This window comes from Phlebotomus argentipes, unplaced genomic scaffold, assembly GCF_947086385.1.
Source record: "Phlebotomus argentipes unplaced genomic scaffold, Phlebotomus argentipes genome assembly contig_2, whole genome shotgun sequence".
Lineage (NCBI taxonomy): Eukaryota > Metazoa > Arthropoda > Insecta > Diptera > Psychodidae > Phlebotomus > Phlebotomus argentipes.
The window spans coordinates 7129201-7391305 of record NW_026776162.1 but is presented as its reverse complement, the minus strand read 5'-3'; the positions used below and the strand labels follow the sequence as shown (position 1 = coordinate 7391305).

The following is a 262105-nucleotide window of genomic DNA, read 5'->3' as shown; positions in this document are numbered from 1 at the left end:
TAGTTATGAAATTATGTTCAAATGAAGTTACTCTTCATCCGGAATTAACTTTATTATTTCTTGGAAATGATGTAAATTTGTGCTAGTTTCGCTAGTTTCCAATTTAATTAGAAATGATAAATATTATAAGATTTCTTTGGAAAGTTAGTCAGATTTAACATCGTCAAAGAAGTCCGGAAAATAACCGAAATTTCCTATATAAATGTTTATGTTTTTCCCTTGCTTTCCGACGTGAAGTGGCCTGAAATGCTGCCTGAATGAGAGGGTTAAGCGATGCCCACTCACTTCCGGGTGAGAATACACACGTGTGACGATAATTATCCCCTTGACATCCCGTGGCCAGGAAGGGTTCGTCCAATCTCCGCATAACTCTGCGGCACTTGATTTAATTTCTCTACAATTGCTTCTAATGTCTTTCGGGGCGTTCCTTGGTGAATTACAGGCCTTCCTTAATGGATTACGAATCGCCACAGTGTTTCGTCTTCGAGGAAAACTATTCACTCAGATGAATTAAAGTCGACAATATTGGATGTTGCGAGAAATGGGAAGAGGAAGAGAAAATTGTGTGCTGAATTATTAAGCGATATTAATTGAATTTTGGGGATTAGTGAATAATTCAAGGACTGAAGCCCAAGTTTTCCTGCCCCCGAGGCGCGCTTCTCGAGACACAATCTCAAGAGCGACGGATGCAATTGAGATTCTCCGCGAGGGAGAAACTTTTCACTCTCCGCCACTTGTCGAAATTTCATTTAAATCAAACTCCCTTTAATATTTTATTTTCTCTATGCTGGCTGTAAAGCTCTCGCCAGGGGATGAGAAGAGGTCAAATAGATGAATATTCCTTCTCTATATAATCGAAAAAGTTCAAAGAAGTCAAAGTAATTCGGAAGAAAGTCATTTCTATTTTTCCACTCACACCAAAATACTTTTTTCTTCTTCTTTCCTTTTGCCCCTCATGAAAGTTGTGGTCGGTTTTTCCTGCTTCTCCAGTGGGAAATTGGGTGGCGCAATAACAAGAGAGAGAGTCTGTGGACAATTTCAAAGCCATGGGGGAAATTGATCCTGGTCTTTGACAATTCTGCACTGGCTGCCAATTAATTTTGCGGGAGTTTAAATCAATAAACCAAAATCCTATCGCCATAATCGCTATTTTCAATTTGGCGCTCAATGGGAAAGAGCCTCGCGGTGAAATGTGCCGCCCATTGATCTCATTCAGCGCACAATTGCAGCCTTGCCCGCACTTTGGGCAGCGAAATCCATTCACAACCCAAGAGGAAGTCAACTTGCGAATTCACAGCGTCAAAACATGTGAATTTTGTAGATGAATTAATAATTGTCTGCACTTCCGTTAATCCGTTGAGAGCTTTTCAAAGATTCTAAATTGTAATCCGTTTAAATACACCAAGAGGCGACCGACTAAATAATGGAGAATTAAAGCAATTTCAATGGTGAATGAATAAATAAATAGAGAGTGAGAAATTTACTCTTGAAACCTTTGCTTAATGGGTATTAAAAAATTAGCAATATTGAGCAAAGTTGGAAATTTTCAAATTCAATGGCTAATTGACAAGAATTAAGTTCTTGTTTTTTTCCTCCTGTTTACGAAGAAAACTGACTAAACACATAAAGAATGGTGGAATATTAAGACAAATTGATCATCGCAAAATGTGCGATTTGGTCCATTTGTTTGCCTCTTGTCCGCATTAGGTGAAAATTGTGGGGAAATTGAATGGCAAACTGTGCCATATTAGATTTGTCTAATCAAAAATGCATTGAAATTGGCTGTAATGATGCCTTTCAAGTGGTTCCAGAGCCACTGAAATCCGTTTGTGCGGCTCAAGAGTGAGGAGATTTGGCCAGAAGAGCTCTTGTCGCCGGGAATCAGGGCTCAGTCGTGTGATTAGTGGCAAAGTGACTCACTGACAATGCGCTTGAGTGAGGGATCAATTGAGGAAAGCCTTCCGACGATGATGCCCTCGAGTGTTCGAGGCTACAAGAAGAAGAAAAATCCATTTTGTATACAATTTTATACCCACACACACACACACGCTGAAGACAAGAAAGCGCACCAACAATGTCGTGTACATTTCCATCTTCCTCGCAAAAATTCAAGATTGACTGGGTGGCGATGGGGGGAAATTCAAAAGTTTCCTTCTGTTAACTCACCCCTCGACGAAGCGCGTCGTCTTCAGGAGGAGAGAGTCTTCATGTCGTGCCAGAGCACAAAGAGTGTCGTCAAATTGAAAGCCCAGACAAGTAGTTTCTGTGGCCAAGAGATCCCGTATAGCCGCAGAAGCCACCCCAAATGTGACGCTTTTCGTGGTTTTTCACCTCCACCCTCAAAAGAGAGAAAAGCCCTCATGGCATCGATTGACGGCAAAATATTCAGGTCGATTTGGTGGGGAGGCGCAAAAAGAAATGATAATAATAACAATAATGGCAATCCTGGGCGAATATCGCATTTGTGGAGATGAAATGAAATACAAATTTTTCTGATTTTTCTTCACCCGCACAGCGAAAAAGGGGAAGAGGGTGGAAAAATGTCTGTTCGGGAGATTGGCAACACTTGTGCCCAAGACACGATGGGAAAATGCCAACGTAATGTCAACCAATTCACAGAGTAAATTATCACATTTATTTTCATCAGGCATTTCCGATCTATTCATACACGATGACGTCATCAGAGCTGATGTTTGTTGAAGATAAAGGATTTATTGAACTTGGAAATTTCCCCGGGGCAAAAGTGTTTCTTAATCAATGAAAGAGTTTCACAATAAGAAACTGTCGTCTAACACGATTGTAGAGCGCTTTTATTGATGAATTCTTAAATCTTAGGCAGTTTTCAAGACGAAATTTGTGATATTTGACTGTAATTCGAATGATTGGGCCTTAAAATCAGTTCAGTTTCAAAAATTAGCAATACAAAAAGGAGCTTTGCATAAGATGTTGAGACATCAAATATTGTTAAGATCAAGATTTTTATCTTGAAATGAAGATATAGAATATCAGTGGACATTTTGATGATGAAACATGAATTTAACATGATATTTATTATTCTTATTTTACCATTTATTTTCTCTGTTAACAATTGGAGTGTCTTTAATCTCACATTTTGCGAGTCCTTGCTTAGAAATTGTGACGTGAATTTCTACACTAATAATCTCTTACATCTTAATCTAGTCCTTAATCTAGATTCTCATGTTAACTGTTCAACTCTGATGGGTGAAATTGATGGTGAGTGATTTTTTCTGTCTGTGGAAACGCAATTTTGCGCCTTTCCCTTCGCTTCACCGCCAATTTCTGATGATTTCCTTAACCATAAAATGCAAAGATGAACCGCGACAGAGTTCGCCTTGTGATGGTGCACATTTTTTTGGTGCATGTAATTCAATGTAAAGAAAAAGAGAAAAGCCTCACGAGACATTTGCAATATTGCGCACGAAGCATGAAGAAAAATGACTTTGGCGTCGTGAGGAATTCCAAACTGCTGATAATTTTCCCCCATGAAATGAGTGGCAAAAAGGAGGATTTTCACTGTCAAATTGAGCTTCGTGCTCGTGCAAGCTCGTTATGTCACTCCTCCCATCCTTGTGCAATTCCTTGGCAATGAGGCACGTTTGTGGGTTTGAGCATCCCATGAAATGTTTACGAAGACGCCTCTCTAGGTCAGTGAAATGCACCTGAAAAATTCCCCAGAGTACACAAATTTTCCCAGCCCGACAAACTTTTCTCTCCACCACTAAATTCCCCTGGAACATTGGGCGTCTGCTAGTGTGCTAAATTGAGAAACTATTCCCTCACTCGGGACTCTGATTATATTGACCACGAAGTAGAAGAACCCGCGTGTGTGTGTGGCTTCAATTTCAGGGCTGCAGCCAATTCTCATCATAAATTCCTTCATTGCCGTTCTGCATTTGAATCATTTCTCTTGCTCTTCCTTCGTTTTTTTTTTTCAAAGTTTGCCACTGAGTTATTGTAGCGCGAGAAATGTGAAAGAGCGAAGAAAAGTGGTGGGAAAAAATTCTACAGCCCCGAATTGAACATTCTATCTGAATTGTGGAGGAAAATATGCACTTCATTTTCCCATCAGAAATGAAACTTTTATTGAAATTTCCACTGCAATTTCCGCCAGAAATGAAACTGCGTCTCGTGAAGTGATAGAAAAGGAAATTCTTTAGGCGTTCTCAAAATTCATACAATATTTTTAAGGGCAATTCAGTGAAAGTATAAAAAAACATGCTAAAATCAAGCATTTTCGCAACTGTCTAGCAAATATTTTGCCCTATCAGCTGAGCTATCAGGTGAATATGTTTGTGTTTTATGCTATTCCAGAGCTGCGATAAAGAGTATTTTTTTGCTCGTATCTAATTTTGAATGACGCCCTCAGAGAGCTTTTGGTCGATGCTATCGACAAAAAGAGCCCTTCAATGTTTGTTGCCTCTTTATGACATAATCTTTTTGCCATGCAATAAAAGATCTGCTTTTTCCGTTGCCAACGCTGAAAATGGCATGGAAAATGTGTACAAATTGCCACCACTTTCGCCCTAAACACACCCTCGCGAATGGTCATAAGGCCGCTGATGAGCGTTGGTTTGTTTGCCCCACAATTGCTGTGCAGTGAAATATCAGAATTTCAGTGTATCTCTCACTTGACCACTTGCGGAATCTTGTTTGCAAAATTATCGCGAGTTAATAAATTGATGCATTTGACCTGTAATTAATTAATGGTATATTGGATTGAGTGATGTGTACGAGGCAACAAGCATTTGCTAAGTTTGCCTGCAGTTAAACTAATATAAATTCAATAGAGCAAATAGAAATTGATCGGGGTCAAAAGGTTACTTAACTTACGATATTTGCACAGCAATTGAATTCACATCCGTCTAATGCAATATCGTGATTGGAAAGATGATAAGTAGAATAGTAATTATAGTTTGTGCGGAATATATTAGACATTATGAGCTTGAGGTCAACGATTTGAGACTGTGTGAAGTGTAAGAAATCATAATTATTGAGAAAATTAATTAAAAGCAATGCTGAAAAAGTACTATTTTAGTAGAAAATTTTGTGAAAAATCTTTAGCGTTGAACTTACGAACATTGGAGTAAAATCACCGAAATAATCTCACCGAATTTTATTTAATTAAAGGGTGGCAATTGAAATAATCACAAATATAACACTAAACAAACACACAAATTAACACAATAAATTGTTTTCACCATTTCTTCTCAAATGAATCTTTACGTTTCCTCTTCAATTTGCATAAACATTAACTTCGGATGAAGTGAAATTGTTATTTTCGCCACGAGCATTCTTCATTGCTACACTTTTTGCGCTTTTTGCATTCAAAAAGCTCTCGAGTGAGCTACCTTGTCTCCTCTAATTGTTGCAAGTTCTGAAACTTTGTTCGACACTCGCCGGGCTTCCGTGGGAGTCTTGAAAGTTTTTCAAGTTTTCCTTTCCGGCTCGAATGATGGCTTTCGATTTTCGAAGGAAATTCCTCCAATTTCACTCTCAATTAGACTTCCTGAGCTCTTCACTTTTGCCATCGGGGCTGGAGAATGTTTCATTTATCTTAACTTGAGTTGCGAGAAGTGGAGAAGGGAAGGAAATCTCATCCGGCAAATTGGTAAATATATCGTCGATTTGGCGCACTTTTGCGCCCATCTCTTAATCACACCTCCAATGTTAAAGGTCAAGAGTATAAATCTTCGGGTGGGAAATTGCGAAAGAATTGCGCTTTGGTGGGCGTGCAGACGCTCCTGAAGTCATTGGCAAATGGACTGAGACATTCAATTCCTCACGATCTGCTCACGTTTCGCTTGGGGAAAATTTAATTATACAACTCTGGGTGGACGACTTTTCCTCCAGAGGATAAAATCTCTCTCACCCTTGAGCGCAATAAATCATACCGACAGCATTGATTGGAAACTAAAACCATCGACATTTTGCATGAATGCGTGCTCGAGAGCTTCCTTCGGCAACATGCAAAGGAAACTTTCTCAATTTTCTCTTCTTCTCCCCCCGCAAAAGAGCCGATAAGCTCAGGAAAGTTTTGTCGCGTCAACAACACACTTTGCAAATGGGAATTTTAGTGTCTCTCTAGGATCTCATGAAAGTTCACAATAATTTTCAATGCACGACGCAGACAAAGTTCTTTCTTCACACAAACTCAATATCTGTGACCTCTTGATGAATTTCCAGGCACTGTGTGATGTGCGAAGGAATGCATCTTGTGGGTTGAGACATAAACAACAGAGCTTTTAAGTGAGTCGTTATTCCATTTGATTGATACTAAACGTGTCTGTTTTGCTCCCATTTAGACTCTATTTTCCCCATATGATCACGTTTTGGACGCCATTCTCTGCGTCTGGTTTTTTTTCTTTTCTTTTTAAACTATCTCACAGCTCCATTTTCCACCCTTTTGCAGACGAACGTAAATACCTCGGAATGTGAATAAAATTGAGATGGATTTTCATTGAATCTTCTCCGCGACTCTCTTTCGTCTCTCATTTTCAACATATATAAAACACCCTCGAGAGATGCACAAAGTGGATAAAAATATTGTGTTGTATTTATCACGTTGGGGAATTTTTCACATTTTCATTCCTCTCCTTTTCATGAGCGCGCCAAGCTTTTCATTATGCGGCCCGCATTTTGCGCGCATTTCCACCATATAAACGAGTGTATTTAGGAGAGAAAAAGAAGAATGCCGGGAAGCTTTTCCTCCCCCGCGCGCGAAGCTCATAAGTATAGAATTTATATCTCGCATTGTTTATCTTCTTTGCATTCTCGCGTGTGGAGAAAGAGATTTTTTTTTTACCACCCTCAAATGCTGGAGATATTTTATAATTTCACTATTCACTTCTTCACATCGCTCATTTATTATTCTTATGCCATCGTTTCTCTAAATGCCGCCCCTCTTTATGCCATTCACTTCTGCTCTGTGTGCGCGCAGAAGGAAAGGGAGAAAGCGAATGAGGAGTGAATGTGTGCGTAAATAACAAGTGGATGATGAAGAGTGGAAGGATATGTTTCCTGAGCTTCTCAAAATGTCCTCATCGCTTTTTGATACACCATCGAAAAATATAACACACATAAATTCACCTCGCACTGGTGATAAATGACGGGCAAAGTTTTCTGGCCACGACCGCACACACTTTGTCATTTTTCATTGCGCTTGTAACTTTGCAGTTTTGGGGTGGGAAAAGAGCCCCAGAGGTTGCTTGAAAAATTGTCAATGAAATATGGGTGAAATGTTGTTATATTTACAGGGGATGAAAGTTTATCTTTTTGCTCAAACTCAAATACAGGGATTTATATAGTTTGCCTTCGAGGGATTACTTCAGTGATATTTGCAATATTTAAAATGAATTTATGAATGTGTCCGGAATATTTGTGGCCAAATCGAAATTTGTAAAAAAAAAATTCGATTTAACTCTGTGACATCAAATGGGACGCATTTGTTCCAAAGTGTGTCAATTTTAACCATAAATTATGGAACTTTTTGACATAATTTGTATCTAAAGATAGTGAGATTTTGATTCCACGACAATCTTCAGTTGCGTTAAATTGCATTTAGGACTTAAGTTGCACGTCTATCATGTGCTTCACACAGTAAAAGGGCGCGCAACATATTGTAATTGCATTCAAAAAGCGATATTTGACAGTCTTGCCGCCCTAATTTGCAAAGTTTCTTGGCACAGACGACAAAATCATCCCTCGCGTCAAACTATCGCGCCTCGGGTGGAATCTAATAATAAAATACACTGTGCAATTTTCAGTTAGAGAGACTCTTAATTAATTTAAATTCATCGAGAGACGTTGAATTTCACAAACTGCGAACTTTATTCGCAGTCTTTGTCATGCAGGGGTGAAAAAAAGGCACACATAAAAGTTTGTCTGCAGCTTTTTCCGCCAAACAATTGGGCAATCATTAATGGGATTTCCATCTTTCACTTGTAGTTCTGGGCAGGATTTATATACCAGGGCAAATAAATTAAATTGTGTGGTGAAAGTATTTCATGTCGAGTTTTTCAGTCAGTGTTATAATTGAAGATTCGAAGGCAAAACGGCGAGGAAACTCTTGAGGATGTTTGGCAATGTAATGCCAAGTTGAATTGGCAAGCAATCAGAAAGTTTTCCTCCAAATTTTCTCAGACTTCCTTAAATTATGATGCAGAGAGATAATAACACAGGCGAGAGTCTCTTATATTAATATGATGGGAGTGTGCTTGGAAGATTGAAAAACTCTGTTTTTTTTTCACTGTATCGAAGAAGAATCCAATGTTAAAAGTATATTTCAATGAAGAGAAAAGAGGTTCTTTTAACACTCTTCAACTCACTTTCTTTTCTTCTCCATCTCCACCATTCCAGGCATTTTTTCCCTCTGTCATGGGCGAGCATTGACGATATTTTTATGTCTATACAAATGGAAAACAGTGGAAGAGATTGCTAAAGTGTGTAACGGGAAATATGTATTTATGTCCTCCGAGCACACTTTGGAAAGTCTCTCTCTTGGAATTTGTGTTTTTTAGGGAAAAATCACACACAAAAAGTTTCGTCTCCTCCTCATCTCATCCTCGCCTTGCCATTACGTTTGATCCTTTTTCCCCCCATTTATTCTTCTTTTCATAAATCTCACCCTCTCTCTCTCTCTCTCTCTCTCTGTCTCTTGCTAGTGAACTTTTCCTCCCTTTCATGCTGGGCTCCATTTTTTTTCACTTCTTTTCTCAGGGAAATTCTGCCATTTGTGTATTTATATATGTTCTCAGTATCATATAAATATTAATGATTGTACTTCACGTAATTTCTTCTTCTTCTCCTGTCGTCTGACGCGAAAGGATTTCGCCACATCTTTATCATGGCTGTTTTTGGGATCTTTTTTTCTTCACTTCTCTTCTACTTCTGTGTGTGTGTGTGTGTCTCATTGGAAAGCCACCCCAAAAAGTAAACTGTGAGAAAATGAGGGAAAAATGAAAATTAAGGATAATCTCTTCAAAGGGATAAATACTTTCACTCTTTCTCTTACTCACTCTTCCTCTCGGCGTGTCTCCTGCCGAAGGAAATACCTTCGATGGCTGTGTTAACACACGCTGAAATCCCCTTTCATTTGCCTATCTCCGCACAAAAAGCACCTTTTGCACCAGAGTGAAAGATTGCGAAAAGAGTCTTTTGGTTGAATTGAAAATACACGCGCACGCCTCAAATGTTCAAAGTAATTTACGTAATTTGCACCTTTTTTGCGCCCAGTAAACACTCAAATGCAAATTCAACATTTAATCATTCTCCTAACAATAAATTTCACTCTCGCATTTAAATAGGTTTTAACATGATCATTTTCTATAAATATAAAATATTCTCTCTCTCTCTCTCTTCGTGTAAATATGGTATTGTGATGAAAATGAAGAGTTTTTTTTTCATTCCTTTGACATTCCTTGGCTAAAATACTCCCTCTCTAAATGTATCTCCTTTTTTTTCTTGCTACTCACATTCGCACATATTATGGAAGATTGGTTTTCAATAAAAGTCGATTCTCTCACACATTTTTGCGCGCATTATTTATTACATATTTTCTGCGAACAGCTCTCTTTCTCTCTAAATATTAAATAAATCTCCGCTCATATCCTATATTTTCCTGTGTATTTTGAGCTTTGCTGTCTGCTTTTTTTTCTCCTTCTTCTTCTGGTGTGTGTTGGCAATATTTCATGATGGATGACTTGTGAGTGTTTATTTCACGCTTAACTTTCTTGTTATTGTTCCACGTGGTCATATCATATCATTCTTTCCACCATCGCCCATTGACTTGTAAATAAATTCCACCCCTTTTTTTCTAATAATAACAACACCTCAGAGTGTGTATCAATTACCCAAATAATTTCCCATTGAGTGGATTATTTGGTGTGTGTGTGTGTGTGTGTGTTTGTCTGTGCACATTAATTAATTAACTCCTTTTCTCACTTCCTGCTTTTCTCACGGTATTTTTCCGCCTCTGCACCAATCACTCTCTCCTTCTTGATTGTTTGCTCTCGCTGAGCATTGCACACAAACCATTAATATTCTCGGCTATTTTCCTATTGATTACTTTCGCAAATTCATCGACTTTTGCAAAGATTTCCACTTAACCGAACAACAGTGCACTTGAGAATTATTGAGACGCGATACTCAGAGGAAACTTGTAGGGAAATATTTCCCATTAATAACCCATTTTATGCGTCTGAAAGCTCAACTGACTCTACTTCATTTGATAACGTTGATTTGCATGAATTTTTTCCTCTGTACGCGATCTCAGAGTAAATCTCCCTCAGAATCACTCTTTGCGCCTTTAGCGGTGCCTAAACTCACGGCCCGCACTGTAAGTGGGTGTTGCGGAGAAAAAGGATGATTCCTTCGAGAAGGTGTCGAGAAGGGTGCCAATTTCCTCAGCTTGTATTCTCTTTTATCATGTCAGTTCTTTCTGGAGGACACTCAATGTGTTGGTCGTTGGGAGAGAGAAAGGATTTCGATTAAATTCGTTGTGTGGAGGGATTTCTAAGGGGTGTTTGGCGGGGGTGCTTTGTTGTGTCCACACATGGATGGGGGGGGGGGGGAGGTGGGTGGGAGGATCTTGTGCTATTTACCGTCTCAGTCCCATGTGGCGACTCCGCAGCCGGTGACTCTTGCGCCTGCACAGGAGTCTCTTGAAGGCCTGCCGGAACTCTGGCGAGAAGATGGTGTAGATGATAGGGTTGAGCGTGCTGTTGAAGTAGCCCAGCCACAGGAAGATGCTCATCACGATGGGCGAGATGTCGCACGAGGCACAGACTGGAATGAGCACGGCGAGGATGAAAAACGGTAGCCAGCAACAGACGAAGGCGCCTGTGATGATGGCCAGTGTTTTTGCAGCCTTCCGTTCCCGCTTCGAGTCTGTCGAGTTGTGGTGCTTCCGGCGCGTGATGGTCGTCCGGATGGTGGGCGTCGCCGATGTGGCGGGATAAGCCACGGACAGGTCCACGGTGGTGGATTCTGGCTCCACGGCGGGCGGCTTTTCCTTCTCCACGCCGTTGTTGCACGTCTTCTCGGGACTCGTGTTGGTGGACGAGACATTCGTGAAGGCCGTGGTCGTCTCGCTGATGGTCGGCAGCGGCCGTCCGATCACAGTCACCACGGCCGCCGCCACGCCAGCGCTGCCGCCCGCCGCCGTGGCGATCATGCCGCACGGCTGGGCCTGAGCGCCGCTCACCTGCGAACACAAATACACGCGCGTTAGAGTTGCAAAAGCGTCTTCGGCATTCTTCCGTCTGTAGGAATTTTTTTTTCCACCTTACACGTGCCCTCGGAATTCCTCGCCAAGCATCTCCAGTCTCATGCGTGACGGAAAAAAGGGATTTGGCCCCATTAGGTGATCTCTGGGCATTGCAAATCCCACCAAGACATCCGGAAAACAGAGAGGCTTGACGATGGAATCCATGGGCGGACTTTAAAGCAGGTGAATAGTAAAAGTTGCTCCATTTAGTACATCCGAAAAAGGCATTCAAGTCTCACAAGAGTATTTACAATGTTACAAAGTACTTTTGGTTGCAACTTCAAGAAAATTATTTAGAGTTTCGTCAGGGGAAATTAGAAGGGAGAATAGAATTGTTAGAGAAAATGAGAATTATATACAATATTTACATATTTTCCTGATGGAATATCGTCCAAATGATATCTTCTGATTCCTTTTTTTGCAAAATTCCGCCATTTCACTTGCAACTCCATTAGCAGAAGTAGCAGAAATAAAAATTCCAGGCCCAGAAAGGGATTTTCCCGGAAGGAAATTTACTCTCTATTGAGTCTTGGTGACTTCTGTGGAGGTGGAGTTGTTTTAGTGCGCTACCGAAGGTGGTAAAAGTAGCATTTTACGGCTAAAATGTGCCTAGAATGCCGCCCTCTCGGCTCCCCTTTCGCCAGAGCCGACAAATAAACAAAGGCGAGCCAGAGGGATTCTGGGCGCTGGCGAGGAGAGTGAAAATTATACGGTCGTAAGACTTTCTCATGCGGAAGAGCAACGATGCCCGCCCAGGATGTAAATGGGGTGGATACGATGGAAAAAAAAGTATCACGTACGCGTAATATGCGCCGCAATGGGGCTCGATGATGTCAGGCGGAGCAGGGGGCGCAGCAGTGAAGATGTTCTACATGCAGAGGCAGTAAATCTTTCGCGCGCGGTGAACCTCAAGGAGATGATGGAGTTGCACACAGGATTCATGGGCGAGAAGTCTCTTTTCTGGCCAGGACTCGTCCTCCCCTGGCGAGTGGAGGATTCGTCGCCACAAGAGTCCTTCTGGCGGCTCTCGAGTCAATGTATGGAGTGGGTTCGGGCGTGCGAGTGGAAGATACCATGAGAAATGAGATGCGTGCTGAGGGTGGGATTTGCCAGGGATGTTTGTTTTCTCAGGCAACACAGCAGTGGCAATTCCGTCGGTGCGTCGCATCCCAAAACCCAAGGAGTCTCGCCACCCGCCCAACCCCTTCCGAAGGGGATGTCTCGTGCAAATATGCCAGCAAGAGGGAAATATTGCGCACGGAAATTGTGCACAAAGGCGTCTTTCTTGAGCAAAATAACGTAGCTTTTTGACCTCATTTGTGAGCCCAAAACAGCCATTTTAGGCCTCATTGTTAAGTCATAGCAGATCATCAAATTATATTTGTGCTACTTCTCAAAAACAACATGGGGAGGAATTTCAAAGATCTCTAGTTCTACAGCGACATTTTGTGTATGAACTAATCACTTTACAATTGCGGGTTTTGACTGTTTGCGCCAAATTCCACCACTTTATGTTGATAATATCCAGAAATGACAAGAGATTTAGCATACAATTGCTAAAATTTCACTTTATCGTTTTCGCTTCAGGGATCCAAATTGTATTATTTCCCCCTTGTATTTCACCACACACACACACACATACACAGTCAGGCTGACTTCTTGAGTGCTTCTGCTGGTCCCTTCGTTATTGTTTTCCTCTTGGTTTGCACAGGACGCAGAAACATCATCACTTATGCCAGTCTATTATTGTGAGATCTTTCGGTATTCAGCGCGCTGAACTGCCGGCAATCCATCGATTGTGTGCTACTTTTGGGGGGAAATTTCCACACGCCATCCCTCATGATTGGGTCTCAATTTCTAAGACAGAGCTGGCACGTTATCCGAAATGGCATTGTATGGTAATTTGGGAAAGTGATCCTCATTTTCCTCGCTGCCCAAAAATATTCCTCATGTGAAACAATCTATTTCTGGCAGCATTATATTTTTCCCTCATCTTGGCGAAGGCGCCTAATAAAAAAAATCTCCTAATTTAATTCAATTTCTCGGAAAATTGAATTTCATTCGATGTAAATCACTTGCTGCTCTCTCTCTCTCACTGTTGGCGCTCCTTCTTAAGGAATTTCCCTTCATTTTCCCCATTTTCCCCGAAATGTTAATTTAGAAGTAGGGACGCGCGCTAACGACAAAGTGATTTTCCCATCAATCGAGATTTTTCGTCAATGAAGGCGGTTTTTTTTCTCGTGCAGTAATGAATGAGAATTATTATGTAAGGTCTGGCCAAAGTCTTGCGCAACCTGTGCGACTTTAGAGCGCCTTGAGATAGGATTAAAGTGCTGAGAAATTGAACTTGGACAGCCTGTGCTGTCTTTATTGTCTATCCTAAACGTCCTAAATATAAATTCCCCTTCCTCTAATGTCCAACACTCAATGAATGTCTCTCATGCTTGGAAAAACTTGAAGATTTTATTGCGAATTTGGCAATTTTCAGTGTTTATCCACTCCTCCGTCTTATCATGTTGAATCTTTTTGGAGTGGTGGGAAGAAGAAAAAAAATTGCATTGTGATTTCTCTGTGATTTGTTGGCACGATAAGAGTGCGGAGAAATCCTTCTCCATCTTCAGCCGTAGAAGAATCAAAATGCCAATGTTCTGCACTCACATACTTGATTTTGTCTGGGATTGTGAGGTAATTTAGAGAAGTTGTTGAGGAAAGTTTTCCTCAATGGCAACTTTTTCTTTCCTCCCCATCAATTCGAAGAGTTGCTGATGTTTGAAACATGAAGAAAAAAGGGCAACAATCGAGAACAAATTCCTCTGCAACAGCGAGCAATTCACCGCATGTCTCGCCTTGACCCTTCCAATGATCCCGTGTACGCACTTTGGGGAGCTATTTTTGAATTTCTACAACCACAGCGTGAAGTGATGAAATGGATAAGGAGTGGAAAATATTTTTTTCCCTATTCTCTCTCTCTCCCACCCCAAAAACAACCCTGTGTGAACGCTCATGAGCGACAAACGACGTCAGGCCCTGTTTCCCATTTGCCAATGTTTTATTCAAACTTTCAACTTTCTCATTGTTGTGTTTATTCACCTCTTCTTGGCGGGCTTTTTTTCCTCTGTCGCCCTCATACTCTCTTATCTTTTCACGGCTTCTCTGTAAGCTCTCTCTCTCTCTCTCTCTCTCACTCGCTCAACCCCCTTTTTGTCTCTATACTTTTCGCTTCCTCGCTGGGAAATTGTATTATTGCTTATACCTTTTGCCATATCCACTCTCACAACGCTGAGACGCGGTGGCCTCTGGGAAGTTGCAAGGAGAATAGCTTGACGAGATGGATTGTATTGTTATGCTATATTTGTACTTGAGGCTCCTCTCATCTGGGAGCCACTTTATCAACCCCGCCCTCGATATTTTTCACCCTCACACTTCCCGCCGCAATAGCAACAAAACAGCAATTTATAGAAATTGGATTACATTATTGACTGTGTGCTCGGGGAGAGAGCATGGGATTTAAAAGTGAATTCTCCCCTGTTCGCATTATCATTTCCCTCAGGCGCGTTTTGTGCACATCGCGTGCGCTTCACCGCAAAAACGAACGTAAAAAATTATATCTATGCTCCCTTTTTTAATTCATTGGCGCAGTGAAAAAGCATATGTTTATTTTTGCACACCCTTCTGAAGTGGAAAATAAATGTGTGCTTTTGGCCACTCACACCCTGTGCTGTGGATATTAATTTTTTTTGCCCCCAATTGGAGGGAGAAAAAGCTCTCGCGCTTGGACAAAGTGTGGAAAAATTATATTAGGCATTAAATTCACAAAGAGGACAATTTGGTGGCAGAAATTTATGATCATCCTCCAGTAAGGAGTGTACTTAAGGGTTTAATAAGACACACAGAGTTGGCGTGGAGAAAGTGAGTTTTTTATGTACTCTTTCATAATTTTGAAATTGTCGTATAAAAGAAAACTGTCGGAGGAACGGAAGCCACGCCCACGTGAAAGCCCCACCCAAAGGCATCAATCTGATTGAATATCTCATCTTAACTGCTTACTTTCTCAAGATTCTGCTTCTGATCAGCTCAAGCTTGTCCCGTAGAGATTCAATATCCCCCTAAACCGCTCATCTCTCACGATATTCACCCTCAAAGTGCGCGTCCCACATAAAGCCGTCATGGAGGACACTTGAAAGTGGGTGGCAATGAGTATCAAACTCCTTTTGGCGTGTGACAATTGGTGTGGGGCAAATGTATGACGGAAAATCCGTTCAAGAATGCCTTGTACCAGGGATTTACGTGAAAATTTTCTCAGTTTATGCCAGTTTCGGTGAGCTACAATCCCCAAGAATGAGGCCGACGAGGAGATATCATGGGTGAATTGAGTGTAGAAGTGAAATATTATTGTGAACAGGGGCTTCACACCCCCCGAAAATCCCTCACGAGCAATTTTATGGGTTGACAGAGTGTGGCTGGGGATACACATACACATTGTAAGCATAGAGGATCCAACACAATGGAAAGTGATGGCTAGACGGTGGAAATTTTCCGTCGCTCTCATCGCAATGGGATTTAAATTGTCTCCAAAATCGAAATAAGATTATGAGATTCTGTGGCAACATGGAAAATTACAAGCCCTGGGTTTTTCATCCTCATCCCCCTTTTCTCATTTCCCATCAGTTTTGTGCGCTTCTTAATTAGGAATACATGAACACACAAACACAATGAGAGAGGCTGATGAGAAGACATTCATGGGAATTTTCTTCATTTTCTCTCCCATAAACAATTCTCATGAAATGATGGGAAAGGAGGGGGTGTGGGATTCTCCACCGGGCGGCAAATGGAAAAAGATGAAAGGTAAGAGTGGAAAATCGGTAGAATTTTCCATCCTATTTCATTCAATCCTTTTCCCCAACGTCTCTGGGAAATCCATCTGACTGTATAATGTGCAAATTCATTTGTGAAGGCATCCACTGAGGTGAATGTGGCAAAATAATAAATTTTAAATCCCACACACATTCACAAACCATTTTCCAAAATCATCCCCAAAGCGTCTGTGGCTCGGCAACAAGCAAAGGCCACCCGCATGTCAACCGTCTTTGGGGTGGATTTTGCAATATTAATCTTCTTCTGCTCAATTGAATCAATCAAAATCATTTCAAATCACAAAACCTTCCCATCAACAGCACACACACACAAGTCCTTCGCCCCTAAATGCAGAAGCGGCGAATGCTACAAGAAAATCCATTTTTCCCATAGCTTTTTCGCCCGGCGAGAGGGATGGATAAAAAAAAAGCCCGAGGAGAAGAAGTGTGGAAAAAAGTGGATGAAAAAGTAATTCCCAAACCGCACAGTGAAATGCTATAAATGGAAAGATGATTATTTAGGTCAGTTACATCCCAGCCGAGCATAAGCCACAAAATATGTAACGAGGGAGTGAAATTGACACACAATTGGGAGCTTTTTGCCGTGTATTTTTTTGCCCTAGACATGATATTTCACGAGCTTTTTTCTCTCATGTCAACATGCGCGAGATAAACTGTGTGAAGCGCAGCTTTTTCCAATACATTTTAATAAATTTCTCCCGAAGTTACTTTGCTGGCGGATTTAATTTGCAGAATATGTGAAAGTGGCACTAAAAATATTAAACTGCATCCGTCAGAATTTATATCTCGCATGATTGAATCATCAGCATGTTAAAAATTGAAATTTATTCAAAAAAAAAAAGCTCTTCGGTGGCAGATTACAATTAATTTTAGATGGGAATTTTAACTCGATCAAATGAATTGAATTCAAGTCTTTCGGACACTTTAATGGAAGTTTTCCTATTATTTCAATTTCCCACCCTGACAAGGATGTGAAAGTTATGTAAATTAGTTTATGTGCTTCTGAGAAGGGTGGAAAACATGTGGCAAATTTTTCCATCTCACTGAATTTTTCCACTGTTTGACGAGCAGTTTTCTCGTTTTGTACCACGTGCCGAAATATACGCACAGCATTCAATTAAATACACATAATATCGATTTGTGTGCACAGCAAAACGCGCTTATTTCTGCTTGAGTTTAACGACAAAAAAGGCACATAATAGCCGAAATTGGCGCTCCGACGAAAGCTGCTGCCCAGGAATTTAGAAAACCAAAATATCCCACACATCGTGGAGCCCATATGGGGGAATTTTGCGTCCCAAAATTGAAAATACACACCAAATGGGGCGTGTGGAAGTCCGGGAGGGTGTTTCGGGGGTGGGAGAATGGCATGGAAAATTCAAAGCTCGGGGTCTTGTGTGCAGCGCGCGTCTGCCTCGAGGCGGACGAAGCCTTGTATTCAATATTTAACGTAGTTCGGTTCCTCAACTATGAATAATCAATGTGACAGCACGAACTTTTTTCCACCATGTGTACAAACAAAGCCCCCTCGTGCCTAAGAAAACTATACACGCCTTTGTCATGGTGGAATGTTGCATGGTTAATTCCTCGTCGGGCTTTGTTTTTCTTTCTCACCCACCCAGCTTTAATGGGTCTGGAAGCCCTTTTCACGGTGAATAAATCTTTCAAGGGATACTTCCGGTCAATGGCCATACTTTGCGCGTCGTGCTCACATTTTCCACCCGCTAAATTAAGTTGTGAGAGGCAAATTTGTGTGTAATATTGAGAAAATCACGATTTCCTTTTGTTTTTTTCTTTTTTCATCAGTCAGAACAACATTTTTCCTGGTCTCGCCATTCAAGGTGAAAGAAGGAAACCTTTCCAATTTACCTAACTTCCTATTCAAACTACATGTAAAGTATGAAGACATACAAAGAGCCATTGTACGGCGGAGACTTAAATGAAATCACGACCGTGAGAGTGAAAAAAAAGCTCAATAAAGCTCTCTAGTATGAAAAGCGTGGCAGTTTATTTTTTGCCTACGCTCTCTGAACGCCATTTATCAAACAAAAAAAGGCAACGCGAAGCGTATTATTAAATATTTACGCACAGAAATTAATAAATATTGCAGTGAGCATGCAAAATCGAAAGCTTCTCCGCGCGTCGCTGAAATTTTTGGCATTTTGCAATTTCATTCTTCCTTCTCCATCAAATCCTTCCGCACACACACACACACATTTCCTGCGGCACTCTCGGCAAATTCTTCACTATTAGCTGTGCAAATAATCATGATTATTTGCACAAGGAAGACCGAAAGTGGGCAGAAAAAAGAATTAACATCACAGTTCTTGTAATTTTAGTCTCCTCGCTTTAATTTAACCCTCATTCTGGGGGTGGTTTTTTTTCCTCCTGCGCTCGCCTTTCATGCTGAAATCGGTAAATCACAGGCCTCTGACCTCCTTCTCGGCTTTTTGCGGTTAAACTCCGCACACCGCCCACATTAATTTCCCCAAACTCTAGCCCGCCGTTTAGCCTGTCTCTCCGGGCTGCAATCAGTGGCGTAGGCTTCATGTCTTGAGCTTCTTGGCATGAGTTTCTGCAAGTGTGTCTTGAAATTCAATCACTTTGAAGTGTTTGAGGCTCAATTTTTTTAAGTGAAGCACCAAAACACTTAGAAATTATCGAATTACTTGCTGACTGTAATTTAGACCAATTATTTTACCCAAAATATTAAAATTTTACTGCAGTAAATTAATTTTTCAATGTGTTTTGTGTTAAAACTTCCATGGGAAGAGAAGTAATGAAAACCGCACTTGTAAACAATTGTTGTAACAGTTTGAGATGTGTTTGAAAAGTACTCATTTCACCTCCAATTTGAGTGCTTCTTTGAGCTTTAAGTTTCGGCGCTACGCCACTGTTGACTGATGGCTTTAATGCACAATTGCCGGGCTTAATTAGTATATTCATAGGGAATTTCCAGCGCCGGCGACGTGAGGCCAGGAGACGCACTGATCACATGCAACGGGAGAATTAGTGGGGAAGAAAGACAAAGAGCGCTGCCAGGTGGATTGAGGGATGATGATCGTGGCGATTGTGTGCTGAATAGCAATAAGAAAGGTGCGACTGTACAAGGAGGCGCACAGGAAAAAGGGCAGCTGAGAGAGAGAAAGAGCGTGACGCGCGCGGGGTGGGAAATTAGGGAAAATTGGAGTCATGACATAGGGGGGAGTGAGAGGGTGGCGCGCCACAGAAAAGAGCACAGAGAATTGTAAGACAGTCGGAGGCTCGCACGATAAAGCCGGAGGAGGAAGGTTAATTATCCAAAATAATTTAGTGTAGTGCGTCACAACATAAAGTACCTGACGTGTTTTCTCTCTCTTCATCTCTCTTCTACGCTTTTTCATGTGGCCCGGTGTTTTTCGTCTAACTAAGCGATAGTATAAATTCACCTGTTGTCGCCGACGGATTCGCTTGCGCGCCGTCTGAAAAATGCGCCAATACAGCACGAGGATGACAAGGAGTGGCAGATAGAAGCTGGACGCCGTGGCGAACAATTGATAGCCCACGTCCTGCGACACCATGCACTTCAGGTCAATGTTGAGTCTATTGCTCCACTCGGGATCCTTCCAGCCCAGCAGCGGCGCCACCGACACGAGGAACGACAGCGTCCACACCACAAGAATCATCACGCCGATGCGTCGCGCCGTGCGCTGATGGGCATAATCTATGTCAGTCACAGCCCAGTATCTGCAAGTGGAGAACCAGAGAGCTTCACAAAATGCCCTTCAACCGCATATCACATGATTACACTCGCGGAAATCACCACTTAAGCCCACCCACTCGAGCCTCATCCGGCTCCAGGCTGAGCCTGCGATCCTTCCTGCTCACTCGCCCCACTTCCCATCGCATTTATGCGAATTGGCGGAAAATTGTAAGACACGGCAAAAGTTTGTTCAGCCCTCGAGAACTTCACCTTTGACCTTCTAGCACGGAATTTGACTCGAAGAGTCTGCTTCGAATCATTGCCAAGGCGATTGAGCTGTGGCTCGTGTCACGATTTAAATTGAGGACTAAACTCAAAGGAGATTGTGATCTATTTGCCCAACGAATGATTAACAAATGTAAGAAAAAAAAGATTAAAAAATAGGTAAATTTTTCTTTCTAGCAATAATGTGACTTATTGAATATTTATCACAATTTAAACAATTTCAAATGCATTTAATATGCATTAGAATAACGTGAATCTTTCAGTTAAAAGGATAAGTTTTGTACTTTACTGAAAAGTTCGCAATATTTACTAGGACAGGATCAAAGATCCAAGGATGCAAAAGTTGTGTCTTGTTTTCTCTGCATTCGACAGAAAGGATCTTAATTAATATATTTTCAGGTCATATTTACATAGATGAAGTTTTCGCAAGAACACCCAAAACACTATCCAACTAACGAGCAGAAAATAAATGTTTAATTAAAACTGCACTCTTAGATACAAAATTCGAGACTTTTGATGAAGTTTCTCACTCATGCGAAAGTCTTATGATAAAAGACAATATTTGCTCTATTTCCGAGCGTATTTTCTGGAAAATACACCTCGCCCACCATTATCACGACATCCTGTTGCGATGATAGTTTTCCTCTTGGCAATATGTTCAGCAAATCACTGACACACAAGTCGTTAACCCATGAATTGATTACTCGCGGTGTGTTTCTGGGAATTCTATTTAACATATTTGTTATCATCCACGCGAAAATCCATGCTTTATGGCAACAGTGTGTCAGGCGCGGGAAAAATGGCTGCGGAGGGTGGGAAAATTTTCATATAGATGGGCTGAGACACACAGAAGTCCATCAATCAATCAATCTCACCATCAATCATTCGCTATATTGCCGCGTGTTTTCGCGCGCGCGGAAATGGGGAGTCGCAAAGGGAGGAAGAAGAAGAGCTCTTTTCTCACCTGTCCAAAGCTATTGCCACCAAGTGGAGAATCGATGCCGTGCAGCAGAGAACATCGCTCGATGTCCACATATCACAGAGTTCGGCGCCCAGGCGCCACTCCTGGGACACCTCGTACACAGCGCTGAGCGGCATGACCAGGCACGCCACCAGCAGGTCCGCCACGGCCAGCGACAGGATCAGGTAGTTGGCCACGCTCTGCAGATTGCGCTCCAGCAGGATGGCGGCAATCACGAAGACATTCCCTGCGAAGTCAGGCGGAAAAGATGCGATGTTTAGTTAAATTTAGTACACATCAAGCATTGTGAATAATTAATCGAGGGCCCCTCGCGTTGGGCGTCCCACAAATCACAGCCCGTGCAAAATATATAAAGGTTCATTTGCCTCGCATTTCTAATTTGGTAGCTATTTTCCTAATCAATTCTCGTCGCGTTAATCCTCCCGCTTTAATCTTTCACACGAATTGAGAGAGTGGAAAGTTTACACGCGTGAAAGGACGATTGCGCGAAAAGAGAGGAACGCGTACAAATTACCAACATGGCAAATAGATGAATAATCTGTTCCACTTTCATCTCTCTCTCTCTCTGTTAATGGCAAAAAGCCATGTGGAAAAAGAGTGAAATTTATCTCTGACACATCAAATTGCTTTTCCCTCTTCGGCACTCTCTCACAACCAAAATTCCACCCTCAATCGATTATACCAACTGAAGATCTGTGTGAGTGTTGAGAAAATGTAAATTGTGGTTTTCCATTTCGGATATTTTCAATTGATAAACCTCGCCCTCCACAACCCCAAATTGTGGCACTAAATTATCCGCCTGGTTACCCTCGATGGTGACGCGTGAATCCCTTTCGAGATTAACATCTAAATATTGTAGTACTTCACTGGATTTCCATCTACATAATCAAGTCATATCTATGCCTTTTCCCTACTCACTCTCTTGGCTTTCCCACGCGAAAAATAATACACACCGCATAAAGCGCGGAAAAGGCATTATGGCAGAAAATATGGAATGCGTTTTCCAATAAAATATCATCACAGATAAAAGGAAAATACATATATTGATTTCGCCACACTCAAAATAGAAATCAGAAAGCAATTCTTTCCCACATGCCGCCAAGACCCTGACCAAGGGCAAGATATTGAGGGTGGAAGTGGTGTACAGCTCAGGGGAAGTCTTAAGACAAGTCTTAGGCATTTCTTACACCAATATATTACTGAGATTAGAGTATAATAGGCTATAAATTAATGCACAAATTCAAGAAAAGTGCTAAAGAAAGATGAAGACTGGCATAAAGATGTACAGATTTCAGCCATATTATCTGCCCCTTGTCCTTGACTTTCACAATTCCTCATGCAATTGTCTTTGGTAAATTTGTGTCTTCTGCTGTGCCTCAAGGTGGATTTCCATGTCTAAGAGGCACATGATTGACATGCAAATTGCCTAACATTCACCTCTGGTTATCGATTTGGTGAAAAGAAAGTGCTTTAAATAAATTTCCACACCTTTCCCTCTCCTTAACCCTCTCAGTCATCTTTCAAATTAAATTTCAGATCATGTCTCTTCCCGAGACGCTCCTTCAAGCATTTAATTCACTTTGCAGCACTCTCAGCTTTAACGGTCGAATCCGGCCGAAAGAACATCGACAACTTTAAATGCTTCTCCCATGTGGCCTAATGAAGCATCAGCCGATGAGGGGGTGGGCGAACCGCCCCAGAGCGGACGATATATTGAAAAAAATAGAGCACACAGACAGGCAGAGATGAAAAAAGGAACAATGTTTTATACAGTGAGTGTCGTCATAAAAAAAGGGACATAAATCTCTTGGGGGAGCTTTTTCTGGTTCTCCCCTGGATTTCGTCTCCTCTCTCGTGTGGCATACCTCTTGACATTCACCCTCAATTGTGAGGGAGGATTTGTAACTTCTCCGTTTTATTATTTGCAAATTTATTGGAAAGTCAATGACATAATTTCTTTATTGGTAGACGCTCGTCGAGCGTCCTCGAGTGGGTGAAGGAAATTGGGGAGCTTTCCATTGGCGTAGGCCTGAGATATTAAAGCTCCACTTTTGCGAGAGAATGATTTTGGAATGTGAAGGTTTATTGAGAATTCTTGGAAAAATGTCGCTGTATTAACACAACATTTTGGAATGAATTCTTTTGAGTTCGATCGAGCTTGATTCATCTAAAAAATGTTTATGAACAGGACTTGTGAGTTGGTAGTTTTCTGAATGATTGAATATGACTCAGAGAATTAACATTTTACACACGATCTATTTAAGACGTTAATAAGGCTTAACAGAGATTTCCTTCCAAGACAATTGCCAGCAGTTCACTTAATGTCACGACTTCTGAGGTGCTTTCTGTGCCTTAAGCGACCTTTTCTAAAACTCTCAGAAGAAATTCTTGTCCTATTTCATTGCGGATAATCCAGGCGATTAGCTCTAGAGCATGTTAATGCAGTGTTTGAGAAAGAAAAATGACTAGCAATTACAAATTCTGTATGGAAAACCGACAATAAAGCGAATGCTTCACAATCCAGTCTTAACATTAAAGTTTCATATTTGGTAATGCTCGGCATTTTGTTAAATATTTTTTTAATAAAACCACCGCTGTAGTTTTTATTGGCTGATTTTCAGCGCAATATCAATTTGCAACAACTTTGTTGTGGGCAAAAACAACCCATGCTATATTGGAAAATTAATCAAAGAGCTTGTAAAATGAGTAATTCTCAAATTAAAAATTGTGTTTTGTGGTTTTGTGTAATTTTATCACAATTAATATATTATGGTTTATTACAAAAGTCCGGAAATCAGCGCTCAATAACCATTATTATATCGATTATATAGCGAAGAAATAATGTGTGACGATAATAATTCTAAACAGGCACTAGAGAATTGATGTGCTAATTGTCATTATGAGGAATTGCTCAATAAAGAGCTCAAATCGATGTCCATTTTCTCGCTATGCTTATGTTTATTACCTTCTTTATCCCCTTGTCGCATAGACAACTTTACTTTCTGCCCTCTGGAATGGACACTCATGCTCGCAAGCTTGTACTATATTTGCAGACTTTCAAAATTTATAGGAGTTGCGATGGGAGCGAAGCAATCTGCATGATTACTCTCCGTGCGAGTGAGTCTAATGAGAGCAACTTGCGAAATGAATATGTTTCATAAACTTTAGCTTAACATGACGCTACACAATGAAAGTATGACAGAAATTTCCAAAATTAATACTGCAATGTGTCTGCAAAAAGTCAAATGTGAGCCTCAGCGAGGAGAGAAGGAGCTTTGCTAGATGAAACTTTTCCACCCCGACAAATATTTATTTGCATAAGTAAATTATGTACAATCTTTCGAAGTGAAATGTTACACTTGCATCGCCGCGGTTTTTTCTTCTCTCTCTCTCTCTCGCTCTTCTTCGAGCGTCTGTCACTTTTCCAACTGTGTCTCTTGGTGGAAATTCTATTTGTCGGCGCGCCGCTGCAGCTGAAGGAGTGAGGAAAAAGGTGACGAATTGAGCATTTTAATCCCTCAAGGGATTTTCCTTTTCGCCATTTCCAACGTGCTTGTCGCGTCGAGTTGGAAAAATTGGATGAAAATTTATTTCATATCAGCAGCTTCTCTTCAGTCGCACAGGAATAAGCATGAGAAGTGAGGATAATTTTTTGCTGGATATTTGCGCATTTCTTGGCAAATTGAATTTGCCACCGGGAAAATATTTACCTTATACAAGCATCGTGATATTGCAGGAATGTGTGAGTGTGTGTGTGTGTGTACATATTTTCCAGCTTTGCTCGGGGGTGAAAAATGAGCAACAGACTTCATTATTTCACCTCCGCAAATTATCCGTAATTAATTACTAGACTTCTGCATGAAAAATGGTCGGGAAGCAATATTACAGATGTGCGACAGAGCAGTGGTGAAAATTATTTGATTAATTGACACAGATCGAGTGTTATGGAGCTGAATTTAATTTTTTTTTCCACCCTCTCGATGTGGAAAACACAGCACACGAGTTCAACACTGTGCGTGCCAATGGCTGAAAATTAATTTTCATATCATTCTGCCATTTGTATATCAACAATGTGGACAAGAGTGGAGAGTGTGTGGCAAATGAGAGGGAAGAAGACAATAATATAATTAAAAGTTTATTGCAATCCACCCACTTTGCGCCGCCCTCAAAACTTTCAATTTGTCAAACAGCATAACAAGTGTTGATGGTGGAGAAAAATGCCCGCAGAGAGATTTATTGCCATCGCCACTGCCATGATAAAAAGTTATAATAATTTTTCAGCAAAAGCAGAGAGAGAGAAAAACACACCTTAAAAATTCCAACGACAGTCGCATGAACTTGCCATGATTTTGCCATGCGGTCTGAAGGTGGAAAAGAAGTTTAGTGCGGGAAATTTTATGATGATTCTCACATATATATTTCAATGAAATTCACCTGTGTTTCATGCATGGCAAGGCAACATTTAATAATTTTGTACTTTACAGTTTCCTCAAAACACACTGTCTTACATATGTAGTATTTCATTAAATGAAAATTGTTTATGAGGATGTTTATGGAGACGTAAAGTTGAACGATAATTAATAATTATTTCCCACTATAATAAACCCATGCAAGAACATGTTATATTACACCGCACAATTCCAGAATCTTTTGAATATGCCTGAGCACAAGAGCAGACTTGAGAGTCTGGCATTATGCTCTTGTTCACCCTGGAAAACACCCCCATATCTCCGTGTATAATAGCATTTTCTGACTACACATTCGCCACTGCACAGGCAAAAACGGGGCGCAGAAGACAAAGTGGGAAATTACATAACCTGCAATACATAAAACTACCCCTCTTCCCACAGAATAGTTCGTTTGTAATTAATTCAATTTTACATGGTTGTTACTTGGAGAATCAAATTGAATCACGCTTTTTACTCCACCTTTCAACAACACAGCATCCAATCAATGTGCAACAATACGGAGAGTTTGATGTAACTCATATGCAGAGCATTCTATGGCTATTCATAATTACATCGCTCTGCAATTTTCCTCGATGTCATCTGTATGCAAAATTTCCACGCAATTAGTTGTGATTTTAATTAGTCATTGCGTTTGAAGGAAGCTTTTTCCGGTGATGAAAAGAATTTTCAATCAATTTCATCCATTTTTTGTTTGAATATATTAACATTTTGCTTTCCTGTCAGTCATTTGAAGAGATTAAACATCAGTGCTTGTTATAAATTGCTTTTGATTGCATATTTGCAATTTTCATTGAAATCATTTTCAATTCACATGAATTAAATACGCTAATTAGTAAGTCTTCAAAAACTTTACAATAAATGTAGAAAATATGAATTTTAAAAATTGAACTGCATTTCAAATACTATTTCAATTAATCACATGAAAATACAAAAATGTACATTTCTGCAGTTCGATTGAGGGTTAAAAATCACTTAACAAATGAGAAACATTTCAAGAGCAATTGCAATTCAATTGCCACGCATTTTATTGGCACATTTAATGGCACTGCACGTGGGAAAACTTGTCAGAGAAAGTTATTTGAATAGCATTCAACTTGACTGTGCTGTGTTGGCCTAAATAAACCAGAGATGCCGCACTAAAGAGCTTTCGCAATGTGAAACGCCAATAACACTTCAATTAGGTGGATCAGAAGTTACGTGTGCGCAGCGAAGCCAGAATAACTGCACAGTTTAGCCGTTGATATGTAATTAATTGGAAAATGCCTTTTCCAAAGTTACACTGTCAAAGTGCAGGAGTGGCAAAAAGTGATAGTATAGAGAGATAGGCTAACGATGGAAATGTGTTTATATTCGCCTGGTTGGCGATTGCGAACGATAAATTTGCTGCTTTATTAATTTATGATTATTGCGGGGCGCCTCACGACTCAATTTATTAATATTTAAAAAGCCCCTCATTTCCCCATTCGAGCGCTCGTACTTTTACACCATTATTTCTGATAAAACCACATTATTAACGACGTCGCATTCGCGGGGGCGCCGCGCGACGGAAAAAAGCTCGTCTATCGCAACCTCAAACTTGAGTGACAGGTCAAGGTTTTGCTGCGAAGTGAGAACTTTCTCGCCGCGATGTATCGCGATGGAATTTTCAATTTCCCAATGTGAAATATGATCCGTGTTCAACTGCTCCCCAAACGACTGCCACCTTTTTGCCGCATGTAAATTTGACATGATGTACATATAAATTTGGCCAAAAGTGCGGCTAAGAGATAAAGTTTAATAATAATGGTGGTGAATTTTCCTCCTCCGCACACACACAAACACGCAGAATATTGCCGAAACATAGATTTTGAAGACAATGAGCGCCACACAGGGAAAGTTTCTCGCAAAGTTTCATTCAATTATCTTCAATAATGGAATAATAATAATCAATTTGGCAAAATATATGGGTTTGGTGGCGCGCGGACGGGAAAAAGGAGCGCGCGAGTGAATCAGATAAAAATTCCAATACAATTGAGATTGAGGAGATTCTGCGTCTTCGCGCCTGTGTAACAAAGGTGAGTTGAAATTTTTCTCATCTCCTCTAATCATATCCGAGCCAGTGCTGATATACATTTAGATCAATTTTGCTGATTAGAATAAATTCATTTTGGATGCGGAGAGTGAGAGGAGTGCGAAGAAGGTGCGCGCCGAGCGCGGGAAATTATGCTAAATCGCAGTCTCAAGAGCCACCATTAGGGTATTTATGGTTATACTTACACACGGAAAAACAAAGTTCCGTCTAAATAAACTTTCTCAGTCACTTTATGGCTCGTTATCTTCCCAAGGTTTCTATCTATCAATATTTGCTCGGGATTTTAAATAATCCCCCAAACGAAAAGCATTGCCGAACTGATGCTGCGACGTGACTCGCCGCAAATCATAGGCGAAATATCTGTTTATTGTGCACTTTCGTGGCCAAACTCTGGAGTTTCTCAAGAGTCCAGATGAAGAGCGATCTGTCTAAGTACGTAGTTGAGATTTTAAAAAGTTTCACTTTGCGGAAAACATTGTATTTGTCATGTTGTTCAACTTCCTCTTCGCTTCGCACACAATCTCCACGCTCTCCCCCACCCACCCACCCTTAATCGCATTCCTGGCGCTGTGAGATTGGCGAGAGAGATTTCCGGGGCACAGAAGAAGAGGCACTCAGAGAAAATGAGAACTATTCCAGAAGATGGCACAGGAGAACAATCCAGCCGAACATTCATGGAAATGTCTTCCACTTCACTCAACATTTTTGTACTCAATTGAGATCAACAAATCTCCTTCGCAACACACAATATCGCACAAGTAGTGTGGATAGTCTTTGCAAGAGGCTCTCAAGTAGGCAATTTGTGAGCTAAACAAGATGCACTTGCAGCCGAGCAACACGGAAAAATTGATGTTATTTCTTTGATGGAAAGCATGACTTTGCTCGCAATTCACTATTCACAAATTTGCTCTCTCTATCTCTCTCTCTCTCTCTCTCTCTCTCTCTCTCGTATATGGAAATTTATTCTGCAGCGCAATCTTGCAATAAGATTCCATTTTACAGATAGTCTCGGAGCACTGAAGTATTTCCCGCTGTCCTTTGACATTGCAATATCCTCATGTTCATTTATGTTTCATATTATGTTGAACTCTTGTGCAGTTCGCCTCATATAAAGTCCTGTGAAGGGGTTCCAAAGTGATGCTGCACAGTGAAGAGGAAGTTATATTGAATGTTTATGAAATTCTAAGAATTCTGCACACTTGTCTGCACATGTCACAAGACTTTTCAATTTATCAGACGCTCGATAAACTGTTCTAATCACAAAATGAAATTGAAAATAACAATATATTTCAATTATATTTGGGTGAAAACATGTGAAACCTTCTATAGTTGTGAAATACACTATCTATAGAGGGTTCTGAGTTTTCTTGAACAAGTTTAGTAAAGTTCCATTAGTGTTGCTTAAGACGAAAATTACTTCAAGAATAAGAAAGATATTTTTATTCAATTTAGTTTGTTGGAATTGAGATGTTTTCAAAACGTGATTACATATGAAGATTGAAGAAAATTTAAGTTTGGACATTTTTCTGCAATGTTAATTTATCGCTGGCCACAAAAACTCAGTTATTTTCCCCATAAGATAAACAGAACAAATGCCTGTGTCTGTTCAAAAGGAGTTTCATAAGTTGCCCTTGCTTTAAACACCCAATTTCGCTCAATTTCCACACAAGAAACACCTTCAACGCAGAGCACAATTGTCGCTGCTTGATTTCAGTTGCGCCCCACGAATTTCTCAATCAGCGAGATGAATTCAGCATCGCAGTGACGAAAACTAAAATTACCGGCGCCAAGAAAGCATATCGCGCTGTGCAAATAAACATAAAAGCCCGGCGCGCGTCAAGGTGTGGCGATGATAGTGTTTTCCCACAGCAATTGCTCGCCTCCTGCTGTAAATCCCACTCGCGAGAGAGCCACAGACTGATATCTGGCAGAGAGGAATGAGATTTCTGTGTTCACTCACCGATCACAGTCGCTAGAATGACGATCCCGAGTATTACTGCTGTCGCTATCATCGTGAGCAAGATCTCGCCGTTGGGCGAGAAAGAGTCTGTCCTGTTCCAACTCACGCCACTCGTGCCACTCACGGCAGTCACGTCAACTGTGGCCTGACTCGCGTTCACCACACTCACGGGGTCACAGTGGAAGAAGTGCGTGCAGTTCACGAACACCCATTCAATTGACTGGACGCTGAGGTTGGCCGCGGTCGGCTCGGGTGTGCTTGTTGCCGGCGCTCTGGTGGCTGAACTGTGCTCGCCGGCACCACTGATTGAAGTGGAGAAGTTGCTCAGGAGTCCCGTGAGTCCGTTGTAGAGCCCAAGTCGCCACAGTGGCGCCTGATCCGTGTCATCATTTGACGACGGTGGACTTTGCTGATGCTCAGGACTATCATCTGGACGAGACCATGGCCACCATGAAGGGAAAAGCTCATTCATCTTCCTCTCCTGCGCACCTCTTCACGCCCTCCAGGCCACGATTTTTCGCCCGGCCTCTCTCCTCGTCTCTACACCGCACTCATCAATTCCATGCTCTCACACTTGGGCTTCAGTGGGTGGCGGCGCTCAGTCGCCGAAGTGATGTAGAAATTTAATTGATTCCCAGGATCAGGTGAAACTCACTCAATCCACTCAATAATTCCTCCATCGTCACACACTTCTTTGCAGCCCCCGAACCTTCCTGCGGGACGCCCTCACACGGTCTGTGCACCTGACAATGATGATGATGTTTCTTGATGAGGCAAACACTCACACCTCACCAGCCAACCAGCGAGACAATGTATAAATTGGCATGTGAAGGAGTGAGACACATATGTTAGTTAATTAATGATATGGATTATCGTATTACATTCTCCGTCCAATTAGTCTTTACACTTCAACGCAAATTTGTGGAATATGTCGCTATGAATACCGTTTTAAATTACACCCAATATTATTCGCCTTCCAACTCGCACGAAAGATTCTCGCCTCACGACTCACTCAGTCCGTCGCACACTTTCTGCACAAGAGAAGGGTGTGGGAATTAATTTATGGTATTGCAATCTTCAATTACTAATGAAGAGTTCTTGCCATATTACAACATTTTCTCTCACTCTCCCACACTCCAAATGCTCACGTGCCCTTTCAACTCCGCCCGATAATGCCGAAGAAATCCCACTCGCACTCTCATGAGTTGTTCAAGATTGACTCACATTCGAGGGGCATTTACCTGCCTTTCTCAAGGCACTTTTGCCACCCCCTCTTCTGACTCTGGCATAAAATGCCATCGCAAAATAATATTTTCTTTAGAAATCGATATCTCCACGTTCCGCGCCTTCATCTCTGTACACATTCACGTCTCAATCAGACTGGCTTTTGAGAATGGGATTGTGTTTCTTTGCTGCAATAACCAGAAATCTTGTTTACAGCCAACCGCGCGTATACACAATCATGCCTATGATGGATTTCGCAAGACAATGAGCATCACAGAGCCTATTTTGAGAATTAAATTCATACATTTCACTGCGGTGTCGAATAACTGACTTTTTCCGAAATCAACATCCCAAATATTCAATTGGGAAGATAATTTGTACATTTTCTTCACCAAATAGTAGGATATTTATGCAAAAAAAGGTTCTTTAAAATTTTTGGTAGGTTCAGATAAAACAGCAAAAGTACTAATCTTGATATGAATGAATCAGTTTGATGATAATAAACGTTCTGATCCTTAATGGCAATCAAGAAAATGAGAATTAGGCTTTAAACGAACTGATTAAATCTTAGTAACAAACACAGTAGAATGAGAAGTGATTCAAAGTACTGATAAAGAGCGTGAAGAAAATTATAAACATCCTTAGGCAATTTTATATCTCTTGAAGACTTAAAGTTTCCCCTTTTCTTAGTTTGCATCAGCACTGGTGGCATTGATAGGAATTCACCCCTCGGCCGCGGGATAGAGAAGGACTTTATGTGTATGAAGTTTGGAAAATATACACACATTTAACAAGGTAACGCCTTCGAGTGCGTGAGGATTCTTTACAAGTTTCTTGTCTCACCATCCCCTCATGTTTCTCTATTCTCTACTAAACATAAGTATATTGGAGAAAATCTCGACAAGACTTTTCTTGCTATGGCAAAGTTTTCGCGTGATGTGCGAAGCAACAGAGAAGAGAGGAGCGAGACAAGATGCAAGAAATGATAACAAATGGTTACATTTTCTCCCATAATCTCTAACACATTCACACCCCCCCCAAAAAAGAACCCAAAATCATCTCCTACATTTTTTCCTTTATAGTTCTTTTCTTCTTTTATGCCCATCTGACGGCGGGTGGGGGAGACGAAAGGGTGTGAGCTTCTCCGCCCTCATCGTGCTTTTAATGGCGGTTGTGTAGAGAGATGCCTTTGAATTATTGTCGCCTCCACGAAGAGGAATTTTCTCACATGGTGACAAAATTTACAATCTCTGCAACACTGGTTTTTTTCAAAGGGACTCTTTTCCACCCGCGCTCTTAGCAAACATGGAGAGTTTCACTCTTTTTTTTATCGTGCTTTATGGAGGTTTATATTTCTCTTTTGCCGCACACGCTTTTTATGGGCCACCGTGACATCGCCATAGTGCAAAGGAGTGCGAAGGGCGCACAGCTGAGCAGTGAATTTGGTATATTATATGGATGACCCGAAATCTCACCTCTGCAGAGCGAAAAGCTCACACGCACATCGCGCGCGCGACACAAATTGGCCCGTGAATGTCGTTGATGTGCGACAAACTTACAATAAAAACAATAATAATAAAGCCAAATCTGAGCAGTGATAAACTCCGACACAACAACTCGATGACATTTTTTCTCATTCTCACACATGGTGCCAACATGACAAATTTAATCTTTTTTATCTGCAGAACGCGCCGGAAAAAAGGCGGAGAGCAGAGAAATTTAATCATAAATGAAATAACCTTTTCGCCCGCCTCCCGTTTTTTTTTGTCATATACATATATTGTGACTTTTCTGTGTCTCGTTTTTCCCGGACAATTTACTGGCACATCTCATACTGGGGCTCTGTGAACTCCACATTCTGTATATTACAATTTTCCGCTGAGAATATTAACTCAATTTTTATTTTATTCCTCTCGACACACTCACTCTTCTGCCCTTTGACACCCTTCATTGGGCACTTGGTGGAAATTTGTCACCCCTTTTTTCCCCAAGCATCTCAAGTGTGGGGGAAAAAAGTTGGCAGAAAGTGTCTGGGAAGAGTTCATTTTTTCCGTATTCATCATCATCAGAAAATTGGCATAAAATACAGAGGCACATTTATTTAATTCGGTCAATTTTCCTCGCGCGCGCTTCAAAAGGGTGGCGAAAAGTGAGTTTTTGTGTGGTGAGAAAGTGTTTGAATATATGGCAAAACACTCTTCATCTCAAACCCCCGCCAGAAAAAAACCATAATAACGCGTGAAATTGTTGATTGATTTCAAATAAATGATGTGTAGAGGAGTGAGAGCAACAAGAAAAAATTCTTCAACGCCAATAAACACACTTCTTATGTGTCTCAATCACCGGCTAGAGGAATCCCGAGCACCGAACACAAATTTATGTGATATTTATTTAATTTATGGAAAGATGAGAGTTTATGCTTCTTTTCACGCCCGAATTTCACGCTCGCGTTCCTCAAGATGATTTTATTTTTCCTTCCTTCTCCTCTAAACAAATCAATCTCTCGAGTCTGTCTTTTTGGGAAAACTGCACGCAGAGAGAACTAAATCGGCAACTCCTTGAGCATGTTTGCCACACGACGCGCCAGCGAGAACTGATCTTCTGTGCGCTCAGCACAGCGTTTGGGCTTCAACTGAGTCTCTTCCGAGAGGTGTAACATCCCAGACGCTCTCACTCACACTCAATTGCCGTCACAATTTCCCCCTCTGCCCAATGACGTCACGCCACGATTTTCCAGCACACTTTCCCGAGCACACAGAGACACCAGTTGAAGAGGCCACGGCGCGATAGAGAGGCCAAATTCCCGCACAGTCGAGTCTCGAGAGCAAAGAGGACTACCTATGACGCTCTCACATGCCATTTTAAGCTTAATCCTCTCTCGGCGCTCTCGCTTGCGCCCCAGCACGCGCCCCCTTTGGTGGGACGCGAGCCGAGGATGCCTTTTTGTTTCTCTACTTTAAATAACATTCACAATATTTCGCCCCCGAATCACGCGCGAGGGTGGAAGAGAGACAGAAGGCCCAGGGCGAGAGAAAAGCGGAGGAAATGAGTGAGAATCTCGTGTGTTTTGTGATACATTTTGGCTTTTTGCATCTCCACCCGCCCCAAAAACCACCCCCCTGAACCCCACATAATCATCTCAATATGGGGAAGAAATGTGTTTTCTAGCGAAAAAGCCAAGAAGAGCTCTTTAAGCTTCGCGAGATGCTCTCAGGTGATCTTCAGTCAAATTCAATCCCACGCCTTTTTATCATATCAAGCTCCAGAGTATGTAAAATCCCGTCTTACTAATATTGTTCATTTTCAGCGAATTAGTGTTCGCCCTCCAGGCGAAGACATTTAATTAAATAATGCGAATTATACAGATGTTTCTTGCAAATCAAGCTCACAGTAATTCATTGCTCGTTGCTTTTTGTGCACATTTTCTCTACAACAACCTTTGCCACATCATGTATTTATTGATTCAAAGTATTAAGAGTATCTTTTGAAGCGCGGAAAGGAAGATTGTCTTAAACAGAACAATGCTTTAGTCAGTGTTCAATAAATTTCATGTCACGTGCTTTGATTAAAATCAAGATAGACAGAGCTTTAAGCTCTCAAAGCAGTGTTGTTCTGATTCTTTTTAAGACATTTTTCATGAACTATATTCGTGTAATCTTTATAATACATTTATTATAATGAATTTGGTTCTTTTTTTTGACACGAGGGTGAAACGTGAACGTGGAGCAAAAATGCATTATTATGTCTCTATGTTTCGCTATTTTCATTATTTTTCAGACTCTCTCTTCTGGCTTTAGAACCATAAACATTTTCCAAATTGTCTTGGCATTGTTCTAGAGAGACTTTGTAGTAAATTTAATTAACTCCCCAATGCATTCTTGCTGAGGTTGATCAGTTGAGCATCGTCGGATTTCGGAAGTGGGAAATTGGAGACAAAATCCTCAATTACAAAGCTCTGCACCAAATCAACTAATCCTCAATCTGACCAAAGATTCAAATTGTGGTGAAATTTGCATACGTTTCATATATTTTAAGAATTCAGTGAGATTGATTAACTCTGGCTCTTGCTCACGCTATTATCATCACCACTGTATTTATTTAATTGCATCGTCGTTAGAAATCCAAGAAAGCTTCACTATTAATTACAATTTACATATAGCACGTCTTTTATCCTGAACTTAAGGATAAGGAAAGCAATTAGTTTGCACTTTGCAATTAAGATACAAATTAATATTGGTTTAATGCTGAATAAAGTGCAATGCAGATGAACTTTTCACCCCTCAAACAAGGTTAATTGGTAATTCTCCTTTGTGTGACGCCACAAGGGAGTAATTTGATTAGAATGAATGCAATCTCTTTGTTTTCAGTGAAATGAGGTGAAAACGAGAAGATCTGCAAAGTGAGATGTTCGCCATTTGATGTGTGCTTAGGTGTTTTACGACATCGACACCGGCGAGGGTGCGAAAGTCACGTCACAGCCCCATAATTCACGCTTTCCGGCGGGGCGATTGTGTGTAGCCGCTCGTGGGAATTGAGGTGTTTGCGCTGGCATCGCGACGAATGGTCAAGGCGACTGAAGGTGACGGGATAATGAGGATGGCTGGAGCCTGCGCTGCCTGGTTATTGATTTTATGCCGGCGCTGCAACCAACTATTCCTCAATCCATCAACTGAGCCCAAGAGCCGAACTGCCAGCGACAGACAGAGAACGTGTGGCCGAATTGCCTCTCTCACTCGCCTCATGTCTTGCTCACCTGCTGACGGCAGGTGTGGAATCTGTGCAGCCTGAGACGGCGCTCAAGCACCGGGATTACCGCGGTGTCTGCAGAGACTTACGGCCGGGATTTGGCTGAGCCGGCGAGGCCAGAGGGTAGATTGCGATATGATATGGAAGTTGCTCACCAGGAAACTCAGCATGGGAGTGATATATTGAGGCATCTCACTTCATTCCGCGCTGCACAAGATTGATTAAGTTGTGGCCGTTTGCAGTATAAGTGCATTTTGTGGGTTTAGCTTGTTGCCCAGCGAGGAGAGTGATTAATGAGTCACCATTCTGTCTAACAAATCGTCCCAATTTTCCCGCTGAATTGCTAATAGAAATTTTCACTGAAGACACATTGCTAATTTATGCACTGTGTTATATTACTTTTCCGTGAGGAATTTTAGGGACTAAAATAGCATAATGAATAACATTTACATCCAAAATTTCTTACCATCGCCATGGTGATAATTTCTTATCTCACATAAGGAAGACTGCAAAACTCCTTGTATTTTCTATGCCTTCTTGGCGCGCGCGCTAATGTGAAATTCAAATTTCAAGCGACGCGATTATACTTCTCAAAATGAAACATTGATTACTTCTGCTGGTAATTAATTTACAAGTCAACTCCCTTTGATGTATTTTTGAAATTGAGTCAATCCTTTTCCTGTGCGCGCCACTCCCACAATTTCCCCGCAAATTCCCATTAACCATGTCTTTTCTCTGTTTTTCCATCATCTACAAGAGCACATGTATGAATGCTCGGCTAAATAGCGTCACCAAAGAGTCGCCGAGGGATAAAGAATCAAGACCGAGAAATTTAGGTGAATTTTGAAGGATGATTAATGTGAATAAATATGCAATTTGCGATTCATTTTATTATTTAATTATCATATATTAAACTAAACTGTACTTATTCTGAGTTATCGCTTTAAATGTGAGTGAATAAATGAGAGAAGCACAATCTTCACCCCTTGAATTGGCTGCAATTTACCGTGCACACCTGTATGATCAACCACTGAACCAAAAGGATTACCAGCGTGAAAGTTATTTATAATGCCAAAGAACTTTCCAGGCTTTGCGGTCATTCTTTCACGGTAAGTGAATTCACAGTACAAGAACATTGCTAATTCAGGCACGTTTTGCCAATTCTGGACAGATCAGAATCAAAGGAAAGCTTTAGGCGCTTTTTTTGTGGGGAAGAAAAAAAATGTAAACAAAACAAAATAATAATGAAAAATCGCGTGAAAAACTATTAAAATTGATGCAGATAAATTGTCTGTTTCGCTGAGATAAACACTTTACGGCAAAATCACGAATACAAACAATTCCCATGCGTAGACGCGCGCTCCTCTTTCTTTTCCCAATATCACGGAGAAGACAGAAATCGTTCATTCTCTGCCACTCCTCGCGTCCTCCTTATCTTGTTTATTTGGTGCGTTAATGAATTTACTTTTGAAATGAAAACAGAACCAACTCAATTCAGCTGATGAGATCTTTACAGTCGCTCTTCTCTCTCACTCTCGAAATCCCGAGAGAATCTCCACTTCAGCCGTGAATATTAGTGAACAGAGAAAGAGAGTTAGATAACTAATTACAAGGTGGAAAATTTTCCTCCAATTTTATGATTGAATCCACATCAGCGTCTCATCGTTGTGAGCAAATTAGTGGGATTTATGGAGTGCAGGGAATGAGCAATTAGGTCATTGATTTGCCATCATCAACAGCGCATAAATAAAGCACTCAACCAGTCATGAGGTGACAAAGTGTGACAGAGAAGCATTTAATGCACTCTCGATTTGAGAAAATTCTCCAAAGAGGCGCAAATTATTCCCCACTGTTTAGTGGTATTGAAAGCTTAAACTGCAATTTGCACTATAAATTTTGTGGTGCGAAAGAGTCTATTTTCATCATGTTCATGGTGAAAATTTTAGCTTGTTGTTTTTCACATTTCACATTGTGTTTAATTCTCAAATTAATTCAGTATATTTGTTGTCTCTCCGTCAAAGAATCACACAATTTTCTGTGATTACACTAAATTAACTTTTCCCAGGAAAATCATGGCGTTTTTGCCACACAACTTGTAGAGTAATAATAAAATTTAATTGAAATATGTTTCGCGTTAAATGCTAAACGTCAGTTTCCATACGTACAATTTTCCTATGCCATTCAATGGAACAATATCATTTTTTAATAACGTCTGCTTCACAACTTTGACGGGTTATTTGGTTGAATATTTGAAGAGCCCGAACACGAGTATTCAGCTGGTATTTGCGGATAAATAACAGGGCTTTGTGAGAGGTGAAATGAATACAGTGGAAAATTGCTTCTCGGAGAGCCTCTTCTTCTGGTGGCCTGATTTGTGTGTGCGATCTCACAAATCATCATCTCTCGCCCTTAATGATTTATATTTGTGTGGCATTTGTGCGGAATATTCTCTCTCTCTCTCTCTCTCTCTATTCCATTAATATTTTATATGGAGAATCGACCCCTTGGAAAAATCACTTCGCCAGAGATAGTTGTGATACGGCGCGATGCCATTGAAAATATTGCATTCCTTCTGGGATTTTCTCATCACGTCCGGCAATCCGGGCAGCAAAATTCTCTGGGCGTCTCCACATGGGTGGGAATCTCCCCAGGGTGGCCGAGGTCGTGCTCACACCGCAGGAATGGGGTATGGAAAGAATGAAGATAAGCCAAGGCAATTCATGGCAAATTCTTCCTTGTTTCATGTCATGAAAATTATGGATGGATTCCTAGCCATGAAATGCGTAGAATCCTCATCTCTTCCTCCACTCCAGGCGTCTCTCCATAGCCAATCTAAAATTGAGTTTGAACATTATATTGTGTGAAACTCCGGGCACTTTTTCCACCTGAGCCCCAATTTCTCCCTCACATTCTCATCATTTTTCTCACACACACAGGTGGCAACATTGTGGTGATTAGGGAAAACTGAGGCAATTGCATGACTTGAGTAAATTTCAGAAATACAAAGCGTTGAAAAAATCCTATTTTTTGCCCATTTATGCTAATTTTATTTAAATTTGAAATATTGAATTGTGTCTTGACTAAAAGTAACTGAAGAATTACAAGATTTATAAGTAATTTCACAGGAATATCGTCTGATTTTCCATTTTCAAATGAAATCATTCTTCTAATTCTTTCTTGTGTGTTTTTGCAAAGTACACCGAGAGTCTGATGAAATGATTTACCTCCAGAACTGCCCCGCTCTCTGCTATACACATTTTTTCCACCCCCCGATTGCCACCGACTTTCCATGCTCCACCGGCGCTCACACCCCGTGCTGGAAGATTGGCGAGTGCACCATTTGTTTGTTGTACACACATATTTAGTTTGCAAGTTCAACAAATACCCCAGCTTGTTCGTTTATAAAATGAGCATAAATTGCCGGAGAGCGTCTCCGTGCGCTTCCCAGTGCTTCGCAAGGCGCGGACTTCAATATTGGCGGAATGCTGAGAGTGTGGAAAATTGCGTATTGATGAGGGAACCTCTGGAAATGGCTCTCATCCACCTTCAATGCGGAACTTCACGCCAAAAAAAGGCATAAACAGTGGCAATTGAACTGCGTGTGTCGTCAATCTCGCATGACCACAAAATTGCAAATGATTGATTTTCGGAAGAGAATATTTTTCACGGAAGAATTGTGAATTTCTCGGAACAAACTGTATGCATTCTCCCTCTTGTTTTATTCATAACTCCCGCCCCATTGTGAATTTCGCGGTAATGGTGATTGAGTCGTTACGAATGTCACCATAGTTAATGAAGCTTACAATTGCAGAGCTTTTTCCCGTGGAGAGATTTGAATTTATAATGCAATTGAGATGTAGCTCATGAATAAAGAACTATTGAAAAATTGAAAAAAAGAGTCTTTGTGAAAAATCATCTCTAAAGCTTGGTTTATTTCTGATTTGGGTCAGGTATAAATAGAGTTAAGTGCTAAATCGTTAGGCTCAATTTTAAATATATATATTTAATCATCTCAATTCAACTGAATATTTTAATATGTATGCTTTATTGAAAATTCACCGAATTTATAACTTTCTGTGGCTTTTTATTAAACCTGTTCAAGTGAAGTGTACAAAAATTGAAAAAAAACCATGAAAGATTTCTAAGAACTGTCATTATTTTAAAAGCTTTGATACAGTTTTGTGTAATCGCAAACACGGAAAATTCTCCATAAATTTCCATTCTTCTTAATTAATTTTTTTTTGTACAGAAATTGAATGTATTTTCCCATTTGTCTACTTGTAGACAATCCAGAGCAATCAGTGTAGAGAATAGAGAAAATCCCAGCACTACTTATCAGTGATTGTGCTCACAAGTCTCGAGGAGACTCAACTCAATCTGTCGCAATTGTTGTGCGAGACGCCAATCTAAGCTGGGCTTCGAGTTTGGCAAACTCCTGAGATTCTCATCCCTGGCTTTTGGCTGATGAAACTCCGTCTTTGCCAAACACCTTCAGGGCATCACGTGCGCCTCATCGCTAATCCCGACGACAATCTCCACCCCCAATTATTCACCTCTCCAATTTATAACCGTGCCATAGATCATCGTGGGGAAATGAGGGACATTTTTCTCGCTCACGCCTTTTCCGCGAGCGCGGTCCTTATCGCGCTTTATCTGCAGCCGGGGATTTTTTTCCTCCTCCGATGGCGCAATAAATTATGGATCGCTGAACGCGCGAGAGATCCTTGGGCAGAAATTAGTCTGAGAACTGAAGAGTCGCATGATGGAAAAGGTGCTTATGGCAGTAATTGCGATCGTCTCGCGCTTCAATCATCAAATCCTCCGCTTTCGCCCACTCTTCGTGGCCATTCTGTCTTCCTGTCCGCGGCGTAATTACTTGTCGCTCCCCTGAAATCCCATCTGGTGCATTTCGACCAATATAATCATTCGCCCAGGGAGATGTGCGATTGTGAAAGTTATACTCTTGCACACGGTGACGCGCTTTTAAATGGGCGAAAAAGCCAGGAATTGCAAGGAGGAAATATTGCATGGTATAACAATTTGATAAAAGTGAAGAAAAATTGCGCTTCAGTTATAGAAATAAATGCAGAAGTCTAAAAATTGTAAAAATTCTCCAAGTGTTAAAGCAATTGAAGATTCTGCCGTAGAAATTGTCGAAGAACAATTTTTCACCATATTATCTCCCCCATGGAGAAATGTGGCAAAGTGATAAATAAGAGAAGAACAAAAGGCATTCTGTGGCTTATTAAAAATTACAGCTTTGCCTCTCCGTGACAACAATGCCCACAAATGAAAAAGGAACGGCATTTTTATTCGGGTTTTTTTTTATTAAGTCCCAAATGGAAGTTTTCCACCTATTTTCACCGCAATGTTGAATCTCTTGGCGGGAAAATCGCTCAACCGCTAATCACTGTTTGATGAATTTTGGGTAGAAAAAGTCCTTCAGGACAGTTTGCGCGCTCTGGAAGCTGCTCAGAGTTCTCGCACTTGATCCAGCAAGGCATGCTCCCTTGGCACCCGAATTCCCATCTGGACACGAAAGTCCATCCGGGACATGTTGAAGAACCACTTGCTGAGTCCCTTCTGTGGGAAAAATCAGAGCAAAAACCCATGAGCATCACGGAATTCTCGTGATATTGCAGGAAACTCACTCGCATACACTCGAACTTTGCCACCAATTTGCTCAACGCGAAGTACCCGAGGAGATTCTTCCACGTGATGCGTTCGTTCAGGATCTCCAGTTGTGGCGGATCAGGATAGAACACGTCATTGGGAAGCCCATGAGGGTCCTCATCGTCGCATTCCACCATATGGATGCTGGACGCCCTGGACGAGGAGTAACTCTTCAGCACGCTCAAACTGCCGATGGGGCTTAAGCCACCGAAGTCCGGATCGCCGAAGAATGGTCCTGGTGAGTACGAGCGCCTCTTCATGCGGCGCCGACGACGAGCCAGATTCATGGGCGTCGAATCGCTGTCCGAGTAGTATCCGGAAGAGGACAACGGCGATTTCTCGCGGTCATCCTGCGCACTCTTGGGTCTTTCCGCCTCGGAACGCCTGCCGAATTGATAATACTTTCTCTGCATCTGCCTTGGTCCATAAACCACAAGATTCAGGTCGTCATAAGCGGGCTCCGCGACAAACAAGTCATACTCCATGACTTGATTCTCCAGGATTCACAGAAATACAGGAAATACACGACACAACACAACACTGGCAGACTTATTTCCAGGCATTAGAGGCCGAGCCTCTGGTCGGGAGCCTTTTTATACCATCTCATCGGCAGCGAGAGCAACAGTTACCCAGCAAAGCCGGTTCTTTACCACCAAAGACAGAAGCTTCCGCCTGGCTGACCAGGCACTTCAACGGCGCTGGAATTCAAATCTCAGTCCAGCTGTTCTGTGACTATCTTCAGGGCGTAGAAGTGCTGAATCTTCTTCCGTCAGAAGATGCTTATCGAATCCCAGTGGGATTAATCCAGTGATTTGGCCATGTCTCAAGTGAGTAGACGATCTTTATCAGCTGTGTCACTCTCCCAAATTGTCATTAGATGTCTTTCCAGTCCACTCAGCATGAGGATTCACTTTCTGGAGATTCCGTGGAGAATTTCTGCAAGAAGGTGCTGAAATCCCGCGTCTTCCTGGGCGAATTCAAGGAGAAGCGCCTCGTCTCGTCCCTGGAGAGCTACCGGGACGTCATTGTTGTTGACGTGCAGAGTGAATCGGCGATTGCCAATGATCTGGACATCGTTTATGGGAAGCTGATTGAATGGCTGGGCGAAAGGAATGACAATCACTGGATTGGACTCACCAGGACTTCTAGTCAGCCGAAGGGCGGCTTGCAGACTGTGCTGGTGTGGACGGAGCTGGACTCCTTCTACCCATTCGGCAAGTACTGGTTCCAGATCAAGACAGTGCGCTTCCGGGAACATGAAATTCTTCTTAAGCTGAAAGTTCTGCGATCGGCAGAAGAGCCCACGCCGCGGGGAAATGACCAGGAAGTGCCGTTCAAGTGGGAGGACATCGATTGGCCTCTGTTTGAGCGCATAGGCAGGGATTCGGCTGCCTGGGCAAAGAAGCAGCTGACACATTTCCTCGTTTTCTTGCTCTCTGTGCGCGTGAATGCCGGACAAATCGTTGCGGCCATCAAGATGATTGTTTTGGGCGTGGTGTTCGCGGTCGCGTCCAGCATCCAGGCCATTCAGCTGCTTGGGAACTTCAGTCTGCGCTTTGTTGAGGAGACACGGAAGTGCATTCACGTTCTCACGCCCTTAATCCTGGGCACTTTGGACATCTTCTCTAAGATCGTTGGCGGTTTTTATATGCTGATAGCTATGGTTTGGCGCGACAGCATCAATCTGAAGGTGGGCAACAGGAATAGAGTCCAGGCGATTGAGGGGCCGCGAGGCTACAATCCTCAGATACCCGGAAGGAGATCCACAATGACAATGTACAGAGATGTCCGGAGATTCGTCCAGAGAGACTAGCTTTAAGCTTTTATGTGGTTATTCGCGCATATTATCCAGCATTCGCAATTGTGTAGTCAATCACTTTGTTTAGAAACACTTTACATGCTTTTTGTAATAAAAATCACTCTTATTTATTCACTAAGCGTCTCTAAACAGCTGAAATGTGGAAATCCCGAGAAGAAAATGATGGAATATGAAGAAGTTCCGTACCTTTAAACACTGCAATGTTAACATCTTGCAAGATAAAGCTTAAGATGCTCATGAGATTCTGAAGAAGTATTTGTCCGAGGTCCGGAAGTAATTCATCGTCCGTGGCGAGCAGGACGGGAACGAGAAGAACGAATTCATCTTGCACAACATGTTGAAAATTTTCAGTTGAACCAACATTTAGGCTGCGTATCTCTCATCATCTGGTGGGAATCGCCATAACCGCACTTTCTGCTTATGTAAGGGAAATCGTGGAGTGGCGATGAAAACAAATAGAAAACAGAGAGAATCTGCGGATTACAGTCAGTCGTGTCGATGGCGAGTGCCGAGGAAGTGAATCAGCCGCCCAATGGCATGGATTACAGTCGCGGTTTGCAGGCGAAAGTGCAGCAAACGGACGAGGTGAGTGTTCGCGCCCCCTTTTTCGGGCATATCACGATGATTCGTCATTTTCTTGCTCCGCCACAGATCCTCCGTCAGGCGTTCCGGGACTTTCCGCCCTCGCGTGTGTTCCTGTCCTTCAACGGCGGCAAGGACTGCACAGTGCTGCTGCACATGGTGATACAATTGATGCGACACGAAGGGATTTCGCTGAGCAATTTGCACTGCTGGTACTTCCAGCCCAGCGATCCGTTCGCTGAGATTGAGGAATTTGTGATATTCTGCGAGCAGTTCTACGGCATCCGGATCAAGAGTGTCCATGGCACGATCCGCGAGGCGCTGGCGAAGATCTGCGATGGCGAGGAGAAGCTGGAGGCCTGTCTGATGGGCAGTCGCAGAACTGACCCTTTCTGCAGCCACTTGGACTACTTTCAGGTACTTCAGCATAACATGCGGAGATGCGGAGAGATTGCAGCTTTTCCCAGTCACGCTCCAATTTCTCCGCAGAGAAGTTATTTATTGATTTTACACCATCTCGAGATCGTCGAAGATCATTAACTTTGCGCTGAGGAACTAGATTTTTTGTTTGTCGAGGAGTGAATCTCAAGAGCAAAAGGTCAAGAATCTCCGTCCAGAAACCTGTTACATTAGCGCTGGCGGAAGAAACCGTGACCTTGAGTCACGAAGAAGATTTCTGGAAATTTCGTGGGAAATCGACCGTAAATTGATAAGATTCGCATTATCAGAAAACTATATTGATTGACCCAAAAACGTGCGCGTATTTTTTGTTTATGCATTAATTATCACTTGACAGCGAATTAAACTCTTTTGAGAAGCAATCAACATGTTAATCTATGTACAAAATCGTGATTTAAATTGATCTTTAAAGATCAGATAAGAATTAATTATAGTGACTCTAGAGATAAATCACTGCAATTAATTCATTGCAAGCTTGAGTACACGAGATAAGAACTCAAATATAAATACTGAGCAAAACTAGTTTTTCGCAGAGAATTCTCACGGGAAAAGACATTAATTTGCGGGTTCTTCAGGAGCGAAAGCAACTCAATATTCTCACTTTGAAAAATACATTTATTCCCCAACTTAAAGCTTCAACGCAATGATGTAATGAAATTGCCGTTGTTTCGCAGAAGACGGACGCCGGCTGGCCGCCGCTGGTGCGCGTGAGTCCGCTGCTGGACTGGACGTGCGGCGACGTGTGGGAGTACGTGCAGGCGAACCACGTGCCGTACTGCAAGCTGTACGACGTCGGCTACACGTCGCTGGGCGGGCGCGGCAACACGGCGCCCAATCCCAACTTGCGCTACGTGGACCCCAAGACGGGTGAGATCAAGTACTACCCCGCCTACTGTCTGCGCAACGACGGCATGGAGCGCGCCGGACGCAGCTGATCCTTGTGAAGTATTATGCGAAATATAGGCTCATGTTTTACACCTTCTTGAAGTGCTGGTGCGGATGCGAGAGGAAGGCGAGGTGGCCCTTGGGGCACTTGTTGGCGTAGTGGCCCTTGTTGCCGCACTTGAAGCACGTGATCTCCTCCAGCGGCTTGGGCGGGCCGCGCGGCGGCGGCCCGGGCGTGGCGCCGTCCTCGAAGGAGCGGCTCATGTAGTTGGAGCGGTAACGCATCTCGTCCTGGCGCTGCACCGCCTCGCGCTGCTCCTGCGGCATCTTCTGACAGTAGGACGCCTTGTGGCCCAGCTCGCCACAATAATGGCACGTGGGGGCGCGCTTCTGCAGCTGATCGCGCGGGATCTCGGGCGGCGGCGGCAGCTCGAAGCGCGGGTGCATGAACTTGCACTGCTTGCCGTCCGGGCAGAAGCCGGCCAGGTAGTTGGTGCACAGAATGCGGCGCACGTGGCGGTGGCGGCAGTGCGGCCCGTGACGGCAGAAGCCTCTGTCGTACCACGGGCAGTCTTTGATCTTGCTCTCGGGGTCGATGTGCAGGAAGGGGCACTCCTTGTTGTGGCAGGCATTGAAGCGGGAGTAGAAGTAGCACTCGGGCATCTTGGTCATGTCGTACTCGTGCAGGAACTCACACTGATCGCCCTTCTTGCACAGTCCGCGCAGCCAGTGTTTGCACACGATTGTCCTGTCGCCGCGGATGTGGCGGAAGGGGCACGCCGCCCCCTTGTCGCACTCCAGGCCGTCGCGACCGTTGAAGAATTGGCACACCGCTGCTGTGGATTCTGCAAAAGAGCCCCCAAAAGCCCATCATTAGCATCCCGATTGAGGTTAGGCGGAGTTTCAACTCACTGTCCATGCCGGGAAAGGGCAGCGGAAGCGCCCCATACTGCTCATTGAGATCCCTCTCGATCTTAAAGTCAACGTGCTCCACATTTGCGATCAGAATGTCCATTTTTTCAGTCTGGAGACGCAAAAAGCCAGCAGAAATGCACCAACTCGCGAGGATAAACAAACTACACTGTCACCTTTCCGGCTGCGTATCTCCAAAGTGTCACACACGCAACTTTCGGAACGGAAGGAAGACGATTCGCAATTTGTTTACAGTGTGTTGTGAAATTTACGCGAAAAACCAGAATTTTGAGACGCTAAGTGGTGTGAAAAGTGTCTCACGTTGATGCAGGAGAGTCAGTGGTGATGTGAAGTGTGGAGAATTGGCTGAAGATTAGTGGGAAAAGAGGTAAATTGGGGGAAATGTTTTGGGGATGTTTTCGTAGTGTCGTGCTACTGGCATGCCAGTGAGAGAGATAGAACGAATGCGCGCGCATTGGAGAGTCACTCACACTCTCACCATATTGCGAAAAGGTGGTGAGAAAACGTTGATAATTGCGGTGTTTATTTGCGGAAAAGGGCCGCAAAGTGGAATTTGGGGGATTTGATGAAAGTTTGGGGGGTAATCGGGGACTGTGGCAGTGTTTGGGGTGTGATTTTGAGTGTTCATTGGTCACTTCAGGTTGTCAGGATGACAGTGTGAGAGAATTCCAGGTGAAAAATGCTCAATTAGGGAGCGAAAAAGGCACACAAAAAGAGAAATAATTCCGCTAAGGTGAGAGTGAGAGGGAGAGAGACAGATGGTGGGCGAGAGTGAGACACACACCCGTGCCTCTGATCACGGTGGTGCGAGAGAGACAGCAGGTGCTGGTGTTGAAAATAATACACTGTAGAGCACACCACTGGACAGTAAGAATGAATGTGTGCCGTCGGTGATGAAGTCGCAGTGAGAAAACACCATTTTGATGTGCAAATCATCTTTTGAGGACGTTTTTGACCCTGTGAAAAGTGTCTGTGCACCCGGAAGTGGTGTGAAAACGTCGAGGTGAGCGTCGTGGCGTGGCTGGGTGGTGGAGTTTAGGTGGAAAATGCGTGTGAAAGGTGTGAAAATGGTGATGAAATGCGATGGTGGTGCGAGTGGTGGAAAAAAAGATGGCTGCCGTCGGCTTCTCATCATTCACGTTATTTTCTGCTCTTTTGCCGTTGTGTGCTGTGTGGCGATGGTGGAAAAAAGGAAGGCGGCAGCGCCAATGGCTGAAAATTCAAGAGCGCGCGACAGGCGCGCACTTGTGGTGTGTGAAATGTGTGGCGGGCGATGTTGTGGGGCGCGCGCGAGTGGCGCTCCGGCGGACAATCCGTTTGGGCGGCCAGGAAGTCCAGCGGCTCTCCGGCGGGCACAATACCACACCTGGTCGATAAATCGATCCGCCACCCTCCGGACATGACCCCATTCGCGCGCGCTGTCCAGGCAGGCGGTCGACGGGCAAACGGCGCTCTTTCTCGCTCTTCTCGTTTGACGCGAAAAATGATATTCGCAACATTATTCGCAGTGTGTTCGCAATGATGTGTGATGGTTGAATACATTTGCAATTATATAATTAAAATACATGTCGCCGCGCGAGTCTCTTTCCCAGCCACCATCGATTCTGGCCGCGATTAGCCCGAAGAAATTGTGGCCCGCGCGCGAGTTGCAATTGATTGGCGCGCGCGATGAGAAGAGACTTTCCAGTGTGTCCGGTTCTTTCGGTTGACCGCATTTTCTTTCCGGGACTCTCGCGCCGGGAATCACACCCAATGAGTCATCGTGTGTCGTGTGATTGTTTATGAATGCAAATTCACTGAGTGAAACATGCAAAGTACACCCTTTAACGCCTTCTCTTCGCGGTGACTCTGAGTCTGCCAGATGATTCTGGGTCAATGGCCTGTTATCTCATGGCTAAACCACTGAGATAAGTCGGATTCTTGCTGCCCTGCAGCGGCATTAGAAATTCAAATGTCTGAGGCTGAAGTTGTGCAGTGCAAACAATTGCATCGTGACCTTGATTGTGCGGTTTTAAAGGGCAAAAGGCGGAATGCTTAAAGGCCAAATAGTCATATCACACAAGAGCAGAAGAGAAGAGAAGTGTCTTGCTGAGATGCAAAAAGACACTCCAAGTTTCCTGTTATGGATGCCTTTCGATTTTGTCCATACAGCGCAAATTGTGCTGCCGATTAATTGGTATAAAAGAGGAATTGATCACATAAACACTTCTTCTGTTTTTGCTTGCACTCAGGAGAGTTCTCACCTTTGTCTCGGTCTGTGTCCGCTTGTCTGCATATTCTTTGACTTTCCCCCAGCGTAATTTGTAGCGAAATATTCATAAGGAGGTTGCATTTGGGTGAATTAAGAGACAGAGAGAGAGAGAAGAGTGGAAAGAACCGGCGTGACTTTCAAATGAGTCGACTCAGAAAACAGGGGGGAAAAGACGATGAAGAGAGTGTGTGAAGGAAGGAAGGGAAAAAAAAGGCAAAAGTGTGACTGAGGGAGAAAAATTGTGAGCGTGTTTGTTGTTGTGTTTGCCGTGAGTGATGGAAAGAGGAGTAAAAGAAGTCATGAGCGTGTGTTTTTCTGTTGCGAATGACGGGAAGAGAGAGAGAAAGAGTGAAAAAGGAGGAAAAATGCCACTTTTGCACGAGGGGAGCTTCTCTCTCTCTCTTCCTCTCTCCCAACACTTGATGAGAGAGAGAAATTGGTGAAGAGAGCATGAGAGTTGCAATGAAAAATCATTAGGCAATTTCAATTCTTATCCATTGTCTTTCTCTATTTGCGCCCCTCAGTGTTGAGTGAAGAGAGACGACAAATCGCGAAATGCGAGAATCGTCGAGCGAAGTGAGTGCTCAAGTGTGGAGCGATTGGATCTTGGAGGCGATCCGCAAGATACGCTTCCAGAAGCAGCGCCCCAGCATTCAGCGGATATGTCAGGCGATTGGGGCGCATCACAAGTTCCACGAGGACATTGTGGCGGTGAAGCTGGAGGAGGCCGTGGAGGCGGGCGCGGTGATTAAGGTGTACAACAAGGGGCTGCACTCCTACAAGGCGCCCATGGCCAGGCGCTGCGTCTCGGTGAACAACAGCACGGATCTGTCGCGCCTGGTGGCGAAGGCGGTGAAGGAGTTGGGCGAGTGCGAAGGCTCAACCATAAAGTCCATCGAGAATTATGTGCAGAAGTCCACAAATATTCAGCTGGCGCCCGACACGGACATCAAAGATGTCATCAGGAACTCCGTGAAGACCGCCGTGACCAATGGACTGCTCATCAATGAGGGCAAGCTGTACAAAGTGGGCAAGTTGAAGGCAACGCCGCAGAAGTCAACGACGCCGGGAACGCCGCGGAAGAAGGGCGCACCTGCCAAGGCTCAGGAGGCTCAGACACCGACTTCGGCGTCCAATAAGGTGAGAAGATCTCTCAATTCTGCCTTTCTCTTACTTGAATTCACGCTTTGTTAAAAGAGATATTTTAGGATATTGACACTCTTTGGAAAGCAACGATTCTTATTCTTAGAATCAACTTTCTAATTATTGTTCTGAATGAGATTTTTAACGAACTTTTTGTTAATTGTGGCTAATTGTGATTGAAAAACTATAATGTTCAATTTTTGTCGCGGGTTTTTGATGCGTTATTTGTCATTGATCTTAATAATTAATGATTGGTTCATCCAGAGAAGAAACAAGTAAATAGGCAAAAGTGCAGTCTTAACTCAATTCTACGACAAAATGACTTGAAAAGCAGGCAAATTAGGCAGAAACAAGCCAAATTGCAATTGCAATGATGAATTCTTCTGCTCCACAGACTGGCCTGGGCGCGGTGTGCGCTGAGTGTCTGGGCACGGAGCTGAAGGGTCCGCGAGGAGTGCCTGAGATCCTGAGCTCGTGCGGTGCCTGCGGCATGGCGATGCACACAACGTGTGCCAACATGACGAGTCGCAAGGGAGCGCCCCATGTGGAGCTGTCCGCGCTGGTGGCGAAGGGGAGTGCGTGGTACTGTGAGGAGTGTCGCTCGTGTGAGGGCTGCAACTCTAGCACCGCTGAGAATGGTCCGTGCCTGCTTGGCTGCTTTGCGTGCCATAAGAATTATCACTTTAGCTGTTTGGATCCAGTGCCTGTGAAGAAAATCAAATGTCCATGGAGGTGAGTTGATTGGACTTGACGCGGGATTTCTCTTGACACAGTGGTTTTGATGGGCTTTCTTTGGGGCGCTTGCAGGTGTCGCCATTGCATGGATCACCATGAGAAGAAGCCGTCGGCGGTGAAGATGGAGAAGAGGAGTCCTGAGAGGAAGACGTCGGCGGCGAAGAAGGTTGAGAGCAAGAAGAGAAGGTAAAACGGTTGTCAATTAATTATTTCATTTCTGACTTTTGATGCTAATGTACATTTTTTTTCTCTCTTTCTTTCCCCTTCTCTTGTCCGGGCGCTCGTGTGTCTCTTTGTGAATCGATGGGCGCGCGGGGATGTCAATTGTGGGGGTGTTTTTTTTGTTGTTGTTGTTGAACCGATGCGCAATGAATCAATTTGAGAAGAGTGTCCCCGGAAAAGCCATCAACGTCTGCGAGTGTGACAACGGCGAGTGCATCGACAAAACGTCCGCGTGTTCCACCGATATTGGCGTCGACGACAGAAGATTCGGACGATGAGGAGTCAGAGATGGTGGCGGGTAAAGTGAACAAGATGATTAGGAAGGGTGTGCATCAGGAGCAGCACTCCTCGAGTACAGTTGGTGGGCGTGTGGGGACAAACAAGAGATCATCAATATCTAGCTTATCTGTTGTCGATAGTAATCGTTCTCCACTGAGTTCAACAACATGTCAGCAGCAACAATTAGGGAAATCAGACCGTATTTCGAAAGAGAAGCAGAAATTTTTTCGTCTGCACGCCATGAATAGTGATCGCGGTAGTGCTAAAACGTCGCCAATCTTTCACAATAGTAGCATGAGGGATTGTGAGAGTGACATGAGTGTTGCGGGTGGGCGGGAGAACTTCCGGACGAAGAATGTGCAGCAGCAGCAGCAGCACAGGAAGCGGCAGGAACAGTTGTCTGACACAACGACTTCCTGCTCCAGCAGTGATGACGACGATGATGATGAGGATTCATCGTCGTCTGGATCTTATAGCAGTAGTGATTCGGGATCGGGATCAACATCGTCAAATACTTCATCGTCGGATGACGAGGATGAGGATGATGATGAGGTGTATGAGAGTGTGAAGGTGAAGAATTCGAGCAAATCGCAGCCGGTGAAGCGAGAGCCAAAGCAACAAAAGTGGCCAGAAACATCGCAGATGTTCAATTCGAGGCCCAAATCCCGAATGAATGTGGAATCATCGGGGCTGTTTAACAGTTTTTCTGTGGATTCGGGGAAGGAAGGTGGCGTTTGGGGCTTTGCGGCTGAGGCGAAGAAGAATTTGGACATTTTCTCGAAAGAGAGTGCAGCAACAAGTGGTGGAAATCATCAGAGAATCTTTGGCACATTCAGTCAGGAGGAGGAGGACAATGTCATAAAGCCGCCGAAGCAGAAGACACGATCGGTGAAGCAGGAGAAGGAGCCACAGAGAGTTGTGCTGAAGGAGACGAGGAGCACTTACAGGGATTTCGCCAAGAGTCTGGCGGCGGAGAAGCAACAACAGCAGCAACAGCAGCATCAGCAGAAGAAGGGTGGCAGCGAGGCGGCGCGGCAGAGTGGCAGGAAGCAGAAGAGACAGTCCGTGAATCGGGAGCACGAGGATGTGGTGAATGATGATGATGAGCAGATGCAAATGACGCCAAGTGGTCTCGTGAAGTCGGCGGTGAATTCGAAGAAATTGGAGCACGAGAGGCGCTTCATGTCGCTCTTCAATGATAGCAAATTGTTCAGCTTACCAGGAACAAGTGGTGGTGGCAATCGGGGCGCCGATGACAACAACTCATCATCATCCCAGGCCAATAATTCCACACCGCGTGCCGCCGCGCCTGGCGAATCCCAAGTTGTGATCCAGCAAACGCCATACAGCGCAAATCAGAATTCAATGGGTAAGAGTCTTCAAAAAAAAAACCAAAACACACAAAAATGTTGAAAATCTTCCCCTCGTGAAATGCAAGACAAAAAAAAATGAATGCAAAGAGCAGTAAATTATGATGAAATGAAATGTGAAATGATGTATGCTGATTTTCTGCGTGTCAACCATGTTCAGTATTGCTCAATTAGCTTTGAAAAAAAAAACGAAAAAAGAAACAAACCATCACTGAAAAAATGCTCACTTCCTATGTATTTTTTGACTATATATACCGTTCAATTTGATGTACAACAAAAGAGTGACAGAGACGAAGAGCGTGACTCTTTCTGTGTCATCATTTGAGTTTGAGTGCGTATCGATTGAAATTTGAAAACACACTCTCTTCGAGAGTGAGAAAGAGGAGAGAGAGAGAGAGAGAGAGAGAACAGTGTGTGCGCTTCCGATGCAGCAATGTTTGAAAGGGGGAAATTGGGTTAATTATGTACAATTGAAAAATTTATACATGTACAAACTCTAAAGATTGTATATACTTTCCTCAGTTTTCTTAGTTTCGATTATGTTATCTCACTTGTGCAATCAATATTTTAAGAGAGAGAAAGAGCGAAAGAGAGAGGTTTAGAGAGCGAGTCCAAGAGAAGATAGAGAAAAGATTGTAACTAAATTGTGATTCTTATTGATTGTACTTGAAAATTAATTCATACAATTTTTATTAGTTGGTTTTATTTTTGGTGGGGTGGAAATTTTGTGTTTTCAAAACTATAGAAGAGAATCACAGCAAAATTATGAGAGTTATTTTGCAAAATATTCATGTTCATAACAATAACAAGATTGTGCTGCAATGTGTTTAACCCACATATTTTTGTGACATATAAAATTGCAATTTGGAAATTTGCGAGAGCGAGAAAAAGAGCGCATGTTTTGCAGTTCATTATATTCTAATAATATTTTTCTTTCAGTTGATATTTTCCTATTAATCACTTTATAATTTTAACTGTATATTAGTTAAGTGGTGTGTGGTAAATCTAACAAACAAATTGACTCATAAGAGAGGATCAATAGAGAGAGGGGGAATTTTATTAATCCAAAATAATCAAATCTTTTTGTAGACACAAGACAGAGAATTGGAAGAGATGAAGAAAAAGTCTCTTTCAGTGTTTCTATTTATATTATTCTTATATGGCGGCTGGAGTTGGAGATTATTTTTCATTCTTCTCTTTCTAATCCTTTACTATAAAAAAAGTGCCTTTAGAGGCTTTTTTTCTGTAGAGAATTTTCTACTCTTCTAAAAACACAAAACTGTCATTTTTTCCGAGTATCTTTTTTTTCTCTCGAAAGAAGATTGAATTTTCTTTTCCAAAAAAAATAAGCTTCTGGTGAAAAATAGTGTTTTGGCAATTTCTTTTCGAAAAAAAATAATATAGACAAACATTGCAAAAACAAATCGGTCTGACTAATTGTTGCTGGTGAAGTGCGAAAGCTTAGAAATGGGTAACGATTTTATGCGGCAATAGTCGAATGATGATGAATTAGATGACAAAAAAGCTGTTTATTAGTTTCCCACCCTTTAAATTGCTTTTCGGCTTCATTTTATAAGTATATATACATATATATTCTCTTCTTGTTGTGTAACCAATACTTTTACCCACACACCACTAAGTTTTCTGGCTTCTTACAAATTTTGTAATAATTTATATTTACTTTTCTCTACTCTTTTACAAGTTGTTGCTCTACTGTGTTAAACACTGGTTTTTCATTTTTCTTTCTTATATTTATTTTTTCTCTTTTGCTACATTGTTTTTTTATTTTTTACTTGTTTGGACTTTTGTATGGAGATAAAGTGTATTTAGAGTCTTTTTTGCTTTGAAGATGCCTTGAAGGAGAGAGAAAGATAAATTTCAGTGCAATTTCAATGTCTTTTTCTCACTGGGTTCTTGCAGAGCAACAACCGCTGCCGCCGGGTGTGACGCAGAAGGATGTGCAGTTGTACAAGGAGATCCGCGAGAAGGCTGTGGAAGTGGTCACGGAGGTGATGAATCCTGGCGGAAAGATGAATCTGGCTGTGGCCGGAAGCTCTCTCACGCCCAAGTACCTGAGTCCGCCGTCGATGGCCATTGTGGCGCAGGAGCGATGTCCGGCGGCGATAGAGTTTGGCCAGTGGGAGATCGACACGTGGTATTCGAGTCCATTCCCTCAGGAATATGCCAGGTACTGTCCAGAGAGCTCTTCAGACACGCTCATTACAGCGACTTTTATTCATACAATTTCCTCCATTTCACCTTTCCAGGCTTCCGAAGCTGTTCCTGTGCGAATTCTGTCTGAAGTACACGAAGAGTAAAGCTGTGCTGGAGCGTCATCAGGACAAGTGCAGTTGGCGTCATCCTCCGGGCACGGAAATCTATCGTTGTGGCGAGTTGAGTGTCTTCGAAGTGGATGGCAATGTCAACAAACTCTACTGTCAGAATCTCTGTCTGCTGGCGAAGTTGTTTCTGGACCACAAGACGCTCTACTATGATGTGGAACCGTTTCTCTTCTATGTGCTCACGCGCAATGATCGCAAAGGCTGTCACTTGGTTGGATACTTCTCGAAGGAGAAACATTGCCAGCAGAAGTACAATGTGTCGTGCATTATGACAATGCCACAGTATCAGAGGCAAGGATATGGGCGATTCCTCATTGACTTCAGTTACTTGTTGAGTCGTGAGGAGGGACAGCCGGGCACACCGGAGAAGCCCTTATCAGATCTCGGCAGAGTGTCTTATCATGCGTACTGGAAGTCCGTGGTGTTGGAATATCTGCAAGTCAACCAGGAAGAGCGGTTCTCCATCAAGAAACTGGCAAGAGAGACAGGAATGTGCATTCCAGACATCGCGACAACGCTGAATCTCCTCAATTTTGTGAAGCATATCTCACGCGATGGCGCTGAGAAGTCAGAGACTGTCATTTGCATTGACTACAGCAAAGTGGCGAAGCATCAGGAGAAGGTGGCGAAGAATAAGACACGAATTTACATTGACAGTGAGTGTTTGCGATGGACGCCACTTCTCACGCCATCGGTGAATCCGTTTCGTGCGGATTCTGAGGATAGCAGTGCTGCTGCGTCGCCGGAGCGCAAGAAGGAGGCGGAAAAGTCGTGTGATTCGGCCGAGGAGGAGCCAAAAACCCATCCAATCTCTGTGGTAGCTGCGCTACAAAGTAACATCATTGACAATAGTGGTGTGAAGCTGAAGAAGAGGCGATACACGACGACGGGGCAGAGATTGCCGAAGACGCCAAAGAAAGCACCAATTCCAGTGACGCCGGCTGCGCCACCGCCTCAGCCAAAGGCTCAGCCGAAAGAGAAGAATCCTACGCCTGTGCAGACGCCTGAGTATCTCGACACAACGTCCTCCGGGAGGAAGAGAACGCGTCCGAGTAAATTCAATGAAACCACTTTCCGCGACATTCGCTTCAAGTCCACAGACAATGCGTCCGGAGGCGATGAAGTGGCTGAGGAGACGCCTAAACCGAACAAATCCAAAGCCACCCCGGCGGGATCTGTGAGGAAGAAGAGGAGAGTGTCTGGAAGTTCTCCAGTGGGAAAGAACAAGGAAAGCTCACGAGAACCATCGCCGGAGAAGAAGAAAGCACGAGCGTCGAAGAAGGAGGAAAAGGAAAAAGTGGAGAAACTCTCGAAGGTGGAAAAGTCAACGAAGGCTGAAAAGGTGGAAAAACCTGTGAAGGAGAAGCCCGAAAAGTCAGAGAAGCTCGAGAAGCATCACGAGAGGGTGGAAAAAGTCGAGAGAACGGAAACGCCAACGCGTTCCAGTCGCTCGAGAGGCGATGCGAAGAAAGCCTTGCTGGTGTCCAGTCAAGAATCCGACACTCAGTCAGAAGTGAGTGAGAATTGTCCACTCACTGCCAGATCGCGTCGGACGATGAATAAAACTCCCGCGCCGACAAATCGAGGTGTTCGACATTCGCTGCGTCAGGAGGCGAAGGAGGCGCAGAGTCGTGAGAGGAAGAAGGATGTGGAGGATGAAGTACCTGAAGAGCCGCCGGTGAAGAAGAAGCCGGAGAAGGTGAAGAAAGTGCCGGAAGAGAAGAAGAGTGAGGTGAAGAGTCCAGTGACGGTGAAGAGGAAGCGAGACAGTTCATCGGCGAAGCCGGCCAAGGTTTCTGGCAAGGATCAAGTGACGACAAGTGAAGATGAGCAGCCACTGAAGAGACAAGTGACTCTACCGGAGATGATTAGGAGCAAGGAAGCGAAGAAGGAGACGACAGAAGTGACGCGAAAGCCTGAACAGAGGAGAGATGAGGAGAAGATCAAGGAGAAACATGTGGAAGTGAAGGCGATTGAAACGGCAGCGGCAAAGAGTGAAGAGATGATACCAAAGGAGAAGAAGAAGCCCATCACAACGCCTAAGTTGAGGAGCAAGAAGAAACTTAAGGAGGCAACGGATTCAGCATCCCAGGAATCTTCAGCTGAGGCTGACGATGAAATGGAAGATCGTGAGGCGAAGAAGACTTCAGTGAGTCAGCAACAGGCGAAAGAACACGATCATCCTAGTGTTTCTGTCAATTCAACTGCATCAATAGAGATTCCCAAGAAGTCACAGAGCAAGGAATCGAGTCCTGAGAAGGCAAAGACTGAGACCAAGACGCCTGAGAAGGTGAAAGTTGATGAGAAGCCATCGGAAAAGCCTCCAATTGCTACTGCTTCTGCTGCTGCTGCTAAGGCTGAAGTGAGTGTGAAGAAGGACACTTCGGTGGATCTTCACGCGGACGCTGTGGCGAAGAAGACGAAGAAACAAGTGATGAGGGATGTTTTGAAGCAAGAGAAGTCACAATCGTCATCCTCAAGTTCATCAAGTTCTTGTAGTTCATCATCTTACTCTTCGTGTTCATCGTCATCCTCGTCAAACAGTGGATCAGACATAATATTGCAGAGAAGCAATGATGCTCCGCAGAAGAGCAAGGAAAAATCTTCGCCTGTGAAGTCAGTGGAAGTGGAAAAGTCAGTTATTGTGGCGAAGACAAATAATACAGTGACGAATACAAGTGTGACCTCAATTTCGACGCCTAAACCGCTGTCGAAGGCGCTGGAAGGGAAGAGAGAGGAGAAGAAGGAGTTACTTTCTGTGCCGAAGAAGGATATTCAGGAGAAAGTGCCTGTGATTATTGACATCAAGAGTTTGGCGGAGGAGGCAAAGAAGCCCACAGAAATGTCAGTGAGTCCGGAAAATGCCACAAGTGTGCTGAAAGTCAATGAGAATTACACATCAAAAGCTCCTGTTCACACTGAAATGCGTCCGAATGTGATTGTCGATCCAATTCCCATGGATATTGAGGTGGAGGAGCCGCCAAAGGAGGCTGTGAAGAAGCCAGAGAAGAAGGAAACGTCTCCTGAGAAGCCCAAAGCCAAGGATGGTGAGGAACCTCCGAAGAGACACAAGAGTCACTCCAAGACAAAAGATTCTAGCGATCCAAATAAGATTGTGCTGTCAGATTCGGAGTCAGAGACTGAAATTGATGGTCAGAAGATAAAGATACTGAAGAATCCGCCTGAAGATCTTGTGAAGAATGTCATAAAACAAGCGGAGACGGAAGTGCCGACGCCAAAAGAGAGCAAGGAAATGTCTGTGATTAAGATAAGCAAAGAACAAGCGGAGACTCCTGCTAAACCTCCGCCTGTTGCTGCTGAGAATGCTGAGAAGAAGGAAGAGATTGTGTCAAAAAACTCAGTCGAGAGTCAAGTTAAGGCATCGAATGAGGCGGCAAAACCATCTCAGTCTGTTGTGGAGGAGATTAAGGCGCCAAGTGTGCCTTCGGGAGTTGCTGGTCAGGAGAAGGAGGTGGAAAAGCCAGCGACGAAAGTTCCTGAGCGATTGCCTGAAGTCCGGAGGAGTTCGAAGGATTCTCGATCGACGCCCAGTGTGAGCAAAGTTCCGGAGATTAGTGGTCAGCAGACAAAAAAGTCTCAGTCAACAGGAACAGACTTTAAGGCTGATCACAAGGCGCACAGTCGCAGTAATAATGTGGATGCTGTGAAGAGTGAATCGAGATGCAATCCAACGATGGAATTGGGAGCAAATGCACCGCGAAAGGATGATTCGCCTAATAAGAAGGAGCACAAGTCATCTTCTGCTGTTGGTTCTGCAAATTCTGCAACAACGTCAACGGCGAGTGTTTCAAAAAACGCAGATGGTCACTCTCTTGCCAGCAACAGTAGCACCACGAAGGCGCAACAGCAGCAGGAAAATAGCAGTGCCAAGAGTAGTGGAGGTGGAAGTTCATCCAACAGTTCATCATCGTCGTCATCTTCGAGCTCTTCTACGAGTGCTCGACAAGTGGCCAAGCAGCAGACGCAACAGCAGCAAACACAGCAGCAACAGCAGCAGCAGCAGTATCAACAGCAACACACGTCGCAGCAGAGTTTGCTGGATCAGAAGGCGATTGAGTTGAACAAGATGCAGTTCGCGACGATGAACTCTCTGCCGAATTATCACACGACTCATCCGCAGTATTGGCAGTGGGAGGCTTACTATCAAGGCTACAATCCTCTGCCGCACTTGGATCCAACGACACAGAAGTCACCCAACAAGTTCCACAAAGATTTGGCCTCATCCATGGCTTACAGTCATGGATTGCCGCAGAATCTCTACCAGAACAGCCTCACGATGCAGCCTCAGCCGCCACAGACGCAACACATTGCGCCGCCAGTGGTGAAGGAGAAGTCTCAGCGCAGCGATAAGCAGAAGTCCTCGAAGAGTAGCTCGAAGTCTGAGGAGAAAGTGTATCAAGCGACAGCGATGAGTGGCATGGGCAGCAAGACACAGCAATATTCCAACACTGCAGCGCAGGGGAAGTCCAAGAGTCACGGGAAAAGTGAGGAGAAGAATTTGCACATGAATCAGTCGGCGATTATGGTGAATCAGGAGACAATGGGCATCAATTCGATGCACCATCAGCAACATCAGGCGCAGGAGCACACGGACGCCACCACAGTGGCGTCTGACATTAAGCAACACACGCCGCCGGCGCCGGACATTCCCTCGATGGGCGTCTACACGCCAGACTCCACGACCAACTCCGTGCACAGCCTGCACTACGGACAGTGCGATATTGACGTGAGTCAGTTGGGTCTGGAGTCGCCGACGAGCACGAGCAGTGATATTGCGTCGCAGAATTCTGTGGAGAATGTGAGGCCGCCGAGTGTTGTGCCGCAGCAGCACAATCAGCAGGTTGCTCAGCAGTATTCCGACTGTTCGGTGCATCAACACCAGCAACAACAGCACCAATCCACCCAAATGCAGCAGCAACAGCAGCAGCAGCACATCAGCATGGTGCCCACGTCGAGTCCACAGCATCAGATGGCGATGGCGATGGGGGGAAATATGGTGCCGAGTCAGGGAATGTCGCAGAGTCAGTCGCGAAAGATGTCACAACATCATCAGCAGGGACAGAGTCAGAGGACGACGAATAGGGCGTCGACGCCCAAAGTGCAGCATCACAGGAACACTTCGACGCCTGGTGCGGCGAATCAGAGACAACAGCATAGCGCCACGCCGCCGGTGAATAGTCAGCAGCAGATGGCGAGTCCGAATCAGGCGACGCAGCATCAGCAGCTTCAGCATCAGCACCTAAATCAGCAGGCGGCGCAGCAGCAACAGCAGCAGAATCTGCAGCACATGCAGCAATATGGACACATGTTGCACGGCCATCATCAGGCGATGGCGCCGCAAGGGAATTACATTGGGGCGCCGCAGATGACACAGAACTTCCCGGCGCAGTCGCCGAACTCTTATGGCTCGATGACGACGGTGATTCAGCACAGGATGTCGGGAAGCCATGGGAATCTGACGGCGCACAATCCGCTGTCGAGTCCGCAGCAGCGCTTGGGACCGTCGCCGTCCGCCTGTTCTGGCAATAACTTCTACATTCAGTCACCGGGCAATGCGACACACCATCAGAGCCACACGCCAGTGCCTCAGATCGCGACACCGACGCCTGCGGCCACGCCGACGCCACAAATGAGCGGCGGAGCGCCAGCTGTGGGTGGCCAGGGGGCGGGAAACATGTGCAGTCTGTCGAAGTTGCAGCAGCTGACGAATGGGCTGGACATGATTCAGCCGGGAGGCTGCAACACGCCGCCGGCGGGCACGGTGAATCTCACTCCGCCGCCCAATCATCATCCGCACGCCACGATGACGCCGCCACCCACGCATCTTGTGCAGCAGAATCCCGCGCGCAACATCTCCACGCCGCCGGCGTCGCTGCAGACGCAGATGGCGGCGTCGCTGGGCTACCATCACAAGTACTATCCGGGGAATGTGCAGCCGGGCAATGGAGGCGCCGCGGCGGCTGGGGCGAGTGGCAGGACGTCGCGCAACACGGCGTCGGCGCCCGTGCAGCATATGGCGGCGGCGCCGAGTCGGGTGAGTCCCAATGTGACCATTAGTCCCAATCTCATGTCACCCTACGGCACTCTCAATGGCTACCGGATGGCGGCGCAGCAGTCGGCGGGCTCCGTGGCGACGTACATCACGAACTCAGCGGCGGCGGGCTTCAATCCGCAGCTGCCGGTGCAGATGAATGTGATGAACATGCAGAGCCAGTATCAGGATCCGGCGTCCATTCAGCGCGCCGCGCAGCAGAACTCCGTCTACTCGCCGTACTACATCTCGCTGAACGGCTCCATGCGCCGGTAGAGTACGAGATCGTCACCCAGCTGCGCCGGCTGGGTGACCAAGACGGAGCCGCAGGACGTGGCGGAAGAAGAAGAGGAGGACTTCTACGACTAGAGACATTCCAGAGACAGAGAGAGAGGGCAGAGAATCAAAAGAGGGCGAATGAAGTCATTATGAATCCTTATTATTATTGCTACTTATTATGCTCAATTCTTGTAACACATTTTTCGCCTTTCGTTTGTCACCGCGAGCGATTAATGTTTTTTTTGTGTTGTTTAGGATCTAGAGAGAGAGTGAGAGGGAGACGGAAGAGGGTTTGGATACTCCTGAAATTGTGTTGTTTTTTATCACATTGTGTATATTAAATTATTACCAAATTATCTTTGTATTGTCAATACGCAGAAGAAGTCCCTTTGTTTAACGCGAATCCATTAAAGAGTTTTCCCTTTATGTGTAAAATTAAACTATTTGCATTATTTATCTGAGTATTTCTTTTTAACTTATTTGATATATATAAAAAAAAAATGAGTGAGAAATGTGGAGAAAGAGAGAATATTTTTGTGTACAAACAGAGAAAGAGAGCAAATTGTTGATTTGGATGTAAAGAAGAAGAGAGTTTATCAGTCTCAATGGAGAAGTTTTAGTGAGTAGAGAAGAAGAAAAAGAAAAACAAAAAGCCAGATGAATTAATATATTGTGACTTGTTTAAGAAATAAATACATATGAGAAAAGAGAGATGAAACAATAACTTGAAGTAAGCAAAGAAGTGTGAAATCATAAACACAAAATCTCTTGTGTAAATAATTATATATTAAATGTAAAAGTCTACTTAATCCTTAAGGCAAAAAACATGTTAGTAAATTAATATTTTGATAAGGAGAAACAAATAAAAGAAATAGTTGTCATCAAAATTATCAAAAAAGGGTTTTTTTCTTCTTCAAGAAATTTGGCAGCAAAAGTTTGACTTTAATTGATCACTTTATGGTAAGTTCAACATGATTTCATACTAATTCTTCACTATTTGGATCATTAAAACACTTCATTAGCCCTTAAAGTCACCTCTTAACTAAGCTTAATTACATTTTAAGCTCAAGTTGTGTTTATTACCTTAATTGCATTCGTGTTCAGCGAGGAAAAGTGGGGCACAATTGGACATCTTCTGAAGAGTCCGGAAGGAATTTGAAAAATGGTTTTACGATAATGGGACAAAAGTTCTGTTGCTCAGCAGACCGATAAGTATTTTGCCAGGTTTGATAACGTCAATTGCTGTATTTCCTTCAAAAATATCTTGCAATTCTATATATTCTTACTTTTCTTCTTGTTCTTTAACACTTTCTCATTCAGTCATATTTAGTGAGCATGACAATAATTACACACAACAATCTCGAGATAGTGATCTTGTCTGCCAATTTCTGGTTGATGCTTCAGCGATAAGATCGAATATCAGTTCTTATGCTTATATTCTAAATAAAAATCACTCGCCAAATTGCCTCGTAGAAGCGATTGAGTGCGTTTATGGGCATTTATTGCACAGCCAACGCACAAAGTCGAGGTTTCTCTGCAAAATGGTGGGGCTGTAGAATGGACAGGAAGTGCTGCAAAGTCGAGGGAAAATCTATAAATCCAGCGGTGTTGAGCAAGAATTTCAGTCAGTTGTCGCTTCTTACCGAGGAAAAACAGTCGAAATGGGCTTTGATTTGCTGAGTTACGTGAATGTTGAAGTGTGGATCATTTTTGGCGCTTGTTTGGCCACTTTTCTCCTGATCTTTGTGATTCTCTACAACATCAGGTGAGCAGATCTCGTCTGTAATCAATCTGTGTGATGCTTAACTGGGCGTTTCGGGGGTGTCTCTGGCAGGCAATATGCTCAGGGTGGACAGTACCGGAAGAAGCACGTTCGGATGGACGGAAAAGTAGTGATCATCACGGGCGCCAGCTCTGGAATTGGCTTCGAGACTGCTCTGGATCTGGCCAAGCGAGGCGCAAGGGTGAGAAGTTATTAGAGTGAAAAGTCAGATAATGAGCTTCTTATCCACTTCCCATCATCACAGTTTTATTTAGCATTTCATTAGCACTTTTGCAGAGATTCTTTGCCAAGACAAGATAATTTGCGCTCAGAGAACTTTTATAAATGCACGGAATTACTTAGGCGTGTTCCTCGCCTAAAATACACCCTTTTTATTCGAAAGTGTGACTGAAACTTCCTCTTGCTGTGCTTGTTTTGCCAGATCTACATGGCGTGCAGGAATTATGAAAAGTGCGAAATTGCTCGCTTGGAAATTGTCCGGAAGTCTGACAATTCCAACATTTACAACAGAACCCTCGATTTGGCCTCTTTCGACTCGATCCGGAGCTTCGTCAACACATTCCTGGACGAAGAGACGCGCCTCGACGTCCTGGTAAGTCCTTAAAATTGATTAATAGTTAATTTCCTCCGTTTTCAAGACGATAAATTCAAGAATAACAATATATTTGTCATAATATCATTTATTTTGGCTACATAATTGCCATTGTGATTAATTGATAATTCTTTTGTAGTTTTCTCAAAGTGTTTCAGAAGGTTTTATTGACTTGCATTGTGTATTTTTATAAGGTTTTTGTGGGAATCAAATCTAGACAGTAGAAGAACATTCTTTAGCACTTTTTAAGTCACTTTGAGCAAAGAATTGACGATGGAATTTGTGTTGTTCCAGGTCAACAACGCTGGCGTGTTTTACGCTCCATATTTATTGACCAAGGAAGGCCACGAGATGCACTTTGGGGTCAACTATCTGGGCCACTTCCTACTCTCGAACCTGCTGCTGGACACGCTGAAGAAGTCCGAGCCGAGCCGCATCGTGAACGTATCGTCGTACTTCCACTTCGCCGGTCAGATCAACAAGAACGACCTGGACAGCCGGCAGAGCTACGAACGCCTCACGGCCTACAATCAGTCCAAGCTGGCGCTGGTGATGTTCACGCGATACCTGGCGCATCAGCTGCGCTGCACGCGTGTCACGGTGAACGCCGTGAATCCGGGCAACGTTCTCACCAACATCACGCGCCACTTGAGAGTGCATCGCATCGCGCACGCCGTGGGTCCGGTTCTGTCCACGTTCTTCATGAAGACACCGCGTTCGGGCGCCCAAACGTCCATCAAGTTGGCCGTCGAGCCAAAGCTCGAGTTCATCAGCGGAAAGTACTTCAGGTGAGTCACTGAATCGTAAAAGATTCATGCGACAAACGACAATCGATAAACCATCCACACCTATTATTTCTGCTCCAAAGAACTCTGCTCTAAGGTGAAGGTCAATGCTTAATCTTATCATTTCATTGCCATTTCATTAGACGTTGTACAACAGAATTTCTTTGCAATACCGCACATCGATTGAACTTGAGTGTTGCGTGGCTTTTCACACCCGATTTCTCTTTTACAGTGATGTTAAAGAGGAGGAAGTGGCGCCGCAGGCCAAAGACGAGCAGACAACGGAATGGCTGTGGCACGAGAGCTTGAGACTTACGGAAATGTGGGACAGAAGTGCATGAATAAAGCTTATCTATCTATTCTTTTTTCCTATCAACCAAAGTTTATCTTCGCCGCTGATAAAGTTTTTGGCTCACTCACCTTTTCGACAGTCATTCAGGCGTTGAACATTGAAGCGCGATGGTGTGCAGTGGTTGTTCTGGAGGAATGTTCCTCTTGGGAGCAGGATTAGCGCTGGTGATCCTTTACTTCTACAGGAAATACATCGAAGGTCCTCAATTTAGGAAGGATGACGTGAAAATGAACGGGAAAGTCGTGATTATAACAGGAGCGAACACAGGTGAGATTCAATTCTTATCAATAAATTGTGAAGTGGTGAAATTTGCAATGATTTGCAGGTATTGGGAAGGAAACCGCGTTGGATTTGGCGAGGAGAAATGCCAAAATCTACTTGGCGTGCAGAGATCGCGATCGTTGCGAAGCTGCTCGTCAAGAAATCATCGAGAAAACAGGAAACACAAAGATTTACAATCGTCATCTGGACTTAACAACCTTGAAATCAGTAAGGAAATTCGCCGAGGAATTCATGAAGGAAGAAAAGCATTTGGATGTTCTCATCAACAATGCTGGAGTTTTCTTTTTACCGCATTCAATTTCTGAAGATGGCTGTGAATCAACCTTGCAAATCAACCATTTATCGCATTTTCTGCTGTCTCATCTTCTGCTTGAGCACCTGAAGAAAGCTCCGCAAGGAAGAATCGTGAATGTTTCAAGTCTTGCGTATGGAAATGGCAATATTGATAAGAACGATCTTCACCTGAAAAAGTCCTTTGGAAAAATGAGAGCTTATGGTAACTCAAAACTCGCTCAAGTTCTCACAACTCAGCGATTCGCCAGAGAACTCAAGGGTAAATGATAATTTAAGAGAAATTTCTGCTCAAGTTTCATCTTTTACTAAAGTTATAATTGTTCTCAGGCACCAATGTGACGACTTACAGTCTTCATCCTGGAGTTATTGTTACGGAGATTTGGCGCAATATGAACATTCCAAGGATCATTATTTCGATTTTAATACCTATTAATAAATTTCTATTCTGCAAATCTCTGAAATCCGGCGCTCAGACGACAATTCGATGTGCCGTTGATCCTGAATTGGCCACAGTTTCTGGAAAATACTTCAGGTAAAACCAATTTAATAAATTGACCAGAATTTCGATACAGAAAATTGTCCTTTTCAGTGACTGTGAAGAAGTGAAGGAGTCGAAATTACTTCCTCCAGGCAAAGATGAGGAAATCAGTGAATTCATCTGGCAGGAAAGTCTGCGATTGGCCAAAATTCCCAGAGATTTTGTGTACAGCAAGAAAAAGCAGTAAATTTGTTGCTTCTTCAAATGTAGTAATAAAAATATGATACATGTATGAGTTATCTTTTATGTAATGTTCGACGATAAGAAGTGCTCTAAATAAGCTGTTTCGGGTCTCATTCACGTTTTGACCGTCCAACATAATGGATTTATTCAATCACGTCTCAGAGCAAATGGTGCAATTGGGCGAAAGCCTGAAGGAAAGTGTTCCTCGTGAAGTGCGATACTTTTTAGGCGCAGGAGCAGCTGTTGTTGGGATTTACTACTACAGGAAATATATTCAAGGAGGCCAGTTTAGGAAGGATCATGTGAAAATGGACGGGAAAGTTGTGATTATAACAGGAGGAAATACAGGTCATTGTAATTAGCAAATGAAATATTATTTCTCTTTCATCGGGCTTGGAATATTCTGAAGAAGAACTGAAAACTTTCATTGAGCTATTCTAAACAATTACATAATTTTTGTACGCGTGATGAATGAAATGTTGCCGAGTGATATTGAACGTCGAATCAAGAATGTGAAGAAATTACTTATTCGGTATTATAAAGAGAGAGAGAGAGAAATAACACTGAAGCTGTCCGTGTATTTAAGTGAGAATAATCTAACCCCATCCAAAATGATTTTTTATAGGAATTGGAAAGGAAACCGCGATGGATTTGGCAAGGAGAAATGCCAAAATCTACTTGGCGTGCAGAGATCGCGATCGTTGCGAAGCTGCGCGACAAGAAATCATCGAGAAAACAGGAAACACAAAGATTTACAATCGTCATCTTGACTTAACAACTCTCAAATCAGTGAGAGAATTCGCTGAAGATTTCGTGAAGGAAGAAGAAAAGCTTGATGTTCTTATTAATAATGCTGGAGTTCTCTATGTTCCTCACTCTATAACTGAAGATGGTTGTGAAATAACAATGCAGATCAACCACTTGTCGCACTTTCTGCTGTCTCATCTTCTGCTTGAACCCCTGAAGAAAGCTCTGCAAGGGAGAATCGTGAATGTTTCAAGTCTCGGTTACAGAAATGCAAAGATTGACAAGAATGATCTGCATTTCGAGAATTCCAGTCCAACAGGTTTAATACGCTATGCAAATTCTAAACTCGCCATCATTCTCACAGTTCAACGCTTAGCCAAGGAATTGAAAGGTATTAATACTTTAGGCGTGTTCTGAGAATTATGCCTCAATTTTATTATTATTATTACTTCAACAGGAACCAATGTGACGGTTAACAGTCTGCATCCTGGATATATTCAAACGACAATTACTCCACGAAATACAGGAGTCTCAAAGATAGCAAGATGCATTATTAAAATAATTCATCCGCTTTTGATGACTTTCTTTGGGAAAACAAGAAAATCCGGCGCTCAGACGACAATTCGATGCGCCGTTGATCCTGAATTGTCCACAGTTTCTGGAAAATACTTCATGTAAGATTTCTTTTTATCATATTTGCATTATATTTTAATATTATGTCCATTTTACAGCGATTGTGAAGAAGTTCAGGACCAGAAAATGGCATTTCAAGCTAAAGATGGGGAAATCAGTGAATTCATTTGGCGAGAAAGTCTGCGTCTGGCCAAGATTCCCAGTGATTTTATTTACAGCAAGTAAATCAATAAAGTATAGAAAAGAATAATTTTATCATGATTATTTTATCATATTTGAACGTTTAACATTTCTATGCTTGACTGGAAACAGATCCAATAATCTCTTATCTAATGTTATGACCGAAGATAAGGTGTCTCGCATGCACACGGCTTTTTGGGTTTCTTTTTTGGAATATCATTCAAGTTCTGATAGTTGAACAGAATGGATTTATTCAATCACGTCTCTGCGCAAGTGGCCCAATTGGGCGACAGCCTGAAAGAAAGTGTTCCTCTGGAAGTGCGATACTGTTTAGGCGCAGGAGCGGCGATTGCAGGAATTTACTTCTACAGGAAATACATCGAAGGCGGTCAATTCAGAAAGGATCATGTCAAAATGGATGGAAAAGTTGTTATCATAACCGGCGCCAACACAGGTAAGATTAATTCTTATCATTGCCGGCCGACGTGACTTGAAATTGAATGAAATTATTACAGGAATTGGGAAGGAAACTGCTTTGGATTTGGCAAGGAGAAATGCCAAAATCTACTTGGCGTGCAGAGATTATGATCGTTGCGAAGCTGCTCGTCAAGAAATCATCGAGAAAACAGGAAATACTAAAGTCTACAATCGACATCTCGACTTGATGACTCTGAAATCTGTCAGAGAATTTGCTGAGCAGTTCTTAAAGGAGGAAGAAAAGCTCGATGTTCTCATCAACAATGCTGGAGTCTTATTCCTTCCTCACTCAATCACTGAAGATGGATGCGAAGTTCACATGCACGTCAATCACTTGAGTCACTTTTTGCTGTCTCATCTTCTGCTTGAACACCTGAAGAAAGCTCCTCAAGGAAGAATCGTGAATGTGTCCAGTGTTGGATACTCAATGGCTAAGATTGACAAGGATGACTTGCATTTAGAAAAGTCCTTCGCGAAGTTTAAGGCATACGGAAACTCTAAACTCGCTCAAATCCTTACAACTCAACGCTTTGCTAAGGAATTGCAAGGTAATTTATAAGACTTACGCGACAAATTTAATCAGAAAGGATAAAAGCAACTGTTTTACTTCAAAAGGAACCAATGTGACGGTCTACAGTTTGCATCCAGGTGCAATTCAGACGGAAATTGGGCGAAATATGAACATTCCAAAGATTATTCAATGGATTCTCATGCCACCGATGCATTTTCTCTTTGGAAAATCACTTAAATCCGGTGCTCAAACTACAATTCGATGCGCCGTTGATCCTGATTTGGCCACAGTTTCTGGAAAATACTTCAGGTAATAATTTTCTTGCTGAGTCAGAATTTTAAAGAAAGCTTCCTTATCTAATCTCTTAACTTTCTGATACAATTTCATTGCAGTGATTGTGAAATTGTCACAGAAAAGCAGCTAAAGTGGCAAGCAAAAGATGAGGAAATCAGTGAATTCATCTGGGAAGAAAGTCTGCGATTGGCCAAGATTCCCAGTGATTTTGTCTACGGCAAGAAATATCAGTAGACTTGAGACTGATTAACTGCAGGACAATTTTAGAAATATAACTTGAAATAAATGTTCACAAAGCTATTTTAGACTCAAGCAACATTATGTTTCACAGCATGATATGCGCACTATCTATAAATATCGGTATCTGTTTTTTTTACAGAGAATTCCCGAGAGATAAAATAATACAATCAGCTTGTTTTTGATTCCCAAAACTTCTACTTTATCACTCACGTTGTGACCGTCAAAGCGAAATGGAGTTCATTGAGCAAACTGGAAGTTGGAAGGAGCTTTTCAATGAAAAGTACCTTCTTGGCGCAGGAGCGGCTGTTTTGCTGATGTTCTTCTACAGACGGTATCTCGAAGGCGGTCAATTCAGAAAGGATGACGTAAAAATGGACGGGAAAGTCGTGATTATAACAGGAGCGAACACAGGTGAGATTCAATTCTTATCAATAAATTGTGATGTGGTGAAATTTGCAATGACTTGTAGGAATTGGAAAGGAAACCGCGTTGGATTTGGCGAGGAGAAATGCCAAAATCTACTTGGCGTGCAGAGATCGCGATCGTTGCGAAGCTGCGCGACAGGAAATCATTCAAGAAACAGGAAACACAAAGATTTACAATCGTCATCTCGACTTGACAACTCTAAAATCAGTGAGAGAATTTGCTGAAAACTTCTGCAAGGAAGAAAAGCATTTGGATGTTCTCATCAACAATGCTGGAGTCTTTTTCATTCCTCACTCAATGACTCAAGATGGCTGTGAATCAACCTTGCAAATCAACCATTTATCGCACTTTCTGCTGTCTCATCTTCTGCTCGATCACCTGAAGAAAGCTCCGCAAGGAAGAATCGTGAACGTCTCGAGTTATCTTTACACCAGAGCCAAGATTGATAAGAACGATCTTCATTTGCAAAAGTCTTTTGACAAATCTTTGGCTTATGGGAATTCGAAACTCGCTCAAGTTCTCACAACTCAACGATTTGCCAAGGAATTGAAAGGAACTAATGTGACGGTGTACAGTCTTCATCCTGGAGTCATTCAAACTGAAATCGGAAGGAATATGAACATTCCAAAGTTCGTCGAATGGATATTTAATCCTCTCTTCCGCATTTTGATTACAAAATCTGTTAAATCCGGCGCTCAGACGACAATTCGATGCGCTGTTGATCCTGAACTGTCCAGAGTTTCTGGAAAATACTTCAGGTGCGTTTTCTTCTCACCATTTAAGCTTTTTTCTAATAATTTTCAATGTATATTTTGCAGTGACTGTGAAGAAGTAAAAGAGAAACACATGAAAGCTCAAGCGAAGGACGAAGAAATCAGTGATTTTATCTGGAAAGAGAGTCTTCGTCTGACCAAGATTCCCAGTGATTTTGCATATGGCAAGAAATATCAATAATTTCTATTATCAGTTTGTAAGCACTGTACTTGAATAAAGCATCAGAGGCAAGCGGAAAGTGAGCGATTGAGATATAAATATATTGTGAAGTGCATGAGAACGAGTAGGCAAAAGTTCAACCTTGCAATTGGTCTCACAACAATTATCAAAGTTAATGGCTTTTGTCTTCTCTCGCTGCCCATGACAAAAATAACTGGGCAAAAAGAGACCCGAAACCTGCTTATTTGACGCCGTGACTCGACATTTGCGGGCTGTTTTTGCCGGAATACGCCAAAGTAGTGACAGAACGTGGTGAAAAATGCTGAGAACAGTGGTCAGGAGGACTCTAATGGTCCTTAATGTGTTATGGACAATCGCTTTGGCGATGCCGAGGAGATTCCTCGCGCCAGTCAAGTAAGTTGAGGAGATTTTCAGCTGTCCAGCGTGATTTTATTGGTGATCTTCTTTGGCAGAAAGTACACTCAAGGCGGGCAGTTCCGGAAGACTCATTTGATGCTGGAGGACAAAGTTGTCGTGATCACTGGAGGAGAATCAGCACAGGAGATTGCAGTGAATCTGGCGCGCAGAGAGGCGAAGATCATCATAGGCATGAAGGATGCTAGTGAGAAAGGACACGAAATCATCGATGAGATCATTGACAGAACGGGAAATACTAATATTTATGTGCACGATCTCAACTTGGCGTCTTTCGACTCTGTCCGGAAGTTTGTGGACCACTTTTACAAGACAGAAACACAGCTGGACATCCTCATTAACTGCGCCGAAGATTTCCAAGGCGGACAGAATGAAGATGGGATTGAATGGGCGATGATTCACAATCATTATGGACATTTTCTTATCACACATCTGCTGATGAAAGCACTGAAGAAGTCTCCATCGGGCAGAATCGTCGTGTTGGCGAGTAAACTGCACAAATTTGCCAGGAAACTGACTCTGGAGCGTTGTGAGATGTCTGCAGCGTCTGCCTATATGAAGAGCAAACTCGCCAATGTGATCTTCACGCGTTGTCTGGCCAAGAAGTTGACAAACACCAACGTCACCGTCAATTGCTATCACGAGGGCTACACAGCTAATCGAATTCTCCCGAATTGCATCGTTAAGCGAGTGAATCCGTACATTCTGGAGTACTTCTTCAAGTCTCCGCGATCAGCAGCACAGACAGCGTTATATCTGGCCATGGATCCGGATCTCGAGGGTGTTTCTGGACGCTTCTTCAGCGATTGCGAGGAGATTGAACCGTCGGATGAGGCGAAGAGAGACTCCCTGGCCGAGTGGTTCTGGAAGAAGAGCCTCCAGATGGCGGAAATTTCCGAAAAAGAATCTCTCTGAGACTGAATTGAACTGACTCTGCAACCAAATGCCGCTCAGGAATTAGCTAATTGCGATAATTGTAATTTATTTGATAGTCTTTGTTTGATTTTGGAGGAGTAAATAAAGTGCGATTGAAGGGAATCTTACCTAAGCGCTGGGCATTATCTTATGAAATCCCACTTTGTGGACCTTTAGACGGTATTTGCTGTTGAACAGCCGGCCGCAGATGTCGCAGCCGTGCTGCTTGTACTCTTTGTGGCGCCGCATGTGGCCGCGAAAGCTCGCCTTGGACTGCAATCTCAATCCACAAATATCACACTGAAAGCAGAAGACAGGAAAGTGTCAGGAAAATGCCCTCTTCAATCCAGGTAACCTTTGAATTCCCTCACAGGATAAGTCTTGCCGTCAATGTGAACGTCCATGTGGGCAATTCTCATGCTGGGCGTCTTGTAAGTCTTCCCGCAGATCTTGCACTTGAACGGCCGCTCGTTCGTGTGCGTCCTCATGTGGATGGTGAGATCGCCACGATAGCCGAAGCCCTTGCCGCACACCTCGCAAATGAAGTTCTTGTCATTGGCGCACTTCAGGTGGAACTGCAGAGCCTTCTTGTTGAAGAAGGACTTGTCACAGTGCGAACACTTGAACTTCCGTTCGGCGCACTTGAATCTGATGTGCGTCCTGAGCGCCGTGTAGTCCTCGAACGTCACCAAGCAGTACTCGCACTTGTGCTCCAGCTTCTGCACGTGCTTCTTCCTCATGTGGAAGCTCAGTCGGGCGAAGGTACCGTACTCCCAGCCGCACGCCCTGACGGGGCAGATGAATTTCTCCGAGTGCTGGAAGACGTGCATTTTCAGCTCGTCAATCTGCGGCAGTTTCTGCGCACAGACACCACAAGAGTATTCACAATCTTCCAGAATCTGATGCGCTTCCAGGTGTTCCGGAAACTCTGCCAGATGCTTGGACAGCTGGAATTCCGTGAGGAAGACAGTGTGGCAGGAATCACATGTGGAGAAAGTGCAGTAAGTGGCCACTAATCTCGTGGATTCGTGGTATTTTATGTGAGACTCAAGCTGAAGTTGATTCTGGAAGTATTTCCCACACTTTGAACAGAAAAATTCACTGATTCCCTGAAGATGTTCAACATCCTCGACATTCTCCGCGGCGTCTTCCTCAGGAATTATTTCCTCTACTTTCACCTCCTTCTCAGTCGCATCATTCAGTTCCTCCTCGACTGCCTTGAGTCTCTCCTCGAGCGCTTCCAAGCTGCAGATTAGATTCCTTTCCGCTTCCTGCGCCTTCAGCTTGAAGCCCCGAAACTCCAGAATGCTGTCTATGCACGGTTTGCAGGCGTTCTTTGGCAATTTATCATCCGGATGGATCTGCAAATACTCCCAGAGCATTAGTGACTTCAATCACCAGAAGATCTGAACGGAAATCAAAGTGGAAGCACTCACAAATAGATTGAGTGTGAAGGCTGCCAAATCGGAGATCTTCACATCCTCTTCATCGCTCATTTCCAGCACCAGACTTGAGAAGACGTTCGCCATTTCACTGCCAGACCCTAAACAGATTCGGCAAATGCTTTCCATGTAGTCGTCCGGGAGGAAAATCACATTTTCCAGTGGTTTTTTGTCCATTGTTCACAAGAAACTCATTCACCTCTGCTTTTTATCCAGACATGTAAACAAAACCAGAAAGAGACAACATTCTTCGATGGCCGCTAAGTGCCAACAGCGCCTCTGGTGACTGGGATTTTAGAGTGGATGAGAAAGAGGCGGGAAAACACTTTTCCCACATTTTTCTCTAAGTCCTTTTCTTTGCTGCAGCTTCTTTTATTTGTCGCAAGTCCTCAAAATCTGTACAAAAGATGCATTCTTAACCTCTCAACCCTTCCTTTGGGGAAGAGAACCTGTGCCCTTGGCGAATCTCCGCACTCTCTCGACGATCTTCTGTGGCTGCGGGAAGTCCTGATGAGGCAGAGTTTCTGGATGCGGATAAGGCTGCTCTGGCTTGGGTGGACTGTGTCTTCTGGCGCGCTCTCTCGGCTCATCATCATATCGATAGACGCTGGAGAATGCTTTTGCCTGCCTCTGGAAGCGATTCACTTCCTCCGGATCGTCTGACAGCGCTCGTCGCTCTGGAACGTCGTTCTGGCATCTCTGAAAGTGCACCAGAAGTGAGAGAGGGTTGACGCTTCTCCTTCCCTCAGAGGGATAATTGATCACTCACTGCGCCCGGGAAGGGCTGAAACGCCACGAAGACTATCACTAGAGATAACAACACTTCACTCTTCATTGTCTCTGCTGGGACTGTTGTGTGTGTCGCTCATTTCTGGGCCGCAGAGCTTTCCTCTTGTTGACTTTTATAGCATTTCCACTATCGATTGAAATCTCTGTCGATGGCGGAAAGAACATCACGGGCAGCTAATTATTGCTTGCAATTAACAAGGGATAATTGCTGAAGATTCTTATCACTTCCACTCATTAATTAGCCAGCATCACAGAGTGTGAAGAGATTGATGAAGTGATGGAGCGCTGAAAAATCGAGGGGCCAACAATTCCTGCACTCCAACGGAATCTGCGTGATATCACAAGAGTGAGAAAACACCCCTCAGCAGATTGCCTGGAATTTTCTCACAGAGAAAAGCTCACCAAAAAGGAATTGCCTCATTATCCGTCCAGTTTGAGTCGCCACCGGAGAGTGAATGAAAGATGAGAATCTTTGTGGGAAATCGCTTTGGGAAAATATTCCACCCAACATCCAATAATTAAACGCTGCCATGGAGGAACAGGAAGCTTTCGACCCCAAATCAGGCTCGACTCCTCATGAAAAATTCATCGAAGCGCCACATTTAGAGCGGAAACACACGGAAAACGGGTGCGGAAATACTATTTAATTTGGTTTTACTAATTGATTTTAATGTCCCGATATGCAAACAGATTCATTATATATCTTTTCCTTCTCTTTTTTTCTGGTATTTAAAACTATGTAACAATATATTATGTACTCTATATACAAATATTCTTATGGGGTTGTTTCTGCTGAGAATGATTCTCAATTGTATTTCGTGTTGAAGTGTTCTTAGTTGTAAACATTTTCAACGTTCAGATCTTGAAGTTGTTGTCGTGAAATTACAGATAAAATTTTTAAAGCTTTATTTCCTCGTCATTGCCAGAGTTTCGATTCAAGACAGATTTTTTTTTATCCTAATCATTCTCGTCAGAAACATCCTCAAAATAGGGATTAAAACCATTTTTATCTCAATTCATAACTACAATTTTTCATTTTATCAATAAATGGTGCTGAAAATTCACCTAAAATTATCAAATTAAATTCTCTCTCTCAATTCACTCTAATGAGTTTGGAAAAATTTTAATAAATTCCACTATATTTTCATTATTAAAATGAATATTGCCGGTTCTACTTTGGAAATATTATTATAATAATATTTTTAATGCAATACAATTATTGTGAACTATCTTTTTACGGCCTCTGAAAATTTCTGTGGGATATTTTTTTTTAATAATCATTATGAATATTCATTTCAGATTCTTTATTTTTCATACAAATAATTTTGTTAACTATTTCATTATATTTCTCTCATTTTATTCATACATTATTTCCACATTATATCATATTATGAGTGTTTTAATTCATTTGGGGAATTCTTTTTGTTCGCATTTTTTCTCTTTTTAAATAATTTTCAATATCATAAATAGTTTTAGCTTAAAGAGGGGATTTTTTTCGTAAGGAAAAATAAACAATTTTCATATTTTTTCGATATTTTCACATCATCAACAAGAAACACATTTTTTTTAGAGAGTATTTACTGGATATAAGATAGAGTTAAGAAGATAACTTTTAGTTTTTTTCTTCAAAGTGTTTTTTTTTTAATATGTTCACAATTTATAAAGTTTATAATTGCATAGAAACTTCAAGGTGTTTTTTTTTTAAATTGTTACACTCTTTTATTTAACTTTTAATACAGTAAAATTGGATTTTTAACTAGATTTTATTAATAAGATTCATCGTTTCATAAATTTAATAATGAATCGGACTTTATGCTTTAATTTTTCTCTCAGTTTATAATTAATTTACGAACCTTTTAATATAATTCCTAATACCTTTTTGTTCAGTTAGAGTGGTTTAGAGAAGATTACAGCGAAAAAGTGGGGGGTTTTTAAAGGGTTTTTCTTTATCAAGAGTTTAACTTAGAATTGGGCGGAGAAAACAATTATAAAACTAATCAACAAAGGGTCTCTTATCATATCACTTGTAATTGGTTTTCGAGAATGAAAACATGATGAAAATATTCAACAAATTCAACGAGATTTTGAACAAACAGAGAAAGTAAAAAAAAATTATGCCTACATTCTCTAAAAACTCCTCTCATTCACACCTAACACCGGGAGTTCTATATTTTAATTAATTTATACACTCTACAATGTTTTACTCTTTTATCTTTAATGCTAGTTTGGTCAATGTTGGGAAATTTTCAATACCCACGTTTTTTTATTTCCTTTAAGGTTACTTTTTACTAGTTCAAGTAATAATTGTTTATATAATATTTTCTAGAATATAGTATATATTTTTATCAAGGTTTCATCTGTTTTTTTTTCTTCTTTGTTTTAAGAGTATATAGCTCGGATTTTTTCTATCTGTTCTCCAACCGCTAAGAGTTATTAATGCCTTCTGAAGGTACTGAAATATGATTTTCTATTAACTCTCTTTAGCGATTATTCTGCTTTGCTTCTTCTTTTCCACAGTGTAACTTCGTTAGTTCTTTCTTTAGTTTTTGCATAATTCCATACAGCTTTCTTCTTGCCTATAATCTCTTATCTTAAGAGACAATTAAGAGTTAATCTTCACATCTCTTCTTTTGGTACAAGAACAAAATTAAAGCAATTACCCGACAGCCTTTGATATCATCGAATTTTTTCTAAAGTATTTTTCATCCTCTTCTTGTTTCTCATCTTATCGCATCTCCTATTATCGCCATCAGACGTCGTGCGATGTTGTGTTCGAGAGAAAAACAATACGCAATTTCCGGATTAAGGGAATCTGTCTTTTTTTCTGCTGCATAACTAGCCTGAATTATTCATGGGAAACGGTAAAGAGAAATTGCTTTGGGGCGGTATTCTTATGAATTTTGAAAGTAATCCAATGGGCGTTTATTCTGAAGAATAACTCTCCAAGGGGTTTTTTTTCTCCTACTGTGAGGCACTTGTGCCGCAGGTCAAGCATTTGATCCGGAGGAGGATTAAGTGAAAATCACGAGAACTTCCTGCCTTTGTCATGTGCAATCGATCAACACGAGCAAGAATTCAATGGGACTGAGTGAGTCAGTGTGTCATCGTGCGACATGTTATGATGATAAATCACTTGAGTGAATTCCACGTTGTCACTGCAGTGCTTAATTGCCGCCCGAAGCCATTCTGAAGAGAATCACTCACAGTTTCCCCTTCTAAGTCCGTAGATATAAGTGAAAACGATGCAGAAACCGTCTATTTCATCAGTTGCTCCTATTTTGTGTGCTCTTTGTGGCCAGACTTAAGTAAGAAGGTTCAATCTAATCAGTTTGTGCGTCAGTTCTTATGCTTTTCTTTTAGTTTCTTTTTTTTGAGAAAAATATCGCGTGTGAGAAAAATTATTGCGTCCCAGAATCAATTTTTTTTGTTTTGGTTATTCCTTTTGATTTTACAGTTCATACAGTGAAAATAAATAACAGATTTTTTGCCTCGAATTTTCTTTTACAAGACATTTAAGAGAAATTTACGCAAGGGACTTAATTTTTGTTTCTCTTCGTTACATATCTAATTTTTTTTTTTTCAATATTGGAAAGGATTTCTCTTAAAATTTCACTTGGATTTCACATTGAATATAGAAATATCGAAATATAAACATTTAATAATTTCTTTTTTCACTATCTCCTAAAATGTTTCTTATTCCTTCTCATCAATATTGTGGAAAATATGACGCATCTTTATATTATATAATTTTTTCTTCTCTGACTTTTATTTCATTTTTAGAGTAACACTTTTCCGTGCTACTTTGAGATTTTCTCTTCGTCACTATTCTTTTCTTCTGTTAATGCTCAGTTTTTCTTTACACTAAAATTCACAGCATTTGACGACTGTTTCACCTTTTTTTTTGCATTCCTATTAAATATCCATCATTTAAGAGTGTATGTGTGTATATAATTCCTTATCACTAGGGAGATAAATGCAACATTGCGATTGCATATCTATGGCGAGAACCTCTTTGAGGGGCAAATATAGCTTCTGCATTCCATCTTAGCCAACTTAATGCACTCGAGACTGTGCCAAGATGCAGAGAGTTGCGGAAGAGGGAAAGGAGGAACAGAGAAATTATGCTGAAAAGAGCCACTCTGGGGGGGAAAAGTAATGTGACAGACTCAATAAGGAGTTGCAGAAAAGGAAACTTTGCGCTTCAATGGAAGGAATAATGTTTTCACTGCTAAAGTGGCCATTTTTCTGCGCGTACACGAGAGCCACTTTCTTCCTTCATTGACATAAATTGTGCGAGAAGAAGGTGACCAAGAAATTACAATAAATCGATCTAGGAAATTCATCTTGTGGGATGTTTTTTCTGCGCCACACGTGAAATAATCTAATGAGCGCTGAAGGGTGTGTTTTTTTTTGCCGAGTATTTACTTAAAGACTGGAGTATAATTTAGTTACATTTTCGTTCTCTCTCTCTTGGTAATGTCTTAGCATAATGCAGGCACCCTAAAGTTTTTCTGTTTTCCTCCACTTCCACAAACTCTCTCGCTCTGTTTATTTACTTTTGAACAATAAATAATTCTCACGCCTCATCAATTCACTAAACTTCTCTTGTATGTTCAATAAACTGTTGTCACTCACTTTAAATATACTTATTCAACTGTTTACACTATTTGCCTCTATCCTCACCTTACCGCCACTTGTTTCTCTCCCTCTTTGCCCACCTTCGCGCCCCCTTTTTATTCTTAACTATATAAAACGATAAAGCTTTTCTTGCGAATCGCAATAAATTTGTCTTCGACAATTTCTCACTTGTGTGTGTGTTCATCTATGATTTTATTTATACAATTTCTACACTCTTGAAATACACACTTCTTCTTGTTTTTGCTTTTGCACTAAGAGAACCAAATGTATACAAAAATGCCTAAATGTTAAGGTTTGTCTCTGGTAATTATCCTGGCCGGTTGCTTCACTACTTTCACTCTTGCACTCCGTCTTGCGATGTTTGCATTGTTTTTGTATATTGTTAAAAAACATGTATGAAACGCTTGTCTTTTTTTCTTCTTCCTAGTAAAATCTGCCCTACTTGAGAAACATCTTCCTGTGCCATCTGCCATTTGGACTATTGAGCTTGTCTTAAGTGTAAGCATTCAATGGAAAGTCATGCGGTAATTAAAGTGACATTGCTGTGCTGTTCCATCTCCCAAAATGACCCTTTTAGAGGATTAATTGCAAAATCATGCCACACTCAAGTGGACACAATGCTGACTGACGAACACTGGCCAAGGGGTGTTCAAATGCATGTGAATGTGCGGAAAGAATGGCCCAATTTATGTACTGAATTGCGGTTTTCACCTGCGCTTTTGTGCACACAATTCAGTACATTCACATAGCAGTTTATTAATTAAATATGGGCATCATAATTTCCATTGCCACGCTCTTTACGTGGCACGAACCAAAACACCCATTAAATTTCATTAAAGTGTAACTTTAATTGAATTAAGTCCAGTGTGAATTATAAATGCAAATTGAAAAACTAAATATAACTACCTGATTGGATGGAAAGCAGGGATTTGACAGAATCAATACAGCAGCATTAAATGATTAGCGCGTGATGAATAGTGGTCCAGATTTGAAACCTATTCGTTTTATCCAGCATTCTGCAGGATGTTTGAGATGCTTCTTTGTCCTAAGAAAACATTTGGATTTGAACACCGCCTTGAGAGATGCACACAGAGAAGATGTCAAAGTCTCTACTGAGCTGGCCTAAAGGAAAGCTTCTCGATTTCAATGCAATCTCTGCCCAGCTTCTGGGCAGTGCTACTCGCTTCTCCTCGTCAATACAATATATAGAAATGTGTGTCGTCTACGCTTCAAATGGTACAATGCACTAAATACACTTCTCTTCTTTCTCTCTAGAGATGGTTAACAATTTTCGAGGCAGGAGGTTTTTATACAGTGAAATCTTATTTACCTAGACTGTCTTCGGGACTCCTCTCGAGGCTCTCGAGGTGCACACTTGAGCGTGCCGCGCGCTCGCGACGCTTCGTGAACTTGGTGGCGGCGGCGGCGGCGGCGTCACGGCCAGAAGAGTCGGAGGCGTCTGAGGACGACCGGGCTTCCATTCAGCTGCTGCCGCGCGCGGGATGGTAGCTCGTGGCGTCCTGGCCGTTCGACGTGGGCACGAGAGTCTCCGGCACCAGGTGTGGCGTCCGGCTGGAGATGGGCGGCAGAATGGGGCTGGCCGGCCACGGATATGCGGGCGTCGTGGCGGCTGCCGGAACGCTTCTGAAAGAGAAACTGAGCATGTATGCCACACATTAGACCGCCGCATGCAAACTACCCCAAAATCGGGCGCGTCCCACTTTGGGGCACTCCATTTGCCCTGATCCGCTTTACACACACAGCCCACAACAAATGACCAACACCGATAGTCACACAAGGCATAGGAGGATAGATATGAGAGAGAATGTGGGACTGAAAGCGCTTCACGAAAGCTCTTTACGCAAATGACTTTACATGTTTGACAATGTCCATTGTTAAAAGGGTGTTAAAATATATTTTATGCTTTCCTCAACACTGTTTTCCTGCTGTTGTACACAAAATTTGGCATATTAAATCCGCAATAATGTCAGTTTATTGTGATATTTCACACACAACATGTAAATATCCGTTTTTCTCTCTTTGGCTCGCGCGAAAATTTGATTGACTATTAATGCATAAATTTTTTGGCCAACGCAAACAGCATTTTCCTTTTAACAGTCAAAAGTTGATTGACACGTGAATTCGCAAAATATGTCAGTGAAAGTCACACATTTCAAACTTTTGGGCACATTAATTAAATTTCGGTGTAATTGATTTAATTAAAATTCAGAGAATGCCATACTTTATTCAATTGCCTTTTTGCCATGTACGAGACTCGGGTAATCATTAAAAATACATTGCGAGGGCTTTCCATGAAAAGTCTCACGACGGGATTAGCATTTAAGGCGCGCTGTTGGCTTTAAGATCAATACACCAAGTGAGTGAGAGAGACATCAAAGCATTGAGGGGAAAAAGCATGGGTAATAGGGAAAGTTGACTATAAATTATTTCGCACATTTAATTGGAATTTAGAGGAAATTTCCTGTCGTGAGAGAAAATTAAGTCATTATTATTCAGGGACTGGAAAGTCCCTACTAAGTATCTCAAATCAATAAAATTTAGCATTCATTAATGATTTTATGGGGTCACACAATGTTAATTCCGCTTCGCTCGGGTTACAAGTTCACTCTGATGTCTGTGTTTATCAATTTGACCTACTTGTTTGACATTCTTTTGGCGTTGCACAGCGGAAAATGTGTGTTATTATTTTTTATGGTTATCAAAGCATACGGTAAAATGTTTTGGAAGCAGTTTTGATGACTTGGTGAAAACACTATTTTGGGTGAGGATAAAATTTCAACAAATATTCGGAAATCCACATGAAAAGTTCATCTAGTCGAAAGTTTGAAGCTCGAGTTAATTTATGTCAATATGTTATAGTATCCACTTTCAAAATGCACTTTATTCAGACATAATTATGAGACTTTTTTTTGGAAAAAGTTTATTTCATGAAAACTACTTCAATTCATGTATTTATTCCAATCTAATACACCTCTCAAATGCTTAGAATTGATAAAGTTTCTCCGGTTTTTCAAATAAAATTTTGCAGAACAGTCACGAAATGGGTGAAATACTGCAGTGCGAGAAAAGTTTATCACAGAGAGTAGTTTTCAATTAATACAACATCGAGACAAACTATTAAATTGGAAGCAGGTGTACTGGAAAGTCGTACATTTCTTTCGTCAGCACCATTTTCCATCAGTTCAGTTTGCACAGGAAAGCACAGAAGAAATGCGAGTAGATTAAGCATGGACAGCAAAGAGAGAAAGAGATTCTCAACATTAATAAGAAATGTTTCATCTTGGGAGAGAATGAAGAAAAATGTGTTATGTTATTAGCATTTGAAAAATCTACATTCAAGAAACATTCCATGTCAGCATTTTAGCTGGACTTTTTCTCTCAAAGTGTTAGTCAGACATGAAGACAAATAGACACGTGGAAAATAGAATAAAGAAAGTGGAGAGAGAGAGTAAAGAACGTCGGAAGGGATCTTCCATTGGTTCTCTTGTCTTCTTCTTCAGCGCAATATATGAAGTTGTAAAGGAAAATAGAAAAAAGTTGTCTATTACATTGTCTGCCCGTGAGAAAAGATATATGTATAACATCTATGCAAAATATTCCAGATTTTTGCCTCTGCTTTTCACAATATACAGGAAAGTATAAAATATATAGTAAGGTATATAGTTTCTTTTTACATTGTGCTAAAGACATTTTTTTATGGCTTTCTTACATCATCTCTTTCAATGACTTTTTCGGACAAACTCTCTCAGGTAACAAACGAACGATTTTCATGCCACACTCATTCAATCATTTCGTGTCCTTCGGCTCCTAAATGCAATGTAAGAAAACACAACATGACCAAATTGTAAAAAAACAGAAATAAAGTGTGATTAATAAGTCTCCCAAGGATGGATCATGTCTAAGAGTGTCGTTCAGAGATGCGCGGAAAACTTTTATAGTTCGCGCTAATAAATTGCGTTAGAGCAATTAAAAGGCTCAATTTACTCAGCGATATCAAAGAAATAATATGGAAATGTCGCATCTCTGAGAGATGGTCATCCTTGGTGAGTTGGTGAGGAAGTGTGGGGACGAAGATATATGATTGTGAGCGTAATATTATGGGAAGAAACGAGAAAATACAGTCAATAAATTATTTCTTCTCGACGATTGTATCTTTTCGCCGATGGAACTCGGCGCGCGAGAGCTTTGGGAAAGAGGGTGAGTGAGAGAGTGAGTGAGAGAGCAAAAAGAGTCTCAAGTGAATGATTCAATATTGCTTGACTATAATAGAATCATAATGGCTGGGGATGTTGAGGGGGGAAATTGAATGGAAGTGTACCTCGAGTGTGGAAACGGTGATCCTAGAGGTGGTCCTGGTGTTGGCAAATTGGACGAAGACGCCGTGGCTGCAGCATCCGGATGGAGGAAGTTCCTCCTCTGATCCACCCTCTCCTGATGTTGGCTCAAGCACCGCGTCAGGAGTTCTGGCAGCGCCTCAATTTGCTCCTGCATAAATCACGAGAGAGAGAGAGAGGAAAATAGATTGACTCTTTCGCCTTGCGCAAAATGTATGCATGTAGAATTGGACTAAAAATGTTGAATCCCTTTTATTTCTAACCCTGGCAGAATTCCTGGCCAAATATCGCGCTATCGATTTTACTGCCACTCTCGCGGTATAAATTCACAGGGGAATTTAATCAAGCACCTCACTGACAGCCAGAACATTTGATTTTTCCACTGATACTTCTTCTCTTTTCCCCTGTGAAAAATATCAGACGTCCAAAGCTTTGGCAGTTGGCATTAGACAGAATTGACACACGCTGAGGCAAATTCGGCACGAGAATGCTTAATATTTAGAGAGCTTTTACGAGCTTTTCACTACACCCACCTTAATTCGCCCTCTCAACACTCTCTGCTTTAATATTCAAACGATTCTCAATAAATCGCCACGTGCATGCCTTATCAGGGTTAAATTGAACCACGTTTCGGGAATTTAAAAAAGACCCACACTCTTCTGGACATTGCATTTACCAGACATTTTTTTGGTCCATAAAAGCTCAAAACGTTGTATTCACTGTCAACACACGATTCCAGAATTTCTTCTTAGACCCACTCACTTAAGCACGAGTTTTCTTCCCTCTTCCGGTATCTGTGCACAATGAAGTGTGGATGAAAAATACCAACCTGCAGATTCTGCAATTTATCTTCAAGGCTTGACAGTCTCTCCTCCACGGCGTCTTGGCGTGATGACATGTCCGAAACAATTTCGTACACTGTGTTTTGTGTCTGCAAAGTGAGGAAAAGCGGTGGCACAGAGTTGGTATAAGAAGAAGCGTGAAATGAGACGAGAATGATTAAGAGCTTTTTCGATGGTCACCCCAAATATTGATAGGACAAATTTTTTTTTGGAAAATCATCCAATCAAGGAAAACCATTGAATCGTGAAATTTTCTATTTGAGTTGGAACTTTTTGTTGACTGTCATTGAGTGTAATACATAGAAGGATGAAATAGTTTATTCTTATCTCTTGTCTAGCGCCGTGAAATTGTTCCAACTCAAAGTAGATGAGGAAAAAAAAAAGTGGAATGAGAGGTGATAATTTTCTACCTTTGCCATATCTGTAATTGTGTTGGCGTTGTCCATTAATTTTCGTTGGTCCATTTTTACTTTTCGCAGTCTGTGAATGACAGAGAAAGATTGCAGATTAACTCGTGTGGCGAAACCTTGGCATTTGTGATGTTTGAAAAATGCAACAGCATTATTATGCACACTTACGCATAAATAGCGAGTAGAAACTTCCGTTGGTGTGTTCTAACTCGGCCAGGATTTACCCGTTTAACCAGTCTTGTGTGTTTGTAAATTAGCCATGTCTCACGAAGAACATTCGCTGCAGCGTTTTTCAGCTGAAAGTGCCATGAGGTTGTTTTGTGAGTAAAAAAAGAGGAGAAAGGATACTATTGAATTTACAGATTAATTCGAATGACTGCACTTTTCACTGCTCGAGCTCACGCTAACTGAGAGTGCGAGCGCCAAAATCATCCCTTGGGATATTTTTCAAAGTGCAACCATCGAACACGGTGATTTAACATGTGAGTGATTTTTTTGCAATTCTCACCCACACACACACACACACATTTGCCAGCTTTCACATTTCCTATAATCCAATTTATTGAGTGATAGTTTGAATAAAACACAATCCCAATGATCGTTGATTTGTAAAATTGCCCCAAATATTTCATGCAAATACAATTTGGCACACATTTCTTCATGCCGTCACTCATTCAATGCGATGGAGCGAAAAAGACGCTCATATATTATACAATAATGTTTCGCACAATTTATCGCAACCCTCAAAAAATTATTCATACTGCATATAGCAACTAAGGAGGAAAAAAAGGAGCAAAAAATCTTTACCCTCTTCGTGAGTTGAGTATCCATCATAAAATTGTGTACATGCTTTTCAGCTCTAGTTAATTCCAACTTTCTGGAAACAACTGCAACTAGAAGAGCTGTACAACCGGCACCCTAGAAATACACAAATTGCAGAAAAAGAACCTCATATGTAGTGACTGGGATTTCCTCCAAAATCTCTGACTTCTATGAGAAAATTCCACTCACACTTGGGTTTAAAATACACAGTCTCTTATGTGCTCTTGAAAAGGGTTTTTTGTCCCACTCTCTGTGTTTACCAATGGTCAGCAGGAGGAATCAATAAAGCTTCCTCATCATTGGGATATGAGGTGAAAAAGTCTGTATGGAATTTTCACCAGAAAAGAGGAACTTTCCGATCTCTCTGGCAGGTTTTGTGTATGTGGTGGAAAAAAAAACCCTTTTGTAACTATGAGACTGACCAAAGAAATGGGCTTCTCAGTGGAAAACCCAACCCAAAGGGGAAAATTGTCGAATCTTCTTCTACAGCAAATCAATAATTTCGATTCAATTTGATTTTCATTTAGGAGTAAAATCGATATAATCCCGTGAAGAGTAGATAATAAGCAAGGGATGTAGTGGAAGTTCTACTTGATTATGTTTTTGCCAAAGTGTCGTCGTAAATGAATTTTTCTTCTTTCTCTCCATGATTTGATGCATTTCCCCCTAAGGTGGGTCCTTGAGAAAGTTAACTCGTGAGACGTCTGAAGTCTCCTGAGGGTGTTCTTGTCTGAAAGTCCTCCCCCCTTTTTGTGGGCAGAATCTTCAGCGCGCTGAAGGGTGTGGAGTTTGGGGTGCCTTGCAAGACTCTAACTTCAACTCATTCGACGTATCATACACAACACACATAACAATGATGTAGATAATCACTAAAATTGTATACTTTCTGGGATAGGAAGAGCACGAATGGAGTTCATCTGGCTGTGCGCACTCCTCAATTGTAAATAACACAGCGAATTGTAATGTATGGAGGTTTGCGCGAGAGAAGACAAAGTTTATGTTGACACTTTTATATGGGTGTGTTTTCTTCTCTTCCCTCCAACTACACACACACACACACACACTCTTTTTTTTTGCTTCTTCTCCTTGGCGCCCCAAATGGAGAAAGTTCCTCCGCACTATATTGTGCTTCTGTGCTGGGGTGAAATGTTGTGCTTCTGTCTCAACATGAGATACATTGAGTGATACTGTGGGGTGAGCAATATTTCCGATATATTCGTCTGACGAGATGCCCTCGATTCCAGCAGAGCCAATCATGCCCAAAGGGTCGCCGCATAAATTTTGTACTTTCTGCATTGGCATCATGATGAAATTTGCCATCGCGCGCCCTCATTTATCGATCCACCCCTTTCACACAGACTCTTGTGTCCATCTGCCCGTGGATTTTCTTTCATGATGATGCTCTCAAGTGAGATATCGTTGAGATGAGACAAGCGAGGATTGCAATGAACATCACTAAGTGCCATAAATCGTCAATTGAGCGTCATCAAATGCCGAATGGCAGAGACAATCGCGAGATTTTAATGTCACTGTGTCTCCCATTTAATAGAGCTTTCATTCTCTTATCTTGCGTGTCACATCCATAAAAAAGCTCACTGTTTATGTGTCGCTGGCACAATTTCGCACAGACGCTTTCCCCGCCCATCTTTCCCCTCGAAAAACTCCACGCATATTCGCCAGTAAAGTTCGGAGGAAGAAAATCCATATATCAGAAAATCATCCTGGAATTCCTTAATGTATGCGTGCTTTCAGGGATATTATGTTTACTCGGCAAGCTCCAAAAATTGCCTGGGTTTGTTGTGCAGATGTACACAGAACATTATTGGGGGGTTTGACATTTTCTTCTTGTTAAACGGAAAATTGAAAAATCCCTCATCATCAGAAATCCACCAGAGATTTTCCAATCTCATCAAAATGGCAACTATATTGATATAACGACTCTGAATATTTCTGGCAGAACTTGACTGGAAAGTGCTTTCTCAACAACTTTTCCCCGAAAGCAGAGCAATTTGGGCAATTTGGTGAGATAAGTTTAGATACGATGTTCACCCCTCGTTAGGCTCAGAATGAGACACACACACACACACACACAGAGACAGCCAAATATTCTGGACACAATCTTTGGATGGGATTACAAACATGCTGATGGCAGTTGTTTGTCAATTTTCTTCCAAGACATTATGAAAATCATAAATAAAAATAGATTCACCCTGGAATAGATTTATTGGCTCTCAGGGTTAAAAACTCCCTCACGCCCTTCCTTATCGCCCAGGCAAATCTCACTTGTGTGCAGAATAAATATTTTGGCATTATATTGCAATTTTATGGACTCTTTGCGCTATATAAAAAAAATGGCTCTGCGGAATTTCAAGCGGCTTCTTGTGCCACTTCTCAAGGCTCTTGTTTGACCCTCTGCGTCACGCACCGAAAATTTCTAATGATTCACGAGTAAATGAGATTTGCGATATAGAAATGAAATATCGACTTGTAAATTCTGCCGCATCGATGGTGTGAATAATATGGAATAATATGAATTTTAAGCTCCTGGAAAAGCGTTTCGCATCCTCATAAATCTGATTAAATATTCATGATAAATCTCTGCCCATTGAGTATCGACAATTCCGCTAAATTACGCGCGTCCCAAATGTACAACTTTGCGAACAAGCGCGAGTAAAGAGATTGATAATGACGTGGAGATATTGGATATTCACGTTGCAATTATTTGTAAATTTGCCAGGGAGATTTTGCTGAATATCCTCCAGCTGCCAATGAGGTGTAATTGTTCGCGTTGGAGGAAATTTTGCTAAATAAGAGAGAGAGAGAGATTGAAAGGCCTTCCAGGGAATTTTAATCAATTTTCACCTCTGCGGCTTCTGTGGAATATTCACCCTCCGCAATCAAATGTACGCATTCGGCTGGAAAATTTATTTGTGTGAGCTTCGCCTCGATTGCCGGGAAGGAAGCTTTGCTGGCGTAATTGTCAATTTAAAATGATTTAATCACTACAGCATTGTCACTACATAGTGGAGAAAATTACGGTGATTGCAAGCTAAATTAAATTTGCAGTAACATCGCAATTATGCGTAGGAGTTGATTATTACTTTGCATAGTTCACTTCTTTTTTTTTAATTGTTGCAAATTGAGTAATAATTTACATAAAGTGTTCGTTGTCTAAACTATATTTTAAAGACAAATAAATTTATTTTCTGTCTATAATGTCACTTTTCCCTTTGATCACATAAAGAAAAACACAACGTGAAATTGTTGGGGGAGAAATAAATCAGGGAAATTCACTGGGATTCCTGCCAGTGAATATCCCTGATTTTCCTTCCCAGAGTTACAAAAAGGAAATTAAACGAAAAGAATACAGCAACTCACCATGATTCCTGTACTGACGGCAATGCCTCGCCCACAGTACGTATTAGGCACAATATCACCAAATCCAACACTTAAGAACGTTATCGCAATCAACCACATACTATTCAGCAAATTTGCAAAATTGTCCGGATCGTGAAATCTGAGGGAAAAGGAATTGCGTCGTGTTGTCATTCTTCATTTCTTAATTCTACACGTGATTTTCCTTTTCTTTTCCTCTTCATTCTTCCGCGTGTCTCTGATGGATGGCAAAGATTTTCAACCATTCATGTGATCGATGCAAGTGCAGATTTCGCTCTTGCCACACGAATTGATCACACCATTTATCATACATTATTCCACCCTTTGCTCTCATTTGCTGGCTTGTTTATTTTCCTCTTCGCCTCTATATGCTTTTCCCCACATTACATTCCCATCGCGAAAAGCGCACACCCAATTGCTGGTTCTTTTTTGCATTCTGCTGATGTGGAAAGATAACAAAGAGTTTCGACACAGGGTCTTTCATGACGGGGGAAGAGAGGTATAAAAATGAACCAACCAACTACGAATTCTTCTCTCAAACATCTTATAACCATTGGTTCTTTTTCTCAGATTATACCATCACTGCGAATTCATTCTTTTGCCACTCACATTCTCAGAATTGGCAAGATGAAAAGCAACACAACATCAATGGAATGTATCTCAATGACGGAGAATGCTCATATGTATGTGAAAGGATGTACTTTTCATCCTCAAATGGGGGGAAAAAAGAGAATCTTTACAATTTTGAGACACACGCATACACATTTAGACACACATAGTCATGGAGAGGAGTTGCGGAGGGGATTTTTCTTGGTGGACAAAAATTGTGGAGCAGAAGGCATGGAGTTTTGGACAATTTTCGACAAAGAAATTTCCTCAACAAACACAGCGAGAGAGAAAGAGTGGCAGAGGAAGAAGAAAGCAGAGAGAGAGAGAGAGAGAGAAAGAGAGATTTGGGAAATGATAATAGTATCTCTTTAAGTAATAATAGCCAACACACAGAACATTCATAGAGTTTTGGAGAGGGGAGAAGAGAAGGGTAAGAGTTGATGATATTTCTCAATTTTTGCCCGGAGGCCTCATTAATTTCATAGATCATCTTCTTTACTTACCACCATTCCACAGGTTAGCGTTATGCCGCGGCCACAATATGTATTGGGGACTATATCCCCATATCCAACGCATAGAAACGTGATGGCGGTGAGCCATAAAGCATTCAAGTAATTGGCGTGATCCAAGTCATGGAATCTTGATGTCACGATGGGGTTCATTGATAACCATTTGAGTTGGTGAACATTTGTGAGAGTGTCAAAATGGAAAGAGTATGTAAATTTTGCTTTAAAACATCATAATATAGTAAACATTTAGACATTCTTGATTGCATTAAATACCCAAAAAGAAGTTCAATACAACAATCATTAGTAATTGGGCGTCACTCTATTCGGAAAACCATTTTTTATAAACAAATCTATAAACATCCTTTTCTTTCACAATTGTTAGCCATCGAATAGAGAGACACCTAAAGGCACTTTTGGTGTTCAACAGCAAGATTCTGAAGACTGTGACAACAATTTACGCCTGTGATTCTGTGCACAGCTTGATAGAATACTTTTTACTCTGCATCAGATCAACAGCAATTGTTACGAGTGCTCGACAACCACAAATTGAAAGTCCTACATCTCCAATTTGCACCACGCCAGCTATCATATTTCATCTGCCATCCATTCTGACTATCAATGATCGCTTTCAAATTCACCGTATCGCGCGAAAAACCGTCACAAGCATCTGGCCAAATTGGCATAAATTACAAATGACAATTCAATTTGGCGGATAAATTGAACAAAAGAGAGCAAATCATACGATAGTGAGTGAAAAAATTTAGTGAAACATATTAAATTGCGATAATGTAACAATAAAAAAAAACTGAACCCGCCCCAATTTCTCTTTCCTGGACCACTGCCAGGAAATTCCTCGGATTTTCCACATGATTTGAAGCAGGAAAAATACTCTGAAAGGTTATAGAGTGATTCCTGTCAGCATACATTCAAACATTTTTCCTCGGGTGCATTGTTTGCAGGACTCTTTACGGTTTACGAGAAAATATTGTAGGTTTTACTTGTCGGTTGGTTAACAAATTGCAAAAAATACAGTGAAATTCATACTATTTTTTACTGCTTTTTTTGGACTTTTCAAAAAACAAACTCTCAACAATATTACAGCAAAACAACTCTTCAAAATCCACCATCAATTCTCACTTTTGTATATATACTTTTATTGTGCAGAAGAAAGATTGCCTACAACTCTTTACTGTGTGTTTGTTGTGTAATTTTGAAATTTTGTGGTGTTTACCTTTAACAGTTGTAGTTTAACGGAAAAAAATGAAACATATTGAGGGAAAATGAAACTAAATACACATAAAATTAAAACAATTATCCCACCAGAAGAAACAACAAAAGAATGCGTCTTCCAGCAAAAGATCCACACAAAAAAATTTATTTTATCACGCAAAAATTATTTCATTGTTGAAATAAATTGTTTGGAAAATGAAAAAGGGGTGGAAAATAATAAGGGATATGTAGAGGAGGAAATTAAGAGGAAAATAAGTGCGTGCTCAATTTCCAGCAACAAAAACTTGTTATACTATGCGTGTCACTTCAAGCATCAATTAGCGATATTTTTAATTTTTTAACACAAAGCAAAAAAAAATCGTGAATGATGTTGATGCTTGACGTATGGCCATATTTCAGCGCACTTAATTCACATTAACACGTCGTGTGACAAGTGCGCTGCCGTTGCACATGAACTGTGAAGTGGTCAATTGTGGAATGAGTTGCACAATAGAAAGAGGTCACGGAAGCTGGGAATTTTCATTGGAATACCACACCAATGAATGAAGTTTTCCCGGAAAGTGCAGAAGAATGCTCAAAATTCAGTGTAATACGGAATTTATTCCAATAAACTTTGGCACGAAAGCCCCTCAAGTGTTCAACTCAACATTTTAATATATATATATTGAATTTTTTGGATGGTTATTCTTTTGTACTTTGTATTTATTTTTAGAATGTTCCTCTGATACGAGAAGAAGTTATGTCTGGAATGCTTACTCATATCACGCCATGTGAAAGGAGAGAAAAACTTTATGAAAAGTGCCAGAATTCGTCATTCAATTTCGCGCACACTCTTGAAATTCGTCGAATAAGAATTCATGACTCGGTGTCTTAAGGAAAAGTTTCCACGAAATGAATGAGTAACACGATAAAAAAACCAGCGCACAATTTGCTGTGATTTCTAATGTCTCGATGTGTGATCGGTGATGAGAATGTGAGGAATTCCAATAATGTTGTTTCCCTCTTGATGGCTCCATCTCAGTAAATATTGAATTTTAGAGCCTCTCCTACTCCTCCGTGGGAGTGACTGAAAAGTGTGAGGCGAGAAAGTTTGAAACTCCGTTGGAGAACTTTCGTGTGCGAAAGCACGTGATATAGTCACATTAAATTGAAATCTCATGTGAAGTTATGAAAATGCCAACTTTCTTGTATTCATACACCGCCTTTTTTTCTCTCACCTTCGAAAAGTGTGGGGGTGGCGACATGAAATATACAGGTGATACTTTAACCTATAGTCCAGGTTAGCAGAATAAACATTTATATAAAAATGCCATCAAAGACGACTTTATACAGCGTGAATGTTGAATGAAATCATAAACACTTTGCGGCTTCTGCACATTAGAAATGCAATGTGGAGGTCACATTTGTACACATTTAATACAAGAAATTAACACACAGACACAGTGCATGGAATCCTAAGTAGTAGTCCTAATGCAATGTTCTGTTCAGTCGCATTAGAGCGATAAAAATCTTCTCTTGAAACTTCGAAAACAGGCCAATTTGACCGCCAAAAGTTATCCCATAAAAAGGATTTAAAAGAACTTTGGATATTTGACTGAAACTATGCGAAAGTGGACACATTTCTTTAGATTTCATATCTAAAGAGTTTATCTAATTCCTCCACATGTAGTTAAAGAATTTTGTTGTGATTTTCAAAAAAAAAATTACTCTAAGTCTAAATTCACTTCAACTATTTTGAAAGTGTCTCAATCTAGTCCTGACTTTACTATCATAATAATTCAATTGAAATAAATTGGGAAAGTTTGACGAAATTGGGTTGTTTGCATGTGCAAACTTAATACTTGAGACGATGTTGAAGATACATAAAGATGAAGAAGAACATGAAAATCCTTTAAGAAAACTCGGTTGAATCTTGTTAGTGTCGCCATCTATCCGCGTGCGTCACATTGCGCTCTGAACCAACTACTTAAACTTCCATTAAGTGTGCACACAGATCAAACACTTATCGTCATTGTACATATATACAAGCTCCAAGAGATCTACAATTGTCCTCTTGTAGGCCACCTTCCTCAGTTGCAATGCATCAAACACATCCTATAAATATGTCACTTCCACAGCGATAACGTCGATTGATTTCTTATCACACACAGAGAATGGGTGTATATTAAAACACGGTCTCCGCTAAACACATCGTATCCAGTGTAAACAAAGACGACACATAGATAAATATTCAATAAATAGCCAATAAAATACTACAACGAATGAGACAACATCGAATTGTTTGACTAAAAGGTGATAATAAAAATCGTGGTGTTGAACTGAGAACTCAAGAGTGAGAGGTTAAATGATACAGAAAAAAAGGAATGTAAATAAAAGAATTTTGAAAATAGGGCACTGAATTTCTCTCAACCAAAAATTTCTCTCTCCTGCTTTGCTAAAACGCTTGGTATTTTGTGATGGCTCTTTTCAAATTACACAGAAAATATACTCTTTTTTTTTGCTTAGAAATACTTTGCATGTGGGTGAGCTTTGTCCAAAGAGACAACATAACTTTTTTCTTTCCTCTTCTGAGATGTTTCAACGTGCGGCAGCATAAAAAAACATATCTTTTTCGGGGTGTTCTTGCATATGGACAAAAAAGAACTTGCGCAACATACAGTGACCAACAAAAATGTGGTTTCGAATGCGAACACAGTGAATATAATACGAGAACTTATTCTAATGTGGCTTTCCTATGTATATAAAAATCCTCTTCTGTGTCTCCTGTGAATGACTTCTTTCGCAAATATTCACCTCTGTGCCGGGAGCTTTCATCCTGCGGAAAGCTTTCGAGGATTGCCAAAATATGACTATATAGGAAAAGAGAAGACAATGAGGGATTTCTTCAATGACATGATGCGCTCTTAAATGAGATGAAGAGATATTATTTCACACGCCTGTGAGCTTTTAATGCGAATGTAGAATCTCTAAAGCACAGAAAGCACACATAAATAAAACCTTCCACTATTTCTCTCTCTCTCTCGCTCTCTCTCTCTCTCTCTCTCTGTTTAACATTGCATGAGGGGATAAATTATACAGCTCTGCATTTTGATCTCTCTCGTGTTTTTGCGGGATGTTTTTCTTTTTCAGGGGAGGAATGAAATATAAGAGGAGGATAAATGTAAGGTGATATATGATGAAAGATGCACACTTTTGCGTTTTCTCTTTTTTTTCCACGCGATTGTAATTAATTTTTGGTTTGCGTTAAGGAGGATGATGAAAAAACAATGCAAATTTGCGCGAATTTATCACGCCACAATGCACAAAGGGACGAAAGTAGAGCCATAGGGAAAAAGAGGTTGACTGATTATCAAATTAATTTTCTCATCTTCACATTTTATTGTGAACAATTAATTTTTTTCTCTCTCTCTCTGCAGAGCCCGAAATGTCAAACCGCGAAGCTTGTTTTGTCGCCCTCTTTTATCTCACATTTCTTCTTCGTGCTCTACATTTTGTCATGTTTTGACTCCACCAACGATTGCAAGCGTGCTCGGGAAAATTTACAGTGACACGGAAAAAAAAGCTCATCTTGAGAGGGAGATTTAAGTTTATTTGGTTGGTATCATTTTCTCTCTCTCTCTCGCTCTTCCCCCATCAAATATCTAATTTAATACAAACAAGCAATAAAAAGTCTCTCTGGTACGAATCTTCTTCTCAATTTCCTGCCACTCAGAGACACGATAAGTCGCGGTGGAAAGAGGAGAGTAGAAATGTCTAAAATTGCGAGATTTATTGTGAAGATTTTTTGTATTGTATTTTTTTCTTCTCTCTTACAGTATTTTATATTTTTTTCCAGCAAAAAAATAACACAAGGTTCACGAAGAAATAGCGCTTCCGGACCAATCATGAAACCTCTCCAAATTGCTCATACCTATAAAGCTGATATGAGAGCTTTATATTCTCTCATGTCACTTCCTCTATCAAATTATCTTAATTGCTCAACTCCCAACTTTGCCATCCGCAGAAAAATAAAGAGAAGAAGGAAAAGGAATCAAATTTAAATCTACCATGATATTTCTAAGGTAAATCTAATGTTATTAGCCTTAAAATTATATTAGTAATATAGTCAACATTTTAATATTACTCTTTTCTTAATGTCTAATCAACATGTTTTTGTATTTCCTTTATCAAGTTTTTTTTTATAACCTTGATGAATTTATTAAATTTTGGAAAGAACCTAAAGACAAAAGTTTTCCTTTTTTTTGGTCCAAATGTTGTATAAGTAATAAACGGAAAAGTAACTCAAAATTTGATTAGGAATGTAATGATAACCAAAGTGTTTTGGAGTAAAGAAAAAACTGGTAATCTGTGTCACTGTTTTTTTTTTTCATAATCCAAAAACAACACATCATTGTATATCAATATTTTCTCACTTATGTTACTCTGTTTAAACATATCACAGGCAAATATTCAGTATAATTACTAAGTTTATCCAAACAAAAGAGATCGAAGAAGGGTCACAATCCAAATATAATCAATGTCAATGTACTTTAAAGACAGCAAGAAACATGCCATTTATTAATTATAGAAACTATGTAATAACGAAAACGTTCAAACTAATACAGTACGCAACAAGAGATTACCTTACAAAAGAGGTCATATTAACTTTCATAAGCGATAATTAAGTTAGAGGAGAAAATGTTGGGTGAATGCATAATGAGAAAGTGTAATTGGATTATGAGCGAGACGATGGAGAATACACGAACTGCCGTGTTCAGGAAAATACCCTTTCTAGGCCCAATCAAGGGTTATGCTACATAGAGAGTTAGTATGTTGGGGTGGTTCTTGGGCGCGATTTTGTGTGGAGAGAGGCAAGGATATGAGTTCATCCTTTTAGAGGATATCACATGGTAAACGCGATGAAGTGATTTTAAATTCAGTATAGTCTCTTTGATCTATTACTATTCGGAAATTAATATACTTTATTATGAACTGAATATGATATTAATCTGGCGTTTTCCATTATCTGTACTGAATTATTTTCCAATACTGCCTCTCTGGAATATTCAGCCGCGGATAGTAAAAAAAAAGTAATAATTAAAAAGCTGTCATTCGCGTTACTGTTTTTTATTGATTCAACTTTCCACTATAAACAATGTTGACAGTAGTGTATAGAGAAAAACTGCAAATTTGAGAGTTTGAATCAAATTCACAAACGACAAATTACTTTATTAAATACACTCAGTCCTGAATTTACTCATATAATTAACTTTTTCACTCCGTGTTTTTTTTTGAGCAAAAAATTCCGCGCGGTTCTGTGTTGATGAGGAGAGTTTTAAAAGTAAAATACGAGAGAAAGAATTGCATGCAATTAATTCACATGACGAATTCTTACCTGGAACTAAGAGAGCAAACAACAAATTAGAGTCAGAATTCAATTGAAAATTCGCTCCACACTCTTTTAGCCATATATACTCGAGACGCAAAGAGAGTGGATAAATGGAGAACACACTGAGTATTAATTAAACATTTGGACATGCTCTTTATCACAGAACAACACAATATTTTCATCTCCCACACAACGCGCTTTTATTCCAATTTTGACGCGATAATGTTCGAAGCGCTCTGATAAGAGAAGTAAGGCCATTTATTTGTCAGTTAAGCTTTCATGGCCTCACGTGGAAAATCTATTATGCACAGCGAAATGTGGTTGAAGTATTGTCGATATTGCGGTGACTGATATAAATTAGTTATTAATAGTGATTTGCCGAGATATTCATTATTCATTATGCAAATTGCAGCTCTCGCCTGAAGCCACTTCAGCATGTTATTCCAGCGATTCTCCCCGCAAGTCAACCTCAATTGACATCGATATGTTGTGCCTCAATTATCACGACATTATCTTAAATCATGTTGTACAAGTCAAAGACACCGAATTGCTCTTTGACTGGCTCATTGTGGATTTATCCTCCACGCGAATGTTAATGCGAATCTCACGTCACAATTTGAGTCTATTAGCGGATTTTTTTTTGGCGAGAAGTGAAAGCTCTTTGCGGGAAACTCGGAATGGGATTCATAAAGTTCGAATTTTGGAGGGAAATCTGGTTGAAAATTCACGCACATGCCAATAAATGAAGGTGACTTCAATGACTTTCCTTCAATGCAAAATGTAATTCAGATCTTTGAAAATCACTTCGTCTCGTGTTTGAGAAATATGAATAATTAAGTATGAAGTTCCAATTTTGACCTTCCCGTAGATTAGTAATCCACTTGACACGATAATGCGCTCTTTTCATAACTTGTGTTAGTGTGTGTTTGTGTGGAAAGTGCGATGGCGCACATCTTGTCAATAACTAATGAATGTCAATCAATGAGTGGACAAAATGAGGAAGGAGAAGAATCCCCGCTTTGAAATAATGAGCACGACTGAAAATCAAAAATAAAGACTTCTAGAAGTGTATTTCCAGTAACTCAAAAGAGTGGGTGAAGAGAACACTAAATTACTTATTAAGCCACGCGTTCTAACTGCGCTCCTTTCTTCCACCTTCGCCGCAATGAGACGTGATGATGATTTAAGAAAGTAAGGAGAATTTTTTAAAGGCAAGCGATAAGCACTTTCATGATTAATTCTAATAAGAAAACATGAGTGAAAAACGGAAAAGAACTCAAGGAGGAAACTATAAATTTTCACTGTTCATAACTTTCTCTCATGTAACTTTTCAGCTTGCTCAAAGAAATGGCGCAAAAGCTCGTAACTTTGGCATAATGAACGAAAGGGAAGAACAAAAAAAAGGTGGAATTGTAACTAAATGGCTGTGCGTGATTTTTCTATTACAGAACGAAAAAAAATATATATAGAAATTACAAGGGAAAATTATAAGACAAAAATTCTCTTTGCTAAAATTGATAGACACAAAAAATTTTATACTCCTTCAAAAAATCTCTTTCGTCTCTCCAAAAATTACATATCCAACCAAATTGCTCTCTGTTGGATGGATGGAATTTTTCTCAAAAAAATTTTCAACAACCGAAAAATAATGTAAAAAAAGATAAGACAGTCCAATTTTTACTACCACTGATAATGTTTTGTTTTAAATTGTTGTTTCATGTGTTAGTTTCTGAAACTACTTTTGTTCCTGGAACAAATACATAATGTAGCATCTTCTAAATTACACAGAAAAACATTTCCAGAGATGGAGTTAATTGACTCAGCCTAAAATAAACTGATATTAAGGGCCAAAGAGTTGTTTAAATACTAAACCATTTTATTATGTTTGCAGTGACTCAAATTGAGGATTAATTAATTCAAGGATTTAATTTACATTCGAGAGGGTTTACAGTGTATGTGTATAATTCTCTACGAGAAAAGACATTACGAGTCCCTCAATTATTGATTAAAGCTAACCGAGTTTTGTCTCAAATGTCTTTTACATGAGGAAATCATTGGGGAAAAAGGGAGAAAAGACACACTCACTGTGAAATTTAATATGAAAACAATCATGTACGAGGGAGTTACAAGTAAATCGAGAAAGAGACGTGTAAAATTAGACTACAAGGGTGTGACAAAATACTGAAGAAAGTATATAATCCTCAAAGTACTCTTCTGTAGAATCAGGAGAATATCCTGTAGAAAAGGGGGTGTGTTTCATCAAATTCATCATTGAATGCAATGTGAGGAGAAAACATGCATTTTACATAAAAATTAATCGTATAAATTGAACACAACTCATTTTTTTATATGGTGAAAATTATGAAAATCATCAATTAAAACTTGTTTCTCAAAAATATAAAATTTTCTCTTCCGAATTGCCGAATTGATTCCCACAAATTCAAATTGATTTCTTTTTTTGTTATAAAATGTTGCCTATATATAAATTAGTTTCTAAAAATGCCTGTTCAAATATTATCTGCACACGCACGCATAAGAAAACAATATGAATTCCAAAAGAAATGCGTGTTTGTGCAGATACAAAAAAATTTGACCATTTCACTGAAATTTGAGTAATACAAAATTGAATTTTGCATCTCAAGTTTCTGTTTTTCCATGTTATTACTTCCCCTGGAACATTTAAAGACATCGAAAGGGAAACAAGAAGAGCAAATACCACGAAAAAAAACATATAGAATTCCAAATTGAGCTTAAGCTCTCTCTGTCTTCCCTTCCATGTCAACTGATTAGTTCGTTTTTTAATGCTTCCCTTCCCGTTTCACAGAGAATTGTAGTGCATTTTTCAAGAGACTTACCTCTCACACTGTCGCAATGTCCACGACGCTATTATCCATAGTGAAACCATAAATACAAGTAGAACGGTTCCGGGACATATTGTCATTAAAGTTTTTAAAACGAACCTGCGAAGAGACAACGGGAAAAGGCATTAAAATGGCTAAGAGTGCACAGAGTTGATGAGGCTGCGCTACAATAGATTGGTAAAATCGTTAGAGATTCGTTTCCTGTGGGGGGAAAAAATGCACTTTTATCGTTGTCTAGAAAAATGTACTTTATCACGTCTTTCACGGGCGATTGCTATGGAATTGGGTCAAGCGTCATCGTAAGTGATTTTTCATATCTCGCCGGAAAGGAACTTTGCGCTCAAATGGAAAAAAAGAAGCATTAGGCGATGAGACAGTGAGATGAGATAGATTACCTTGTATTAAAATTAATTCGATTCAATGCTCCTATGCTACGCGATGAAGCGTCCGTAAATAGTTTTGAATGTAACAGCATAACACGACATATCAGGTACAAACGGAGGAACATTGGCAATGATAGTGCTACATCATATGGCACCAGTTCTGTGCCAATTGCCTTGTTCTTATTGGCTAGCTTGGTTGTCCACAGGAAATAGTATTGGCCAGGAATGGGATGCACGGCACAAATACATAACTCTAATGCTATTTGACTCATGCGTTGCCAGGTCATCGCTATTCGCCAGTCGTCCGCACAATTATCAATCATAAATAACTGCAGAGAGAAAGAGAAAAAGGGAACATTTGTTATACAATCACTTTTTCCGAACCATTTTCCATCATCTCGGAGAAAGCTAGCATTGTGAGAAATACATTCGAGAGGAGAAGTGCTATTAAATTCAAGAAGACATTTCGAAAATCGACAGAATAATTGAAGTGCAGCTGCTGTTTGAGGAATTTAAACGTGTGAAATGTCTTATAAACTTGAGATGTGTTAGCATTATTTAACAGTGACTTGTGAGAATTGAGATTCTTCGCAAATTAATGGCACTTCCCAGTTGACTTTATGGAGTGTGAAAGACATTCCCGATAGTATTGGCAAACTTGTGTGTATTTTATCTTACACTCCATCGCACTAAATTATATTGCAATGTAAAGGCGTCTTACCTGAACTTCCAAAGCATGATAGGCTACGATAAGACCAAGAAGGATCACAGTCGATACGGATATTAATGTTTTTAATGCTGTTGAGTAAAATGTCGCCTGCAAAAGAGAAAATACAACATCAAATTAAGTGGCACAGCGAGGGAAGAAAAAGGCAATAAAATGAAGGGCAAAATGGCATCAGAATGAGAGAAACAATCGCCGGCGGAGAAACTTTCGATAGAACAACAAATCATAAATCCCACTGGCGAAGAAGAGATACATATTATATTGTAGGGAAATGGGGGGCGCGCAGAGAATAAATGAGAATGATTCAGTGATTCGAGAGATTGCCAAGAGTCTAAGGCTTCAATAGCATGCGGAGAAAGGAAAAGTCCCAATGAGAGAATATTCCTGGCGTCACAAATAAATCCATTTCCCTCCACACAGTCTCCATGCCTTTTCACAGCCACATTTTTGCCCCCAACTCGCACTGTTTCTGCTGACTTGGAACAAACACCATAAATTGCTCCAAAATATTATTCACGATAATAATGTGTGTATGCTTCATCGAGTGAGTTGTAACATGGAGACAATTTCAGAAGCCAATACGCGTGGCAAAAGGTCGAGGGAGTTTTTCCAATGGCCTCGACCTTCTTTTTCTACCGCGAACAAAGAGACACAAACTAATAAAACCCAGAAATATTACTTTGAATGAAATTTGGAAGAGACACGATCAAATAATTCAGAAAATCTAATGTGATTTCAAATGATTGAATTAAAAATTCTACACGCCACTAAACATAAATAAATCTGGAGCTTTGCAGAGAGAAGAATGGAGAGAAAAAAAACTCGCAGACAGAAAACATAAAGCTCACAGTGAAAAGAAAAAAAAAGCAGTGACACTTTCAATACAAAGATAAGCGTTAAATGGGAGCCAAAAGGCCAATGAACGATTCTAATTTTCTCGAGATTTTCCACCCAAAGTACACGAGAAAATCCCCCAATTGCCCTGTAACAAAGTGCTTCTCACAAGTATTTTTCTCTCCCTTTTTTTTCCTCACCCACAATGTCGAGTGCCAAACAGTGAATCAACGTCGACTCGAATGCTTTTGACAATAGTTTTACAATTTCATCTTCAACAAGCAATTTTCTCGTATTTGTGGCAAAGTAGAATTTCACACAAGAGCAATTCTGATGAAATCCACACGAGAGTTTTGGGAGTCTCATTTTGATGTTTTATCCTTTCTTTCTCCCTCTGACTCTCTTGGGACTGGAATAAGGACAGAGCCAGAAATCTTCAGCAGAAAACATCTCCCTCTTGTCAAAATATTCATGAGCTGAGGATGGAAAAATGTGAGGAATATTCATGATTACAATCGAATACAATTTAGCAGTGTTCACCCAGACATTTTCCTCAGCGTCACTTTACTATAAATAATGAGGGATTTTACGGACATACTTTGTATTCGGATTGCCCTGAAGCTGATAATTTATTAAAGTGTTTTAAAGGAGATTCTGTATTGGAACACAATTGTGAGTTGACCTGTTCTCTTTGGCACAACATTCATACATCATTCAAAGTCCTTTTGGCAAATTTATACATATGCATATTTGGAGAAATTCGTTTTCAATTGAACATTTTGGCGTCTAAAAGGAAATTCCACGCCAGAGAGAAAAACATCCCACGGCTCCGATTGTCTCGAGTGAAGAAAAGGAGCTGGGAGAAACGAATGGAGAGCTTTTTCGCAAATCCCACCTCTTTTGCACAATATATATGTCTTTCACTTGAATTCGCCAAAATATTCAAATTGATTTTCGCGAAAGTTTCCACCACAAACATGCATTCTTTCCGCCCACGCTTGTTGGGGGTGTTAAAAATGGCAATACAATGTGTAAATTGTTGGCAATTGTATCGAATTTTCTACACTATTCTCTTCGTCAAAGCTCTCATTGCACTTCCAAAATAATCACAAGGGGGAGATTTTTCAATCACACTTCACCCAAAAATTGTCAGTGACTGAAATAAATCGCACATCACGTCGATAGAGAGTGATAAAAATGAAAATGAAATGATGACATGTGTGCTGTCAACATGCCTCACATTTGGATATGTGAGCTTTCCTATCGTCATTGTGAACTTTTCAAGTATTAAACACACCGAATGGGGAGTGAGGAAAAAAAAGCAGGGGTGCTTCAGACTCGAAGACGCGCTGTATTAATCTCATAAAAATATGCAAAGCCCCCATCAAGTTGAAATTCATAGGGGAGCCTTTAGACTCTCGCACACGAGCCGTGACATATTGCGAGCTTTTGTGCTCGGCGGAAGACTCGCCTGACTCGAGTGTGGACACAGAGAAGAGGCCAAGAGAGTAAATGCAAATAGAAAGTCGCCATATGGACAACACATTTCCACTTTTACAGCCCTTTCGAGCTCCTCCTTTGCTCTCCTCAAATGGCCACCGGAAATGGAGATAGAAACTTTTCAGTCCAATCATTCATTCCCATGAGGTTTGAATTTCAAGGAAAGGACCAAAAGATATATTTGAGATATATGTAATCTTGATAAAAAAATTTCTTTGGTCAGTTTTATTTTACGCTCGTGTTGTTAAAGTTGTCAAAGAATGAGAAACATGAGATGGAGGCGCCTGGTAAAAGCTCTCACACTCTCTTAAGAACTTTGTAGAATAAAGTTGTTCCACGACGAAATATAGTATTTTATGTCACGAACGAGGGATTTTTAACAAAGTGCAAAGGATTAAAAAAAAAACAACAACACTAACAGATGAATATGCAGTGAGAGGCGATGAATGAAGAATTCAGGGGAAAATGATGGAATTGAGAGGAGGAAAGAATAATAAAGCAGAAATGGAATCAATCGAGGGGTGTTTCTCTTTTTTTACACAAAGAAATCAATACTCGGCTATTAGAGTTTTGGTTCAAGGCTGAGTAAGTGATGTCCTTAAATCGATTATTGGACTCTCAGGTGCACCTCAGCACGGATATTTTGTCCCATTTGAGAGCGGATGTGTTGAAAAATTTAAATTTCCTCACACGCACGCCGCTCTTCGGGGAATTCTCAATGTGCTGAAGGGTGAATTTGTGAGCCTATATGTGGTGAGGAGGAGCGGAAGTAAATTATATTGACTTACTTTTGTGTATATGCCAGCACTACTCAATTCATTTTCGATCACCATCACGATAATGCCAAACATGCCCATCACCAGAGCGTAGTCACTGATTCTCTTCCTCTTCTCGAAGAGCGCTTTCCGACGTCCCAAACGATATCCAACATTTGGTTTGTGCTTTTGTGTTCCCGTACCAGAAGTCACGCTAGACCCTTTAATTATGCCGCCACCTAGGCCTCGCTCCTCCATGTACCTGCAACGACAAACACACGACTCAGCGCCATCATCTTGGATGTCAGCGCTGGCAGATTAATGGACACACGGCCATTGAGACGCCCAGCACGTGTGTCGGTGGCTTTTTGCGGTGCCTCTGCGCACTTGCCATCTGCCATGGGGAAAACTATAGTGTTGCAGGTAATTTCCAATCTCAATTATTGAAAAGTCAACCGTAACAGCTTCACTGTTAATTACCCTAAGCGCTATGCGAGTGATCGATTGACAAACACTCCTCGGAGCGATGAAGCGGATGAAGCACACATCAAAGAAGTGGCCATTAACAATAGTTTCACCGCAACTGTGCGGCGTATTGCTGATATTTGATTGGAAATTCCCCGCTTATAAGCATGAATTTCAGGCTCTGAGCTTTCTCTGTCTCCTGAAGAATTTGCTGTGGGATTTCTGGTGTGCGATTGTGGTGTGTGTGTGTGTGTGTGTGTGGTGAGCTTACCTGGGATATTCGGAATGAACTCCTACGAGTGCGATGCCGGCCTCTTCGTTGCATGCAGCCGTTACGGTTTCCCGATTTCCGGCACACGGTGTCTTCATGGAGCCTGGAATCGACAACGTGGACACAGGTTTTCGGAGCTGCAAGAGATCACACGATGGCGAACGGGGTGGAAGAGAGAAAAAAGAGTGTCACATGGTGTCAAGTGAGAAACCCCTTGCAATTATTGCCCAAATTGAATTTCTTCCTCGTTAATTCCCAAGCTTTTATCCCTTGAAAAATTTCAACAACGGATCGGTTTAACACACCTCGCACCACGTTTCGGTCACTTCCATCAATTCTATCGCGTCCTCTTTTTTTCCTTCTACACTCCATTGGGGCGCGCGCATATTGTGAAATTTGACCTCTGGGAAAATTGGCCATAAATTCCCGTAAGAATTCTCCACACTGCGAATTTCTCAGAATGGCGAATCCTTTTTGCGATTTTGCGAAATGTGCTTTCACCACTCCTTCATTGCCCATCTCTCTTGCCCACCCACCCAATATTTCCCCCACCCGCATACATAGTAGAAAGCTCTAGCATTACTTATGTAAGCAGCCTCACACTATAGGCGAAATGTGGCAAAACATCCAGCATTTGTTACACAATTCTACTAAAGATAAAACTTCATTGTGTTGTTGTGTGCATAGTGGTGAGAGGCTTTTTCACTGAGGGCTTTTTGTGACTCCAACTCTAACATACACTGTATTTTGTGGGGAGAATCTATTGTGATGTGTTTTCTTATGCATGCTTTTTGTGATTTTGATGGAATACAGGAGGTGAAAATTTATTGTTTCATCTGCCCTCCGATGCGGAAAAACATAAACACAGCATTTCGTTTGCTACAGCACAAGCGGACATCAAACACTTCCAGGGATGGCGCAAAAGCTCGATTGCAGGAGTGTGGGTGACAAACTAGCTAAAGTGTCAATGACTCTCTATTTATCGTCCTTTTCCACCCATGCGGATGTTTTTTTTAGTCTTCTGTGCTTCTTTTTCGGCGGTCGAGCTTTCGAAGTTTGTTTTGAGGAAGGTCAATGTTTCTTTTTCCCGCCTCACTCGAAGATTTCCCACCAGAGAAAATCGCTACCAAATATTTACACAGAATATTCAGAAGCCACTTCGGAGTTAATCAAGCTCTCAATCTAATTTTCTTCCGCACACAAGAAACACTTACACTCGTATATGTTCAACCGATAAAAAGCCGATGTTTATTGAAACGATCGACAGCCACCTGATTGGATAAAAGCTTATAATGCTCAGTGGAATACCTTTTAGTCTATTGCATTCCGGTCTTTTTTTTGGGTAAAATTCAACATGGCATCTTCGGCATTAGCTGTTAAAGTTGCGCACATAGTTGCAATGCATAGTTGATACTTTTTGAAATTGCAATGCAAATCACGTTGTTAACACTTTGTTGGCAAAGAGCGCACAGAATCTTCAGAATATTATTCAAATTTAGCGCATATTTTATCATTTATCACCCAAACTTTGAATATGGAAATTGAAGCCTTATTAAGCTTTCACAAAGCATTCTGCTCGAGCGCATCTAACAACATGATAGAAATGTACTGTAAATCATGAAAAAAAAACCAACATTTTACCACCCTTTGTGCATTGATTGTTCAGAATTGAAAATAAAAATTGCATATTATTGGATTTCGTGACGGGAAAAAGCGTCCTACAAAAGCTCCACAACAAATCGATGCAATGGAAATGCTTCATGGGATTGTCAACTAATTGTGTGTGATAAAATCGGATATAGATTGAGTGAATTTGAATATTTGCAAACATAAACCTCTAGCATGTTCCTGTATGATTAATTTTTGCAATTTTAACGCTGATTCCTTTTTTTTGTGTCGCCTAAATGTGTGAAAGTATCGTGAAATTTCTCTAGCTTTCTCGACGTGACGGAGATTTCAACAGAAAAGCCCCAGACTCAATTGACATGAAATATTGCATTGAGATTTGGCTCTTTTTTCTGTTGCTCTCACTCGCCAAAGTGCGAGTGTGGGCGAAGAACAAAAACGTCATGTGGAGCGAGAGTGAGCTTTACAAATCAAAAATTCCATTAAGGAAAAGCTTTTCACATTCCCACTTGGGATATATGTTTTTCTTCAGCTCATTTACCACAACAGAGAGTCGCGCTTGAGAGTGTTCTAGTAAATTCTGCCTTCGACCAATATTCATCCCTGGGCATTGTGCGAGGGGATGATATTAAGACGGGGAAATTTAGTTTCACTAATTTATTGCCATAATCGTAAATGGACGCAGTAAAATTTTAATTACATCCAGGATAATCCATGAAGCGTCGTTTCTCTGTCCATCGCCACTGTCCTGGTGGAGTGGTAAAATTTTTACAGCATCATCTCAATCTCTTCCCCATACAAGACTCTCCAATTATAGCGTCATCTTACAGTCCATTGTGTCACGTCTTGCTCCACATTCGCATCTCTCTCAGGGTGCCACTTTGCCCGCATTTTCTTACCCCGAGAATTTTCTCATCATTATGTGCATTTTATCAGACAGCGACGCGCGCGTATCTCACAATTTTCCATTGACACGGACAGTGTAAAAATTCACCCACACGCAAGCGTTCTATCTCTCGCTTTATGTAAAATTAATTTAAGGGCACTGCCAGAGGTGAAGATATGTGCTTTTTGCGCTTTATCCCCACATCATACTTCTCACTTGCACCTCTCCCAACCTAATCGCATATTTCAAACCCACGCCCATGTAATGGCAGAAAGAAGATATATTTCTGGCTTAAGCTCAGCTTCACTGATAAGGCAAAAGTACCCCGTATAAGTAAAATGCTGAGACGGAGTGAGAGATTAGACAAGGTGCCGCGCAAGAAAGCTCGATATGTACACATATAAATAGTCATAAGAGCGATTAGGCGTTGATTGCACGCACAGATTATAACTTTCGTCAAGGAGTAAATGTCAATTGACGGATTTTTCTACACTAATAGGCGAATTTAATGTCTTTATTTACAAGCTAAAGAATAGGAGTTAAGTCGTTAAATTGATAACATCTTAAGTGTTTTCCAACTAATCGCTTAATCACTTAAAGATTAATGTACAAAGACACTTTTCAACCCTCAAATGTTACAAATGAATGGAAGTAATTGGAAATATTTTACATTTCAGTTCAAAATTAGTGTCAGGGCTCATTTTCATGCATTTAAATCAAGCGCCATTCCTCAGGACGTCCTGGAACGCGTCCAAAATCCATACTGACTGAGCTTTATCGCTGGAAAATATCTATTCGGGTAGGCAAAGCACGAAATATGGTGACAAATTGCTGACACGAGATACTCTCACAATGCCTCTGCGTCATTGATTCTCTATCATACACACCCCGAAATTGATTCACATCGTTAAAATTATTTCTGTACACCTTTTGGAAAATGTGTGTGATAAATGGCTTTTAAGCGATTTCCTCGTGAGTCGTTTGCATGACTGTGGGAGATATCATTAGAAATTCTTTGTGCGATTTCACTCACAAAATTGGCAATCTTTCGCCAATTTCCTCCACAGGCGGCATCGGTGAATTTTTCATTTGCACGCCGTGTGGATTTTTAATGAGGCTACCTTCACGTTCGCCTCCCCAATTGTGCATATGAAAACATTTTTCCCGACTCAATTCCCCGTGGAAAATGTTACTTGACGTTTTTTTTTTGGCTGGCGCTGTAAAAATCCCGCGCATCTGAATAGGACATGGTTTTAGCGTAATTATCATATTCACATCGCTCCATTGCATCGGGACTGAGCTTTAATTGACACCCTTCTTGCGATTGGAAGCGAGTCAGAGAATGTGGATGAAAATTTGATAAGACTTCCCATGGGAAATTCACCATGAAGTGCACTCACAGATTAATGACTCTTTGGCCAAACTCACTAAAAGCTCTCGCGGGTAAGTTGTGTGGCGAGTCAATTGACAACGCGAAAAATTACGAGCTGCAAGTTTTCCGAATGAAGTCAAATATATCTCTCTCAGTGTGAAAACTTTCCACATTCCAGAGCGTCCCGTCGCATACACATAGTTCGGAGAAGGCACAAAATAGACGGACATCCGGAGGGAAAATTTAATTTTCCCCTCATTTATTCACTACTGGAGGATCTCTTCAGCTTTGGCGCCAACCCAGAAACCCTGCACAGGATATAGCTATATTGAAACTTGAGCCGGGACAAATCCTAAGCCAATCTTCTGCACTTTAAAAAGGTCCTTCGTCGCTTTGGCTAAATTGAAAGCACTCCTCGGCGTTTGATGTGTTCGGAACACATCAAGGATAATTTGACGCGCGAAAGGAGGTGAAAAGGTGACGTGGAAACTGCAAGAGAGCCATAAAAGCTGGGTGTTATGACGAATTGAATGGGTATTTGTGGGCAAAAAGATGATGTGGCACCTGTTAAAAGTGTCTGGCGAGTGTCAGTCGAGCCGCAAGAAAGTTAGACTGAATACAGCGATGTTTTGGCACGAGGTCTACACAAATGAGTATTTTTTCCCCAGAGTCAACCACATAAAAGTTACAGTATTTCACACCACCTTGCGCGAAAAAGGGCGCTAAAATTTACACCCCGCGTGAATAATGTTGTTTTCCACATTCTTTCGCGTCTTTTCCGCGTCTCTGCGTGACACTAAGTGGAGAAGATCATGAGGCACGCACACAAAAAGTGCCACTTTGGCGGGTCTTTTTTGTGCCGTGCCGCGCGCATTTTCCTCTAAAACTCTTGTAGATTTTGTGGTGTATATATTTTTAAGAAGAAAAAAAAATTTTTTCCTCTGAATGATTTTCAAGTGTGAAAGCTATTTTTAGGCCCCCTCTTTTCGTGGCAACATTTTGAGAAACACTTGCTCTCAATTCGCGGAGACGAGGCGGGAATTTTGCACGCCTGCAGGAATGATAAAGCCCCGGAAAAAAACATACCTATAGAGATAAAAATCCCCACGTCATATCAGGTTTGCCCTTCTTCCGTGCTGCTTTTCCCTCTTAATTTTTCACTCAATTTTTCCCCTGTGGTTCCTCTCTTTCTCATGTCAATATTTAATATGCTTATTTCAGCATGGGAGAATATGAATAAGTGAGAATATTCAGATGAAATTTTCAGTAATTCCTTATTTCATGCATATAGTGAGCGAAAAGTGGGTTATCTGGGCATTTTCTGTGAAGCTTCAAGAGCTCTGTGTTCAGGGATGTTTAGGGATGAATTGGAGTTCAAATGAAAGAATGTTCGTTGGGTGAGCAAGACCCAAAATCAATAGAGAGTGAAGAATTTCAAATGGGAACCTCGCCGTGTCTCTGTTGTAAATTCACTGTCGCCCCAATGAACTCACTCACCTAATAATGTATGATATTATATCGTGATAAACAAAAATAGAACACAGCCGGTCAATATGAGGAGTCTTGCTTCGAGGGAAATTGTATCTCACAGTTGTGCGCGACAGAGTGAAAAAAGAGGTTCCAAAATGTAGTTTATATTCCCCTTAAAAAATTCTCGTCACAAATATCCGTCCAATTTGCTTATGTGCGCTCCATATAATAGAGATTAATGAGCTCGGTCTACCGACACAGAATTAATTCCCATCATCCTTCTCAGGAGGCGCCCATGAAACTTTTCGACACCACTAAACACATTCATGAGACCACGACAGACACTAAAACCATTCTCACATCGCACACAGCGGCATTAGCTACGTTTTATGGATTACCTCGTAAATTTGGTCCACCCATAAGAAATCTCACGAGCCACATGAGAGATAGAGAAGCTATTTTGATTGTAATTTGCCTCCTGTTTTGTCGTCCCTTTCGTCCTCCCACTTTTGTCGCCCTCTTTAAATTCATCCGCCAGGCCTCCAATTCATTGAGCGCCTATTTGCCGAGTGTGATAGCTATCTATCCAGAAAATTGCTGCATTTATTGCCCTGTGACAATCTATTTATGATTATGTTTATACGCCTAAATTCCCACGAGGGCCATTCATGGCCATCGTGTGTGTGTGCCACTGAAATGATGGGATGTCAATACTAATAGCAGCCCTGTTAAATGAAAAACCTTCCCTGAGTAACTAACAGATGTGTTGATAGATTTCATTGATGCCTTTTCTCCTTCAGCCACATGCGAGCTTCCTCAATATTTCATTAGTCAGTTCATTATTCATGAAAATGAGCTGCTCTTATTTGAGTTTTCCGCCGTCTCGCGAAAAACTCCGCACTCTTTGCCAATAAATTGGTCGTGACAGTGAATTATGTATACTTCATTAAAGTCAATTTGCAGAGGTAGATTGCCGCGGAATTAACCAATATTGTTAAATTAATAGGTGTCCCGTCGAAAAGTTTTCCACTCTCTTTTGGCCGCGGGGAGAAAAAGAAAACAATTTACATTTTATATGAGTTTTTCTCCCATGATTGTGTCTGATGAATTTTCACGCAAAGTTTCACTGGCAATTTTTCCTTCCTCCCTCTCAATGACAGCCTGTGTGTCGCGATGCCCTCATGAATATTTAATCGGTGACACGAATAGACCGCGCGCGCGAGAGGGTGAAGAATTGGAAAAGGTATAGAGCGAGGGATGAATTCAGTGGTCACAAAAAAATATCCATAAATCAATAAATGCTGATTTCACACAATCAATTAATGCCTAAACTTCCGCCGCAGCATTTTAGCCAATTTGTGTGAAATACTTGAAATTCTCTCTTTTCTCTCTTGAATTCGCTTGAAACCATAGCGACTCGTGAGATGATCTAAACCGTTAATTTTTTAGTCAATCCCAGAAGCACTCTATGTAAATCCCCTGTCAAATTTCCATGCAAGTTTTCCCCATTTCGTCACCAGATTTATTTTAGAATGCATTTCGTTGCGACATAATCTAGAAAACCGAATGAATATATTTCAATGTCATCCGAACAGCAAATTATATTTGTGTTATCCTCAAATTTTAAATTAATATGCGTGAACTTGGCAAAAAAAAACCACGATTACAAGTCCAATTATTAATTTTGATGATTCCATTTTACCCTCTTTGAGTTCCAAATCAGATAAATAGTGGGATATTTGATGAGTCACTTGCACGGTAAATGATTGAATTTCAATCGCTGCCGAGCTTATTTGAAAGCCTTTCACTATGGCAATAGCGCGTGAGAGCTTTCGAGAGCCGCAGCAAAGCGCTTCTGGCGAGTTGGAAAACCCCTCGTGATATCAATCTAAAAATTTGGGCCCTATTAATAGTCACATTGTAGGAAAATGTGGGGCAATTTTGGACGGAAATATTCTAGACTTCGATCCAAAAGTATAAGAAAATGTAGAAGAGATGAAAATTCAGAGGAAACACCATTTGATTCCCAAGAGTTTATAATATTTTAGATTTTCTTCGTTTTCCGTAGCTAAGCAGAGATACAAAGACAAGTGAATGCTAATCAAGAGTTTGAAGGTGCGATAATAATCAATGCTTTTACGGACTAGAGAAACCTTTGTTCGTGCAATAATTCTTCACAGTTTTACACCCTGAAAAGGAAACGCAATGTCCATAACAGTTCCACTCTTCCCTATATCTGCATGAGCATTGGCGAAAGCACATCTCTTGTCGCGTCCGCCCAGGAAGAAATTCCTCGCACGGGCAAAGTTACTTGGCGGAAGGGAAGAGCTTGACTTCGTGTTACCTTGAGGTATAGGGTGCGGCTGTCTCTACGTCAGGTCATTTATTGTGTTTGCCTCAGAAATGAAGTCGTGACGCGTGACTGCGAGGAAGGATGCACTCATCATCATTGCACACACGAAATCCAGCTGATGGCAATGACGATCCCGAAAATTGGCAAATAACACGGCACAGTGGTAGGAATTGTCGATGGTCTTCCATACTATGATTTATTCACATGTGTTAATGGCTCTCCACTCGAAAAAAAATTATATATATCCGCCTCGTGCTTTTATTTATTCGCCTCTGTTATTATACCGTGGCTGCTGCCCTCTCTGCACTTCAATATATTTTATTAGTCCACCGTTTCGCTGGCGTCGCGCTGAGAATGGAGTTTTTCAGTTAAACACCCACCACTATATGGAATTTCGTTTATTGTGATTCTTTTATTGGTTATTTAAAATAGATATAAATACTATTGGACGACAGCATAAAGCGCGATCATTGTCATTTTTTCTCTTCGCTATGAATGACCGACACACACACACACAAACAGAAATTGGAGCAAATTGAGGGGGTTGGAAAGAGCAATTGGGGTGATGATATAATTCAAATTTCGCCTGTGGTTCTTGAGTCAAAAGTGCGCCCAGAGCATAACACTTTGGCAACTTCTTTCCGGCCAATTCGATGGCCACATGCCGAGGAATTTTCAGTGAAGCGCCAATTTAAATGGGGAATGAAAGAAATATGTGGCGATATCGAGAGTGGTGAAAATGGATTTCAAGTGAAAATGAATCTCATGGAGGAATCACTGAGGAAATACCCATAAATTATCCTCAAGGCACACACAAGTTCTATCGGGTGGGCAGAGGAAAATGAGAAATTTCCCGTGAATAATTTTGCCGCTCTTCTTGCTCAAGGGAAGTGAATTTTGTGCCTTTTTCCTTCACTTTCTCCCATGTAAGACACACATTGGAACCACGCACACAGTTTGGCCAAGATAGGAATTCCTACACTCTCCCTCGTGCATATTTCGTCCTCTGCCAGACTTGATTGTCTTCACAGCTCACGAAATGTGGCCAAGATCCACCCTCTATGCATCACATAAATCATATTTCTCATTGGAGTTGCCCCAAAATGAGAAATATCCTGAATTGCAATGCGCGTGGTGAACAGGGAAACGCCAATGCATGATATTATACACATTCTCCCCAAGACCATCATCGTCCCAAAAGCGTGCATTTAAGGCAAATTGTATAATGTGTGATATGAAATTTTGCACTTAATATGCCGAGATACATCTGCTGTTATGCAATTTATCACACTGCATTTCGCACAGTGAATGTCATGCGAGAACATTGCTCTTCATATATCTCTTCCATATGTAGATAGCGCGCGATTTATCGTGCTTTATTGGACTCTTGCAATATCAACCGCGCGAGTGCTTAATTGGATTTTTCATCCGTCAGATCAAATGACCAACATAAATTTTTTTTTTTCCCACCATGAACTTGATGATGGAGAAAAGTCAAGAAGAATTGCGCGCCATTGCAAATTAGATTGCAAGTTTTTTCGAAGGAAAATTTTTCCTCACAAAACCACTGAGAACTTTTCCCATTTTTCAAATGGCAAAAATGGAAAAGTTCTCTGCCAAAGCCAGAGAAATGCACTCTTTTGCCCATAAAGATTATCAGATTATACAACTTGTCACAGAACTTTTTATTCATCACATTTTTTGGCCAAATAAGAGAGAAAATTAAAGTTTTTAAATATATATTATTGGCAAGATGGCTTTATTTTTTCTCGTTCAAATACAGTAGCAAAAGAGTCTTAGAAAGGCAGAAAAAAACTCATTGAACAATGTGAAATCAAAGTTTAAAAATGCATTTTCAGTTTCCAATGTGTTGGCAATGCAATTCATTCGAGTATTTTATTATTTATCCTCAAAGTGTTTTCACAACTTCTCCCGGGTTTTTTCTCCGCCTCACGAGGAAGAGTAATTTCCTGGCGTTCGTTCTAGTTTAATGATTTACAAAGGGACTTTTTTTCCCCTGTGTGTGAGCTTTGACAACCTTATCTTCTCACATCAAGACAAATATTGCCTCTGTGGTGTTCAATTTCCATCCTCCATCCGCTCCTTAGTCAAACATTTCGGCACTCTGATTCCCTTATCTCGCGTGGATTTAACATGGGAAATGGAATTAAATTTGGAGAGATTGAAATGCGGAAAAATGCCAAGGGCTCTGCCTAATATTTACACACGCAGAAAGGCTCACTGGGTAAAAAATTAAGCACACCAATCGATAAATCACTCTCCTTCATTTGTCTTCATCTGCTTTTCTGTGTCACTGCGTGTGAATTCAGAATTCCCCATGACAATTCCACCAGGGTTGGGCGCCACCATCTCGAGAGCGCTGTGGAAGGAAGTGAAATAAGGGTTTGGCGGTTGTGTGCCAGGGAAGGAAGTCTTCACCATAAATTCCGAGGGTTGGGCGGCTAACACGGCATGCCTTCACACCGTGTCAGAAACAGTGCCGCTGCGAGATGATCAAAAGATGCACTCAAAAGAGTGCGACTCCGAGGAAATCTCCTTCAGATGCCCGTGAAAGGCAGTTCAAAATTCAAGGGTGGTTCCCGTCCCTTCGTCCTCTACACTTTATGCTTAAAATGTGCGCATTTTTATCAAGCACACACTTCAGCACTATATATTTAGTTTACAAATGATGAGAAGTCAAACTGGAGAAGTGAAGTGAAGTGGAGATAAAAAATAAACAGATATTGTGGCAATTTTTCTACCCATATCAAATGAGATGAGAATATAATGTATTATACATAATTTCCGCTGTGTGTGGCGCTCATTTTCATAGCTTGCGAGGAAAAATGAGTTGCGGTTAAGTATTTCAATTGCACATAAGACACTGGGGCTAAATTCGTCTCTCTTCTTCTTTTCTCTCTAAAACGCACACAACACGCAAATTTTCCGACGGGCGCGCGCTATATATTTCCCTCCAATCTAACCATCTTTTCGTTATCTCTTCATACATTACACCGTCAGCTCAGCTCCCCGTGGGCCTTCTGAGGACACTCCTACAATCTTGGCTCGTTTAACTTTCAGACTCTCTCTTCTCGCCAATATTTCTTCTATCTGAGGCGGCACTTGAGAAACTCTGGGGTATCCTTGGGTGTCCTCTTCGTCACTTGCGAAAGCGGCTGCAAGGTGACATTCGGAGAAAAGTCATATTCGACCGTATAGGCTGTACTATCGCCTCTACGCCTAGTCGCATGAAATATCGAGGGTTCTCAGGAGGGTCACCTAGAAGTGTCACACCGCAGGTTCAATCAGCATACACTCACACACACGCGAAAGGTCACTGTGGTTAAAGCCTACGAGTTAATATATCGGCTAACACTCTCCCACGCGACACAGGTCAGAATCCGTGAGTTGAACACTCCTTCTTCATCTATTAATGGGTAAAAATGGCATTGAGAAGATTCCGCGGTACTCTTGGCCGAGATGATGTGGTCACTGCATCAGCAACGAGAGTTGGAAACGAACTGAATAGAGTGGCTCACAGCTCGGATGGCCAAGGCGCTGCCGAGTGGCGAACGAGAGACACAATCGGTGACGACACAACGAAAAGCGACGACGACGTCGATGTAACGATGCAATGGGTCGATGAATTTAACGGGCGTCGCGACGACAAACGAAGCTTACACGCACAACTTTCTATCCGCACACAAGCTCACCGTCTAATCACGTTCGCTATATAGTCGGAGAAAATGAGTGTGAGAGCGAGAGCCGGAAGAGCCAGGGAAAAACATTCTCTTCCCGGCACCAAGATGTAACCTGATTAGTGGAGATTAAACTTGATTTCATTTCCCTAGACCAATTTAATTTTTCCCAACCAACTTCCATGCACACCATCAAGCTGAGGAATGATGTGGCAGCGAAAATGCTGACAAAAAGCGCGTCCGCTCGTGATCACGCAAGACCGCGAGCAAGGCGAAAAAGAATTCTCATGAGCGATATTAAGAATGACGAAACGAAACACACCCTCTTCAGTCTCAATTGTATTGCCGCGGAGCTTTTCTATCTTGCGGAATCACTCTCGCAAGAATCGGTTTCTGGGATGGTGGAAAATACACACCAGCAAAGCTCACACAATTAACACTCCCAAATCTCCTTTCTGTGAAATTATTTATTCAGCGAATTCACTCTAATTTTTGACGCAACTATGACTAAAGCCCTCGTGAGTGCTTTTCAGGGGTTGGCATTGACAGAAAGTTGCCTACAGATTTTATCGGATTAGACGATGCTTTAACTTACAATTGTCTCTTCATCTAAACTACAAACTCAAATTCAGCATAATTCCCACATGAATTGAATTCTACTCTAAGCTACGCCATGTGGGGCACAATCAAGATGGTTTTAAGAGCTAAAGTGGCAGTATAATTTCAAAACACATTCAATGCATTTGGGTTAAAATGAAGGGCAATCCATGAATTATAATGTGCGATAGAATTCTCCCATCCTCAAGTGGCCGAATTATGATCAGAACTCTTTGCAGAAATTTAATTAGACATAAAGAGACATCGCACTTTATCATAAAGAACTATTTCATGTATTACGAGAGTTTATAAAAAGCTCATTTTCTCTCTCCATTTTATGCGCTCCTCTTCAAATTGACTATTAATTCTGAATTAAGGGCATTAATGTTATATATCTTATGATGTTGTTATCCTGGCGCGCTCGTTTTACGTGAAAGACGATCTTTTTTCACGCGCGGATTACTTTTCACAACAACAATAAGTATTTCTCTGGGAAATGTGAAGGGATTCCCTCATGGAAATTGATGAAATATCATGAACAAACGGCAAGTAATTGCTGTGTAATTGGATAAACTCGTTGGAAAACACAACAATTGCTGCTAAAATGCTCTGCAGCAAGAATATAGTGTTTAAGCACAATATCACCTAATCTGTAAATGCTTCCTGGGATGTGTGTGTGTATATAAAGTTTTCGGCCAAAAGTCCCGCACGACAAGAGCAAACAATTCGCCTGATTTTCACGTCACATGTTTTGCAAATTAATTCATTCCCACGAGATGCCATGTTGCACGGTCTGATGAGATTTTCACGCAATTTAATTTTAGATCCACTCTCTCCACGCCCAAAAGTGGCTGTTTATTTGCTGTAAAGTGACGATGGGGACACATCTCAATCGTTTTTCCGCAATCTTTTCACTCTCCCCTTTTTCCCACACCAAAAAAGCACACTGTCATGCCAACACTCACACTTCCAGTGCCATGAATATACTCACAAATTTGCCTCTTTTGTGACTAATCGACTTGTTATGCCAATTATGTACCCTCTCCTTCAACTCCAATTACACACGAGACTGAAGAAAAGGGATAGTTCCACACTGTAAACCTTTTTACTCCATTAATGTTTCACCACCTCTTCTCGCATGGCTCAGAGGTCTGATGCCCTTATGCTTTTTATACTGGCTCCTTTGCTAAGCTATGCTATGTGTGTGGCGAAAAAGAACCGGGAGAGAGGCTGAGCGGCTCAAGATTCAATATGTAGTCGTGAGCCACCAGGCGCCTCCACCACACCCGGCGCCTCCATCGTCACACTATACAGAAAATGCGGCTTTCAGGCACAATTTGTGCGGTCACAAGTGGTATTATGGCGTGGATTTGCCTCGGCACTCATCTCTCGTGTATCTCCCATTTTAATTTTCAATATAGCAGCAACCAACAGTGCCCGAAATTGAGCTCAGTGTGTATTCCAATGGTAGATCTCGCAAATATTGCTAGGATTTATGCTAGTGACATGGAAACACATATTCTCAGTGTGAGGGATTTTCCGCCTTTCTTCAGCAACGAACAAATTGCTGCGAACTCTCAAAAATCCACACCATTATTTTCCACAAAAGTTGCAGAGAAGCGCTTTCTCCTTCCCGGGATATTTACCGGAATTTTCAAGAGAATTTTTTAATTAAACATATGCGCTATGAAACTTTCCTTAGTCTAGGCAAGGTATAGTCTTTCAAGTGTGTGTGTTGCGGTGAGAAGTATCGTGCCAAAACATAATTATTATTTATTTATGAAGACAAACGTGTGGCCAGCTGTTCGAATTTCTCATACAGCCGTCATTTTGATGGTTAAACTGACAATTTTACGGCTACATGGTGAATTTACACGAAATTAACAAACAAACACATCCCCACAGACCCGCAGGACTGCCACAGACACACATAAAAATGCCCCCCAGAGACCCAAGTCGCCCGCAGGTACTTCGTCGTGTTTGCGCATCACGCTAGGAGATTACAAATTACAGGATTATCCGCTCTACAGTTGAAAGACAATGGGCTTACAAGTCACTGACGGATATGATCTATTTTCATTTGAAGACTGGGAAGGACGGCAGAGTGTCAATCAGTGCGAAAACAGAGGTGCAACATTCACCAAGTACTGAGGACCGAAGTGCTGCACATGGCTCAGTTGCACTTTGATGGGATCAATCCGCACTGAGACACACTTTCCACTATGTAATCAAATTGCAACATGTCCTATTTTAACTCGATTTGATGTGCGACATTTTGCCAAAATAATAGCTCTTCAGCTCAAATTGATATGTACATTATACTATGCGTATAAATTATAATGAGCAGGAAAAAAGGGATGCTTTTCATGAGATTTTATCATCACCTTTTTGCCATTGCATCATCGAAAGCGTCAGTATGATTATCACCTGATAATTCCTCTTGATTGATGGCCTCAAAACTCATCAGCAAAACACTTTGACACACTTTCACTGCCTCTCTTTTGCCCATCATCTCGCGGACGACCTTTCGCCTTTTTTTTATGGAAATTCCGCACTTGTTTTTCCCCAAACCCCGTGTCGACGCAAAATATTCTAAACGTATGGCACACTCTGGGGCGTTTTCCCACGGGAAAAGTTTGTGCACAGAGTTGGAGAAAATTCAGCGTGTCTCTGGCGGGGAGAAAAAATTGGCATGTAAAACAATTTCCCTGACTTCACGTGTTAATTTCCCGTCGAGCATGTTTTTCACCCTATCTCTCCTCGCGCCCTCATCAAAACTTCCTGTGGACCAAAAATGGAGTGCGAGCATTTAAAAAGGCACGAGATCTCATTTCGCAAAACACACCCACTTTCGAATGGGTTGGAGCTTTTAATTTTCCCGCTGAGCGAGTGACGAGTGTATTTTGTTACTTTGGCGGCGTGTCCTTCCAAGACGGCCTGTTTGTAATTATTGCTGGCAGTGTACATTGCAAGTAATATGGGTGAATGTTTGGGAGAGAAGCAATTAAAACAGAGAGAAGCAAAATTATTTGGTAAAAGAAAGTGATTAAGTGGGAAGTGAAGACGACACTTGTGAAATTTTCAGTTCAGCGAGGGTGTTTCGTTGGAAATGGGGTGGAGTGAAAGTGAGTTGGAAATTCTTAAGAGGGGGTGAAATGCTGTGTTGCAAGTGATGTGTAAGTCATATTACTATAATATAAATAAGCTTTCTCCAAGCCACTACAATTTGTGATTGAGGGGGTTGGAAAAGAGTGGAGCGATACAACCAGAGCAATAGTAATAAATCACTTCCTAAAAACACGTTTATACCAGTGTTGTGCTTGCTTAAAATGGAAAATGATTCTCATTCTGTGTGTGAAAATATGGCAACAATTAATTGGGAAATTTATATCGCAAAAATGTGTTTCCTCTCGTCCTAATATTTATTGTCTTTTCTGTTGGAATAAAGGGGTGGGAATTGTGCAACAGCTAAATGTGGGGGGGAGGAAATATAAAAGCCAAGAAATTCCTTTTCTCTCTTTCTGAAACTCAGCACAAAGAACTTCCAATATTATGGAGTGTTTTCACAAAATTTAATGGCCAAGTTGAATTTCTGGCTCAACACAATTAATTGAAATTGGGAAATCAACATTTTTTTTTATACTACATCAACACGTTCTGATATATAAGATGAAATAAAAGAAAATGTTTGCAAAATTGTAATCTATATATGCGGAGATGCAAAAAGGTGTGGCTAAGAAAAAAATGAAGATAATAATATATATAATTCTCTGAATAATGTGACTTGGTAGTAAATTTCTGTACCGTTCTAACATATTGCATGGTATCGCTGGTGGCCTCGGTGAAGGCGCGTCGGAGACGCGTTCGTCTGCTTTGCGACAGTGTTTGCGGACACAGCAGAACACCCTATAGCAAGAAATTAACAGAATAGAAGTATTTTACCAGAAGAAGATGATCATTCTTGTTCAACTACAAATCAGTCTCTCTCTTGTCTTCATAATTCTCACAAGACGCCCACATTAATGCGCTCCTTCTTCATCCTCATAATTTTAATACAATTTTATAATTTCACTCCACGCCAGAATCACAAAGGAGAGAGAGAGCGAGGAAAAGAAAAATGAAAGGAGCAGAGAAAATTAAGCCAAAGATGAAGAAAATTCTGTGAAATTGACGTGACACAAAAATAGAAGTTATTTCAATGTGATACAATTTATTTTTTTCTCAACGCACAAAAGACACTTTGTTGCCTTATGAGAAGTGCGCGTCTTTCTTCATACTCCTTCTATTATATGCATATGTTATATATGGGAAGCTTTCTCCTCTTTTCCCGCACATTTACTCCATCGTCTTCCTCTTTTTTTCGCCTTTTGTGTCTCTTCCCTCCTTTCATTGTGGTTTTTCTCTCGGGAGGTTTTTGTGTCATTTTGAAAAATCACTCTCTGTGCCAGAGTGAAAGCAAATTCACTTCAACTCTTCTTTGCGCGGAGCATTGAAAACTCTTCCCAGCAGAATTCCATCACAATTTGCATATTTGTAAGTGCACTCAAAGGAGCAATTTTCACGCAAGAATATTGATGGATGTGCAGCTATATTTTGCCGCATTCAGTTTAACATTGTCGACACACAATCTATTCTTTATGAGTTCACGCGAAAGCTTTGATGATGCTAAACGTATTTTATTCTATGCACACAAATTCAGAGAAGATCATCACCAAAATCCCCGGCTTTAACATCCTATTGCACAATATTTCCATCTTCGTGTGAGTCAAACAAAAGGTTGAGATGAACAGAATTTTCAGTATGATTTGGCAGGAAGGAAATCCCGCATCATTTTTCTCTTTGCTCAGGTGTTTCGCCATCAATTTGTAGCGTCATGACTGTGATTTTTACAACTCCTCTCATTGTTGCGAGCTGAAACACACACACAAACACAAGTTCTTTTCCTTTTTGCTGTGCGTATTTTGCGCAATTTTGTGTTCACCTCAAAATCCCCAAACATTTACCCACGAGAAAATCCACAAGAGAATCTTCCTTGTGCTCATCGGCAGCATCATCAAGAGTAGTAAGACGCACACAGAGCAAAAAAAGAACCCCAGTGCGAAAAATCAAGTTGTTTTATGTACAAATTTTCAACAATATGTACAAACCATGAAAGAGAGAATTTACTTACAAGATGGAGTTAAATTATTTTGAGTTAGTTTTTCATCATTGCGCCGCGTGTGTGTTTTTCTTTCCCCGCCCGTGCGCTTTTCTTTCTGGTTGTGTGCTCTCGAGAGCCAGGTGGGATAAATTGCGAAGGTGTGGGAGATTTTATTGAGAAGCGCACACTGAAAATATCAAGTCTCTGTTATCCATATTCTCTCGCTCGACTTCATCGCCGGTTTGGATTTTCGAGGGAGAAGCGATGAAAGATAGAAAAACATAAAATGATAGGAAAAGAAATACTCAAGATTTTTTTTTCTCACTTATGCCAGCAAAAGTGTGGGGAAGAGAGTGGATTGGAAATCGTAAGAAAAGTTTCGCTTTTTTTTCTCCTTGGTTGCTGCCTTTCCAGAAGAAGAGATATGAATACATGGAAGACCTCTCATGGGAATATTGTTAGGGAATCTCTTTTTTTTTTGGGGCGTAAATTGGGCGGGGAAAGGACGGGATATTTGTGTATCATTCGATATAGCGAGACAAGAGGAGAGAAAGAAAAATACACAACAAATATCATCTCTCATGATAAAGATGTAGAATTCCGCAACGAGAGATGGAAAGAGGTTGGAAAACGCGCCAGGAAAATTGAGCAAATCAAAAATAGTAGCGTCAAGTGGCCACCAAATACATTCACTATTAATAAACTCTTTATATACTTTTTGATATTGCTTCTTCACTGGCTTTTTTGTACTCGCGAAGCACCGGTGGAATAGAAAATTAAATTTAGAGAGAGGAAGATAGATACAAAATTGTATACACAACACTTCTACGTTCTGTGAATATGAATGAATACATCTTTTTACAACCTCTCACTATTGCTTCTCTTTTGCCCATGTTATGAGCTTCATTATGGCTTTGATGGAGGAAGATTTTTTTTTTCTTTTGTAGCTATTTGGGAAAATGATGCAAAACTGCGAATAGAAAACTATACAGGAAGAAAAAAAAACCTCCATTCAAGTCGGTTAGTAATGAGGCAGAAAAAGGGACGGTTTTTGCACTCAATTCGTATACAAAAACTCACTGAAAAATAAAATATACAATTTGAAAGAATCTCACACAACACAACAACTTTTTATATAACACAGCCAAAGATGGGACGAAAGTTGATTTTCTGATGAGTTCCGCTTTAGGGGCACTTTTCACCCTTTCTCAAGTTCTCATTGGCTTCCTTCAAATGCTCATAATAGACTCTCTTCGCTTGCACTATTTAGTCATGCTCAATAGTGTGGTTATTAACCCCTATTAAATGCATTATTCTCTGTCTTTACACAACACACACTAACTCTCTCTCTCTCTCGCGTGATCTCCTCGTCAAATTTATCTCACATGTTGTGTGTGTTCGGAAGCCCAGAAATTCCTGCACAAAATAGCCTCCGACTCGGTGGTTTTGTCTGAGGAGAAATCACTCTAAAATGCATAACGATGTGTGGCTTTCAAGGGATGTCTATTTTTGAGATGCACACCAGGAAAGCCAAGTTATGCAGGAAAACGTCAGCCCGGATCTGCACAGCAAATTGCAATGGAAAACGCCCAAAAAATTGAATACAGCCAATATTGGGCAATTGCGGTGTATCGGAAAAGCTTGAAAGCAATTGATCTATTTTGCATTGTCAGTGAGATTGTCGTCTTGATAAAATAAATTGGTTTTCGGTGGTTTGGAAGACAAGGGAGAAACTACACATTTGGGAGAAATTTGAATCATTCAAGTGTACAGTAAACATCTGTTGAGGAACTGTTTGTGTTATATTAAAAGCTCAAAGCCTGAAACACTCAAGAAATGTAAGTATCAAAAAGAATTTTGAAAATTCACTCACTTTCCTGAAATGTCCAACATTTGTGATTTTTCAACTGATATTAATATGTCTGTTTCGACTGAAATTCACCTATCGACTGACAGTTTTTCTAGTCAATCATCAAAATTATGCTATTGAATTGCAAATTGTGCCAATTTATATTTATGATCTTCATGACTAATTTATCGTTACAAATCGGAAATACTTCACTAAATTCCACAGCAATGAGAATTGTTCGATCTGCGAATAAATTTTGCCAACTTAAAGTGTCATTCAATTCACGCGGTCACTTTTCAAGTCATTAATTTCAGACAAATTAGAACTTCACTTCATTGTTCGCCCAAAAGTTTCTCCCCATTGTGTAAAATTGTGGTGGAAATTACGGCAGTGAATTCTCTTCTAGACATTAAGTAAGCTCCTTTTTGTACCATATGGAGTTGAGACATTTTAAGAACCCACATATAACAATATGGGATTCATTGGTTATCAATAATTCACTGATAAAACGACCTTCTCTCCTTCTGCCAATGCCTTTTGTAAAGAGTTTCGCTGGAAAATAGAGTCATATAACTCGCCTGAAGTTATTTTTCTGAAATTCTATTAAAACGTCTCTAGATATTTCACGATAATGACGTGGGTTTCTTGGGAAATACACACCATATCAAGAGTGGTTCGTCAAAGAAGGGCAATTTTCATTAGAGACTCACTTAAGCTTTTGTGTATTCATCAACTTACATCCCACAAATATTAATCACACACATTACAGTAAAACACGAACTTATGGGATTTAAAATGTCAAGCTTCAAATGATTGATTTCCATTGATCATAAGCTATTTACATGATTGCCATAATGGCTTGTTGTTCATTGAAAAATTCATCTTGGTCATGCCGTTTGTCGATAAAAGACAACAGCGAGTGCAAGTGTGCTTCTCAAATGCGAAATATTGACTTTGTCTAGTGGAGTTTACTGAAATTTTTATCACCTCTTTTAACGTGGTTCCTTGACAATGCCTTTCTTTACGATATACCGATGGAGATGACGCAAAAGTGACCATAAATCTCACAAGATGCAATTCAGCAAATTGAGAGCATATTTTATTAGACACCATTGCAGTGTTTATTGCTGGTAAGCATAGACACATGGATAATGTTAAATGATTTCTATAAATAGCTCTTTGAGTTATGATTGCAAACATCGCAAGAAAATCCCTTTGTAAAGATCAATTTTTTTTATAACGTTTTATTCCCTTCATTGAACATGTGCACAGTGCCCTTAATATTGAGTTATTCGCATTTCTGTGCAATTTCAGAATGCACAATAAAACTGATAAACCCCTCAATCCGAGACACCATCCCAAGTTGAAGGCTGTGCGCTTCCTCCGAACGAGACGGCGAGAGACGGAGAGAGAGAGAGAGAGAGAGTCGCACAATGCAAAATCTACACACATCACCCAAGGAGTTACAGCATTCCGACAATGCGTGCGCTCACCTGTTTGAATGGCCGCATGGCGCCGTTGATTCGCAGCGAGTCGGCGGCAATACCTGCAATGCCCTCTGCCGCGGGCTCGCGCAGCTGGCGTAGCGAGGACGTGGGCACCGAGTGCGGATGCACGCACGTGTGCCCGCCGCAGCACACCACCGCCGCGGTGCTGGCCTCTGGCTGCGAGCTCTGGCGAATGATGCGCGAGCCGGAGTTGGGCGACGTCGTGATGAAGACCGGCGGCACGGACGCCGAGTGCTGGTGGATGTAGCCAGGACTCCCACCGCCGACGCTCATGCCTGCTGGCGCCAGATGTGTCCCGTGGAGAACACTGCGAACGCTCTCCTAAGGGTTGGATGTTTCGTGAAACATGCATGAGAATCATGACAACGGTTGAAATTCAAACTCAATACCTGGCAAGAGGCAGAAAACTAAACAAATTACACACTATAGAATAGAATTTCGAATTTTCTATTTAAAAATCGTTTCAATTTCTTAATTATTTTTATATTCGCTTTTTACGCTTTTGATGCGCAAAGAAACTCAATCTGATTAAATAGGTTAAAAGCATTCTAGTTAAAATTATCCTTGTGATGTTTTTATAATGTATGTATTTTCTGTCTCTAAGCTTCAAAGGGCTCAATTAAGAACAATTCTCTATCAGTAATCAATTCATCGAGTGTATTTTTACAGCACAACTTGGCTACAATTTATGTTAATCTCATTCAAATCGATTGGCAATCAAATTGTATAACAAAATTCCATAGCTTGGGGATATGGTAAGAATTTTCCGTTAAATTAGGAGAATTTGCGTTAATCGACCTTTTGCAAAGTTCCGTGATTGAAATTTTGGAGGGTATTGAGAAAGACAAGCTGATGAAAAGACTCTAATTCTTTGAACATTGGAACTGTGTTGTCGGAAGCGCGAGATTCAAATTGAAGTATTCGAACTGTATTTGCTCACCTTCGACGCTGATCGGGCCAAGTGCAGGGAGGACACCGGGGCTGTGGTGGAGGCGCGCCGGTCGCACGTGCGGCAGGCGCGGCAACGCGAGTGCGGCGCCAGCTGGTAGCCGCTGACGGAGCCGCGGTGCTCGTGGGCCGCGTTGGTCATGGAGACGGAGATGACGGGCGCCTCGAGTCTGCACTGCAGCTCGAGGTCGGGCACGGAGCGGATCTGCGTGATCTCGTGCTCCTCCTCGTTGCCGCCGCTCTCCTCGGAGCCGCCCATCGTCTGCGACAGCTGCGGGCTGGTGAGGTACGTGGACGTGCGGTCCTGCCGCATGAGCACGGGCTTGGCGGAGGCCGCGCTCGTGGTGGGCCCATTGATGGAGGCCACTTTGGCAATGATGGCGGAAGTCGTTGTCACAGTTACTGTGGTCGTTGTCTTGGTGGCCGGAGTCGTGATGACCAGCAGCGAGGCTGTCTCGTCTGAGCTTCCGTATCCGGAGTTCGTCGCGTTGTCCGGCTCGTTGTGCAGAGACATCTTTTCCGCTGATCTATCCAGAGAGAAAAGAGGAGAAACGGAAATTAGATAATTGAGTGGGAAAGTGTCCATTAGGATGCTGATAAGGGTTTTCTTCCACCATTAAATTTCATGATAGATTACCCAGGGAAAAAACGACAGGTCAATAATAATTAAATTACCGCTCACAGGAAAAGGTATTAAATTCATTAGAAACACCTTCAAAATGCAAGACTTCTCTTCCCCCATCCGCCCTCAAAAAACGAGGGGCGTGACAAATAATTAGGGAAGGAAAAACTTTTCCCAGACTCTCCTGGGGATTCAACTCACTTTTCCAATTTTCCCCACTCACAATGTCCCAAAATAAAATATCCCCGGCAATTTATTATATTCAGCTTGGGAATTTGTAACTTTCGCAGACCGCAAAGTGTCGCCTCATCGTTTTCGATTGCTTCGCACAAGAATTCTAAGGGTGTCTTGGGCACAGACTGAAAACTTCACCATTTGAGATTTCTCAATGTCGCTATTTTTCTCCCCATTATTTTTGCATTTCCACTCTTTAAACTTCCTCCTTTCTCTCTCACACGGAAATTCCTTTGGGTTACAACATTTCTTCTTTGTTTCTGACTCCACAAATTGTGCCACGGTTTCAAGAAAAATACAGCGTGTTTTGCAAATGTGATATTTTTCACCCCCCAGCGCACAGTTGAAGTTGGGGTGAAAAGCTCTTAGAAAAATTCATGGGGCATTTCTCATGGAGAACTCTGCCAAAGGGTTTGTCATATTTTATTCCAAAATATACAGTGATTTAGTACTGACTACGAGATTTATGGTACAACTTCTGTGGATTCTTCGGGAGCTTAAGTGCAACAGATCCAGAGGAAGATGTTAAGACAATTGTGCAATTAATCTATGCTTAAATAAACAGTGAAACATTTATCACCCACTAAAGTGTTGTGAAGTTCAGTGGAAATAAACTCAAATATCCTCTATGTTTTTATCACCATGTTGTATTTAATTTCACACAACAATTTAAAGCTTATGGTCTGAAATTTTATGAGGGAAAATTAACCAAAATCATCTTCAAATTTACTGGAAATACTGATACAATTTTTTTTTGTTAATTTATTGTGCTTTTAGCTTAATAAAAAATCCTCTTCCAGAGCTCCACTTCTCATCAAAATAATTGAAACGGAAAAATCATTTCCACCTGTAAAAAATGTACATACGACCTTTGTTTGTTGTGTGGAATAAACGACCTGACTCAGTAAAATCTTGTGGAAAAACACATATACTTTGACCCGCTAAATTGACATACCCTTTTAGTCAGATTTGTGTTTTATTTATACTCCGAAAGAGGACGTTGAGATTTGTCTGTTAATTAAAAGTAAATTCCGCTCAGTGTCAAGGGGATGCAAATGAATGTGTGTATGTAACAGACGAGCATACTTTCACATGAAAAGGTCGCGACACAGAGCTTTCCAATGCTCTGTGCGGTGGGAAAACGAGAACTTTCCTCATCGCATCGCATGCAAATGCATCGTCAAATATTATTTCAGCTCTGGATCCAACAAATGCGGGACATATTTGTGTGCAAGCCCCGCATTTTCTTGCATTCATGGGAGCTCTTCACGTGTGCTTCGGCACACAAATAAGCACATTTCACTGGGGCTGATATTTGTATTCTTCCAGTGCCCATGGAGACAAGAATACGAGTGTGTTTGATATTGACGATATAAGCAATACGTTCGGCACTCGGTGGACGTTTCACTTGATTTGCAAGCATGAGGGAGGAATTTTGAGAGCCAACTCAAGTGCATCTTGTTTGATCCTCTCTACTTGCGCTCCGGAATCTATGCTCACTTTCTAGAATACCACACAATTGCCTCTCCTTCAGACACTCGAGGAAATTCACTGAGTGGTAAATGAAAATTCTTTGTGAAATATTTGCAAAGTTAAATTAACACCCGTCATGCCAAATAGTGTTAGGGAAAATGCTTGGAATTTTGTGGCGGAAAAATAGAGGCTTTTATGTTGGAATGTGTTCAATTCAATAAAATTGAAACATATGGCAAAATTGGAGAGCAATTTCAATTCAATTAAAGAAAGACGTTCCCAAAAAGAAATTGCAATTCAGATGCTCGCTGAGCCAGAGTTGATGATTTCAGATAAGAGATTATGATGGCAAATATCCAACCGCAAAGCACACCAACTTTTGCCATTAGTGGACAGCATCGCGTGCATGGAGCCACTAAAGGTTTACTCCAAATCGATTTATTGAGACAGTCTTTGGCTGCGATATTCCCTGGATTTTCTCCCCCTCTGGTAAATATTTCAGCGAAATTCAATATATCTGGCTGTAGAAAATTTGACACAAACAACAAATGATCCCAATTGTTTCTGGGCGACACGAGGGCGCAAAAGGGGCAGAACCGGAGGGGTGGAAAAATGAGAAAGCAGTCACCTCCCACTCTTCACAACCTTGCCCAACCAAGCCTGAATTCACGTCCATGTCATACATTGTGCGAGGCTCCCATACATATGGTACATATGAGAGGTGAGTTTTCAAATATTTCCTCAGTGGGTCACCACCCCCAAACAACCCTTCAAACCTCTCTATATCACACCAAACCCTCGTCACAGTGTGTGTGTGTGTGCCGGAGCGAAAGGTAGAATTTACCTTCTTCGAGAAACTCCCAGCATTTTATATAGATTTGTTTGTTTGATAGACTCGCCTTGGTGTATGTGCAGTATCTCCACACTTGGCACACTTTCATAAAAGGCATCCCCCTTCGCTAGTTTTTGCCCGCCCGCGCACGTCTCGATAGTTGCTTTTTTATGCCGTGTCGTCAGAGTTGCTCTTCTGCGGAATATAAAGTCCTCGCAATATTTCTTCAGAACAGCATGAATATCCCTTCTGGCTTTTGCCTCCTCCTGAGACACATGTACATGCTTAAGTAAGTTGTACAAGAGAGAGACGGGGTTTCTTTTCCTCCCACCCCAAAGTGCTCACCCCAACTTGGTCGATAGATAAGCCGGCGGTGGAAGGAAAATTTCCACGAAAATACACATGAAAATTTGCCCAAAGTCATGAAGATTCAAGTAAAAAGAAAAGAAAAAAAAACCCTTTGAGATTCCCTCTGATTTCCTTTAGTACCGTTGCGAGGCAAATCCTTTTGAATTTATGTAGCGAAAATACATGGAAAAATTAATGTCTTGTCAGGTTTACAACTTAAAAGCTCTACAGAAATCCATTAGAAGCTTATAAGTTTTGCAACTATGTTGCGAATAATGACAAGCTCTTTATTGTTTTATAAAGCTCTGGAAGTTTGTCAAGTTTTTGTAAACAATTCGCTCAACAACAAATCACTTTACAAAGTAATGTTATTGTACAGTTTCTTGTAGCAAATATTATCCATTTACCAACTACATTTGTGTGGAGTAATTCAATGGATTCTGCATCACATTGACGAAACCAGAACTCTCCAGCGAGGCGATAAACCAATTTTTACGATCCGCGACATTTTTATGCACTCAATCTGAATTTTATTTGCATCACGATCGAGGATTTAAACATATTTCCGCAAATGAAGTGACTATATTTCAGTCACGTTCGCAAATGGTTTGCCTAGACTTGTAGCAAAAAGGACGTCTAAGTGCGTAAACATTTCCTATACTTATCTGTTATACAGGAAATGGTTTGTCTTTTGCTCTTGCCAGAGTGCAAACAGAAACTTTCTCAACCTCATCATCTTGTACAACTTTTCGTTTAACAGTATCTCGGTGGATGAAGCAAGTGTTGATTATTTCAATTTGTCCTGTACAAGACACTCAATTTTGGAATTAAGAGAAAGTTTCTGGTGATTTTTCAAGTGATATTTCTGATGAAAATGGTACAATTTGTCTCTTGAATATGCACAAACTATTTAAATAAACAATTCAAGTAAACTTTTCTCATTTCCCTATGATAATTAAGAGGTTAAGCGGCAATCTCTTGAGTGAAATTTGGTGTCAATCCTCACAATGAACACTGTTTTAGTTATGTGAAAAGTGCATTGGGAACTTTGTCACTCTGGTCCAGAGGGACCAGAATATCATGTGCATAATAGAAAGCTGTCAATTTGCTCTCAACACATTCAACACACCCAGCAAAATGATCACTCTGTGCTGCATATTTAATGGCAGTACAACTGGCGAATGCTGATCACAATCACGTTTTGTAGCACAGTGGATTAAAACACAGTGAAATGAGATTATGAAACTTTACAGGGAAGAGAATGACCCCATTAGAATCAGCATAAATTCCACGTGAAACTCATTCGTTATATGTTAATGTTTTTTTGAGGAAAGTTTTGTGAAATGAGCTAAAATTTGTGGCTGGTGAAATGAGGCTGATGCACAACATTTTCCACTCCCTTCGTGACTTTGCCATCTCCCTTTTTTCGGTCGCGCGGAGGGGTGGTTTTTCGCCCTGACCGACGCTTTTCCGCTCCCTTCGTGTAATTTATGGGAAAAAGTATATGTGTGACAGAGGAAATATATATTGGCGTAAATAGCGAAATAGGAACGACGGATGTGACTGTGACACACGACAAAATGTGCAATAATGGGAAATATTTTAGCACGGCATATTGGAGTATATCCAACAATTTTGTATACATTTATTGTGCCACTAAATGGTGGTCTAATTGAGGTGTTTTCCACACCACATTGCAAGTGGACTGCTTTTCGCCTTTGATGATCGCTTCAAATGACGTTGTTGTGCCACAAAATGCAATGCAAAGAGAGAAAAAAGTTGTGAGTGATTTTTTAATGCTCTAATCATGACATTTTCAATCATGTGCGCCTCTAAATTCACAATCAAATGTGGAACACGTGAGGTGAAGAGCTGAATTTTCCAACACGGAGGAGAGATAATGAAATTTCCCTGTTTTGTCTGTTATATCATAAATCGATTCTGTGTTGTAAATAATGTATATAGCATGAGAAACTGGTGGAAATTACATGTGTAACGCGTCCACCGGACAGACTGAGTCCACGAGAGCCCCAATACAAGGGGGCATGTGCTTTAATTTTTAATCCCCTATTGGTATTTGGTATTCTCAACTCTCGGAACACCTTTTACCAAATGTGTCTCGCACGCTAATCGATTTTCATCGTATCTTCTGACCGCGTTTTCCCCCAGCAGAGTGAGCAGGAAAAGGCCACCAAAATGGTGCTTAATTTAGAGAGCATCCCGCAATATTCCATTCCCTCTGTCCCTCTCGACATATGTGAGAAAATTTCAATTCAATTCCATTCATTTCCCCGCGGGTTTCGGCACACACATTTTCTCTCTTTTTTTTAATCTCCCTTTTCACCTTCATTCTCTTAAATTGCTCCTCTCCATTTCGCCATGAAAAATTCACAATTCACTTGATATATTTGGACTCATATCTCTCAGTAGAGTGCAAAATAATATGACATGCATGCATGAAGTATTTCTCGTCTTTCATCTTCGCCCCGGGAAAAATGTATGCATTTAATCAAATTTATCATCCAAAATTACACATTCATTCGAGAATTGTGCATTTAAAATTCATATTGCATCGTGAAACGCGAGAAAACCTTTTTCATATCTTTCCCAAATTGTCACCACGTTCAACATTAATGGCAAAGACAAAAGGAGACACAAAATGACTATATTTGATGCAAATAAAGCCACGAGAGGGACATTTATATGTACTCTAAAATTTATCCTGACCCGCGTGGACGCCCATAAATGACAAAATTCTTTATTGTTGATGAAATTTTAATGCGACAGAGAGAGAGACTGTATAAATAGACTTTTCATGTAATTTCTGTGAGTGAAACCAGAGAAAATTTCTCCGCAGCATGATTTTGAAATTTGCCAACTTCAACTTGCGAGTAAAATATTTAATATCATTTTCACTCTACTGTAACCAAAAATTTGTTGTATTTTTAATGACACCTTGGAGAAGAAGTTCACCTGCGCCCACTTCAGCGTATCCTTCCTCCGATTTGTCAAAAATGTCTTGTGTGATTTGGGAGACATTGATATTTTCTCCCTTCCTTAAATGTTATCTATTCTGAGACTCCGTTTCTCGGAATTCAAATACGTATAATAAATGATTTGAACTGCGACTTAACTTTCACATTTTCTATCTTGTGTCACCAATTACAAAGAAGTCCTTAAAACCCTCAAATTATCTGTGCTATTTCACTGAAGTGGATAAAATCTCATTTACACATTAAAGGAATGTGAAGCAAGAAAGCTGTAAATCTGGGTTTTGTTCTCATACAAAGAATGATGAATTCTATGAGGAAACACTGCGAATTTATCTCCATTCATGGACGGAATTTCAGAAAATATTCGATTTTGGATCTAAAATTAAATTTGCAGCTGACATTTGAGGCAAATTTTGTGAAGCTTCTTCCGTAAAGTGATTGATTGACAATTTAAGGGGTTAAATTAACGTATGCAAATATGCTTTTTCCCGGGGAAGAAGCACTGAAACCATGTCGCCATGGAGCCTAATTAGTCTCCCGCTCTCTCTATTCACATCAAAATGGTGAGAGTTAACAAGCGACTGTCCGACAGACAGGCATCCTTTGTTATTAGATTCATCATATAAGGTATTATTAACGAAATGCAGCTTCTCTATTGCATTTTGCATATCTCGTTAGGCCACATTGTCGTCTCTTTGCCACTCACAAGTCCATTAATCTCTGCAGAATTCATTGTCCTCTTTCCCCAACAGAATCTAATTCGCAGCCACAAAAGCTCTCAGCATGAAAATCGATGGGAATTCGCGTGGCATTTGAATTTGTCCGCCTCACACAAAAAAAAGTCACCGTGTTTTGGGGCGGAATTGGTGATTGGAATGAAAAAAAGATGCCACCAAAGTGGGTAACTCTATCCTCAGAATCCACTTATTGCGTTCCGCAAAGTGGCAGGAGGACATTTTCTTGTCGAGCGTCTGTGTGAGTGTCAGTAAAATGGGTCAATTGAGAGCGACAAATGAATTTAATATTTATCACATGGAGAGTGGTGTAGTGATAAGACTACGGGAAGATCTCTGGCGCCAGAGAACATGAGGGTGTATTGTACGAAAAGTGAATCACATCAATTTGCTCATTGACAGGATAATTGGAGGGAGTGAGAGAGAGAGTGAAAGAGGGAAATTTCCTTCGCGCAGTAATTTAATAATGCAATTGTATATGTAATGAGTACGTTTCATACGTGATCAAATTGGCATGGAAAGTCAAGATTTCTCATGTAATATTGATTGTGTGTGCTTTTTTTTGAAAGAAATCGCCCAACTCGACAGGATGTTCTCGCGCGAGGTTTAGAAGGAAAATTATTTGCATGTTGGCGCACATGAATTGCCTATTAATTTTTCCTTCAGTTTATTTTTTATTACTATACATTCCCGTTCGTTCACCGTCATCATCAAACCGCATTGGATAGAGTGAAAATTCAGTGAATAACACTTTCACCCTTTCCCTCATTTCAACCCCTTTTCCATGTTTTTTCCTCTCTCTCTCTCTCTTTTCGTTGATTAATGAGCAAATATCATGCAAAAGTGCCTCATTTCTAATTAAACATCTGTTCCTCTGGGGAGAATTGGACTCTTTATGCACCGTCGGTGGTTTATTATTAGAATAAAAGAGGCGCGCTCCGTTCGGCTGAGGTGTGAGTGACTTCTGTATCGTGATGGATCATCACAGACTGAGAGATGAGATCGCCTGATAGAATTTCACTCAACTTCACTGCAGGACTTGCCACGCATCCTCTCTCTGTCTCTTCCTCTGCTAATTATTTATCACGCTCGTGTGTCGACAGACACACGGCAGACCATCATTGTATATTGTTTATCATCCATGCAAAATGTCTGAGAGACGCAATTGCGTGTGATTCTGAGCACAAAGAGGTGGATAATCTCATCTCAATTTGCAATTAATAACCTGCAATGCTTTCAATTAATTATCATCCTATTATGGCAGTGCATCGGTATCAATTTGTCAAAATATATTCATGTGACTTCATGGTTTCCCATCAAAGTTGCAAACGCCAAACTTCACCTGCACACAACTATACACATCGCTTGTGGAGTTAGTGAACTTTAGCAGTTGGATTTCAGTGAAATGCCAGCAGCGCTAGCACAAAGAACTTTATTGATTTGCGCTGCGCTCTCTTTTGATGGCGCTGGCAAATGAAACTTTGTGCAATTGTACCTATCTTCTTAATTATTGACTAAATTGCAACGTTGGCAACGAGTGCCGGCACTATAATTGGACCATTGAATTCAATCAGATTCATTGGAACCCAAGCTATTATATCGACACCAAAATACACAACAGAGTATTTAAACTGGCAATTAATTTGATTTTCCTATTTATCATTGAAACAGCCGAATGCGACTCGTGAATGGAATTTTTGCAAATTGCAAAATTGATTTTCACTCATTAACATTGCGATGTGTGGATGAAAACCCTGTTACGAAATTTATATCACGGCTGTAAATGACGATAAAATCCTTCAGGGTCTCACATTTATCTTCTCTCTCTCTCTCCTACTAAATTTATGCCATCAAGGAGTGTGTCTTCTTAATTAAAATCACATGACTAATATTTCACAACCCATGAAACATCTGAGACATTGACTTGAAATTAAAATTTAGCGGGTCATTGGAAGTCTTAGCATGAGAGCACAGAGACAAGTTGACACACATTTTCCCGCATCTCGAGCACAGCTCGTGTGGTTGAATGTGAAAACTTTGAAGGGTGAAAATATGAGCAGAGATTATAGTGGAATACATCAAAAATCCCACCCATTCGGAGTGCTTTAGTGCTCTCTCTCTGGGTGGAGTTTGTTGTGTGGTTACGGGAATGCGATATCATTTTGTGTTACCCACGGATTACAGAAAGAGCTCTTTCGTGCAAATTAGAAGCCCCTGGCACAACGAGTGCTCCCCTAACCCCTCGACCTGCTCTCAGATTTCCCGGGATGTCTTGCGGGCAAGTCAGGAGCACATCACAGACAGACCGCAGAGACCGGAGGGTGAGTCGGATGGATAAATAAGCACCTCATCGGGTGGGGAAGTGGCATAAAAAGAAAATACAGTCATGCAACATCATCATCCCGACAGACTGCCTTGATAGACATGGCAAGAGGGAGAGGAAATGTGACCAATTTCTCAGCATGAGGTGAATGGAAGGCGAGACAATGGGGTGTGAGAGACTTCAATTGAACCTTTCATCGCGCGCAGAAAAGCTCAGAAAGCTCTCGGTTCAGCCATCGAGGAAGGGCGATGAAAAAAGAACTGGCGAGAGACCCTCATAAAATCACAATGTGTCAAAATTGTTCTCACCCTCCCCGCAGAAATCCCGCTCGCTTGGCATTATCGCGCACTCCGGAAGCAACTAAGACGAATTGAGTGTGTTATGTGGAAAATTGGGGGTGGAAAGGGAGCGCGAAAAGGAGCTCACAAATGAAAAAAATCGTCGACGGAAATTCCCTCTGTCGACTGGCAAGTGAAGACTTCATATCCACAATATGGTTTGCAATTATATAGAAGTGGAGATGTTACATAGAAAATTCATTTCCCGTCGCGATGAAAATTACACGACGGAAATACACGCTTGCGTTCTCCCTCTCCATAACACAACACAGAAGATGTTACGCTCTGCTTTTTTTATTGTTGCTGTCTCGTGAGTTGGATGCTTTTTTTAGAGAGAAGACTAAATAGTTCGTTTTTTGCGCTCCAACACTTTGCCACAAGAGAGGCGAGAAAGTCCTCAGGCATTGAGATTCTTGTGGAAGTCACGTTAATTATATGTAGACAGCCAGTGTTTACCCAGTCAGAGTCAATATCTGGCAACTTTCACAGTGTTGATATTCATAGGAAAGACATTCTATGCGCGGTGTGAATCAAGTGACGACACGAGGAGGAATGCTATAATCAGAAGGCGAAGCGCCGAAGAGTGTTTTGTGAAAATGCCAACGAAATACAGCGGGAAAAGTCAAATGATAATTGCTCAAAATATTCACAGGCAGCGCATTTTCCTTTCCATTTCCTCACGAGCACACAACGTGTAACTTCTTATCTAAGGTCTTCTCCCCAAATACACATGCTAATAATCGACATTTAGAGCCAAGACGACAGAGCTCGCCGGGGGGCGAATACCTCTCGTGCAGTGTCACAAGCAGATTCTTCGCGTCACATGAGCGAGAGTGTTTGTGGAAATGTGAACAGCGCCGAGTGTTATTTTCCCAGAAAATTCACCCAATTAGATGTATATCATTTTCCATGGAAAACATCTGCTTGAGGTGCTTCTTGAGAGGAATTAATTGTCATCATCAGTGGGCGTGTTGTTTCTTTTTGATACTCAGAAATTGAGATGAATCTTCCATGAGGACGCGAATAGCATTCAATAACAATAACACTTCCCAAACACTCTTTATGGCTGATGATATATAAAATCGTTAGAGTGTGGCATTAAATTAACGACCATTAATTTCTCTTTCTCTCCCGACTATAATCTTCCCGTTTTGGGTCATAGAAGAATGATTTGTTCAATAAGCAATATTTGTTATGGCTGTAATTCAACAAATTGAGCGGCACTTGAAAGATGGCTTTTTATTTCGCCAAAAAGATCAGAAATATATATAATTCATAATTGGCAAAGGCTCTATACATACACACCCTTCGAAGTGCCCTCGAGAAAGCCCTTCTCATTGCGAAGAGTAGGAAATCATTAAGTAATCCCTTCAGCGTCTCAAGAGGATGAGCTAATATCTTAAATCCAAATCTAAGATATAATTCATAGGAAGGACGGAATTAAGGTCCACTAATACACACATCTCGAACGAAAATGATCCCTGTGTGAATATTTCAGTGAATTATTGTCCCCTCGATGTGTTCAGCCGTGAGGAAGTTGGTTGAAAGTGAAATTTTGGGGTTGATGACGAAGAAACCGCCCCACTGTCAGTGCAAAAGGACTTGTTATTCCTATCTGTTTATCTTTTAACTTTTAATTTCCTCACCAAAGGCACGAAAACCCACTTCCCTGGAAAGGCTATGATATTCTCTCTCTCTCTTCTATAATATATATACAATCAAGCTGAAGTGCGTTATGGTGAAAAGGGAGGAAATTCCATTTGATTCTTTGCTCTTTTTTTTCAATTAAGTGAAAATATATAAATTGAGATTTCCACTCCAAAGTGTATTTGCTGATGGTGTTTGCCTCTTGGTGTCTTTTTAATTATTTTTCAGTCCACTGACAAAAAAAAGTGAGGATCTTTTCACAGTGCGCGCTCTCCCCGGAAAAACAGGTCGATATGAAGTGAGAATTTTCAATTTGAGAAATATATATGATAAATTCATGTCTATGTCCACGAAAAGAGAAATATATTCCTGCCCATTCGTACAGTGAAATACACATTTTGTGTGTGAATTTTGGGTTGTGTTTCATTTATTGATTTTCACATCTATTTATATTGTGCGGAGAATCTAGGTAATATTCAGAGCCCTGTGCTCCAGTGTAAGAACAAAAATTGATTGAATTTCTCAATTGTACGGCACATTATTACAATGCTTATGTGAGGAACATGTTTACATATTTTATATACACCCGAACTTTCTTCTCCAGATCATGTGTTTTTGGGAAAACCTCCCTTGAGCCACACACACACACACCTTATGTACAATGTAACATTACATGGAGCTCTGCCTCGGCTGGAGCCCACAATTTGCCTCCCTCTTTGGCGCGCAGACCCCAGACAAAACATCCTGAACGCAAAAACTTCATATTGCGTATCTCGATGGTGGGAAAAGTGGGGGCGAAAGTACAGCAAAACTCCCAGTGAGTCGCAGCAAAAGAGAGAACAACGAAATGGATATATTTAAATAACAATGTGAAACCATGTGAGAATTCCCATTAGAAGGGTCAATTGACCGTGAAGAAGTGTCCATTTCCCACCCGCGCGCGCTCGTGACATTTCCAATACGGCTTCATCTCTGATAGGACAATTGGAACACTCAGGAAGAAACTTCTTCTGGCTATTTTGTCCGCTCAAAGCGCAAGTTCGTAGTGTCACTCTCGTGTTACTTTGTAATTCAATCCTCACCAGAGCCAGAATTTCAAATCACTGCATCCAACTAATCCATTAGGGGGAGAAAATTCAACTTTACTTCTTTCACATTACATGCAACACGGAGTTGAGGCTGCTCTGCTGCAACTGGCGACAAGATACAATGCAGATTTGCTCCTTATGGTTGTACTGAGAGATGTGTTTAGTGTGAGCTAAAGAGCGCAATCTAACACGTTTTATCGTTGGAGGAGCAATCAAAGTGTAACAGCGTGAAGACTAATGGGAACATTTAAATTCAGAGATGAACTCTTCACGATACATTAGCACAAGATGCGGAGGAATAATTTAAATTGAGAGATCCATTAGCAACTAGGCCAGAAAGGTTGAAAATTCGTGCACTGAATTATCAACTATATGAATTTAATGCGAAAATCCAGTACAATGTTGATCTAATCTAGCTCAAAAGCATCAGTTCAACTCACGAAAGTGCCACGGGAAGAGAGTGAAATAGAAGAGTGTCTTTCTTGCATATCCCATAAAGTCATGCTGTAAATTTTCACTATACTGAAAGCTTGAAAAAAAAAGCTGAAGACACACTCCAAACGATGTGGAGAAGCGCATGTCTTTGCACATCATATATTTTTGATGAGTCCCCGCTAAAATTGTGCATACATATTTTCCCTTTCCCAATAAATCGATAGATATATTGCACGCTTAACAACCAGCGAACGACTGTTAATCTAGCAAACTAAGTATCGCAGCAATAAAGAGTGCATATGGATTATTGATGGGGCTGAGGAATTGAGCTTTTTTCCACCCCATTTGCATTTAAATCGAACTTGGGTGCTTTTATACCCGCAATCATGTGTGGAATATTTTTTCTACCCTCTGTTTTTCTTCAATTTGGATGTGTAATTCAATTTTGTGCGAGGCCTGAAAAAATGTTTCAACTCACCAATTGATGGCTATATAGTTGGATGTTTTATTTTATCACTTTGGTCGATTTATTTTGATTAATGATTTGTGTCCATTTGCTGGATACACACACAGCGTTGGCGGACTTTTCTTGCGCTCCGATTCACTATCTCGGACAAAATATCTCACCGTGGCTATTTTAGTTCATAAATCTCACAATTAACTACAAAACCAACTCAAAGTTCGTTACTCATAATTCTCTTATCGCCTCCGCATTTTTTTTACACTCCCTTCTGGCGAAGAAAAAATTTGTGCACACAAATTTTTCTCGCACTGTTTCTCACATTTTCCGCTTGACTTTTCCACCTCCGCTCATTAGATAAATTTATGCGATAAAATGGGATTTGAGGAAAAATTTGTTGCCTCCTGATTTGTTTATGTTGCTGTCCTTTGACGCCTTCAGGGATGATTTTCATAAGCACATTTTCGACATGATATGTCACAATTGCATTGAACACAGCTCAACGTTTTTCTCTCCCTTTCTTTGCCTTACATATACACAAATATGTGAAAGTTTCTCGCACTGGATTTTATGTTGATTAAATAATTCAGTTTTTACACCATTCACACGGATGAGTATTTTTCGTTTAATTAGAGAAATTGACTCTCGAAAAAATCACCCCGTCCACCAGAGTCATTAATGCTACACACACAGACTTTTGGGGTCACAATTGGGGTATAAAACTTCTCTAGTCGCTTATTTAGTGCTCTTTTTTGCTCGCTGGGCGGGATTGAAAAGAGTGTACGGGAAAAACTTGTAAATATTGATCGTGACAACCTTTTCTATGTGATGTTCGCCTTTCCTGACTGGCGGAGGGAACAATTTACAAAAGCACTTTAAGAAAATTAATGATTTTTTCCCCACCACACACACACACAAAATACTATGTCGGAGTAATTACACGGATTTTTACACGCAATTCCAAATTTATCTTCCTCCTCTTTGTCGTATTAATATTCCTTTGCGGGATGAGGATAAGCCCTTTAACACTTTGTCTCAATAAACGCTGATATTATGTTTGTTACTGATGCAAAAGAGAATTAATTATTGTCTATAAATTTTTGGTCCACAATATTTCACAGGGGAGAAGAACAGACTCAGTGAGGGTTGCAATTGTGCTATTTTTATTTTATATAAATACTATTTGATAGATTATTATGACTTATTAAAGGGTGTGAAAAAGTCCTTTTCACACTGCTTTTCTAATTATAATTCTTGTGCCTAATTAAATTCCTCTTTGTACAACTTTTCTCGCAATTTTATTGACTCCACTAATTTAACACTCTCTTCTCCACGCACTTGTTCCACACAGAGTCCAATTATTCACATCTCTTTCTCATCGTTAAACTCCTTTTTATCGCTTCGTGAAATTACAATTTTTATTCAAAATTGCTTTTATCGCCTTGTGTGTGGTTTTCGCGTGCCGAATCGAGCCTGTTTTTTTTATAGTCTCACACTTTTTTTGGCTCAGATTGAAATTCTGTAATCTGCGGCTTAGAACTGAAGAGAAACTGATCGCTTGATAGTCACACTGATTATGGTTCTTTCTTTCCTATAATGTTGGCTGGATGCTTGCGAAGAAGTCCCCGTGCTGAAGCACAGAGCCAAACGACTGTGAATGTGGCGTAAGTGTTTGAAAAATGATATGGAGAAAAGAAAAACCAAGAGAGACACACTCAGAATTGTTAGGAGACTCGATATGAACTGTTTTCCTCGTTCCTCCGTGTTCAACGTCCTCGTGTGGACTGAAAGTGGGAATTGCATGTAGTTGTGGTGGAAAGTCTATTTGGAGCAGAGAATCTTCCACACTCAGAGAGTGAGCGACAGAGAGAGTGACTCTCTGTATACTTTTCTGATTATAATGGTATATTTTGAAAATACAACCGGTCCACATCGGCTCTCATTCGCCTTTCCCACAAAATTTTCCTCTTCCTTCGCCATCTCACTCTCACAGCCATTGGACTTTTCCTCAAACAGTCCACAATTTTCTCTCATCCCACGGCAAACCATCACAGTCGCGCACGTTCTTGTGTTGATTTTGACCGACAAGCGCCAGTGGAACTTCGTCTCAAATACACACGTTGACTCACTTGAGCATGATACCTACAATCTACTCGGCGCCTCCACTGGCGAAAGCTCTTCGGCGCACGTTTTCCACTCTCTCGCCCTCGCTCTCTCGCTCTCTCTCTCTCTCTCTTGGCAACAATGTAAAAAGTACACACGCTAATACACCCAGCCACCGGCCGCTCTTTCCACACAGCGTGAATTGAATGGACAAAATGTGCAAGGAAAGCAGAGCGCGCGCGAGAGCGCGAGGAAGAGGTAGAAAATTGAAGACATTATTTATATTACTGTATAGCAGGTTATAATCCACTTCGTTAGGCACCCTTCGAAAGAGCGAGAGGGCGCATAAAAAAAGATATAGAAAGGATAAAAGTGGCAGCGCGCAAGATTTATTTTACCTTTCACTCACTTTTTTTCACCTTCTGTCTATATACAAAGCGCACCGCCACAAATTCCTCACCGTGCAGAGCTTTTTCCATCGCTCACGCACTGCCAGAATTTTGAACAAAGGGTGGTGGTCGAAAGTTCATCAAGATAACAGTGGCAATGCGATGGAGAAATGGAGTTTTGGATTTTGGGGCCAGATAGAGACATTAAGTGAATGCGCCTTCGCTTAATTTCCATTAATCACTTCCGCTTTGTCAGACGCTTAGCAACAATCATTGAGCTCAATATATCTATGCTCACTGTGTATAGCAATAGTCTTTAATAAATTTAAATTTGCGCTCTGGATTGACTAATGGCTTCTAATCTGTGATCTGCAGATATCGCAACTCTCGCGAATCGCAAAAAGCTCCCGCTTTAGCGTTTTTCCGAAGGAGTGTGAAGAGTCTTTCTGGTGAAAGGGGTGCAAAAAACTGACGAATTTATTCCTCATAAATCACACAAGATTGTTTCATTTGGAAAAATCATTTTCACTCTAGCGAACGAGGCGTGAAAAACGGTTCACGTAGCCGGGAAATTGTGGAGGAAATTCTTCAGCAATCGTCAAATTTGGTAGATTCATTATTGTGTTTCTTTATCAGGGAATATTCCTGACCCATCTCAGGGAGGGGGGGGGGGATAACCTCATCGCGTGCGCTTGACACCCAACGAGCCACCCTTCAAGTGGGTGAACGCATATCAAAGACGTGCCACACAAAAGCTCCCGCTTGGCGAAGGGTGATTTTCTGTGTAATTGAAGCTCCGAATGGTGAAAATGGAAGTCGATCGGAAGGGTGAGTGGCCTACATTTGCGAGAGCACCTTTGACCTCTCCCGTCTGACACCCTCAAATGCAGACACATGTGTGGCAGCAACATGAAAGTAAAACCTCCACATAAACCGCTATCATGGGAGATTTTTGCTTCAATCTCTCACGTCTGCTTCAGTCATTGATTGAGAGATCTTGCTCTCGCCCTAAATCAACGCGACTTAATTGAACTCATCGTGTTTATGTTGCCAGAAAATTACTTTCTCTCTCTCTATTCACACCAAAAAGCGCCTTATTAAATAATATTGGCATTTTATATTCATTTTCATGGTGTTCATGCGTCTCTTCCTCAACACATCTTCACACATTCCATGCTTATGTGGGTATTTATATACTGCGAAATGGCAGTTTGCAATTGTTACATCGCCATCGTCTTCATGTTTTCATCATCATTGGCACCGTTGTCGTCATTCTTAATAATAAACCCCGAAGGAAGATTCTCAACAATACACACATTCACAAACACGCATTTCTCTGTTGTTTCTCACTCATTTGAGGCATTTGGGAAATCAATGAAAGTTACAAGCACGAAATTATACAGACTTTTCTCTCTCAGCATCTTCATTCAGTGAAATTTATGAAAATTCCCCAACACTTCACCCTCAATTGAACACCATAACATCATCAGAGACAGACAATAGTGAGCAACACTGTGTGTAGTCAATTAATATGAGATTACGGCGACTCGCAGATGATGTGTGGCGGAGAAGAACATAAACTCTCCGCCGCTGTCATCACTTGCTGTACATAACAATGGTTGATGTAATGAAAAAGCCCGGAGGAATGCCAAACAGTGCATTAATTATTCCTGGCTTTTCATATTTCGTCGTGGCTTCAGGCCAAATTTTGGTCCTCTATTTACATGTTTCACTGTCAAATTTCACCCATTAATCGCCATTAATACACACAATTCTTCCTCATATTCAATGCATATAAACACCCTCTGCAAATGCACCACATATGTTAAATATTTCACCACACTATTCAGGGTCATTTTTCATGCACACACCCACAAATTCAATATCCATTTGTGGTTCGCCATACGCTTTTTATGCCTCACATGAACTCTGCTTTCCGCCCTGCCAAAAAACGATGCAATTTATCGAAGCTCCGGGGCAAAAGCTCATCATGATAGCTTTCATTGTTTAATGGCAGAGAATGATCAGAAATAGATTTGTCGCGCACTCTGACAACCTACAAAGTGTCACTTAAGCAAAACCACTCCGTAATGGGCTTATTGTGTTGAGAATTCCATATTCTCTGTCTATTTCTAAGGACATCTTCACTGCGTGAAAGCTAAACCGCAGACCTTTATCACAGTGATGTGTAATAGTCTACGCAGAGACGCTTAAAATTTCCAATGTATATTCGTGTTGTTTTCCAATGAAATGAATTTCCTATCGTCAATATAAATTTGCTTTCTGTTATTTGTCGTGGATGAGTAAATTATCAGAATTCAATTGTGAAATTTAATATCGCATGTTTCATTAGGCAGCTCATAACGAGGGAAATTTGAGGAAAATTGTTGAATTTTCTATAAATAAACCAGGCGCCAGTCGCTTGATTGCCTTGAACGACAGCGAGAGAGATCAAGGCAAAGTCGTCCAAAATTCTCAATACACTCGATATCATATTTTACACACTACAGAAAAAGACAAATACAATTTTTGGAGATGCTTCACATCAGCAGCAATATCACAGTCGGACGCCCAGAGCTTGAGATTTGATAGAGTGGACATGATTCCTGATGGAGCATTTCCGCAAATGCAGAGATATACAGTGTCAAGTTCTCGTCAAGAATCATCCCTGAGCTTAAAAGCTCACCCCATCAGTCGCACACGAGATGCTCAGACAATTATTGCGTGCGTGTGGGTTGCGCTAAAAGGGTGGAAGGAGGCGATAGCAGAGGATAAAGTGAAATTGATACATTTTCATCGTGAACCGTTGCCATTGGCAAAGCGAGAGGGGATGAAGAGAAATTCAAGTCGAGGTGACGGATATCTGTCTGTAATTGACAAAGATGGAGGCACGCATTTCCCTCTTTCGGATATATTGTCATCTCATCCCTTGATTGACGCCCTTGAAGCTCTCCTTGAATATATTTAGTCAAAAATTCCCTTTTCGCCCATGACGCGCGCCTTAATTTGGCGCACAAGGAAGTCTTGTAAATGCAAAGACACGTCGTGGATTTTCCCAAGGGGAAGATAATGGACTGAATTTTGTACACCACTTTCTGACACACGTCCAAGTTTGTCTACAAATTTCTAACGCTGTTCGCACAGCAGAATAGCCATCTTTTTATCGACTTAAGCATAAGATTTCATGCGCTGCAATGCTAATTATTCACTACATCTGTCCCTAATGTTTGTCCCTAACAAAAATTTCCCCCTTGGATTTTCCGCCAAAAGAGTCACTTTTCTATTCGTCGCACAGTTTCTTCGCCAAGTGTTTATCTTCGGGGGGAGAAAAACAACAATGTCGCTTTTAGACAGAAGAGCCAAAATGCGGGATGCAAAGATATCTTCTCATGATTGATTTACAATGTCGATTATTCCATGTAAATTCCGCCTCAGCGGATATTTAAAGCACATCCTCAGCCACTGTGAAAATCACCCTATCGCCGATGGACCATCGATTTATTTATAGAAGTTTATAGAAGGGATTTTTATCTCAATTCATGAGCTTTCGCCGGGAATCAAAACTCGTGAAGTGCTGTTCGATTGGCGATTGAGAGAATTGGAAAAGGATTTCGCTGTGTGTGTGCGTGGGTCAGTAATCTTAGAGAGGTAGAAGAAGGTTCTTTTGCGAATAAATCACCATGAAAAATCATTCCTATCAAGCCGGATTATTCGTCAGGCGAAGCCCGGGAGAAATATAAAGAATATTACTTCTCAAGCGTTATATTGCTTCCACTCTCTAAAGTGACCTTCTTAACCGCTAACAATTTATAAAAGTAAATTGAAGAAAAGCGCCAAGGAATTAATGAAGCGGAAACTCAAAGGCGACAGCTAATTTGGACAGTGTGAATGAAAAATAGCTCATTTTAGCACGAAATTTCTCCTTTATTTCACCTACTTGCCTTCCTTGAGCATCTTCTGTGTCCTCAAATGTTTCTTCATGTGCACTTTGCAATATCCTGGGTGTTTGAAGGCTTTTTGTGCAGTAGTGACACTTAAAGGGACGCTCGTCTTTGTGAATCCTCTCGTGAACCGCGCGACTGGACTTGGTCCTAAAGCTCTTCTGGCAATCGGCGAAGTGACACGCGAAGGGCTTCTCGCCAGTGTGCACGCGATGATGATAAGTCAGCGCGTAGTTATGAAAGAACGCCTTGCCACAAATGGTGCATTTGTGGCGACGCAGTCCGTGAATTAACAGATGCTTACTCATTGTACAGTGATTCTTGAAGCGCTTCTCACAGTTGGCGTGCGTGCATGGAACCAAGGCGCCTGGCGAATCCTCCACACTTCGCCTAACCCTAACTTCAGGCTGAATCGTCAGGATCCCCGTCAACTAGTTGTCATCACCTGGGTGCTCCATAATCTCGATCTTCTCCTGGTAGTTCTGAAGCATCGCTTCCGGAGCGAAATCCGTCGTGAAGGAGTCAGAAGAATCTGTACAAAGTTTGACAAACAGGCTGTCAGTCTGCATGATTTTACTTGTGGTGGCTTCTGAACTTGCAGATAAACTCTTATCACTGAACAATAGACTGAAATCTACCAGTAATTGAGTTAAAGACTCCAAAAACTTCGGATCAGCATCCATCCTGATGCACGTTGCATTTTCGCAACTCTGCCACTGGCATGCCAGACGCAGCAAAATAATGCAAATGTTTATATCCTCAACGGTAAACTTACGTTCCACACGCGGGAAACACTTTCTCAAAGGGAAATCATGAATGAAAGGAAACAATTAAGCTCTAAAGGATTGCGAAAAGTCTCTCTGCAATGTGCGTGTAGGGGAATGTAGGGCATTAATTTTTAAAATCTTCGGTACTTTCGTTGAAAGGTTCTTATTTAGCAAAAAAATGGGAAATTGATTAAAAAAAAAACAACTTAAAGTTTCCTCCAGAGATATTTTATAGTGTGTTCTGAATGGTCTGGAGCTAAATTACATTTCACGAATGAAAGAAATTTGCATTAATGGCAGAAATAAAGCAGACACCAAGTTTTAAGCATGACTTTAAGTCATTTAGCGCACTAAACTGAATGTTTGAAAAGGAATGCGCGTTACCCAAAAAATTCGCTATATTTTCCACACATATTAAAAATGTTACAAATGTGTGAAACAAACAATAAACATCATTTGATAGTATTATAACACGCTATGAATGGAAGAATGTAGGAATTCTACTTAGGAAATAGCAGAGTTTCGTCACCTTTGAAGCTTTCATGCAGTCAAATTGGGGGTTAAACGAAAAATTCTTTCATTTCCCTATAAATAAACGAGAAAATATCAATCATTGATTTCTGTTTTACTATTCTAAACACCTAAAGAGAGCACTTTTATTCACGAAATCTCTGTGCTGCACGATAAAGTTCACAGAGATTTATTTTTCAATGCCCTAAAGCACATAAAAGGCATCAATTCCAAAAGTCTGCAGGGTAACTTTTTCGGAAAAAAACGTTATCAAAGGGAATTAAAACAATCACAATGTTTCACTGGTTTTCCTCTCAATTCTCTCTATTCTCCACTTTCAATGCTATTCAATGGACAAATTGACTATCGTGAAAAGTTGACTAAAGCACAAAAGCTCGATGCTTTTTCCCTCTTCAATCGCGCATGGAGAGTTTGAAATTGTGAAAAGCCACAATTCTGCGGTGCAGAATGGCGTAAATTGAATTGAATTCTTTAGCGTGTTGCTAAAGTGTTGCACCAGAGAATGTCATTAATAATAATTAATATTTTGCATTAATGGAATATCATCTCGCTAATTTTTTCAGCTAGAACTTTTACATTTGCTCCCACGAGTACTTTTCTATTCTCGGGCAATAAATTGAATTTGATTTCATCACAGAAAGGAGGCGACAAAGAGTATGAAACGAAGGAAATTGGATACATTCCTTGCCTCTCTTATACAATTTATTCTTTCACAATTGAGTGAAATTCTCTCTCTAGGCGATGACATTGTGTATATAAAAGAACTTGTATTTGATGTATAAACATAAATCAAATTATGATAAAATATTGCAAGATGTTCGTACTGCAATTTTGAAGCAATTATTGTGAACAAGGAAAAATATTGATTATTTAATAATTCACTGTTCAATTTGTAATGTGAAATTATTGTTGATGTTTTAATTATGTCGTTTTATTGATGAGATGAAAAGTTGCTTCAATTATTGAAGTACAAATCCTTCGTATTTCTTGCAAAATACACAGAAATCTTCATGTCGTACGTGAATATTATTCATTTGGTCTTCTCACGAGAAATTACAAAAGCAGGAGAGACAAAGTTTTAAGCTCAATCATTTGTAATTGGATATATATAATACAGGCGAAAGTTTGCTGAAGCACTCTCACAGTCAGAGCGAGTTGAGAAATTGTTGGCAGTCATTAAAATATACAAGACATACCTTGTATAATGCAGTGGGAAAAGTTTAAGCAGGAATCCTATTATATATACAGTATCATCTCTCTGCAAATCTCAAAACTATTCCGTCTGCCAGCTTTCGTACTTTTGCCTTATATGCTCCAAATGTGCGCTTTTCCCACGTGAAAGTCGCGAGAGAAGGACAGAGAGAGAGAGAAAGAGCTTGCAGAGGAAGGAATTCATCGCTCTGTTCGTGGTTGTTACTGCCATCTAAAAGCTAACATTTAAAAGCCTTGCCGGATTTGAGTTTTATCCTCCTTCCGCATGGAATGCCGCTCATTCTGCTGAGTTGGTGAAGAGAAAGCATATCGCGAGGGGAGAGTTTGTGGTGGAATTCGCGCGTGTGGTGTGAGAAAACGGCCCGAAACACGCGTAAAGTCAACGATACTAATTAATTGCTCAAAAGTACCTCCTAAATGTTGTTTGCATTCGCACTCAACATTTATTTCCTCAACAACACAACGAACATAATAATCATACGCATTTTCCGTACGTGTCGACAAACTGTATATTTAGTGCGTGATGGAAATTAATTAAATTTCAGCTCAACCGAATTCTTTTGCCCGCCATTCAAAAAGCCACCTTGTTTATGATCGTCAATGGAGGAAAAACACCTTAAAACAGCACATATGAAATTTTCGACAATCGTGAAAGAGAGAAAAAGAGAGAAAGAGAGCGAGAGAGAGAGAGAGTGGAAAAGCTGGATGATAAGAAAAATCAATAGAGCCATGGGACGCATGTGCACGATAAATCAGAAAGGAAAACCCACACACAATTTCTTTTACTCCTCAGTGGACATATGTTTCCATCAACTATTTTCACATTAATAAAAGTGACGAGTGAAAACAACAAGTTGTTGTGTGTATTTTTGATACTTTCCACCCATCAGCGCCACTCATTTGCCATTGAGCGACCCTCAGATTCACCCCGCAACACATCCTCAACACCATCCAGTTCGCTCCGCGTCAGCTGAAATCCGCCAAGGAGAGAGAAGTCAGCAGCAGCAGCAGAAAGTGTGTGTGATTGCCACCCAGATTTGCACAATCTTGTGGGGCAAAAAGAAGTGAAGTCCTTGTGAAAAATCTCCCCCCCAACGATATATAAGTTGAGGCGATTGTGAGCAGTGTGAAGTGAGACAATCGCCAGGGGGCTCGTAAAGACGACAAGTGTGGGGTGAAACGGTGCAAAGGGTGGATCATGAAGGGTTACGTCCCGCCCGACAAATTGGTGGTGCGAGATAGTCTTGATGATGAAATTAGTGACGATGTGGAGGACGATGTCTTCATACGTGACGGCAGATCGCACGCCATGTGCGAGGAGAGAGGCCTCAAGAGACCCCTTATGGCGCCCCGGCGCAAAAACGGGCCGCGCTACAGGAAATCACTGGCATTCATGAAGAAGAGACATCGCTTCTGGTCGTGCTGTGAGCCTTTTTGCTACGGATTAGCCGCCATCACCATTATCATAGGTAATACTCAGAGTGGGAAATTATGATATTAATATGCATTCATTTCCACCCTCAGAGTCTTTCCTTCCCACATCTAAAGCACACCAAGGCTAAAAGAGGAAAAATGGGGTCGTTCAGTCTTAAAACACACACACAGACACACTCTCTTTTGCATAGTTGAAGCGCAGCATCAAATACCACTCTTGGAGGGTTGGGAAATTCCACAAAACCCTCGACAAAATCCACCATAAATTCCCCAGATGATATTTCAATACACAAGTGTCTCGAGATTGCCTGCAAACTTGAGTCGTTTGAGTCACAAAATCCCTGGAAATCACACTCAAGACGAAAGAGAGAGAGAGAGAGAGAGAGAGAAAGTGAGCGAGAAAAGCTTCATGGAACACATAATTGAATTTATGCTGGATTTTGGTAAATCCACTGTCAGATATATCAAAATGCATCCCCGAAATTGCTTTAATAGAGGAATGATAGCAGAGATAATTAATAATATTGTTGCAATAGTTAATTGATTATAATTTTCAATGCGAATAAACCTAATCATGATAACACCGCGTGAATTTTGCCCAATCGATAAAACAATCTACTCATGCCATTATTGCTAAACATTCAATTTACATTTGGCCACGCTTTAATGCCACTTCCATCGTCACTTTGTGTAAACAATTCAACATGAAAACAAATAGAATTCGCAATAATCGAATTCCCAGCTCTACATATATTAATATTATGTGTGTTTATAACTCTAATCTGCCGCCCCTTCTGAATCATAACAAGCCCCACAGCTGAGAGATTATCCTTTAAGACTAATTGTTGGCGGACAGCTTTAATATTTCTAGGCGCGCTGCTGCTCACCCTCTTCCCGGCGCCACTGCAGAAGATCAAGGGTTGGCTCCACAAGAACCCCAGTCCCGTGGGCCAGCCGCCGCCCGCCGCCACGCCGGCAGACGTCCTCGAGCGCGTGCCCTGCTCGCAGCTCTCCGTCAATCTGGCCTGGAAGCGCGTCATATCACGTGTCACGAGCGAGAGTCCCGTGCGGAGTGCAGATGTAAATGCCGATGGTGAGACCATTTGCTGTGCAGCTGAACAGGAGAGACATTGCGATATGATGAATGATGTTGAATAGATTGCACGTTGTTAACAACATGTAATACAATAATAGAACTCAATAGTTAAAGCCTTAACATCATATACAAGACAAGTAAGCTAGATTTCCAACAGTTCAACTCCATATCAATTGAAGTTTATGATTGAACATTGTCTCATGCTTTCTCATAGGAATGCAGATGACATTTCTGCATATCTTCAAATTTTAAATCTATATTACAAAAGAACCTTCAGACATTTAAAATTTAATATTTTCATGAGATACAGCAAAATGATGAAGAAAATCACTCAAACGTGTCTGTATTTTTCAATTATTGCGCGCTTTGTACATTCCACGCAATAGATGAGTATCAATAACGTGTCATAAGGACACTCTTTAAGTGTCGTTGCGTGTTTAGTCTCTCGTCATAACTGTGTTTTTATGAGAATTTCGAGCAATCGTGTGATTGAAGTTACTTCTTCTACCTTCAGGCGTGCCTGACATCATCATCGGCTACTCCATCGAGGAGGATCCCTACGACGGCTTCACAGAGACCACGTCCAGGTGCTTCAATCCGCACACGGGCAAGACTGGTCCCTGCGAGGGCGGCGTGATGGCGCTCAACGGCACCAACGGTGAGATTCTCTGGCAGCACTGGACGGCCTTCAACGTCTTCTCGCTGAGTTGCCCCGTGGACTTGAATGGCGATCATCGGGAAGACTGCGTGGTGGCGGGCAAGGGTGGCCTGATGATTGCCATCAACGGCGACACGGGCAAGCTGATCTGGCGCCTGGCGGACAAAGTGCCCATGCCAGGATCGCAGTCCGCGGACTCCGCCGAGTGGAGCATCGACATCTACACCGTGAATGTGGTGCGCGATCTCGACGGCGACGACATCTCAGACGTCGTGGCCGTTCACGTGCAGGAGAACTCTGCGTTCCGCTTCGGGCACATTTGCGTGATCTCCGGCGCCAGCGGACGAATGCTGCGCAGCATTCCCACACCCTTCCGCGAGGAGGTCTTCGTGCCACTGCAGATCATCACGGATGCCGACGGCACGGAGTGGCTGCTCGTCATCACGGGCGCCCAGAGCACACCTGGCGGCATCTACGTCATCCGCCTCATCAGCCTCATGCAGTACAAGAGCGAGGTGAGCCCCAATTGGCAGAGGGATGATAAATTGCGACGTTATATACAGACAATATTTTCCCCGCAAAACATGATGTCCATATTAAATATGCAAAACTTTACGACGCCCCGAACAAACAAAGAGGCGTCTGCTGATGAGCTTTTGTGCCAAGAGAAAAGATTCTCTCTTTTCCCTCGAAGTAAAACTTTTATAGACCTCTAATATTTGCACAGATAACACACACATAGACACATAATCAATGGGAATTATTCAATAGCAATTAAAAGAGGATAAGCAATTACCATGAGATTTCCATAGTTAATTCCATCCACGAAGACCAGAGAATAAATAATTAATCTCTCTCTCTCTGTTGACAAAGACGGCCAGAACAATTAAATAGCAAAATTTGATTTAATTACTTCCATGTTTCCGCCATGGCTAATTTATCATCTCACCGACTGCACGTGAGCTCTTCCGCACAACTTTCTCTCTTCCTCCGCAGACCAATTAAGACCAAAGCATGGAGTTGGTCTCTGAAGGCCTGGCGGTCTGGGGATGGTTTTTCCTTCCCAAAATTCTCACACTCTTTTCTCTTCTCTCTCACTCTCACCACAAACTTTCCACTCGACGGTTTTCCACATTTCATAGGGAGTAAATTAATTCACCAGATGCTGAGTGTGTGTGTCCATTTCTCTGCTTTTGCAGAAGGACTTCACCACGCTGTACCGCAATGTGGCGTCGGGATTCATGGTTCCGGCCATTCTCACGGACATCACGGGTGACGGTGTGGAGGACATCGTCGTGACGTCCTTCAACTCCACCGTGCACGCCTTCGACGGCCACACATTCCGCCAGCTGTGGAACTACGCCTTTCCCACGTCCGAGACGATCCACTCCATCATTCCCGGCCACTTCGACCACGACAACGTCACGGACTTCATGGTGAAGGTGAACACAGGACCGGGCTTTCCCGTCTACTACTACTCCCAGACGATGATCCTGAGCGGACAGAACGGCACGACTCTCTTGGACGCCGCCATCACGGACGCCGGCGGCCCAAACAGCCCTCTTGGCGGCCTATCCATCTCGCAAACCTTCGGCGGTGACTTCTTCCTGCACTGGCAAACGCTCTGCCGCGGCGAATCCAGCGCCAGGGACGCTTACCAGTTCATCACGGACAGCGAAGTTGTGGAGCAATCGCGCGCTGACACTTGCCGGCTGCGCTACAACGCCGCCACAGTGGTCAAGCTCTACGCCATTGCGCGCAATATCGAACCGCCGGGCGCCACAATTCTCTCCTCAGACGATCTCAACCTCCAGCTCTCGGCCATCAATCACACACACACGAAATCACCCCACAAAGTCCTGCCGCCCTTCAAGCACCCCAAGATGTACATGCGGAAGTTCATGAGCAGAGACAAGAGCAGCACAGATTGGACGACGCCGCCGAACACCGTCGAGCAGAAGCGCGTGGACGAGGCGGAGAAGAAGCTGGGCGACTTCAGGGAGTGGTCACGCTTCCAGGCCAATCGCCAGGAGGAGATCAGCAATCGCGAGCCTTACATCTACTTGCCGTACAATCAGGAGGCGCGCCAGTATCCTGCCCAGCCGCCAACGCCGCCCAAGGAGCCCGTCATCATTCCGGCCGAGCCCAAGAACTCCGACGATTACGACATCTTCTACAACGACGAACTCCTCAAGCGCTATCCGCTGCGCAGTCAGCTGCCCACGAATCGCGATGTCCGCAGCAAGGATGAGGACATCATGGACCTGGAAAGTATTCTGAGCTCTGAGGAAGTCAACGACACGCTCGGTGATGAGGCGCAGACTGTGAAGAAGGTCCTGACGGACGCCGCGCTGAAGCCCATCCTGAAGGGTCATCCGGAAACGCTGTGGGATCTAGAGATGGAGAAGGAAGCCTCGGAGGCTATCAAGGAGGGTGGCACTTATGACTATCCCTATCGGCAGGTGAAGACGCGTCGAGAGACCACGAAAGACATCGAGCAGAACTTCATTCCTCACGTGGCGTCAACGGGAGTTTTGCTGCCGTCGCTGGACAAGAGCACGCCGACAACCATCGACTTCGCCTTCGTCCTCAATGTCAGGGAGTCAGAGACCTATCCGCCACTCTTCCTGCCCGAAGATCTGGCGTGCATCGAGGACAAAGTGAGAGTCTTTGGAGGTGAGTTTAGAATGATGTGAAAAGGAATCTGAGTGAATGATTTTTTTAATCTCCTCTTTCCCTTGCAGACATGGAGGACAAGGAGGTTCTGCTGCAGTGCCTCCAGGAGCGGATTCCCACCCTCGAGACCTTGACACCGCCGCGGCCAAAGTACGAGATGCAAATCGTCGTGGCGAGAATATCCATTTCTTGTGGCTGCGGAAAGCTCAGCAAAGGCGAAATTTGCTCCCAATTCAACACAATTGACAATCAACGATGGACAGAATTCATGGGAAACCTCGGCAATGGCCTTTACGTCTAAATCTCCTGACGCGTTGTCCACGAGCGGAAAATATCACAAGAGGAAAACAGAGATCAAACTTATTTCCTAAATATTCTGGAAAAGGTGCTTAAATCGTCTAAAATATCATTTCTCTCATCATTTGAAGAAAAAAAACAGCCTTGAAATTGTCATGCATTCCTTTGAATAATCATCATGCAGATCATGAGATTCTTGTGCCAAACGCCGCAGTGTCTCTAAGACATTTTTGATTGCTGCACATCTTTCTGTTTACCTTCCACGCATCAATTTCAGACACATTCAATCACACACACGCCAAAAATAAACCCGGAATTCTGTGGTGAAAATGACAAGAACAGCCATTTAACTGTGTGTGTGTGGAAAAGAATCATATGAAAATCATGTACAAAACTTCTGCAAGAGTGCGGAAGAACACAAGAGAGAGAAAATTCTTGCTAAATTATTCATCAAACATCATCAAGACCATTGAAAAGATAAAACAAGAATATCAGAAAAGGTGGAATGGCATCATTCTCTTCCTTTAGGCACGCCGGAACTCGCCAAGAGACATCCTCTTTCCCATCAAATGCCATTCCAAGAGAGAGTCTTTAAAGTAAATAAATAAATAGGCAACAATGGAGTGAAAAGGAAAAAAATAAACTCCACAGAGAGAAAATAGAGGCAAAAGAAATTATGAAGGAAGAAAAATCTAACTAAGAATAATGTAAATATACTGAATTATATAAAAAAGAAGAATTACAGTATATAATTCCATACAATACCTCAGCTTTCCTTTCATCCACACACTCTTCTCTTCACCCTTGAAACAACAACAGCAAATATACTCACATAAAAGCGCATTTGTTGAGGAATTCGAGGACAAAGTCACACTCAATTGTGTTTCTCTCTTCATTCTTTTTTTCTTTTTATCTTGGATTCAAGACGCGAGCGAGTCTTACTTCTTAACAATCTGAATAACATCCTCATCGTGCATCACGTGGCTGATTCCCACCCTCTGAGGCGAGTACTTCGTGGACGTTCCCCACACGAGAGCGTACTTGAATTGACTGGCCAGAGAACGATGGATCGCGTGACAGACGTGCTCAACTGTGACGCCCTGAAAAGACCAACAAAGATTTAGGATTGATAAAACATTATTTGTGCTCAAGACTCAGGAAAAAGTATGCAAAAGTCACAAAATTGTCCAATCCTTTGCAATTCACGTACTTAGAAAGGTAAATTGAGAGAAAAAGATCGATAAAAAGCAAGCAAATCTCTGTGATCACGATTTTTCTCTGCATAGAGAACTGAAATGCTTTAAAACTAAACTGAGAATTCATCTCAAAATCTAGATTAAGACTTTTAATGAATGATTTGTTGTCTCTTTGTGACTTTTTTCGCAGCAGTAACAAGTTTAGTAGTCTGTTTTTGCTTTTTGTTTCTTGCGGCAGAAACGAGTTTGTTTGCTCTGAATTTTATCGTTTTAAGTTTTTCAAAAGACGTGAATATTTTGCAACCAGAAAAAAACACAAGAATACTTGAGAGCCAAACAATAGTGTAAACTTGCTTTCTGGAAAAAGAATTGCTGAAAATGTCAAGAAAGCTCTCACCTTCCGCAGAATGAGGCCGTCATCGAAGTCCGGCGGTTGTCCGGGCTTCTTCGTGTACACGCGGATCAGCTGAAGCTGATCCCAGAGGAACTCCAGCAAGTAGTCCAGGTTGAGCTTCATGTTGCAGCTGACGACAACGCTGAAGGGCTGCCTGGCCAGTCTGTCCACCTCCTCCATGGAGATCTGGTCGATCTTGTTGTACACGTAGAGACAAGGCAAGTACACGCGATTGGCCGTCACCACGTCGATGAACTCGTCCTCCGTGGCGTCCTCGCGGAACAGCACCTCGGCGTTGAAGATCTTGAAGGAGTGCAGAATCGTCTGCACCATCTTCTCGTTGCACCGCGACATGGTGCAGGTGGAGTTGAAGCTCAGTCCGCCGCCCTTCTTCTGCTTGAAGTAAATGTTGGGGCGTCTCTTGTTCAGTCGAATGCCCACAGACTCCAGCTCGCGCTCCAGCAAGTCCCGATGGACGTTGGGCTTCGTGGCGTCCAGCATCATCAGCACCAAGTCCGCCGTGCGCGCCACCGCAATCACCTGCCGCCCGCGGCCCTTTCCCTGGGCGGCGCCCTCGATGATTCCCGGCAGATCCAGCAGCTGAATGTTGGCGCCGCGGTAGTCAATCACGCCGGGAATGCACGTGAGCGTGGTGAACTCGTAGCTGGCCGTCTCGCTCTGTGTGCTCGTCAGGGTGGACAAGAGGGTGGATTTGCCCACCGAAGGGAATCCAATGAGTGCCACTCGAGCATCTCCGGACTTCAGCACATCGAATCCCTCACCCTTCTCGCCCTTCTTCGTCGGCTCCAGCAACTGCGATCGATACTTGGCCAATTTCGCCTTCAGCAGACCCAGATGATACTCAGTGGCTGCGCCGCAGAAGCAAAGGAAGGAAAACAGTGAAATCCTCAACCTAACCACACATTGTCCTCTTCAACACTCACCTTTGTTTTTCTGCGTCCGCGCGATTTCCTTCTCAATCTCCGATATCTTCTCCAAGATCCCCATCCTGTCGCCCCTTCTGCACACCTCTTTATCACATTAAACGCTGAGTTTGGGAGATTTTCACGGTTTTTCACGCTTCAATGTTGTCACGAAGGAGCTCACGACTGTTGAATGGAGAATTGCATATGAGAAACCATGCAATTGCAATGTGTTCCATGAGGCAACCCTACCGGCTGTCAATTGCATTGGCAGGAGAAAGAACGTTTGCTGTTTACCTCTGCTTTTCCTGGATTTTCTCGGTGAAGAGTGCGTGAAAATGGCCCAGAAGAGAGCGTCAGACATGGCTGTTGCCATTCCGGATGCCAAGAAGGCAAGGAGCGACTTGGTGGCGTACACAAATCGTGATAAAGCGTTGATGCAGTCGGTAAGGTTATGTTTACAATTTTCCGGAGTGTTATTTATCATTTTGTGGGCTTTTCTAGGGCATCCCGCGGACATCCAGCCTATTCGCGCCTATAATGCAGTTGGATGGACACCAGGGAGACATTTTCACTTGTGAATTTCATCCTGAGGGGGAAATAATACTGTCCAGTGGCTTCGACAGGCAGATTTGTAAGACATCATGATTTGAGACTTTTGTGGCATTTTTGTGGGCTTCATGTGGGTTTTTCTTGTGTCTTCCAGTCATTTGGAAAGTGTACGACGAGTGCGAGAATATCGGGTTCATGACAGGACACACGGGATCCGTGATGGAGGCGCACTTCTCGCCAGACGGCAGCAACATCTTCACCTGCGCCACGGACAACACTGTGGCCATCTGGGATGTGCCCACTTGCCAGCGCGTGCGGAAGCTCAAGGGACATGGGACATTCGTGAACAGCGTTCAGGGTGCGAGGCGTGGACCGCAAATTCTGGTGTCCGGAAGTGATGACAACACTGTAAAGATGTGGGATTCGCGGAAGCGCTACGCCACGGCGACTCTGGAGGCTTCTTATCAAGTCACGGCGGTGACTTTCAACGACACCGCCGAGCAGATCATCAGCGGAGGAATTGACAATGACGTGAAAGTGTGGGACGTGCGAAAGAATGAAGTTCTGCATCGGCTAAAAGGTCACACAGACACGATCACGGGTGTGAGTTTGTCTCCGGACGGCGCGTATGTGCTCACGAACTCCATGGACAATACGCTGAGGGTGTGGGACATTCGTCCCTATGCACCTGCTGAGCGCTGCGTGAAGGTCTTCTCGGGGCATCAGCACAACTTTGAGAAGAATCTGCTGCGCTGCGCGTGGTCGAAGGACGGCAATCTGGTCAGTTGTGGCTCTGCGGATCGCTTCGTGTACATCTGGGACGCCACTTCGCGGCACATAAAGTACAAACTTCCCGGCCACAATGGCAGCGTGAATGACGTGGACTTCCATCCGGAAGAGCCCATAATTGTGTCTGGATCCAGCGACAAGACGCTCTACGTTGGCGAGATTGAGTGAATTTAATGCGCCACATTTGACTGCGTTTCCCACATGGATGACCAATAAATGTATGACATTATAATGCATAATTGAAGCGCATTGATTAAATTCTTTTCATATCCAATTAATAATTAAAACTTTAATTTCGAACCAATGAATTTTGACTCTGTTTGCTGAATCATTTGTGCTCTGTTTAATTATTCAAATTAAAAAAAGCACACAAACAGACTATTTGACAAGAATATCTAAATAAATGCGCGCATAAAGAGTGGAGAAATCATTTTTACACTCATAAAACTCTTTATCCTTCACAGAGGCGAAATAAAAGACACGTCAGTACAATTATCATTTTATTTTAAATTGTATAATTGTAGTATAATCTGCGCCTTTTCTGCATTCTCTTTTATCATGTAATTCTTTTGTTAGGATTTATTTCAGCGTCCCTCTATTTATTAATTCTACTGTATGTGTGTAATAAAATGTGGGATTAATTTACTCCTTTTGCGCCTTTCTTTTCAATCTTGTTTTTATTCTGATGAAATTACAAATCCACTTTTTTTACCATCCTTTTTTCACTTTTGTGCAAAATTCCGCACACGAATGAAAAAAAAATTATTTACTGAACTTAATGAAGTTTGCACTCTATTAGCATTTTTTCCATCGTGTGCGTATGAAAAAAGCAGGATAGAAAATAATGAGATTTTGGATTCATTGTATTTTTTGTAGTTAAAAAACGGCGGTTTTTTGCGCCATTGATTTTTTATCCCATACAAAATTCAGCAGATTTTCCAGCGCAAACATTAGTCAGAAGAATTTATCAAAAAAACGTGTTTCTCGTGGGCTGATTTTTCGTGTATCTGTTTTTTTTTGTATTCATTTTAGAGAAAAAGGGGTAAACTTTAAAAAATGTCAACAAGTTTCATATTTGAATTTTCAGAATTTTCATTATTAGACCATAATTATCGATTTTTTTTGTGACTTTTGGGTTCATTTTCATAAATATTCTTTTCAAAGTTAGGTTCCATTTTGTTCATTGTTCCATTTCTTGATGCCTCATGATTTTCATGTCTTTTAATCCATTCCTTCAAAAGAATTCTTCCCATTCTATCTTCACCCTCGAAATTAATTACATTCTAGACTTTATTTTATTTATAGTTAATATTTTAGTTTAATAATTAGATTATTTATTAATATAATATCTCTCATCATTTTTTTATTTACACTGTGATTCTCTCTTAATCTTTTTGTTGTTTTCTCATGGTTTTTCTCCATCATTTTTTTCTTCTTCTCCCTCTTTTTTCTCCTTTGCAATACGCAAAATATTACACATTTATTACAAAATATATTGTTATTAATTATATTAGAAAAATGGCAATTGGCAGGACTTTACATTTAAATTAACTTCTTTTGTATGCCTTTTTTCATCTCTCATTTAGCATTTCCTCTTCCCTTTCTTCCTCTTCTTCACCCATCGCAATTCCATTAAATATTTTTCTCACATAAATAATAATGAATCCCATTTTCTTAATTTGTTGGCGCTTTTTTTGCGTGTGTACATTTTTGCCCTCATTCTTTCTCCCTTTTAAACTTTCGGCGTGTCTTTCGTCTCACTTTTTCTTTCTGGGGGTAAAAATGGAAGTGAAGAAGACACAAGAGGAGAAAAAAAAACAGTCAAGATTCACACACAATTGTTATGCAAATAATCATCAAGTGGAATGAATTAGACCGCTTTTTTGACGAATAAAATGAGAAGACTTCGTTTTTTTTTTGGCTGCTGTGCTTAAATTGAGGCATGAATTGAAAGCTCTGTCTCTCTCATGGTTTTCCCACGAGAAGCTTTTCTTGCTGAGCATTTCGCGAAATATTTTTTTTAATTATTCATTTCCTACATTTCACTTCATTATTCCGTCGGTTTTTCTACTTTAAACCACCTCAATAAAATAATTTCCATATATTAATATATTTTCATGATAATATGTAAACCTAATAAATATATATTCAATGTTTTTCTTTTTCCTTATTATTTGTATAATTTTTTCTTGCTTAGATGCAATCGGAAGATTTCATGGTTTAGTTGTTCTTGCGATAAATCTTGTTTTTTTTCTTATTTTGGCCTCTCAAGCAACATTTTACATTTCTAATAATCTTATCATTTCATTAAAAACATTGATTAAAAGTTTCGCCTCTTCTCAAATAGGATTTTTTCTTTCTTTTACTCTCTTTTAATATATGCACATCTAAACAGCTAAAGTTTTATTTAAAAATTGTCTTACTATTCTAAGTGTCTTGTTGTTAATTAAATTACATGTTTAATTTTCTCCCTTTTCCCCGAAAAATTTGATTAACCTTTTTGTATGTTTATTTCACCACTACAAACTATGCATGAATGATTTTACTTTTGAATGGTGAGAGAAATAAGATGGGAAATAAATCGCTTTTACACTACATATTTACTTAACAACTCTTTAGTTTATCCTCTTATCAAACTGCACTACAATCAATTCTTCATGCAGATTTCATTGTTATTTACAGAAGAGCTTTTCATTCTCTACTAATTTAATGCATTTTTCTCACTTGTTTGATCATTTCTCTCTCTCTTTCTCACTTTAAACATCAATCAATAAATAATCACAGCAAATTGGCTACTAAAGAAATCCATTTTTTTTCCTCTTCAAATCATTTCATTTTTTAAATAGATTTTCTCTTGACAAATTTCTTTCACCATTCTTTGATTTATCTTCTGTTCTCTCATCGCTTTTCACCTTCTCGTAACTTTATTGAGGACTTTGTGTTGAATTAAAGTATTGGCAAAGACAGAATTCAACTTTTAATTTTCATATTTTTTTCTTCTTTTTCTCAGGTATAATAATGCAAAATGCGAGGGAAAAGTATAGAGTGAAAACACATAAATAAGCTGCCCTGGAGTGTTAATTAAAAACCAAATTAACACATACAAATAAGAGTGTATTTTTTTCTCGAATAAATTAAACAATAATCTCACAATTTTCGATGCTGTGCAGCAGCGAGAGAAAAGAGTCTTGGCAAAATTGCATTTACAGCTAAGCAAAGTGCTTAAGACTCTCCAAACTCAATTGTCTCTCACTCTGCGCACAACAACATCTTTTGCAGTCTTCCTCTGAGGAAGAGCGCCACAATATTATTATGATAGGAAACTTACGACCGAAGAGCAATAATGATAATAATTTATACAAAAAAAAAAGTGTGGGCGCTTGTGAAGTGTCGTGTTAAATCATACCTGTGGAAAATGTTCTCTTCTTCATCTTGTTTTTGGCACATCATCAGTTTTGATTGTTGCGTAGTCTTTTGCATTTCGTAGCGTCCTCATTTGGCTCGGTGGGAGTCTCACACTTTGGCTCCCATCATCTGTACAATTTATTCGAAGCTATTCGATCCTTTGAGCTTTCTCCCTTTTCCCCCTTCCTTTTGTGCCCTACACAAAGTCATTTGTCCCAGGCTTATTCAGCGGCTCCTGAGCCTGCAAAGAGAGAGAGAAAAGCAATGGGAAAAGCATGAGGAATAATGTATTTAAATTCAAGTCTCACGCAGCAGAAAAAGCTCCACCCGCACAATTTTCCGGTGAAGCAGAGCCAGAAAATCAAATGTTTCATTTGCCATATCTCCCTTATCATTGAATAAAGCTCACGCATGCAGAGTTCGCAGAAATCCACGTGAGATTTCTTAACGGTCATGTTCGTGTGTGTGTGTAAATTCACTTAAAGTGCGTGATTTCTTCAGTAAGAATTGTCAGAGAAACTTGAATGAAGAATGACAAATTAATTGAAATTTGTTCACTTAGAAATATCCAACATCAGAAATGCGATATATTCCAAATCAAAATTCGTGTTTTCTCTTGAATTTTCACATTGCAAAAAGATAGAATTTGCAATGTAAAAAGAAAAATCAATTTTCTTTTTCTCATCTGTGTAAATATTGAAAAATTCATTGTGTATAAATTAAATTTGAATAAACTCGCCCTTATTTGCTCTCTCTTGCTCTGCTTCTTTGCTGCGCAACCCCGAAAATATTTATTCTGCATTTTTCACCATGCACAACAACAACAACATCAAAACTTACCCTTCTCTTCATTTATTAAGCTCTCACATTCTGCCAAAATTCCCTCTACGCAATAAATTCTCTCTCATGTGTTTGTGAGCATTAAAAAATTGAGAGGTGTAGAAAAGTTTAGAGACTATTTTATCAGTATTTTTGCACACACTGTAAAAAAAAACTCTCTCTCAATTTTCCTCGAGAGTTTTTCCTATAGTTTCCACCAATTTGTTTTCCATCATAAAACACTCACACACCAAATTGAGAGATAGTGTGTAAATATATGCAATTCAGAATAGTAAACTTAATCCTTTTTTTTCCTCCCTTCCCTCAATTGTAACTGCATTGAAACAATTCTTCCCCTTCTCAATTGGTTTGAGCACAATTTATCGTTACACATTGTTGAGTGAAAATTTGGCACACAATTTCACATGGAAATTTATAACATTCTATCTGGAATAAAATCACCCGACGACCGATTGAAAATGGTCTTAATTAAAAATTTCACAGTATAAATTGAAATGGGTGAATAATTGAGAGTGTGAGATTCAAAATTGTACGACAAACAAGTCCCTAATTGGAGCTTAAAGCTCCCCATTTTTCCGCACATTTTCCTCTTTCTCTCTCTCACCAATTTTTGGCCCACAATCTACACTAATTCTCCACCTTTTCCACCGGGAATTTCAGGAATTTCGCCACTTTAAGTGTGTCTTTCCACTTCGTCACGGGCGGTTAATTAAAAATTGAAGCGCTGTGTGTGTTCGGGAGGCATTAGTGTGATAAAAGGGTGCGCACACACCTTCTCATCAAAATCCTGTGGAATCAATTGCAGAGCAATTAATTAGGGAATCAGATACCGAAAGTGCAGAGCAATTCAATTCATACATATATATATACAAATATATATTTGCCAAAATCGCATTCGGAGAGCTTTGCAATTTGCATTGAGCTGGGAATTTTGATTGGGCGCCTCATCAAATTTCATGGGGCTGCAAATTACTACAGCGTGCTTAATTGATGGCATCCCAGGTAAAAAAAAAGAGAGAGAGAGCTTTAATAAATTGTAGGGATTTTACAGTATGAAATTGGAAGCTTTCCTTGGCAGCATTTCAACGATTCTCCTCTTTTTTTGTTTGCTTCTTTTTAGCGGGGCCGAAGAGAAACAAATTTTCCAGTATGTAATTCTGCATAAGCGAAAAGCCATTTTCATTCTGCAACTTCACCATCGCAAAGGTGACATCGTCACACACTCTCATCACGTTATTTCTCATTAAACTTTACATGGGGTTTGTTAATAAAATTGCACATTAAGAATGTTAATTCGCTCCTGCTTTTCCCCCCCATATTTTCCCCCAAAATCTTCTTCAAACTCGCACTCTCGCGATGGAAAATAATACAACATTCGCCATTTAATCCTTGTGACAGGTTGAGGAGAAGTATATTTCACTCTTTCCAGAGTGCGCACATGAAATTGTTTTAAAAATTCACTCTTTTCACATTGCGCCCCGTCAAAAAAAAAAAAAACGAACGAACGTCTTCCGTTGTGAAATATTGCACGACCGCAAAAACATCATCAAAAGACGATAAGGAGGAATGGTCTTGTGAGTTTTCTCTCCTCATCTTATGCATGTTTTTCGGTGTCACTTGGTGGAAAATTTCTGTATCACTTCTCCATCCCTTCACAGAAATGAGTGAGAGAGAGAATGTTCATTGAAATTCCATTTTCATACATTATGATTCTCGTGAGCCAGAAAAAAGGAGATATTACATGTTATATTCTTTCCTACAGCATGGAAAAAATGCGATTACTCCCAAAAGTGAGAGAAGAGGATGTGGCAGAAAAAAATCTATCCATATTTTCTGAGTATGTCCTTCCTTTTGCCTCACACGCTCTCCCTCTCTCACTCTCTCGCTTTCGCTGTGCGAAGCTAAAGAACGGAGGCGAAAACGGATAAAAACCCACAAAACAACCCTCAGCGTCCCACACCCCATCTCCACTCCCGCCCCCTTATCGCGCAAATGATGGAACGATCGCCTCACACTGCTAATGCTTGTTGTTGCAAATTGTAATCATTTATCTTGTACTGACGGCACACTCTCGTGTCAGCGCTCTCACCTCTTCGCCGATGCGATGCCCGTGCATGCCCTGCTTCTCGATCTGGAACGTATCCTCGGTGGTCTTGCGATATACGGGATTATCGAAATTCATCGATGTCAGATTCCTAGCCTGGTAGTGGCGGTAGCAGCAGAACAAGCTCGTCTGTAAGCAACACAATAGACAGGAGACTTTCATTACTTCAAAGGCTTTTCCACCCAAACCTTCGGACGCTCTCACTCTCTGTCTGTTTCTCATTGTTTGAGCAGAAACAGAGACAGAGCAGACTGAGTCGCCCCTAAATAGCATGTCACACAGAGTGTCCCAGCAAGAGCATAAATGCTCAAGAACAAGCTCATTTTACGTGGGCGAGGAATTCACCAGAGCATCAACTCAATTATTTCAATTGACGTCATCTTTTACAGAGATGATTTCTTCTGAAAATTTCTGCTGGTGAATAACATCTTTATTACGTTATTTTAACGCTTGAAGAAGCAAGACTTCGCACAAATAATCTTAATTACTTTTCATCCCTCAAACTCTCCCTTTTTTCCCCAGTCGTGCCAAAGGTCAAAACAAAGAGAGTGAAAAAATCAACCACTCAAACTCAAGACTGTTTTCTTATTTTGCCTTTTTTTGCAGACTTCCATTGGATGCTTCTTAACATGCAAACTTTATAGACAACGAAGAGGGGAATTCTTTAAATTCCATGCAGAAATATGTATTTGCATTCAAGATTTATCGCCAATTTCACTAATCTCGTAAATTTAAAGGATTTTGTTATGATTTTTCCTCGCCTTATTGTTTAAAATGAGTGCAAAATTTACATAAATCATCTCATTGATAGTTTGATAAAGATTCTAGACACGATAGAAGATATCTTTGAGAAATGTTTTGATAATAAAGTTTAGCTTAGTAATGCGATTTTAAAGAATTAAATGCTAATATTTTCATAAACTTCTGTGGGTTAACCATGAATTGTTAAGCTATTAAAGCTGCATTCTTACCCAGTTATTAAATAATTCACAATGTCGCAACTTAAATATTAGCTGATGTTAACTTTTTCATCGACACGTGCAGAATTTTTTGTGACACTCTCATTACGAACGCTTCTGATTTATGTCAAAATTCAAACCTGACGAAGGACCTTTTAAACAGCCTAATTTCCACTTTGATTCCACTCTCAGTTTGTAAATTTGAATTTTAATCCATCAGTTAGATTTGCAAATCGTCAAAAATTCATCATCCATCGTGTCCCTGTTTATCTATTCATAGAATTTTCTACGAACGTGAAAACCCAATTTAAAGACACTTTCACAATCTTATTTGCCAATGTAAATTGGCGCGCAACTCTTTAAAGTCCCAAAAGGCTTTTCCTCCCAAATTTTCACGGGTCAAATATCACATGTTGCCAATATAATGGTTGGGATAAGAATTTCTTTTCCACTCTAACCATCATATCGCAATTATTGTTTTTTTTCATATCCTTCTATCTCTCTCTCTTTCTCCCTGTCTCTCCAGTCTTATTAATGCTTGAGGAATTAAGTCCCAAGTAGATTTTCATCAGCTTGAGAGATAATCCCGAGGAAAATTTCAATACACGCCCGTGAAATGGGAGGGATTTCAACTCCCTGTGCTCGTCAAATTATGAGGAGTCACAGTCGACAAGAAGAGGAAAAAGGAAGCCTTTCCGGAAATAAGTCATTATTTATCGAAAAGGAATGAACAATTCATGAGTTTTCATCAAAGATTCCACATTCTCTGGGGAGATTTATCTTCGCTGACGAACTTTTCGCATGGGTTTTTGAAATATCTGTCAATGCTTGTATGTCCTCTTCAAACTCTCCGTGTATCGTGTGGAAAAGAGGACGATGGAGTGAGAAGGTGAAGGACATGGGCAGAAAAGAGCATCAATCGAAAAACTCAATATATATCGAGGATGATGTTGGGAGTACAGATGAAAAAAAAACTATTAAAGGAACCCATTGAATCGTTGATAACTTTTGGCTTTGGGTGTTGAAAACGATGGGGATTGTTGTAAACAACTTTTCACCCCATACAGCAATTTTTTCCTCCCTTCGCTCTCTCTGACGCGAGGGCACGAAAAAAAGCTCACAGAGAGAGCTTTCCATGTGACCGTGTGTAAAAAGCCCACGAAAATTGAGTGTCTGGCTTTTGTCAGGATTGTAAACTCGCAACTGGATTGTGAATATAAAGTGTGTGTATGCGGAAAATAAATACTCACCATGATGATGAAGCACAGGAGAAGAGACACAACAATGATTATAATCTCAATAAATCCTGAGTTCGCCTCCTCGCGCTGCACAGAAGGTCCATTTGGTTGTGAACTGTTGCCATTGGGACGCATGTTAGCTGCAATGGAAATTTATTACGTACAACCAACACTTTTTATTGAGCACTAGAACAGAAAAAAAACATGGAGACACTTTTTGAAGTGGTGCAACAAAAACGCACCCCATTTTCCACTACACAAACAGAAAATACCTACAATTTCACCGAGGGAAAAATTCATTTATGGACTCTAATTTGTCATAAATTGGATTTTCTCCAGCATGTAAACACAGGGTGTGCATCAAATCTTGAACACACCGTGCAATTTCACTGTAATTCACATTTTTCAACACTCTGTATGTGTGTGTTTCAAGGGAGGGAAAATACAAATTTGAAAATGAGACAAACAATACTCAGGAAAACAAGAGAAAACCAGTTCAACTAAACTGAGTTACACAAAAAAAAAACACATTCAGAAATATAAATAAAATGTTAATATATAGCCAGAGAATATAAAAGTGGAGAACAAATATGAAATACAGGGAAAATGGGAAAATGAAAATCATCATGAGAAAATACAAGAGAGTGTTTTAATACAAATAAAATTTTCTCTCTTTCTCTCAATTTCATCCCCCGCCACCCAATAAAGTTACCCAGCGACAACATAATATAGTGAAGCACAGTAAAAATGGGTTGGAAAGTTAGTAAAATATATACTCTGTGCAGAAGTTAAAAAAGCAGCAACACACACACTCAACGAGGACACAATGTCTTTCTATAGGAAAACAAAACGAAAAAATACTAATTGAAAACCACAAGTTTCTTCTTTCACCGCGCGCGCTACACAACACCCTATTTATAGACTAATACAGAAGACAAATAAAGAAAGGTGAGGGCGGAAGTGTAAAAAAAATATACACACGCTGAAGAACAGGAAAAAAAAATACAATGAAACTTCCAGGGGAAACGGAACAGACAAAATAATTAGTTTTAAAGCACGGGAATTTTCACATGAAGGACACCTTCCGAGAACGGAGTGTAACAACAATGGAACGCCGGGAAAGCGTATCAAATGTATTGTCCTCCGAAACCACACGTTACGAGGAAAAAGCAACGTGATAAGCAACTGTGTTGCAAACTTATGGAGCTGTGCTTTTGCGGTTAACTCTGAAAGTGACAAATTTGATTCGAAGCTGAAGTGGAAATTCAATTTGTCTATGTTCAACGAATTCAATATTAATTAAAGCAAAAATTTAAATAGCTTTTAACAGCGTGACTGTCAAAAGTTTAATATGGCGGCTTCTGGCATGGCTTCAAAGACTGATGCTAGATTTTATGTCTACAAAAAGGGTGTTAAGATAGAAATTGGCTTAATAAATGATTAGCAATTAATCCAGAAAATGTCTGATCCAATTTCTTGACTGTAGCGCCACCAGCGGAAGTAGTACAAACTTCTGATGTTTAAAACCCTTTTAATGGGCTTTAAACCATCAATGTTGGACGATTGAGAGGAGATTTTATGTCCTTTTCTCTTCACTCAGATCTTCGATTTATCGACATTAATATTCCTGCAGAGCTACTGACGAAAGCTACGTTTTTAGTCAAGCCTTAAAGGAAACGTGAAGCTTTACGAAAGAATGAGTTTTCGCCTGAAATTCTAATTTAACACGATGAGGGTATGAAAAGTGGGACATTTCCATCTCATCGACGAGGAAAATCCATTGAGATTTGAGGTGAAAGCCAAAGCAAGACTGAAAAATGAGAGTTGGATAATAGTTTTGAGAAAACCAATGACCCGATGATCCTCGTGCAAGAGTGCATGCAAGAGATTCTCAAACTGTCTCACTGCTATTCAGTGGTGTGCCAGCGGCACTTTGACTAAATGGCGTGCATTCTTTGAGGTTTTTCTCCATTCTGTGCTCCTGAAGAGCTTCACCATGCAAAGTGGCTGTGGAAAAATTGGATAGTTGCCATAAATGCCAGAGAAATCTCTTTGATATCGTTGAAATAATTTTGCTCTTTATGCGAAACTCTGCAGCTTTGAATTTTCATCAACTATTCAGCATCTAATTTTTCCACAACACCTTTAAGCAATTATACGCGAAGCATGGTGTGGAAAAAGCTTGAGACACTTAATTTAGTGACTTAACTTTGTGGAGTTGTTAATGGAATTTCCTCGGAAAAACACCCCACAAATTCCACCACAATTTGCACGAGCAGCCACACGAATTTCGACTGTGAAATTCATTTAGCATCACATATATAGAACAACACTTGTGGCAGTGCAGGAAAGATTGAAAGCCACTGGCCATGCAATAAGCTGAGGAAATGGACTCTCAAATTGAGATGCAATTGTGTATCTACAGGAAGAATCATTCGCTCGTATTTTCGCACTTAACTGCCCACTTGCAATACAGCCCGTGAGAGAGTTTACAGACGGCGAATGGGTGGAAATAGTGTTGGAGATGCTTCAGTCAATAATGGGGCTCCATTGGCCCTGAGAAAATTATGAGGCCAGAAAGCTATCGAGAGTCTGAAAGTTTATCCAAACCTCCCCAATCACTCTCAACTCTCCGTGTGAGTGTGTCTGTGCGGAGGAGGAAAAGGGGGGAAAGAAGAGTGGCAAAAAAATCGGACAGTGGAGGTTGTTATTTTCCAACTCAAGTGAGGCCTTCGATCGATCTAAATAGTCAGCTCGAGGGTGCTTCATTCCAACCCCAGAGTCAGGCACACACGAGAGTGTTTCTAGGGTGGCGTCCTGAGAGAGACACAAACACTCTCAGGACTCCACTTGGAGAATCCTCCAGGATTTCCACTTGAAATTTCCCTGATAGATGCTTCTCACGTCTCGCACTCTTTTTTCCCTTCGCACACACAATCACACCCCCTTTAAATGTGAAACTGGGGAAAAGCATAAAGGGATGAATTTAGCCTTGCCACAGGTAGTTTACGGAATTACACTCACACAAAAATCATTCGTTTAGAGAGAGAGTGAGAGAAATATTATTTCGTCAGTGCGAGAAAGGCTTCCATGTGATGATGATTTCCCTTTGAACACGCTTCACTTTTCCTTGGTTGGGGGTTTTGTAAAATGAAATTTGTGGTGCTTTGAGTAAATTCAATTAAGAAGAATAATGAGGAAATTAATTAGGAATAATTTAAACTCTGCCAAAGCTCAATCTCACACTCAAACCACAAATCCACTCTCTCTCCCTCATCACTTACCATCATTGTAGAAGCCCAGAGAGTAATTTCCCACCCTCGCGCAAATGCGCATATAAAATCTCATGTAAAGCACATTCAGAATGCGGGTGAAGCCATTAAAAAAGCACATGAAAGTTCACCGTGCGAACAACATGAATATTTTCATAACTTATCAATTTGCGCAAAATTAAGAACAATGTGGAAATTTCCATTGGAAATCTCAGGTGAGTGTGCTTTCGCGCGCCTTCCATGCTCCAGCAAAATATGCAGAATTATGGCAGGGGTGGCGGAAAAAAGCGCGACATGGTGAGAAGGAAAGAGGAAAAAAAAAATGATGAGAGCTTGACTGAATGACTCTGTGTGGAAAAACATGAGGAGAAATTATTGTTATGTGATGTCTGTGAGGGTGTTGGAAGATGTAAAACTAGATATTGGATAATGTTGATGTGCTACGAATGTGGTTGATGGGCGGGAAAATGCTTTAGCGAGATTCTCACCCTCGCGTAGGCGAAATTTGTGTGGACCGCAAGTCAAAGGAGAGGCAGCAAAAAAAAAACGGCGGAAAAAATTTGCATATTATAGCGCTATTATTTTGCCCTCTTCATGTGTGTGTGTGTCTACACAATATTCAAATAACTTTGCTCACACACACACACCCCAACCGCCAAAGCAGCGCTTCCCCACAAAATCTCTCTATATATGTGGTGTATGATAAATTCTCTCCCGGAAAATTGTGGCTTGTGTGTTGCTTGCCTAATAATTATTCCCACAATGTTATTCACCTCCCTTTGCCGCCACACACGCTCCTCGTCAAATCAACCCCGCAAACGCTTGGCCATCGCCAGTGTTGTTTATGGCGGAAACACCAAATAGCTATAGAAGTTCGGTCTGGGATAAATTGAAGGATAATGTGTGAGAGCCTGTAAAATCGCTAAGAGACGTCACGTACAATCAATTTTGATTAATTAGTCTTCAAAACCGACAAATTTGTGGTCGACCAACACTCACACACAGAGAGAAATGCTCCACATCACACCTTCAGTGGCATCCACAATGCAACTCACACCCCAGAACAGCAATAAATTGAAACACTATCCATTCTAGTGTGCTATTACATTGTAGATATAGAGTAATATTTCAATTTTGCCCAACTTTGCCAACACAATTTGAAGATGTGAGGCATTATTTTAGAGTGAAATGCTGTATACATGATATTCCTTAGACATCACAGACAATTAATTCGAGGGGTGTTCAATTGCATCACAGTAAATTTGAGGAGTAAGAAAAGAAGAACAAGAAGAGACCAATCACCTCAAAAGTAGCTATAATTCAAAGCTACTGACCTTTATTGATCACAAGTCTTCCTCTGCTTTTCCAGCGTTCTCTCAAATTCATGAGGAAATGAACATCAAAAATGTACTTAAAACACTTTATTTATGTCTTTACAAACTCCTCAAACTTAATGCAAGCTGAAAAGTCACTTACTTCCGTCCTCTGTTGAAACTATACTTCTCAACTACTTATCATAAATTATGAAATTCAAATTGCAGTACAGCTTGTAAGAAATTTTATGATTATGGTTCTTCAAAGTGAAATGAATACTTAAATTGGAAACCAATTTCTCTCAATGGAAACTCAAAATAACCATCCATTATAAATACTCTGAATTGGAACTTTATATTCAAATATGAAACTTTTAGTTCATGTTTTCTTGGAAAATGAGTAAAGCTGGAGAAATCTACAAGAATCCAATGAATATTTTGTGTGACTAAAATGTCATTTGCTTCATGAGCAAGTGTTGTTTATGTATTTATGGAGCTTTTCAAATCTTTAGAAGATTAGAATTCGTGATATTTTGGCAAAATTTTATGTTATTATGCAATATTTAAAATTGTCATATGACAAATCCTTTTGATATCGTAAGACATACGTTGTACGTGTCATACAAATTGTACTTAGTTGGGGGAAAAGATGCGAAAAGTATCTAATCTTTGACTTTCTGCTGTACATTTTGTATTTCTTTGCTTATCGAAATATAAGCGAGCTATACGACCTTTGTTCATGAAACAAGGACGAGAAACAGTGGCAAGTTGAACGCCCCTCGGTGGAATGAAGACATTACACACGGAGTGACTAAGATGGAAGAGGTTGCATGTGAATTGAGACGACCACAGACACTGAGTATCCACCGCCCCCAAAATGCAATTACATCCACTTTAATTGCACATTTCAGTGCAAACTACCTCCTTCTGTCGCCCTGGCGTGCCTGCTGCACAGCCAGCGAATGTACTTGTGCGACACATACAGCCCCGGCACCATCTCACCCCCAAGCGTGGCCGCCCGGAACAGGCGAAAGGGGAAGGAGTGCTCATCCTGCCACCACTTCGCCGCCGTGCGATTGCCGTGCTGGCGATTGTGCGTGAAATGCTCAGATGATGAGTAGGACGTCTCGACGCCCTCGGACGCCACTGATGATGATGATGATGTTTCTTGCGATGATGACGTTGCGGTTAATGCGGTATGAGTGTTTAAATGGGAACAAATGGCAAGAATGTACACATTCTTAGTTAATCGCCGCTTAACTACAAGTGAAGAAGAACAAGATGTGAGCAAAAGCTCGCGCTGAATTATTTGCCAAGGCACATTGCGCGAAGTCTTTGCAAATTCAATTTTATTCACTCTTATATGTACTTTCTTATCGCACGGTTTGAAAGTTTCACCCTCCTTTTCCACCCCCTCCACCTCCCCCCGCGCAAATCCTCGGTCATGCCTCGCGGACAAATTGGAGGAAAGCTAATAAGGAGTGCCTTCGAAAGTTGTGAATCGCGCTCACCGCATACGAAGAGGGAAGAAATTGTGAGAATGCAAGATATCCACTTTTCCTCAGAGTGTCATTTTGCTATAGATATATGTCTTCTCAGGCAAGATGGGAGAAAATGTGTAATTGGATCAGGAAAAAAATGCCTCTCGCATTCCATGCACTCACATTCACGCTCAAGCGCCAGAATTCCAAGGCAAATCTTACATGTTTTTCCCAAATGTGAGGCGACATGGTGAAAAAGTTCTTTTTTTTCTTGCAAAAGAGAGACGCGCCACCAGCAGCAAGAGTTTACACAAGCAATGAACCAAAAACTTAACTAGCAAGAATATTAGTTTGTTCACTCCTCTATAAGATCACACAAAATTGTACGTGTGCTGCGTGTTATATGAAGATTATATGCTTTCTACTTATGGGGCAAAAAGTTCAGTCTCTTTTGCCTCAAACACACACACGAAACGCTGTATGAATAACTTTCCGTCACAATTCTCAGAGTCTCTCCCCATATTCAAAACCACACATCCAACTTACGTTCGTAATACTTGTGATATTACAAAATGAGTTTGCAATTCCGACTGCACTTCAGAATTATATCAAAACTCCCAGCATTTCATCAATAATACAATAAGCTTTCCCCCCAACTAACAATGGTCGCTTTCACAAACCACACATTTGTATATTTAAATTCACATAATTTGTGCTATTCTTCCCACAATGCAAACTGATTGAATTCGACGATCCTTTATATTAAATGAAATCAATAGAATAGATTGCAATGATGTAAATAATTTAAATAGACTTTAGGCTTGTGTTATATTTGCATATTAATACCCTCTTTTTCATGTGCAAACAATTATCGAGGCATTCAAACCATCATCAACAACATTGAATATGTTTCGCAAATAATAAATAATGAGTATGATCGGAAATAATGCCGGAAGAAATTTCATTACTCAAAATCAGCATGAAATCAGCAATTGCAATTTATAAATGGTAAATGATGCTAATGCTGATGTGATGAACAGACGCCATTTTTATCGTCCTTTATGCAATTTGTTTACGCGTGAACTTAGTCATAATTCTGTCAATTTCTAGAGTTGCCATATGAAAAAAATGCAGGGAGAAAATGGTTTTCCTCACTTTTACTTCAGATAAGCAACAAAAACGTTATTTCAAGCCATATTTTCAGTATCAAGACGTGACAAATTTCTTGATTAAACTGTAAAACTGAAGCAAGGATAAATCACAGAGGAAAAGTGCATTATAAATGTTAAATGTTGCCTCGAAGTGGTGCAATTTTCAGCAAATTTCTCTGTTGAGAGCAAATAATTTGAATTTTGAGCTTTATTAAATTTAATTATTAAATATCGACTAAATAATAAAACTTTTTTCACTCACTCAAATTCAACTTTCAACTTCACTGGCATATAAATTTATTGATTGAAAGAAATGAACAAGAAGAACTTATGCAAAGTCCTGTAAAGAAACTTCCACCCATTTTTATGTCCACCCACAAATTATTAATCATGTCTTCCGCGCGAAAAGTCCCACAATTCCTCCCCCATTGACTATTTACCTTGTGCAATTTACTTTCGCGTCTCCTTAAATGCTCCTTACAATTATAGGGGCGCGGAACAAGCGCCGCTCTCTGGCTGTGATTTATACGGGAGTACGAAACTTTCTTCTCGAATTTTTCCACCCAGGAAAACTCCCCAAAGTAAGTGTGTGTGTGTGTGTTCGTGAGAGACTCTGAGGTGCGATGAAAAGATGGGTGGATGGAGCAAGAGAGAGTCAAGCGTGGGTGATTTTTTTTTTTCTAATTGGATGTCACAAAGCCACTCCCATTACTACTGATCTCTGAACAAACTGCATCTTCTGGATCTTCTAGGGCTGTTTTTTTTTGTCTTGTCAATACTCACACGACTCACTCGCTCCATCGGCCGCTGTGGAAGAGGTTTCGCTCTTCGTTTGCACAACCGTCTCTTCTGGATTGTCATTAATTCTAGCGGGCTGATCAACACCCTTACTGCTCTGTGATTTATCATCGCCCACGGTGTTATTTGATGTGGGAGTTACTGACAATGAGTCCACTGTTGACGATGATGGTGGCGGTTTAATTGTCGTCGTCGGAATCACTACATTTTTATCCATCATGCCCACGGATTTTTTTTTTGTTTCGTCACCATCGCATTTTGCAAATGTATTCGTGTATGCATTTGTGTGTGTATGCGTTTTTCCAGTCATTCACCAGCATTACCAATATATAAGTATTATTTGGTGTGATATGTGAAATAATACCAAAAAAAAATATATTTTGCATGATGCACGACAGAAGCGCAAATTTTTGATTCCCGTAGGCCAGGATATTGTTTTTTGCGAGCAACACAAATATTTTCAATGTTTTTTTTTTTCGTTTGGTGGCATACATTCGGTCGGTGGTTGAGAGAGTAACCCAAAGATGGATAAAAAAATCACAGAGGGAAAAGAGAAAATAAAAAAAATAATATTAACTCAAATGTCGACTAGGAAATTAATTAATAAACATATTAATATTGACTCTGGGCGGTGTTTTTTTTTGCAGTGGGGCGAATATGAATTTACCACATATCGCAACCACGGGCAAATATTTTTGTACAAGTGAGCTTATTAAATCGATGCCGAAAAAGGGGCGCACAATTGGACTCACCGTCTTCCACGCACATCAACCCGTCGTCCATGAGCTTGAGGCCGGTGGGACAGGCGCAGGAGATGCGGGAGCTGCGATCGTTGAGTTTGGGCGCCGGCAGGCAGAGGTGCGAGCAATGGCCGTTAACTGCCTGGCAGTAATTGACGCCGTCGGGCTGCCGGTACGGATGGTACACGTGGATGGTCATGGGATGCTGCAACTGTTAATGCCACCCTCATTAGCAAATTGCGTGTCAGAGCCAATAAATTATCGTTGCCCTCTCACCATATGGAGCGCCGTAATGGGCTCAACGTCTTGCCCCGTGAATTTATTGGCCTTGAAGACGGCCTCCTTGTCCCAGTCCGTCCAGTACACATGGTCCTCAAAGGTCGTTATGGAGAATGGATGGCGCAACGAGTCGGCAGAGTACAGCACCACATTCCGCCCGCTGCCGTCATAGTTGCACGATGAGATCTCATTGAGCTTCGCATCCACCCAGTAAACACGCTTCCGCACCAAGTCCAGCGTTATGCCGTTCGGCCACTTCACGTCGTACGTCACAATGGCCATTCGGTGCGTGCCATCCATGCCGGCGCGCTCAATTCTCGGCGATGAGCCCCAGTCCGTCCAGTACATCCACCTAATTGAGAGGCCAGAAATGTTAATAGACATCCTTTCGCACAGCGGACGCCAAATCACACCCTCCGAGGGGCCAACAATTCATCAAGGGTCAATTAAACTCCCCTACACTGAACTGCAGATGAAGGCTAACACGTTTGGGATATGTAAGCATTACGTGTTCATAACGTTTCTTCTAGTATTCAAAGAAAAATCATTCTGAAATGTGTCTAATATTCACTTGAAAGAGAAAAACAGGAAAATCTTTGAACAATCATTTACTTTGGATTGAAAAATAGTTTTGTAAGGCTTATGAAAGCGCCTCAACACCCATCAATTACCTTTCAGGAATGCTGTACGCAAGCAATTCAATATTGAATACCTCCGAGAAGGGAACTAAAATGATAGTCGCGTATCATAGTCGAATTGTACAAATCAAATTGGAATTCTCATCTCAAATTCTATGCATTTTGCCGGCATAAATATTTCAGGAGCATTGATTTCATCAGTTCAGTGAGAAATTCCAATAACATGACGTCAAATGCTCCAGATCGCAGAATTATTCATCTCAGCATGAATTTACAAGTGGAATTGAAGGAGAGCGGATTCTTTCTCTCGACTTCGCGTGAGTGCGCGCAACCCCTCGCATTTCCTCTGCAATTTTCCCCCCACAGCGTCGAATTGAACCACGAGAGGAAGAGAGAGTTACACAGGCCAGTCAACACATTCCAGATGCCACAGAGTGACTCTCTTCCCCCCTTTTTTTTCGCGCTGGCCTGGCCCATAGAAAAGCCCCATTGAGGCGTGTATGGTCACATTATTATTTACCCATTGAGTGGATCCAGAGCGATGGAGCGCGGAATTTCCATGTCATCCTTAATCAACACTTTTCCCATGTTTCCATCAAAATTGGTCAACTCAATTGTACACTTGTGGGTGTCGGTGAAGTAGATGTGATTGTAAATCCAGTCCACAGCCAATCCATCCGACGTCACGATCTGATCACGCACAACAACAGTCTTGTCACTTCCCTCATCAATCGGCGCCCTGCAAAATAGGAAAGAGAGGAAAAGCATGTGAGAAGAAGTCCAGCGTGTTGTGGTTCATTTTGGCTCTCCAAGAAGTGCTATTTTGTGTGTACATGGAATAAATATCAATGGGAAATTGACCATTGTTAGTGTCCTTCAATTTCTCAAAATGTTATTTGCAGAATCTCTCTTCTCCTTCCCCAATCCGGAAAGGAAGGGACGCGCTTTGAAATAACTCAGCGTCATTCCCTAAATCTCGCCCATTCATCGAGCGCACACACAAATTCACTCAGAATGTTTTGTGTATTTCAACAACCGCCAACAAAAGGCGGGGGTCGAAAACTTACTCAATTTAGGCAAATTTTCACTGGGAATAGGAAATGAATAGGGGGCCATCGAGAAACTTTCTCAATGAATGGACACTTTTCTCTCTCCGCGTGATTACAATGGAAAACGACCAAAGCACGCAAAAGTGTGCGGAGAAGTAACACGCTTATTGACGAGATTTTCCACTCGTTTTCGGTCAGAAATTTCCTCAAGCATCCCCCAAATTATATTCCACCAAGCTCTCCCCCCATCGCCATTCCCCTCCTCAAAAAAAAGAATAACAGTGCTTAAAGTGTGTGGCATTTTGCCATGAATTAATTCACTATATTCTCGTCTTTTGGTCATCTTCTCGCATCAAATGAATTCAACTCGTGTTTCATCGTTGTGTCGTATCGAGAAAGTGGGTAAAAACTTTCGTCTCTGGCCTCAGGGGATTGGCGTATCTTTTTGTGCAAGAGATAAAAACTAATAAATGTTCATTGTATTGTTAAGAAATCCTCAAAGTTCTTGGAGATTTTAACTGCATAATTTTTGTTATTAATCACACTTCATAATCTCCATAAGGATTATGATTAGTTTAACAACATATAAAGGTGTTAATTTTAGTGAATTTTGTTAGTGAAGATTCCAAGAGAAACTGCACCCAAATAGAGGGCAAGATAGCAGCAAATTTGTAACTAAATGACACTCACTTGTAGATCTTCTGCTCTGCCACGTCGCTCCAGAAAATCATGCCGGTGCGGAAGACATAATCGAGAGCCGTAGCGGATTTGGTGTCATTGACAATGGACGTCATCTCTCGATGATCCAGGGAAATCTTGCGGATATCCTTTCTGCGTGCAAAAAGGAGCGAAGCGTGTCCTTCCGTCGCCTTACATCTCGTGTGGTCGCGCGGATCCCGCATATATCCATCCACACACTCGCACTTGAAGCCACCGCGCTCGTTGTAGCAATTCTGCGAGCACGCACCGAAAGTCTCACACTCATTTATATCCTCGCAACTCGTGTTGTCCACTAATCGATATCTGTTTGGGGGGAAAAAGAGCCAAATGAATAATTTATATCCCGTTTTTCCCACCCACTCCATCGCCAGCAACGGACACTTTTGCCATTGATGGGGTTGGAAAGGCCTCGAGGCGGGGTGAGAGAATTCTCCGGGAACTTTTTCCTCTCGTCCGGAAGTTTTCTTTCTCACAAATGATATAGAATTACGGGCGAGCGAAGCGATGCGGAGGATTTCGGTAACATTTTATACCTTTATGATACGCAATACACCAACTTCTCAAAATAGAAATGATAATTAAATGGAGTTGGGATAAAAAAAAATAACATCACAAGAGAGAGAGAGAGAGAGAGAGAGAGAGAAAGAGCAAAAGCTCACAAGGCAAAGGAGTGGAAATTTCCGCTTTCTCTCTCGCCAAAGCTCAGCCAAAAAGCATCCACTTTAAGTCCGCACCAGAGAATTTAAGGTGATACTTTCAAATTAGGCTGCTCCCTTTGATATTGCTCATGATTCCGGCGAAGCGATAGAGTTTATCGGTGTTGCAGTAAAATTATGTCTCACTTTCTCCCTTTGCCCTTTTCGGTTATTACACTGGGAGTCCTTAATAGAAATATCCCCACAGAGAAAATCAGAGTGAAGAACAAAGAGCAGAGCAGGAAAATTGAGGTAACAATATCGTGGTGGCGGAGGTTTGAGGTAATAAAGTGAGCGGCGAAATTGAGGATGCGAGGCAATAAAACAGGACGAAAAATTAAGAAAACCACCCCAAGATTGCGAAGGCCATTGTGCTGTGAAAGCTCATAAACAGACACACGCGCGCGCTCATCAAAAATCTCTGCGGTGAAATAATGCAAATCCTATTAAATATATATGTATACTTCTTAAGATAAATACATTGGAATGTGTCTCATCTGTGCTGGAGTAAAAGAAAAAAAGGACAGAAAGCCTCAACTTGGCTCCTCAATGTCTCTATAACTCTTCTGCCCACTTAAAAGCCCCTCTTTTCCAATGCCTCGGCATGTTCGGCATCGCCAATGAGGTTTTTGGGGGAAGGGGTGGGAAAAAAAGGGGGAGAATTCTCAAGTTTTTCTCCGCATCACAGGGAGAAATGGTCTTGTTATATTGGCAGAAGCCGATGATGCGCCTTACCCTTTTCGACATTCACAATAGTATCCAGCTGGTGTATCCACACACAGTTGTGAGCAACCGCCGTTATTGATTAGACACTCATTCTTGCCACATTTATCAGTGGGCTCATCCTGGAAGTCGGGACAATCGGGCTTTTTGTCACACACTCTCGACAGTGGAATACATATGCCGCCGCCGCAGTCGAACTCCTTCTTCGGGTCGCACTTCTTCACGATGGGCGTCGTTGATGCTGGAATAATATTCATCCCCATGGAGAAAAGGATAGGTCAATATAGGTATATAGATAAAGTGCTGCTGAATAGAAAATATATATACATTGACATATAGAAAACTTTGCACAAGGAGGAAAATATCTCATGATGTATCCGCGCATTGTTGCCAACTCTCTCTATATATGTATTGAAAAAACGATTGAATTCTGTTGGGAATCGCCCAGATGAAAGGCTTTTTATCCAATTTGACGTGATATTACTGAGATTTTCCCCATTGCACGATTATATTAAAGCCCACGTTGCTATAATATTCACACAATAAACACTTTGATCAGCTTGAAGGAGATTTTGATATGAACTCTCTCAGATAAGCAGCAATTGTCAGGACTAAAGGTTTTGCTAGTGCTTTGCAAAGAGTCTCTGATCAATAAAATGTAATAATAAACACGACAATTTATAACGCAAATTGCTTTTATGGATGTTTCTTTGATCTTTACACTTTTGTCAAATTGATTATAGAATTTTCTTAGAATTCATTACAGCAGAAATACGTAAGAAAATCTGCAAAATCTTCACAAACACCGGGTGTAAAGGATTAATAAACGGAGAGACTTGTCTGCAAGTTTATCTCGGTAGAAAAAGACATCATAAAACTTTCAACATATCATGGCAAGATTGGGCTTTTCCCGCCCTCTGCAGATGTGCTTTCGCCACCTTCTCTGCAGTGACAATTTTTGCACACCCGCAATATTCGTGGGTGGCAAATATTTTCCCCTTGTTTTCCCGCGCCGCATTCAAATCTAATAAAAAAAAGAAGCCAAAAGGGAGACACGGAAGATATGAGAGAAATGTGGGTGGATTTCCGTCCTTGGATCTCATTCACTCGGCAATATTGGATGTTTTGAGTGTGAAAATTGTGTGCCGTGATACTCACTGCAGTTGACTTCATCGCTGCCATCGGCGCACTCAGCCTTGCCCGAGCATTCCAGGGCGCCGGGAATGCAAGAACGGTCCCTGCATTGGAACTGATCCGCGCGGCATGTCACATTGAGGCATGTCGGCGCCACCTCATCGTCTCCACCGGGACAATCCTTCTCGCCGTCGCACACCCAACTCCTGTGGATGCACGTGATGCGATCGCTGCACTGGAACTCCGCCGACGTGCACGGCGACACGATGCGCACTTGGTTCTCGCAGTTCTGCAAAAGAGTAGAGAACAACTATGAGAAATGACTCCAATGCGACTTGACTTTGAGCCTTTCCCGCTGTTTCTTTTTTTTTCTATCCTCCTTTTCCCCCATAGAGTGAAAGAATGTTCTTCCTATGCAACACAGTTGCAATGGTATTTCAGACCGACGGAAAGTTTAGCATTCACGCGAAGGATGCGGAGTTAAAAGTTTTATTGCAAAATTCCCTTCCATCCAGCGGACTTTCAGTTCACAAAATTCTTCTCTCCCACTTGTCATTCCTGTCGATTTCATATTAGTTATTCATCTCACGCAATTTACCCACTCTGAGATATTTAATAATCATACATTCCCCCACTGCATTATTAGATAAATAGCTGCACATTATGGAAATCACGAAAACGCGATTGCAGAAGTGGATCAACTCACCGGAATCACAGAGTGTTTTTGGCACTTTCGAGAATGTTCATAAATTTCACGTGTTATATTTCATATGATGGTGTGCGCGAGGTTTAGTCAGTTAATTAAATTTTACCATAATTGTCACTTCATTCCCATTAATTTGGATGGCGAAATTTTGCAACAGTTATTCAAGTGGCAATGATAAATACTCGAACTCAATTTAATTCGATATATTAATTATTATGCATTACAGCATGATTTTCTAAATGATTTTACCACCAAAGATACTCCATTAAGCATTAAAAATTGATGAGAATAATGAAAAACTGCTATTTAACTTCAAATTCATACTCTTTAACGACAATATTGGTTGTCTTATCTCTCACTCTCTGTGATTATTTTCCTATATAAAAATCTATCAAGAAGTGGAAGATCTTTGAAAACACAACCCTATAATAACAAGACGCTTTGAGATTGGATTTTATATCTTATCAAATTCGCTCCATTCACATTTCAGATAACAATTTGCGTTCAAAAATTATAACTGGTGTGACATCTTATTTGAATCTCTGTCGTTAATGAAATTACAAGACAAGATCCATAAAGTTGAATCAGGAGCAATTAATCTCAAAAACTTCACTCTGATTAGCACAAAGCAATCTCCCACCATTTCCCCCAACATGATTAAATGGCCTCGGGAAATTCCTCTCACACAGCTCAACTGTGTGACAGGACCGAAGGATATCAATTGATGTGGAAGGTTTAAATGCAAATCATCAATATTGAAAGCGCCGAATTGATCATTCCAATTGCAATCCCCAATTAAGATGAATGACGATGCATTCATTCCGCTCACACACACGCGAATTTACAATTGGCGAGAGACATGACAATAAACTGGGAAAATTGCTCAAATTCCACAAATTAAATGAAATTGTCCCTCCCAACATTTCATTATTGGGGGGGGGGGACAAGATAAATTCACCCCTCATTGTCTTTCGCTGTTTGCACAAGGCGAAAATTTTATTGGCTGCGTCTCGAGTGCCATTCACTTTATGATTTTATTGGATTCACAAGCACTCCCACAAGAGTGGTTGGTTGAGATCGGAAAAATCAACTGATATGCACAGCGAGACGTGAGATTGGCAGATGGAAATTCGATTGAAATCACTGAATGTTTATTGCCGTGAAACTCACATGGGGTGATATTGCTATTCGGAATAATCTCATCTGATAATTTCAACCATCACATCAAATATTTTATTCCCGTAGGAGATAAAAATAAACTGACATAGACACGCACGTGGCAAAAACACCCACACCAAAAAATACCCAGAATTGTTTTTGGATCTTCTTGAATATTATTATTATTTTATTTATTATTTTTGCAATCAACCGAAATTCATAGGCAGAATCTCTCTCTTTGTGCAAAAACATTTCACAAAGTTGTGGGGCAACCTTTGAAGTCTCCTTTCATGCGGGGAATTCAGGGAATTTTCTCAATATTGCTAATCTCTCTAAGAAAATTATTATTACTCACACACACACCGTGCGCGCGAGAGGAAGAGCAAAGACCATAAAACTCCTCGTCAATTTTGAATTAATCCCACATTTTGGATGAGGGAATCACTGTGGAAACATTGATTTTCCCACCCAATCATCCAATTAACGTCAATTTCCCGCCGAGAAATTGTAGCGGGAGAAAGAAAAATAGTTAATAATTGAAGTACAACCGCTCGAGCGATAAAGAAAATTGTCTCAGCGCAGAGACATTGATGGAATCTTCAGCCACCACTCCATCGTCCTCTAATCGCATAAATTCAATTGATGAAGAGTGTCAGGACATCCCATAGATGTGACTCACCCTCTCGTCCGATCCGTCAGGGCAGTCACTCTCGCCATCACACCTCCACTTGGCCGTGATGCACACGTTGTCGGAACAGGTGAACTCTTTGTCGGGATGGCACGTCACATCGGGACAATTCCTCTCATCAGCATTGTTGCCACAGTCATCGTCTCGATCGCACACCCACCTCTCCTGGATGCAGCGCCCGTTGCCGCAAGTGAACTCATCCGAGCGGCAGGTCACATCTACACAAAAGGAGACACAATCGTTAGCCCGAGCCATCGGGACAGAATGAAGTGATGGTGGGAATTGGGATTGGAGTGCCAATGGAGGAAAGGAGGAAACAAGTGATGGACGAATCTCGTGGGAAATCGGTGAAAATTTCATGAAAAATTCCCTGCATGCGCCAACTTCCAATGTGAAACTATTGGAAATGTGAATTAATGTATTCAATATGCTGTAATTTCTCCAATTTGTCATGCAATCTGCTAATTACTTAGCTCAGCTTATTTGATTCAATTTGTTAATTAGGAACTTTGAGAATCACTTTATAACTCAATTTCATATCGATAAAAACTTCGATGACTAATTAAAATCGAGAGATTAAATGAAATTTAAGCTTATACTTTAGATATGAGAATATTTTACATGAAATTTAAGCCCAACGCCAAAGGCAAATTTAACACATACAATAAAGAGAAGCAAATGGAGGTGAATTATTGTGTATTTGAGTAGATCAAATGCATATTGATCTCCCAATAGTCCTGCCTAGGATTTTCCCTTTGTACACACACAGAAACACCACTTGTGACCGGGGAAAAAGCTCAATTCCACCCTCTCAAGAGAGCAGAATTTATGGATGAAAGTTTTCCCTCTTGCATTGTGAGTCCCTTAAATCTTCTCAATGGCCGAATGCCACCATAATTCCCACATCTTATCACCATCTTCTTATGTAGTCAATGTGTGGTGAAATTTTCCCTGTATTTGCACATCTTTTTGACACTCTCCTGTCCGCAAAATTTCATCCCTCAACACATACTTTCCACACCTCTCTCTCTTCATGCCAAGCCCATGATAAACTTCACCACTTTATTGGGGTGGGATTTTTCCCTTTTGCAAATGCCACACAGAAGACTATAAGTTTTTCTGTGTGGCAAAATTGCCTCTGTCCCAACGAATTAAGCATAAGACACAGTGACTTTTAATATTAGATGTCTTACTTGGGAAATGCTTTCATTTCTCATGCTTAATCTCTATGATTTTTTGGCCCAAAAGAAATATCCACAGCGTGAAGAAAAGCCATCATTTTCATTCTCTATCAACCCATTCTTGCCACAGCCAGTGTGCTTTGGGTATAATTATGCCCAGAGAGTGAGAGGAAAATTATCAAAGAAGTGCTGATGAAACATGTTAATTTCTTAATTATCTCCCATTTACACTTTCCCAGGCATCATTTGCCACCCAGTGTAAGAAGCCGCATGGAAAGTGTCCCACAGAGAATATTGGACAGGCCTTCAATTATCCACCCATCTTATTGTCTATCCCTCAAAATTGTTCAACGACACGATGAGATTCATATGGCTTTGATTGCACATTCACTCTCATGAAAGGATAATGACACTCTCTCTCTCTCTCTCTGTCACGCTGTGGTGGAAAACTTTTGTCCAAAACCATCACAAGAATATCTTCGCCACGGAGTTTGCGAGAAGTTTTCCATTTTGGAAAAGCCCATGCCAACATTATTTTGCAAACTTTATCGCGCCAATTTACACCCATGAAGACAGACTTTCGGAAATAATCTTGTCAAAAGTCTAATTCGACATTAAATTTCATACAACGCATTCTTTATGAAAATTCCGTTTGAAAAATAAAAAAGAAAGAAGAAATACGCCATATTAAGAGATAGTGAAGCATACTAATGACTTTCAAACACCCCAGAATCAGCTAGAATCATTACGACAAGTCATCCGAAATCCACTCTAGCAAACTTTACCAATTTAGTGTTATTTCGAGAAATCCTCGTTTCATACGCTCACGATTCGCATTTACATACATTCCTCCGGAGAGCACGAATTCCCCACCCTCAAAACTCCACACAAGTTTAATCGTCAAAATGACTGGAATTATTCAATTGACTGCCTGACAAAGTCCCCAATTTGTCCCTCAACTGGTGATTTTTCTGTCAATTCTCCACGCAAAACCTGGAATTGCCAAAGTTTTTCGCCCCAAATTTGGTGCTAATAATTAAATGGTGCACAGAAGAAACAAATAAAATTCCCCGTTAAATCAAACAGATTGACGAGGAGAAGGCAAAATGCGAAGGGAGAAAGATAAATGTCTCTCGAGGATTCCACACCAAAGGCAACGGACTGATGTGTTTTGGAGGGGGTGGAAAAAAGTTCAACTCGCACACGAAAATAAAGTGAGTGAAAAAAAAAGGAGAAAGCACCCCATATAATGTGAGTTTAATTGCTGAGAATAAATACGGACAATTTAAATGGCGAGTGGAGAAAAATCGAGGACTTAAAAGTGAATGGAATAAATTAGTGGTTGAATTCTCTGTAATTATTTCAACTGCCTCACGGGCATTTTTCTCACATAAACACCACATTTGTCCTATTTGTCTCACCCCCAACCCCCCAAAAAAAGGGGAGAAGCAAATGAACTTGTACACATTTTGCCAGTACGTAAAGTGAGATGTGCAAGGACAATTTGTCGGCCGAAAGATCATCATAAATACTAGGGCAGAAAACACCAAATGTGCCACTGAAGTGCAAGAAAGGGTGAGTTATATTAGGAATTCTGGAAGGTCTCCAGAATAATTCTACACACACAGCATAGCGAATGACTGTATAAATAAAATTAATATATTCAGAGCAATTTATGCGAATGGTGTATTTTAATTGTCTCCTCTTTTGGAATTCATCTCTTCACTCCTTTTCCCGCCACCGTCGCCGCCGCCGCACTTTCCATTATCGCCGAGTGTGCAGAAAAGCCGCCCGAAAGTGTGAATTTCCCGCGCGTGCTATAAATTGATTCCTGGCGATATTACAAGTGCGAATTTAATTAATGTGGATTTAATGTCAGATACACAGCCAGAGATAAGGCTAAAATATCTAATGGAGTTTAAATTAACACCAATTTAATTTTCACACCCGCATTTCGAAAGATATATACGCAAGAGAAACCGTCTCTAGATAATGATTAATCCCTTATCAGCATTCCATAGTAAAAGCTGATATTAAACTTTTGGGCACCATCAGTAGATTCCATCGAATTTCTGTCAAAAAAAACAATCATACAATATTTATCGGGAAAAAATTCATAAAGTTTTATGTTACAAGTAATTGTTTATAACATAACGTCATAAACCACTTGAAATCTTTTGTATAAATACAACAGAAATACTTGGATTTTCCTCAGTTCAATAGTTCTTGTTGAAAGTGTGAATAAAAAAAAAGATGTTGTCTGTAAGTCGGATTTGTCTTGGTTTATTGCTTATGCAATTCGCCGCTGTGAAGACAGAAGAACATCCGAAACCAATCATTGTTCAACGAAATTCTGTGGCTCTGCCTCAAGTTGCACAGACAGGACAAGTCTCAATTTCTCCAGCCACGATTGACACTTTCCAGAACTGTAGTGGACGCTATGATACTTATTGCTACGATTGCCAACACATTGTGGTAAGATGAGGAATGTCATTTGAAGGAGATCTTCAAATGAACTCTTCAAATTAACTCAATTTGCTTATCTCTCCCTAACAGATGTGCGGCGGCGAGGAAGTGCCTTTTTACCAAGGAGTTTGCACTCCTTCAACTCCTTATTGCGATGAACAACTCAATCGATGCGTTCAACATTTGCCGTTTCCCGAAATGGAACAATCGTGCAATCTTCAACCAAGTCAACCGTGCACAAGCAGAGGATACTTCCCGGACGTCAACGACGCGAAGGTCTACTATTACTGCGATTATCCGGGAAGTTCTTACATGTCAAAGTACGAGTGTCCTCAAGACTACATCTTCGACACAATCAACCACAATTGCATGCGCGTGATTCCCTTCGATTGCACTGGGAAAGACAACCAATTCGTCACGCATCCAATTAATCCTGCTTATTATGCCTATTGCAAAGTCGAAGGAGCCACAAGAGAAATCGTCCCTTATCGTTGCCGAGATGATCAGAACTTCGCATTCAACACTATTACAAATAGCTGCGAATATCAGTGCAAGAAGGAAGGTGTTTTCGTAGATCGTGAGAGTTGTGAAACCTTCTATGAATGCTACAAAACCGGAACCTCACTTTCTTACACCCGCAAACGATGTGGAATGTATGAATACTTCTCGAAGGAACTGGGCGCATGTGATTTTATGACGACGTCATGTATTCCAGAGGTTGGTTGGATGTAAACTTATCAGAACTTGATGACAACAACACAGGAATATTGAAAGTTGGCGCATTTCTCAATAGAATGCAATGTAGAAATTAGACTGGCAATAAAGCTTTTTCAGCTCAAATTAAAGAATATTAGTTATGTGGATAAATCCAGTTTCTTTGCCTTGAAATCTAGTTATTTCAGGACAATTTATGACTCGGATATAAATATTTTTGAAGAATGAATCAATTGATCAGCTTATTATGATGATTGTGTATAAGATATGAAGTATTTGATTATAATTGTTGTTTGCAAAGTCTTCAAACTTGCGATAGCTTTGTTTTGAAGTCCAAGTTCAGCATGTTACCATGAAGAAGACACGCGCCTTTTCCACGAAATTCATACCATCAAATTTTAGTGGCACGAAACTGCACGTTTATGAATGAATTCATACTATCTTAATCGATTTATTGCCCTTATTCTTCCTCATGATTCTTTACGGTCCACTCTCTATTCACCCTTCAGTCTCTTATATGATTATCAAAAATTTTTGTTACTATTCGATTAAAGTCATTGTGTGATTATCTGAAAATGTTTTAATGATGCTTATCAAAATTGATTCACGAATAAAAGACCCATAAACAAACCAAGTTCTTATAAATACGGTCCACATCTTTCGACACGGCGCAGTTGAGAAATTCTATCAGTGAAAAGTGGAAGTAAAATGATCGTCAACAATTTGATTTTGGCTGTTTTGCTCTTCGCAATGGCAAATGCAGTCATTGTGGAGAATGCAAAAAGTGCACCTGCTCAGCAACACGCAAAAGCACCTCTCAATGCTCAACCATTGGCCACCAAAGATGATGAAGCGCCCGAAAATCCAATCTCGCCCATGATTATTCCAACCGTGCAGAATTGTTCTGGACACTTTGGAACATATTGTCACGATTGCCGAAGTATTGTGGTGAGTTTTGCTATGAGAAACTTTGGCAAATTTGCATGAAATTGATATTGAATATGATGTATCGAGGAAGAAATTGAAAATTTCCCACTTGACAGATTTGTGCTGGTGATGAAAAACCCATCTATCAAGGAACTTGTCCCTCAACAGCGCCTTATTGTGATAATAGCGGCGGTGAGGCTCGCTGCAAGTCAACCACAGAATATCCATTGGACGCAAAGATGTGCGAAGAAGGAACTCAACGATGCACAAGTCGAGGATACTTTCCAGACATCTACGACAGTCAGATCTTTCACTTCTGCGAGGGTGAATGGGATCTAACGCCGCAGAGATTCTCCTGTCCAGACAATTACATCTACGACAGCTACACACAAGGATGTCAGCGCATAACGCCGTTCGACTGCACAGGAAAGGACAATCAGTTCGTCAGTCATGCCGTGAATAGAGCCTATTACGTCTTCTGCAAAGTGGACGGCGGAATTCGCGAAATGATCCCGTTCAAGTGTCGCGACGAGCTGAACTTCATCTACAACACCGAGACCAACGCTTGTGAGTATCAGTGCAAGGGTGAAGGACGCTTCGTGGATCGCGAGAGTTGCGAGCACTACTACGAGTGCTACCGCACAAACGGCGGCTTTACTCACCAACGCGTCAAGTGTGGCGGCGGCTACCACACCTACGACAAGACCATCGATCGCTGCATCCCGTACTACAGCGAATGCTCCCCCGAAGCGGGCTGGTGAGAGGATACAGCACTGTTTGTATGGGCAAAAGAAGTAGTGCAGAGAGAAAAGTCAAATACATTTGCATTTGCATTTCAATTCATCTGTTATTCCTTCACATTTTTCCATCCCTCGCAGAGAATTCCCACCCAGTTTGTAATAATCCCAGAGGGAAGCATCAGCTTTTTCATTATAGGGAAGAGCAGGACAATGTTTGGAACACTGAATGTACATTTAAGTCCGTATAACAGCGTGGAATGAAAGCAATAGAGGCTACTTTGAGAGATATACAGTTAAATTCACTTCACTGGAAGTGAAAAAGCTTGATTTTCTCATACTATTCTTTGGCATTTTTCCAATGAATTACTATATTTGTCCTTGCTGTGCTGTAAAATATTTTTTTAAGTGCAAAACTACCCCGCTTTTCCCTACATGCAATCTTCTACCACAAGAAAAACCCTGAGTATTTCTATTTGCACATTTTCATATGCAATGCAGACGCACATACTTTTTGTGAAAATTCAATTAAGATGAAAACTCAAAAATTCAACATTCATGCGATGCTCTATGCAATAAACCGCAAAGAGACTTTACCAAAATTTATTTGACTTCATAAAATTATATTTTACGATGACATACACGCGCACACAAAATGGAAAATTGCGCGCACTTTTCCCACCATCCAATGGGGGCAGAAAGATGTGAAATGAAAGAAAGCGGCAAATCTTATCGGCATCGCATAAAAATCATATACGTGATAGTGACATAAAAAAAATTCATCTATATCGCTTGGCATTTGATCGTCAATGAGGCATATTTAATGTAGCAAATTAAAAATCGTTTATGATGTTCCCTGATTAATGTTTAAAAAAAAGCAGATTGTTTGGGAATTCATTGTGTGATCCACACAGAACACAATTTGCCATCATTAATGGATGCTTTTCGTTTTTACTCCCCACTTTTCGAGGGATAATAATTGAATTATTCAGCAAATCAACCATGTTCATCCGCCATTTACATAATATGGACAAGAACAATATTGTGTTTGTTGAATAATTTGGCGGTTTGTATGGGGTTTTTTACACCTTTCCCACACACACACACGCCCCACCAAAATAACCCCCGCCAGAAGGTCTTCCAGGTCTTCTCCCCGGAGTTGATCTTGGGTGAAAGTTTCTCTATGCCTTTTTCGGTAATTAAATAATTAAACTGGAAAAGCATCTATGAAAGTTAGTACACGTACCCTTTAATTATTTAAATTTCAACTGTGCGGCGCAAGAGACTTTCGTTAGAGCTTTTGTTGCTGCCATCGCACCACCAAGTGTGTTTCCACCCGCAATTTCACCCACTTTCCAGCCTCTCATGCTGTGCTTAAAACGCTTTCAACTCAATTGTTGGAGCACACATTGCAACAATTGCAATATTATTCCAAACCCTATTCGGGTGGCGGGGTTTCTCGCTTTAAAACTTCAACCCAATCCAACACGTTCAACTCATTTCCTTCCACCCCCGCCTCCGCACCAGTGCTCCAGACTTTCTGTGTGTGTGGAGAATGGAATTTTCGACACCTGGAATGGGACATTTTCCCGCTGGAAGGTCTGATATTTCTTTTTTTTTTCCTGTTGTAGTAACACTTGTGAGGGAGAAATTGTATGTTGGTGTCATTACTATGAAAGCAATTTAGCCTTGCCGTGCAAAAGCTCAAAGTTCACATAGCGACGCATCAATAGAATTCTCCTAAATTGTATTCCTTCCCAGCGTGCATTGCACAACTATACAATGAGTCCCATTGCCAATTCCTGGCATTCTCTGAGAATTGGGTTTAATGACGAAAAGCTTCCCACCCACACAAACACACACACGCATATGAAGGCTGACGGGTGAATTGAATTTCACTCATAATCTCCAGAATCGAAAGCAAGTGCGAGGGAAGTGAGAGAGAACTGTGTGACAAACAATTTGTCGTCTCTCGCGAGTGATTGTCATAAATAAAGCCAGAGTGAAGGCGAATAAGCGGAATCCTTTCGCCCACGCCTTGTGAATGTGATTTTCCAACCATCAACATCATAAAGACTCTCGCAATTTTGCGGTTTATATTTCTCGAAGAATTCTTTTAGCATTCTCAAACACCCTCCTGTTTTTTCATGAGGATAAATGGCATTTTGTGTGCATCTGCACAGTGAATACAATTTGCATTTCATTCAATGTCACTCTGTGATTCATATGCTCACTTTTTTTCCCGCCCCCCCCAAGTCAGAGCCCGCGAGGAGTTCTTGTGCCAAACCATTGTTGCACATGCAAATGCAATATGACAAGACAATGGGAGAAATGATACAAAATCTACACAGATTTTTCTTCTACATGCCAACAATGTTGATAGTCCTGAGGAGAAGCTATTGTTGCACATTCTAAGGGATTGCGAATTCTTTATCTTCGCAGAAAGAAATGAGAGCATTATTATGCAGAGTTGAGAATAATTAGCTTCTTCCTGCTTATTTCATCAATGCACTCACATTGAATTGTTCTTCTACGAAGTGGTTTAATTAGATTTTTCCACAAACTCTGCATAAAAGCTCCATTACAGACGTTATTCAAAAGCGAGCTTACAATGTAAAACAAATAGACAATAACAAGATAGAGAGAAAATTACGCGGAATTTAATTATTCCTAAAGATTTTTCATACATTTTTATCTGTGAGTTGAAATAATGATCAGTTTAATTCGCAAAGACACAACTTCCCTCAACAAATCACCTTCGTCTTGAGCGAGTTTAATAAGTGACGACGTCAAATTAGAGTCAATCAAATAATCACTTGTTAATACCGACTTGATTGCTTGAAACAGCTCTGCGAGCGATGTTGCGATGGAAATGCGCAAGGAGTAATTCCAATTATTGAGTGATTTCCATCGTCTCGAGATAAGAAATCTTCACATGGAAAATTAAACGACAAAGTTGTGAGGAATTCAGCAGAATATTAAATTCCCATGTAAATCTCCCCAAATTGAACAACACTGAATGTGATGTGAATATCAATTCCGCCAGGAAATTCCCAGAAATGTCAAGAATCCAATGATAATTACTAAACATATCAAACATCAATCAACTTTTGCTGGGGGAAAAAATGACATTTTTCAAGTCTCTCTCCTTTTTTTTATATTTTGAGTCACTCCACAAAACATCGTGTGATAAAGAGAGAAAATTCACAATGAATTGACCATACAATAAAATGACAATCACGATTGCCTCTCAGCGGGAAACAAGGATGTGTCAGAAACATCGTTTTCCCACATGGACAGAGGATGTCATTTTGCATTAATAATGATACAACGGATATTATGCAGTTTGGCAGCCTGAAATCCGCAATGTTAGACCACCGAAGTTGGAGCTTTTGCCGCGCCTGTAATTCCACATTATGCGGAAATTTATCGATAAACAAACCATACAGAAAAGCTCCGTGCTTAATCTTCAGCAACAGCACTGAGGGAAAATACCCGGGAAAATAGCGCGCAAGCGAGAGTGAAAGAGAGATGAAAAAGGATGAGGTGAAGAAGCGCGAAGGTAAAAGGTGAACACTGTATTTTCTAGGTGGATTACGCAAATTGCCATAGATACACGAGAGAAAATAATGCTGGGGAAATGGAAATTTTCACCAGAGAGCACCCACAAATATCTCAATATTGAACTTTTTCCCACATTCTCTACATTTGGAGCTTTCGATGGTACATATTTCTTCGGTGGGCGTAGAGAGAAGAACGGAAAAAAATATAAGATCGGGAAGGCAGACAGGAAATGTATTTTGAAATCACGTCTGTTGCTATCCCCAAAAAAAATATGAGGCCATCATTAGTCAATTTGCAATGAGGCAGAAATTGAATTTGCGAGTGAAGATACAAAAAAACCCGTGGCAAACGTGGTGAAATGAGTAGAGCTTTTCAACTACAATTTTGCGCGATGATTTCGAAGAAGAAAGTTATGCCACCAACATTCACCGACATACATTGAGATAACAAGTGGTATAAAGTATTAACTTTTTTTTTTGTTGAGCTGGAAGCGCGCAGATACTTTAGTTGAATATTAAGTGGAAGCTTTTAACTCTCAACACCCTCGGCGAAGCCTTAAGGAAAGCACCTTTGCATTCACCGTCGCGCAATTTGCTCAATTTCTCCCATTGATATTTCGCTATCTTGTCAGGGTCATAATTCTCATGAAATCTGCATTAATTGGCCATTTGGAGAATGTGTGTTCTTGGCCACCCACAAAGTTACCGCCGCCGCCGCCGCTCTCTTGGCTGCAGTAGAGATAAAAGGATGTCGAGATATACAACTGAGCGCTCTCGACATTGGTCATTAGCCCAATTACGCTACAATTCACTTATATCAATTAATTCCTCACTCACTCTTTTCCCTCTCACCCTCTCGCTCTCTCTCTTGCTCGTGACCATAATTTTCCCCAGCACATTGCATTGCCACAATTTCACCCTCAAACCTCACCCACCCCCTTTTGGGGAGGGATTTCAATTACAAAATAAAATGCCATCATGTTCCCCAGGACATCTTTTAATTGCTATCCCATCTCTCTATCTAATATTATTTATTTTATGTCATCCATCCCTTTTCGTTATAGACATTTTCAATAAATCTCAAAATTAATGGGTGGGATTTTCGACAAGCATGGCGTTTCAATGAATATTAACTAAGTTGACCCAAATGCCGCCCTTTTTCCCATCGCGCGACTCATCTCCGGGGCACAGGAGAGAGAGGGAGAGAGTGAGTGGAAAAAAAACAAGTCATTTATCCTCGGCAAGGAGCACACTTAGAAACTCTCCCTCCTATAAAGCTTCAATGTACACAGAAAGAGCTGAGGTACCCTTTCGCCAAATTGCCATCAATTATTGAATTTAGATACTCTAGCATATCGAGACGATGGAATGTTCATATTGAATCAATTTTCCCTGGGAAAAAGCGAAGAGAAAATTCAAGGAAAGACGCGAGATAGCACAATGTCAAATATTTGGAATAGAAATATCCTTGGAATTGCATAAAAGCACTTCTTCTCTTCCACACCATTTTTCTTGGTATCTTGCCAAGAAGAATGCGTCGCATTGATAAAATATTTTCAACACATTTTTCCCCCCCTCAACAATGTTATAAAATATGTTTGAAACATTGCAATCAGGAGATTTTATATGCCAATTTATGCGTCAATCATCAAGTGCTTGAGATAGTTGAAAGATGAAATGAGATGGAAAAACCAAGTCTTGTGTTGTTGTGTCTACGCGCGATTTCGTGAACATCGGCATGGGATTAATGATGCTCATGTCAATTCTCAATCAATTCACTGAGCATATCAATTGATCATGGTGAAAAATTGAATGGAAATGTTACATGAAAAATTTACTCAATCGCCCCAAAACATTCTTCGCCGCTACACCGAATGGCGCTTGCCGATATACCCAAACCACCATCCATACAGATTGGAGAGGAGAGAAAACTCTCTCTCACACACAGCATAGAATTCAATATCAATTTAAAAGACATTTGAGTCGGAGATATATGGGGAAAATATCCAAGTTGAAGGGGTGAGAAGAGCTTTTTCCCGGCCACGGAAAATTGTACGTCCGAAAATAAATGGGAAATACATTTTGAAGAGTCTGGACATGCGGATGAGAGTGTGAGTATAGAGAGCCATACGAACTGAATTTTAATCACATACAGCACTACGACATCCTTTGGACACCTTCAATGCATGCACAATTCAAATAAATCTCGATGCTGTGGCACTGAAAAATGACATAATCTGATTTGGATCTAAAGTGAGGAAGCTTTTCTGCTATTTATACATCATCATAAACCACTTGACTGCACTGAGAATCTCTTTTGATCAGTGTTTTATTACACTTTAGGAAGTGGATCTTAGAAAAATACTGTTAAAATGTCAATAAATAGTGGAAAAAAAAACTCAGTTTCGAATGCCTTGAAATTCATCAATAAAGCTCCTCCTTCTGTATATATTCCATTGACATTGAGAAGAAATCCTACCCAAAAATTGCCTCTCCCACCCTATATAATTTATGTGTTCAAGCTTTCATAACCCCACCAAGATGAAGCTGCCCCGGTTTTTCGACAAGGTGTTACGGTTTGTGTATATTCACAAACAAGTCTCCCATCGCAAAGAGCGATGCTTCGCCCATATATTTCTGAGGGTATTTTGTGACTCTGTGCTCGGGCTTAAAGCTAAAAGACTAATGCCTCTCTTCGTCGTCTTCCACTTTTGCCATGTTTGCTTCGGCATTGCAAGGCAGTGTGTTTCGTCCCATCCTCCAAAAATTGCGATGTACCATGCATTAATGTTGTTTGAGAGCTTCTCTTGCCCGCACATATTAAATGGATACCAAAACTCCCTTCGGGGAGCTTAAAACCTTCAAATTCTTAAACCAACAACACAGTATGTGTGTCTCTGGGCGCAAACGACGCACAGGCGAAGAGATGCTAAAGCAAACCCTGAACCGAAAAACATTCCACAGGGCGCGCAAGGAGAATTTTCAGGCATGTAATGAAAGCTCCATGTGTGATTTATGTGCATGCTGTCCCCCCAAACCCCCTTTTCTCCGCTTGCACACTCACACACACACGCCCCAGTCATTTGGCGGGAAAGTTAATAGAGGAGAATCGACCACGAGTGAGCAGGTGAGATGGTAACAAATGATGATGGAGGATTAAGTGGTTATGTTTGCTTACTGCATCCCGCTTCGTCTGATCCATCGAAGCAATCTTGATTCAAATCGCACATCCATGACAATGGTATGCAATCCGTGGTGGAGTTCTTGCATGTAAATTCATCTGCTGAGCAAACATGCACCTCTGAAATGAGAAGAGACAAACAGGAAAGACAAACACATGGTTAGACAAATGTCAATGATAACCCAAATGCTGAAATATTGTCTATAAATGGTAAACCTATATAGAGAGAAAATGACACTCCACTTTTCCCTGGGTTTGTTCGCAAAGTTCTACTAGAGCATCGCATTTCTCAAAACCAAACCACATTCAAATTTATGCAACGTGAAGTTCACAATTCTCTGCACACAAGTGTGCAGCAAAGTGTTAGAAGTAAAAGCACATTTCCTTGCTCAACTTTCTATCCTCGATCATATTTTACTCTTGTACGAACTTTTTTTTTTTCCCCCACCCAGAGAGCAGATAAATTTTTACCATGGCGTAAAACAAATCGACAATGCTCAATGTATCTTTCAAACGAGAATTGAATATAGATTTGTTCTGAAAAGTTTAGGGCACAAGTGCACAATTTCTTCTAACATTCCCACAATTCTGACAATTAGCTTTCCACTCTGCAGCTTCTCACACACACAGAAACTTCTTAGCCTCCGCCTTAACTCCCCGCATATATATGTACTTTGAAATCTAAAATGCCCGAAACATCTTACAAAACCATGTAATACAATTTAACCACTTAATGTTTACATATTGTAGCACAATTTGCAACAATGTTACACCATTTTCAAATGAACATTTCGGATTTATAACTCACACAAGGCAATTTACAAATGTTTCAGTGCAAACGCTTCTCCAATTATATCAAGTGCACGAGCGCGCGAGAGCTTTGGAAACTCAAGAATCCCCGAGTGAAAGCTCTTTCTGACTCTGTAACTCCACGTGGCGGGATTAGCAAATAAACTCACAAACTCGATTGGATTAGAAGTTGAGCAAGTGCTGGGCTATTTGTTTAATGCGATTCACGAGAGATTTGCCACAGTCATAAAAAAAGAAGTCATCGTGCGACGATCCATTAAAGAAATTTGATGCAGTCACAAATTTTGTTTCTCTCTCTCTCTTTTGTTCTCCATTCCTTTGCGAACAGCCCAATAAATTGGGTGATAAATTAGCTGTGGAGCTTTCTTTGGGTGTATATTGTAGCAAATTTTTCGGGATGAAACATAGCAGCACAGCATAACATACATCCCAAATTATATTCAGTAATGATGACGTTGTCTCTTATCCGCAGCCAAAGAGAACATACATAATTTTACATTCAATCACGTGCAAAACCCCACTTCATGCCTTATTTACCACCAAAATGGAAATGGGAATCACATTCGTCATATGTGAGCCACCATCGCCTTTGTACACACTCCCTGTCGAACTTGCTGATTCCCCATGGATTATTGTGAGCCGCCTTTCATGCTCGGTGCGTCTCTGCATCAACAGGAAGCAGTGACAAGACTTTGGTGGGCGGTTTGTGCGCACCCCCACACTCCCACTCGCACAGACAAAGTGGGGCGGCGATGTTAAGATAGTGTGAAATATGGTATTATGCTGAGAAGGTATCGCACACGAATTTTGGAGAGTGGGTCAGAGGATTTCTGGATACTTGTTACCACATCTTACCACCACACGCCTCATCTGACCCATCTGCACAATCCAATTCTCCGTCGCACTTCCACTTCTTGGGAATACATCTCTCCCCATCCTCACACAGCCACTCATGTGACGCACATCCATGGGGATCTATTAGCATTTGCAACACAATTTATATTCGCAAAAAAAAAACACATTGCAGAGGAGGAAAAAAAATCAAGGGTAAAAGACGATGGCATAAAATCAACATTTGCTGAAAGAGATAGAGCTTTTTGCATGGCATTATAAAACCTGGAATTGAGCGAAAGAGAGGGAAAGATTGCATGAAAAGGTGGGCGAGGACAGGAAAAGGCACTTCACTTATGTTGAAAGAGCATAATAAAAGATAAATATATGTTAGGAAAATTTTTAAAGAAGGAAAAAAAACTCATCTTTGCTCAAATAATCATCCATTGAGTGTCTCCGTCTTCTTGTGCTCTTCCGTGTCCTTATGCCAAGTGCCTTCTTTTCGTCGCAACGCCCACTCTCTTCTACCACTCACAATGTGTCCCATTCGCAGTGCAATACAATAATAATACAGTGGTAAATGAAAGGAAAATAGATCAATTGCATCTCATCAATTGAACATTGTACTCTCTAGTGTCTTTGGCAATGATTGGGGACAAGTTTGTAATGTTCCGAAGAGCTTTTCAAGAAGCTCAACACAATTATAATCGTATTAATCAAACTGAACAAAACCAGAATTTTAGCATGTGCAAAAAGAGAAACATTGAATAATCATAACTCTGTTTTCATTGTCTCTGGGATCATAAATTGTGACCCGATTTAGAGAAGCTTAAAGCTTAATGAAAAACACACAATTTCTCAATCGAAATGCATCGTTTAGATATCGCAAATAAAGCCAGTATTTGCTATTATTTAACAAAATTAGCATGAAAATGAATTTATAGAACTATTTCAGGTCAGTTTTGTGCAAATTCAATCAACATATATAATCTAAAAGTAATTTTTACTGTACATTTTCTTCTTTAATTAATTTTTTGAACGAAAATGTTTAAAAGCTCTTTTCATGTGAAATTCCAGCTTTTTTTGTCAGAAGAGGGAGAAAAATCGCAAAACATCGAGTAGATTACGAAATGGGAGATCAAATGATTTCGCCAAAGCATTATGTTTTAACCTACATTCGCTGAATGATGCACATTGGAATTCTACATCAACTGCGATGTTAATGGAACACAATGTGACCTCTTCTCTCGCTCTCACCCACTCAAATCCCATTCACTATAGAGAACAATTTTTAAACAACACACTCATACTGCAAAAATGCGGAAATTGTAAAATGGAATTGTTGAACATTGTCAAGGAGAAAAAGGCTCAACACAGAAGGGAGGAAGAATTGATTTGAATCAATAATTTCCCTCCCATCTCTCCAATATATACATAGTTTTCCCTCCGTACCATCTTTTATAGAGCAATTTTGCAATTTCCACATCAAGGAACACAAATGTTGTCTCTATTTCTGCCTCCGCACACAAACACGCTTTGCTAAGGGAAAAAAATGTCTTACGGCATAGATCCGGATCTTCGTCTGATCCATCGCTGCAATCTCTCTCTTGATCACACTTCCAGTGTTTCGGTATACATCGACCGTTCTTGCACCGGAATTTATCCTGTGTGCAATTGTTTTCTGCAAAGAAAGGAAGACATTCACATTAACATCACACTTTATCATTGGGCAGCAACAAAAAGGCTGAAGATTGCTGGCAAAATGGAAAAACAATTAATCAAGTGACTTAAATTGCGCAAATGTCGGCATGGGTCAATGTAGCCTTAATGGTCAATTCACTTGATTGCACATTTTGGCGTTCATCGCCATTCGATTGCAAGTATCAAGAAGAGAGGTCAATAAATAATCACACTTCTGCCCGAAAAAACTATCCTCGCATTTTTAGCTGGGGTGCAAAAAATCCCCATTTCAATGGGTATAAAATGCTATGCATTTTAAGTCCACACAGGAGTTTTTCACCCTTGCCAATATGGCTAAAAAACAATTCACAGAAAAACCCCGGGAATTCCCACTTTTCACTTAATAACATAATTCCCTTCATTTCAGCACCGTGACAATATTTCCTACACTATTCGCGTGTTTCCCATCATTTTTTTATTGGTTGTAAAACCATTTTTTTTTTCGTCACACACTTTTCATGTGCGAACAGGGGATTAAAATGAATATAATTCATTCGAATCTCTTTTCAGAACACACACACAAAAAAAAGAATCCATTGAAAATCAATTTTCAAGCCGCGCACTTCTGATTTTCTCTCTCTATCACTCACATTCACACCATAAAACAACCTTTTTCGCTTTTTCCCCGCGGAGAGGCTTTTTAATTGAAATTATATTGATATTTTTCCCTCTTTTTTTTTTTCTTTCAAGAGACGATACGTGATTGTTTATGCATTTCAGTGCCTGGAAATTAAAGATTATATTTTTTGCAGAATTGTCTTTTGCCTTTCATATCACGTTTTCAGCAACACTCTTGCTTTCTTTGCTGTTCTCTCCGAGGGGAAAACGTGCACGTTATTCAATATATTAATTAATTTTACATTTAATATCAACACAGAGATAATGAGTGCCATTTATTCTTCCACTGACTGTAAAAAAGTCTCTTTCTTTGACTGCAATTATTCCATATTCAGCTGTTGAAGAATTTAAAGAAATTCTTATGTAGAAATCATACAAAATTATTCAATAAACTTTTGCTTGATAATAAAGTGGGTTTTTGGGTATAAAAGCTTGAAAGAAGCTTTTCTCTCTGTTGAATTTAATTAAATTCGGGTGAAAAAGACTTTGTCATATCCTCAGATTATTATAAATTCAAACGATTTCCATCTGTCGCATTGAATGTGCATCTCTTGCGATGAGTTATCATCCCTTGGCTGTGCCATTAAGATATGCTGAACTAGTTTAGTATCAGAATGTAGCGACAATTTGACCCTGGGATTCAGAAGTTCATGACTTGAATTTTTCATCTCACTTTTATCAACTGATACTGGCACACAATTAAAACTTTCCTCACACGACACGAATACTAATTATCCTCGAAAATTTGCTTCTTTCTTCTTCTTCTGTTATTTTTTCTGGCATCTCTCAACTTCGCACCGTCTGGGTGGAAAACTCGCAGATTTGCCAATGTAATCTCGCAACATAATCTTGAGAGATATTTTTCAACTATTAAGATATGCTAATGAAATAAAATTAAGTATGTGTTAGTAGTGAAACTTTATTCACCACACTTCTCAGAGATGAAATTTGCACAGCTTTTCCGTGTCAAAGTGTCTTTGCATGATTGCGCTTAGAAACCCGTGAAAAGTTTATATGCACACACAAGCATCACTGACTTTTCTGGGGGCGGGAAGAAAAGATGCACTGGGAAAAGTCCACAAAATAAATCTCCCAAAAGCGACTAGCTCAATTAACTTGAGAGAATTTCGCCAAAAACTTTTGAATCAAATAAATGAGAGAGAAAATAAGGAGAAACAGCGAATGTCGTAAAATTCTTGGCTTTTGCCCACAATTTTCCTCTCAAGAGAAACCTCCCACTCACTCTCTCTCTCAGCCCACCCACCCCCCAAACACAGAGCACACATGAGCTGCAAATGCAATAAAACGACGACGGCGGCAACTTAATATATGTCTTGATTGAGCACAGGTAGAGTAAAAGTAGCGCTGGAAGCATCTCAGTGCAGTAGTTTGTTTTCCACTGGTGCAATATATAAAATTCCCACGAGTTGCAAATATTTTTATTTCGCATTTCCCGAGAAATTACAGCAACACGAAAAATTCACCCCCTTTCGTCTTTTGCACCCACACACACACACACCCTCAACACAGAGCATACAAGTTGAAATATATGAAAACAACAAATTTCCTCGTTTTTCTCATCACTCCTTCGCTCCTCGCCAGCCACCTTCCGAAGATTCCTCTCTGGAGGTGCTTCATTCTTTGCGGAATTCACCCTCCCAGAGGCTATATTTGTGTGGCGACTCAGCGACTAGAGGGGGAGGGTGGAAAATGAGGATAAGGAGCACACGAAAAACTTTAACGTGGCACAAGAAATGTTGGCGAGGGGAGAAAAAGAGAAAATAACTGACTTTTGACCATATATAGACCATGGGAGAAAAGAATTTCCCTTCCCTCCCCCTTCACCACCAGTCATGTACTCTCCGTCCTTCGTGTACATGCTTTCTGGCCCATTATGTAATTTGTGGGTATAATGGGGTATTTGTTGGAGCGAGGCGGTATTACTAACACGCGTAGAATTCGCCAAAATTCAAGTAACCATTTATCAAGAAAGTCCTTTAGCCCCACCACGTCCTCCCTACACGCTGTCTATGTACCCCTGAGGAGCAAAACCGGCGCTTTCGCTCCTCTTTGCGCCGCCACTCCACTCGGATACTTTCCTCTGTCATCCATTCAATCCCATGTACTTTTACTATCTCTTCACCCAGAGTTTGTGTAGGGAGGCTTTGATAAAGGATCATGGCTTTAGGAAGCTTTATAGCCAAGGCCTTTGGTCATCAATGCCTAGAGCATGAATGCATTTGCTAGAATCCAGAGTTAGAACGATTGCGCACAAGTAGATCTCTAAAGTGGGCGGGACATTTGAATGGGCGGAGCCTCAATGTAACCAATTACCACTTCTATCACTTTACATCCCGGAATTCAATGAACAAAGTCAGAATTCTCGCTAGCTCAACTTGAAGCAGAAACTCAGAAATCCTTTCCTTTCAAGTTGAGTTTTCCACCTCACGAAGTGCCTGTGAAATTTTTGTAGGTTTTCCTCGAATGGCAAAAAGCAATCCCTCGAAATATTTCTTTCTCCGACATTTTCCACCCAACACTCAAGACACTCCCTTAGAATATCAAATTCCGTAATTGGACCACATGCCCAAGTTAATCTTCATCTGGAGACACTTTGCATTGTATTTCCGTCAGCTCTGCCTCAAGTCAATACTCTCTCCCATGTCTCGTGAAAAGTTCGCCCAAGTGGAGCTCCTTCAGCATTACTCAGGACAAGAAGGTTCTTCGCTACACAATGCCCTATATACGATGTTACATATTATCTTCAGCCCCTCTGGAAAATGTATGAGAGCACAGCCAAGTCCTCGTGGAGCCTTGCGCATTTAAAAACAAAGCTCTCCGGCGGGAGCAAAAAAGCCATATATACTGCAGCTGTGGGTGGGAGATAACTTTCCTTCCGGAAGATGTGACCAGTGACCACCACTTCAGGCTCGCCCAGAGATAGCATGAAGAAGGTCCACTGGCCCATATTTCCACATCATGCCTCCCAAACCAATGCTTGTTCGTGCAAAATGACCGAGAAGACACAACGCGATGCTTGGAAATTTTCAATGTTAACGCAAAGACATTGGATGAAGGTCCTTATTTCCTCCTTCCGCTTTCTCCATATCACATTCCTACACCCAACAAACATATCATGTGCGATGTACCAACGATACGAGCACCACACACACACACTCCATACAGTCCCAAAAGGGACAATTTCCACCCAGTGTCATAAAACTAACAATGATAAAAGTTAATATTATTCCTCTCCACTTCAACCCTCTATCCCATACATCCCCCCATGGCCACACAGAGAGAGCTATTGTGATTAAACCAATACGACACGTTGTGCAATTCAATGGATTTTTATAGGGCGCTGCCATTAAATTATATGAAATTATTTGAGCAAGATTCCCACTGTGTGTTTCTATACTCTATCAATTGAAAAGCTGTTAAAGGCGCCTTGACAGCGACATTGGCACAAAGAGAGAGTGAATCACTGAACAAAAGACTTTCCTTTTCCCCATAGATAGAAAGCAAATGACAGAGATTTCTGGGAGTTTGGCAGAAAAGCTCCTCTCAAGGACTTTTTTACAATCAAAACGCCATCAAACTGCTCAATCATCCATTGAATGCGATATCTTGCATCGCTGCGTCGTGGCAATAAATGCAAGCTCATGGGGTGATAAATCACTCTCAAGTGGACAGTGATTGTGACACTGAGGAGCCCCTCGAAAGCATCCCGCAGCTTTTTTTCCCCCCCCTGGACATTCCCCAAAGTCAATATAATTTGTGTATGTGACAGAGTGCATAATAAAATGTCGACTCCTTTTTTTTACCTTTAACTTTGCCCTCCAGCTGCTGCTGCGGTATGGCTGAATTTACATAAATAATGCAAACAAATAGCACAGTCCAAGTGAGCATATAGTACAACTTTTCCATGTTTTCCACCAAATTTATATTCACAGATATTGCCCGAGATTCTAGGCTCAACTTGTTTTAAAATTTATTGTGTTTGATTTGCTGGAAAGACACAATGAATCACGCGCTCGTTGTTTCGGGGGAGAAAATAAACTATAAAATACAATATCTCTGTGGGGTGAAAAGTGTCCTCTTTCTGCCACCACCAATATTACAGACGCTCTTTTCTGATGAACAAATTGTTATGAAAAATTATATTTCATCAACAATCACACAATTACGTCTCTTGTTCCTTTCTTTCTGCGTGTTCTTTTCTCGTCACAAAAAACACACTGAAAATTGTCACTCTTCACTGGTGTCTTTGGCACTCTTTTGCCTCCTTCCACGCTTTTATTGCCCGCGTCCTTCCCTCTATAATATTCAAATCAATAAGATTTTATATCTCTTGGTGTGCTTTTCTTTCAGTGTGCGCGCCCTTGTGCTGTTTCGAAAATGAGGACTTTTAGTATTCAGCAGACGTGCCGGATCATAAAAGTATGGCAAAATGAGAACGAGTGCGAAAGGGACTTTTGCTTGTTCGCCCCGTACAACACAATTTTAATATCAAGAAAAAATAAAAAAGAGATCTTCAAAATGCTATAATAGGACACGGAAAATATCCTTAAGAAAATCCTCTCTACGCGCGCGGATTCGAGCTTCTTGAGCGGCGGGAAAGCTGTACACATGGAAAATCTATTTTCCACCAAGAGAGAGAGATGAAATAGGCAAGATAAAGGGGGAAGATAAACTCATGTACAAGGGAGGGTAGAAGAGAAAAAAAGGCTCTCCAAATCACAGAATCTTGTGCTGTACAATTGGATTTTCTCTATATCTCAAAAATTTAATTGATTGCACACACATTCAACACAAGAAACCTCTCTTGCCATTTAAGATGGGAAAAATGCCACCAAGTGTGTCACTTTGTCTCCTTTGCAAGATGAAGAGAAAACAAGTGTATCTTCACATGACAAATCCATAGCAATAAAAACACTGTTGATCTGCACAATTCAGAAAATCACGACAATGGCACAAAAGATCGCGAAATTGAGGAAAAATCCACACACGAAGTTATCTCGCAGCGTTGCTTTCGCGCTGAATCTCTTGCACCTCCTTGAGGACACGTCTTCACAGAGCCGAGAAGAAAGCTTAACTGACATCTGAACCAGTGGAGTCTGACTCTCCAACTGTGCAAGTTCGCTTGGATGTTGGAAGAGAACGAACAACCACTGTTGGGAACTTGATGCTGGGATATTGCGCGAAATAGACGGAAATAATGCGCGCTGAATGCTCTCAGAGCAAGAGAGCGAGAGAGAGTGTGTGTGCTCAATCTCCAGAGAGAGGGAAAATCGTCAAAATATACCCGAGTATCTGTCCCACTGAATCCAGTAATGCCACCCAGAAGCCGCCACCAAAATGTGTCACCGTGGAATGCGCGAGTGCGAGAAAAACGCGCGCCATCCACTGAATCTCTCATCTCGCAATGCTTCTCTAGAGCATTTTGGGGTTGAAAGAACATCATATTTGAGGGTGATTGCGATGCTGTATGCCCCGACATTTACCCAAACAAGAGTTGTCATTCCATGCGAGAGAAAGACGAAGAGTTTAGGGGAATCACACAACACATTAATAACACACAAAACATCCAATACAACTTTTCCACTAAGCTTGACAAAACATTATACACAATTTTGGAGAACTTGCGTTATGTTCACCCCGCATTGTTACCTATTCACGCACACACGCATATACATATATAACCCCAGAAAAGCACAGTGAAGAAGAAAGTGGGAAAAAATTCATGGTGTGATGCTTTTTCTATATCTCTTCACCCCCTTTTTTTCTCTCCAATTGTCATGAAAAATAGATGAAGTGTGATGAAAAGAAGCCTTCCCGCACGAAGAGCGGCGCATCATTGGAAAGCACATGAAGAATGGGTGTCTTTCTTCTCACCAAAAGCTTCTTCTAAGCATAGGGGGGGCACAAAAGGGTGGGTTTTTCCTCCACCACCATCACCAACAAGAAAAAGAATACCACACGGAAGAAGAAGATGAAAAATGCTGGAAACATGCGTTAAAATTGAGATACACTCATTCAATTATTTAAATTTTTATCTCATTTCACCGTTGAGAGTGTCAGACAAGATGAAAATGCGTGAGGGAGATCAAGAAGTGAGCAGCAACTTTGCGAGCAAAGTAATTGAACACACATTTTTATCGCCAACGTCGCTTTGGTATCACGAGAGATCGCTCTTGATGGCTATTTTTACCCGCATTAAACCACTAAGATAGTTGTAAAATATGCAATGCAAGAACCAGTTCAGATAACTTGCGATGTGAGATGTTTTTGATTGATTTCATAGAGTTAACTTATGCAAAGGCCCCGAAGAAATTTCACGTGTGTGTTATGAATGATGACTTGAAAGGATTAAAGAGCAAAACCACCAACGTTGTGGCTGTTGTGAAAGTGTTTCGTGTGAAAATCTGCCATAAAATTTCCATTTTCCACCCAAACACTATCACGAAGCAGGTGATGGAAAGTAAAATTCTATCCACCCCCCTTCTGTCTCAATCAATCATCTCTATGATATCGAGTGCTCGCCTATCAGCCAGCATCACTTAAAGTTTTATGCAATTTCAACGGTTTGTGCCGTGTGACAGTTTATTGGTACTTGAGATGAGCTCCTGTCGCAATGGGGAAAAATAGAAGGAAATGCCGTATCGTGCAAGAGTTGCCACGTCCTCGAGGCCATATAGGCGTCTCAGATACAACACACACGACGATATATATGTGGAGAAAGGTGTACTTAAAGCTCAAAGGTATATACACCAGCCGCACACATTGTCACCGGGAGCAAAACGAAGAGAAAAGACCTGAGCATCAGCTTATGCGAATGGTGATGAATGTGCCTTCAAGAATTACATCATTCTACCGACAGACTAGTCGTGTTTTATTGTACCTTCCAGCGCGCCAGTGAATGAGCGAAAAATGGAGAAATAAGAAAAATGTGATGGCAAAAACCGGAGATATAATGCGACTTCCCATAAAATGAAGCAAATCAGGGCCGAAATCGTTAAATTATTTCTCTCTCCGTCGCGCGCGCGACGCCAAGACATCCACAATTGGCAAAGCATTCTGTCGTCATCATGTGGGTGACGAGTGGAGATCAAATGTTGCCCTCCAAACCCTCACCCGAAATATAATCTCTTCTCTCCAGCGATTCTTCTTCTGCTTCTGTCGCCTGAACAGCCGATGATGGTTCGAGGGATGAAATGGGAATAAAATATAAAAGGCAATTCACAATATCTCTGGATTACCCTTCAACTACACACTGCTCCTTTTTTCCACCACCACCACCCCCACCCACTCCTCTGTCGCCCAATAAACATCCTTACGTCGCAATATACTCCACGGAGACACACTGACAATGGACATTAATTCTTCTTACGATTCTCTCCTCGCCATCAAACACAAACGACATAAAATTGAGAAAAGTTTTTCGGTTACTCGTCCTCCAGCATCTCTCTCTCTCACTTTTTCCACCTCCAACAACCAACTTGGGAAGATCGTAACTCCTTCAGCTCATCCCACAAACACTCTCCTCCATCCTCACGAGGCTCACGAGTCATTGCATCAGCACAAGGAATCGACCCTGGCGGAGTGAAAAAGAAAACCACGGCGAGACACTCACTCAACTGGTTCTCCGCTATGTACATTGTAATCTCCGTATCAATTTAAATCATACACTTTGCTCGCGCACTACTGAAATAATTGACGAGTCTCTGCAACCAGTTTCAAGCGAAATAAAAGTGTTGGTGCAAATGCAATTACTGCTCATTGCTCAGGTGCAATCTCTCTTGCCATTCTGGGAAAGGACAGAAGACCAATTTTGCACACCATCAATTCACCCAAATTCGTGCCTTCCATGCCTAAAGTGCATGGCAAAGTTAAAGCTGTAGAACAGAAGTTGCACATGGTTCAAAGATGCATTTTATATATGGTTCTTGACACGTTTAAAAGTTCAATAAAAGCACTATAATTCTGTGAAATGTCAATTTAACATCCTTTTGAACTGTTTTTTTCTCATTTTATTTGCATTCATAGAAATTAGAAATAAACTAAAGAGAAAAAATGGTTCAATTTGAGCTTCAAAATTAGATTTAAACTTTTATCAATGCAATTTCGATTCAATTTCATGCCAAAAACGCTCTGTTCTGATTCTATTTATGAAAATTAGTCGTTTTAATATGCCTCAGCTATTTTCCCACTCATACTACACCATCTCAAGTTGCTCCACTATCCCCTACAATTTATCTCCCAATGAACTTCAGCGGGAAAAAGGCCCGCTTTACCTCCAACATTTCCGAAACATGCTTAAAACCCTATTAGCAAACTCGGTCAAAGCTTCAAACTTGCCTTCCTTTGGCGGTAAATGAGCTGCGACAGGCTCTGGTGAAACTAACACTATGTGCGGAGTTCTCAGAGGACGCACAGACTCAATTGATACGCCCGGAATGTTGTCAAAATTGCTAATACATTCACTCACTCTCACGCTGTGCTCTTGAGGCTTTTCATCGCGCGATGGTGTGCGATAAGGTGCGAGCGGGAGAAATTAATTTGATAAAATTTTAATTCCAAATTAATGGCATAAATGTAGGCAAATTGGCGCTGTGGGACGAGCGCCACATGCGAGGGTGTCTCGTGTGTGTGTCGAGAGGGTCGCAATTGCGTACGTGTGCAAAATATCTAGTCACTAATTATTCCCCAAATATCACTGATAATCTATATTGAAGGCGAATCAATTATCACATTCCAGGGAGAACTTTTTGTCAGCTGCTTTTTTCTTCCCTGCAGAAGTCTCTCTCTCTCTCACTCTAATCATCCCACACGAGGGTGGTTATTTTTACTTTTTCCCCACATCTTGACACTTTCGGTCTCGTTTCTCTGTTTGCGGAGACTTGGGAGTTTTTGCCGTGGCGCGTGTATTTTGTTTTGGGGGCATTTTCTTTGTGCGCAACTTCCAGTGTGAGAAAGCTCTGGTGAGGCGTGTGGACTGGTTGGTTGGAGGGGTGGTTGTGGGGAGTGGACAGAGGGGTGGTGTGTCAGAAAAAATTGTTATTAAACTCTGTGAAGTGGCCGATAAAAAGATGCTGTGCACAGAGGGAAAAACACCAGGAAGAGCGAACTTTTTAATAAATATGTAATTCAGCAGTGCGATGAATTTGTTTTGACTAAAAATTTCGCGCTGTTGGCAATCAATTCTGACAACACTCCGAGAGCGCACTTTGTTATTGGTCTCTTATAGTTAATATTTCACTCTCAATATTAAATCCATTTATTATTTAGACTTTGTAACTTCCGCGCGCATCAGATTTGGCGTCGATTCATCATCTTTTTTGGCATATATATGTACAAAGCGACTATGTATGCAGAATCTCTCTGTGTGTGGAGAATCCATGTAAGATTGAGTTGAGTTTGAGATTGAAATTTTTTTGCAATAATAATGTACAAGACATAATTTTCGCTCTCTCGCAAGAATAGATTGGTGAGAAAATTTGGCTTTCAAGGCAACTTTATTGATGGTGGGACGAATCTTCATCCCTTTTCAACCATCCGCGTGAGTTTACAGATGGATGAAAGCTTCGCCCAGTTAAATTGTGTATATGTGTGGTTCAGTTATTTTCTCAAAATTCAGCAATTTGAATCTCCCATGAATTAATGGAGACTCTATCGAAATTTATGGCGGTATCTTTCTTGCACTGGTGGAAATTTCCCCGGGATATTTTCATCATTTCACTCTCGCACAGGCATCAGAGAAAAGGGTTGGAAATTCACTCAAACTTTTCAATGACTTGGAATGATCTTTGGGATTTGATTTTCCAGTGTCAAACTTTTATCCTTGGATTCTTTTTTATTGAATGCCCATTTTCTGCTTTACTCCCTCCTCTTCTTGTTCACGAAGAAGGATGGGAAGTTTTCGATTGTTTGTTTAACTTTCCACTTTCTGGCAATGTCAGGAGATGGAGGGAGGGAGGGGAAAAAAGAAGTCTGTTTCGCTCATTAAGGAGTGTTGGAAAGTGCGTTGACACGGAGTTTTCTGGGCTTTTATGTGAACACAGCATAACATTTGTAGTCCAGTGTTGAGGCACACATTAGGACAAAACGCTGGATTTGGCCATAAAGGGAGCTCAAACATCGTAAAAGTGTCTCGGGTATTATCAGTAAATTCTGAAGATGTCTCCATTCATTGTGAGCGCCTCTCGGGTGGGAGGGTGTTAAATCTCCCCTTAATTTATTTCACGCTGATCCCCATGCAGCATTATGAGTTAATATTTTCTCCTTTTTGGGTTCTCCCAGCCCAGCCAAGTCTTGCGGAATGAATTTGCTGTGCTAAAACCCAAAGAGTTTATAAATGCGTCCATATAGAGCCAAATAGCTGCTCTCTCTCTCTCTCTAAGTAAGGCAAAAGCTGGAGTAATTTCCAAAGGAGCTGTTGATAAGGGATAAATAGGAAAATAATTGAGCCAGGATGTTCGGAGGAAGTTAGAAAGTTCAAAAAAAAAAAGTTGGCAGTAAATTTTGATAACACACATAAAGGAAAATGCGCGCGCGCGCGACTTTCAATTGAAAACTTTTTCCAATTCAGCAAACTCCACACACAATGAAAATGAAATTATAATGGCAATTGTGAAGTCGAGAGACGCCACGAGATTACATTCTCAACTGATTTGTGATTTTGAGACTCGTTCATCTCTCGGTGTCTTATCAAAAACACAATTTTCTAAAACTCATTAACTATTAAAAGGGAGACAGAGAGAGAGAGAGAATGTGGGTCATGCTTTTTGCATTGTGCTGGCCTTAAAATGATAATTCAATAGACGTCACATGTATTAAATGCTCCAGTACATAAGCATAAATACATGACAAAAGCGGAGGAAAGTTCATTAGGAAAAAAAAAGAAAAGCGAGTGAGAGAAGATGGTGATGTGAGAGTGATGAGAAAAGCTGTATAGGGAAGTCGCACGCCTCATTTTCTTTCAGCTTCTCATTCTTCTTCCACCACCTCCACCCTTCCCCCTCTCGTGGCTCTATTCCTGGGTGGCCAGGATCATCAGCAGATTCGAAAAGGTTGGCAGAGGCTTGGAAAGCCGGTGGGGTGAGAGAGAGAAAAATTGAATTACCCCGGAGAAAGTCACTGCACGGGCGGTCTTGACTGAAAAAGTGCCTCGAATATCATCAAGGTCCCTCTCTCTCTGGGAGATACTTAAGAAGCTTATGAAGTCGTCTTCTAATTATTCCAGCGCAGGACGCAACCATAGTCGCGTGAATATTCCGTGAGATTAATTTCAATGCTCTAATTATTCGCAATTGCGACTGTGTTGCGCATTTTATTGTCAGCATTTGCAGACGTCACAGCAATTTCATTCAATCGTGGTCAGTTTAATCGATTCATTGGCTCCAGTGTGCACTGAAGGCTCGCCGATGACATGGGAATTTGCGATGCGGAGCAGAGGACAAATCACTCCAATAAATGCTTCATGCTTTGAGGCATCTTGTGTCTTGGTGATAAATCCCCCTTAAATAAAATTATCCGTTTAATGGCCAAACAGCACAATCTTGATAAGATTATCCGGATTTTAGACTGACTCAAACATGCAATCCTGCTAATGGGAAAGCAAGTGTCTGTTTTTTGTCAAATTCAAATCAACTTCACCAATTATGAAGTTTGCAGAAGCAGCAGAGGATCTTTGAGTGGCAAATTCAATAAAAATAAAACTCAAGAAACTCTGACATGTGGTTTTAAATTCATAATTCCACAAATTCTTCACCTGAAACACACGTAACTCACATAATTTATTGTAACACGTGAATTACAAGTGCAAGGCAAACAAAGAAGCGCATTTGCACTAAAGCATGTCATAAAAATGCCTCCGTCAGCCGAAATTTGTATATAAACATGAAGAAACGAAAGAATAAATCAGTCGATAATTCAATGAGAAACTTGTGACACTGTCTGCAAGTCAATGATATCCACTACAATTCTCAAGTGAGTCCTGTTTAGGAAGCAATCCTCCCACGAGACGAGTAAGTAAGGTTTTCATTTTAAAGGCCGAAAAGTCCAAATATTCACAATATTGATTTTCCCCTGGAATTATCATCTTTAGAATCCTTTAACTATTCATGCGATTCCAGGCTAAAAGTCCAGTAAAATTGAGAAAATCCCTGACCGAAGAATCCATCAACAAAATGACTCTTCTTCATATATTTTGTTATATCTTTTCGATACACACAGACAAATGATTCAACAAAACTTCTTGAACCCAATGCAGTCACATCATGTTTAGCAAGCAAATGAGGGGAAATTCGAGCAATTTACTCAAAATAACAATGATTTCAATTCAATGCATCCAAAAGCCATTCAATTCGAGAGTTCACGAAACTCAATTCGCTCGAAGAGAAAATGTTTACACAGTAGAGTGGCCCGGGATAGAAGTCCCCACAGTAAAATTCCAACTCCAATTCCAACAACACATCGAGAGAGATTCCCCCAGTGAATTTCCGCCACGCCGAAAATTTTCGAGATGCACAGTCTCAATTATTTATAAATTCAATAAACTCTGCCGCCCCTCAAACAAGGGCGACCCAAAACAGCACGCTTTTGTGCCCATTAATTGCGTATTTCGCACAAATTTGCTCTCTGTTTCATGTTTTGGGCTCACACAATCGCACACACAACCCACACTCTGATGGGGCGCTCGGGGCACCGGTTATCAATTACTTTTCGGTCAGTGGCAAGTCAATCAATCAGTGTAGTCCGGTCTAGATTCTAATTATGGCTCCGCGCGCTGATAAAATCACTTCTCGGGAGAGTGATGGCGTATTTCCCATGCTTTGCATCCCTGCGATGTCACGACACAGCGCGCCCCCCGCGCCGCGCCCCGTAACTAAATAATATATCTGGGCCACCACAGCCAATAACGCCGCAATGCTGCTGGGAAACCGCACAAATACTGCGTGTGTGTGTGCGTTATCTTCAAACACCATGGCGAGAGAGAGAGAGAGAGAGAGAGAGCTTCCACGCACAAAGCTCCGCATACACATAGCGCGGTGGCAAATAGATTTATAATGATATCAAATATGTCTCGCAGCTCTCCGCATAATTCAATTTCTATTGTATTTCATGGGCAAGCCGAAGCTCTCTCTCGCACTGTGAAAAACACCCGCCCAAGGGGGAGATAATATGTCAATCTGTACACCTTTTCAGGCACTTCCATTGCCATGCAGAATCCCTAACAATTCAGGCAATTCTTCAAACCAGAAAGCTTCTTTAGTGGCTATTTTCTCAAGAAGAAGTCTCATCGAACAAATCATCGTTATTGTATTTAATTCTCCGTCTTAAAATCCAGAAACATCTTCATTACTTAAGATATTTATTTAGGAACCTTTCTAAAATTGCTCATTTCATCAATTGGTCAAAACACAGACGAATTCTATCTGTAATCATTTAATTATGTACTCAAAATAGCTTCTTTACAGTCTAAATTTGATCAAAAAGCTCTAAAAATAGATAGACGTTTCTAATAAATAGAAATGATCTGATTTTGGAGGGTTTACAGCAGAAAGTGCACCAAAATCCAATTAATAGAAGCCAAATATTGTACATAACTAAAAACCACTTCAAATTCATGAAACTTCCAGTTGACCTGAAACACCATTTGTGGCCATTATATTTCGACCTTGTCTCTGTGTTCCTCCCCAAAAACAGCCGCCCCAATAATTGCAGCATATTCTTCCCGGATGCCACACAATATTGATTGTCTGACTCGTACGCACATAAATCACACACTTTCACCCCTCGCAATGGGTCCACTCCTTCGCCCCAGCTCCTGGGGATGTTTCTATCTTTTTATTTATGGGCACACACATGCGAGATAACCTGGATGACTTTCCATTTTCAAGTGTTGGCAAACAATTTTTCATATTTACCCCGGGAGATGTCCAAAGTTTGGGGCGAGGCTTTAATAGGGCAAAAAGAGCGCCCTTTTTGCTCCACCCCTGAAAAAATATTCTCACAACCAAGGGATGAACTTTCACCCACATTATTTCCAGCACACACCATCGCCAGTGTCTTAACACTGGGCTACACACAATAAAGTATCGATTAATGGCGGGGCGGTGAAAAAAAAAAGCACTCCAGCCATTAAAAATTGAATTTTCCCTCTTCTCTCAACAAATCTGATTATGTTTGCCATATCAAATAATTGTGCAGCACAACATTTTTCATCCCCGCAACAACATCTTCCTTTGCGCGCGCTTCAGACCAAAATAAATATCAATTCATCATGAGTCACCGCCAAAGAGCATTTCTTGTGCAGAAGCTTTCCGTGCACGACAAAGTGCACTCTCATAAATTATTATTGTGTCGAGCAAAGACAGCAATGAAAAAAGAAATTTCCTCTCATTCCACTCACCGAAAATCACCATAGCAGATCACTTTAAAAATTAATGCTGCTCGCGCGCGCACTTGAGAAAAGTCACTGTATGGAATTGTTCAGGAGGCAAAAAAAAAGAATAGCGTAAGTGAAAATTAAATAGTCCAGCTTTCGCCATACACTTTTATGCAAGCTCATGAAACATTTCCGAGATATTCATGGTTGTAACTTGGACGAACAACTATTAAGTGGCTCGAAGTTTTAAGGAGAATAATGAATTTAATTAAAACGTATGCTGAGCTTTTCAACAGCCAAAAACACCCCCAAAATTTACCCAATAAATTGACATACTTGACTTTGACACTGGTGACTGTTGTTTTGGTGTGTAAGAAATCAATGTTTTCCGCCACACACTTTGTCTTCTCCCATGACTCAATTGGCCTTTCCACAGCCAGAGGAAATGATTTAGACTGTCCGAGTCGCCCTGTGACGCGCACTCTGAAGGAAGTGTTGATATGAAATTGTGTGAAAATTTCCCAATTAATAATCGTCACATGTGAATTACGTGCAAGAAAAGCAGCAGAAGATAAAAGTGAAAATGTGTTAGAATCGTCCAATTTATTCCACTCTTTGCAGTACGTCGAGAATAACAACTATAAAAGCCATCACTTCGCCAGCCATTTCGGGTCATTTTCACCACGACCGGACATCATAAAGTGCGCCGCGATACGAAATGGTGTCCGTGAAGAGTTGTGTGGCCATTTTGGCCCTTTTCGCCGCCACCCTGGCTAATCCGCTAATGCAGAGTGATCAGGGAATTGCTCCGTACATCGTTGGCGGATCAGATGGGGACATCGCCGACTTTCCCTGGCAACTGTCGCTGCAGATTCGAGTGGGCGGACAACACTTCTGCGGCGGAAGCATCCTCTCGTCGAACTGGGCCATCACAGCTGCACACTGTCTGGAGCACTTCAGCCCAGAAACGGTAAAAACATATTCCTAACATCCCATGTCCGTGAGATTTGTGGCAAATACGGTGCCTAGTGAAGTTAGCCGAGCTTTAATTCATTCAAAATGGGCGTGGTTTGCGAGTGGGCGTGGCTTTCACTGTATTTTCTAAAAGTGAATCATTCAAGCGATATTCGCAACTGGAAAATAACTCTAGCCATTTATTTTTGTTTGTATCTCAAGAGCATATCGACAAATTAGTGGAAGTTTCTCTAGTGGGAGTTTCTCAGGAAAAAGTCAATTAAATAATTTTTCCTCCTAGCAATTTCTCTCGCATTAATTCCTCTTTTTCTTCTGCCTCTCTCTCTCTCTCTGCCATCTTCTCCATTCGACTTCTGGCACTGTGCAGATAAAAGTTTTGGCCGGCAGCACCCATGTGAGCAACATTGGCGGTGAATTCTACGAAATCGACAGATTCATCCTCCATCCGCAATACAACGAGGACGTTTTCGCCAATAACGACGTTGCCGTCTTCAGGATTCGTGGTGAATTCAATGGCGTCAATATGAGGCCTATCGAATTGGGTGATAGCGAACCAACTCCCGGCTCCACCGTTACCATTAGTGGATGGGGAAATACAGCGGTGCGTCTCATGCATATAAAATGACACAACCCTCAGCGATATCGACTCAATTATCACTTAATTAGCCCCTTTCGCACACCTTCTCATCGAACCCTTTTTTCTCCCCCTTTACACAGTGGCAGGGTGGCATGCCGGAAATTTTGCAGTTCGTTCACGTTCCTGTTGTCGACAGAAGTGTCTGCAATGGATCCTACTTTGGCGGCATCAATGAAAAGTATGTATAACTCAGGGCTCAGGATGAGAGAGAGAGAAAAAAAGCGCCCAGACAAACTCATTAACGCACTCAATTTCCTCTCTTCATCATCATCAGCATGTTCTGCGCCGGAAAGCCCGGACGCGATGCATGCCAAGGTGACAGTGGAGGCGCCGTGGTGCAGAACGGTCGACTCGTGGGACTTGTGAGCTTTGGCTATCAGTGTGCTCTTGAGAATTTCCCCGGTGTCAACGTGAACATCGCCGCCCCGTCAATACGCAATTTTATCCACAGCGCCATGAGAGATTGACAACACTACACCATCAATCAACAATTACAACCTGTGCGCGAACCAACTTCCGGGAACGACACAAAATGTCCAGAGCCAGAAATATTGCAAACTTTTCACTGCGTGACAACACAAACTGAATAAACACAGGCTAAAGAGGGAGATTTCTACACCGCATTCGTCTATTTTGGCCATATATTCACTCACAGATTTCTCGGCACAAATTATTCCAACCTCACGGAAATTTTGGCAAATGGACCTCAAATTGCAATCCCTGGAAGTTGTGCGCACTTCCCCATTCACCTTTACAAAACCACAATACTTCAACTTGGAAAGCCATTAAAACCATACCCTAAAAAGCTTTCCACATATGCTTTCCACGTGAGAAATTTCATTCATGTGGAATTTTGTATTAATTTGAATAGAATTGAGAGCGCGGGTTTTGTTTTTACAAAACTTGCCACCACATGAAAATGTTATAATTTTCTGTGATTTTAATTTTACAGGATGAAAAGCATATATGGAATAAAGTGAGTGTTATTGTAACTATTTATGGCAAATAATCTCTCAAAAACTCTATATTGTTGAATACTTTAACAAAACATTGCGACAGACTATTTCTGCACTACAAAAACACATGTGAATTGTTGAATAAATCTGCAGATATTTTTAATTAAATTATACTTATTTAAATTGTATGCAAACATAAACATATACAAACTGATTTAAAGTTGCATCCTGGCCAAATGATTTTATGCTCTATTACACAAAGCATTTCCACAGAATGTAGATTAATTAATTATGATCAAATATAATTACCATTTGCATGGGAAAACTGTTAACACAGCGTAACCGCATTAAAGTTACAAACTACCCTTAATCACTATCGATATTAAGTTCCCGATAAACTTTGAGTAATGAAAAGAGCTTTTTCTCTAAAATACCACCAGAGAAGTTCTTCTCAATCGAACTCCATCGAAAAGTTATACTCCTTTCGCTTTAAGATATCATAACAAAGCATACAATACATTTTTCCCCTTGAAAATTCACGTGCACGCGAGTCTTTGAACTTTACAAAATTAATTTCCCCCTAAATCCACCCTTGTCACACACTTGTAAATTATATAAGCAACATTGTCAATCCCGATAATGGATAACGTGATTTTTCATTCATGTGCGAAGCCATCATAAAGATTGTGGCACTTCGTTCCCTCTTTTTTTTTTCACTATCAGACGCCTAATGCTGAAGGAAATTGCGTTAAGATCTCGCGATAGACGCGAGAACGGAAAAAAGACTGTGCAAGTGATTGTATTACCAGCAATTAATAATATCTAAAGACATGGATTCCGCCATTTACAACCAGATTTCCACCATGATTTATTGTCATCCTTATTCCTTTGCCATATCAGCCTAAAAATACACCACGCCGTCATTTTCGCACGAATTCCAGAAAAAGATATCAAAACCCTGGTTGAGTTGCTCTCAAATTCACAAATGGCGATAACATGTTCTCAGCAGTCTATAAAAGAGTCAAGCACACACGACAGTGTGGTTATTTGGACCAGAGAGTCACTCTAACTATGAAAGTTGTTGTTTTGCTTCTCCTTTGTGGCCTCTTGGCTGTGGAAGGTGAGTTCCTCTGCACACTTTCTCGTCAAACACCCAACTTTTCCACCATCTCTCTCTCTCCAACCCCCAGGCGGCTTCCTCAAGGGTCGCAGCCGCCGCAGGATGCTCAACACCGGACGCAATGGTCGCATTGTGGGCGGTCAGGACGCCGCGCCGGGACAGTTTCCCTTTATCGGCGCCATGCAATACGACGGCTTTGGCCAATTCTGCGGCAGTTCCGTCATCTCTGACCACTGGATTATCACGGCTGCCCACTGTCCCGAAGGCCTGGGCGCCACTTTCGTAAAGTGCACTCTTGTGCGGCTGCGAAGCCAGTCTAAAAGATCCCGCCAACCTTTGCACTTTCACATACAAATTTCTCCAGAAGAGCGTGAAATTGAGTGATTTCGGAATTCATGGCGAAAGGGATAATTTGAGACATTATATATAGTGAAAGTTTACTCCAGAAATTTGCAACACATCTGAGAAAACCATCCAGTGCGCGCGCTCTCTCGGAATGTAATGGAATGTGTGAGAATTTCCATCTGGAGAAGTCAATTGAGTTATACTCTGCTAAAGTTCACAGAGATTTCGGGCTTAGAAAACTTCCTAATGAATTGCTCATATGGTGTGAAAACTGTTTTACTTCATATGTATAGAGAGAAATATCGCTAATTTCAGTGAAATTTCTCACCCACTAATCTGCAGGATCAATTGTCAATAGACCGTGTGCCAGACAAGGTTATCGCGGACCGACAATAGCAAATCTCACGAGTCATGAACATATCTTAGGTCATGATTGATTCTGTTGACTTGGGCTTAAGATAACACACTTCCAGATCGACCTACAATCAAGGCTGTTGGCACGTGGCTTTGCTGCACTTTTTGACTGGTTTCCGCCACAGATAAAACACGCGATAAAACTAACGAAAACTTTTTCTCTCTCCCTCAAGATGTCCGTGAGAATTGGCAGTCGCTATCACAACAGCGGCGGCCAGGAGCATCGCATGATCCGCTACATTATGCATCCCGATTACGAAGTGTACTACGCCTTCGACTTGGATGTGGCCGTGTGCGAAATGCAGGGCGTCATGGGTGGCCCCAACATCAGGCCCATCGCGCTGACGAACACCGAGCCACTCTATCCGCAGCGCGTGTGGGTGGCGGGCTGGGGTGACCTGGAGTGGCAGGGTCAGGCTCCCGTCGTCCTGCAGTGGGTGAATATTCCCGTGGTGGATCGGCAGATTTGCATGGACGCCGGCTATTATGACTACATTCAGCCCAGGTGAGCATAATCAATCTCCGAATGGGAACTTCACCGCAAGAAGAAATTCATATCAATACGTACAGTGACTTCGAGTTAAATAGGAACATCTGTAAGCAATTTTGTCCTTACGAGAAGTGACAGAATGCCTTCTTTTTGTGTGATTTGATACAGCTTCGACTGCTCTTATTTAATTTGCAGATTCTGTATGCCAATGTTCGAAGAGAAAAGACCAATTTATCATGATGCTAGTGCCATTCAATAAATTTCTCACACTCATATCTCATCTTCCTTTCTCTCTCTCTCTTCCTCTCTTTAGCATGTTCTGCGCCGGAGAAACTGGACGTGATTCCTGCCAAGGTACGTTATTCAATGCGACAATTCTTTTCCGCCCCACATTCAACACACCCACATATGATGACAGACAATTCATAACCATTTCACGTACAACTGCTCTTCATAACATCCCTCAAACATTCTCCTATCTCTGACCCTTTTCGCACTTCTTGCAGGTGACAGTGGCGGACCATTGGTAAATTTATTGCCCACCCTCTGGCCATACGGGACGTTTTTAATTGATCTCCTCTCCAGATCGACCACAACAACCTCCTCGTGGGGCTGGTGAGTTGGGGCAACGGCTGCGCCTGGGAGGGCTGGCCGGGCGTCAACACCAACATCGCCTTTCCGGGTGTGAGGGACTTCGTCAGGAATCACACAGGCATCTAAAGTGGACACGATGATGCACACAATTTCCCATCATTTCCTCACTGCAAATTCAATTTGTTCACATTTTTTTTGCCGACACTCTCTCTAGCTCTCGCTCTCTCTCTCTCTCTGTCTCGATCGACCTTTCTGCACAATAGAGCAGAAAGCTTTTTAATACGCCATCGGGGAAGTCAATAATGGCCAGGTGAACGAAGTTCAGGAGACATGAGAAGAAATACAGAGGAATTGAGTGAAAAAATTGCGTTCTTTTATCACCCCTATAACCATATATGTACAGCATCAACCCTCATCAAAGCGACCGCTTCACGTTCACTCTCTATTATATTTATTGGAAATTTAATTGCTTCTGGAGAAGCGAGAGAAAAAGTGCTTTCGCCATTATGGGGCATCATTTAGGAAAGCGTCGGTTTCAGATGGAACAGAACTTAACTTGCATTTGAAGGATAATTTACATTTTTTCAATTGTATTGTGAAATTTCATTGAATCTTTTAACTTCTTGAAAATGTATTTACTACAAAATATCCACACTTTTTCTTACAATTTACAAGTTAGAGTCCACAATTCACTTCTTAACGTAATATTAAACACAAGAAATATCCATCAAGAGGAAAATAAAAGTGCACAAAATATAGTTAAGAAGTTAAAATAACCGTAAATCATTTTCTTAACTCTCCAACACTCAAAGTTAGGAAACAATTTTTCCACGCTGAACAAATTGATCAATTAATGTCAATAGTGACAGGACTCTTTCCCCCACTCTCTTCTTCTTAAAAAGAAAAATTCCTCACTACGTGAAAGTGTGCAAAAAAGATGCTGTGGAAAAATCATTTGACGTCTGAGAAACTTTTGCAATTTCCCTCCGCCATCTAAACTATTACATAGTTTGCAAGTCAGGAGGAAAAAAAGGACGTCACACCCACACAGGAGGCGAGAAGGATTCAGTGTACATGGTAATTAGTGAAAGAGGGAGAAACATATAAAATTTTACAGCAAAAAGATGTAATTAGAAGCACAATGAGAACAACAAAAGAATCCAATTAAAATCCAATTAAATAAATTGGCCGCCCAGAGTTGGAGTTTGAATAATTTAATTGCATTTCCAAAATGCTAAAATCCCTAATTATGGTTATTTGGTTGCCACAGCTGAATTGCTCACTGAGTTGACAAAGTGGTATTAAATGCTCCAAAACGCTCTCTTCGAGCAAATATAGTTCAAATCCAAAGCTCTTGCCACACTCGTGTTTATGTGCAGCACACGCCCACAAAGAAAGCTCATCCATAAAATAATATCCAGCAATCAGAGAATTTACAATCTTCTTGGTCTTCTGGTGCGGAAGGGAAGCATTCGCGTGTGTTATGTTCTTTTTAATAATAACTCCTCCAAGACAATATGCTTGAGTGCAGGCAGCCGTAAAAAGTATTCCATCAAATGAAATTCAGCATTTCTCAGACTTTCATTCCTGACAAATGTACTCATGGCATCTGCAAAAGGCTCTAAATGTATTTTCGTGCACCTTTTCTTCCTCTGCCTCTTTTCGGCAATGACGGCAAAAGCTCAATGGGGAAAACTTTTCCTCCTCCACCCACACATTTTTCCCACCCCTCATTCTCATGTGAACAACACAGACAATTTGATTTGGCTGGGAAAACTTATTTTTCTGTTATGCCATCTGTGGGAAATAATTTAATTTTCTCCCATCAACCACACCGTGAACCGCACAAAAGGAAAAGCTCACGCGACGAGAGAGATAAAAAAAAGCTCCACACCAAAACCCAAAACACAATCAATCAATCAAACAATACGAATCATTTAATTGTATGTGATTTCACTGCTCTCTCACTCCTTCCACTTTGCGTGTCATAATAAATTTTATCTTCACCACTTCATGAATGGGATTTTTCTGCCTCATATTTCACATGACTTTTCGTCCACGAAAACCCACACATATCTTTGTCTCCACACCTCGAATGGCTGATGGGGATTTTCCTAGACACACACAGACACACTTGCGCTTCAGGGAAGGCCCAATGGAAATCCTCGTGTGTTGGTAAAATTTCATTTTCTCATTAATCCCAAATGTACTCGCCTCTCTCGCTCGCTTTTCCTCAAAACCCAAGGAATGGCGCTGCTCTTTCGCCCATCATGAGATTAAGAGATTAGCCCAAAAATTCTGTCAGCAATTATTTTTCCAAAAACGTCCTGCACTTTCCAATATTCCCACCACACTCAATCCTTGCCAAGAGAAATGAGTGACTTTCCAGTTCCGAATTATTTTATACGTTTCTCAAGGAGCAACTTTAAATTTGTAGAGAATTTCATAAGGAGAATAGATTTGTGATAGACGCAAAAGTTGTTGTAAATGACAATCATATTTTCGCACAATCAATTCAATCACTTTCAAATCGTCAGACTGAGTGTGTGTGTGTTTTTTTCCTCTGCAATCATTGTCAAACAAAATGAGAGAGAAGAATTTATTGATTAATTATTTCACGAGTTGAATTTTTCATTTCGCACCAAATGAAACTCTCGATTCAACCACAAATAATCCCTGTGCAATTTAATTATGTGCCGAGAAGAGGAGACGTGAAACAATAAAAATCCTTCCAACACGTGGAAATTGAAGAGAAAATTGGGTCGAACGTCAGATTCAATCTTACCACCGATTGGGAGAAATATTATCAAATATTGGGTGTTTTTGGGGCAAAACCCAAGGGAATCCCGAGAGATGTAATAAATATTAAGCTCACCTAAAGCTCCATCGAATTTTACGATACGATTTCATATATAAATTGCAGTCCGCAAATGGAGTTTCCATTCAGTATTTCACCACATTCCGTTTAATTAGTCAAATGAGAACTCTAACATTGATTCTGTGCTCTCTTCTGTCCGTTCAAGGTTCGTTTCTGCTCTTACATCTCTCCCTTTGGCTTCTTCTTTTTTTTCTCATCTTGTTGCAGACATTTTTCTCCATAGAGACTATCATTTATCTTCAACGTTGCAAACCATTTCTCTCCGCCCGCTTTTCACCCTCACCCTTGGAGAGGAAAAATAGCTCTTTATTACTTTTTGTGTCTTCCCTCCGCTCCGCCGCAGACATTCATTTTTTCCACTAACTTTTCCCCCTCTTTCTCTCCACTTCGTCCAGGACAAATAAATGTGCCCTTGTCTGGCCGAAATGCCGGGCCACCTTTCGGTGGATTCATCGTTGGCGGTCAGGACGCACAGCCAGGCCAATTTCCATACATCGGAGCGCTCTCCATGGACCTCCTGGGCCACTTCTGCGGCGGCTCCGTGATTTCCGACACTTGGTTCCTCACGGCCGGACACTGCGTGGAATTTCGCAGTCCCGCCATGGTAAGAATCCCTTCGCGTTTACTGTATTTGCCCCCAAAAACAAGGAGGAGATATTACAGCGTGAATTGTGTGAAAATATTCGCGAGTTGAAGTGAAGAATCGTTACTAACTTCGGATATATTTGAGAGTGTGTGAGTTTTTCAAAGGTTTCGTAAAAGACAGGTTCTCAATAGAAAGATTCTCAGCTATTTCAACACTATAAACACCAGAAAAGCACTTTGTGGCCACTGTGGCCAAATTTGAATCTCAAGTCTCGCCGTATCAATTTGTGCTTCAAGATCTGTGTAAAGTCTACTGTAGACAATTGAAATACCTTTAATTCGCAGTCAAACAGCATTAAAAAGGTTAATTAATATAATTCGCAGTCCAAAACCCCTCCAAAGCACTTGTCAAATGGTCAGCATGGCCAGATGACAGATGTCAAATTCATACAAATTTACACGAACATCAGTAGAGACATCTTTCAGTCAAAAGATTGTCGGCAGAATATGAATGAAGTCAAATTGTCCGATGTGCGGAAAAACTAAAAAATACATTTTATCTCCCTCGTTTATAAAGTTTTCCGATAGAAACATTCTGAATTGAACAAACTGCTCAATTTGTAAGAAAGAAATTCATCTCTAACACTTTCTAGTTGTCAATAGATTTGAACTTTGAAAATATTGAAATTTCTCTGAAAAACTTCTAAAGTGACTCGCAAAGTTATAAAAAAACAATTCCACAAAAAGAATTGTGAAACTTGCACAAAGTGTAGAGATTCTGGGCTATATTATCTCCCCCTTGGCCTTAACCATTCAAGGCTCAATAATTCCGCCGCCCTAATCGCAGCAGTGATAATGAACTTTTCGGGGATATTCCTTAATCAATTACCCGAGGAAGCGACGGATTAGAGACTGTCGCCTAATCCCGTCTCCCGGGAACAATGGCTGTGTATCTAATCGACTCTCTCGCCCAGCTCTACGTTCGCCTCGGCACTCGCTACCGCAACGCCGGCGGCCAGACGCACCGCATGATTCGCCACATCACGCACCCGCTGTACAATCAGGCCGCCTTCATGGACTACGACGTGGCCGTGTGCGAGATGCACGGCATCATGGGCGGACCCAACATCCGTCCCGTTCCGCTCACGCCCGTCGAGCCTCGCGCGCCCGCTCTCACTTACGTCAGCGGCTGGGGACACACGCAGCACCAGGGCCAACCCTCGGAGGTGCTGCAATTCGTGACCGTGCCCGTCGCAGATCGGGACGTGTGCAATGCGACCTACAGTCAGCACGACCGACCCATAACGGACAGGTAATAAATGAAATTTGCCACCCTCTCTGGCATTTCGCATTGATAATCAAATCCAGCGCACAGCCTTCAGGCCATTATTCATTGCCCATAATGAATTTCCAGCATGATCTGCGCCGGCGAAGCGGGGAGAGACGCCTGTCAGATGGACAGCGGTGGACCTTTGGTATGTGCACTATTATTATTTGTAGTTCCACAACCTCTTTACCTTTATAACACCTTATCAAAGCCCACCAAATATTGGGACACGTGAAAATGCATCGCCCGCGGTCAGAAATGCCGAATGAATAGATGGAAAAGGCTTAATAACATTGCACCAAACATGTCACGATAGAGTTTACGCGATGTCAATAACATAATCATTATATGCAAACTCACAGGATGTGGTAGAACTGCTGCACATAATTTTGGAATAGTTCTCTAAATTAAACTGGGCGGGGCTTCCCAAGGGGCGTGGCTTCTCAGAATTCAATGTGCAATTAAAATAGGTTCTGATTGTTATTTTTTGTATCATTTTGATAATTTTTCTAGGCATTTTGAGAGTTTCTTGGATAAATTCCTGCTTTTAATCACTAATCAAGCACTTTCCTTTTGATTTTAATTACTTCCAATCAAGAATTGGAAGCTCAATAATATATTTTCTGATTAATTGAGTTAGTATTTTGAAAGGAAATGTCAAAAAGATCCTTCTGAGTATCATAATAGGACCACAAGGATATAAGCAAGTAACGAGGCAATTACTGAACATACAGCTAATTGGATGGACGGATGTTTGTCAAAGTTGAGAGCTTTTGCAAGCTGAAAAAAAGATTACATCTCTCCACGAGTGCATAAAATCGCATGTCATAGCCATGCGGAGAAGGGCTGAAATTTATCTGTTATTTTTGCAGACTGATCTCAACAACTACTTAGTGGGAGTCGTGAGTTGGGGCAACCAGTGCGCTCTGGATGGCTATCCGGGTGTGTATGCCAATGTTGCACATCCCAGCATTAGAGATTTCATTCGCGAGCACACACAACTGTGATGCAATCTTTCTGCCGACGCGCAAAAGCTGCACAGCGAGAGAAAGAGTATCAAAACATAAATTCATCATCGTAATGAAGGGGATGCTTTCAGCCCATGAATTGCTTGCACGATATGTTGTGCAAGTCAAACAAAAAGCCATGTGTATTCTTTCGCCAAATAAAGAGAGTTGGCACACATTTTCAGCGGAAAACCAACAGACATCGCGCGTATTTTGAATATTTTCCCAAACTCTTTCACGCTGACAAACCCCTTTTTTTCATCTCCTGTTTTTCTCCCTCCTTTCCCCCTCCTCATTGGGATCACCCATGAGCTCAGCGAGGGCTTTAGCGTGTGGAGCAGAAAAAAAAGACTCTGCTGATGTTCGCTTCGTGTAAAATTGTGTGGAGATTAGACAATGGTAAACAGATTAGCAATGGCTTGACTTTAGCCCAGTGAGATTACGACTCCAAAACCACCCACAACGTCAATTTGTGGATGAAGAAGAAATCTTCTCAGGCCGCACAAAAAGACGACGCACTTCTGCCTTAATCCACACTTAATTTCCAATGAAGCATGAATTTGAATTTTGCGTCTTGAATTGATACACAAAGTTTCCCCGTATGGCAAATTTAGGCGCGACAGTGAGTAGAGAAAAAGCACAAAAGAAGCACTAAACATTACTGTTCTTTGCGCGCACAGTAAAAAAAAATCCACTTGAGGACATTTTCTCCCTTTATCAATTCCCATTTCACGTGGATTTTCTCCACAACTCTCGACGTCCTTCTGAGCACCCAAAAACAACACACAAACTTCACTCTCTCTCAATGGTAAAGTGCAAGAGTAGCAAGGGAAAATTTATTATCTATTCACGACTGCAATAAACAATGCGTGACAAACATGTTTCGAGCATTTCGAGGAATTTATATACGACTTGTGACAACTCTGAAGGGATAAAAGGAAAAGCTCTCCTGCGCAAAACGAAATTATCCATCAATTGTGAAGTGTGGAAAATATATTTGATACTTAAATCTGGCCATTTTCGCTATCTTCAGCCACTGTCAATAACACTACCAAGAAATTGACATTCTGTATCTCTGCTCTGCCAAATTTCCAGCGATTCTCCATAACGTAATTCAATATAATCGTCCATTGACATCATAGAATGTAGTAAAAAAAACGGAGAGCATTTAATCTGTTGACTCATGTTTGTGAATAAATTTCATGTGTTTATTGACTGAATTTTTGAAAGTTTGTTTTCCAAATTACGACCATCTTGATCTTGATCTTTTGGGTATTTTTCCTTCGTTATCACACGCCAAGTTTTTTCCCCATTCTCTCTCCTGTGATTTGTGCGTCAAAACACAATCTGCAGTGACGAAATCATGACAAATTTTGCATATTTATGAAGTTCATGATTCTAACATTTACTACACAAAAGCAATAGAAAATTATTTAAGTGGCGAACGTTGAGTTAATATTTGTTATCTTCAATTACAATAACCGCGATTTTCCTCTTACTAAATATAATATTCCATCATTGTAAAACACTTGACAATATAATTGGAATTGTAATTTCAAGTAATTCCATATAATACAAACTAATTAAATCCATATGTATTAATTGCAGTATTATCTCATCAATGACATACACAACAAAGTGAATAAAAGATTTCAGCACATTAAATTATTCCCCTCAATCATGAAAGCGAAACGAAGAAGTAAATGAAATTTTTATGAATGAACACTGTCTCAATTTATCCTCCAATTTTACGTGAATTTCATTAGCTTTATAGTGATTTAATCGATCACCTGTCAAGTAATCTTTTAACAACGCATGACTTGCATTTCAATGGAAAAGCCAAACAATTCGCAGCGGAAGAAAATTGTGACAATGATGAAGTTCGTGCAAAAGCTCCACCATCTAATTGAAACTCTTGAAGAGGAAACAATAAAGTTCAGAATCTTTGATTTTTCCTCTGTTTCTAAGGAAAATCAGAGTAGAAAAAAATTCTCTTCATTGCAGAGAAAGAATGGCTGGAAAGCAGGAAAAATGCATTTCCAACTCCTTTTGTTCTGCACTTCAATGAGCACGTGCTGTACTCAACATTTCTTCGCCCACACACCAAATATCACCCTCCGAGGCTTACGGATGAGCATTTGAGAGTGGAATAAATTCACCGGAAATTTCTTTCGCAACCCCGACACAATAATGAGTGGCAAGAGGCAAAAGAGTAAGATATTAATTATTTCCTTCGACTCATCTTCCTGAGCGCTCTGGCACACCTTTTAGCAAAATTGAAATAACACCGCGCTCTCTCTCTTCCTGCGCCCAGGAATCTCCATCCGTCTCACTTTCTGCCATGAAGTTTTGTTTAATTAGTATCCCAACACTATTTCCCTGCCTTTCCACCCAACTCACACTCGCTGGCACGCGAATGCCGACGCGCGGCGCACATTTCATTGGGGATTTTGCGAGGCACAATATTGATTTATGTAAACCAAAATAATATTGACATTAGTCGCATATCAGGAATTGCCTGTAAATAATCTTCTTTTCCCTCTCATTCGCCAGCGTTGGTATTTTTTCATGGGTCGCGTAGAAAAATAAGAAGGAAAAACATGAGAAAAAAAAATTCACAAGAGCAGAAATATTTCATCCGAATCTGTTCACAATCTTCAGTGTTTTTGCCATTTAAAGTGAAATGTGATTTTCGGAATGTTTCCGGAGTAATTCTCTCTAAACATTCGGAAAACAACTGTCAAATTGCCAATATGGCCGCTTGTCAGTTATAAAAAGTATCAAATATAGGCGAAAATAAACATTTTATCAACTTAAAAGGTAATTAGGAAGTGGTTTTATTGTGTCGCTTTTAAAATGGCGGATATTCTGACAGTTAGACTAGGCTGTCAAAATTATAGTTAAATTTTAGTCTATTTTTTTCCAAATAGTTGTAGGCAATAATTTGCTAACTAAATTTAAGATTTTTTAAATGTTTTGCTTAATACAATTGACAAAAATTAGATAAGAGTTAAAAAAAAACCTGGAATAATTAAAAAATAAAAATTCTCTTCACTCTCGCCATTTGCAATCTTTATAAGCAGTTATTAAACGACGAAAAGGCTTGCATTTTTCATGAGCATAACGATCTGCTCTCCATTCTGAATTCCTCTTGGCATGTCACGGAAGTTGAACATCAAGTCGAATAACATGATTTCCTGGGCTTTCCTTCACGGAAAATTTGCAGAGATTTTTCATCGTTAGTTTTACCTCCCCACCCTGAAATCCTCCCTTGCGAATCAGGTCAAATCCAATGAGGAATTCCGGAGATGAAGGCAATTTCCACTTGTAAGTATTACATTCGTCTGTGTTCAGATATTCATGGTGGTCAGTGTTGGCGTGAAACACTTTGCAAAGTTGGTCATTTATTAAAGTTTGATTTTACCTGTAATACTGCACTCCTCCGGGAGTTCGTCCTTGCCATCTGGACAGTCATTTTCGCCATCGCAGACGAAGCTCATGTGAATGCACGAACCATCTGTGCACTGAAATTGCCGATATGTGCACTCGGAGCCTGGCAAATGGACAGAAACAAGGGGTAAATATTAATGTGAATACTAAAATTAAATTGAGAAATTGCCAATAAATCTGAAAATTATGACTGAAAATGAGGATTTCTTTCAGATCCTTGAATTTTTATTGAAAATGTTTTTATTTCAGAAATTGTGTAATAGTGAAAATTTCAAATAAATAAAATTAACAGTGAATTTCAAAACTTTTTGTATCCAATATTTGAAAATAATCAAATATATTATTTTGAAGTGTTTTTCAAATGAAGAAAATTAAGTTGAAATTTATTGAAATCGTTCTCTTTATTCTATAGACAAAAAAAACATATAAAAAGCTCAGTTCCAAAATGAAATTCAATTTAAATTCACATCTGAACATTTGATGTTTTCAGTGCTGAATAAATTTTGGGGGCTTTTAAATACAATTAAATATGATTTATATGATCAAAATTTCCATGATAAATATCCTGATTAATCGCTATTAAATTGAGCTGAAGTGATGATAATGTTATCACACTTGTCACTATCTAATATGACAATATTTATTGATTAGAGTTGAGGAAAATTGACAGAATTATGAGTAAAAACAAGCAGAGATATTTCTCCCTTGAGCAGAAATTTTCATGAGTAAAATTTCGGAGGGTGGGAAAAATGCATTACAGAATCTCGACATGTGAGCGTGAAATTTTTCTGTGGTGTGAGTGACAAACTACCAATTTGTTCCATGTTAATACAACTGTCGCTATTAATCATTTGGGTAATTTCGGTCTCATGTGTGTGTTTATTTAATTCCATCTCGCATTGTGACGACTCAGGCGAGTTCTGTGATTTCTGTGTCCGTCTGTGATCTTTTGTGGCGCGTTTCTCTGGTCCAGTGAACAAATTTATGATATCACACAGTGACTAATTTTTATTACAATTCTTCCTCCCAAAACGCGCGCGCCCAAGCAATTGGTCTCTTCTCACAAGCCTTGACCCTCAAAAAACCCAACGCGATAAACATCTCTTAAGGTGTGTCACTCAAAGAAGGGCTTCCACGAGAGATTTTTATCACAAGACAAGACATTCCTCATCTTATCTCTCGCCCAACTTCCTCCACCGAAACTGTGAACCATCGCAATTTCCTCCCGTAAAAACACACCCCATGCTAATTTCCCAAACAAACTTTTCCCATCGCCATCAAGTCTCGTAAAAAAAAACTTCCCCAGATTCACTGATTTGTGAATCACTAACCAATGCCTAATTATACTTAAACAGCCGCCAACCTCTTATGAACCTCTCAGAAGTGTTCTTCTTCTGCCTCCTGTTTTTCAGCACAATTTTATCAATTAACTGGGCATAAGGTTTCATAAATAAATCACGCTCGAGTGCGCGAGTGTGTGCAGTGGACGAACGCTTTATTGGAGTGCCGCACAATTTGATTTTAATGGGAGATATTGACCCAATATTGACACTTTGAGGGCTGGACTCGAGATTTATTGTGTCACTCGTCTTTCAATTCGACGCACTTTTCAGCCGAACCTACGCAGAAAATCGCAAATAATGTTGAAATTCAACAGAAGCTGAATGAACTTTAATTGGAGTCGCATTGGAGACTTTTTTTCTTTAAGAAATATGAACGTGGAATTTCTATAGAATTATTGACTGCTAAGAAGCGTATGACAGCAATAAATCTTCTTTATTGTAAGCGGATTGAGAATGCAAAAAATCGTCTTGCCAAAAATTATTTATATTTCCAAAAATAAGCACTGATGATACGATAATAGGATTAAAGAAAAAGATGCGTCGCTATAGAAATGCACCATTTATGTTGAGTTTTAATTTAAAAATCGTCAAGAATATAAAATCAAACCTTCTATGATTCTAAAACCTTTAATTGAAGTTAATTAGGGTCAAAAGGCTGAGAAGAATAAAGATTTCCCACAAAATTGCCATAATAAAATCGCGAAAATTACAAATTATTTGCGTTAAAATAGCTTTTGGGGGCGGAGCATGTGAATGGGCGGAGCTTTAGGAGCATTCCTTCGTTCAAAATCACGCATTGCTAGCAATATGGAAGCAAAATCGACAGACACAGCGCATATTAAATCACATAAATAAACAGCAAAAGAAAACAGAAATTCCATTCGGCTATTTTGGCTCTAAATCACAAAACCGCAGAAGAACCCGTTTTATCAGCGATCTCTTTGTGACCCCCAAAATTAGATAATGCAAGTGGAATTGCCCAATGAAGCCCGCAAATGCGAGAGACAATGCGTCTTATGTAAAGTGAGGCATTTTCTGGTGGGAAAAATCACGTGAAAACTCACTGGATCTGTTGGATGCGATGTCGAAAGTGGGCGGGAGCGCTTTGGCGTGAGCTGGGGATGTTGTGTCACTGCTTGAGTCATCGGCCAGACTTGGTAACTTGTGAGCGCGTCCGCCGAGCGCACATGAGATGACCAGGAACCACGTCAGGGCTCCCGAGACCCAAATGCTCATTCTTCGCTCTGTGCGAGGATTCGGTGAGGAACGTCGCCGGAAATCCTGCCAAACAGTCACTGAACACACTGAGCGGCTCCTCTGGGCCACGAGATCACACACTTGGTCAGCCGCCTGAGGCGCAGATGGGGCTTGAAGGGCACAGGGAACGAAAATAGCACTGCGTCCGGACGAAGAGAGGTTGTTAAGGTTATGGAACAGCACTGCGAATTGCGCGACCACTTCTTCCGGGAACCACCACTCGCACGACAATCACCTGAGCATCTGCCCACACCGGACACCTCGTGGAGTCAGTGTCGCGCTTCAGGGGAATCTCGAAACACGTCGTTCTTCCCTATCGCACCACTTTTTTTTCGCGACGAGACACACACAAAAAATTATCGTACGATATCTTCTCGCTGTCACTCTCTCTCGCCTCTTCGTCACTGGCTTTGGCAGGTGTCGTAAAACGAAGACGCGCGCAAGAAGGCGACGCGTCGCGTAAGAAAAACACCGCGAGTGTAGAAATACGCGACGCCAGTCGGTGAAAAGCGGGAAAATGTGTGGTGAAAATTAGTGGGAAACAGAGAGAAGTTATTTGTCAGCAAATTGAGAGATTGTGTTGCCTTTTATGTCTGCATTTGCACGCTTTGGGTGCAATTTCAAATCATTTTCTACGCCTGAAAAGACTTCTCTCACCTTTGCTCCGCTGTGCTGTACCTCGATGCGGAACGTCTTTTCCCGCGCTCGCAAATTGCGAGGTTATGTAGAACTTGGCGCGATTTCTCATTTTCTAAAGATCCTCAAGCGGTGGATTTTCTCTTGGAAAACCCATCAAAACATGCCCGGAAATTGCATAGTTTTTTCCTCATGTTTAAAAGTCATAATTCAACAAAAACACTCTTTTAATCATAACAATGCTGAGAAATCCATCAAATAAAATTTGTTGACGATTTGTTGACTTCTTTGGCGGGCAAAATATACTTTTTTCCTCCATCCTCTTCTAGAACAAGATTCGAATTGCAAATATAATTTATACTCTCCTTATTTAATACTTTAACGCATCCCATTATCGGTTTGTGATAATTTTCACGGTGAAATTGATCTGAAAGAGGCAACAAACATCAATTAATTCACATCAATCCTGTCCAAGGCGAGCAAATCAATTAAATTTGCAGCTTTTTTATCTGTGCTCGCCAAGATTACAATGTCTTCTCCAAAAATAGAGCTCAAAATCTAATTTAATTAATAAAGCAAAGTTGCTCGCGATTGTCGAGCATCAACTTTTGGCGATTTGCAGGCGAAAGAAGAGTGATTTTTTACTCGCGCATAAGATAGAAAATAAATATCAATGATTTTGCATGGTGAAGAGAAGTAAATATGTATAGAAAGAGAGAAAAAATGCAGAGAGCGAAGAAAGATGCGCTGAAATTCATTACAAATCCAAAAAGAATTTACATTCCTGCTGACGCTTTCTGGAGCTCACCAGAAAAAAAATGTATCCTCAAAAAGGCTTTTCTGTGAGAATTTTCTTCGGCGCACCAAATTGAATTTATGCGAATGAAATGGAATTTTGCTGATGATTCGAGTGCACTTTAAACCAAATTCAACCTTCTACTTTTTTTGAGTGCGAAAAGTTTGCTCTTTTGCCAAACCGTGAGACTATCAATTAGATGAACTCTTGTTTGTTCGGCGCGCACACGCTGGCAAAAAGAGAGTCTCGCAAGCGACGTTTCGCCTCCCAATGGAATGACAAATGGACTTTCTGTCTTATGTACAAATGAAGATATCTCAACACTATCGAGAGATTTGCTGGATGATTCTCATGACAAACACAAAAAGGGAAGATTTAACTTCCTCTGGATACTGGAAAGGGCTTGAAAGGGGCGCACAATTGGTCACTTTGGCGTCGATTTGCACTGAAATTTTGCCTCATTTGCTAATAAATACGATAGTTTTTCTGACTCTCATTCAAATGCCAAGGAAAATATTTATTTCAACATTTTTCCATTATTTCTGGGAATTTTAAAGATTAATGTATTTTTTTTTAGCAAAGACACATTTTATGCGTGTGTATCAGCTAATAACAATTGAGAAAAATTCTTTTCCCTTCAAAATCCGTATATTTTATTGAAATCTTTACTGATTTATACTAAAATTTGCCATTTTAGCATAATATTTCAACCTCTAAAGTTTTTTAATAGCTTAATATCAGGCAAAATGTCGGCTAAACTGATCAATTGAGCGCCCTCTCGCGTCAAAAATGCGTTCATGCGCCATTTTCAGTTCGAACATGCATTTTCTGGGGTAAGTGAAGGACAGCGAGCAATGAAATTTTGGTGTTAAGTCAACGCAATGAGGAACTCTTTCACTAAAAGAGAAACACTAACGAAAAAGTAACGAGTAACAAGACAAATTCTACAATCCATACCTTTTTCACATCATCTTGATCTTTTTTTTTTCAATAAGCATTTCTTTTTTTCTCTCTTAATTCAATTAACCGTTTTATGGGTGGGTTTCTTGAATTTCTTTTTTAATGCATCTCAGAGTGTTATTTTTTGTTTTTTTTTCTTTTCTTTCTTTTGATTAACAATAAATATTCTTTTTTTCTTATCTGGGGATTGTTTCTTAAGTTTCATTTCTTTTTTTGGCTTTTTTTGCGTGCCTAATTAGTATAATCAACTCCAACGGGCCTGTTTGGGGAGAGAAAAAAGAGAAGAGAGAGAGAAAAGATGGGTGAGATTAATAAAAAATGACCATAAATATTATGTAATACACAAAATACAAAAAAGGGACAACAATTTGTATGTAATTATAAGGAGACTTCTGGAGTTAGTCGCAGGACAATTTCAATTTTTTTTAATATCAATTATGTAATCTTAGTTTGTTTTGGGAAGGATTTCGCCAAAAGCACGCACACCATTCTCAAGGATATGCCTGTGGCAAAAGGACTCTCTCGCAGGATTGTGCCTCAAACCCACGCGCAAACACACAAACATGGGGTGAAAGAATGTCCGTGCGAATGCCTCGAGATGCTGCGTCGCAAGAGTTTCCACCCGAAAAGGCTCCCTTTTGAGCCATTTTTGGACTCCTTATCAGATTCCCACGGGAAAAACCGCTGTGATAAATCATGGAAAACGCCTCCAACCGAGAGAGACAGTTTATCAGAGGGGAAATTGAGATAAATGAAATTTACCAGTGGGTCACCTTCGTCGAGAGATGCTTGATGATGTTGTCGACAATCTCGCTGCTGCTGCTCGTTCCGCCAATGTCTGAAAATATCCCCAAAGCAGAAGGGCGTTAAATGCTGCAATTTCACCCTCTGGCAAAATCAGAGTTGAGAAATTTGGGAGCAGAGAGAAGACTCAAGATGAAGATAGAGATAAATTTAGGGTTTGAAGACAAATCAGAACACAATTACATGCAAATAACTAAAAGAAACAGAAATCGGCGTCTAAGCAGCTCAAAAAGTACAAATTCAAAACATAATTTAAAGCATTTCAACGATAAAATGAGTCTCGGCTAAATAATTATCTGAAAAATCTGATTGATATTCAAATATTTTTTAGATTGTAAATAAAAACGTAACTTTTAGTCATTTGTTCTTTCCTCAAAAAGTCTTCTCAATACAAAATGTCTATTATTGAGATTATTAAACTCAAAAGAAGGATCGATTGTGTCTTGGCTGAAGCAAAATTTGGAAAATTGCTGAAAAATTCTTGATTTTACGTAAAAATTCAGTAATTTTCTAGTGGAAAGAGACAAAATATATCCTTTCGTCTTGCAAAACATTATACTTCATGTAAAAAAGCAAAGAATTGATTTTTAAAGTTGATTAAAATGTGTCTTGGCTAAATCAATTCTTGATAAATTGTCAAAAACCGTTTTAAAAGTCATATTTTAACACAAACAAACATAATTATCATTTTTCAATACATTTTAGTAAAAATTAAGATTATTATTTCAAGATTAGATGGAATTTCTATTCAATATTCAAATCTAGTGCAAAGATTTTTCTTTCATTCTCATTTCACTCAAATAGGAAAATTGATTGAAATACTAATGGATTAATTGGATAACAATGTGTAAATTCCACACTTGAAAATATTGAAAATTCTATCAAGGATGAGCAAAAACAAGCTAAAATCACTGCAAAAGCAGCAATTTTATTCAAACACCGCAAGCATTAAATCTCCTGGCTTTTCCACGATCAATGTTATCAATCCACACCCAATTATGGCGCTCTGGGCCACGTTTGCCTGGAGTGTAATTACACCCAATTGCCTATAGAAATCGACTTATCAGCAGATGAAAAAGGCGCGAATCTCACGCGATCTCACCTTTTGTGCGCAGATTGTCCTCCACAACCGTCTTGTAGATGGCTTCGGAGATGATCGAGGCGTGATGCTTGTGGCCCAAGTGATGCAGCATGTCCACGGAGGCGTTCAGCATCGCCACGGGATTCGCGATATTCTTCCCTGCAATGGCAGTTCCAGTGTTTCGGGTGCCGGGCTCGAAGATCGCATAGTGATCGCCGTAGTTTTTGCCCGAGAGCAAGCCAGCGCCGCCGATCAGGCCGCAAATCACATTCGTGACGATCGTGCCGTAGAGATTTGTCATGTTCATCACGTCGAATTGATAGGGATTCGACACGAGTTGCATGCAACAATTGTCAATGATCATGTCATTGTGCTCAATCTCCGGATATTCCTTCGACACTTCGCGTGACACCTCCAGAAACAGCCCATCGGAGAGCTTCATGATGTTGGCCTTGTGAATCGTCGTGACCTTCTTGCGGCCGTGCGCGCGTGCGTGCTCAAAGGCATATCGCGCCACGCGCTCAGAGTTCTCACGCGTCACCACTTTCATGCTCTCCACCACGCCGGGCACGCTCTCGTGCTCCAGCATCGCGTACTCACCCTCCGTGTTCTGGCGCACGATGTCAATGTCAATGGGCTTCGGATGGCGTGCGTGCACGCCAGGATATGTGCGGCAATTCATCACATTCACAAACAGATCCAATTCATTGCGCAGCGCCACATTTCGCGAGATCACGCTCGCATCCTCACTCTTCGTCTCAATATTTCCCTTAATCGCCACGCCGTTGCGCTTGATCGACGTGATAGCGTAGTCCAGATCGTCATTGCCCTCCTCCGTACCGTCAATTTCGATCACCTCGAAGTCCACCGGAACGCCAGCGTAGCTGCAATGCCAAGACAAACGGTCAGAGATCAAACGAGAAACTCGATAAATCTCAAAGTTTCAGTGCATAAAAGCTCTCCCAATCCCGCGAATCTCTTCAAGAATTGCCTCAAGATCAGCAAAAAGATAAGACATTGTACAATAGAAAGAGGTTTTGCAAGGCATTTGCAAATTCCTCGCGTCAATCCAGTTAAAAAGACACGCAATAGTGTTTCAAGTGAATAATTCCTTCAATAATAGATAAGCGCAAAATTTCCCCAAAAGTGAATTGCAGTGCAAATCATGCGATTTGTAAGTGGAAAACCTTGAAATTGCCCAAAGAAATGCAGTAACATTAAAGTGCTTTTTTCTTCTGAATGAAGTTTGCAATTAAAATTGCAGGCATTTTGTGAATAGCGAGAAAATCATGTGGAAAATTGAGACCTTGAGAGTTGAATTTGCTCATAAACTTCACTTAAATTGTGAATGAAATTTCAGTATTTGCACAAATTTATCTCGACGAAAAAAATAATTCTACTTTTGTGATAAGAAGAAACACATTCAAAAGCTCTGCAATATTTTCTTATCCTTCGGATTCATCGTGAAGAAATCTGTGTCCGGACGTTTCAAGGGCAGTTTGCTTTCCATGCGCTTCTTCCCGAGACACTGTCCGGGACTGAAAGTAGGTCAGTCCTGGAGCAGGGCAGGAAGCGTTACCTGAAGATATCGCGAACGTAGTTCATCAGTTCAGGACCAATTCCGCCGCCCGGAAGCATCGTCACGGCGTGTCTTCCGCCGTACTGAGCGTTGGGGATCTTCGTCTGCGGAAAAACCACTTGTCACACCACAATTCCAGCAAAAACGCCCAGGAATACTCACAATCTTCTTCTGCAGGGGACTCTTGTGCTGGATCTCAGCCGAGGCGGCCACGGAGTAGCCCTGAAAGGGGCACAAAAGTCTCGGTCAGGGAGTCTCACTCGCCAAATTACATAATCTCTTCACACTGAGGGATTACGCCAAGGATTTCCCCGATATTTACCCTGCTGAGCGCCGGTGCCACGATGTTCTGGGTCAGCTTCGCGAGTCTCAGAGCCATTGCGAGCGAAACAGGTGGTAAAACGATGGAAATTCACGAGAAAATGAGAGATTTAGAAACCAAAACACTCCGCATGCAATGAAAAGTGGCAGCTGAGATGTTTTACTACGCGTACTTTTGCCATTTCATTCTCTACGCGTGAAGGTGAAAAGTCGAGTGATTAATTACGCGACATGTATGTTTTGAAATTCCAACAGTCTTTTTCTCTTTTCAGCATTTCTTTTTCTTCTCAGTTGTTTTCTTTTTAACTCCACGAAAATTGAATAAAGCTCTGGATTTGGCTATGAACGCGATCAGCCAAAGATAACATCTAAATAAAAGAATTTAACCCGTTTAACCGATTTAACCTCGAGTTTAACCTTCATGTCAGGTCTGTGTTTCCAAAGACCGAATTCGCCGATAGATCTTGCAATAGAACAATAATATTCTGTGTACCAAACTTTACCTCAATCCACGTGAATTCATGAGCAATTCTCTCCAAATATCACAAATATCCCAATGATTCCTCTTCCTTGCTGGGAAATTTCTCTGCAAAATTTTGAATACGCAATTCAAATTGAAAAACTTTCGGCGGCGCAACGAATGCGATCACGCTCTTGAGAAATATCAATATTTTTACATAATATCGGGGCAAAATTCGACAGAACCGAAGTGATTTGCAAATTGATTGACGGGGCGAAAAGAGAGAAAAAGGCACGGGACGTGGAAAGAATGCATTTTATACAAATTAATTTATTCGATTGGGTAATACAATGAGACAGAAAAGTGGTGAAAATGATATGTTTGCTGAAGGTTGATTGTGTACCAAGATAGTCGCCTAATCTAACTTTTTAATTGATAGTGGAAACATTGACGCGCCCCAGCGACTTTTGCGAACTTTCCTGTGGACACTCGAGGGTGAAATGCAAATTGATTGTTGCGAAAATGCACTGCTGATCTGTGGAATCTCTGAAAGTGGGAAATTGGATTACTTTTTCATTTCGCCTGTAATGGAGTTAAGAGATTAATTGTGCAATAAATCGACATGCTCAGAGAATTTAATTGATGAAAGCACCAATTTTTCAATTTTTGATCACTTCTCGAGAATGTTTTTGACTGCTAAACTTTTCAGGTTGATTAATTCGGCGCCATCTTACCCGTTTCAATCCAGGAACAACATGGGGAATTGGACTAAACTTCACACTGCGCTTTAGTGGTACGTTATGAAGCCATATTGGCTTCCTTTAGTCCGGAAGCTGAGCTGACTCGTGGCCGAACGACGCCGATGCTGTGGCCCCGGAACGAAGGCGGAAATGTAGTTGGAGTGCGGATGCGCCAATGCCACGGGGTCCAGCCTGGCGGGCGTGGAGCTCCTAGCCAGAGGAATGCTCCTGGCCGACGGAGCGGGATTGTATTTCACCTCGCTGGACTCTTCGATGCTGAAGTCCTCAGGTCTGGGCGGCCGCCAGCCGCTGAAGGCAAGATTGGGATTGAAGTCATCGTCGTCATTGGCGTCTCTCGGGTTGAAGACGTAATTGTCCTCGACGAAGCGCGGCGGATTGTCGTCCTCGGCCGAAGGTCCTGTTGGCGTTTCACCTGACGCAGTGACGCCAAAAGGTCCTGAAGGTCCAGAGGGCGCAGAGACCGCAGAGGGCGCGGATGGCGCCTCCGGGGCGTCGCTGGGGGCGCTGGGCGGAACCTTCGAGAAGAGGAAGTTGAGGCTGAGATTGGTGTGCTGCAGTGCCACTGGTGGCTGTTCCAGGCGCGCCGCTGGCGTGGGGCCTTGCATTGGCGGCACAGCGGGATTGAGGATGGGCACGGTTGGTTGGAGCCTGTTGAGGATGTTCAGCGGCAGAGGCAGTCGCACGGGGCCTTCGGAGCTCGGTGGTGCCTGGGCGGAAGTAGTGGGCGTCTTGCCAGGTGCCTGCGATGGTGTGGATCCTTGTCGCGTGGTCGTGCTGCTGCCCATTGTCGTAGTGTTCGGTGGCGCCTGCGTTTGAGGATTCTGGGCCTGTTGGCCCAGTCCCTGAAGCGACGGCAGGCCGAGGCGCGAGCGAATGTCCGTGACAACGGCCGCCTTGGGGATGATGTCGTATCCGAGCAGATCGGCGAATTGGTGCAGCAGGAAGTGCGCCGTGCGCTTGGAACGCACCACGGGCGCCTCTTCCTGGGCCAGGGCACAGCCCAGAGTGGCAAGAACAAGCACTGCAGAGACTCTCATGATCACAAACCACCGTTCGATTGCGCGCCAGAAGCTCAACTGACGCGAGAATCGACTCCAAGTGAGCAATTCAATGGTGCGCGAAGGCGCAAGAATGGGCCTCGCGCGACAAGTGGAGCGCGCGCCGACCGGCGCTCAAGGCTTTACGGGGGGCAAAATGCACCGCGGTGGCTTGGTGAAAGATTTGGCGAGAGGCCCAAAAAGACCAACTGAAAGTCTTATTCAGGCGATAAATTGGCAAACGCGCCTGTGGATTTGATTTTCTAATGGAGGCGATTTTGGACCTCCGATTCGCACCGCACGCGCTCTCACGATGACATTGAAGAGGTCTTCCGAGGTTCTTGTGCAACAGAGCCGAGAAATGCTGTTCATATGCTTGGAAAGTTTCAATTTCAATCAATATGCGATCAATGCTATAGAATTCGATTAAAAGCGGAGTGAAATTCAGTAGAATTGGAATTGGAATCTTTGTTGTATGAATTTACTTGGAATTTCCTTTTTTGGTGTATTTTACATTATTCTACGTCTACATCCTTGTTGTAGGAAAATGACAACGAAATGTAGAAGATCCCAAAAAATCACACTTTTTTACCGAAAATGCCTCGGAAAATGCTTAATATATTGGAATTCCTACAGAAACAAAGACTTTAGAGAAGTTTAAATAACAAATAAGGTCACAAGAAGATTTTCTAATTTAGCATTTAGTGAAATCTGAGCCTGTTTCACTTCTAACTTCCTCAAGAATTATAAATTGAAGAATTTCTCATGATCTTTTTCCCTCGAATGCCTGAGAATTGAGACGATTTGGACCCTTTTGAGCTGAAAAAGCTTGAATGAAATTCACATTTGCGGCCTCTGGAATCGAGATCAAAGTGCTGAAAGGCCACGATTTCCAGAATCACGGCGCTAAAGCGCTAGAATTGTCGACTGATAAATCATCGAGAGAGTGTGTGCCCTTCAAGTCCAGCCCAGAAAGTCGTGCCGCGATTGAAATCGCACGTTATGTGGCACAAGTGGCGCACAAAAAAGCACAAAAAAAGAGTTTAATTAATTGGCGACGGTTACTTAATTTCAAAAAGTGCGCATACACAAAAAAAATTTCGCACACACAATCATAAGTGTCGCCCCGGAGAAGTATACGAGAGAAAAACAGCATGAATGGAGGGAAAAATAGGTGAAAAGAAGTAAAATTGATTTTTGCCTTCAAATGCGTTGCTTGATGGATTTTTGACTTCGCGCGCATAAGAAAACAATGGATGATCGCCTTTCCCACCACTTTTCAACCATTCGCGCCATTCGAGCAATTTTGGCTCAATTTCCAGGCTAATGCACGGTCGCATTAGGATTTTTTTTTCTCCAACTCTTTTATTGTTGCAGAGAAATTTGGGTTGATGTGAATTTGGAAGATTGGGCGAATGACTTGAAATCGAGAGTCGAACTTCAACACCAAAGAATGGCCAAAAATGCAGCTGTGATGCAAATTTCGCAATGATCAAGAAGGCGTGCTAAACAGACAGAATGCTTTGCTTCACTTTCGCGCTTTTCGACAATTCACTGTGGATCAATTAAGTGAGAAAATGGGTGCATAAAAAGCGAAATACACAATATCTTTTACTATCACTTTGGCTTTTTATTGATTTTACTGCATTATTCATATTTCAATTACATTTCTTGACCCAAAGATGACAAGAAACCAGTTCTTTTGCGGCAGGAGTTCAGTGATTTACGCGTGAATTTCCAAGGGAAAGATAATTTTGCTGAAATCTGTACACCAAATATACAAATACGAGCGAAATTCTCAATACTTTCTGCATGAATAAAATTTAGTCATTCCTTTTCAGCACTTTCTAGACACGATTTGTGTAAATATATTGAATGAATCAGTATTTAATCGAGGTTTGATTCAAAAGAAAGCACTTAAAGTCATCACTAAATCACAGCAGGCTATTTCGTTTGGTGATTTGTCGCCATTTGTTGTCCCGAAATTTCCTGAAATATTTCCCCCACTTCAAATCCGCCAGTCAAAAGCCACTAAAAAGCAGAAAATCCTCCTCAAAGCCTTCTTTAATGGACTACAAAACTATGACAAATGCGTGAAACTCAGCAGTCCGGATAGTGTGTCTTCTCGAACTTGTCCTTGCTCTTCGGGCCGCCAGGGCGGATCACCTTCGGGATGTATCTGGGCGTGTGATCATCCAGACGTCGCTGGAAGGGATTCTTCGGCAGCTGCCACCACTTGCGCAGCGGATCCATTTGGCGCTTCTTGTTGTCAATCATGTAGATCCTCTCCCAGTGGAAAATCTCCGGAATCTGTCGGCTGAGTGGCCGATTGGACATGATGTGCTTGAATGTCCGCTCCAGCCACTCTCTCTTCTCCACATTCTCAATATCCGCCACGTGTTGGTCCTTGGCGTCCAGGTACGGCCGCATCTCGCCTTCACGCTTCGCCGGGGCGTTGCAATAGAAGGCGACGAGGCGCTTCAGCACTTCCAGATTGAAGCCCACGAGCTTTCCGGCGTCATCCACGCTGTCGAAGAGCTTCTCTTCGCGCGTGCCCCAGCACTCGTTCACCCTGGGATTCTCCTGGATGTGGTGAGAGTGCAGGAGCAGCGTGTTGAGCTGGTAGGCGTAGAACGACCACTTCTGGCCATCCGTGATCACGGTCTGCGCCACGAGCGGGTATGTGAGCTCGTTGTAGGTGTTGAAGCCCTGGTAGGCGGCCTGAGCCAGCAGCCAGGCGTAGCTGCCGGTGATTCCTTGCGCGTGCAGCGCCTCCTGATCGTCCTGCGCCCCGAAGTGCTTGCTGCGCGTCAGGAAGTGACTTCTAGTCTGAAAGGACAGTGTGCCGAACTCCCTGCGCTCGCCCGGCCAGAATCCGGGAATGCAAGTGCCGTGGCAGTGCTCATGGAAGTAGCCAATCGTGCCGGGATCGTAAGTGAACTCAAGAACTGCCGAAGAATCCTCCAGAACGTCCGCCAGCGGCGACAGCGGATGTTCATGGCGAAGAGCAAGATAAGGAGTGCCTGGAAAAGCGAAATGCTTGTGAGATTTCCACGAATTATCCACAATTTCAGGACGTTTACCTCTGTACTGGAAGAATCTGTCCGTGGGATCGTCCTTGTATTTCTTCGACCATCTGAGGCCGTCTCGCATTTTTGTCACCATCAGCGGCGGATTTATGCCGCCGACCACCCAAAAGGCCTCGTGTCTGGCCGCCAGATCCACATCCAACTCCTCCAGGTGGGGAAACTCTCCGCTGAGGCTGTTCATGACGATCCTATTCACTTCCCGGACAATCGCCGCAGCCACAATGTCCAGCTTTTGTGTCTCCGTGAGTGTGTCACTCCTGCCCTCGTGCGCCTTCCTGTAGCCCCTCAGCTCGTGCTCCAGCACCTCCTCAATCGCCCCCTGCACAGCGCCCGCAATCCGTTCCGCCGCCTCGTCGTAGCGCCGGTAAAAGTCCGGCAGTTTGTCGGCCTCCCGGAACGCCGTACGCGTGGCGAACTGCGTGAATGGCAGACTATTGTACGGGATCTTCTGATCGTTCAGCATCACGCACTTGTATCCATAGTACCTGGGCATGTTGATGCCCAGCAGCTTCTCCTCCACCGAGGCCACTCGCCGCAGCTTGTCATGCCAGGTCTGCTTCTGGCGGTACTTCCGCGCGCGGAATGAGAGATCCAAAATTTCGGGATATTGCGGCTCTGACACGTACTCCTCATTCGCCGGCGCCGCGCTGGTGGTCAGGAGACGCGAGTGCTGGCACAGGATCCGTGAAAATCCCGCATTTACACGCACGAGAGACATTTTTCACGAGAATCACAAAGTGTGGTTGAATTCGCCTTGTTTTGCTTTCTTAGCGATTGCAGCACCTCTCGTGGCTGGAACGCTCTCACATTTAGTTCGGAATCCCATGAACAGAAGCGCTGTTGTTGCCAAAGGGAATGTTTTCGTTTTGCAAAATCTGACGTTTTGCCTGATCGCCACAATTACATGCGATTTCTCTCGTGAATACACACAAAAATGGATTGCAAGAATCCTCTGGAGAATCTCGAGACAAACCTGGAGATGTTTATAGAGAATGTGCGCCAAATTCGCATTATAGTCAGTGATTTTCAAGCTCAAGGCCAGAACGTCCTCAATCAGAAGATGTGAGTATTTTTTGCATTATCACAACATATCGCAATTCCCACAATTCAGTTTGCCGATTGCTATTGACATTCTTTGCGGCTCTCTTGCAGTCAGGGCCTCGTCACGGGACTCCAGGAGATTGACAAGCTGAAGAGTCAGGTGCAGAATGTGCACGTTCCTTTCGAGGTTTTCGACTATATCGACCAGGGAAAGAATCCCCAGCTGTACACCAAGGACTGCATAGATAAGGCAAGGAGCAAGAATGAGGAAGTCAAGGGGAAAATCGACTCGTACAGGAAGTTCAAAGCAAACATGTTGCTGGAGCTTCAGAAGACCTTCCCCAACGAGATGAACAAGTACCGCGCCATCCGTGGAGATGAATAAACCTCCCAGCATCCTCACTGCCCTCACCATACCTTATTTTATTACACACAAATATGAATTAAAGAGATTTTCAAAAATTTCCCAATAAAAAGTCATTCCGGGAGTTTCACTCTGCATCATAGCTACAGGTGGCAGCACAATAGACGAGTAGTTTGTTGAGATTTTGGGAATTTTCTACAGCGTAACAAAATGGCGCTTCCATTGATTGGCAAAACATCGCAAATGTCAGATGTGAAACATAGCAAAATCAGCTGGCAATGAAATTGGCAAAAAGTGCACAAAAGAAGGGATGAAAATCTGGAAATTGGGGCGGAAAAGAGTGCAAACTGTGAGTTGAACAGTGGGAACATGTGGACGCTGTAGTGTGGCAGTGAGAATGGGATCACAGACGTTGGAGATTCTGCGCCAGGGCGTCTGGGCATCGCTGACTGGTGGCTGGTTCTACGATCCACACCAGAATGTCTCCTGCAACGCCATCCACCTCTACCTCTTCCTCTTCCTGCTCTGCACGCCGCTCGTCACCTACATCGTGAGTATCTGCGCCGCTGGGGCGCCTGGGGGCGCAGCGCCAAGGCCGTTGAGCTGCATGTCAGTGCAAACTGCGCGTCTCTTTCAGTACTTCACCGCCACCGTGGCCACCTGGGCGCTGTACTGCCTCTCCGTGGCCTCCCTGGTCACGGCGCTGAAGATCGTCAACCTGGCGCTGCACGGGATGTACGACAAGGCGCAGGCGACGTCGGACCTCAATCGCAACAGCAGCATCGCCAGTCCCTGCAAGATTCTGCAGTGAGTGCGCGCCGAGCGCCCCACGGGACTCACGCCTGACGCTCTCTCCCTCTCTCTCTCTTCTTGCAGGATGAAGGACGAGGACGCGGGCATCGAGATGCAGGTGCTGGGCAACGATCTGCTGTCGTCGCGCGTGTCCATCGAGAACCAGAGCGACCTGAGCTGCGCCAACAGCGCCTTCTCCGTCGACTATCCGGAACAGGTCGCCAGCACGATAGGTGAGCCCCCGGCCGTGATTTCTAGCGAAAAATGGGAACGAGGACGCGCGAAAGAGCCGAGAAAGTGCAGAATATCAGTGTGAATATTTTGGAGGCGCATTCAATGTGCAGAGTTCTGCGCCGAGCGCAAAATCTCAGGCGGCAGATGAATTTCTTTCGCGGCGTGCGGCGGGATTGAAACACAATTAAACACACAGCTTGAATCTTTTGCTTGATGATGTCTTCAGTGAGAAATTAAAAGTTTGAGCTCAACTTTTATAATCATATCAATTCTGAAGACGTTCTGGGAGGAAATCTTTAGAGAAATTACAGTTAATTGCGCTGCGAAATTCCACAACGGCGGCTCAGCCGCTCTTTCCACCGCGAAAACGTCTAGCATTGAATATCACTGTGAAACTGCACTTGAAGATATCAAATATTGCTGAGGATGGCGAAGAATTGCACTGATAAACAGACATTCTTGCTCTTGCCCTTGAAGTGTGACGCTTTATTCTTATCATAACTTTATGAATTAGCTAATTAAATCAATACTTCAAGTGCTATTGGCCCTGATTTGAGACACTTGAGCGACTTGAGCCTCGAAATCTGGGGAGTTTAACGGCAAAATTCGCCCTGAAAGTGAAAAGTTGGCCAAAGCGTTGTGCAATGGCGAGAAATGTGACAAAATGAGATGAAATGTGGGTCATCGAGCGGCAAAGTCCATAAATTAACTCGTGGCTTCTCTCCTTGCAGACTTCAAAGTGGACGTGCATCGCAAGAACAGCTCGGAGTCCAACGAGAGCGTCGGGCTGTACAGCAGCAGCGTGCTGCAGAGCTCCGTGGTGGCGACGCATAGCGCCGACGTGTGCAACACGGCGGCGTACGGTGCTGAGAAGATGCCGCCGGGCAAGTCGTTCGACGAGGAGGACGCGAAAGCGGCGCCGGAGGTGACTAAAGAGGCTGGCGAGGTGGCGCAGGAGTTTCCCAGGGCGTTCATGCAGCGCCAGGCGTCGCTGGACTCGCAGGATCAGCGCCTGGACGCGTCGGATGGCGAGCGTGAGTCGCCGGTGAAGTTGCAGCGCCACAGATCGACGGAGAATGGCAAGACGGCGCGCAAGAACATGTCCAACATCTCGCTGGGCTGCATTCATCCCAACAACTGCTACGTGGCCACACACGGCGGCCAGCTGCAGAACCTGGCCTCGTATCTGTGCCTGGAGAATGACTACACCACCAAGTCTGAGTTGGCGATCGAGAACATCGCGGCGGCGGACCTGAGCGGCGGCAAAGTGTATCTGATGCACCATCCGACGAACCAGATGCGCCGCGACTCCAACTCCACCATGTCGGCCATCCAGCTGCCCATCGCCAGCTCCTCGGCCGCGCTGAGTCGCCATCCGAATGCCGGCGCGGTGAAAGTGCTGCCAAGTTCGGTGATCAGCGTGCGGCGCATCAAGAGCGCCGCCATCGAGACGTCCTCGCCGCATCCGCTGGCGCCGTACATTCCGCCGCAGCCCAACAGCGTGGAAGTGATCGGCGGCCAGCCGCTGAGGAATCCGCATCACGTTGTACTGCCGCCGCCCAGCAAGAGTCTGTCCAGGAATCCGCACCTGAATCTCTGTCCGAAGGTAAGTTTAGAGTGATTATTTCAATTTGATATTTTCCTGTAGAATTCAAAGAAATTTCCCGATTAAGTGGGAAATGGAAGAATTTTCTAGTTTACCAAGGACACACTAGCGAAGGCACATTTCAAGATTTCAAGAAAACGAAATTAAGAGTGTTCTTAATGCTCTTTCTGCAGGACGGCAAGGCGTCCGAGCAGCTGGTTTACCCGATTGCGGAGCAGGCGGACGAAGTGGGGCATCACATGCGGCCGGCGTCGGCGTTCGACAGCAGCACGACGAGTGAGTCAGACGAAGAGGAGGAGGAAGAAGAGGAGGATGAGGAGGAGGAGGATGACGAGCACGACGAGGAGGCGGACAAGGAGCAGGACGTGGCGGAGAATAAGCAGCAAGAGGATGACGAGAAGATCACACAAGAGCGTCACTCGACGACGACAGAGAGTGAGTCGGATGTGGACAGGATTCAGGCGCAATCCACGGACTCTGACACGGAGAACAATGGCTCGCGATCGCCACTGCTGGAGTTCCACAGGATCAGCATTGAGAATGTGGAGGAGAAGTGCTCGGGAATGCGACACCGGAAGGGGAATGCATCGGGATCGCTGAAGGGCGACGTGGGGAAGAAGGGTCAGGAGGAGCACAGGGTGAATGTGAGATTCGAGCAGGCGAAGGACAACAAGATCCGACCGTTCTGCGACTGGGAGGGCATGAGCTCCAGCTCCAAAGACATGCTGCTGACGTCGTCGTCGGGCAGGGAGAAGACGACGAAGAATCCGATCTGGTTTGACTTCAGCATGGATGCGAACAACATCAGTGTGGATGTGACGACGGAGACGGACGAGGCGGGAAGGAGTCCGGAGATCTCGACCGCGGAGGAGGACAGAAGCGCACCGGCGACGACGACGAGGAATCTGGGTGCAATTCCCAAGATGGGCAAGAGAATGGAGTCGCGCAGGATGAGTGCTGGTGTGGATGAGTATCCGCTGATCACGCGCGGTGTGTTCAGGCGACCCACGGCGCCCGTGGACACTTCTGCCGGTCAGACGCCCATCCTGACGTTCTTCAACTCCCGCTCGGACTATCACATGATGATGTATGGGCAGCAGTTGGAGTATCCCATGGCGAATCTCTCCAACTTCCGGCCGCGCAATCTCGACGGTGGCTTTCATCACCATCAGACACAGCCGAAGGTGAAGAGGACGCGCGAGAGGCGACAGAAGTCGCTGGACAGCACGGCGGGCAGAAATCTGGGCAGCGAGACGAACTTCAGTGCGAATCAGTGCATCGATAGTGGAACGATTTGTGAGAATCCCGTGATTTCCATCTCCAATTCGCTGTCCATGCACGACTTCATGGATTCGTCGTCGATTCCGCATGGCTTCGACAAGTCCCTGTCCAGTCGCCCGTCCGTCCAGGCGGCCATTCTCAGCATTGGGCGCGTGGAGCTGAATGACGACACGTTCGGCGAGATGAGTCGCTTCTACCTGGACAATGCCAAACTGAAGCCAATGCCAAAGTACTACAAGTTCTCGGTGAACTTCCTGGGGCGCCACACGTTCAAGATCCACATGGACAGACTGCAGTTGCTGGCGCTGTTCGACAGAGACACAGGCTGGTTCCAGGTGAGTTTTTAGGATTCTCCCGAATACAGGAGAGCAAATATTGACTGTGTTGTCATTGCAGGTCGTTCTTGCCACCTTCCTCACCTTCTTCGTGAGCCTCCTGGGCGCCCTGGTGCTTCACCTGGGCTTCTACGATGACATCTTCGCCTTCATCTTCTGCTTCGTGATCGCCGGCAGTCAGTATTCGCTGATCAAGAGCGTGCAGCCGGACGCCGCGTCGCCCATTCACGGCTTCAACAAGACCGTGTCCTACTCGCGTCCCATCTACTTCTGCCTCTGCACGCTCCTCCTCATTGGCGCCCATCGCATGACACAGGACGCGTCAGAAGTCACGCCAGTCATTGTCTTCGGCGCCACAATTCACAGTCGTGAATTCTACGAGATGGTGGAATACATCCTTTCCATCGTCCTGCTGGCATTTCCCATTCTCTTCAGTCTGGGCCTGTTTCCGCAGATCAACACCTTCCTCATGTACTTCCTGGAGCAGCTGGAGATGCACATGTTCGGCGGCAATGCTGTGTCCAATCTCACGGCGGGCTTCTTCGCCGTGCTGAAGTCCATCCTGGGCTGCGTGATCCTGTACGGGCCGGCGTATGGTGGACTGTTGGAGCCGCAAGGCAGTCAGCACGTGATGTTCTCCATCTTCTGCGCCCTACTCATTCCGATCGCCTACCATTTGTCGCGCACAGCCAGCGATCTCACGTACGTGTGGCTCCTCATCAAGTCCAGCATTCAGCTGCACTCCGACGAGGATGAGCACGAACCGAGCGCAGCCGAGAAGGTGAAGAAGTCCACGTCCACGGAGTCCAACTGCAGCGACGTCGCGGCTGAGAGTCGTGAGTTTTTATCCCTTTTTCAAATTTTACAGATTTTCTATTAGCAATTTGAAGTGAAATAGGCAAATGTGGGTAAAGAAGATCTTGATGATAATGTAGATTTCTTGTTTCTTTAGCAAAGACACACTTTTGAAGGGTCAATTTCTTGAGAAAAGATGGCAAATTGATGAGAAAACTATGCAATTCTTTTCTAATGATATTGAAATTCTCCTTTAAGAAGCTATTTTAGTTCAAAAGGCTGATTTTTCACCTGGAATCTCTTTCTTCTGTTTGTTCAGCAGGAAGCGCAGCGCGCGAGGACGCGAGCACCAATGACAATAAGACTGATGTAAATAGCATGGATACTCATCCGCCCCAGCAGACGGCCGCGTCCTCGTCCGCCGGCCAGCCGAATGTGCTCACGGACGCTGAGCTGGTGGATCCACTGCCCAGGAAGATGCAGAGCACGGTGAATGCGCGCCTGAAGCACGATCTGCTCGTGTGCTGCGTGCTGGCCGTGATCTATCTCGGGCTGCACTGCAGCACGGTGTTCACGGTGCTGCAGCCGGACCTCAATCCCGTGCTGCACACGATCGCCGGCGTCCTGGGCCTGGTGCTGCACTATCTGCTGCCGCAGATGCGCAAGCACTGGCCGTGGCTGTGCATGTCGCTGCCGATTCTGCGTCAGCACGAGTTTGGGCAGTTTGAGCCGCGCGGCGCGGCCAAAGTGATGTGGTTTGAGAAGTTTATCGTCTATCTGTGCATGCTGGAGAGGAATGTGCTGTATCCCATTGTCTTCCTCAGCGCCCTAACGTCTGACTCTGTGCGAATTGTGGGCAAGTTTGGCATTTCGCTGGGCACTGTTTTTGTCGTGGTTTGCGGACTGAAGTGTGAGTCAAATTGAATTTCAAGAAGTTGAAGAATTTCACCAATTAACATGCCATTTTTCAGGTGTTCGAAGCTCTTTCTCCGATCCAGCAAGTCAATACTTGATCCTCATCTTCTCAGTGCTCTTCTTTCGTCTCGATTATATTGCCTCCAGTGAGACTTTCCTCATCAACTACTTCTTCGTTTCCATTCTGTATAAGAAAACGTGCGATTTTCTTCTTAAGGTAAGTAACTTTCTCTCCCTTACGGAGTCTTCCTGACAGCTGTCTTTTCTGCTTCCAGGTGCAATTCATCGTGACTTACATTGCTCCGTGGCAAATCACGTGGGGTTCAGCATTTCATGCCTTTGCTCAGCCCTTCAGTGTGCCACACTCGGCGATGCTCTTCCTGCAGGCGGGCGTCAGTGCGCTCCTGTCCACGCCACTCAATCCCTTCCTGGGCAGTGCAATCTTCCTCACGTCCTACGTGCGACCGATTAAGTTCTGGGAGCGTGACTACAACACGCGTCGCATTGATCACTCCAACACGCGCCTCAGTTCGCAGCTGGAGCGCGATTTGGGCTCGGATGACAACAATCTCAACAGCATCTTCTACGAGCATCTCACCAGATCGCTGCAACACTCGCTCTGTGGCGATCTGCTGCTGGGCAGATGGGGAAATGTGAGCCAGGGCGATTGCTTCGTGCTGGCGTCGGACTATCTCAACTGTCTCGTGCACATCATCGAGCTGGGCAACGGGCTGTGCACCTTCCAGATGCGTGGCCTGGAGTTCAGGGGCACATACTGCCAGCAGCGCGAAGTGGAGGCGATCTCTGAGGGTGTGGAAGAGAACAGAGGTGAGTTGAATTGAATGTGAGGGGAAGGAAAAGGGAGATGATTTGTGGGATTCCTTGCAGACTGTTGCTGTTGCTCTCCTGGCCATCTGCCCTTCATACTCAGCGTCAATGCCATGTTCTCAACACGTTGGCTGGCGTGGCAAGTTGTGGCGGCACAGTATATTCTCGAAGGATACTCAATATCTGACAATTCGGCTGTGGCGACGCTCCAAGTCTTCGAGTTCCGACGAGTTCTCATCACGTATTATGTGAAGGTGGGACAATTTGTTAATATTCTTTGTTTTCTGATGATCTTCATGCTCTTCTCGATCACTTTGCAGAGCATAATCTACTACACAATTCAGTCGCAGAAGCTGGACGAGTGGCTAAATTCGCAGGCAATTCAGGAAGCGCTGCAGAACACAACAGAGCGACAATATGTGGACTTGGATCCTGTGTTCAATCACAATCTGGATGAGGATTATGACTTCCGGTCGTCGGGCATCACGCGGAATAGCTTCTGCAGTGTGTATCTCGGGTGGATTCAGTATTGCTACAAGCAGAAGAGGAAGAGAGAGGCGAGCAGCACTTCAGCTCCATCGTCAGCGACGCAGTCACAAAAGTGAGTTGGAATTTTTCAAGATTTATGTGCATAATTTTGCGTAGAAAAGCTCAGATTTCCCCGTCAAAGAAAATTATATCCATTAATCATGTGAGAAGCAATTTTTCACTGAAAACTAATTTATACTTTTCATCACTTTTCTACTCACTTTTCTGATAATAAAGGTCAGAGGAAAGAGAGAGAGAGAGAGATTAAATTGCAATTAACATCCTTTGCCGCACATTCTTGACTTCTGACCATTGATGGGGTTTAATTGAAAAATCAATTTCCATCTTTCAGTTTGTCGGACAACAAGATGAGTCATAAAGAGGCCAAGGAGAGTGGCAAAAGCAGCGAAGAATCATCGCATATTGTGGTGAGAAATCTGATATAATGTTTCACAGTCATTGAGACTGACTTTTTCCTTGTCTTGCAGACTAAGGATTCGGCGCTGGTGTCTCTCTGTCTGGCGCTGGGCATTCTGGCGCGAAGGACTCTCGCCACGGCCAGTCACAGTTCCTCCAGCGGCGTGGAGTTCTTCCTGCACGGCCTGCATGCGCTCTTCAAGGGTGATTTCCGCATCACGTCGCACAGAGACGAGTGGGTGTTCGCCGACATGGATCTGCTGCAGAGCGTCGTGGCGCCGGCGGTGCGAATGTCGCTGAAACTGCATCAGGATCACTTCCAGAACCCTGATGATTACGAGGACAAGGCGGCGCTGTACAAGGCCATCAGTATTCACACGCAAGAGCTGGTGATCTCGCACGAGGCGGACCCGCTGTGGCGCAACGCCGTGCTGCGTGGCGTGCCAAATCTGCTGGCGCTGCGACACGTGATGGAGGATGGATCGGATGAGTATCGCGTGATTAGACTGGCGAAGCGCTATCTCAGCTTCAGGGTGATCAAGCTGAACAGGGAGTGTGTTCGTGGATTGTGGGCTGGACAGCAGCAGGAGTTGATCTATCTGAGGAACAGGAATCCGGAGCGTGGCAGCATTCAGAATGCGAAACAGGCGCTGAGGAATATCATCAATTCCTCGTGTGATCAGCCGATCGGCTATCCGATCTACGTGTCGCCGCTCACGACATCGTATGCGGAGACGAATGAGCAGCTGTGCAGCATCGCCGGCGGCTCTGTGAGCGTGAAGAAGATCCGAAATCTCGTGCTGGACGTGTGGAGTCGCGTGCGACAGCGCTGTCGCGAGGGCTGCAGCAGCGGCAGCGCCATTGACAGCGACATGGGAGACATCCAGGGGGTGTACTACAATGCCCAGGTGCCGCACAGTGTCACCACGATTGGCGGCGTGGGCATCAGCAGCGGCGGCGGCGGCGGCACATTGGCCTATGGCAGTCAGAATCTGTCCGTGAGCGGCGCCACGACGCGCGGCAGTCTCGCCAGCATGGGAAAGCCCACGAGTTCCACTCTGCTGGCGGGCATTCTCAACAGGGATCGCGACATGGAGCGCGAAGCCGTCCGGAGTGGCGCTAAGCGAGCGTCCAGTCAGTCCAGGATCAGTGAGCGAGAGCGTCGCGCCACACTGCCGGCCACGTCTTCCTCGTCGTCCAGCACGCGTGATGTGTGCAGCAAGGAGATGCTGATGGGCAGCACAAACTCGTGTCTGAAGCATCAGGAATCGATGGACTTTGGCGCGACCAAGAGTGCCAATCTCAACACGTGGAAGAGCAACAGTCGCAAGAAGTCACTGTCCGTGGAGTCGCGCGAGAGTCGCCAGAAGTACGGCGAGTCGAGCAGAAGTGTTGAGCGCGAAGATGCGCCGCCGCCGCCGGCCAATATTCCGCTCAACAAGAAAGTCATCATCATTGACGCTGGCGAGGTGAGTTGTTGTTGTTTGAGATCAAAGGTAGAAATCACTTGATTTTTGCAGCTAATTGACGGCGAAGGTCAGTCATATTGGGTGGATAAAAAGCGGACAATCAGTGTGTTTGATCGCGTAATTTGATGAAAACCACACGAAATGACTTGAAAGTTGTGCCATTAATCGTGTTCTTAATGGCCTCAGTGGCAAAACACAAGAAAATCGGTGGAGTTTCGTCATTTTCAAATGATTCAGCATCGTTTTTTGTAGGTTTTTTGCATGATTTTTGAGAGGCAAAATTATGAATTTACACATTTGTTGAGTTCCTACCAGAAAATCATGTCTTAAAGGTTTTGAGCGCCTCTTTTTATCCCTCTTCCGCAGATCTACGACTGTCTGAACCTCGGCCGGCGGATCGACGTGCTGTGGCCGAGCGAGGAGATGCGCCAGAGCGGCGGCCGGTCGTCGTGGCGCGACTGGTGTCCGCAGGAGGGCATGGTGGGCTTCGTGTGCCACTACTGGCAGCCCAACCATCCGGACAGCAAGTTCCGGTCGAACGTCAACCGGACGCTGCTGCTCATCCAGATCGGCGAGCACTACGTGCCCGTGGGCCAGAATGGCGTGAAGGAGTACAACTTGATCAAGGGCGAGTCGGACAGTTCGTCCATCAATTCGGTGCTCGTGAGTGGCGGCGATGAGAAAGCGTAGTGATTCGCACGCGGGAATGCACACAAAGATTCTTTGCTAAGAGAGAGAGAAGGAAACCTTTTAATGAAATTACTAGAGAATTTATTTATTCATTGAGACAGACAAAGAGAGAGAGAAAAAGGAGAAAAATCTTATTTAAATTTATTAACATATGTATAAAAAAAAAATGTGTACAGAAATCATGTTCAAAGTCTAGTTAATACATATGTTGAATGAGAAATTGGCTCTTTTCACTCCTACTCTCCAATATTGTGAGTGTTTATTTGCTAATTTGGCTCTCGTGCGCTCGTTTCTTGCAGTGTAGAATGATTGGAATCTCCGGAGGTTATGCAACTGCCGTCAGCTGTGCGAAGGGAAAACAGCGTGACAAACGCAGTGACTTTTGATTTTGTGGCTTTGTAAAACATTCTCAAGCAAACAAGCGGTGAGTTCTCACGACTTCTCCCACTCCTTCGCACGCTAGATTTCATTCTATTTCGTCATTCTAGACTTTGTCCGGCCGCAGAAATTGCAATTTCCCCTGCTTCTTACCACTTCCGGAACACTTGCACGCACTGACACTCACCACAAGCGCCTCCAGAACGCTTCCTGGCTAATCTCGACACGGATTTAGAGGCTTCCCATGTGATAAGGCTCAGCAAGCGGCGCAAAATGACAATGAAATTCATGCGCTCAGTCGCTTTGGCTGCGTCCGGACGGCGGAAAGCTCTGCTCGTCAGTATTCAAGCAGCGCGAACGCCGAGCAGAAGATCAATCATGAACTCCCGCATCACCTTCACGGAGGACTTCTTCTTTCGCCAGGTAATTTCGCCAGTGACCAAAATTGTTCCCGGACACGAATAATTTTTTTTCATAATTACGCGCGAAAACAGGTGTTTTGTGTTCCCTGGAAATTCTATTGATTTTTTTGCCCTCTCTCCAACTGTCTCTTTGTGAAATGATGGAAATTATTCATGTTTGCGATTGATTTTTCACTGCTTCTCGCACTTGTGCGATGGCTCAGGAAAAAAGACTTCAACACAATCTCAACTTGATCACAATCAGTCGCAAGGTCAGTTTGATGATAAAGCTAATGAGAGTGTGATTATCTCCGGCAGCTCTTCGATCACCAGAGCAGCACGTACACGTACATGCTGGCCGATCTGGGCAGCAAGGAGGCCGTGCTGATTGATCCCGTGCTGGAGCAGGCGAAGCGTGACTCACACCTGATCACTGAGCTCGGGCTCACGCTCAAGTATGCGCTGAACACGCACATGCACGCCGATCACATCACGGGCACGGGATATTTGAAGCAACTCGTGCCCGGCTGCGAGAGCGTGATCTCGCGCGCCAGCGGCGCCAGGGCGGACAAGCACCTGGAGGACGGCGAGGAGGTGCAGTTCGGCAGGCACACGATCAAGGCCGTGGCGACGCCGGGACACACGAACGGCTGCATGACGTACATTATCAAAGAACAGGTGAATCTTATCTCAGGTCTAGAGAGTGATAGAAATGGGATTTCCCACCTGGATTTCAATGCTTTCAATGCCAATTAAGAGGCTTATTTTCTGATTTGCTAGTATTTCTAAGAATAACTCCGATATCACGGTTGGAAGTGAAGAGAAAATTGCCAAATATTCTGGCTTCTCTAGACGATCCTTTTCTATATTTATTGCTGCGTATTCTTAATATTAAGAGATTTACTTCGGTCGTGATTAAACCGCTTCTTGAATCGCATTCATTCATCTTGGATTTAAACTGTTTTCAAGCTACTTTTATTCCATTTGAAATAATTGAACGCAATTAAAACAGAAAACGTGAATATTTTCAACTTTTCTGTTGTAAATTGTCATTAATTTTATTTACTTTCAATTGAATCACCTTCAATAAGAGAAATATATTAAATTCTTTCATTTGTATTCGATAACGATCGAGATGTTTAGTTAATTTCTTTGTCAATTCAGCTTCACTGTTCCTTATGCACGGTTTTTCTTGGCAGTTTTTCCGCTTTTCTTTCTCACTACGCCACTGTGCGTCTTCTAGATTCTCTCTAAGTCGGAGTGTGACGACAGGAGGTGAATTAAATTCCTAGAAATCACTGGCAATCGATAAGGCAATCTGACTTTTGAGCGGATTTGTGGAGTTCAAAAAATTCATCCCTCGGGCAACATGGTAAAGCTCCCCATTGAATTCTGGGCGACAGTGACTGAATGAAGCCCTTCGATTCCCCGCCTCATCAATTGCCAACTGTGGGCGGAAATAGCGCGAGCGTTGGACTGAAAGGACTAAAATCTGTGTCTGTGTGTGCTTTTTTCTCCGTACAGGGAATCGCTTTCACGGGTGACACACTTCTGATAAGAGGCTGTGGCCGAACGGACTTTCAAGAGGGCGATCCACGGACGCTCTATCAGTCTGTGCACGAGAATATCTTCACGCTGCCCGACAATTTCCGCCTCTTCCCGGCGCACGATTACAGGTTTGTAGGATTTTGGGTGACGCTTGACCCCTTTCCCGATGACTCATCAAAGGGATGGGCGGATATTAACCCTTTCAAGAGCACCTGAATCAACATCTAGCAATATCTTTTGGTCGGAAAGAAGAGTAAAATGGTCAGAAGAAGTTTTTTTTTGCTATTTTTGATTTCGACGGGTGAATCGAAGACTATCAAAAGTCGTTTTTTGATAGTTGACGTCTTATGTCTGTTTGGATTGATCTTAATGTCTTCTTATCACGTGTGAAAACATTACATTGAGTGCATTGGCAAAAAATAAAGAAATAAGATTTTTCTTAAAAACTCTCGCGTGTAGAAAATTTCTCAATATTGCGTTGAAAAGTATGAAAAGTCGACTTTTAATAGTTTTCGCCGCACAAATCATCCTGACCGGAATTATAATCATTATTCGATGAGCTAAAAAGACCTCAATTTTGCAGTTTTAAATCTTTTCACTGTTAAATTGACAAGAAACCAAGCCAGAAACCCTTCGTGACTGTCTTTCGATTTATAGACAGTAGACGAAAGTGTGAAAAAATGGGCAGGAAAAATGTAAAAAGTTGATTTTTACGAATTGTTTGAAAACAAAAATACACAAAAATTATCAAAAACCGACTTATTGTACCAAATTTTTCCAATTCGTCTATCAACTCTTCGTATTTTAGTTAATATTTCAACAAATAACAGTGGAAAAACCTGGGAAATATTGCATAAAAATAGAATTGAGCAATTTTATCAATTTACTGGAATATAACAGGGAGTTTATTTAAAAATTAGTAAAATTTCAAAGCAATATATTGCTATATATATCATCTCTCAAACTTCAAATCGCTTTACTGAAAAATGGCGATTTTGACTTTTGATAGTCTTCGGGGCACCCGTCGATTTGAAAAATGAAGAAATCATTCCTGGATAGATGAATCTGGCTTTTATAATGTTGAATTTACTAATTATTACTATTTCTCTTTTGGAAATTGAAACTCAATTTGGACAAAAGGATGGTTTTTAAGTTGAAAATGAAGAAAACAGGCAGAAATATTACCAATATTTCAGCAAAAAACATACTTTTCTAGAGCAGTTTTAATTGTCTTAGTATAATTATTGTGAAATGGAAGAAACGGATTGAAAGTTAAATTTTGCCATTGCTTTCTTCTGACCAAAATGTTTCTTTTCATGCATATTAATTCTCTCACCCAGTGAGTTTGTCGACACGAATGGGGTTTTTTAAGGGTATTTTTCTCTGCTTCTCAGGGGCAACATGGAGACGACGGTGTTCGAGGAGCGAAGCTTCAATCCACGCCTCACGAAGGACATCGATACGTTTGTCAACATCATGGAGAACTTGAACCTGCCGTACCCCAAAATGATTGACAAGGCCGTGCCCGCGAACAAGCAGTGCGGCCTCTACGACATCCCGCCGGAGATTTAGGCGAGCCGCGTGACACTTGTGTGACGATGGTGGGTGAACACAAAACTCGGGAGAAGGTAAAATAATGGCGCTGTGGCCGAAAAGTTTTTAATTGAATCCTCTAACTTTATTTCCGCTTTTCTCACCTTTTTTTTCTGTATCACAATTGACTCTCATATGGATTTGACGGCACTTCATTCGCCGCCGCCGCCACAAAAACATTTTCAATTACCAAACCACCCCCATCCACTCGATGGCGTTGGCTTTCCTCGGGAAAAACACCCTCAATCACTTGCAGACTGTTCGTTGGCCACTGTGTCACACTGTCACCTCACTTTTCAACTCTGCAAATTCGTCCCGACACTCGAGTCATTTCTACACCCTCTCGAAAGGCTTCCCGGTGAACTTAGCAAACTTCTTGCCAGTGTCTTTGCGAAATACAAGAGAGAGGATTGATTAATTTGAGGAAATAGTGGTTTTTCAGCAGGTTTTCTATACGCTTTGTTTGTGAAAATAGGACGAATTCACTCAATCGATTGGAAATCGCTCGATAAATTACCTTTCATAAATAATAGAGGTTCACATTGTTACCGCTAGTGGCGCTAATGTTGAAAAATCGATTTTCTAAAGTTTATTGAGAAGCTAAAACATCTCAGAAGCCTAAAAACCAATTTTTTTCTAACTCTTAACGTGACGTTGAATGATTTCTTCAAAGTTTTGGCTTTTCTTCAAGGTTCAAATTAGCAATATTTGACTTTAAACTTTTAATAGATTTTTCTACTATTTAAATTAACCCCTAAAATTAGCTTTAATTTACCTAATTTACTATAAATCAGGTAAATCAGTTAAAAAGATTTTTTTTGCGGTTTTCTAGAAAATTCTGTATTGAATTATAGGGAAATTATTTCTCTGAATTAATCTTCTCAATTGCTTGTGATATTCTCAGAAATTCATTGCTTAATATAGTAAAAGAAACCAACCATTTGAGTTGGGCTTTCATCAATTTTTCACTGTCTGAAAATAACCTTCTTCCGGATGGATTGAATTTTGGGGGAAAAAACACCCAGACAGAGGAAAATTCAGGTGAAATTTCCTAAAAGGATTTTCACCGGTTTTCCTCCTCTGTCTTTCAAGTCAACAAGAACAAGGGAAGGAAGAAGAAGAGAGTGTCGAAGAAGGGGTTGAAAAATGTGTGTGTAGTAAATCAATAAGAAGTGAAATAAGGGAGGAAAACCAGAAGAATTCCTGCCTTTGTTTCCATCCAATCGCCACAATTGCGCAATTGGCAAATGATTCAAGAATTTTCCACTCTCGTGCCAAGCGGCGGGCGGCGGGTGGGGTGTGAGAGAGAGAGAGCGCGGCCCCATTCAATTTGCATCATGGTGCAATTTTTCTTTCTGTCATAGCCAAAAACCCTTTGGCTTTTTGTCGAGGTCGAAAATGCAATTTTGCCACTGAAATGCGTCTGTCTGGCGTGTTTTTGCACGCCGTGCTGTGGTGGCGAGAAGCGGGGCGCGGAAGCAACCCTTTGCGGACGGGCGCGCTCGACACGGAGGCTCTTCGTGACCTACCTATGATGAGTCATGATCGTGCCACGGAACGGGCGTGAGGAATGGGCGGCCGCTCGCGAGGGGTCGACAAATGCTGTTAAGTGTGTGTTTGTGCGTCGTTTTCGTCGTCGCACCTCACAAAATGCCACCCCCTCGTTTCCTCACCCCGTGAGGAATCACGGGGAGAGACAGGCAAATAACTCCGGCAACAAACTCAATATTGAGCGCAGAGCTGAAGAGTGTGCAGATTGAAGATGACATAATTACGTGGCGCACGAATCAACTCGTTTGAGTCTCAAAAGTGCAAATAGTCGTGTAGTCCAAGGGGTTGCTGTGGAATGTTTCGATTGAAACTTACGCTTCACTGGAATTGTTTTCATGCAATAATGCTCTAACCGTTGGATTGATTGTTTAGAAACCTTACCTTTAGCCTTACTTCCCTTAGAGCGATTACAGACTTGCGGATTACTCTCGAATCGGCGCGAACTCGAATCAATCCTCCGTGGATGAGCTTGGAGTGTGTAAAGGTCAGCCTTATATTATATTATGGATCAGCAAAAATTCGTAGCTGAGCAAGCACTAAACACACTCAGTGGATATTCTCCTTTGTCGACACTAGCGACAATTTTGCTTCGTGCTCCGTTCTCAGCTGTCAATTGATTAGTTTATTTTATTAAATAGTGTGAAATTTTACGATGAAATTGCAAAAATGGAAGATTTGCAGAAGAATTTAATGATTTTGAGGTCCTACGGAATCATTCGCAAGAGATGCGCCATTTTGTTCCTTTTGGGCTGTGAAATGTTTCGGCGAATTTTCGGCCGAATGCGCTGTTGTCGGGAAACTCATAAATATCGTTTGAACCTTCGATATATCGAGGGATCAGTCGCGTTTTTGGCTTAACCATATTCGCGCTCTCGCTTATCCTCTCGTGGATCACCAGCAAGTCTGTAATCGCTGTTAGTCTGACCAGGATAGTGGCTGAAATAATCTACTAAACCATTTATCTTGTCCAGATTTCGAACCTGGAGTCTCGCTGAAGTAGCAATTCAGAGGTTTTGGGTTCGAGACCTGATCCGTAATCCCTTATCTGCGCTGCCGCGCACTCTGCGCCCCAAACTCGGGCTGCGACGACGCTTTCGAGGGGTTGCCGCAAGGGGGCGGCTCGGGAGGGATATGAATGGGCGCTACATTTTTGGCTTTGATTTGTGCGCAATAGGGGGTGTTGCCTAGCAACTTTATCGACCCATTGGATTTCATAGTCATCACTCTGCACGAGAGAGCCACTCTTGTGTCCCGCTTGCGCGCCTGCTCGCGATCCTCGTCGCTCACATGGAAGCGAGGGACGAAGTTGAAGTGAGAGTCCATCGAGCAGCAATTTTCCTGGCACTTTGTGGCAATGATGACGATCGTCGATGATGAGTCAGAGTTGTGGGCATGAATTTTTAATTGCTACCCCTTCTCAGCACCCGGCGAGCGGCGCCACTCGAGCCGCGCGCGAGTGGGAAACAAAGGACGGTGTGAATGACACTGGGTCACAAGAAGCGCTGTGAAGGGCGAGAGTGTTGTCGATGGGAAAAACTCATTTAGCAATTTACTTTTGAAGGAAACTTGTTTGTCAATTTCCTTTCAATTCACTGTATTTCAATTCCCTCCTCGTCTTTGGCCTTTAGCCATTTGTGGGGGTGGGATTTTCTCTCTTTCTCTCTCTCTTTGTTCCTTTCAGGAGTACGAGAAATCCCTGTGTTTTCGCCCGTTGTGGATGAGAAAATTGATTTCTCCTGGAGTTTTGTGTGGCAAAAGGTTCTCCTGGTTTTCTTCCTCCCTCTTTTTCCACACACTCTCACAGCACTGCTGAGGGTTGTTTTGAATTTTTCATTCACTTTAAATTAAATATTTACCATAAAAAAAACATTGGCAAGAGAGAGAGAGAGAGAGAGGGTGTTTGAGGGTGAGAAAGATGCTCAATATTTCATGAGATTCGCATTCTATTGCTTTCATACGCAATCATTGGTTTACGAAATATTATTTATTTTTTCCTCACTCAGCTTTCATCTCGCACAGCTTTTACTGCTATATACATTATGTTGAGTTTTATATATGTTCTCTCATGATGGTGTGATGGAATAAATGTTGGCATTTTTCTTTGCAGAGTAGGCGCGCGGGGTGGAAAAACGCGTGGCTTTATGAAAATGTCGCAAGACTATAAATAGGTTATAAAAACACCGCAGTGTATTTTTCTGTGAAACTTTCTATTAAAATACATACTTTTTGAGCAAAAAGCTCATATGGAGCTAGAAGGAGATTCTTGGAATAAAGAATTTTCCTCTTTTCTCGCTCTCGCTTTATCCAAACAGGCGGGAATGTCGAGGAAATTGAGTGGTGAAGCGGAAAGCACGCAGCTAAATGGAAAAATTCTTTTGGTCTTTCTAATATATTTTGTGGATTTCCGCGTCCCGAAGGCAAGTTAACAATCGAGAGAGAGAGAGAGAAGGAAAGAAACTTTAATATTGTTGTTGACAAACGCCAAAGCGTTCTGAGGGTGGTCTTTTGCCGTCATGTCATATAGTTTAATCTGCATATCGAGGCTGTGACTCATTCGCACTGTCGCGAAGACAACGAGGAAGAGAGCGAACATCTCGCCATGCGAGATAGTCGCGTATGCACATAAATTTCCACCCCACAAATGGAAAGTGGGTGGAAAATTCATGGCGGAGAGATGGAGCGTAAGGAGGACAAATAAGTGACAAATAATGCAAATATTGGCATGAATAATTGAGTGCGACATCGAAGACAATATCAAAGCCGAAGGCAGATGAGGAAAAGTGTGCCGAAAATCGCCCAAAATCGATTTGCGGATGAATGTCAATGAAGTTTGAGCGAGTCATGCTAATG

The 262105-nt window shown here is 41.7% G+C and overlaps 23 protein-coding genes across 45 annotated transcripts; 13 read left to right on the top strand and 10 right to left on the bottom strand.

Moving 5' to 3' along the window:
- Positions 1 to 8170: 8170 nt before the first annotated feature.
- Positions 8171 to 29698, bottom strand: LOC132265057 (5-hydroxytryptamine receptor-like). Its single transcript, XM_059765500.1, has 5 exons — positions 29608 to 29698; positions 21090 to 21333; positions 19587 to 19884; positions 10620 to 11221; positions 8171 to 10456 (listed from the first exon to the last, which is right to left on the bottom strand). Exons 1-5 carry the CDS (start codon positions 29657 to 29659, stop codon positions 10447 to 10449), a joined length of 1206 nt encoding a protein of 401 aa, XP_059621483.1. The 5' UTR covers positions 29660 to 29698; the 3' UTR covers positions 8171 to 10446.
- An 11185-nt stretch (positions 29699 to 40883) lies between these two features.
- On the bottom strand, positions 40884 to 41839 carry LOC132264908 (uncharacterized). The gene is made up of 2 exons (XM_059765245.1): positions 41229 to 41839; positions 40884 to 41160 (listed from the first exon to the last, which is right to left on the bottom strand). The coding sequence occupies exons 1-2, from the start codon at positions 41733 to 41735 to the stop codon at positions 41050 to 41052; spliced, it is 618 nt and encodes a 205-aa protein (XP_059621228.1). The 5' UTR covers positions 41736 to 41839; the 3' UTR covers positions 40884 to 41049.
- Positions 41840 to 41899: 60 nt separating this feature from the next.
- LOC132264907 (uncharacterized) lies at positions 41900 to 43183 on the top strand. Of its 2 annotated transcripts, none has more exons than XM_059765244.1 (2): positions 41900 to 42077; positions 42140 to 43183. In XM_059765244.1, exons 1-2 carry the CDS (start codon positions 42069 to 42071, stop codon positions 43061 to 43063), a joined length of 933 nt encoding a protein of 310 aa, XP_059621227.1. In that variant the 5' UTR covers positions 41900 to 42068; the 3' UTR covers positions 43064 to 43183. The 2 variants fall into 2 exon arrangements, with proteins under 2 accessions (XP_059621227.1, XP_059621226.1); XM_059765243.1 differs by having other exon boundaries at positions 42128 to 43183.
- Positions 43184 to 43438: 255 nt separating this feature from the next.
- Positions 43439 to 45045, top strand: LOC132265297 (uncharacterized). Its single transcript, XM_059765884.1, has 3 exons — positions 43439 to 43654; positions 43721 to 44068; positions 44785 to 45045. The coding sequence occupies exons 1-3, from the start codon at positions 43568 to 43570 to the stop codon at positions 45043 to 45045; spliced, it is 696 nt and encodes a 231-aa protein (XP_059621867.1). The 5' UTR covers positions 43439 to 43567.
- Positions 45046 to 45082: 37 nt separating this feature from the next.
- Positions 45083 to 46096, bottom strand: LOC132265296 (cleavage and polyadenylation specificity factor subunit 4). The gene is made up of 2 exons (XM_059765883.1): positions 45908 to 46096; positions 45083 to 45840 (listed from the first exon to the last, which is right to left on the bottom strand). Exons 1-2 carry the CDS (start codon positions 46008 to 46010, stop codon positions 45083 to 45085), a joined length of 861 nt encoding a protein of 286 aa, XP_059621866.1. The 5' UTR covers positions 46011 to 46096.
- Positions 46097 to 46206: 110 nt separating this feature from the next.
- LOC132265294 (histone acetyltransferase KAT6A-like) lies at positions 46207 to 61488 on the top strand. 3 transcript variants are annotated; one of them, XM_059765881.1, is made up of 7 exons: positions 46207 to 46295; positions 48704 to 49319; positions 49717 to 50054; positions 50130 to 50243; positions 50444 to 51927; positions 53849 to 54116; positions 54196 to 61488. In XM_059765881.1, exons 2-7 carry the CDS (start codon positions 48735 to 48737, stop codon positions 60596 to 60598), a joined length of 9192 nt encoding a protein of 3063 aa, XP_059621864.1. In that variant the 5' UTR covers positions 46207 to 46295; positions 48704 to 48734; the 3' UTR covers positions 60599 to 61488. The 3 variants fall into 3 exon arrangements, with proteins under 3 accessions (XP_059621864.1, XP_059621865.1, XP_059621863.1); XM_059765882.1 differs by lacking the exon at positions 46207 to 46295 and adding an exon at positions 46817 to 46931 and having other exon boundaries at positions 50444 to 50577; XM_059765880.1 differs by lacking the exon at positions 46207 to 46295 and adding an exon at positions 46817 to 46931.
- An 808-nt stretch (positions 61489 to 62296) lies between these two features.
- On the top strand, positions 62297 to 64102 carry LOC132265219 (retinol dehydrogenase 13-like). The gene is made up of 4 exons (XM_059765797.1): positions 62297 to 62565; positions 62806 to 62976; positions 63271 to 63764; positions 63994 to 64102. The coding sequence occupies exons 1-4, from the start codon at positions 62479 to 62481 to the stop codon at positions 64100 to 64102; spliced, it is 861 nt and encodes a 286-aa protein (XP_059621780.1). The 5' UTR covers positions 62297 to 62478.
- A 98-nt stretch (positions 64103 to 64200) lies between these two features.
- On the top strand, positions 64201 to 65414 carry LOC132265218 (retinol dehydrogenase 11-like). The gene is made up of 4 exons (XM_059765796.1): positions 64201 to 64380; positions 64439 to 64948; positions 65017 to 65221; positions 65279 to 65414. The coding sequence occupies exons 1-4, from the start codon at positions 64221 to 64223 to the stop codon at positions 65412 to 65414; spliced, it is 1011 nt and encodes a 336-aa protein (XP_059621779.1). The 5' UTR covers positions 64201 to 64220.
- Positions 65415 to 65547: 133 nt separating this feature from the next.
- Positions 65548 to 67015, top strand: LOC132265217 (retinol dehydrogenase 11-like). Its single transcript, XM_059765794.1, has 4 exons — positions 65548 to 65758; positions 66036 to 66548; positions 66615 to 66831; positions 66889 to 67015. Exons 1-4 carry the CDS (start codon positions 65548 to 65550, stop codon positions 67013 to 67015), a joined length of 1068 nt encoding a protein of 355 aa, XP_059621777.1.
- A 198-nt stretch (positions 67016 to 67213) lies between these two features.
- LOC132265216 (retinol dehydrogenase 12-like) lies at positions 67214 to 68486 on the top strand. The gene is made up of 4 exons (XM_059765793.1): positions 67214 to 67424; positions 67486 to 67995; positions 68063 to 68267; positions 68351 to 68486. Exons 1-4 carry the CDS (start codon positions 67214 to 67216, stop codon positions 68484 to 68486), a joined length of 1062 nt encoding a protein of 353 aa, XP_059621776.1.
- A 217-nt stretch (positions 68487 to 68703) lies between these two features.
- On the top strand, positions 68704 to 71334 carry LOC132264997 (retinol dehydrogenase 14-like). 3 transcript variants are annotated; one of them, XR_009468560.1, is made up of 4 exons: positions 68704 to 68903; positions 68962 to 69676; positions 69737 to 70265; positions 70325 to 70440. XR_009468560.1 is itself a non-coding variant. In XM_059765370.1 (2 exons), the coding sequence occupies exons 1-2, from the start codon at positions 70171 to 70173 to the stop codon at positions 71199 to 71201; spliced, it is 972 nt and encodes a 323-aa protein (XP_059621353.1). In that variant the 5' UTR covers positions 70063 to 70170; the 3' UTR covers positions 71202 to 71334. The 3 variants fall into 3 exon arrangements, 1 of the variants encoding a protein (XP_059621353.1); XR_009468559.1 differs by having other exon boundaries at positions 68962 to 70265; XM_059765370.1 differs by lacking the exons at positions 68704 to 68903; positions 68962 to 69676 and having other exon boundaries at positions 70063 to 70265; positions 70325 to 71334.
- LOC132264996 (zinc finger protein 26-like) lies at positions 71309 to 72860 on the bottom strand. Its single transcript, XM_059765369.1, has 3 exons — positions 72638 to 72860; positions 71573 to 72562; positions 71309 to 71501 (listed from the first exon to the last, which is right to left on the bottom strand). The coding sequence occupies exons 1-3, from the start codon at positions 72818 to 72820 to the stop codon at positions 71331 to 71333; spliced, it is 1344 nt and encodes a 447-aa protein (XP_059621352.1). The 5' UTR covers positions 72821 to 72860; the 3' UTR covers positions 71309 to 71330.
- Positions 72861 to 72973: 113 nt separating this feature from the next.
- LOC132264611 (uncharacterized) lies at positions 72974 to 73543 on the bottom strand. The gene is made up of 2 exons (XM_059764865.1): positions 73413 to 73543; positions 72974 to 73342 (listed from the first exon to the last, which is right to left on the bottom strand). The coding sequence occupies exons 1-2, from the start codon at positions 73476 to 73478 to the stop codon at positions 73067 to 73069; spliced, it is 342 nt and encodes a 113-aa protein (XP_059620848.1). The 5' UTR covers positions 73479 to 73543; the 3' UTR covers positions 72974 to 73066.
- A 4764-nt stretch (positions 73544 to 78307) lies between these two features.
- On the bottom strand, positions 78308 to 139481 carry LOC132265458 (small conductance calcium-activated potassium channel protein). Of its 6 annotated transcripts, XM_059766162.1 has the most exons (16): positions 138400 to 139481; positions 124847 to 125381; positions 123892 to 124227; positions 119214 to 119315; positions 103408 to 103544; positions 102705 to 102933; positions 99577 to 99672; positions 98868 to 99184; positions 98467 to 98571; positions 87878 to 88016; positions 84485 to 84595; positions 83846 to 83973; positions 83678 to 83747; positions 83255 to 83356; positions 82410 to 82576; positions 78308 to 79714 (listed from the first exon to the last, which is right to left on the bottom strand). In XM_059766162.1, the coding sequence occupies exons 2-16, from the start codon at positions 125366 to 125368 to the stop codon at positions 79552 to 79554; spliced, it is 2724 nt and encodes a 907-aa protein (XP_059622145.1). In that variant the 5' UTR covers positions 125369 to 125381; positions 138400 to 139481; the 3' UTR covers positions 78308 to 79551. The 6 variants fall into 6 exon arrangements, with proteins under 6 accessions (XP_059622145.1, XP_059622147.1, XP_059622149.1 ...); XM_059766164.1 differs by lacking the exons at positions 119214 to 119315; positions 123892 to 124227; positions 124847 to 125381; positions 138400 to 139481 and adding exons at positions 111106 to 111523; positions 114123 to 114562; XM_059766166.1 differs by lacking the exons at positions 119214 to 119315; positions 123892 to 124227; positions 124847 to 125381; positions 138400 to 139481 and adding exons at positions 111106 to 111496; positions 114123 to 114562.
- An 8298-nt stretch (positions 139482 to 147779) lies between these two features.
- LOC132265042 (uncharacterized) lies at positions 147780 to 154247 on the top strand. The gene is made up of 5 exons (XM_059765466.1): positions 147780 to 148793; positions 149615 to 149851; positions 150369 to 151027; positions 151712 to 153188; positions 153257 to 154247. Exons 1-5 carry the CDS (start codon positions 148523 to 148525, stop codon positions 153487 to 153489), a joined length of 2877 nt encoding a protein of 958 aa, XP_059621449.1. The 5' UTR covers positions 147780 to 148522; the 3' UTR covers positions 153490 to 154247.
- A 70-nt stretch (positions 154248 to 154317) lies between these two features.
- LOC132265052 (developmentally-regulated GTP-binding protein 2) lies at positions 154318 to 156134 on the bottom strand. The gene is made up of 3 exons (XM_059765493.1): positions 156020 to 156134; positions 155079 to 155944; positions 154318 to 154585 (listed from the first exon to the last, which is right to left on the bottom strand). Exons 1-3 carry the CDS (start codon positions 156081 to 156083, stop codon positions 154424 to 154426), a joined length of 1092 nt encoding a protein of 363 aa, XP_059621476.1. The 5' UTR covers positions 156084 to 156134; the 3' UTR covers positions 154318 to 154423.
- On the top strand, positions 156121 to 158659 carry LOC132265215 (U5 small nuclear ribonucleoprotein 40 kDa protein; the record flags this gene model as incomplete). The annotated part of the gene is made up of 3 exons (XM_059765792.1): positions 156121 to 156444; positions 156503 to 156632; positions 156705 to 158659. Coding segments are annotated over 3 exons (1257 nt in total), but the record flags the coding sequence as incomplete, so codon positions are not given.
- A 115-nt stretch (positions 158660 to 158774) lies between these two features.
- On the bottom strand, positions 158775 to 231641 carry LOC132265038 (low-density lipoprotein receptor-like). 10 transcript variants are annotated; one of them, XM_059765446.1, is made up of 16 exons: positions 230773 to 231369; positions 228340 to 228468; positions 198402 to 198521; positions 196865 to 196984; positions 182422 to 182648; positions 179903 to 180167; positions 178757 to 178985; positions 177297 to 177629; positions 176078 to 176296; positions 174917 to 175271; positions 174653 to 174851; positions 173886 to 174101; positions 171392 to 171730; positions 165898 to 166025; positions 163674 to 163817; positions 158775 to 160985 (listed from the first exon to the last, which is right to left on the bottom strand). In XM_059765446.1, exons 1-16 carry the CDS (start codon positions 230942 to 230944, stop codon positions 160941 to 160943), a joined length of 3240 nt encoding a protein of 1079 aa, XP_059621429.1. In that variant the 5' UTR covers positions 230945 to 231369; the 3' UTR covers positions 158775 to 160940. The 10 variants fall into 10 exon arrangements, with proteins under 10 accessions (XP_059621429.1, XP_059621427.1, XP_059621430.1 ...); XM_059765444.1 differs by lacking the exon at positions 196865 to 196984 and adding an exon at positions 195197 to 195319; XM_059765447.1 differs by lacking the exon at positions 196865 to 196984 and adding an exon at positions 195197 to 195319 and having other exon boundaries at positions 174653 to 174845.
- Positions 231642 to 231930: 289 nt separating this feature from the next.
- LOC132265051 (isocitrate dehydrogenase [NAD] subunit gamma, mitochondrial) lies at positions 231931 to 237313 on the bottom strand. 3 transcript variants are annotated; one of them, XM_059765490.1, is made up of 7 exons: positions 237144 to 237313; positions 236984 to 237043; positions 236822 to 236925; positions 235264 to 236126; positions 234120 to 234195; positions 233355 to 233616; positions 231931 to 232028 (listed from the first exon to the last, which is right to left on the bottom strand). In XM_059765490.1, the coding sequence occupies exons 1-6, from the start codon at positions 237198 to 237200 to the stop codon at positions 233589 to 233591; spliced, it is 1188 nt and encodes a 395-aa protein (XP_059621473.1). In that variant the 5' UTR covers positions 237201 to 237313; the 3' UTR covers positions 231931 to 232028; positions 233355 to 233588. The 3 variants fall into 3 exon arrangements, with proteins under 3 accessions (XP_059621473.1, XP_059621474.1, XP_059621475.1); XM_059765491.1 differs by lacking the exon at positions 233355 to 233616; XM_059765492.1 differs by lacking the exons at positions 231931 to 232028; positions 233355 to 233616; positions 234120 to 234195 and adding an exon at positions 234979 to 235207.
- Positions 237314 to 241027: 3714 nt separating this feature from the next.
- On the bottom strand, positions 241028 to 243261 carry LOC132265048 (large ribosomal subunit protein mL65). Its single transcript, XM_059765480.1, has 2 exons — positions 242484 to 243261; positions 241028 to 242423 (listed from the first exon to the last, which is right to left on the bottom strand). The coding sequence occupies exons 1-2, from the start codon at positions 243205 to 243207 to the stop codon at positions 241501 to 241503; spliced, it is 1647 nt and encodes a 548-aa protein (XP_059621463.1). The 5' UTR covers positions 243208 to 243261; the 3' UTR covers positions 241028 to 241500.
- A 69-nt stretch (positions 243262 to 243330) lies between these two features.
- Positions 243331 to 244006, top strand: LOC132265060 (mediator of RNA polymerase II transcription subunit 10). The gene is made up of 2 exons (XM_059765508.1): positions 243331 to 243551; positions 243642 to 244006. Exons 1-2 carry the CDS (start codon positions 243424 to 243426, stop codon positions 243913 to 243915), a joined length of 402 nt encoding a protein of 133 aa, XP_059621491.1. The 5' UTR covers positions 243331 to 243423; the 3' UTR covers positions 243916 to 244006.
- A 101-nt stretch (positions 244007 to 244107) lies between these two features.
- LOC132265213 (pecanex-like protein 1) lies at positions 244108 to 253878 on the top strand. The gene is made up of 14 exons (XM_059765791.1): positions 244108 to 244444; positions 244532 to 244701; positions 244771 to 244919; positions 245652 to 246526; positions 246700 to 248142; positions 248204 to 248978; positions 249257 to 249847; positions 249909 to 250069; positions 250128 to 250680; positions 250741 to 250934; positions 251001 to 251281; positions 251561 to 251636; positions 251697 to 253094; positions 253461 to 253878. The coding sequence occupies exons 1-14, from the start codon at positions 244292 to 244294 to the stop codon at positions 253782 to 253784; spliced, it is 7143 nt and encodes a 2380-aa protein (XP_059621774.1). The 5' UTR covers positions 244108 to 244291; the 3' UTR covers positions 253785 to 253878.
- Positions 253879 to 253971: 93 nt separating this feature from the next.
- On the top strand, positions 253972 to 261900 carry LOC132265055 (persulfide dioxygenase ETHE1, mitochondrial). Of its 2 annotated transcripts, XM_059765496.1 has the most exons (6): positions 253972 to 254208; positions 254273 to 254585; positions 254882 to 255241; positions 256088 to 256239; positions 257506 to 257739; positions 261363 to 261900. In XM_059765496.1, the coding sequence occupies exons 2-5, from the start codon at positions 254436 to 254438 to the stop codon at positions 257681 to 257683; spliced, it is 840 nt and encodes a 279-aa protein (XP_059621479.1). In that variant the 5' UTR covers positions 253972 to 254208; positions 254273 to 254435; the 3' UTR covers positions 257684 to 257739; positions 261363 to 261900. The 2 variants fall into 2 exon arrangements, with proteins under 2 accessions (XP_059621479.1, XP_059621481.1); XM_059765498.1 differs by lacking the exon at positions 253972 to 254208 and having other exon boundaries at positions 254218 to 254585.
- Positions 261901 to 262105: the final 205 nt, after the last annotated feature.

Bases quoted from the DNA above. Each gene is read 5' to 3' on its own strand.
- LOC132265052 (XM_059765493.1), bottom strand. From the start codon at position 156,083: ATGGGGATCTTGGAGAAGATATCGGAGATTGAGAAGGAAATCGCGCGG. The intron at 155,945-156,019 runs GTGAGTGTTGAA...TCTGCGGCGCAG, and splicing joins GCGGACGCAGAAAAACAAAG to CCACTGAGTATCATCTGGGT. The intron at 154,586-155,078 runs GTGAGAGCTTTC...TGGTCTTTTCAG, and splicing joins ACGGCCTCATTCTGCGGAAG to GGCGTCACAGTTGAGCACGT.
- LOC132265060 (XM_059765508.1), top strand. From the start codon at position 243,424: ATGGATTGCAAGAATCCTCTGGAGAATCTCGAGACAAACCTGGAGATG. The intron at 243,552-243,641 runs GTGAGTATTTTT...GCTCTCTTGCAG, and splicing joins AACGTCCTCAATCAGAAGAT to TCAGGGCCTCGTCACGGGAC.
- LOC132264997 (XM_059765370.1), top strand. From the start codon at position 70,171: ATGCTGAGAACAGTGGTCAGGAGGACTCTAATGGTCCTTAATGTGTTA. The intron at 70,266-70,324 runs GTAAGTTGAGGA...CTTCTTTGGCAG, and splicing joins AGATTCCTCGCGCCAGTCAA to AAAGTACACTCAAGGCGGGC.
- LOC132264908 (XM_059765245.1), bottom strand. From the start codon at position 41,735: ATGGAGTATGACTTGTTTGTCGCGGAGCCCGCTTATGACGACCTGAAT. The intron at 41,161-41,228 runs GTGAGTTTCCTG...TTTTTCCCACAG, and splicing joins CAAAGTTCGAGTGTATGCGA to AAGGGACTCAGCAAGTGGTT.
- LOC132265294 (XM_059765881.1), top strand. From the start codon at position 48,735: ATGCGAGAATCGTCGAGCGAAGTGAGTGCTCAAGTGTGGAGCGATTGG. The intron at 50,055-50,129 runs GTGAGTTGATTG...GGGCGCTTGCAG, and splicing joins AAAATCAAATGTCCATGGAG to GTGTCGCCATTGCATGGATC. The intron at 54,117-54,195 runs GTACTGTCCAGA...TCACCTTTCCAG, and splicing joins TTCCCTCAGGAATATGCCAG to GCTTCCGAAGCTGTTCCTGT.
- LOC132265055 (XM_059765496.1), top strand. From the start codon at position 254,436: ATGACAATGAAATTCATGCGCTCAGTCGCTTTGGCTGCGTCCGGACGG. The intron at 254,586-254,881 runs GTAATTTCGCCA...TATCTCCGGCAG, and splicing joins AGGACTTCTTCTTTCGCCAG to CTCTTCGATCACCAGAGCAG. The intron at 255,242-256,087 runs GTGAATCTTATC...TTCTCCGTACAG, and splicing joins CGTACATTATCAAAGAACAG to GGAATCGCTTTCACGGGTGA.
- LOC132264996 (XM_059765369.1), bottom strand. From the start codon at position 72,820: ATGGACAAAAAACCACTGGAAAATGTGATTTTCCTCCCGGACGACTAC. The intron at 72,563-72,637 runs GTGAGTGCTTCC...GAGTATTTGCAG, and splicing joins CCTTCACACTCAATCTATTT to ATCCATCCGGATGATAAATT. The intron at 71,502-71,572 runs GTGAGGGAATTC...TTCTGCTTTCAG, and splicing joins TTGACGGCAAGACTTATCCT to TGTGATATTTGTGGATTGAG.
- LOC132265048 (XM_059765480.1), bottom strand. From the start codon at position 243,207: ATGTCTCTCGTGCGTGTAAATGCGGGATTTTCACGGATCCTGTGCCAG. The intron at 242,424-242,483 runs GTAAACGTCCTG...TCGCTTTTCCAG, and splicing joins CAGATTCTTCCAGTACAGAG to GCACTCCTTATCTTGCTCTT.
- LOC132265296 (XM_059765883.1), bottom strand. From the start codon at position 46,010: ATGGACATTCTGATCGCAAATGTGGAGCACGTTGACTTTAAGATCGAG. The intron at 45,841-45,907 runs GTGAGTTGAAAC...GCTCTTTTGCAG, and splicing joins GCCCTTTCCCGGCATGGACA to AATCCACAGCAGCGGTGTGC.
- LOC132265217 (XM_059765794.1), top strand. From the start codon at position 65,548: ATGGATTTATTCAATCACGTCTCAGAGCAAATGGTGCAATTGGGCGAA. The intron at 66,549-66,614 runs GTATTAATACTT...TTACTTCAACAG, and splicing joins CTTAGCCAAGGAATTGAAAG to GAACCAATGTGACGGTTAAC. The intron at 66,832-66,888 runs GTAAGATTTCTT...TCCATTTTACAG, and splicing joins GTTTCTGGAAAATACTTCAT to CGATTGTGAAGAAGTTCAGG.
- LOC132265216 (XM_059765793.1), top strand. From the start codon at position 67,214: ATGGATTTATTCAATCACGTCTCTGCGCAAGTGGCCCAATTGGGCGAC. The intron at 67,425-67,485 runs GTAAGATTAATT...AAATTATTACAG, and splicing joins CATAACCGGCGCCAACACAG to GAATTGGGAAGGAAACTGCT. The intron at 67,996-68,062 runs GTAATTTATAAG...TTACTTCAAAAG, and splicing joins CTTTGCTAAGGAATTGCAAG to GAACCAATGTGACGGTCTAC.
- LOC132265213 (XM_059765791.1), top strand. From the start codon at position 244,292: ATGGGATCACAGACGTTGGAGATTCTGCGCCAGGGCGTCTGGGCATCG. The intron at 248,979-249,256 runs GTGAGTTTTTAT...CTGTTTGTTCAG, and splicing joins CGACGTCGCGGCTGAGAGTC to CAGGAAGCGCAGCGCGCGAG. The intron at 249,848-249,908 runs GTGAGTCAAATT...GCCATTTTTCAG, and splicing joins CGTGGTTTGCGGACTGAAGT to GTGTTCGAAGCTCTTTCTCC.
- LOC132265219 (XM_059765797.1), top strand. From the start codon at position 62,479: ATGGACGGAAAAGTAGTGATCATCACGGGCGCCAGCTCTGGAATTGGC. The intron at 62,977-63,270 runs GTAAGTCCTTAA...GTGTTGTTCCAG, and splicing joins AGACGCGCCTCGACGTCCTG to GTCAACAACGCTGGCGTGTT. The intron at 63,765-63,993 runs GTGAGTCACTGA...TCTCTTTTACAG, and splicing joins ATCAGCGGAAAGTACTTCAG to TGATGTTAAAGAGGAGGAAG.
- LOC132265042 (XM_059765466.1), top strand. From the start codon at position 148,523: ATGAAGGGTTACGTCCCGCCCGACAAATTGGTGGTGCGAGATAGTCTT. The intron at 151,028-151,711 runs GTGAGCCCCAAT...CTGCTTTTGCAG, and splicing joins TCATGCAGTACAAGAGCGAG to AAGGACTTCACCACGCTGTA. The intron at 153,189-153,256 runs GTGAGTTTAGAA...TTTCCCTTGCAG, and splicing joins CAAAGTGAGAGTCTTTGGAG to ACATGGAGGACAAGGAGGTT.
- LOC132265038 (XM_059765444.1), bottom strand. From the start codon at position 230,944: ATGAGCATTTGGGTCTCGGGAGCCCTGACGTGGTTCCTGGTCATCTCA. The intron at 175,272-176,077 runs GTAAATAATAAT...CCTCTCAATTAG, and splicing joins GCTCTGGATCCACTCAATGG to GTGGATGTACTGGACGGACT. The intron at 166,026-171,391 runs GTAGTTTGCACT...TTTCCATTGCAG, and splicing joins CGCCAGGGCGACAGAAGGAG to CTAACATGCGTCCCAATGGC.
- LOC132265051 (XM_059765490.1), bottom strand. From the start codon at position 237,200: ATGGCTCTGAGACTCGCGAAGCTGACCCAGAACATCGTGGCACCGGCG. The intron at 236,926-236,983 runs GTGAGTATTCCT...GTTTTTCCGCAG, and splicing joins GTCCCCTGCAGAAGAAGATT to ACGAAGATCCCCAACGCTCA. The intron at 233,617-234,119 runs GTAAATTTCATT...CTCCCCAAACAG, and splicing joins TCGACGAAGGTGACCCACTG to GCCCGTTGGAGTTGATTATA.
- LOC132265057 (XM_059765500.1), bottom strand. From the start codon at position 29,659: ATGATAGCGACAGCAGTAATACTCGGGATCGTCATTCTAGCGACTGTG. The intron at 21,334-29,607 runs GTGAGTGAACAC...CTGACTTCGCAG, and splicing joins CATTCTAGCGACTGTGATCG to GGAATGTCTTCGTGATTGCC. The intron at 19,885-21,089 runs GTGAGAAAAGAG...CTCCACTTGCAG, and splicing joins GTGGCAATAGCTTTGGACAG to ATACTGGGCTGTGACTGACA.
- LOC132265458 (XM_059766162.1), bottom strand. From the start codon at position 125,368: ATGTCTCTGCACAACGAGCCGGACAACGCGACGAACTCCGGATACGGA. The intron at 83,974-84,484 runs GTAAAGATTTTT...TGGCACTTTCAG, and splicing joins ATACTCAACTCACGAAGAGG to CTGAAAAACGCTGCAGCGAA. The intron at 82,577-83,254 runs GTTGGTATTTTT...TGATTTATGCAG, and splicing joins ATAAATTGCAGAATCTGCAG to GAGCAAATTGAGGCGCTGCC.
- LOC132265218 (XM_059765796.1), top strand. From the start codon at position 64,221: ATGGTGTGCAGTGGTTGTTCTGGAGGAATGTTCCTCTTGGGAGCAGGA. The intron at 64,381-64,438 runs GTGAGATTCAAT...AATGATTTGCAG, and splicing joins TATAACAGGAGCGAACACAG to GTATTGGGAAGGAAACCGCG. The intron at 64,949-65,016 runs GTAAATGATAAT...AATTGTTCTCAG, and splicing joins ATTCGCCAGAGAACTCAAGG to GCACCAATGTGACGACTTAC.
- LOC132264611 (XM_059764865.1), bottom strand. From the start codon at position 73,478: ATGAAGAGTGAAGTGTTGTTATCTCTAGTGATAGTCTTCGTGGCGTTT. The intron at 73,343-73,412 runs GTGAGTGATCAA...GTGCACTTTCAG, and splicing joins TTCAGCCCTTCCCGGGCGCA to AGATGCCAGAACGACGTTCC.
- LOC132265297 (XM_059765884.1), top strand. From the start codon at position 43,568: ATGGCGAGTGCCGAGGAAGTGAATCAGCCGCCCAATGGCATGGATTAC. The intron at 43,655-43,720 runs GTGAGTGTTCGC...GCTCCGCCACAG, and splicing joins AAGTGCAGCAAACGGACGAG to ATCCTCCGTCAGGCGTTCCG. The intron at 44,069-44,784 runs GTACTTCAGCAT...GTTGTTTCGCAG, and splicing joins GCCACTTGGACTACTTTCAG to AAGACGGACGCCGGCTGGCC.